The 288,358-nt window shown below is 28.2% G+C and overlaps 3 protein-coding genes across 3 annotated transcripts; 2 read left to right on the plus strand and 1 right to left on the minus strand.

Moving 5' to 3' along the window:
* Nucleotides 1-27,261: 27,261 nt before the first annotated feature.
* Nucleotides 27,262-106,330, plus strand: mspo (M-spondin). The gene is made up of 6 exons (XM_065513085.1): nucleotides 27,262-28,426; nucleotides 92,090-92,463; nucleotides 95,109-95,330; nucleotides 99,974-100,203; nucleotides 104,876-105,241; nucleotides 105,462-106,330. Exons 1-6 carry the CDS (start codon nucleotides 27,874-27,876, stop codon nucleotides 105,472-105,474), a joined length of 1,758 nt encoding a protein of 585 aa, XP_065369157.1. The 5' UTR covers nucleotides 27,262-27,873; the 3' UTR covers nucleotides 105,475-106,330.
* A 9,177-nt stretch (nucleotides 106,331-115,507) lies between these two features.
* Nucleotides 115,508-129,433, minus strand: Targ (Tarag). The gene is made up of 12 exons (XM_065510862.1): nucleotides 129,420-129,433; nucleotides 126,500-127,096; nucleotides 126,149-126,333; nucleotides 125,998-126,087; nucleotides 122,704-122,822; nucleotides 122,463-122,640; nucleotides 121,970-122,128; nucleotides 121,641-121,906; nucleotides 121,446-121,575; nucleotides 120,566-121,141; nucleotides 117,586-117,822; nucleotides 115,508-115,767 (listed from the first exon to the last, which is right to left on the minus strand). Exons 1-12 carry the CDS (start codon nucleotides 129,431-129,433, stop codon nucleotides 115,508-115,510), a joined length of 2,811 nt encoding a protein of 936 aa, XP_065366934.1.
* Nucleotides 129,434-282,490: 153,057 nt separating this feature from the next.
* Nucleotides 282,491-285,872, plus strand: LOC135960735 (uncharacterized). The gene is made up of 6 exons (XM_065512102.1): nucleotides 282,491-282,615; nucleotides 283,477-283,579; nucleotides 283,645-284,451; nucleotides 284,805-284,998; nucleotides 285,162-285,318; nucleotides 285,385-285,872. Exons 2-6 carry the CDS (start codon nucleotides 283,489-283,491, stop codon nucleotides 285,843-285,845), a joined length of 1,710 nt encoding a protein of 569 aa, XP_065368174.1. The 5' UTR covers nucleotides 282,491-282,615; nucleotides 283,477-283,488; the 3' UTR covers nucleotides 285,846-285,872.
* The last annotated feature ends 2,486 nt before the right edge of the window (nucleotides 285,873-288,358 follow it).

Below are 288,358 nucleotides of genomic sequence, written 5' to 3' on the forward strand. Positions count from 1 at the left end.
AGAATTGTGTACACTTCTTTATACCCATTATATGCCTCCAGTAATTATATTTCACGAAAGAAAAAAATTCCATGGAGCCACAAAAGACTCCAGTGAAAGTGTAGCGGAGTGGTACGCGAGAGTTAAAAAACTTGCCTTAAGTTGTAAATTCGACAACAACTTAGATGCATTTATTCTCAATCAATTCGTAATGGGGCTTCCCGATAAAATTTTCGAACGAATGTGTGAGGAGGATGAACGGCTGACGGCAGATGAAGCTTTGCGTAAAGCAATGATATTGGAGACAAAATTAGCAGCGAAGAGCAGCGAAGTCGACGTTAGCGCAGTTAATTACATCAAACAGCGTAGGAGTAAGGGAGAAAGCAGAAACAACAAGAATTTTAGACAAAACAACAATGAGAGAATTAAAGAAAAGAAACGTAACACGTGTTCCCACTGTGGTTGGAAAAATCACTCATCCAATGAATGCCGATACAAAAACAGCACATGCAATTTTTGCAACAAAATTGGGCACTTGGCATCAGTATGCCGAACTAAGTCTAACAAAATTAATTATGTGTCAAATAATAGTAATAAACAAGATGATGATGATGTTAATAACATATTCAATTCTGTTTTCAGTATCAGTACGGATGGTAATGTGAGTAAGATGTACTCGCTTTCAGTAGTTATTGACGGGACTAAGGTTGCAGCAACGTGTGACACTGGCGCGCCATGCATCTTGGTTGCTGATTCATTTTTCAAAACTCAGAAGAACAAAACTTTGTTAAAATGTACTACACCGTATGTTAATTATAGCGGTAACAAAATAGAGATAATTGGTGAGTACGACGCTTCAATTTCATATTTAGGTATTACAAAAAATTTAAAAGTTGTTGTTTCAAAATCGGACAATCCACCCTTACTTGGTAGAACTTTTCTACGTGCTTTTGGTTTCGAATTATTGCAAGTAAACTCCGTAAATACTGAGGGCGGTTGTGATGAAATTATAGCGCAAATTAAACAAAAATATTCGAATGTTTTTAATAATGAACTAGGCAAGTATAGGTTCAGTGAAGTATCTTTGTCTCTGAAAGAGAATGTAACTCCAATTTTCTGTAAACCGCGATCGCTTCCACTCGCTTGGAAAGACAAAATCGAAACAAAATTGCGCGACATGATAAAAATGGATGTTTTGGAAATCGTTGATAATTCCGACTGGGGGACACCTCTTGTGCCAGTTCTTAAGCCAAATGGCGATTTTAGAATATGCGCTGACTACAAAGTCACTATAAATAAATACTTAAATGATGTAAAGTATCCCTTACCACGTATAGAGGAAATTTTCGCGTCGCTGGAAGGGGGCCAGCTTTTCACAAAGCTGGATATGTCAAATGCGTATAACCAATTGGTTTTAGACTCCAACTCTCAGCAACTTTGCACATGGAGTACGCATATTGGCACATTGAAGGTCAAACGTCTTCCTTTTGGCGTTAAAACGGCTGCGTCAATTTTTCAAAAGACTGTTGAAAATCTTTTTCGTGGAATTTCACATGTAGTTGTCTACCAGGACGATATTACAATCACTGGCAGAAATCTACAGGAACATTTACAAACATTAGATTCAGTTTTGTCAAAGCTGAGTTCTGCGGGCTTGACCTTAAATGAGGGAAAATGTAAATTTTTTAAATCCGAGGTAACCTATTTAGGTTTTCGAATAGATAAATATGGTCTTCGAAAAACACCAGAGCGGATATCATGTATTGAAAACTCACCGACACCAACCAATGTGACCGAACTTAAAGCCTTTGCCGGCATGGTGAATTATTATTCCAAATTTGTAAGCAATTTTGCTCTCAAAATGATTCCTTTATATAATTTACTATCAAAAAATGTAAAATTCTTTTGGTCAAAGGAATGTCAGCAGGCATACGAACAAATCAAAAAAGATATTATATCAGATCAAGTTTTAATTCATTTCAACGCGAATTTACCTATTATCCTGACCACTGATGCTAGCAACAATGCCGTTGCCGGAGTGCTAAGCCATAAGCTTCCTGATGACTCCTTAAGACCAATAGCATTTATTTCTCGTGCGTTGACCAAAAGTGAATTAAACTACGCCCCTATTGAAAAAGAAGGTTTAGCCATTATTTTCAGCGTTTCAAAATTGCGACAATATCTTTTGGGAAACAAGTTTACCATTCGCACAGATCATAAACCATTATTAACTTTATTTGGTCAAACGAAAGGGATACCTGTCATGGCAGCAGCTCGTATTCAGCGATGGGCAGTAATACTGTCAGGATTCGATTATGTTATCGAATATGTGAAAGGTGAACGCAATCATGCTGATGGCTTGTCTAGAATGCCGCAATCAGTCGTTGTCAAAGATTATTGTGAAAAGAACTATGTAAATTTTATCGATTCAGAAAACTCCATGCATATAAACTTTCAAGACATTGCAAGAGAAACACAACGTGATCCGATATTATCGAAGGTTTATGAGGCAATTCAATCAGGCACTCTTCATAAGATGAAAGACTTAATTTTTAAACCGTTTCGTGACAAAGTAAATGAATTGAATGTAGAATATGGTTGTGTAATGTGGGGATATAGGTCTGTTATTCCTCCAAAATTTAGACAGGAGTTATTGAAACAATTGCATATTTCACACTTGGGTATCGTAAAAACCAAGGCTTTGGCAAGGTCATACATGTGGTGGCCTGGCCTTGATAAGGACATTGAGGATTTAAATAAAGATTGTGTTCCTTGTCAGGAGCTTCAGGCTAGTCCTGAAAAAGCTAAATTAATTCCTTGGAAGCCAACTGATTCTGTTTGGAGTCGGGTACACGCCGATTTTGCTGGCCCCATCAAAAATAACTATTTATTCGTAGTCATCGACTCATTCTCAAAATGGGTAGAAGTTTTTTTTACTAAAGATATAACTTCTAGTTTTATCATTCGCATAATGAGAAATTTATTTGCACGATATGGCATCATAGACACGTTTGTGTCTGATAATGGGCGACAATTCGTCTCAGAAAAGTTTCAACAATTTTTAAAAAGCAATGGTGTCAGACATATTTTAACAGCTCCTGGCCATCCTGCGACCAATGGTCAAGCGGAAAACTTTATAAAAATATTAAAAAAGTCTATTTATGCAAATCTTAAATCTGATAACCATGCAAATTTGGACACAATTCTCTGTAGATTTTTAGCAGATTATCGCAATGCAAAGCATTGTACGACGAATGAGACACCTTCAAATCTTTTTCTCAAGAGAACACCAAAAACAATATTCAGTTTGCTTAAACCACCACTAGTTCAAGATGTAATAATGCGAAGCCAAAACAAAAGTATTATCAATTACGGGGGAACGCGAAACGTTGAATTTCATGAAGGCGAAAAAGTTTGGGTTCGGGATTACTCAGATCCTAATAAGGCCAGTTGGTCTTCAGCAACAATTAACAAACAACTTGGCCCAAGAACATACATATGCGTCTTAACTAACAACAATCGTCAAATTAAAAGACATCTTAATCAGATACGAAGTCCAAAACAAAACGTTACAAACAACAACAATTCCACGGTGCATGACGAAGCTATCACACATAATGATGTTGCAGATAATACGAACAACACTTTGCCGACTGAAAGCGACATTGGTCAGACTGAATCAACTCCCAACATACACACACATTACCACCCCGAAGTAGGTACACCTAGGCGTCAATTAAGACCGCGTCAAGATGGAAAGGTAGTAAAGCCATAAATAAAACTAAATGTTCAACAAAAATTATGTAACTAAATGTATCACCAATTAAATTTTCGACATGATTTACCCTAATTATAAAAAAACAAAATTGAATTTGTATTATGATTATTATTTAAAAAAACAAAATTGAATTGTTATTATTAGCCTTAAGCAGTGCACCTCAACAAAAAAGGGGGGTGCATGTTATATTCATATAGTATATCAGCTGAATTAATCAATGAGAATAAGTCATAATTCTTACAGCGCTTCTTGTATGTCAACTAATGAAAGAATATAGATTAAGAATAATGAAATAAAAGTATTCAGTAATCAACCACATTGAGAAGAGGTCGTTTTCATTCATTTCATTCTCCACACTCTCACCTCACGACATTACAGTCACCTTTGCCTTGTCATACAAAACCTCATTAAATCCACCGGCCAACAATTGAATAAATATTTATCTAGACGTTTCAATATTTTGTTTTGTTAGACTATCCATCTCCCCTTAACAAAATATTTAGTTTGTGTTATTTTTTTTTTGCTTTATTTTATGAGGCACATTTTGGAAATTTGTCAAATGAAAGCCAAACCATGATAATTTGAGGAAAATAAAAATAATATTTATGTTGTTGGAAAAAAAAACTCATAAATCTTTAACGAAAATCTATTTGCTATAAATTGACAAATATAAACAAAAACAGGTATATGAAATATACTGACTAGACAATAGTTTTAAAGAGGGATATTTTAAACAAACATATAGTAGACAATACAATGGCTGGTAATTATAATAATTTGAAGAAAAAAATAATAAAAACAAATTTAATAGGCAGCAAAATGACTTTAAGAGGTATTAAACAGATTTATGAATTTATGGTTTAAACTATAAAAAGCAAGGGAATATTTTGGTTTTGTCATTAAATATGTTGTTCTGTACTAAGTTGACATTCACGGTCATAAATATATGACAAAATTCGTTTGTTTAGTGATTGATGAAGCGTCATTGTCAAAAACCTAACCATAATATAATCATGTGCACCAATAGTTTATTAAGTAATCATATTTTGATTGAGCTGGGTTGGTTCAACCACAGTATGATTGTTCTACAACCATAATATTATCATATAAGCTGTCATGCTATTTTACATGACCATATTATGGTTGAGGTGAACATATATTTGAACATAAGCATATTATGGTTGTGGTGTCATGATCATATACGAATCATAATATAATTTAACAGCAACCATAAACTTCAATCATAATACTATGCTTTTCTGTTTCGTCACCATGACCATGTTTTTTTTTGTACACGCGCAGAAAAAACATTGCTGTAGTAAACATAATCTAAGAGCTACATATTATGATAAGATTTATGATTGTAGGCCAAACATATTATGATGATTATTAGTCTCATAAAATATCATAATATGTTCTGAAATAATCATATTATGATGCAAATCAATTATAATATGAACCAAAGTAATCATATTTATGACCCAATTAAATCATATTATGAGCCAATAAATCATATTATTATCCTTTTTTCCTTTGGAAATACAAAACTATATTTTACATTAAAACAAGTAAGTGCCGAATCTTATATAGCCTTCACCAAATTATACTTCAAAATAAAAATTTTAAATATTTTTATTTTTTATTTTTTTAATAATTTTGAAATTTTTTTTTTTCGAATTGTTTTATAAAATTTAAAATTTTTTTTTTATTTTTTACATTTTTTTTAATATTTAGCGAAAAAAAAACTTTGGTGAAATAAAACTAGGGTTAAAAATGTTTTTATTAAAATTTATTTTTGGAAATACAAAACTTTATTTTTCAATAAAAAAACAAGTAAGGGAGCTATATTCGGCTATGCCGAATCTTATATATTCATCAAATTAATCAAATTAATCTCTAAAATAAAAATTTTAAATATTTTTAGGTGCACAACATTTTTTTTCCAAAGTTCTTTTTTTAATTTTTGGAATTTTTTTTTTTTTGTTTTTTTTTTATAAATTTTTATACCCTACACCACCATAGTGGGGAGGGTATAATGCGTTTGTGCAGATGTTTGTAACGCCCAATAACATTAGTCTAACACCCTTAAAGTATATCGAACGACTTAGAATCACTTTCTGAGTCGATTAAACGATGTCCGTCCGTCCGTCTGGCTGGTCGGCTGGCTGTCCATGTAAACCTTGTGCGCAGAGTACAAGTCGCAATTTTGAAAATATTTCGATCGAATTTGGTAAATATTATTTTTTCGGCCCAAGGACGAAGCCTATTGAAATCGGTCCATTATTTCACCTAGCCCCCATACAAATGTCCTTCCGAAATTGGACTTTATCGGTCATAAATGTTTAATTAAAATATGTATCTCCACAAATTAAACTACAAAATTCATGTTACCAAATTTTGTTACGATCGGTCCATAATTAGTCATAGCTCCCATATAGACCCGCTTCCGAAAATCACTTTAACGTGCATAAATCGCTTAAAAATCTTGGTATACACACAAAATTCAACATAGTTAACTTTAATATAGACATAAATCACACGTCCTAATTTCATGGTGATCGGTCCATAATTGGTCATAGCCCCCATATAAGGCCCACTTCCGAAAATCACTCAAAAATATAAATTATTGAAATTTTAAAAGAAAAATGTTATTGCTCTTTTACTGCTCTTTTAGTGTAGAGTATTATATGGTCGGGCTTGACCGACCATACTTTCTTACTTCTTTTTTTAATTTTTTTGCAAATTCTTTTTTAATTTTTTTAAAAAAGTTTTTTTTTTAAATTTTTTTACATGTTTTTCCCGATTTTGACCAATGTAGGTCCAACTTGCAATGGACTTTGAAATATCTATCATTAGATATCCATATTGTCTATATTAATGTCTTAGTAATCCAGATATACATAGATAAAAAAAGGGCAAAAATCGAGGTTTTCTCAGTTTTTTCCTTATATCTCAGCCATCTACGGGTCGATTTTGTCGATTTTCAATAGCAACCGAGCCGGAAGAATTCCCGATATATTGATGTATGAGTCACGTATGTAAGTTATTTGGGGGCTACGGAAAGTTGATTTCAACATACAGGCGGACATGGCTATATCGATTTCGATATCTTTAACGATTCAGAATATTTCATGTCAAGTGAAGCAATTTTCAAAATCGATGTCTTCCGATCGGGATGAAATTTGCACCAAGGTTAGACCTATTAGATAGTAATTCAGAGACATTTTTTCAACAAGATCGGTCAAGAACTCTCTGAGTTATAGATTTGACATTTTGGCCAATCATGTGTTTTTTCTCATCCAAGTAACTGATTACCTATTGTTCTTAGCAAAATGTGTCCCAAATAGTTTAGAAAGATCTTTCCTCAATCTTTCGAAAAAAAATATTTTAAAAAAATAAAAAAAATTTTATATTTTTTTTCCGAAATCAAAAACTTTTTTTAACCTTTTTTTCAAAATGGGCCCTTTTTTTCTTAAGAGAAAGCTTAGATATTTTCCTTGAAGACGTGTATTTGGTCGCTTAGTGTGATGCGAGCTCGATATCTATCAGAATAAATGTTATGTAACTCAAAACAAGCTATTTTTGACTTTTTTTGCAAAATCAAAAACTTTGTTTACATTTTTTTTTCAAAATTGGCCCATTTTTTTTATTTATTTTTTGCTCAAAAGAAAGCTTAGGTCTTTTCCTTGAAGGTCTTTTTAGTCACTTAGTGGGATATATATCAAAATAAATGTTTTGTAACTCCAGATATTAAATTTTTGATTTTTTTTGGCAAAATCAAAATTTTGTTTGTCTTTTTTTCCATAATGGGCTTTTTTAATTTTTTATTTGCTCAAAAGTAAGCTTAGGTCTATTCCTTTATGAGCTTTTTGGTCTCGTTGTGGGATTCGAGTGGGATATATATAAAAATAAATGTTTTGTAACTCAAGACATACATATTTCAAATTTCATCCCTATCGGAAGACATCGATTTTAAAAATTGGTTCACTTGACATGAAATCCCATATATACTTTGTGGGGTCGCAAATGAAAAATGTAGAAATTACAAACGGTATGACAAACTTATATATATATATACCTTTGCTACTCATGGCGAAGGATATAATAAGTACCTTTCGATCAATTCAACAGTTTTTGTGCTCTCCTGATAAATTTGAAAATTACACTTAAGTTGTTTTGTCAAAAGTCCACAGATATGTTATTAAGTAATTGCAAATCATTAACAAGTTTTTACTGCGAGCTATCAGGTTTTATTGATTTTTCTCATATTTGTAACACAAGGACAATATAAAATGTAGGTGTCATAAAAATGGTCTTTGAATGACGTATGAAATGACAATTGAAAATTTCCTTGTATGCTCAAGATTATATCTTCAAAACAACTTTCACTTGAAGCTAAAATATGAAGCAAATTTTTGCTAGAATTTTGACTCAAACTATTTTCTTAGTTGGGAACAATGACTAACCTTTTTTAACACCATCCTAATATAACCAGCTACATAATATTGTCTCTTTGTTGTTGTTTTCATGTATCTAAACATCTATATGCAGGTGCTTATGACGTTCTAGTCCCCTTGTTTTGCTGGTGACTCATTGTTTGTTATTAACTTGTGAAATACTTTGGATAAACCACAGATGAGCGTGAAAATGAAAAACGAAAAATGCAAAAAAAAACATTATTAGTAAAGGAAAACTAACATTATCTTAGAAAAAGAAAAAAATACTCACTAACATACACGTAGTATCAACTTACCTTTACTAGAAGAACATTGGCTTACAAACACATGCTGGTGTTGAAGGAAACTCTTAAGTGTCACACATATTTTGGTGTCATTTTCCTTGGATTTTCTTGTTTTTCTTGATGCTGATGATGATGCTGCTGCTGCTGTTTTAGCCATACAAACGAGATGACAACATTTTGCCAAGTCTTTATTGTACATCTACAGCCAACGGCTGTTCTTGATAACTAAAACGTGATTTTACTGCAAAAAATTGTAAAATTTAGTTTCATGCTCTTCAACACTTTAGAGCAAAAAAAGAAGGAAAAAAAACAACTTAATACTTTAAAAAGGCTATTAGACATACATATGTACAGTAGAGTGTGTTTGTATATCTAAATCTTTGCTTGTCTTCTGTTTTGATGACAATACATACAATGGTGCTGCTAATGAAGATTCCAATGAGCCAAACTCTGCAGAGGCAAAATTGTGGCATAAAGCAAAATAGTGGAGTACTACAACATTTCAAGTGGAGCACAACAAAACAACAAATATTTAGTTTTTGTTTCTTTCTAGCCTTTCAATACTTAAAGTTTTCCCCAGAAGAAGCAAAAGTACCCAAAAATGTATTGAAAATAAATACAAGAAAGAAGATGTTTGTTTGTCTGGTTTGTTGCCTGAAAGACATTTATTTTATGCTGGCACTGTTCTACATTTAGAGTGTAAATTAGAGTTAATTTTAGTTGCTTTTGTTTTCATTTTTTTCTGTTGCTGTTTTATCTTGTATTTTATATGCTGTATGTGTTTCGATTCGTTTAATTTCTTTTGTTGTTGCTGTTGCATGACGGCGGCAAATCTTTTTTATGTTTTCGTTTATTTTTTTTCATGTTTCCAACGTTGCACAACAACATGTAGTAACAACATTTGTCGTTGACATTGTTGTTTGTGTTACAAAAATAAAAGCGAAACAAAATAAAGTAGAATTAAATTGATATTTATTTATAAAACGATTTTCACTTACACACACACTCGCAGATTCTTTAACACAATTATTTGGTAATTTTGGAAAAACAATTTTTAGATATTAAGGAATATATGTATACATTTTTGTGTATAGTAGCTAATTATATATTTTGTTTGGTATTTTTATAGAAACAAGTAATTGAAATGGACATTTGATATAAATGCCAGCCAGTCCGACATTAAACCAATATGTGTAGTAAATCTTAGAGCGAAATACATAAGTATTGATAACGAAGTACACAATAAATTCTAGTTTATTGTGAACTTCAGCTATACTTTGGCGGAAAGAACTGAAGAAATTAAATGCACAAAAAAGTACTTTTTTCAAAAAGTACACTTTTAAAAAGTGTTCTCTAAACTACTTAATTTAGAGCTTAACATTCAGTATTGTATTCTTAATATACAATTTTTATAAGAAGTACCTTTTCTACTACTTTTGAAGCAATTTTTCCTAAATGTACGCTGAGCAAAGAACGCATTTAAACCTAACATTTTAGTATTTTTACATCAAAATACCATATTATCAAATTTTAAACATGTAAGAAAGCCTACACTAAGTAAAAGAGCAAAAACATTTTTCTTTTAAAATTTCAATAATTTATATTTTTAAGTGATTTTCGGAAGTGGGGATATGACCAATTATGGACCGATCACCATGAAATTAGGTTGTGTGATTTATGTCTATATTAAAGTTAACTATGTTGAATTTTGTGTGTTTACCAACATTTTTAAGCGATTTATGCACGTTAAAGTGATTTTCGGCAGCGGGTCTATATGGGAGCTATGACTAATTGTGGACCGATTGTAACAAAATTTGGTGACATGAATTTTGTATATATAAAACTTATTTGGAGTTTAATTTGTGGAGATACATATATAAATTAAACATTTTTGACCGATAAAGTCCAATTTTGGAAGGACATTTGTATGGGGGCTAGGTGAAATAATGGACGGATTTCAGCCAGTTTCAGTAAGCTTGGTCCTTGGGTCAAAAAAATAATATGTACCAAATTTGATTGAAATATCTTTAAAATTGCGACCTGTAGTCTGCCCACATAGTTTACATGGTCAGCCAGCCAGCCGACCAGCCAGACGGACATCGTTTAATCGACTCAGAAAGTGATTCTAAGTCGATTGGTATACTTTAAGGTGGGTGTTAGACTAATATTTTTAGGCGTTACAAACATCTGCACAAACGCATTATACCCCCCCACTATGGTGATGTAGGTTATAAATACAAACAAGAATTTTTCTCCAAACTGTATATTTTCTACTACTTTGTAAAAAATCTTGCTGAAAATAATTTTTTTAATACTTTCTTAACATTTTTTAAAATTATGCTATTTTAGTACTGCAGTATTTTAAAATATATAAAATGCTATTTTTTCCAAAAAGCATCTTTTTACAATTTCACAAATAACTCAAAAGAACGTAACGAACAAGTTTATTTGTATTAACTACTAAAAATTTGTTTAAAAAAACTAAAATTTTACTTTCCTTTACTAGTACTTTTTTAAAATATTATACAAAATTAAGTAATTTAATGTATAAATCTAGTTTATCAGCATTATATGTTGAAATTGAAACTATATTAAATTTCAAAGAAGTTATTTTGTAAAAAAGTACTTTTTCCACTACGTTTTCAAAAAGTAATGGCAAAATTATGCCATTCTTCAGTACGTTAGATTGAAATGAGCTAAAAATCATAAAATGTAATTTTTGTTGAAAATAGTAATTTTTTAAAATAAAACAGTACTTTTTTTCAAAAAGTACTTTTACTTCTATTTACTTTTTAAAAAAGTACTTTTTCCACTTTGCAATTTTATTGAAAAAAGTACTTTTTTAAGATACGAAAAGTACCTTTTCTACTATGTACTTTTTTAAAATATTGTAACAAAATTAAGTAATTCTATCTAACACTAGTTTTTCAGCATCATACATTGAAAATGTAAAAAATACTTTATACCAAAAGTTCCCTTTCTACAATGTTTACAAAAAAATTAACGAAAAGTCCTTTTTTTCGTTTGTAAAAAATCTCTCAAAAATGCTTAGTATCACCAGCTAAACATATATTAAAATCAAAAAAATTGACTTTCCCAAAAAGTATTTTTCCATTACATTTTCAAAGAGTAATGACAAAATTATTTTTCTCAAAAAGTACCTTTACTACTACTTTTTTTTAAATATTTAATGTCTAAATCTACTTTTTCAGCATCACGTTGCTACTGCTACTTGTAGTCTAGTTTTTTAAACACTGGTTGAAATAATAAAAAGTTTCAATATTAAGTTAGCAAAAATTACTTTTTTTGTTACGTTTCTAAAAAACTTTCGCAAAAATGAGTAATGTTCATGTCAAGTGAACCAACTTTTGAAAACGATGTCTTCCGATCGGGATGAAATTTGAACCAAGGTTAGTTCTTAAGTTAGGCCTAAGCTTTCTTTTGAGCAGAACATTGTTTTATTTGCAAAAAAAGTCAAAAATTGTATATCTTGAGTTACAAAATATTTATTTTGATAGATATCCCAGTCGCATCCCACTAAGTACTTTTTCCACTACCTTTCCAAAAAATAATGGCAAAATTTCGCAATTTTAAGCCTTATACAAATTTCTTCATTATGGTTAGATTAAAACGTGCTTAAAAACATAAAATTTTCTTTTTATTTAAAAAATTTACTTTATATTTTAAAAAGTACTTTTGTAAAATACAATTTAATACCTTTTTCCAAAAAGTACCTTTACTAAAACATTTTTAAAATATTGTGACAAAATTAAGTAATTAAATTTTTAACACTAGTTTCTCAGCATCATTTGTTGAAATACAAAAAAGTACTTGTTACCAAAAGTACCTTTTCTAAAATGTTTACAAAAAATTTTGCTAAAAATACTTTTTTTTCATAAATAAATTTTTTGAAAATTTTGCTAAAAGTACTTTTTCAAAAAATCTGTCAAAAGTGAGTAATAAATAAGTTATTAGTTAAAAATGTGTTAAATTAATAAAAATTATATTCCTAGAGGGAAATTCATAAAAATGTACTTTAGCAAAAATTTACATGATTTAGTACTTTTTCAAAAAATGTTCTAAAATTATGATATTCTAAGCCAACAGTTGCTTTTGAGTATATTTAGCTCAAGAGGTGATAAAATGCTTAAAATTAAGTTGTTTTGAAAAAGTACTTTTTTACAGCCCATTAAAAAAATTGTGAAAAAGTGGGCATTGAATGATTTTTGTTAAAGCAAGCTAAATATGTGTTAAAATATAAAAAAGTAAATTTTCCAAAAATTATCTACTACTTTATCAAAAAATTTGTTAGTAAAAAATGTGTTGAAATACAAAAAAGTACTTTTTAACAAAATCCAGCTTTTCAACAACTTTTTCTAAGAAGTACATTTTCTACTACTTTTTTCAAAAAGTATATATGTACTACTTTTTTATATAATATCACAATATAACCCAATAAACTGGTTTTTCAGTATCGTTAGCTTAAAATGTGTTAAAAATCAAAAAGTACTTTTTTTGAAACAGTACTTTTACTACTACTTTTTATATAATTAACCGAGAAACTAGTTTTTGAGTACGTTAGCATGAAATATTTTAAAATACTACAAAGTTCTTTTACAAAAATATACCTACTCTTTCAGAACTTTTTTTTTATAAAAAGTACTTTTTTCAAGAAATATATTTTCTACTACTTTTTTTCAAAAAGTATTTTTTAATTTTTTTTTCATAAAATGTCACAATATTAGTTTTTCAGTATCGTTAGGTTTGATGTAACTGAAATAACTAGTTGTAGGTAATATTTATTTTTGTGACATCATTTGAGAAACATTACAAAATAAATAGTAGTAACATATTTTGGCCTTTGTACCTTTTGAAAATATCAGCAGATTACTTAGTAATGAAAGTTATTACTCTGCATACAGCCAAGCAAGTAATACGATTTTTATTAAGACTATTGGAGAGCATGAATTAAGTTTGCCAATTTGTGGTATTTGTCCGGCTGATATTGAATTTATGAAAAAATCAGGTCATATGACCTCAGAAATTTTTAAAATTTATTGTTATATAAACATTTTAGAACGTATAGGATAATTTTTCATTTTTTTTGTGGAAAAACAAGTTTCTTCAAAAAACATTTATAACTTGTCAAGGAACCATATTTCAATTTTCAGATTATAAACAATGATTAATGGACTTTTAGCCCTGACTGCTGACATACAATAATATATTATCTACTTGATACATAAATATGGATTTATTTTGTTAATCTATTAAATCTCTATTGTATTTGTAATGCCTTTAAAATTCTGCTTATACTTATGTACATTTTTAATGAAAAATTACAAACTAAATGTAAAATGTCTTAAAACCATCATAACATACATATATTACAATTCTTTTTCCTAATTAATACAAATCAATCATCACTGGTAAGTTTTCAGAAATAATTATAATGTAGTTTCTTCTTTTTATGCTTAAATTTCCTGTCATTTCCTGTCATTATTTCATGTTAAAAAACACAAAGTACAAATGTTAAGAAATGAGAACAGAATAAACTTTCTCATTAGTCTTTTGCTGTTCAAGTGTATAGGCAAAAAAAAAAGAAAACAGACACGTGGGTGACAGAGAGTGGTTTAAGTTTGTAATAAAGTATGTAACTTTATAATTTAATGACCTGAAAATGATATAATAACAGAGTTATATTAAGAGATTAGTAGAAAAATGTGTTGAAGCTTTAATAGCTTTAAGATTATTTCATTAGTTTGGCCTAAGTTGTTGAAAAATAGTTAGATTTTATTAAATTTTATACAAAGCTGTTGGTGGAAAGATTTAAGTCGAGCAAGCCTTCTGTATATTCTTCTGTGGGAAACAATTTTTGTTCTCGAAAAGGGACAGAGAGAAATTGTCTTACCTTTCCTTAGAGATGAAATGAGTTTTGAATGACGAGTTCCCACTGGAAACAGGTTAGTATTCGTTCTGTTTAACTCATTGATTTTGTCCCTTACACATCTACATCTAAGAAGCGCAATTTTAGAAGTGACTTTTTTGAATTATTACGACGCACAGTGGCATCATTTGAGTTTTTTCGTTGCCAAAATCCTAACTTTTGAACCAAATGAGATAATCAAAAAATTTAAAAGGCATATTGATCAGCAATTGAAATTAGTGTTTGAAAATGGTTCTACGCCTTTCAGGTGCATACTTATGGGTTAGCAAATTTGTGAACAAATCAATTTTATGGGAATTAAATAAATTTTTTTAATTTTTTATGTTTCTGTTTAAAGGCTTTTATGATTTAAAATTATTCCTGAAAAGATTAAAAAAAAAAATTTTTTGAAAAAAAATTTTTGCTTGTTTTTTCACGGTCATATGTCATTTTTATATGTCAAAAAATGGGACAATGACGGGCAACTGGAAATTTTTGCATTAGGTAAAGAAATAATCAAAAAACTTATTTTGAAAATATGGCAAATATAGAAATTGATAGTTTTTTTTATTTTCCTTCAAATTTGAGAAATATTAAAAAAAATATATAGTTGGTAAATATCGATTTACCTGGACAAATACAAAGCAAATAGTACAATTTTTGTTTATTCTTTTCTTAATAAATATATCTATCAAAAGAATCAAAAATAATGGCGATCAGTTACATAGTTTTCGATATATTCTATCTGAAAGCGGACCAAATTACTTAAAAATTTTCTGTTTTTTTTGAAAACTGAAAATCAGTCAAATTTGAAGGGCTATAACTTCTGAACCAAAAATCTGATTGTAATAAGAGTAGCATTTTTGAAATCGTTGAACAATTTACTGTAAAAGGGGTTTATTCAATATTTTTTAGGGGAACATGAAACCACTGTGCGAATGGGCGATATATTCTCGATCGCTATAGATAGCTGAGTCTATATAATCATGTTCGCATGTGTGCTGAATTCGTGATTCGAACATCAATATATTCGCTATAGTCCTGGTTCAGTTGTTATTTAAAATCGAGAAAATCGGCCTACAAATGGCTGACATATAAGCGAAAAACCACGACTACCTCAATATTTACTTATTTTTGTATCTGTATCTTGATTACTAAGTCATTAATATAGAAAATATGGCTATCAAGTGATAGATATTTCAAAGACCTTTCCAACGATGTATTAACACCATAGTAATTCGGACCTACAAAGGGTCAAAATCGATAAAAATATTTTTTAAAAAATGATTTACCAAAAAATATTTTCAAACTTTATTTCAAATTATCCGTTGGTGAGAGGGGTATTTAATATTCGGCACAGTCGAATAGTTCTCTTACTTGTTTTTATATCAACTTAAAGTGTTTTTTATTGTTTATTTTTGTTTTTGTCACCGTGCGTAGAAATAGTGTATCAAAAAGTAAAACTATATCTAAAATGTTCATTGTTAATTGGTGGTTTTTACAAAACTATGACTACAGACTACTAAAACACACACAATCACATAATAATTATTTATGTGTAAATCTTCTTGCCATGTGGGTGTCGTCACATGACGCGGCATAAGTTTTCGTAAAAGTGGTAATTTTTTTTAAACTTTTTTGAAAAAAAAAATTAAATAAAATAAACTTGAATAAAATTGATGTTCAAACCAGAAGTGTTTTTGTCGACAGATGTGACAAATTTTTGCTTTCAAAACAGAATTGATGAAATTTTCCGAGAAAATTTATTAGAAAATAAAAATCAATTAATTAATAAAAACGAATGTTTCTCTGGTATTTGAATATGAAAAATTTGGCATTTATTTATGTTGTTCTTTGGTGGCACAATAAATTAACATAAAATTTAAATAATAAAGAACAAAATATAATAAAAAACAATTTGGACCATGAATGAATATTAAAGTGGCCATGCTAAATTTTGTTAAATTTGGAAACCATGAAACTCAAGAGATTGTTTTGGGTTTTTTTATAGACCTGCGCAGTACTTTTTTTTGCTCTTTTGTTGAAAGAGACACAAAATACTGGTATATTTTATTGCTGGCTTTTGTTGTTTGTTTCACCTGACCATGTCTAACAAAAAAAAAACAAAAGCAAATAAGCAAAGGAAAATAATGTTGTCGCAATATGAAATTGTTATTTTATTTAGACAAGTATTTAAACTAAAGGCCAGGACCTACATTCATAAATATTCGTTTTCTTTGTTGTTGCTAGTTTTACAAGCCTTAATAAATGTTAAACAAAATGAAATAGTTGCAAAAGTAGTAGAATATTATCTAGCAATAAAGTTTTCCTAGATTCTTGGAAGAGTTTAATGTACATTTGTGAAACTTAATAACTGCAATTTTACTTTTTCTAGAGCAGAAAAATTGAAAGAAAAGAAAGATTTACTGAAGAACATAAACTTAAAAATAGATAAGCAGACATTCAGATAGTTTGCTGACAGAAATATGATTAACCTTACCAAAAAAGCACATTGCAAAATTGTTACATTTTGGGTTTAGAGAAAAGCAAATGCATCCAATCAATGTGTCACTGTTTTGGGCTAACTAACTGGAATATAATTCTTCGAAAATTAGGCCAATCAAGCAGTGAGTATAGCGGCATAATATCATTATTCTTTCTGTCTAAACCACTTTTGGGAACTTAGTCCAAACTCAAAACTAATCATATTGTTACATTTTTACCTTTTAAAAATGATGGTTTATTTCCATTAGCTACTTTTGATAGCAAATAAAAGCAGTTTAAGAATTGTATCAACTCTTTATTTATTCAAATTTACACTGCAACAGTTTAAATAGTCACAATGTTTTTTTATACAAAAATTCGTTTATAATTCACAACTTATACAGCACACTGTCAGGTAGTTAATTTATCTTTACTTAACGATGTTTCAAATTAGGCAGACTGGTTGATGTTCTCTCGGCCACCGTACACAGAAAAAACTATTTCTTAAACCGTTTCAATTCAAATATTTGTCACATATTGAACTGGTTTCAATTATTTCATAATTAAATCAAGTATTCATTTGCTCAAAAACAAAATTTCTTGATATTTTCTATTGAATTTTGAGTTTTGAATTTGATTATTTTGACAATTGAATATACAATTTTCGTTATTGGTTGAATTTCAAATACAAAAATTATTGAATAGATAATTTTCGTAATTGAAAACACATTTTTGTTATTTTTTGTGTTTCAATTACGAAAATTATCTATTCAATAATTTTTGTATTTGAAATTCAACCAATAACGAAAATTGTATATTCAATTGTCAAAATAATCAAATTCAAAACTCAAAATTCAATAGAAAATATCAAGAATTCAATAGAAAATTCAATAGAAAATACAAGGAAATTTTGTTTTTGAGTAAATAAATACTTGATTTAATTATGAAATAATTGAAACCAGTTCAATATGGGATAAATGTTTGAATTGAAATATAATTTTTTCTGTGTATATACACTGCATTACCATCCAGATGTTTCCAGCACCATCTATCGGTGCTTCTTGAATGTTCTATTTCTACAATGATCAACTCAAAGCTTTTATGCAATGTTAACAATATCCACAGATATGTCAATAATGTCCACAGTTATCTTAACTGCTGTTAATCGGCTGGTCTCCTGAAATAGAAATGTTGAGAAACATGATGCAACTTGAAAACAGCCGTTAGAAATCGTTATGTTTGAATTCAAATACAATTTCGTAACAATATACATATTTCTCCATGAGTGGCAAGTTTGTCATTCCGTTTTTAATTCCTACAGTTTTCATTTGCGACCCCACAAAGTATATATATTCAGGATCGTTATAGATAGCAGAGTCGATATAGCCTTGTTCGTCAGTCCGATTGCATGTTGAAATCAACTTTACGTTGATCCCAAATAACTTACATGCATGATCCATACATCAATATATCCGCTATAGACCCCTTTCGGTTGCTATTTAAAATCGAGAAAATTGGCTCGAAAATGCTTGAAATTTAAAGAGAAAAGCAGGGCCATCTCGATTTTTGACCTATTTTGGATATATGGATTACTAAGTCGTTAATATAGACAATATGGATATCTAGTGATAGATTTTTCAAAGAGATTTGTAACGAAGTATATAGCTCCATAGTAAGTCGGACAATGAGTAAAAATTGAGAAAAATAGTTTTTAACACGATTTTTTTTTTACCAAAAAATTTTTTATTATAAAATTTGTTTCACTAATAAATTTAAAAAAAAATTAAGTTTTGAAAAAAAAAATTTTGTCATAATTTTTTTCACTAAAAATTTTTTAAATAAAAATATTTTTTTTTAAAATTTTGTTTACCTAGAAATATTTAAAATTTCCATTTTAAAATATAATTTGGTGAAGGGTATATAAGATTCGGCAAAGCCAAATGAAGCTATCTTACTTGTGTTTTTTACAGTATTTCACTTTGAAAATAAAATTTTTTTCCAAATACTTAATAATAATTAACACGGTGCTACGATGGAAAAAAACTTGGAAATCGACCTAGCGTGGGTTATAGGGCTTGCCGAGTACATTAGAAATTGTGTCAAAAAATTTCAGAAACACCCTCAAATTCCGAAGTTATTCTGAAAAAACCGTTTTCAGTGATGTTCGTCAACTTATAGATCTGTAACTCAGTCAGTCTCTGTCCGACTTTAAATTTTTAAACGGGCTTGGAAAGAAAACTGAATGCGCTTTAAAATGACGTGCATTTTTTGATACATTTGTTAGTTATAAGTATTGTTTTTGTTAAGCCTATCTAAAAGAAAAACAAAATTTATCAACTTTTTTGATTTTAGTCGCTTTTCATTGCTTATTTTGATATGAAAGCTTATACAATTGTATACCATTGTATTAAGGAAATTTAGTTCTTAACAAACCATTTTTTCAATTATTCAAATCGGATGTAAATTGTAAAAGTTATTCAACTTTTCATTAGCACCGTTTTTAGTATTTACTCCCCCAGCCCATATGAATAAAAGAAAAGAAAAAACTATCCAAAAATAATTTTGTACAATTTTTAATTTACAAGGTAAATTTTATGGAACTTTTTTGGAAAAAGTTTAATAAGTAAAATCTTGTTTTTGTCTATATAAAATTGTCTTTAAAATACTTTGCAAAGGAAAATAGGTTTTCATAGAAAAAAATTCAAATAACTATGGTTGAATTTGAAAAATATAAAAACTTACACAAATTCTAGAAATATAGATCTTATATATACATTTTATGAAAGCTTAATTCTTTGCCTAACTTTAGTTGTTTAAAATTTTGAATCGGTCTAAAAATGTGTGAGTTAGAGGTACTAAAGTACTACGACCTATCCTAAAACGGTTTTTTCAAAATAACTCAAAATTTTGAGGGTGTTTCAAAATCTTTGAAAACGGTTTTAGTACGTCCTCACCTAAGCCTACAAACTCCATTAGGTGGTTTTTCAAGTTCTGATATAAAGTGTCATTTTGTAGCAGAGTGTATTTAGCAAAAAGTTTAAATTCGAAAGCAAAAAATATAAAATCTTTGAAGAGTAAAGCAAAAGCTTCAATAACCAATGGACGTTATTGTGTTTGCTTCAATCGGTAGGATTTGACAATTGATTTATATTGTTTAAAAGCGGATTTAGTATTGATATATTGACTAACCACAAGCATTCATTAAATGTAACTAGATGTCATTATTAGACAAGTTCATGAACAAAATGGACATTTCAGCTTTTGCTTCTAACTATAACTCTCATATGTAAATTAACATGTCAATATATGATATTTAGAATTTTAATAAAATAAATACAAATATAAACAAACTAGCAGTTGAGTATAAATATTTACACTTAAATTATATGTATAAACACAAATACAGTGGTGCAAATATTAATGCATGCAAAACTAATTTAAAACTATAGCATTCACTAATTATTGTTTTGAAATACTTATTAAGGACGATTTAGAAAATAATCAGACATGAATCGATACTATTTCGATACAGCCTGATCTAAGTTTTGATCATAGTTGAACAAATGAGGCAATTTCTTCTTTAACTTCTCACATAAAGAGTGAAGTCGAATCTTATTAAACAAATGGATTTTTTAACATTCAAAATACTTCATAATGATTTTTAAAATATTTTAAATAATATGAACGCAGAGAAAAAAATATTGTTATAAATTGTTAACAATATTGTAGTCACAGTAATTATTTACATGATTATGGTAACCATAATATGGTTAATTTACGATTCACATGATTGTATCAACCATATATATGGTTACAGTAAAAAAGTATATGTTTGCAACAACCATCTGCTTGTGGCCAAGATATTTTAAAATGTTGTACTATTTATTACAAGTTCTAGTGTATGAATATTTTACACATTTGTTGTCATTACAAATAATAATTATATTTTATTTAAATCCAAACAAAAAAGAACATACTACAAATATTTGTATAAATAGTTGTGTTTACAAATACTAATAAATGTACATAGTTTAACAACAACATACACAATTTATTTACATTTATTAGATGACAATAGGGCTGTTCACAGTTTCTAGTACTTATTTAAAAAAATAAAATAAAATTTCGCAAAATAGCAAATCATTTTGTCTTAGTGGCAAAAAAAATAACAAAATTTCAGAATCCACGGTCCATATCTTTATTAGTTGTAGTTTCCTAAAGCTGAAAAGTATAAAAAAGTTTTTGAAATGAACAACAGAAATTTTGAACAGAATTTTAGATAGAGGGACGTTTGGAAATTATGAAATGCAAACATGTTAACGACGGCTATTTTGTCCCACCAATTTATTTTAGGAAAAACAGTTTCTACTTATATACAAAAAAAAACTAGTTAATATGTTTAAATTGATATTGTAATCTAAATATTGTAAATACCCCTTATAATTTGTGGCAAAATTTTTAGAATTTCATTTCCTACTGCAAATTAGTATCTGTAAGCTTTTTAAAGACAGTATTAGAGTTTATTTCCAAGAGCTAAACATTGAATGCAGAGCAACATACTTAAAAACTTGGCACTTGCACTTGCAAATAAGACAGATGGGCAAATGGTCGAATGAATGAATAAATGAGTGGACGATATGGATGAATGGTTGCTTAGTTGCTGCAATTATGTACTAAAAACAATCTTACTCATGTACATATAAAGTGTATGCATTTCTTTTTTCATTTAGAAAATCCAACAAGTGCCTAGCAGCACTTGCTGCTAGTCCCACATAGAAGAAAGGGCTAATTGCAATAAACAACTTTTTCTTGTTAGTGTAAAACACTTTCACGTCAAAAATACCAAATGGAAATTAATGAAATTTAGCTTAAACATTTATCATAATCCTGGGTTAGTTGGTATTGAAAATCAGCAAAATCGGCACATAAATAGAAATGTAAAGCAAACCTAGAAAAATGGGTACAATAAAAACTTAGATTTTTGCCTACCTTATATCAATTGATATGCTGTGGATAACTTTGCCTTGGAAAATTCATAATAAGAATATGTTTACTAAACAAAATGTTTAAATTGCTACCTTTTAAACTTCTGGGTATCTAGATATAATTACAGTTGTTGCTGCTGATCACTGTGTGTTAGTTTGAGAGTGACCACTTAAGTAAATGACTTATTGAATTAGTTGATAGTTGTGTACTTTTTTGTTGTTGTTTTTAATGTATGAATGAAAACATGTTTACATTGAAATGCGTGTTAAATTGGAAATACATTGTTTATACTCTTTTGTATTCCAACATAAGAGTGGCTGTCTGTCTGTCTTTCACCTCTCACCCCCTCCTCCATCTCTACTCATGACTGGGTTGTAGTAAATGTTGTCAATAGTGGGTGATTGTTGGTGTGTCATTTTATTGTTGATGATGACGATGATACATCAATTCTAATTGAATTGTAATTACTACAATGGAAACCATTGAAAATCATTTAATCGGTAATTGTTCTTATTGTTTTAGCTGCCTGTTTTATTTTTTTTTTTATAGAAAATAAAATAAAGCAAAGGAACAAACATTTAATAATTGGTTTTTTATAGCTGTAGTTAAATTATATGAAATAGTAAAGTATATAAAGTCATGTGTAGTAAAAACATTAGAGGCCTCAAGCTCCCAAAGTAGGCCCCCTCGGTTGTATTTCTAATGGCCCCCAATTTATTGTTTTCAATCTGTTCTGAAAGATTATGCTATGTAATGGAATCTGGAAAACACAGAGTTTTAGTTTATTTTAATTTATTTTTTTTATTTTAATATTATTATTATTATTTAGGCACAAGTTCATTAAATTGATTTCCTTAGAAATACAATTTATTCTATTAAATTTTCATAATTCTAAAGAATACTGAAAAAGTTATATTTTGTACACACGGCAGAATGGAATGCATTTTCGGGGTTAGACACCACCATCAGCACTCTTTTGTTATTTTATTTTATTTGATTTTGTTTGATTTTATTTGTGCCGCATCTTATATACCCTTCACCAAATTATACTTCAAAATAAAAATTTTAAATATTTTTAGGTAAACAAAATTTTTTTTTTCCAAAGTTGTTTTTTTCATTTTTTGGAAAAAAAAAATTCTAATTGTTATTTTCAATGTTTTTAAATTTTTTGTTTTTTCAATTTTTTTTTGGTGAAAAAAAAATTCGGGTTCAAAATTTTTGTTTTCGATTTTGACCCATTGTAGGTCCAACTTACTATGGTCTTCTATACGTCCTTGCAAATGTCTTCGAAATATCTATCATTAGATATCCATATTGTCTATGTTAATGTCTTAGTAATCCAGATATATGTAAAAAATAGGTCAAAATTCGAGGTTGTCCTGGTTTTTTCCTCATATCTCAGCCATTTGTGGACCGATTTTGCTGATTTTAAATAGCAAACTTCTCGAAAGCATGTCTGACAGAATTATTCAAGATTTGGATCCCGAAGATATCTGGGGTCTTCAGAAAATTTATTTCAACAGACAGACGGACAGACAGACATGGCTTAATCGACTCCGCTATCTATAGGGATCCAGAATATATATACTTTATAGGGTCGGAAATGAAAAATGTAGAAATTACAAACGGAATGACAAACTTATATATACCCTTCTCACGAAGGTGAAGGGTATAAAAATGCAATTTATCTGTTACTACAGGTGGTATGAGTAATATTAATTATATTAATTTCAGCTCTTGATTTAAAAATACTGCGAAAATGCTTTTTCATTGCCTTTTGGTTATTTTATATGAAAGTGTAGCACAATTTTTGTTTATAACAATTTTATATCTGAGTTTATGTATCTACATATATTTAGTTAGATTACAACTAATCTAATTTTATATAAATTGTATGTTTAATATTAAATTTGTTAATTTGTTTCTATATTTATTTCATAAAATAACAAATTATAATACAAAACTAGCAATGACAACACTATATACATATAATAGAAATAAAATAGATTATTGTTATTTGTTTACAATTTAATAATAGCAAATATTTTTACTTTTAATAAAGAGATTATAATTATTTATTTATTTGCAATTATTTGCAGGATATGCACAAATACATACAATTTTGTATTTAGTATGAAATTATATTAAGGTAGTGAAAGTTGTAAAGAAGAAAATATTTTCATTTCATTCTTAAATCAAATTTATTTAATATTAGATATCACATTTCAAAATTGTATTTGTTAGAAAATTTCATATGATGTAAAAATATAAACATTTTTGGTTTGGCTGGTTGGCCATAGACCAACAATTTGATTAATGGTATCTGAAAGTGAAGAAAATTTTATTTGATTTTGGTCTACCCTAATGTACATATGTGTGTACTTTTTTTCCATACAACAACAAAATTTATTATATATTTGTTTAACAAGTACATATTTACTTTTTAACAAATGACTGTTTGTATGTCATTACAACTGTAAACATGCAACAAAAGCTGTGGAATAAATTCATTGCAAATATTAGATATTAATTATAAATGAACAAAATAATTAATTTCAACAATACTTACAACAAATAAGTACAACAATATGTATTGCATGCAATTAATAACGTACAGATTAATTACTGTGATACTCAAATAAATACAATAGTTGTATACCACAACTATTTTAAGAGATTTAAAATAAAACAAAAGACATGTCAATCATTTTAATACATTCGACATTTTTCTAATTAAAACTAATTGTTAAAAATATTGAATAAAATTATAATGGCTTCTCACACTTTAAATTATCATTGTATACTCCAATGTAAACATTGAGTCATGAGTATAACTATGCCCGTTGATCTGTTTGTTTAAATCACTCTCACGTTTAAAAAATAATACCGAAACTAATGAAATTTAGCTGGGATTTTTATCATAGTGCTAGGAAGTTTGTTATTGAAAATCAGCATTTTACGTTCAATAACCAAATAGTTATAAACCAAAATCTGAGACAAACTTAAAAAAAAAATTATTTAAAATTTTGTTATATGAATTAGATTTCAAGCGAAACACATAAACAGATATTTAAATAAATCATTTAAGTTACATACATGATTCATACATCAATATATCCGCTTTAGACCCGGTTCGGTTGCTATTAAAAATCGGCCCACAAATGTCTGAGATATCAGGACAACCGCGATATTTGACCTAATTTTGATATATATCTGGATTATATTTGACATAACATTTATGTCAACGGCAACAACCTGGATATGTTTTGAATATTCAAAACGCTGTAGTTCTGAATTGGATAATCGATCTACTATAAATTTCTTGATAGCCTTGATATACCCAGCCTACTCCACATTTGTGATAACAGCGGGTCCAAATATTTTCCGATTTTCTCCATTTTCTTTTATTGGACTAACAACAAATACCATAAATGTCAAACAAAAAAAATTGTTTAAAAATCATGACCGACTCCAGAGTCATATGCATTTAAATTTAAAATTTTTAAAAAGCGATTTTTCGCTAGTTTTTGGGAAAAAAGTACTTTTTTTCTTTTTAAGTTATTTAAAAAATTTCTAACAAGTTGTATTAGAAAAGCTAACTTTGCATTAAATATTTTACATGAAAAAAAATTTTTGATACCGAGGGTACCAGGTCCATTCAAAAAACACCTATTTTTTATGTAAAATCAACTTTAGGGCAAAAATTCTCAAATCGCTTAGTCGGTATCAAAATATAGTAACCGATTTTAGATGGCCCAATATATTTTTCATTATTTTGTAAAGGGTTCCGATAACTCCTCTCCTGGTATGGATATTATAGCCAAAAAAACTAAAAAATACCATTTTTGGGATTTTTCAAAATTGTTAGGGGAATTGTGGGATTCCTGATTATAAATTGAAAAATTTGTGTCTGTGCAAAAACTCAACAAAAATTTTTTTTTGTCATACAACCTCAAAAAATTACTAAATGTAAGGGCAAAACTGGTTATCATAAAATTTTTGAACCTTTTGTCTATTTCTAACAAAATAAAAAAAAATAATACAGAAATTCCTAGAAACAAGTTAGATATTATCATTTTTATGCTAACGGCATGCGATACCCCATACAAAAAGTATGAACATATGCAGGTATGTTGCTGTTGACGTGCGTGAAGAAGTTCTGCTGTTGAAATAAAGGATAAACAATATGGATATCTAATGATAGACATTTCAAAGACCTTTGCCATAGTAAGTCAGACCTATAATGGGTCAAAATCGGGAAAAATATTTTTTAACCCGACTTGTTTTTTCACCAACAAAATATTTTGCCAAAAAATTTTTTCACTAATAAATTAAAAAGAAATATTTTTTTTTAAAAAATTAAAAAACTGATTCTCAAATTTTTTTTTAAATTTTTTTACATGAAGATTTTTAAAATTTTTATTTTAAAGGATAATTTGTTGAAAAGTGTACATTTATATTAATAAACTCTATTTAGGAATGAGGTTCGTACATTTCGGGACCCCGTTTTCAACCCATATTTGACTTTGGAGCATAACATCAATATTACTGGAATAAAGTTCTCTGGAGCTGGGATGAATCCAACTTCTTTCCATCAAAAACGCCTATGATGCAAAGTCGCCACCACTGTATCTCAAATATAAACATTTCTTCAAACCCTGAGAAGAATACTTAACATTTTAGTCTTAAGCAAATAAAACTAGAAAATGTTTTCAAAGCTTATGCACTTTGTTTTGTTGATGTAAAATTTTGACCCAAATTTCAAAAGGACAAGTCAAATTTGTTATATTTTATTTTGTTTCACTTGTAGTTTTATTTATGTATTTACTTTATTATTCACAAAGGAAAGCAGAACTAACTAATCTCAATGTAATGATGACAGTTTATAAAATATTAAATTAAATATGCACAATGTAATTAGCCCCCTTTCTTGCTTATGCTCCTTGTTGTTGTTGTTGTTGGTTTTGTTGCTTTTATAACAAAATAAAAATAAGGCAACAGGCGGCTGTCATGCAACAAACAAATAAACAAACAAACAAAAACACACAATAAAATTAATATAAAATGCATAAATACACAAACTCTCACTCAGGCATATAAACAGAGAAATAACGGTAAAAATTTCCCTTGAAAAGAAATGGGAATTCATTTTCATACCCAGCATAAACATTCTACGGAGAGAGAGAGAGAGTAATTTTAGAGATACAGAGACACAGAGAGACTAAAAAGGAAATATGTTCGAATTTAATGAAAACTCAGTTTGTGCGTTTGGTAGGCAGCATAAAAAAAGGAAAAAGAAGCAGAATAGTAGACATCTTCAGCAAGTGAATTGAAAATTTAAAAGACACCACAATTTTCAGTATCAAACGAAACATTAACGGATGCGGACGGCCTAAACGGATCATTAAAAAACGACCAGAATTAATTGAAAATTAAATTTGAGAAAAAAAAGCGAAACGAATTTGAAATAAAAAATATTTAAAAAAAAAAGAAATAGTAAATGATCTTTAAATATCTAAAACGAAAACAACTAAACTTAGTTAAAACAAGCCGTAAAGTAAGTGCAAATCTAAAACACCACACGACATGTTACTTTATGTAGCGCTACGTTTGAAACACATTACATAGGCATAAAACTGATGTCTCCAATTGTGTGCGTGGGGAAATTGGGAGCACGTAGCATGAAAATTTTATAGTGCAAAGCCAAAAAAAAGTGACATTTAAAATAAAACGTAAAACGTCCAATAAAATCAAATAAAAGTGAAAAGTTCTACAAAACAAAAATAAATATAAAAAGCAAAAAGAAAATATCAAATAAAAATAAAGAAACCGTAAAGTAGTAAAAAAGGGATAAATAAATAAATTTCTAAAGCTAAAATCGTAAAAGAAATTCCTGTAACAAAAATATAGAAAATAAAAAACGTGTAATTTATTGCCCTTTAAAACCCCCGCCCTTTTAGCTTTAAACATAAAATTATTATGAAAAAACCACCTGCAAAAATGTTTTTTCAGCTGATGTTAACCCATATTCTATTACTGCTGCCCCTAATATTGGCCGCACCATCACCTCCCACCTTGGGTGGTGATACTGCCTCATTTTATAGTTCTTCGGGTTTTATATCCAGTCCTTCCATTTACTCATACACCATAGAAAATCAAATACCCTCAAATCAAACGACCACCATATATCAGGCCCATCCATCATTGCAGCAACAAAGACAACAAGGGGCCACGAATCGTAATTTATATTATACCAGTTCAAATTCAAACTTAAATTCAAATGTCTTAAGTAGCAATAGAAGAGTTTCAGGCTCTTCTTCGACAACCTCTAGCTCAACAACAACAACTTATTCGTCGCCATCATCTGCATCTTTGCCGGCTATGGAAGCTACACAACCGGCTCCCATTAGCGATTGTACTTTAGATCGTTTGGCTGTTTACAAAGTGGTCTTGCACACCTATTGGACTAGGGATTTATTTCCCAAACATTATCCGGATTGGCGGCCAACAGCACAATGGACTAAAACGTTGGGTAAGTTTTTGCTAAAAATACAATACATATTTATTTATGCAGGTCAAGCAGCATTTCCAAAAAATTGTTTATACTCGTAATTATAGGAATGAAGTATTAAACAAAAGGAATATGCTAAGTTAAAGCATTTTGAAACAAATCATGTCTTGAAAAAAAATTTTTTTTAAGTTTTGTGGAAATCCTTGTATTGTGAAGCTTTTTTTTATATATAAGAATGGGATTTTAAAGTTTTGGTTTTAAATTTGATTATAAATAGAGATTTTATTTTTTTGTCAAACAAATTATTAAAATTTGAGTAAGTAATTAGACAGAATTTCGATGGCCATAAAAAGTAAATATCAAATTTTACATTTACATTTTTATACCCTTCACCATGACACTGTGGTTCCAAATCAAAATCTAGGTGGACAAAATTATGAAAATCGGTACATTCAGAATTTGGAAAAACTAAGTTTTTTCGGAAGCTGACAATCTGCTCTCCTCCAATACAAATGGGTTTTTCAATTGGACATTTCGTTTTCTCGACAAAAGCGCCAGAAGTTCGTTAATTTTTTTTAATATTTTACTGCTTTACTAAATTAGATATATCTCAATTGTTTTACCATATAGAAATTCATACTTCAAAACATAGATAAACATTGATATGTACTTTTGTTAAGTGTATATCTTATATTTATGGGTCTCTCCATTTTCCTGTTATAGTCCTTTAAACTTGGGTCTCAAATATACTGATATTTTTATACCCTTCACTCTCGTGAGAAGGGTATATATAAGTTTGTCATTCCGTTTGTAATTTCTACATTTTTCATTTCCGACCCTATAAAGTATATATATTCTGGATCCTTATAGATAGCGGAGTCGATTAAGCCATGTCCGTCTGTCTGTCCGTCTGTCTGTTGAAATCAATTTTCTGAAGACCCCAGATATCTTCGGGATCCAAATCTTCAATAATTCTGTCAGACATGCTTTCGAGAATTTTGCTATTTAAAATCAGCAAAATCGGTCCACAAATGGCTGAGATATAAGGAAAAAACCAAGACAACCTCGATTTTTGACCTATTTCTGACCTACAGTGGTGGCCAGGAATTTAAGACAAAAATTGTTTGCTAAATTCCACGTGATCGTCAATTATTTTTTTAAATATTTCCACAAATATGTATGCATGAGGACTGTTTTAAAACACAAGTGTGTTTTATTCGACTGTGTCAATTCATACATATTCACCACGAACACTTAAAATTTTTCTATAACTTGACCAAAAAAATTTTTTTTTAAATAAACATATTTTCTCACATTTATATCATTATATTTTTATTATTATAAAATATTCGGACCAAATTTCGTATTTTTAGTTCCACTAGTTTCGGTCATATCATGTTATTAACAGCGGATGTTCGCTGAGGTGGTCAACGTATTTCCACATATCTTTGTCCATATATGTTACACCGATTTTTCCAAACATTTTTCAGAAACTAGAAATATTAATAATAAATTTCATACCCTTAGAGGTCCTTTTATTTTGGCTCTATCGCACTTAAAATTCAGTTGATGAAAAAAATTCAAGTATTTGTCTTAAATTAGTGGCCACCACTGTATATCTGGAGTACTAAGACATTAATATAGACAATATGGATATCTAATGATAGATATTTCAAAGACATTTGCAACGACGTATATAAACCATAGCAAGTTGGACCTACAATGGGTCAAAATCGGAAAAAAAAATGTTTAACCCGAATTTTTTTTTTCACAAAAAAAAAAAAAATTAAAAAACAAAAAAAAAATTTTTAAAAATTAAAAAAAAAAAAATTTTTAAATTTAAATTGAAAAAAAAAATTTAAAATAACAATCGAAAAATTTTTTTTTCCAAAAAATTAAAAAAAACAACTTGAAAAAAAAATTAATTTTGTTTACTTAAAAATATTTAAATTTTGAAGTATAATTTGGTGAAGGGTATATAAGATTCGGCACAGCCGAATATAGCACTCTTACTTGTTTTTTTCTAAGAATGTTATATAGCTTGCCAAAAAAAAGACCGTCGAAGCCCGTCCAATGACTATACAGTGAGTGTCACTCAAAATCGTACACCATATTAATTTTTTTAAATATTATGAAATTATACAGGCAATAATAGGTGATTATATAAAAAATTAAAAGTCATTTTATTAATTGAAACAAAAAATATGTATTTCAACAAAAAAGTTAACAAAACCTCATTTCGTTAAAAAAAATATTGATGGAAATTAAAGAACATCACAAAATTCATATTTCACTTAAATTCGTACAATTATATTAAATTATAATTAAAACTTTAAAAATTAAAAAAAAATTTTAATATTAAATAATCCTAATACTTTGTAGGGTATCATTTGCTATTTTTTAGTGCCTTTACGATTTTAAATGAAGCGTTGATATTCTGGGCATTGAAAGTCTTACCCAATTTTTTTATTTGTGGATAAGGGCAATTAAAATTATACCCAATTTTCTGATAGGTAATAGCACACACAATATAATAATAGCATTTTAAAATATTTCCAAAACATCAACTTTCTAAAACTAATGAATAAAATTTGACTACGATGGTGTACGATTTTAAGTGACATTCACTGTATATATCATTTAAGGAAACTTCTTTGTAAAAAATTGTAGCCGCCAGCACCCGCCGAAATACTTTTTTTTTAATTTTTACGGAATGGAATTTTTAGAAATATTTGAAACTTGAAATATAGTAAATACAGATCTTTTTAAAAATTTTGTTTCAGAAACACATGAAAACGTATGTTTTTTAATTTTTTATTAATGAGTTTTATATGTATATCCTACTGTAACTTGAAAAAAAGTTTATATTGATCTTTTAAACATTTTTTTTGGAATCGGAGATACCAATTCTCCGATTCAACTTTCTGTAGCCCCCAAATAACTTACATACATGATTCATACAGCAATATATCGGGAATTCTTCCGGCTCGGTTGTTATTTAAAATCGACAAAATCGTTCCATAAATGGCTGAGATATAAGGAAAAACCGGGATAACATCGATTTTTGACCTATTTTTGATCTATACATGGACTACTAAGTCATTAATATAGACAATATGGATATCCAATGATAGATATTTCAAAGTCCATTGCAATGATGTATATAAGGCTATAGTATTTTTCAATAAATTTTAAAAAATTTTTAAAAAAATTAAAAAACAATTTCGAAAATAAAAAAAAAAATTAAAAACTATTTTGAAAAAAATTTAAATTTTGTTTACCTAAAAATATTTAAAAATTTTATTTTAAAGTATAATTTGATGAAGGGTATATAAGTTTCGGCACAGCCGAATATAGCTCTCTTACTTGTTTTTAATGAAAGTTACCAAAAATTTTTTTTCATTCTAATAAATGCTTAATAAGGACTAAAAAACAATAACGGTTAGCATGAAATTGGCGGATTTCGAGGAAGTTTATTTTTTTTTATCATAATTGTTTTTAAATTATTTCTTTAACCGCCATTTTCACAATTATTGGTTATTTTTCAATCTGGGGTTAAATTTGGCAAAAACAGCTAATTTAGACCTTTAAAGTAAAACAAATTTAAAAATATTAAATAGAAAAAATTAGTTTGTCACGAACAATTTATGTATACCAATGGTCCATAACTATTCATTAACCCATTATAACCTAAAATGAAATATAAAGTTTTTAAATCAATTTGGCTTAACAAACAAAATTAATATTGAAACTTTTTTTAATACTAAGAAGCAATAAAATAAATTTTATTTAGAACTTAATCCTTTATAGCACGAAATTATATAATTTTTGTAATATTACCGGTTCAATAGAGTACACAAATTGATCTTAACATGCCCAAGAAATTTAATTTTAATGTCCTACAAACAATAATGCTAGCAAATAGGCTACGAAATGTTTTTTATTCAATTACTATACAAATTCCTGAAAAGTTGTTTAAGAACACATATGGGCGATTCCATATCATCGTACGTGACACTTGTTCGTCTATAGTGTGAAATAGATTTTGCAAAAATAAAATTATCTGAAAAATAATTTGGTCTTTATGTTCTATTCAGAGGGTACTATATTTTAAAATAATAAAAAGTTCTTTCGAAATATTGGTGCCAAAAATATTGAGCGAAATAAGTGTATATCGTGCGTGACATAAAACGGAACTCATTTTAAGGTACGTGTAGAAATATGCGAAAATATTCGAATCGTGAGAGGCGTTATGTTTTCTTACATTAAACGAAATATTTTTCCTTTGCAATCCGTCATATTTAAATAAAAACAATCTTTGGATGATTTTATAATAAATAAAATTTAATGTCGTACGTGACATACCGTAAGTGACAGATTTTTCTCTTATAATAAAACAATATATATTCTGTAAATATATGTATACAAAAATTAAAAATGTGGATAGAAAATATACATTCCGTTTCAATAAACAATTTGACAATAGCAAAAAAACATTCAAATTCATTTCATACTACAAGCTAATTGGGAGCCTAGTTTTAGCCACAATTTTAGCCTAAAACATACCTAAAACATTAAAAAATTAAATATAATCAGTTGAAACTATTATTTTTGTCTTTAAAATGTTGTAATATGATCTAAATACTTTCACATAGTAACATTTTATTATTTTCTTCTATTCAAATCATCTTGAAAAAAAGTTTCAGGGGTTTTTGTGTTTTCAGTCGTGGTGGCGAATCTCATGGAATTGCTCATATGAATGGTCACGAACGCGACACTTGAACGGCTTTGAAGTGAAACAAATTAAGAAATCTTAATTTATTTTCTTATTTACATTTTTTGGTTGCGAAACTAAAAATACTCGTTTTAGACTGCCTCTAGAAAAATTTTAAAATCAGCGAATTGGAACTTTTTTGTTTTTAAATTAAAATGGAATAGTGAAGCTTTATATTGATAGTTGTCATGTTGGAATATTTGCATTGATTTTTACAGCCATTTATATGATTTAGCACAATACATTTATAACGCGACATATTTTGTATCACGTTTGTGATAAGGATTAGTTCAAGTAATTTAAAAAAAAAATTTAGTAGTTTAAATAGAAATTTACTAAAATTAATAAATTGCTTAAAATTTTTTCATTATGTTGCAAATGGGCTGCCTCGATAGCCTAAACTATAGTGTGTTGGGCTATGAAACTTGGGGTTGCGGGTTCGATTCTCGCCATTTATTGTAGGTGTATCTGCAGACATGCAAAAAGCTTCGCAGTTTGTATTGTGTGTTTCTTAAAAAAACATGATTCTCATTACTTTAAAATTCCCCCGCACTATTAGCTTTAATTCATCCATTAAAGTCGTTTTCTATTTAACACATACTTTACAATTCAATAGAATTTTTCCTCCTTAACTATAAATCCAATTACAAAACCACAATCAACCATAAAAAGTTGAATTTTATACTTGTTTTTTCCCCATTTTTCTAACGAAAATGTAATAAGACAACAATGCATTTATTCAATGTCAGCAATTTTGTTTTTTTATCAAACAAAATTGCAAAATATTTTGCAACAGACTCTTAGGAGAAGAAAAAATCGTAAATAAAAACAAAAAAAAAAAAAAAACTAGCAAGAAAAAGATAAACAACTTGAAGCTACAGTAGAAAAAGAAAATAAAACTCAACATAACAAAAAATTTTGAAAAACACATAATAAACATAGACATACAACTGTGGAATACAAAAGAGAAATGATATTTTAAGAAAGAAAAACATTTACATACTTAAATAGAAAACACACACAAATACATTTATGGATAGAAATACACATTTTGTTGGTATTTGAAATATAAAAAAAGGAGTTAGGAAAATGTTAAGGGTACTTTTTTTAGATCCTCATTTCATTTGAAATTTATGACAAACAAAAATAAAACCAGGATATAGTATATATAGCAAAGAAAGACAGACAGGAAAGAAAGAAATATAAAAGACAAATCTGTCAAAACTAAACATAACAAAATAAACATTATTACACACTTTTATATAGAGACCATCCATCCATCTGTCCTTTGCAGCTATAAACATTATACAATCATAACGAAAATTATGATGAGTTTGTGTATAGATTGCTGTAGTTAGTTTAGACCAAATACAACAAATGTCAAGTTGTATTCGGTTTATAAACATAAACTCCACTTAGTTGTCAAAATGAATTACACACAAATACTTGTACATTTACAATAAAATAAAAATGTGAAGAAAAAAACAGGGAGAAAAATAAACTTTATAAATACAGCATCAAATAATTTGCTGCTACTGCAACCTCCTTTACCATAAACTTTTGTTTAAGGCTGAGGGTTAAAGTAAATTCGTTCCTTTTTTTCTTAGATAATATCATGGCTCCAGAGGGCTGACATGACGAATGTCAGTGAATTTCATAAACATACTTAAAAAAGTAATAAATTTCACAATCTATAGCTGATCATATTACAAAAGACAAAGACATGTTCTCTTTGTGCCGACCACTGTTCTAATCCGTCATTAAGTGCCAAGCAAACAAAATTTCAGACAAAATTTTAAGATTGTAAACTAGTTTTGCCCTTACCTAAGAATTTAACTGACATATCAAGATAAACAACAAATAAGAAATACCAAAATCATAACAAATTTATCATTTTCTACACTAAACATACACCACACACACACAAAAGAGCAAGGGTTCATACAAATCTTACTTTTTGTTAGAGTGTTTGTTTGTTCTTTTTGTAAGAAAATGAAAAAATGATAGACAAGAAAAGAAAATGTAGAAAAAAATATTTGACAAATTTTGTTGCTATTGTTATATATTAATATATGGGCTTTTCCATGGTCAAGAACGTGACATTCGAACGACTTTGAAGTGAGAAAATAAGAAATTTTAACAATTTTGTTTCTTGTTTCGATATTTCGTTAGCATTTTTGCAGAGACAGAAAATAACTCGTCCACATAAACAAAATACCCAAAATAAAAATTATTTTGTGAAGAAAAAAATCATTAAAAATAACAGTTATTGAAGAATTTTTGTTTATATGGTTTGGCATGACCTTTAATAGTTTTTGTGGTTTTTTAATGCTTTAGTTAGGGGCCAATTTCAATTGTGGTGGATCTAAATGACTTTTATAAATATATTTTTATAAATTTCAAAACAAATTATAGAAAGACTGATGAATATGAAGTAATACAGTGCTGTGATACATTGTGAAAAAGAGAATTTTTAAAATTTTTTTAAATACTTATGAATTTTTAAATAATTTTTGCTTTAAAAAAAAGTTTTTATTTTTAAAAATTTTTAATTTTTTAAAAAAAAATTTTGATTTTTTAAAAAAAAAAATTTTTAAAAAATTTTAATTTAAAAAAAAAAATTATGTAAAATTGGCAAATAGTTGATTTTTTGTATAATTGGTAGTTTTTCGATTTTTTGCAAAATATTGGATTTTTCAATAAATATATGTTCACAAACGCGACAAAAAGTATAACTTTTTTACGATAGCATCTAGAAAAAACGTAAAAATCTCTGAATAGAAACATCATTTTTGAAAATGATTTTTGTTTAAACTTAAATAGAATAATGTTGTCCATAGTATGATAGTGATTAAAAATGCGACAATGAAATGATAAAACATTAAGAAATCTAAAAAAATTTATTTATTTTTAGTTTTGTTGTTTTCAATATATTAGCGATGAGCAGGAGTTCAAAACCACGGTAAAAAAATATAACTAGAAAAAATGCCAAAATGTGCAAATTGAAAAAAAAATAAAGTATTTTTTCAAAACTGAAATGGAATAATGTGTTTTATAATTATAATTTATATAGCAACTTTTAATACCTTTATTTAGCAAGCTATCCATTATTTGAAAGCATTTTAATATCACAAAATTAGTTTTAATCGTTTTGTTGTTTTCAATTTATTAGCAGTAAACGTTGGTTCAAAAACGTGACTAAAAAACTAGTAAATGCAAAAATTGGAACATATATTTTTAAAGCTTTTTTTTTAAACTAAATTACAAATATAAAGCATTACTCTGTTGATAGCTGGCATGTTGAAATATTTTTTTTATTCGTTTTGGTATGATTTAGCACGCGACATATTTCCTCTTCACATTGTAATAAGGATTAGTTCAAGTAAATTCAATAAACGCTTTGTATTTATTATTTATTGTTTCGACAAACTTTTTATATAGTGTTTCAAAAAATTTAACTCTGTAACAAAGCACACAGTTAAGGCATTCATTCTTAAAGTTCTCTTTAAAATAGTTTTGTCTATATAACTTAACTTTTTTTGTTTCAGCAGCTTGCAGCTTATTTTTACCAATTTCTATAGATCTTCACAGCCTCTTCTCAGCTATTATATTTTTTTGTAATATTCTTTATACTTTAGTAGAGTTCTTTTAACATATTATGCATGTTAAAATACTAAAATATTTGCTTTTGTAAAAATATAAACTTGCGATAGCGAACGTGATAATCTTTGAAAATTTAAATTTTTAAATGCGTTATTTTTAAAATCAGTAAATATTGATATGTATTAAAATGTCATCCCCTTGATTAGAATCATTGCGAAGTACTGATACGAAACTATGATTTAGTTACAAGAACGCGACATTAGAGAATTAACAGTTACGGTAGCGAGCGTGTCACACTTTGAATTCAAAATAAAATGTTTAGAGTGTTTAATATATGCCGTTACTTCTTTTTTATTTAAAGTATCAAGGAGTACTGAAATGAAACGATAATTTAGATACAAGAACGCGAAATTAGGATAGCGAACGAGGCACACTTTGAAAATCCAAATAAAATGTTTAGTGTGATTATTATTAGCAGTGAAATTTTTTTGTATTTAAAGTCAGAAAATATTGATTTGTATAAAATGTCAGCCTAGAAACAAGAAAGCGACGTTATAGAATGAATAGTTACGATAGCGAACGAGACACATTTTGAAAATCAACATAAAATATTTAGCACTAACTTCTTCTTTATATAAAGTCATTTAATATTGAATTGAATTAAAATTTTCAGTGACTCGGTTAGGACGATAGCGAACGAGACAAATTTTGAGAATCAAAATATAATGTTTACTGTGATTATTATAAGCAGTGAAATTTGTTTGTATTTAAAGTCAGAAAATATTGATTTGTATTAAAATGTCAGCCTCTTGATTAGAACGATCGCGAAGTACTTATAAGAAACAATGATTTAGGAACAAGAAAGCGAGGTTATAGAATAAATAGTTACGATAGCGAATGAGACACACTTTGAGAATCTAAATAAAATATTTAGCACTAACATCTTTTTCATTAGAGTCATAGGCAAGGGTTTATATAAGTTTGTCATTCCGTTTGTAATTTCCACATTCGTCTGTGTGTTGAAATCAACTTTCCGAAGCCCCCAAATGACTTACATACACGATTCATACATCAATATCTTCCGCCTCGGTTGCTATTTAAAATCGAGAAAATCAGTCCACAAATCGGTCAAAATCGGAAAAAATATTTTTAACCCGAATTTTTTTAGCAAAATTTTTGCGATAGCGAACGAGACAAAAAAATTTTTTTTTAAAATTTAAAAAAAAAAAAATAAAAAAAACTGAAAAAAATTTAAATTTTGTTTACCTAAAAATATTTAAAATTTTTATTTTAAAGTATAATTTGGCACAGCCGAATCTCTTACTTGTTTTATTTAAAGTAACACAATTTTGATTTGAATTATAATTGTCAGCCTTTTGATGAGAAATAATACTGATAACAAACAATGATTGAATGAGTTTTCTTATGTCGAGTTCTACCACCTAGAACTCGACATATGAAAATTAATACCTACAACAGAAAACAAGACTCATTTTGAAAATAAAAATAAAATCACAGTAGATATTTTTTTTGTTGTTTAAAATCACACAATTTTGATTTGATTTAAAATGTCTGCCACTTGATAAGATACAAAACTGATAAAAACCATGATTTAGGTACAAGAACGCGACATTAGAACCAGAACAAAATCATAAGAGAAATTTACATTCAAATGAGCTTTGTTGGGCTTCTTTAGGTGTTACAACGACTGCTGAGTACTGCAAACAAACGATGATTTAGGTACAAGAACGCGACATTAAAACATGAACTAAATCAAATGAATGATTTAATTGTCCTTTTTTTAATACAAGGATTTTATAAGATGTGTTTAAACATGATATAAATATGTAAACAATAAGTAGTAAAGAGAAAATGTAATTAAAGTAGCTAATATCATGAAAAACTATATTTTCAAATTTCAATTATATTTTCTCATACTAACAGCTATTCAAAATTAGCTACAAATATATATTATATCTTAGAAATTTAATTTCGGGTCCCGGTAAATATTTCTGTGGAAATACCCACATGTATGTAAGTACAAGCATGAGTATATAAAATAATGATAAACAGGAAATATCCAAACAGGAAGTTAACATATTTATTTATACAAAAATAACATGTTTGTTGTTGTTTTTTACAGCTATTGTTGTTATTGTATAAAATTTTTCTAAAGCTTCAAGATTCAAGTGCTTTTTTCTATGAATGTGTGCAATAAAAACTCTCAGATTTAAAATGAAATATGTATTTTTAACTCTAAATTTTTGCCATTTAAATTCTGAAGGAAAACTGAAGGAAGATTTATTTAAACATTTTTATTATACAAGAATGTTTTATCTTTAATTCTTAAGTAAATAAAATGAAAAGGTTTTTTAGCCATTCACATTCCATTTTGATATTATTCTTCCTTTTTTTATAGGATTTTTTACTTTGCAGCATTTAAGTATATACTTTTTAAAGACAAATCACATGTGTGTGAGAGTAAGCAGATATACATACATATGAATATATGTATGTATCTGTGTATGTTTGAGTGTGTAAATAGACATATGTGTTAGTTTATTTAGTTCTTAAAGATCCTTGTGTAAATGTATGTTGTTAAAAGGCTACAATTTTTTTTGTTATACTTTTAGACTTAGGCTGTATTTTCTTGTCGTTTATTTGTTGCTGCTGCTTTCTTGGTAATTGTTGTTAAAGGATGTTGAAGAAAATAAAAAGACCTTTAGTATTATAATGTGATTTGTACGTGTTTAACCTAGTTTTACCAGCTTTATCCCCAACACATGCTGGCTATATTTTCCCAGAGTTATTTTATTCTATTTTTTATTTCATTTCATTTCAGTTCCTGTACTTGCTGGGTATTTTATTAGTAAAAGGAAGCAAAAAAATATTAAGAAAAGATCCCATAAAATCCTATAGAAACATAAGGCCACTTATGTGAGCAAATGCCAGCTCACATATGCCAGGCATTTAGTCATTCATTCACTCAGTCAGTCAGCCTTTGCATTGATGATATGATTATTTTGAAAGCATATAAATAGAGTAGAAGAATTTAAAACTTAAACTAGGATTGTACAACAAGAAAATATATTTAAAAAGTTTTTCTAAAACTAAAATAGGATCACTTAAGTAATTTTGTTAATTTATTTGGTATTTTTCTACATAGTTTGTTTAAGTACACATTTTGTTTAGAAAACAGTTTGTCACTCATTTGAAATGATTTTAATGAAAATATTTTCAATTTAAAATTTATTATAAGGAAAAATCTAATTTCATTACATTTACATTTTCTCTTTATTATTGTTATTTTAAAAAGCCAGGAAAAATGGAAAATTAAATGTATATTTAACATTTAAGCATCATTGAGTAAATACTTGTACAACTACAATTGTTTTCTCAAAATTTTACAAGGAATTGTGGGTGTTAAATGAGAATTCTACATTTATTTTTTCAACTACACACATGTTGAGATAAGCTTTTGAACAAATACACATTCTAATTTAATCACACACTTACACCTTGCATGTATTTGTAATTATAATTACAACTACAGTGAGCGACAATATAAAAGCAACACCTAGAAATTTCATTTCTTTAGAAAGGTTTAACGAAACCGACCATTTTTATAAAAATTAATTTTTTTAAAATTTTTTATTCATTTTTTTTTAATTTTCCTGAAAACTGGAAATAGAATTTTTGTTGTTCTTATCTACATTTAATAACATTTTCTCTTTAGTATTTATTGTTCATGAAATCTTTATTTTAATAAAAAATACAAAAACCTTAAAAGAGTCTAAACAAAGCTCGATTAACTGTAAAGTTTTCTTTTGTTCATGTTTTAATGTAGCGTTCTTGTACCTAAATCATTTTTTGTTTGCAGTACTCGCCAATCGTTCTAACACCTATGTCAATAACAAATGAATACAAACAACTGATAAGAAGCCAAACAAAGCTCGATTGAATGTAAATTTTTAATTTAATTTTTTTCTTGTTCTAATGTGACATTCTTGTATCTAAATCATAGTTTTTTTGTAATTATTTCACAAAACATCGAATCAAAAGGCTGAACGTTTTATTTAAAATTAATATTTAGTCTTACACTTAGTATTTTATTTTGATTTTCAAAGGGTGTCACGTTCGCTATTGTAAAAGTAGAATTTTACAAAAACAAATATTTTAATTATACTAACATGTATATTTAGATGGATTAAACCTGTGGCGAAAGAAGAATAGTAACAATAATGATGTAACAATAAAATATATCCACTAAAGTATAAGGAATATGCTATAGAAATGAAGCGCTATAGAAATTGACAAAAATAAATAGCAAGCTTTTGATAGGAAAAAAGGGAACATTAGAGTATTTATGAGACTGAAAAAGTTTAGCGGTAGAAAAAATAAAACATGAAAGAGAAATTTGAGCTGAACGAAAATTTTGTTGAAATTACTTGAATAATGCCTATTACGAACGTGACCGGAAAATCAGTCATGTTCTAAATCATACTATGAAAGCGAATATAAATATTTCAATGTACTACTTTATCACCAAAGTATTGAAAATAATTCATTGTTAAAAAAAACAAGTACGAGAGCTATATTCGGCTGTGCCGAATCTTATATACCCTTCACCAAATTATACTTTAAAATAAATTTTTTTAAATATTTTTAGGTAAACAAAATTTAATTTTTTTTTTATTGTTTTTGAAAATTTTTTTTTTGAAATTGTTTTTTAATTTTTTTTAAAAAAAGTTTTTTCAAAATTTTTTAAAAAATTTTTTTTATGAAAAAAAAATTCGGGTTAAAAATTATTTTTCCCGATTTTGACCCATTGTAGGTCCAACTTACTATAGCCTTATATACATCGTTGCAATGGACTTTGAAATATCTATCATTAGATATACATATTGTCTAATGACTTAGTAATCCAGATATAGAGCAAAAATAGGTCAAAAATCGAGGTTGTCCCGGTTCATATCCACGTTATTTATGGAACGATTTTGCTGATTTTAAATAGCAAACTTCTCGAAAGCATATCTGACAGAATTATTGAAGATTTGGATCCCGAAGAAATCTGGGGTCTTCAGAAAATTGATTTCAACAGACAGACGGACAGACAGACAGACGGACATGGCTTAATCGACTTACATGGGAAATACACGAAAAAACAACAGCAACAATTCGTATAAGATGGAGATGCTTTGTGGAAGCCAAAATCCCCCCAAGTGGGGTAATAGAAAAAAAAGGAGGATCCAGAATATATATACTTTATAGGGTCGGAAATGAAAAATGTAGAAATTACGAAGGTGAAGGGTATAAAAATGGAAAATAAAAAATGTTGACGAAAAAAGTATATTTGAGGAAAAAAATATTTCTTCAAGGAGCTTGAAATCACTGTCATTTGATATTCATTGAATAAAAATTGAAGTTCAAAATCATACTATGCAAGTGAATATAAAAATTTCAACATGATAACTATCAACCAAAATCTATAATATTCCACTTTTTACTTAAAAATAAATAAGAGTGCTATAATTATCACTTAAAATAAGTACAAAGTATTTTTTTTTAAAAAATGGAAAAAAATAATTTTGATGAAGGATCTTTGAACACAGATATTCATGTCAAATATTGTTAAAAAAACATCGTGGTAGTCGTGTTCTTTAGCTTACGTCTTCAAATGCGGGATTTATTTAAATTGTTAGCTTCTCATAATAGGTAGGACCCTTTTGCTCCCACCAAATACAGAGAATTACCTTAGCGCTATGGATATTTGGCTTTGATGTCGATTCGGCGTGTTGGCCGGGCTTTACCTACGATTTCTTACGCTTCGAGTTATTGTAATGGATCCATTTTTCGTAAGTAATGATTTGGTGCAAAACTGTTTTTTTTAAAGCGTTCAGACATCATTTTGGAAATGTTAAATCGTCTTTCAAGGTATTTTGGCTTCAATTCGTGTGGTACCGAATTTCATTGTTTTCGGATGAATCATGCTGCTCGCAATCGTTTTGAAATTGCTGCTTGTGTGAGTTTGACAACAATCTTTATGGAGTAATGTCTCCAATTCATGTATTCCATACGTGTTTTCGAATTAAGGATGTCGCGTTCGTGACAGTGAATGTTTTAGGTTCTTATTAAATTCAAAGATGATCAAGCTATTTATATCAGTCTGTTCTTAAGAAACTCGAACACAGCTAATTTACGAAATCATCTTTATTAAATTATGATTGAATTGATTTAATTAATTTTAGACCTATTTCATATTTAATCAATACCTCTTTCACAAATTTTTAATTCAAAAACGAAATTTTTAGGGTTCATTAGCAACTAAACTGTTTAAAGTGTTTTAAATAACTTTACAAAGCATCGAAAGGATGAAAAGCAATAAGGATTTATAATTCTAACTTTTGTCACTCACTATATTCAAAATTATTTTGCTACGCATTAGTTTATTTGTATAAATTCTACTTTTTTTAATTAAAATGAAGTTGAACAGTGTATAAATCTACAAAAACACCCAGAAATTGTTAAATATACAGCCACCACTAATGATAATTTGAAACTTGAAATGAAATTTTTGCAATTTAAAAGAATAATATTGACACACATACGAGTACAGCACACATTTAGTCATAGGTACTAACATGCAACCCAGCAGTTCTGGGTAAGTGTCCCGAACTTGTGAATTTTCCTAACATCAGGATCATCATTGGTTAGAGACATAGCTGTGTTATAAGTTATTTTAACATGTTCATGGGAGCTTAATGACTCTACATATGTAGATTACTAAGACTAAAGTCCCGATAACAAAATGATACTTAGTGACATTTGAGTCTCTAGTAGATAACATTTGGTGGATAAAATAACAACTTTCTTAAGGGAAGTACAAATACATTCTAGATTACTTAGAGACACAAACGTGACAACTGACTACATGCAAGATTACCTGGGATGTATAAAATAACCAGTTGGTCCAAAACTACAAAAGTTTAAAGTAACTACATTCTAGATTACTTAGAGACACAAAAATTGCAATTGACTACCCGATACATTACCTGGGATGAATAAAGTAACCATTTTCCCCAAAAAGCACTTATGTATCATATGACCCAAAAACTTATAAATTGGACTCAATGAAGTAATTGGACTTTATTGAAAATTACTGTAAAAAAGAGCTGCATTTATGACTTGTAAAACTGCTGGGATATTCGAAAACATTTACCCTCCCCTCTTTACACACTTGGAGAGACAATAATACGTTTTAGTTTTTGTCAAACATAAAATAAATTTCTAAAACTCTAGAATAGCACTTGACTATCATGACAGCCCACACCACCCATCTTCATTCCCCTTTAGCTTCAAACAGCAATAACTAGAAATGAAACTTTTGTCTCTAGAAGTCAATTCAATTAGTTTTTCTTCTACTTTTTGGGTAGTTTTAGCAAAGGTTTATGGCACAAAACTTTTTCGTAATACGTAAAATTTTAGCTTAATTTTATGTGCCTTTATTGGTTTAACATTTTGTTTTAATGATAATAAATAAAAGGAATTCTCTTCTTTAAACATAGAAACATTTGTTCAAGTGTTAGTTTGTAAAGCGCCTAATAGTGAGGGTGTTTGAGTGTTTGAGTGTGACAATATTTAACAGCACAATACCCAGCAACACCAAAACTAATTCGTTAGGTATTTTTTTTTAACACTTCTAAGTCAACACGAGAGAGAGAGTAAATAGCGGGAGTTGCAATAGAAACGAATCAACCCAGGCAAATAACTTTAACCCGTATCTAATTTTGATAAACACTCCAAATTGCCAACAACATTAATACTTTAACAAAAAAAAAAAAAACACACAAACACAGCACCCTCAACATACAACCACAACTACTACTACGACCACCAACCAAACAATTGTCAAAATTTCAATCTATTTCGTATTGTCATTGTAAATGATGGGTGTGTGTGTTTGTGTATTTTTTTGTTGTTGTTGGTTGGACATTATTTTATTTGTTTGGTTTTTATTGTCCAATTCAAAATGTTTATTGGCCTACAAAAACCTCAATTGACATCTACATTCTACAATTTAACAAAAACACACCGAGATAAAAACCAAATTGAAACGTAGCAACCAACTGCAACTAGAACATACTACAACTTAAACCAAACCCCGCCAACTCAAACACTTTGATAAAATGAAAAACTACTAACCCAAATTTCTAATATAGAATTCAATATGGATTTGAAAATCCTTTAGAAATTTATGGTCGTTTTTTCTTCTCTTCTATTTGGTGTTCATGTTTTTCCTTCAATGACTCTGCCTGTGTACGTGGTATGTCCTGCCTGCCTGCCTGAATTTGTGAATCTTTAGTTTGTGCAACAAAAAATGGGAGAAAAAAAAATAAAAACAGATTCATTTGTTATATTTGTTTTGTGTTTTTTAATGGTTCTTTTTTTATATTTTAGTGCAAGAACTGCGAATGTGTATTTTGTATGGTGTTTAAACAATAGCCTGCTGTTTTAGCAATTTAATGGGGCGGAGGGATGTTAACAATTTGTAGAATTTAAAGATAGTTTGGAAGTCCAAAGTGGGTCACACATATTTGAAAGAAGATTAGATGCTCATTCAAATCAATGATTTAAAGATAATTTTTATGATATTCTCAATGAATCAACTTTATTTTCAAGCCATTTCAAGGACCCAGGTTGACTCTAATGCTATTTCAATGAATCTGGTTAATTTTCATGCCATTTCCAATGAAAGCGGTTCATTTTCATGTTTTTATTAATGAATTAGGTTCATTTTCATACTCTTCTTAATGAACAAGGTTCATTTACATTCTGTTCTCAATGAACGATGTTCATTTCTATGGTTTTCTCAATGAACTTTGTTAATTTTCATGTTATTCTTAAAATACCATGTTCATGTTCTTTTTAATGAACCATGTTCATATTCAAGCTGTTCTTAAAATTTTCATTCTATTCTCAATTAACCTGGTTCATTTTTACTTTGTTCTCAATGAACCAGGATCATTTTCATGATATTCCTTATGAATGCGATTCATTTTCATTCTATTTTCATTGAACTTGGTTCATTTTCATTATATTTTCAATGAACATGGAGCATTTTAATTCTATTCTCTATAAACATGGTTCATTTTCATTCTATTATCTGGACGTGATTCATTTTCATTCCATTTTCAATGAACCTGGTTCATTTTCATTCCATTTTCAATGAACCTGGAGCATTTTAATTCTAGTCTCTATAAACGTGGTTCATTTTCATTCTATTATCTGGACGTGGTTCATTTTCATTCCATTTTCAATGAACATGGAGCATTTTAATTCTATTCTCTTTAAACGTGGTTCATTTTCATTCCATTTTCAATGAACCTGGTTCATTTACATACCATTCTCAATAAACCTGGTTTATATTCATTTCATTCTCAATGAATGAATATAATGTTCATGTTATTTCTAATGAACTCTTTCATTTTAATTATACTCTCAATGAACGTGGTTCATTTTTACTTTATTCTCAATGAACCAGGATAATTTTCATGATATTCTTTTTCTATTCTCAATGAACTAGGATCATTTTCTTTCTATTCTCAATGAGCCTGGTTTACTTTCATTCTATTATGAATGAATCTGGTTCATTTTCATACTATTCCTAATGAATCATTTAATTCTCAATGAATCTGGTAATTTTCTTGCTATTCTTAATGAAGTAGGTTTATTTTCATTATATTGTCAACGAATCTGGTTCATTTTCATTCTATTGTCAATGAACTGTGTTCTTTTTCATTATATTCTTAATGAACCGGGTTCATTTTAATGTTATTCCCAATGAATGTTATTATTTTCATATTATTCATAAAAAACTGGTTCATTTTCATTCCATTCTCAATGAACCAGGTTCATTTTCATTCTATTCTCAATGAACCAGGTTCATTTTCATGTTATTCTTAATGAAATTCATTCCATTCTCAATAACCATGTTCATTTTCATGCTATTCCTAAAGAAGGTGGTTCATTTTCATGCTATTCTTAATAAACTAGGTTCATTTTCATTCTATGCTCAACGAACCAGGTTAATTTTCATGCTATCCATAATAAATTAGATTAATTTTCATGATTCATGTTAACCATGTTCATTTTAATGCTATTTATTCTCAATGAATCATGTTCATTTTCATGATATTCACAATGAATAAAGTACATTGTCATGAACGAATATATGAAAAATACTTAACTCATCATAAAACCCTCGTATGTTTTTTGCTAAAAATCAACAAAATTACTCATTCATTTTAAATTTGTGTTAAAACACTTGACCATTATTTTAATTTCTTTGCAATTATTGTGTGTCCATAAACATTTAACATAGTTTTTCAATTAAAATAGTTTTGTGTTTTCAATATTATTTCTTAAATAGTTTTTATTTTATCCCTTTAATTTAAAGGTGACTCTAGCAATTTTTGTTTAAAAATGTGTAGCTACTTATCAATACCATGTGTTTTTAGGAATATCTCACAAATTATTTCGAATGAATTAAGAAAACATGAAAATGCTTTTAGTTTGTTTTTTCAAAGGTATTAACAATAACTACAACAACAAAAAGATAAATGAAACATAAAATAATAATTTAAATTCTCAGACCTTTAACAATGTGACATTAAATGACACTGGAATTAAGAATATGACAGGCAGATGATGCTTAGAGACCAGCAAGAGACTGCTGGGTGTGTAGTAAAAATAGCAGATAAATGATTTATAAAAAAATATTATTAATATTTAAATAATAAGTATGAGCAAATGAGCACAATGGCCTACTTTTTAATAAAATAAGTTTTTTTTGTTTCGAATTTTTTTACGATGAAAATTTTTTACAAAATAATTTTTATTTTAAAATTTTTTTGATAACTTTACGTTCATTTTCACTTTATTCTCAATGAACCAGGAACATTTTTAATGCTATTCCATATGATTGTAGTTCTTTTTCATTCTATCTCAACGGAAGTGGTTCATTTTCATACTATTTTCAATAAACATGATTCATTTTCATTCTATTATCAATGAACCTGGTTCATTTTCATTCTGTTCTCAAAGAACTTAGTTCATTTTAATTCTATTATCAATGAACCTGGATCATTTTCATTCTATTCTAAGTGAACCTGGTTAATTTTCACTTTATTTTCAATTAACCAGCTTCATTTTTATGCTATTCCTAATGAACGTGGTTCATTTTCATTCAATTCTCAATGAATCTGGTAATTTTTATGCTATTCTTAATGAAATAGGTTCATTTACATTCTATTCTAAATGAACCTGGTTCATTTTCACTTTATTTTCAATTAACAGTTTCATTTCCATGCTATTCCTAATGAACTAGGTTCATTTGCATTCTATTCTCAACGAGCCTGTTTCATTTTCAAGATATTCCTAATGAACTTCGTTAATTTTCAAGCTATTCCTAAAGAAATGAGCTCAATGGCCTAATTTTTAATAAAATATTTTTTTGTTAAAAAAATTCAAAAAATAATTTCAAATTTTTTTTGATAAAAATTTTTTCTTCAAAATAATTTTTTTTTTAAATTTTTTCATAACTTTTGCATTGAAAGAAAAGCATGTTTTTGTGAATTTTTTGTATCAAAATGTGTTTCACTGAAGATTTTTTTTGAAATCTTGGGATACAAATTTTTCTTTTTATATTTATTATGTACATTTTTATATTTCTTTAAATTGTATATTATATCCCCACTAGAGTGGCATTTAATAAACGAAAGTTGGATTTTGGCCATTCTCCCCCTCCAGTTTGATGAACATTAGCATAAAAGATCGTCCTGAAAAAATTTTAGGTAAATCGGTTGGGGTTAAGCCCTCTGAAGTTTTGAGATGCATTTACAAGGGAAAATTGCATTTTTTTCAGTTTTTTTCAAAATTTTGCCATTCAGAAATTACTTTTGCAATTTAGTTTAAAATAATAGAAATCTATACATAATTGTCGTTCTAATGAGACATAAAAAAAAGAAATTGGTTAAAAAATGTTAAAGTTATTAAAAATTCGCCAGGCCATTAACGTGTCTTAGGCAACTAGAACAGAAATGTAGGAATGAAATTAACATATTTTAATAAATATTAAAATAAAAGCTCATGTTTACTTAAAACATATCCATATTTACTTGTATATGAGTTTTTGTCTTCGTAGGATACTGTTAAACTATTCGCAGGTATGACCAAAAAAATAAAATTTTTTTAACGGCAGTTTCAAAATTCCATTTTCAAATTTTTAAAAATTTTGTTTAACAAATTTTAGAATTTTTTGATTATCTCATTGTGATTTATTGAGAATATATTATTGAATAAAAATATGAAAAAATTATGAAAATATCTCTTATAGTTTTTCCGTACCTGCGATTTAAATTTTGAAATTTTCAAGAAAAACCAATTATTTGGCCATTTTTTCGAATGAGCTCAATTTGCTTACTGTTATGAATTCTAAGTAAAACCTATATACTCTGAAAGTTTTACTAAAATCGGAAGATGTTAAACCTTAAATCGTGAAGGTCAAATGTCAAATTTTTGAAAATTTGGAATTAATAGTAAACTAGGTTCATTTTCATTCTATTCTAAATGAATCTGGTTCATTTTCATTTAATTCTCAATGTATCTGGTAATTTTCTTGCTATTAATAATTCATTATGTTCTCAATGAACCTCAATGAAAAAAAAATAATTTAAAATTTTTTTTTTCATAACTTTACGTTGAAAGAAAAGCATGTTTTCGTGGATTTTTTGTATGAAAATTTTTTTCACTGAAGATTTTATTTTTTTGAATTCTAGGGATAAAAATTTCTGTTTTTATATTTATTACATTTTTTATATTTCTTTAAATTGTCTATTATATCCCCACCCATTACCATTTTGACATTAATAAATCACATTTTTATGCATTTGAAAATTGTTTTCATTATTTCCTAGAAATGTTATGCTTTTAAATTCCAACAAAAAAACTTAAGTTTCATTTTAAATTTTATGCATCATTAACAGAGTCTTCTTTTATGGAGCAGCAACATAAAGTTTTACTCCCCACCTAATAAAATACAAAACATTTTTTTTGTTAAACAGCCAACCAACAACAAAAACTCTTTTAAATCTGTTCCACTTATTAAAATATCTCTTGGCTCACTTACTAAACAACAACAACAATAAAAGCAACAACATCATTTATGAAATAGCAGGAAAATATTCGTGCCACATACACAAAAGGCAAAACAGCTAAATTAACAAAATCTACCAAACCAACAATCATTTACACACAAAAAGAAACACGCTCACATTTTGTATGCGATAGTATTCAACCACAGGAATGGTGCATCATTAAAAAACGACAGCAACAACAAAACACATCCTTTATTAAAAAAAAGGAAGCACACAATCTCTAAATACCACGAAATTCATATGAATATAAGTTGAATATAGAACTACATTTGTAGTAAAGAAGTGGTAGTAGCAGGGTGACAAATCCATATTCCTACACAAAAAAATAATGATGTTCATCTGGCATAGAAAATATCTCATGCTGTCAAGAGTAGATTATTTCATAAAAATCAAATATGGGGAGTCGCAAAACAAAAGGTCCTTTTTTGAAAATTTATAAAAACACCAAAAAATCAATTTGTAAAAAAAAAATCAAAAAAGTACCTTTTGTTCTGCTGTTCCTCATATATGTAATCTCGATTAATAGTTTCACAACAATTTCTATATTATATAGTCAAATTTCATATTTTTCTATTATTAATGAAGCAGTTTCCATGATATTTTAAATGAAATTGTTCATTTTCCATGCTATTCTATATAAATCCTGCTATTTGTCTTGCTATTCTATATCTAGTAAGAAAATTTTCAATTCACCCTGTTCCCAATAGACCCTGCAAAATTTCCCAAAAAAAAAATAATGATTTTGTTTGTAAACAAAAACAAACAACGAGTAAAAATTCCCAAGACCAAAAACATTTTAAAGAGCGTAACAAATAAATGAATGAAATTGAATCCAAAGAGAAAAACAACTTTAAAAGCAAATAAAACACAATACAAGCAGAACAAAAACAACAACAACAACATTAAAGCATGCAAAAAACTTTTGTTAAAGGAATTTTATTTACAACTGTGCAGGATTTTGTAAACGAGACAAGGGACTTGCCAGCGAAACAGAGTCAGCTGAGGGGTGTAAAAAATATAAATGACTTTAAGTTAAAATAACTTTGGTTGTTTCTCTATAACCTCTGCTTAAACTCCACAACAAAGAAGAAATAGAGACAAAAAATCACAAAACAACAACATAAAAGGACTTTATAAATAAACGATGGCCTAAAATTGTTTTTGTGAAATATTAACGACAAGAGAACACAAACAAAATATATTTATGAACCCTTAACCTAACCCAAAAATAAAACAATAACAACAGCAATGTAGTGCAAAAAAACCATGTACTTTATAAATAACAGCGAATATATAAAAACCGCTTATTGTTTATTAAGTAGCAAGCGTTAAAAATGCTGCTGTTATTTGGTTCTTTTGTTGTTTAATTTTATTATTATTTAAAAAAGTGCTAATAAGTTGTTGAATTAAAAAAAACTGCTGGAGAAATACTGTATCAGCCAAATTTTATTAGTTTTGGAGTCAAATCTCATTGCGCCAATACAGTTCTTTAGGTTTGGAAATAAGAAATGATTAGTCGATGACAAATCCGGAAAAATTCGATTTTTGCCATGGAAACTGCACATTAGAGTGACAGCCGATTTTTTTTTTTAGATTTCAAAAAGTGCCGGCTGGAATATTGTGACAATTGGCCTCAGAGTTAAGTGCTGAAAATTTGAGCCAAATCGGACAACGATTTCTGGACGAGCATCGAGGTCAAAGTTCAGATATATGCAAAATTTTACTATTTAAATGAAATAAATAGGTGAAACTCGTTAACGTTCTGCATTTTTTTTCTAGAAATATGTAGATTTATTTATATTAATGAATATTACATTAAATTTTTTTTTCTGGAATTTAACCCTTTGTGTCAAAATGACCCAAAAACTGTATTATCGCCAAAATTCGTAAAAAATGGAAATTTTTTAGTTTTTGTAAAAATTTTGCTACTAAATAAATACTTTTGCAATTGAATGCAAAATAATCGAAATGTGTACGTAATTATCGTTGTAATGCGATATAAATTACAAAATTTGGTTAAAAAATGTTAAAGTTATTACAAATTCGTATCTAAGGCCACTTGAACAAGAAATATAGGAATAAAAATTAACATATTTCGAGAAAAATTAAAATAAAAGCTAATTTTTATTTAAAATATATCCATATTTACTTGTATATGAGTTTTTATCTTCATAGGATACAGTTAACCAACCTATTCGCAGGTATAACCAAAAAAAAAATATTTTTTTAACGGCAGTTTCAAAATTCCAATTTCAAATTTTTAAAAATTTTGTTAAACAAATTTCAGAATAAGTTGATCATCAGCATGGGGATTTATTTACAACATAATAGGGAATAAAAATGTGAAAATAGTATGTCAATACCTCCTACAGTTTTTCCGTACCTGAGATATAAATTTTGCGATTTTCGAGAAAAACTAATTTTTTGGCCATATTTTGGCGAATGACCCCAATTTCCTTACTGTTATTAATTTTAAGTAAAATATATTCAGAATATTATAGTCCTGGTAATTTTAAATATGGTCTGAAAGTTTTACTAAAATCTAAAAACGTTAACCTTAAAGGTAACCGTGAAGGTCAAAAGTCAAATTTGTCAATATTTGCAATTTCGAAAGAAAAGATAGCTAAATGTTATAAAGTTTTGGGCCGATTTTAATGAAACTTGAGGAAAATATATCATAAAGTCCAGAATTTCAAATAACACAAAAAATTTTCCCATACAACTGATTGTCGCACTACAGCACATGTGTGTAGCCTTTTGTGCACCGGATTGTGAGCAAACTCGACAGCCATCTTGCGGAAAGAGATCATTCAAAATTGAAACAAATGAGCCATGTGACAATCCTTCTGCAATCTCTCAAACTTTCAATCTACCATCAGCCAACATCATATCGTGATTTTCATACCCTACACCATGAATAGTAAAGGTAGGTTTGTTATTCCGTTTGTAGTTTCTACATTTTTCATTTCGGACCCCACAAAGTATATATATTCTGGATCTTTATAATTAGATAGCGGAATAGATATAGCCATGTCCGTCTGTATGTCGAAATCAATCATGAGTCATACATCGATATATCCGATATTGACCTGGTTTGATTGCTAATTAAAATCGACAAAATCGGCCTACAAATGGCTGAGATATAACGCAAAAACCGGGACAACGTCTATTTTTGATCTATATCTGGATTAATAAGTAATTAATACAGACAAAATGGATATCTAATGATAGATATTTCAGACCTTTGCAATAACTTATATAACGCCATAGTAAGTCGGACTTACAATGGGTCAAAGTCGGGATAAATAACCGAATTTTTTTTCCACAAAAAAATTTTTGTCTAAAATTTTTTTCACTAATAAATTAAAAAAAATTTAAATATTTTTTAAAAAATTTTGAAAAGAATTAAAAAAATTTTTAAAATTTTTTATTTTTTTTTTTTTTTAAATTTTGTTTATCTAAAAATATTTAAAAATTTTATTTTAAAGTGTAATTTGGTGAAGGGTATATAAGATTTGGCACAGCCGAATATAGCTTTATATTTTTTTTTTAATTGTTTCGGGTGTAGAGACCTCAACTGGGCGTCCAGAACTTTCGGCATCTTTCGTGCTTGTACGAACACAACGAAATTCAGTAAACCACGTTTTTATCATTGAAATTGACGGTGAAATGTTCCCACAGTATTCATCAAGCTTAGCCTTGCTATGAGTAAACAAAAATTACTTTTTTCCAATTTTTTTCAAGTCACGGGATAGTCTGCTATGAATGGCTGTCAAACATAAACTGAATGACGCAGCTTGTTAAATATTTGATACGAGTCAACTGACAGATGCCTGTTGACAGGAGTAGTGTTGCCCTTTCAGTTGTTTCTCATGTTACTCTCTCTGAACTAGATTCATTAACACGCAACTCTATATGAACTAGGTTCATTTGACCGCTATTCCGTATAAACAAGGTTCATGTTGATTAGAGTGTCCCAAAAAAATTTAAATTAAAACCCCAAGTGCTATTAAGGGTTAATTTTAATTTTTGTGCTGTTATTATAAATAATAGACATCATGTTATATTTTTCTTGACTTTCATCAAAATTGGCACAAAAATATATAACATTTCGCTATTTTTGCATGAGAAATTCCAAATATCGAAAAATTAGACATTTGACTTTCTCGATTTAAGGGTTGACGTTTTCAGATTTTAATAAAACTTTCAGAACATATTTAAAATTACCTGGACTATAATATTCTGAATAGCTTTTAATTAAAAATCATAACAGTAAGGAAATTCGGCTCATTCGCCAAAATATGGCCAAAAAAAAAAAGTTTTTCTCGAAAATCGCAAAATTTAAATCGCAGGTATGAACCAGCTTCATTTTCATGCTATTCTCAATGAACCTGGTTCATTTTCATGCTATTCTAAATAAACCGGGTTTATTTTCATGCTATTCTCAATGAACCAGGTTCAATTAATTCATTTTATAACTGTTTAAAAGCTGTTTAGTATTTAAATTTATATCATTTTAAATTCTCCCATAAGTTATTTGAATTATTTTTAGCATTTTAAAATGAGAATCAATTTAAATTACTTTCTACTCCCCTATTTTACATTTTCAATTACTTTGGTTTACTAAGCTAAATAATAATTATATTTAAGCAAAGTTTTCCCCCACCTAATACCAGTATTTGCAAGCTTTAAAGCTGCTTAAAGTATAAATAATCTAAAGACAACAACATAAACTTTATCAATATGATAAAATCGATATTAAAGGCCACAGGGAACAACAAATGAATGAACGAAGGAATGAACGTTGAAAGGAACAACCAGCCAACTTAGTTGTTTAATTTGTCTAACAAAGTTTTTCTGTTCTTCCTCTATTAGTTTTAGTTTAATGCAAAAAAGCTTTGAAGGATAAACAAGATAACTGAAAGTATGATAGAAAACTGTTGCTTTAAGGAAATAAATAATATAAGGCACAGGATACCTCTACTTAGCAGGACATTATAAGGGCTGATGGTCTTTCTTGTAATGACAGCTTATTAAGGAAGTTTTCGTTTTCTTTGCTCAACTTTTATATTATAGTGAGCATACAGCAAATTAGTTGCCATTAACTGGGCTACATAAATAAGTTATGAGCCAATATTAGAGCTGTTTCAATGGCTACACAAACACACTTTATCCAGCAAATTTAGAACTTTATTTAGTTCCTTGGAATTCTAGAAAGGTTTTAAGCAAAAGTATTTTCTACAATTTTAATAATGTCACGTACAAATTGCACTTTTCATTTTATTCATCTCCTTACAGTCAGTCACATTCACCATTCGGTTTTGTTGCTGGTGTTTTTATCAAGTTTTTCTTGGGGTTTATGTTGCTGGTTGTAAAACAAAGATTTTAAACTTTCTTTTTCTTTTTTTTTGTGTTGTACTTCTTAGTTTTCTTAAGGTTTTTATTACATTTTAAGACCTTGTGGTGTATGTGAGTGTGTTTGTTTGTTGGTGAGTTTCAAACAACTACCACAATCTAATACATCCATCTTGTCGGCGGTAGCAGCAGCGGCAGCAGCAACAGCAATAACATAAAACTAGTCAACATATCAAAACTAATGGCTAAAAGTTTATATTGCATAAACCCCAACCAAACAACCTCAATTTGTTTTTATATAAAAAAAATGAGAAAAAAGAAAAGAAAAGAGGAAGCTTGAAATTTTTATACCCTACAGTTTAAATACCCATAATGGCTCAAGATTGCAATTGCAAACTAAATTGAACAACGCCTTAAGTTATGCTATTCTAAATGAATCGATTCAGTTTTCATGATATCGACCGATTTAGTTTTCATTCGCAGTTTCAAAAAAACTGTTCCATTCAATAATTAATTTATTGATATTTTCATATATTCGTAAATGTTAAATTATTGACGATTTGCTATATTTTTTCTCTCGAACTTTCTACCTTGGAATATTATGGAACTTCAAAAAGTGCATAAAAATAAAAAAATTCTATATAACAGTTTTTTATATATAAAAATCTGAGTATAACAGTTTTTTCATAAATAATTGTGTATAAGTTTTTTCTATCAAAAATTGTATGTATAACAGTTCTGTAGAAAAATTTATGTATACAATTTTTTAATAGAAAAATTGGTGTATGAAAGTTTTTTCAATTTGAAAAAATTGTGTATGAGTGATTCTATGAACAATTTTGTGTATAACAGTTTTTCTATAGAAAAAAATGTGTGTATAACAGTTTTTCTATAGAAACAAATTTGTGTATAACAGTTTTTACTATAGCAAAAATGGTGTATAACAGTTTTTTTCTTTAGAAAAAATGGTGTATAACAGTTTTTTCTTTAGAAAAAATGGTGTATAACGGTTTTTTCTATAGAAAAATTGGTGTATAACAGTATTTTCTATAGAAAAATTGGTGTATAACAGTTTTTTCTATAGAAAAATTGGTGTATAACAGTTTTTTCTATAGAAAAATTGGTGTATAACAGTTTTTTCTATAGAAAAATTGGTGTATAACAGTTTTTTCTATAGAAAAATTGGTGTATAACAGTTTTTTCTATAGAAAAATTGGTGTATAACAGTTTTTTCTATAGAAAAATTGGTGTATAACAGTTTTTTCTATATAATAATTGGTGTATAATAGTCGTTTCTATAGAGAAATTGGTGTATAACAGTTTTTTCTACAGAAAAATTGGTGTATAACAGTTTTTCTATAGAAAAATTGCTGTGTAACAGTTTTTTCTATAGAAAAAATGGTGTATAACAGTTTTTTCTATAGAAAAAATGGTGTATAACAGTTTTTTCTATAGAAAAAATGGTGTATAACAGTTTTTTCTATAGAAAAAATGGTGTATAACAGTTTTTTCTATAGAAAAAATGGTGTATAACAGTTTTTTCTATAGAAAAAATGGTGTATAACAGTTTTTTCTATAGAAAAAATGGTGTATAACAGTTTTTTCTATAGAAAAAATGGTGTATAACAGTTTTTTCTATAGAAAAAATGGTGTATAACAGTTTTTTCTATAGAAAAAATGGTGTATAACAGTTTTTTCTATAGAAAAAATGGTGTATAACAGTTTTTTCTATAGAAAAAATGGTGTATAACAGTTTTTTCTTTAGAAAAAATGCTGTATAACAGTTTTTTCTTTAGAAAAAATGCTGTATAACAGTTTTTTCTTTAGAAAAAATGCTGTATAACAGTTTTTTCTTTAGAAAAAATGGTGCATAAAGATTTTAAATAGCTGGATTAATATACTGTGTATAATTAGTGAACAAGTTCCTTTATGCTTCCACAACTAAGTGACCAACTTTAGAATGGTTCGTGTCTTTACTAAAAATATCTAAATAACTAAATTTGTGTAGCACGATTGAAAACTTTCTTTATTTTCTAAAATTGTTAACCTAAATTAAGTTTATAAAACACAAGACATTTATTTTAATAACATTTAACCACGCCCACTTTATTAAAATATTACTAACGTTTAAAAACTTGTAAAAACTTTTATGAAATCCTAAAAATGTCACAAATTCACTTTTCCATCATCCATCATTCTGCAAAAGTTTCTGTTCTTTGTTTTTGTTTTGTAAAAGAGTAGAAGAGGTTGCTACTTAAATCTCTATTCTATGCTTTGCACTGCCGAAGCTATAAAAACCTAAAAATAAAATATTTTCAACAAATTATGTATTTATTAAAAACTTTAAGTTTTTCTCCTACTTTTTTTTACATAAAGCAGCCCCCAAGTAGTTGTGGTTTAGCAGAAACTAAAAAAGTAACAACAATAATAAACAGTATCAAAGAAACCTTAATAAATCTTAACACTTCTTTTTTTATGTTTTTTCTTAAACATTTTCTTTGTTTTGTTTTTTATTTTTTTTGGGAAGGACAACAACAAATTAATAAAATGTTGCCAGTAACACTTGCAAAATGTTCTAAATGTTTTGAAGGTATTAAGGGAACGGGCAGGGTGTGTTTTAAGCAAGACAAGCCGAGTGGTTTAAGGCGAATAAAACTTTTTTTCACTATAATTTTTAGTACGTTGCGGTCGGTTAACGCGACAATAAAATGTTGTCTACTTTTCTACAACCATCAGGAAAAGAAAAACTTTTCTTTTTCTATTTATTTTTTTTTACATTTTTTTCTTTATTATCCTTCTTGCTGCTGTTGTTATTGTTGTTGAGTTTTTTCTTTTTGGTTTTTGTTATTTAAGTGTTGTTTATTACTGTCCTCCATTAGAGGCGTTTTATCAGGGAAAAGGACATTGTGAGTGTGGGTATTTTTGTGTGTATATTAAAAGCTTATGTATGTATTTGGTTTTGTAGTAGTAGTATATATTTAAGTAGTTGATAAACAAAATATTTTGTAAAATATACATTTATTTTTACTTAAAGCAAATACTGAATAGGAAAATAAGGCAGTTTGAAGAAAACTTAAAAATTAAAATGATCGAAAAAATAAAAAAAAACAATAAGAGAGCTATATTTGGCTGTGCAGAGTTATATATACCCTTCACCAAATTATATTTTAAAATAAAAATTTTAACAAAATTTAAAAAAAAAAATTTATTTATTAGTGAAATATTTTTGACAAACTATTTATTATAAATTTCTTTTTAATTTAAAAATATAGAAATTACAAACGGAATGACAAACTTATATATAGACCATTGTAATTTCTATAGAAAATATTTGGTATAAGAGTTTTATTCTATAAACAAAATTGTGTATACCAGTTTTTTCTTTAGACACATTTGTGTATAACAGTGTTTTTTATAGCAAAATATTCTATGGAAAATTGTATTCTTACATTGTTTATAACTGTTATTCCTATAGAAAAATATGTGTATGAAAGTTTGTATAACAGTTTTTTCAATTGAAAAATTTTCCATAACAGTGTTTTCTATGGACAATTTTGTGTATGACAGTTTTTTCTACAGAAAACATTTGTGTAGAACAGTTTCTTCTATATAAAATATGTGGGTATGTTTTTACTATCGACAAAATTGTGTATAACAATGTTTTATACAGAAAACGATATAAAACTTTGTGTGTGTAACAGTTTTCTCCGTAAAAAATTTGTGTATAACAGTTTTTTATATAGAAAATGGAGATATAATAGTTTTTTTCTATAGTAAATTTGTGTATAAAATTTTTTATTTAGAAAATGGAGTGTATAACAGTTTTTTTCAATAGAAAAATTTGTGTATAACAGTTTTTTCGATTCGAAAACTGTGTATAACAGTGTTTTCTGTGGACAATTTTGTGTGTAACAGTTTTTCTATAGAAGATATTTGTGTATAACTGTTTTTTGTATAAAAAATTTTGTGTATAACAGTGTTTTTTTCAGAAAAAATTTTATATAACAGTTTTCTATAAATAAAATTGAGTGTATGACAGATATTTGCTATAGAAAAATTGTGTATAACTGTGTTTTTCATAGGAAAATTTGTGTATAACAGTTTTTTCAATAGAAAAATTGTTGTATAACAGTTTGTTATACAGACAATTTTCATTATTACAGTTTTTTCTAAAGAAAATTTTCAGTTAACAGTTTTTTCTTTAAAATTTGGAAAAAATGGTGTATAACAGTTTTTTTTATAGAAAAATTGGTGTATAACAGTTTTTTCTATAGAAAAATTGGTGTATAACAGTTTTTTCTATAGAAAAATTGTTGTATAACAGTTTTTTCTATAGAAAAATTGGTGTATAACAGTTTTTTCTATAGAAAAATTGGTGTATAACAGTTTTTTTCTATAGAAAAATTGGTGTATAACAGTTTTTTTCTATAGAAAAATTGGTGTATAACAGTTTTTTCTATAGAAAATTTGTTGTATAACAGTTTTTTCTATAGAAGAATTGTTGTATAACAGTTTTTTCTATAGAAAAATTGGTGTATAACAGTTTTTTCTATAGAAAAATTGGTGTATAACAGTTTTTTCTATAGAAAAATTGGTGTAAACAGTTTTTTCTATAGTAAAACAAAAAAAAAAGTACTTTGACGTTAAAAAAAATACTATTTATTTTAATACCGAAAAATTCCATTGGTAATAAAATGTGACACACACTGCGTATGATTTGTATTTAATATAAAAACAATAATCATACGCCCTCATTTTTTTTATCAAAACAGTACGATTCTGTACTACACTGCATATGATTGATATTTAATATTAAAAAATAATCATACGCCTTAATTTTTATCAAAAATTTACGTTTGTGTTTTCAGCAACGGAAAAATTCACATTTTTAATTAGTAGACATTGAAAATATCATCAATATTGAAACAAGTGTTATGTTAGTTTTAATGAACAATTTTTAAAATAACATAAAATTAGCATGTTTGCAACTAAATTTCTATATTTTATTTAATATTAAAATTTCTTCAAGTCTTATTTTTAAACAAACAATGTGTTGTCTCAATAATTTTAAATAATTTTTCAATAAGATTTATACATACATTTTGTTGCCATGTTTGTTGGCGTTTGCTTTACTTTCTTCCAACAGTCTACACCCTCGCCTTTTAGAAAAACTTCTAAAGCCAATATTAAAAAAAAACAAAATTGTGTATAAAAGTAAACAAAAACAATAACAAAACATTATACTGGCTTTTGAATAACAAGCCACCAACAACAACAGCTACAAAAACAAACTCATACCATCAAAAAATAATAGGAAAAAACCCCACAGAACTTCAAAAAGAACTGGCAGAGAAAAACAAAAAAAGCAAAAGAAAAAAAACATGCTTTAACTTTTTTATAAAATTGGCGCCACATTTTAAATAATACGCGACGCCTTTTTCTGCTTTTAACGTTACAAAACGCAAGAGTATTTTCTGTAAAGGAAAATATGAGTTTCCGGTAAAATAGAGGGGGGAACAACTCACTCACACTTATAGACCGTAGACATTTTTAGCTTTAAAACAGAAAAAAACCTACATAAATACCACTTTTGGTGTGTGTTTTTTTCCACATAAAGTACAGACACAGAATTTCTTGAAATTTAATGATGAATATATGAAAAAAGGTGTGGAAGCTTGAATGCTTTCGTTTTTTTTAATAAAATTGTTTATAAAAAATTGTTATTAGGTTAGCTAAAAATAGCTAAAGGTATAATTTTTTTTATATCTTTTATGGCTTCATTAAATTTTTGTTTTTTTTCTTTACTTTATTTTGTAATTTTGTAACAAATTATTGGTTATTAATAATCTGTTTATTGTGCTACATAAAAATGGCCAAATTTTATAAGACCCCTGTAAATTTTTTTTAATAATAATATAAATTTCAGCAACAATGATGACGACCATTATTAGCAGCTCCCCCATCAATAATATTTTTCAACACTGTTGTTTGTTAACGTTTAAGATATTGTTGATGTTTTTGTGATAGTCCTTGTTGTTATTTTTATTATTGAAATATTAACGCTTTAATGATTTTGTATAGAATAAATATCGATTTGTATTAAAAGGGCGTTTAGCAGCCCTCCTTTATTTCGCTTTTATTTCAACCCCCATAATCTCCAGCATATTTCTTAACAAGTTTATGTATTATTTTTCCATAGATAATAATAATAATAGATTTGTTGTTGTTTGTTGTTTTATTTGCCAATATTAAAGTACAATCCAAACAAGCAAAATTAAACTGTTATAAATATTTGTTATTTAGGAGTTGCTTTAAAGAAGATGTATTCTTTAAATATATTTTTTTATTTCTATACATTCTTCCTTTTTTTGTAATATAATAGAACCTCTGGGGATGTTCTAAAAACATCTTGTAAGACACAGGTATTTTTTTTTATAAATTCCTTACTTTTTGAGGGGGCGAATAATTTCCTTATTTGCTTCCTACACCTTAATATTTTTCAAGGATTTCTTTAAATTTTCTTTAGCAAAAAGACAGAGTAAAATGTAGATAAAAATCTGAGTTATTAAGTTTAAAATATTGATAAAGGAAAACTTGACGAAAAGTTTAAAGATGAAATGAGGTTATATATAAGTTTGTATTTCCTAGATATATAAGTTTATAATACTTTCCTAATTCTTATGAACTTCTTAGCTAAAATTGTTCTGTAATATTCCATCATGACAATGATCCACCGAAATAAATAGAAGTCGCACGGGACAAGGTCTGGACTATAAGGCGGGTGAGGAAAAACTCCACAATCACCTCTTTCTAAATACCTTTGAAGATATATTCTCTATTCTAACAGATATTCTATTCAAAAGTATTTAACCCGCCTTATAGTCCAGACCTTGTCCCGTGCGACTTCTATTTGTTTCGGTCGATGCAGAACGCTCTCTCTGGGTTACGCTTCACTTCAGAACAGAGTATCTGATATTGCTGTGATTTGTTCTTTAGAATAGTGAAAAGCAGTTCGGTGATCAGTCGTTATAAAAATAGCAATCTTCGTCAAAACATTTCTAATTACTGTCTTAAGTACTTAATTTCCAGCTGTTAAAAACTGTTTTTTTTTAATTCCTTTTCTTTTTAAATAAATATATTTATCATTTTAAATTTCCTCATTTTTTATTTTCAACATTTTCTAGAACAAAATTTAAATACTTTCCTCATAAAACAAAAATATATCTACATACGTGGATGCACACATTCATATACATTTTATTAAGAATGGAAAGTTTTATTATTAATAATGCCATAAATATGCACTTGAATGCGCTTCAAATAAAACCCTTCTTTTTCTTCTCACACTCTCCAGCTAAAGCTATAAATATATAGAATCTGTAAACAAATATATCAGAGTGTGAGAAGGAGTATAAATGATAACAATGTTTGTATATAGTACAGCAAACTGTTGTTTATTTGTGAAAACAAAGGTACTTTTTATACCAGAGAGTTAATTCCTCTACATGTGCTCATATTTTGAATAGTAGTGAGAGAGGGAGTGAGTGTATCTGTGTTAATACTATTCTAGGATAAATTGTGTTGGTTTTAGCATGTGTGCATTGTTGTGTCTGTGTTAAGAAGCTTAACTACTCATCAGTTGTTTATGCGAGTTTGAGTTTATTTGAACATTTTCATTGAAATGATAATAATTGGATTAACGTTTCTTTTTTTTATTATACCCTTCACCATGAGTGACAAGGCTATATATAAGTTTGTCATTCCGTTTGTAATTTCCATAATTTTCATTTGCAATCCCATAAAGTATATATAATCTGGAGCTTTATATATAGCGAAGTCATACAGATATGTCTGTCGGTTGAAATCAACTTTCAGAACCCCCCAAATCCGTTATATTCCAACTTAGTTTGCTACTTAAAATAGAGAAATTTTGCCTATAATTTTTGAATTTTTCAGGAAAAAAATTTTGTTCACCTAATATTTCCTCATCAAACATTTTTTTCTCCTATTTTAATCTTCTTTCACCAAAATTTTTTTCACAATTTTTGGTTTCACCAAAAATAGTTTTTCATATTTTTCTTAAATTATACTTTGGTGAAGGGTATATAAGATTCGACACAGCCAAATGTGGCACTCTCACTTGTTTTTTATTGTTGTTTTTGTTTATTCACAATGTTGTTGTATTTTATTTGTCTGACGATTAAAAAACAATAACAGCTTTGGCTTAACTTTAACAAAAAATTTGAAATTTATGTTGAGGAATTATTAAACAGGCTTTTGTTTTAAAAAAATATGAAAGCATATTCTTTATACTTTCTGAAAATGTTTAAAATTTAGTTTCTAAAATATATAAAAATTCATCAAAACCCCTCAACAAATAATGCAAAAATTGGGCACTCCTTTAATTTGAAAAAAAGTGCCGTTGAAGCACACCGATTGCTCGACGTTGATTACGGTGAATGTGTGTCATCGGTTTCAATATGCGAGAGATGGTTTGTTCGATTCAGAAGTAATGATTTTGATACGGAAGACAAAGATCGCTCAGACTAGCCAAAAAAGTTTGAACACCAAGAATTGGAGGCATTACTCCAAATTGTAAAACTCAACTTGCAAAATTATTGGGAGTTACTCAGGCAGCAATTTCAAAACGTTTGCGATCAGCAGGATTGAAAATAATATTCAATCATGACAACGCTCGGCCTCATGTTGTAATATCTGTTTAAAATTATATTGAATGAAATGGTTGGAAAGTTTTGCCTAACACGCTTTATAGTCCTGACCATGCCCCGACCGACTGCTATTTGTTTCGATCAATGCAGATCACTCTCTCTTTGAAACGCTTCACTTTGGAATAGAGTAACCGAAATTGGCTTGATTCGTGTTTGGCCTCTAAAGATGAGCAGTTCTTTTGGCTCGTAATCCATATATTGCCAAAAAGATTGAAAAATGCCATAGCTAACAGCGGCCAATACTTTGAATAAATTTATATTATCAAAACCTTGCAATGAAAAATTCAAAAAGTGGACTCTTACTTATTCGTTTGTAAATCTGAATGTTTTTCCAATTATATATCCATTATTCATTTTAAATTCAGCTTTAGATTTCAAATTATTCTAGCTGTCTCTAAAATACATTCACTTGTCATTTAAAGCCATTTAAAAATAATTGATTTTTGTCCATTATTTTTCGTAATTAATTAAATATTTATAAATTTGAATGGCATTGCATAATAATACAAAAATTAATTAAATTTATAAAACTCTTCAATGTTTTTTTTATACATATATAACCACTTTTAAATTACTATACAACTAACTATTACCTAAAGTTTAATATAACCATTAAAACAAAAAGTATGTATTTAATATGAAAATATAAGTTTAGTTTTTATAAATAAATTATAAAACAATTAAAAATTTTTAATCCAATCACCAAATTCTAATTTAGTTACAAGCACACAAACTAAGCTAAATATGGCCAATGAAAAATGTTTTTGTATAATTCATTTAGAAATATATTTAAAAAAAAAACATAAAATTTAATTATATTTCCGTCATTTTATTATGAAATGTTGACAAAATCACACTCTGCCAAATAAAATTAAATTTTTAATAATTCATACTTTTTTATATTTGAGGGGCAACCAAATGTATAGTATTTGCTTTAATTTTATTATATATTTTAAAAATGAATTATATACATAGACTTAATAGATAGCCTTAATAAAAAATAAAAGAGAAATATATTAAAATATTCATGTTTTGCATTTCATTTTTATTATTTTTCAGTTTAAGCTAAAATTAAAATCATAAAAAATTTATGAGATTTTAATATCTAAACAAAAATGATTTTAGTTACATTTTATATACACAGGGTAGTTTGTGTAATAAAAGAAAATATAAACAGTAAAATCTATTTAAAATAACTATAAGAAAAATTCTACAAATGTTGTTTAAAAGCACTTTAAATTTATTTTTTGAAAAAATATTTTTAACATGATTCTTAGTAGCTGCCAATTGCTTAAAGACTTTACTGTTTTTTACCTTAAAACAAATATAAATTTCTAAATATACCTGCCTACACATAAATATATAAATGGTTACAAACACTCGTCATACAAATATTAAGTTGTGAAAATATAATGTTTTGCATTATTAATGAAATCTACACAACAACATCCAACATTTTTTTATTATTATTTTCATTTCACTTCCATGTATTCACACTCATATTTAATGTATTTGCCAGGTTTCTGCAGTTACTGCCTAAATCCTTGAAATGTTGAAAATAATGTTTTATTCAAACCTGAAACATTGTAGTCAAGAGGATACATTATAAGATTTAAAATGGAATTTTAAAACGAATTTTGTAAGCCCTACAGTTTATTATTGAGAACAGAGAAATATATATGAAATCATTGCGAGAATAGATCTGAGAACTATTCTATTAAGATCCCATAAAGTCTTCATGATGCTTATGAAATTCAAAGTTATTTTAGATGTATCTAAATGTGTGTGTAAATCTCTATCACGTTCAAAATATCAAATGGAAATTAATGAGATTTATTTAAACTATTAGTTACTATTAGAGGTAGTTTGGTATTGATATTTAGAGAAATCGGATCAAGTAGAGAACTAGTTATGAATCAAAATGTAAAACAATTTAAAAAAAAAAATTTACAATTTTCATATATGTTTTTTTTTTTTTACAATATAAATTGTAGATAATTAAACCAGTTGGAATTGGTAAAAATCGGTGCAAGATTTTTCACTTCCTCTTTGAAAATTTTTTCCAGGCATACGATTTTATGGGAAAGTACTTTTTAAGACTCTTTCAAAAAAAAAAGTTTTTTTTAAAAAGTACTTTTTTCAAGAAAGCATTTTGTTAACTAAAACATCATTATTTAAAAATTTTTTTTTTTTTTTAAAAGGGTAAAAAATACTTTTTAAAAATGTTCATTTTGAAAAAAGTACTTTTTTCTAGTTTCGAGTATATTTTTCAAAGAAACATTTTGTTAAAAAATACCTTAAGAAAACACTATTTTAAAATAGGCTCGGGAAGTGAAAAGTACTCATTTTAAAAGTTCTGGTACCCGAGCATTTTTATACCCTTCACCTTGGTGAGAAGGGTATATATAAGTTTGTCATTCCGTTTGTACTTTCTACATTTTTCATTTCCGACCCTATAAAGTGTATATATTCTGGATCCTTATAGATAGCGGAGTCGATTAAGCCATGTCCGACTGTCTGTCTGTCCGTCTGTCTGTTGAAATCAATTTTCTGAAAACCTCAGATATCTTCGGGATCCAAATCTTCAATAATTCTGTCAGACATGCTTTCGAAAAGTTTGCTATATAAAATCAGCAAAATCGGTCCATAAATAACGGAGATAATGGCAAAAAACCGGGACAACCTCGATTTTTGACCTATTTTTGATCTATAGCTGGATTACTAAGTCATTAATATAGACAATATGGATATCTAATGATAGATATTTCAAAGTCTATTGCAACGATGTAGATAAGGCTATAGTAAAAATCGGGAAAAATATTTTTTAACCCGAATTTTTTTTTCATCAAAAAATTTTTTTTGCCATAATGTTTTTCCCAAAAAAAAAAAAAATTAAAAACTATGTTTTAAGTTACTTTTTGAAAAAAAATTTGCTTGGAAAAAAGTACTTTCTTTGTAAATTTTGAAAAATATTTGAAAAAAGCGACGCTCAAGTAGTTTATTTGTAAAATACCTTTTTGGAATAATAGGTTTTATTGGAAAAAAAGTTCTTATTAAAAAAAAGTACATGAAGAAATACTTTTTATGTAAATTTTGCAAAAAACTTTAAAAAAGCAGATATCTCAAGATTTTATTGGAAAGTTGTTTTATCCGACACTTTTTTAAAACAGTTGTTTTGTTTATATACCTTTTGAACAAAGTACTTTTTAGTAAATGATGAAAAAATACTTTAGAAAAGCGTAGCAAGTAGTTTTTTTTAAGTTCATTTTTGAAATTATATTTGTCAAAAGGGTTTTCTTGGAAAAAATTTCTTATTGAAAAAAATACTTTTTTAATAATTAAAAAAAAAATTAGAAAATCAGAGATCACGACGTTTAATTGGAAATTTCTTATTTTAAAAAGTTTTTTTTTTGTATCCGAACTTATTTTAAAACAGTACTTAAGTACGTTTTTGAAAAATTTAAAAAAAAATCCTTTCGAAAAACATAGCTGAAATTTTAAAGGGTTATTTAAGTACAATTTTGACGTATTTTTGTAAGTTTAAAAAATTCGTTTGAAAACATAGATTGTATTTCTGTTTTAAAAAACAAAACTGAAGCGAATGAATCGTTTATTTCAAAAACAATTTAAGCAACACATTTTGAGTAAATCAAAGAATCAAAGGAAACTTCCCTGCAACCCAATTTCTTTAATAAAATTTATTTCTTTTCCTAAGAGAATTATGCATTTGTATAACTGTTTAATAATCATATGAAACATATTTTAAAAAAATAATACAAAGTTTGCACTTGACTGGTTCCTGAATCAAAAAAATTTCGTACGAAATATTCTAATTTCATTAGCAACTTCAAATATAATATGTCAAATGAACTTCTTAAAGAGTTTAACATCTTTTTCACATATACAATTTTTTTCTGAAATAACTATTCGTTCTACAGCGCCTTCTGCTTCCGGTTTAGGTAGGGTTTTTATCCCGGGAAATTTTGCCTTGGACAAATTTTGCCTGTTTTTTACTTCCCGATTTCCGGGATTTTTAGTCGGGATTCCCGGAAAATAAAACCTGATGAAATTACAAAGAAAACAAGTTAGAACTCCATTTTTTTAAAGTGAAAACTTTTTTTACAGTTTTTCTTTTATATCTCGGAAATAATAGGTCGCTTAATATTATTATTTAGTTGGGGTTTAACGAATTGACATTTAAAAAGACATATGGAAAACTGCACGATCTAGAAATAAAAGTGAATAATCTTCAATTCCAATTTGGACCGGTGCGAATTATTCCACAAAACTCTAGTAGAATAAAAGCCTCCACTCTTGATGGCGGCATACGCTTTATTATTTTCAAGTATAGAATTGATTTTGGCTTTGAAACGAAACACAGCAATAGTTCTTGGTAACAATGACATCTTTTTAATGAGTGTGTTTTCTGCAAAAAAATTCATTCTGTATTATAAAAATTCATAATTCTTAATTTCGTGAATGAACACCTTTGAATCCAATAATTTGGAAATTTTTAAATATGAAAATTTCTTTCCATCATTATATTTTTTAAAAATTATTTGTGTAAACTTTTATATTTTGTAAATAACAAGGCATCAAATGAAGACTTTATGTATATGTAAATATATCATATAACAAAGGATCGAAGGAATTAATTTTTAATTCCATTTTCGTGATCAAAATAAATGTTATCTCTTAACGATTCAGTTAAATGTATTGAATTAATTCCTTTTACTAAAATAAGTTTTGTTTCAATTCATTTTGTAAATGATTAAAACCTAAATAAAACTGAATTGTAGTAGATTTGAATCAACAAAAATTTAATCATTCAAAGTTTGAATAAATTCTGTTATTAATTAACTTCAAATTAAAGGAAGCTAAAGAATTAGATATTGGAAATGAATTTATGAAATGAATTAAGTTCAAATTGAATTAATTAATACGAAGCTTTATATATAATGATTATAACACTAAGTTTGTATATGAAATTTGCTATAATATTCATAATTCACAGTATTATTATTTATTTCGGGAATAGTCGGGTACCCGGGAATGTGGAGAAACATTTTCCCGTTTCCCGGGTATCAAAAAAGGTCGGGAAATTAAAAACCCTAGTTGTAGGCTATTGAAAAATATTCCGTTAAAGCTCTTCATATTCAACCAAGTTGGATTTTAGAGCTCATAAATCTTATTTTTTTCATATTTATTGAGACCTACAACATTTATGAAAAAAGTAGATTATGGACAGTCGAGAGCTATCACTTGACTTCTTTCTGCACTAAACACGGATTTCTAGGCTTTGCTTCACCATAATATGGGGCAGAATTTTTCTTTTTCATTAAACGATACCTTTACAAAAAAGTAATCGCATAATAACACAATTTTGGATTTTTTGGTGCTTAACTGGTTTTTGAAATAAACGATTCAAATATCGCCACCTCAATAAAACAAATAGTGTATAATAGAGTGTCCCTTAGAATTAAATTTTTTGAAATATTGAAACGGTACCCGCTGAAAACTTTCGTAATAACCTAAAATACCAAAAAAAAAGTTTTAGCTTGTTCTAAGAAGGGCAACCCGTGCCGATTTTCGATTTAGTTTTGAGGTGCATTTACAAGAAAAAAAATTAATTTTTTCAGATTTTTTTTAAATTTTTGCCATTAAATAATTTCTTTTGCAATTTAATTTATAAGAATCGAAATGTGTACGTAATTGTCGTTCTAATAAGATATAAAACACAAAAATTGGTTAAAAAATGTTAAAGTTATTAAAAAATCGCCAGGCCATTAACAGGCCACTAGAACAAGAAATGTAGGAACAAAATTAACATATTTTGAGAAATATAAAACCAAAAGTTTATTCTTACTTAAAATATATCCATATTTACTTGTATATGAGTTTTTATCTTCATAGGATACAGTTTAGCGACAGTTTCAAAACTCCTATTTCAAATTTTTAAAAATTTTTTAAACAAATTTCAGAATTTTTTGATTATCACATGGGGATTTATTTACAATATAATAGGGAATAAAAATGCGAAAAACGTATGTCAATACCACCTATAGTTTTTCCGTAACTGCGATATAAATTTTGCGATTTTCGAGAAAAACTAATTTTTTGCCATATTTTGGCGAATGAGCACAATTTCCTTACTCTTATTAATTTTAAGTAAAATCTGATCAGAATATTATAATTTTAAATAATTGTCTGAAAGTTTTCCTAAAATCGGAAAACGTTAACCCTTAAATCGTGAAGGTCAAAAGTAAAATTTTTCAATATTTGGAATTTCTAATGGAAAGATAGTGAAATGTTATATATTTTTAGGCCGATTTTGATGAAACTTAAGAAAAGTATAAAATGAAGTCTAGTATTTACAATTACAGCACAAAACTGGAAATTAACCCTTAAGAGCACTTGGGGTCAAAATGACCCTGAACTTTTAAAATCACGAAAAACATTTGGTCATTTGGACCCCAATGGTTTGACTTTGGTGGTATTTTAAGCAATTACGAAAGTTTTCAGCGGATACCGTTTCAACATTTAAAAAAATTTTATTCTAAGGGACACTGTAGTGTATAAGCATATACACCAGTATTTTTTTTATTGCATAATAAGAATCGACATAACTGATTCTATATGGTCAAAATTTGGTAAAATTCTACTTCCACAGAGTGGGTCAAATGATCAATTAAAAATTTTAAATTCATTTATTTCGAAATGGCAAACAAATGATAGACTATTGTTTTATTAAGGGGACAATATATTCAAGTTTTTCCAGTCGTAAATTCTACTTTTTGTTCGCTTCTTTGTAAGCATTTATTCTACAATTAGGATTGAAAAGGTTTGATTATTGATAACAAGAAAAAACTTGATGAAGCAATATTAAAAAGTAGATGATTCCACAGAAAAGCTAATATTAATTTACCAAATGGTTAGAAATCTAAACTGAATATATTTACAGCTTTTTGGTAGGGTATTTTCAAAATATTTTTAATATTTTTCGTAAAAATGAAAAGAAAAATAACAAAAATCATAACATACAAATACAAGTGGCAACATACATTTGCAAGTACATATAGCAAATATCATCAAACAAAAACCAACGAGACATAGATACAGATATTGAAACACACTCAAATATGCACATTAGGATGGAGCCTTTAATATAGAGCAGTGGTCGGCATAAAGATCAAATGTAAGCTGAGTTATAATAGTATTTTATTATTAATTCTGATTTTCGTTTATTATTTGACAATTGCTATGAAATAGTTGACTTAACTGATGTAATATTTTAATTTTGGTGGCTATAATGCCGACCTCTGATACAAATTGTATTTTTTTTTGCTGCACCATCCTAATATACTAACAAATGTACGTAAAATATTCCCAAAAATATCTTCGTATAGATTTAGAAACAAATACATATGCATGTATGTATATTTTGTTGCAAAGTTATAAATTTATGACCATACAGGGAGTTTTATTAATTTTGTATCAAATATGCAATATTTGATGCCTGGTTGGGTTTCTGGTCTGCTCAAACTTCACCACCTACTTTTATGGTTTCGCCTTTTTGATGTTTTATCAGGGGAATTATTTTTGGATGAAAATCAATCGTAATGTTGCTGCTTGCTCTCTTTTACATTTACAAAAAGAACATTTTATTATGTTATGGTTTAAAGGGGGCCAAATACATTTCACTTTTACCACTATAATTGACAAAAACAATGCTTGTACAATGTTCCTGGTAGTTTTAAAGGTGATAATTGTTAACTTTTCATTAATACTAGGAAACGTATATAATTGATATATATCCAATATTATCACTGCATTACCTTTCGCCAACAAAATCGCTAATTAGATGTTTCCATAAAGTAGTTGGTAGCGTTAATAAAAAAACTAGATTTTAAAAGAGTAAACATCGTTTGAGAGTAAATTCACTAGTAGAGGCTCGACACTCAAGTCCTTGCAAGAAGATTGTTGGGTAACTAGTAGAGGTTTTGGTACAACTAATTCCACAAACTGCAGGGCATGAATGCATAAACGACTATGAATGTTTTAGTCTCAGTACAAGTCTGTTTGAAATTTATGGATTTATGATTTAATTGAGTTCTTCATAAAATATTTCATTCACACTAGGGTGAGTTACAGGGAATTTGTTCAAATTATAGAGTTTATGGGGTGTCTGTCTAAATGTCTGCAAATACATACATTCATATATGAATGTAATCATGTGTGTGTATGTAAAATAAACCCCAGAGCAAATCAATATACAAATTTTATTAGATTTTCTGTTTTAGTTTCTTTATTAATTTGGGGGTTGCTTAAATTATGGCAAATATAAGAAGGGAGGTTGAGCAACATTTTCATTAACAAGAAATGTCATTTGTGCAAATAAGTAAGTAATAAGGTAGAGGTGTGGTAATTGTATATAAATTGAAATATTATTAATATTCGATTATGGATTGAAGATAAATAAAATACAAATACAGAGAGAGACTTACATTTATAACAAACAATGTAAATATTACAGACAAACATATTAATATGTAAATATGTATATTTCTCATTTATATTAAACAGTATATAGACGCTGCGTCTTAAAAATATTTACATACATGTTTGTCAACATACTGTCGAGAGACTAAAAATTGTATCAGAATATTTTTGGTTTTTGAGAGATATTTGAAATCAGTTTGAGGAGTCAACGGACTATCAATGAGACTGGTGGGTTTCAGATGTTTGAATTTGCGTTTTGTTTATTTTATATTTGTTTGAGCTTTTATACACATATATTTATGGGATTTCATTGATATTTTGCAGTTGGTAGTTTTTAATTTTTTGACAAGATTTATTAATCATGTGCATTTGATTAGAACTGTCAGTAATTGAATTAGTTTAGGTTTAGTTGAAAGCATAGCTCTCTTGGGTCCAAGTTCTAACAAAGGTATGAATCCTACATAAATAATCTTAAGAGAAACAGGTCTTGTCAATAAGTATTTGGTGACCAAGCAATTATAGAGAAGATATAAACTTCTTCGTCGTTACAACTTCTTCTACAAAACTTGCAGCATTTTTACGACTGCATCATGAATATAATATGTTGTTGTCAGAGTATGATAACCATAATCCTAGAACAACACAATGGATAAATATATACAGAATTACTACAATCATGTGAATGATAAATTATACATATTATGGTTACGGCAATCATTTACATAATTACAGTGGCCATAATATTGTTATACAAAATTTAAAAATGTTGAAATGGTTATGGTAAACATGTACAATAGAGTGTCCCTTAGAATTAAATTTTTTGAAATGTTGAAACGGTACCCGCTGGATATGAGATGACCTACAATACCACCAAAAAAAATTTTCGCTTATTCTAAGTTTTTTTTAAAAATTTTGCTATTAAGTAATTACTTTTGCCATTTAATTAAAAAGAATCGAAATGTATACGTAATTATCGTTCTAATGAGATATAAAAGATAAAAATTGGTTAAAAAATATTAAAGTTATTAAAAAATTGCCAGGCCATTAACTCTCATGACATTAGAACAAGAAATGTATGAAAAAAATTAACATATTTTGAGAAATATTAAAATAAAAGTTTATTCTTACTTAAAATATATCCAATATTCGCAGGTATAACCAAAAAAAAATATTTTTTTTAACAAAACTCCAATTTAAATTTTTTAAAAATTTTGTTAAACAAATTTCAGAATTCTTTGATCATCACATGGGGATTTATTTACAACATAATAGGGAATAAAAATGTGAAAAAAATATGTCAATACCTTCTATAGTTTTTCCGTACCTGCGATATAAATTGTGCTATATTCGAGAAAAACAAATTTTTTGGTAATATTTTTGGCGAATGAGCCCAATTTCCTTACTGTTATTAATTTTAAATAAAATCTGTTCAGAATATTATAGTCCAGGTAATTCTGAATATAGTCTGAAAGTTTTCCTAAATTCGGAAAACGTTAACCCTTAAATCGTAAAGTTCAAAAGTCAAATTTTTCAATATTTGTAGTTTCTTATGGAAAGATAGCGAAATGTTATATATTTTTGGGCCGATTTTGATGAAACTTAAGAAAAATATAACATGAAGTCTAGTATTTACAATAACAATACAAAAATGGAAATTAACCCTTAAGAGCACTTGGGGTCCAAATGACTGTGTTTTTTGTGATTTTAAAAGTTCAGGGTCATTTGGACACCAAGTGCTCTTAAGGGTTAATTTCCATTTTTGTACTGTTATTGTAAATACTAGACTTCATGTTATATTTTTCTTAAGTTTCATCAAAATCGGTCAAAAAAATCGGCCCTTCTTAGAACAAGCTGAAAATTTTTTGGTGGTCATTACGAAAGTTTTCAGCTGGTACCGTTAACATTTCAAAAAATTTAATTATATGGGACACTCTAATGTACAACTATATTTTTTCTCTACGTATAGTGACCAATGTACTATAATGACCGCTATAAGGTTTCATAGGTAAAATCTACGCCATTTCGTACTCTGCATAACCATATTAGGCCATATTTTTGAGTTTCTTTATCTCATTTTTCTTGAATTTTCTAAAAAACCGGTTTCGAATACGGTTGTAGCTGAAAGAACCGGTTAATCGGTTTTTTATATAGAATTAGTTTAGGGTTTCTTAATTTTTACTAGCAAATAATTCACTATTTAGGAGTGAATGCACAATAATTCGTATTCAATGATGGATTACTTCACTTTGCAATAAATTATATTTCTTTCTCTCCACAAAAGTGTCGATAAATATCTATTCCAGAGAGTAGATTCTTTTAACCATAGGGAAATACACTTAGAGCGGATATCAAACAAATTACTCAAAATAATCACACACACGATTGTTGGTTTTGTTTTATCACCACATAGGTTTTTGACATCAGAGTATAAGATCTACATGTATTTATCTATGATTTTAACTCTGGAATTAACATTCAAATATAATAATTAGCATGACTTTGGTTAATTATACTGTCCAACAAATTGAGACTTTTTGATTGGAACAGAATAGCGACCATATAATTCTGAAAGAGAATGTTGACTAGATCATTTTTGTAGAATAAACTCATAGACCAGCTGAAAAAATTGTCGTCATATCTAAAAAAGCAATAAAAGATCGAGCAAAATTAAAAAAAAATAATAAATATACCGAAATATCTCTTCAATCAAAAGAGATAACGTACATATGTATGCAAGTTTATTATTGACCCTCTTAAGGACAATTCATATTTTAAATTTCAGCTCATTCGGATCATATTAGAATTTTTGGCGATTTTTTAAAAAAATTATTTACAACTTTGTTTTCTTTGGTGACACCACTTAAATTTTGACAAATAATTTTGTTCAAATTTCATTCTAAATTTTAAACAGTTAAAATTTATTTAACTGAAGTGCAGAGTGGAGTAACTCTACCACTGATGAATTGATGAAAAAATTATTAATTTCAATGTGATAGGTTTTAAATATATACGTACATAACAAATATATTAAGGCAAATTGATATGAAAAATATTACTCATACGACTGATAGTCCACTTAATGTCTAGTGGCCTACTGGTAGTATAATTAATATTAATGCTAATAATTAAGTTTGTGTTTTAAAGAATACCTTTTGAGAAAGGAAAATGGTGAACTAGGTTAACCCTTAAATGCATGATTTTTACTTTTATTTTTCTATAAAGTATCAAATATTTAGTTGATTTTTATTTATTATATTTCATTTAGCTTTAGTTTGATTTAGAATTTCGTTAGCTGAAACTTTTCATACTCCATTTGATTTCTGAATTAGTATCAAGCTCATATTCGTCTAAAATTAAGTGGCACTAGAAGGCAGACAATTGGCAACAATATGCATTAAAGGGTTAAATGTAGTTTAGTCTATATACGATATGCCCCATTATGTAAAGACAACAGTTACTCATACGTCTGGTAGTCCACTGAATGTTTTTTTTTGTACCTTAAAAGAAAAGTTTTGAGTACATTTTGAATGCATAAAATGATTTAGAAACGCCGGTGTTTTATTTCAACATCTTCTTTTGAGCACCAAATAATATGTTTAAAAAAAAGTACTGAGTGACCTGCTGGTAGTATGAGTAATATTAATCTAAATAATTAAATTATTTTTTGAATAAAGGAAATAGAGAAGCTAGCTTAAATGAAGTCTATTCTTTTTTACACAATAAATAGGATTTGTAAAGGCCTTTCGCCAAAAAATTAAGTTCTATGTTTTTAAAATAAATTTGCACTGATACACCAGTATCAAGTATTACGTATACGTAATATTTATTTAAATCCTATTTTACAGTAAATAAAATATTTTGTTTGGCATTATTTTAAAGCAATTTAAGAAGTTTAAAACTATTTTTATTTAAAACCAAACCATTGTCTGAACGATTATGAAGCTAAGTTTTTCTTTATAAAACTAATTCCTTAACTCCCTTAGTTTTTTTTGTTTGACTAACATTCCAAATGTATTGCTTTCTTACATAAGAATGTGTTTTGCCCATTTGAATATTCGAAATTCCATTGTAAATCTGTATTGTGTCTATGACTTTAGCTGGTTGCCAACAAAATATTTCCTCCATTAATTCCAGTGTTGATTATTCAAAAGAGCAGAATGAAAAACACTCACACTCACAGGCAAAACTTTTTGCAGAAAAAGGAAGAAAAAAAACGAACAAAACAAGAAAGTTAGAAAAAACACAAAGCATGAATACAAAAACAATTCATAAAGATAAAGAGAAATTTATGTGAGACCACAATAAAAATTAGGTTAACGATTTTAATGTTTTTATTTCAGTTTTTTTTTTGTTTCTTCCATTCTCTTGTAAACTTTGGTTTGTGTTGTTTGCTGCATAGAGAAATGAAAAAAAAAAACAAGAACCTAGAAAAAAACAGGAATATTTTTCTAAAGCCATTTAACATGCTTCACAAAGACAAATCACTCCACTTAGGGAGCTACTTTAGCCGCAGACATTAAAATATAAAGATAAAAACCTAAAAGGGAAAAAATTTATAATATAAATGGAAAAGAGAGGGAGATTGAGTAATTTACCACTACAGTAGGGGCTTAAATAAAAAATAGAAGAAAAAAATTATAGAAAAATTCAAATGAAAACAAATGTAACAAAAATAGACAAAATAGCAAGGGGAGATGATAATTAATCTCTTGACAAAATCTGTTAAAGAAAAAAGGAAATTGGCCAACATTTATAAACAAAAATATTTAAAGTAAAATAACTGAACCAAGTACACAAATTACTTCAATTTCAATTCAAAAAATGTATTAAAATTATATTTTTAATTAAATGTTTAATAGGAAAGTGGTCAACATAAATGAAAAATAAAAGGAAATCTTTTAAAATTTTACAACCATCTTTTATAAAAGCCACTTTTCCAATCTAACTGAGTTCGTTTCACTGTTACGCTCAAATGGCTTTGAAAGTCAATTATTTATTTGGTTGATGTTGTTTTGACAGCAAAAAAGGAAGATAAACAGAGCAAAGAAAATATTGCTTTGAGCAGTTATTTTTTCGGAAAATTTTACTTTTGTTTTCATTCATTGAATTATTCTTTTCTACTGTGTACAATTCTTACAATATTTATTCATCAAATGCTTTTTCGTTTTGTTTAGAGCCCTGTTTTTTTGTTTGACATAACGTTTATTTTTAGTATTATTTACTTTTTATTTGTGACATGAATTGTATCTTAATTTATGATGATGACAAGCATAAAAAAGAGCACAAAGGACTTTACAAAAGAAGAAAGAAAGACTGAATGAATGAATGACAGAAAGAAAGCAAGCACTTTAGTTTATTTCCCAAATTGCTCAAAAGAATAATAATCATGATGAGAGGAATGACATCTACAAATTAAAGATAACGGGAAATTAGATTTATTTTAAATGCAGTTCAGTTTAGTGTGATATAATTAAAAATCTTAGTTATCTTAAAAAATAATTTTGATTTATAGTCAGAGAAAAACTTTGAAAATTCTGAATGCCACTGAGAAAATGATTAGTATTTCGATACTCCAGTACATACTTACGTTGAATGAGGCGATTTAGGCAAAAAAAATATATTTAATATTTAATTAAATATTACTCATACGCTTAGTTGTTCACGTATGGAGTAAATCACGTTACCAAAGTGATATTTATATGGAATCAAACGTTGATTTGCCTTTTATAATTTGAAAATATTGTATATAAAACAAAAACAAATTTTTAAAATTTTGTTTTTGCTTTCCATATAAATATCACTTTGGTGACGTGATTTACAAAATTAGGGCCTTAATTTATGTTCTACAAACTGACAAATGAAATGATTTGAAGTACCTATAGCTCTGAGTTGTCTAATTACTGACATAAAGGCAAAACAAGGTCCCGAAATACCCTAAAGTTGAAATTATTACTGCGGACGGTATGAGTAATTTTTTTTTTTTTGAGATTTGAAAATTTTGCGTTTCTTTCAGAATATTTAGGTTATTTTCAAGCCTCTTTATATCCTTCACCATGAGTGGCAATGGTATATGTTATTTTTTTATTCCGTTTGTAATTTATACATTTTTCATTTGCGACCCCCTAAAGTTGAAACTTTTCGTAGCCACTAAATAACTACTTACATACGTTATTGACTCATCAATATCTCTCTTGGAAAATTTGAAAATTCCAATTAAGTTGTTTTGTCAAAAGCCACAGACAGCAATATAAATGAGAAATAATATAACAACAAGAAAGATTGCTATTTTCGGCTGAGCCAAGTCTTATAAACCCATCACCAATTTACTTTAAGATAAATATTTAAAAAAAAAAAATTAACCAAACAAACTTTGGTGAAATTTTTTTTTTTTTTTAAAAAATTTTATTAAAAAATATATTTGGTATCAAATTTGTGCCGAATCTTATATACCCTTCACCCTTCAAAAAATTTTGGTGAAATTTTTTTTAAAAAAAAAAAAATTATTAAAAAATAAGTTTGGTATCAAATTTGTGCGAATCTTAAAATACAAATTTTAAATATTTTTAGGTAAACAAAATTTAAAAAAAAAATTCAAAATTTTTTATTTAATTTAAAAAAAAATTTAAATTTATTAGTGAAAAAAATGTATGACAAAAAAATTTTTTGGTTAAAAATAAACCGGTTTTAATATATTTTTCCCGATTTTGAGCCATTGTAGATCCAAATTACTATAGCTTATATAAATCGTTGCAATGGACATTGAAATATCTATCATTTTATATTCATATTGCCTATATTAATAACTAATCCTGATATAGATCAAAAATAGGCCGAAAATCGAGGTTGTCCCGGTTTTTTCCTTATACCTCAGCCATTTGTGGGCCGATTTCCGATATATTAATGTATCAATCATGTTTGTAAGTTATTTGGGGGCTACGGAAAGTTGTTTTCAACATAAAAACGGAAATGGCTTAATCGACGCTGCTACTTGAATTTTTTTCATCAACTGAATTTTAAGTGCGATATAGCCAAAATAAAAGGACCTCTATGAATTTTATTATTAATATTTCTTGTTTCTCAAAAATGTTTGGAAAAATCGGTAAAACATATATGGACCCACATCCGCTGTTAATAACATGATATTACCGAAACTAATGTAATTAAACATACGAAATTTGGTCTGAATATTTTATAATAATAAAAATATAATGTATAAATGTGAGAAAATCTGTTTATTTAAAAAAAAAAAAAAAAATTTGGTCAAGTTGTAGAAAAATCTTATGTGTTCGTGGTGAATAGTGTTAAAACAATCCTCATGCATACTTAATTGTGGAAATATTTGAAAAAATAATTGACAATCACATGGAATTTAGCAAACAGTTTTTGTCTTAATTACCTGGCCACCACTGTATATACCCCTGCCACTCATGGTGAAGGGTATACTAAACATGAATACAAAAACAAGAATCGAAAATTTTTTTAATCTAAAGCAGAATAATTGTTTAAGGTTTTTTACAAGCCTTATTAAGATTTAGCACGCTTCATTTCGCACCATGTCACGGTGGTCAATTCTGGCCAAAAATACATAACTTCTTTATTTCTTCATAAAAATTTTTGAAATTTTGTATTTGTATTAAGATTAACATAACCGATCGATCGATAAATATATCGATGTTCAAATACAGGGTTTGGCCAAAAATGCATGGACCTTCTAAAAGTATAAAAAAAATTGCATGTAAGTGGCTGAAATTTAGTCCAAAAATAAAGAATAAAATATGTGATCGAAAAAGAAATTGGACATTCAAATTTCGGATTACATATACAGGGTTTGGCCAAACAATCATGGACGTTTTAAAAGCATCGAAAAAATTAGGTTATTCATGCAAATCCCTGAATTTTAGTCCAAAAATAAAGAATAGCATAAGTGGTTGAAAAAATGGTCGTACAAATTTCGGAATACATATACAGGGTTTGGCCAAACAATCATGGACGTTTTGAAATTATCGGAAAAGTTAGATTATTCATGTAAAATTTTAAATTTGGTGTACATTTAAGAAAAACACACTAGATCCATCGCAAAAAATATTTGAAGTTGCATACAGGAGTTGGCCAAATAAACATTGACGTTATAAAAGTATCGAAAAAAGTATGTAATTTTTGTACATGGCTTAAATTCGGTTTATAATTAAAAATAACATAAATAATCCATTGAAAAAATTTCGACATACAAATACATGGTTTGGCCAATTCAGCATAGACGTAAATAACTCTCAAACTTACATAATTTTAGAAATTTACCAAAAAAAATACAAAAAAAAATGTTTAAAATATGAAGGCACTGAAATCGTTCTGGTTATTGGAATGGCAGATAATTGCAGCTGAAATTTATAGCACTTACTCTTGATACTTTATAGTATTAGATGTAATTTACAGTTAACCTCTAATAGCCAAATTTAATTTGTTCTGGCCTTTCAAACTTTTTTTTAATTTAATTAATAGTTTCTATAGATTTAAAACTAGTAATCACTTCACTGTTATATAAAAAGAACACGCAAAAACTCCATAATAACTACATCGAATGGTTAACTGCTAACTACTTTATAAAAAACATGTGCTAAATAGCGAACGTGATACACTGTGAAAATCAAAATATTTACAATGTTTAGCGTGATTATTATAGGTACTAACAATTTTAGTTAAAGTAATTGAATTTTGTTTTGAATTAAAAATTCCAGCCACATGATTAGATCGATGGAGGAGTACTGATTACAAACGATGATTAAGATACAAGAACGCGAAATTATGGTAAAAATCAAATTAAAAATTTACCTTTAAATAGAACTTTGTTTTTCTACCATTCATATTTTTTGTAATTATTAGTTGTCGTGATATAACTATGTAAACAATAAATGCTGCCTTAGACATTTTTTTAATATAATGTTAGAAAAAAAACGTTGTTTCTTAACATTTTAATTTTCCATTTTCTGTGGAAATACCCAGATGTGCTAACAAATACTCATACATTCATACTCATGAATTGATGTGTAAATATGGGAGAGAGAACATTAACCTCAAAATGCAAATACACAAAAATAACTTATATACATGCTTAGTACACATTGAATACGTAGTTATTTAAACTCAAGTGTAGTACATATATAATATTTTCACTAGCATATTTAAATTATAATGTACATTATATAAAGCGAAAACTCATATATGTATATCCTTGGTCTCTTGTAGAAAGTCCCTCAAATAATTTGAAATTTACAAGAGAAGGGAAAAACATAATAGAAACTGTAATTATCAAAATTTAAGTTTTTTATAGAATTGCTTGTAAAACCGCCATTACTGACTGATACGGTTGTGTTTTCACACTTTTCAGTATTGGAATTATTAAAAAATCGATTTCAAAAAAATGCGAGTTAGGACATTTCTACATGAGACTTGCAATATTCTCTCATAACCAGGGCTGCGATTTTCATGGAAATACATGTTTTTAATGTCAGTAATCCAAAATCAATTTTGACTAATTACTATTCCGAATCAGATAATTTGAAAAATGGCATAGATTTGTTGTTGCATATTTTGTGCAAATAATTTGCATATTTTAAAATTTTTATTTCATATTTTACTAAATTTAAATTTAAAAAAAATTTATGCTGACAGTTTTCCTATAAAAATTATTGTAACAGCGAAAATAACATATTTTCATTTACTTCTTAGTGCGTATTTTTTTTTAGCATATTTTCCGATTTATTGTGCAAATTTTCTGTGCCTGAAAATCTCATCCTTGATTATAACTAAACATACATATACTAGAGCATATAAAAGCCATACAGCATTTTGAACACTAGCCCTTTATAAAAACCACAGTTTACATCTACTCTAGTAAATGGAAACATTATGAAATTTTACTTCAACAGCAACAAATCGTCAACTACAAACTGTTTTAAATGAAGTTTTTAATGGTTAAATGTGTAGAGAGGGGGGCGGGAGGTGAGGTAAGTATAATGGAACAGCTGCATTTATATGGATTATAAATATATTAAACATGATTGGAGGTTAAATGTTTAGCATTATAAGCTTGCAAGTTCACTAGAATGTTAAAATATATTACAAATGTTCTGTTTCTTTTTACACATATAACTATACACCAGAGCAGTTAAACAAATCTAGAGAATTTTATTGAGTTGCATTTACTAGGGCAACTGGCAACAATAAAATAATTGCTGCCATGTGCTAGTTTCTGTTTTAGAAAATGTTATTTATTATTTTAGTGAACAAATTATTTTGATAAAATGAAACTATTTTCTTTTAATGAAAATTTTTGGTTTTTAATTAAAATTTTGGGGAATTTTTGAAAAACAAAACCCAATTCTTTGCCAGACTCACGATTTTCTATAGAAACCAAACATTTTCTATAGAAATCACAATTTCTGCATTTAGCTATTTTTAGCAAATCTTTAGAGTTTAAACTTTCTTATGAAAACCTTTGTTGATGTGTTAAGATTTTCTTTAAATCTTCTAAAATTGTTACCAAATAATTACATTTTATTTAAAACTAGTCGCCCGGTAGCATTTACTAATGTTAGTTCTTTTAGTTTCTCCAACCCACATACACCTGCCTGTTCTTATTTATTTGCATATAAAATATCTAAATTTGTACTGCATACTTTAGGGAGCTTTTTTAATACAGTTGACTGGACTGAAAAAAAGAATTTCCGAGTTTTACCTCGAATTTTTGAATTTTTTTTCTTTACAAACCATCTCCTGAAAAATTCATTTAATTTTTATATATATGGATATTTGACAATTTGTTACACTGCCAAACCGTGACACTAAACTCTGGGTTCTAGCACTAAGTAAATTGTACAAAAGTGTTTATAAACATGCAAAGAAACTGTTGGAATAAATAATTGGGGGATTCAAACGGTCTTATTAGGTTGTATTGTCATAATGTCGTAAAATATTTTTTTAGTTTAAACAAATTCTTGTTGTGCTTCAAACAAAAAAAGTATTATTTTATGACAAACCAATAAACATAGTTCTAAAAGTCTTATTAGTTTATAACTTTTTTATTAGAAACCCAACAAAAATTTATTTAAACTAAATAAATATTTTATGACATTATGACAATACGACCTAATAGGAGACAGTTTGTATCCCCCAAATGATTGTTCTGTGATATGCTAAATAATAATGAATTCATATGAATTTCCAGCAAAAAACCCAGATACAAAATTGACTGTTTTTATTGTAACAGAATTGTAACCAATGTTGTGGTAAAAATTGTTATGTTTTCTTTGAAAAAAAAATGTAGAAATAGATAAATACACACGCGAATAAATCGTAAAATATTTTTGTTATAAAGCAGCAATATTAAATAGAAAAACACACTCACTCAGTCACATTTATAAACACAAAACATAGAGGTACTCAGACTCATATAAATATTATGCATTTGAAAATATGTCAATATTATGACAGTTGACATAGTTCTTGTTTATATTCAATTCATTTATATTTTTAGCTTTAGTTCTCCACATTTTTATAACCATCATCAAAATTGTTAAGAGGTATATTGGTTTTATCATTCTGTTTGTAACACATCAAAATATTTGCAGCAGACCCACATGAGTATATTATTCTGGGTCCTCATAAGATTGTAAGACCATCTAGCTATGTCCGCCCGTCCGTCTGTCTGTCTGTTGAAAACACGATAGGGCCCAAAAGTTATCTCCTTTCTTTTGGACCCTATTGTGTTTTCAACAGACAGACAGACTGGCTGATTTAATAAGATTTGTTTGGTATTGAAAATGGGCAATACTGGTCCATGATTTCACCTAGCCCCCAATTAAATGTAACCTCGGAAAACTGTTTGAGTAGTCACAAATATGTTGATTATGTGCACTCCTGATAAAATTTTACACAATCTAGTTCTAAATACTCTGAAATTATATTGTAAAGTATGGCGTAAATCAGGCAACATTTGTCCTTGGTCCCCATACAAGGTCCCCCTCAGAAAATGATTAGGACACTCATAATTCTCTTACAATTAATACAGTGATGAAATCGGATATTAACAAGTTTTATATTTTTTGCAAGGATCGTTCCATAATTGACCCATCCCTCCCATATAACTCCTATATCAGAAAAATATTTTATTGTCACTTATTGATGGGTAGAAAAGATTCGGCATAGCTTTCACTTGTTTTTCTCAATATTTTGTTTATTTGTTGTGTGATATTTTTTTTGCTTGCTTTTTACATTCATTTAAGTGAGTCTCTAGATAGAATTGATGTTTATACTTGCAAATTGAAATGCATTGGAAATATGTATGTATTTGTTTCCTTAAGTGGAAATTCAGCTGCTGCTGTCTTTGTTGTTCAGTTTTTCTTTATTTTTTTTTTTTGACATTTAACAAGAACTGTTACATGAGATTTCTTTGGAAATTATTTTGATTTCATGTTGGCTTTAAGAGTGACAGACAGATTTTTAATTATAAATTAAATTCTAATAAGTCATATGTAGTAGTTCATTTTTAGCGGTTAAGTTTAAGTTAAAATTTAAAAGAATTGCAATTGATATGATAAACTGATGTTTAATTGAATGAATTCAAAACACACAGAAAAAATTATTTCTTAAACCGTTTTAATTTAAATATTTGTCACATATTGAACTGGTTTCAATTATTTCATAATTGAATCAAGTATTCATGTATTCAAAAACAAAATTTTCTGATATTTTCTATTGAATTTTGAGTTTTGAATTTTCGTTATTGGTTGAACTTTAAATACAAAAATTATTGAATAGATAATTTTTATATTTAAAGTTCAACGAATAACGAAAATTGTATATTCAATTATCAAATTCGAAACTCAAAATTCAATAGAAAATATCAGAAAATTTTGAGCACATGAATACTTGATTCAATTATGAAATAATTGAAAACAGTTGAATATGTGATAAATGTTCGAATTGAAACATAGTTTTTTCAAAACTTCCCAACCACTTCATTCTAAATACTTTTGAAAAGATATTGCAACATGTGACCGAGAGTTGTCATGGTAAAATATTACGGTTTTATGCCTGGTTGTATATTCTGGGCGTTTTTTCTCGCTTCAACCGAATCAGTTGCATTAGGTGCAGGTCTGACCTAATTTCAGTAGCTCATAATAGATAGGACATTTTTGCTCCCACCAAAAACAGAGAATCAATTCGGCTCCAAGGATACTTTTCTTTGGTGTCGATTCAAGTGGTTGATCGGGCTTAATATAGGACCTCTTACGCTTCGTTATGAATCCATTTTTCTTGAATCCATTTCTTTTCAAAATCGTCTTTCAAGGTCTGTCCGCTTCAATTCGTGTTTTACCCAATTTTACTGTTTTTAGAAAATTCTGATGCTCGCATACGACTTGAAATTGCTGCTTGAGTAGCTCCCAAAGATTTTCTTGTTGAGTTTTACAGCAATAATTTTCTTCAAACTTTATTGGCTGGCTAGGGCGTACTTTATCTACCATGTCAAAATCACCACTTCTCAACCACACGTCTGTATGTTGAAATCAACTTTCCGAAGCTCCCAATAACTTACATACATGATTCATACATCAATATATGCACTATAGATCTGATTCGGTTCCTATTCAGCATATAAATGGCTGAGATATAAAGCAAAAAACAAGGACAACCTAGATTTTTGATCTATTTTTTACCTATATCTGGATTAATAAGTTATTAATATAGACAATATGGATATCTGATGATAGATATTTCAAAAGCCTTTGTAACGACATACATATATAACATCATAGTAAATCGGACCTATAATGGGTCAAAATTAGAGTGTCAAAAAAAAGTTTTTAAAAAATATGTTTAAATGAGTTTTAGTCTTACAAAAACCGATTTATCAAAAAAACGAAAACTTAAAGAAAACCGAAACCGGTCGAGTCTACAAAAATAAAAAACCCATTGACCGGTTTCGGATACTCTAGTCAAAATCGGGAAAAATATTTCTTGTCCGAATTTTTTTCCACAAAAAAAATTGTTCAGTTATAAATTTAAAAATAAAATTTTTAAAAAATTAAATAAAAGTTAAAAAAGAAATTTTTTTTAAAAAAAAATTTTTAAATTTTGAAATAAAAATTTTTTTAATTTTGTTCGCCTAAAAATATTTAATATTGATAACTGAAAAAATGTTTCAGTTATAAATTTAAAAATAAAATTTTTAAAAAATTAAATAAAAGTTAAAAAATATTTTTTTGGAAATTTTGAAATAAATTTTTTCTTTGGAAATTTTGAAATAAAAATTAAAAAAAAATTAAATTTTTTTTTTAAATTTGTTCACCTAAAAATATTTAAAATTTATATTTTTTTGAAGTATAATTTGGTGAAGGGTAGCCATTCTTTGAATTTTTTAAACACTCTCAAAAAAAGTATCTTAAAAATGCATTATTACAGCTAATTTTACATTTCATTTAATGTTTTATGTTATTTTTTTCTTAGAAAGAAAACCACATGCTTTTCTAATTAAAATAGTCATTTAATAACTTTAACATGAATCATTAAACTCATGTGTTTTTCAATGCTGATGTTTGTGTCTCTTATTTGTCTCTAATACCCATGAACAATTTGCAAAATTAAAATTAAAAAGAAAATAAATATCACCTATAAAATAAAACTACAAACACGCGAATTTCTCGTAACAATCTAATCAAATCTCCCCCTACACACATTCAAAACATTCAGTCAACCACACAAACAGCAAGCACTCTTATAGTAATTTATTTGCAAACAACAAATGTAGCATAAAAATGTTTAAAATTTCAAATATTTCTTGTCACTTTTTGAATGAATCGTTGTGGTGCAGAGGAAGAAAATAAAAAAAAAATTAATCATCAAAAATGTGGGCAATATGCCAAAATTAAATGACACTCAGCGTAAAAAATTAAAAATCAGCAGAAGAAGAAAAATGAAAAGACATGTCAATGTGAAAAAGGCATTTATTACTGCAACAGCAGCAGCAGCAGCTACATGCATTTATATGTATGTACAATAAAACTGCATTAATAAAATAATAATTATTTATGCAACAGAACACATGCACGCATTCTGAATTAATGCCACAAGCTGCATGAGTTTGTGCAATTTGGTGCATGTGATTTCATCGTCATCATGATCATCATTATTTTCATTATTAGTGACTGCAAGATATAAAAGATGCCGCGATTATCAATTTCATATTTGGAGCACAAGATTTTAAATAAATTATGACAAACACACGACCTGATGTATGTACAAACATACATACATACAATCATGTATACATCTCAACACACTCAGTATTAAAGTAAATTTATGCCTACTGTGTCAGAGATGGAAAATTGAGAATTTGGAATTTTCATTTCATTAAAATCTTACAAAAATATTATATAGTACAGAGATCACAGTAATCGCAGAACTTGGTTTATACCTGAAACCACATTTGAATATGGTGCATTTCATATCAATCGATATCTTCCGATCGGTATCAAATTTGTGTTGAATCTTATATACCCTTCACCAAATTATACTTTAAAATACAAAATTTTAAATATTTTTAGGTAAACGAAATTGAAAAATAAAATTTTCAAAATAATTTTTGAAAATTTAAAAAAAAAAATTTTCGAAATTGTTTTTTTTAATTTTTAATTTATTAGTGAAAAATGTATGCCAAAGAAAATCAGTTTAAAAACATTTTTCCCGATTTTGAGCCATTGTATATACAAATTACTATAGCCTTATGTACATCGTTGCAATTGACTTTGAAATATCTACCATCAGATATCCATATTGTCTATATTTATGACTTAGTAATCCAGATATAGATAAAAAGTAGGCCAAAAATCGAGGTTGTCCCGGTTATTTCCTTATATCTCAGCCTTTTGTGGGCCGATTCCCGATATATTAATTGTTACGTTTAACCTTTTCAAAACGTTGGTTTATTTCCTTTAAATAAACCGGATACTTTTGATTGCAAATAAAATCCGTTTAGTAGTTTGAAAATTGTAACAACTCTTAATTTATTTAAAATGTACAACAACAGAATTAAATAGTCACTCAGTGTTTTTGTTAAATTCGCAGAAATACAGACACACTTTATAATGTACACGAATTCACTTGAAAATACAACACACTTTAAGGCACTCAGTTGATGTTTCTCTGATAAACTCACTAACGACTGCAACCTCTGCCACTATTTATAACACTGCCATCTGCACTCTATATTGTTCTTTAACTGACAAAGCTCGTATATTCGAAGCCTAGAGCTTTCTAATACATACGCCATCTGTGGTGAACTTTCTACAATGTTCTTTAACTGTCAAAACTGAATATTCGAATTCGAATATACGAGTCGCAGCAAACATTCAGCGTTGCCATACTTACAATCAATGATCAACTCAAAGCTTTTATTTAATGTTAATAATGCCCACAGATATGTTACAGTTTGAAAGGCACTGCTTTCAAATAGCATTATGCAACTTTAAGTCAGCCATTAAAATCTTTATATTTGAATTCAAGTACAATTTCGTAACAGTATCAATCATGTTTGTAAGTTATTTGGGGGCTAGGGAAAGTTGATTTCAACATACAGACGGACATGGCTATATCGACTCCGCTATCTATAACGATCCAGAATATATATACTTTGTGGGGTCACAAATGAAAAATGTAGAATTTTCAAACCGAATGACAAACTTATATATACTCTTGTCACTCATCCTATAGGGTATAATAAAACAATTTTGAATTTTTTTTTCCCAAAATCAAAAACAAAAAAAAGCAAAAAATTGTATATCTTGAGTTAAAACATTTATTTTGATATACATATAACCCACTTGCATCCCACTAAGCGACAAAAAAGTTCTTAAAGGAAAAGAACTAAGCTTTCCTTTGAGCAAAAAAAAAAAAAAAATTTTTTTTAAAAAAAGTCTAAAATTTTATGTCTCGCATCCCACTAAGCGACCAAAAAGCTCTTCAAGGAAATGACCTAAGCTTTCTTTTCAAAAAAGGGCCCATTTTGAAAAAAAGTCAAAAACGTTTTTGATTTTGGAAAATAAAATTTTATTTTTTTTTCGAAAGATTGAAGAAATAGCTATCTAAACTATTTAGGACATATTTAGATATGAACAATAGGTAATAAGTTACATGGATGAGAAAAAAACACCTGTTTGGCGAAAATGTCAAATTTCACCCCCTCTAACTAAGTGAAAAAAATTTTATGCCAAAAAAAAAATTTTGATTTATTTTTTTAATATTAATTTTTTTTTTTAATTTATTAGGGTTAAAAATAGTTTGACAATTTTATTTTTGTGATAAAAAATTCGAATCAAAATTTTTTTCCGATTTTGACACATTGTAGGTCCGACTTAATATGGCGTTATATGCAAAGGTCTTTGAAATATCTATCATCAGATATCAATATTGTCTATATTAATGACTTATTTATCCAGATTTAGAACAAACATTTTTAAAAAATCGCGGTTTTTCTCCTTATATCAGCCATATATGGGCCGATTTTCCGGAAAGTTGATTTCAACCTACAGATGGACATGGCTATATTGACTTCGGTATAACGAAACGGAATGACAAACTTATATATACCCTTGCCACTTATGGTGAAGGGTATTAAAAATAAATATTTCTTTTAAAGTACCATATTACCAACTCTGCCCGTTCATGCTACATAATCAAGAATTAAAGGGGAGTGGAAATTTTAATTAAATTTTTAACCGCTACTACAAATTTCAAGTGACGCCATTTTAATCGCCATCATTTTACTTTCGTATTAATAATGATGCTGGTGATGTGGTTGTTTGAGGAAATTAAACTTAAATAATTTATTTTTAAGGCCTCTTTTAAATTGCACATGTTTGCCATTTACAATTTGGGGGGGGATTAACGGTATTTTATTCTTTTAAAAAACCATAAATTTGTACAGAAAATTGTGATTTTTTTTGTAGAAAGATTTTGCTGTTTTTAAAATTTTGCTAATTCTAAGGCAAATTTATTAAGTATATTTAACACTTAGTTAATAGTGGGTTATTTATTTTTGACAAGAATATATATTAGATGGGATATATCATAAAGGAAAATTACGGCAACTGTATTCATATGTACGTGGGGTGTGTGAGAAATTTTTTGGTTGTAAACATTTCTAAAAGTAACTAAAAATTTAACTATTTCTCAATTTCAGCAATACTGACATAGAAAGGTAAAAGAAATTGTTATTGAAGTTCGTATTTCGGTTAATATTTTAATTTAAACCATCTGACTATGAATCTGAGAAGTGGTCAAAATAATTTGTATCAGCATAATTAGAAAATAGGTTTGTTGAATTGAAATATGCAAATCGACATCATTCGTAAATATGTTTAAAGAAGTATGTGGGTTTTTCATAAAATTTTTTTCTTTTACTTTTTTTCGACATCTAGAATCATCAGTCCATTTATTTTTCTGTTAAATTATATCTTTTTAAATTCTTTTTATATCGTATGTTTAATTTAAAGTAATTAAATTGTATTGTCTGTTGTTTAATTCCACTTAATCTTTTTCATTTAAATTATATTTTTAATGTTTAAAACATTCGTTAGGTTTTTTATTATTTGTTTTTTTTTCACATATATTTAAGTAGAAATGCATAAAAACATAATAAAATATAAAAAATACTGCAACTGTTGCTGACACGCAGTTATCAGTGTGTGTTTTTAAACCAAAAAAAAATACAAATTTTTGAACATAAAAACTGATAATGACAAAAACGCATTTGTGCACAGTGGTGGTCAAGTAATTGGGTACAATTTTTTTATCTATAACTAGAATAACCATTTTTATCTATAGTCTATCTTTAAATTAAATCTCTAATGGTTTGCTTTAACAATATTGTTTTAAACTACATGTCTTAAATTATTAAAGCGAATGTTTCTAATTATTTAAGCTCTACTGTTGTTGATGTTTATTATTTATTTTATTGTTGTTAATGTTTTTGTTGTTGTTGACCATCATAATATGTTTTGTTATCTGGTGGTCATAATATGTCATATGGATAATTTTTTTTGTGGTTCTTGCGTTTTTATGAAAATATTTTAATGCTATTTTTTAATGACAAAAACTTACTGTGAGTGACCATATGAAAATTTATTTAAAAATTTTTATAATTTTTTCCCCAAAAAGTTTAAATATCTTTAAATACACAATGGAGTAAAAATTACCTTGTTGGATTGTATCTATGAAAATTATGTTTAAAATTTTAGGACTTATTCCTAATTAATTTTTAAATTTATCAAAGGTTTTTAAAACGCGTTATTACAAAATAAAACTTAGCTTAATAAAACTTTAAACATTGATTTTGAATATGAGGAGTTATTATCTGAATACCTTAATCTTTAACCATTTGCAAAAACTTTCATGGTTTAAACTTCTTTTAAATTTCGTTTGAATTCATTGTTGTTTTCCTCTTCTGTCTTTGCAGGTCGTACACATGACTCAACATTTGCCCTGTATCACATTGGCCAGCAGGCAACATCCGGTGTTAAACAATTTGCTGAAACGGGTAAAAGCGATATACTGGATACATTACAAGGTGAAAAGCAACAACAGCAGCAACAAACGTCAAAACAACAGCTAAACACAGCACGCAGCAATGCAAGTAACAAAAACAACAACAGCAACAACAAAAACCTAGGTGAACGCAGTGTCTTTGATGAATTCAATTTGCCAGCCATAATGACGGGTGCTGGTCGCACGGAGGCCAAGTTTTTCGTCGATAGCAATCACAGTCTAGTGTCACTAATGACACGCATTGTGCCCTCACCCGATTGGTTTATAGGGGTCGACTCATTTCAGGTATGAAAATGCATGAATTTTTTCAAAATTTTGCCATTAATTTTTGATTGGTTCCTTTGCAAAGTAGAAACAACTGTAAGCAGTGAATAATGTTTGTTAGAGTTGATTAATTTCTGTTTGAGCAATTTGCTTTTAAATTTAGCAGATGTCAGCTAGAAAATTTTCCAGAAAATAAAACCACAAATTACTTAGACTCATTTCGTGTGCAAAAGTTTAGACAAAAGGAATCAAAAAAGATATTTTTTGATGAATGAACATAATCAGTAAGCAAAACATGCCAATGCAGTTTATAATGAGTGTTAAGTGGTAGACAATGTGATATTACAAGGGGGCTCTTAAAATAAAGGGCCCTCAAAAATATTTTCATCATACAAAGTATTATTTTTAGCTTCTGTTTCATTTGTCAATCCAATGAAATATTATTTTTGATGTGTAAACTGTAGGTAAAGTAGTGAAACGTCTAGTCTAGGTAGTGTAAACTGTAGTTTACATAGTGTAAACAACAGTTTACACAGTGTAAACTGTAGTTTACATAGTGTAAACAACAGTTTACACAGTGTAAACTGTAGTTTACATAGTGTAAACTGTAGTTCACATAGTGTAAACTGTAGTTTACATAGTGCAAACTGTAGTTTACATAGTGTAAACTGTGGTTTACATAGTGTAAACTGTGGTTTACATAGTGTAAACTGTGGTTTACATAGTGTAAACTTTAGTTTACACGGTAGTTTACATAGTGTAAACGGTAGTTTACATAGTGTAAACTGTAGTTTACATAGTGTAAACTGTAGTTAACATAGTGTAAACAATAGTTTACATAGTGTAAACAATAGTTTACATAGTGTAAACAATAGTTTACATAGTGTAAACAATAGTTTACATAGTGTAAACAATAGTTTACATAGTGTAAACAATAGTTTACATAGTGTAAACAATAGTTTACATAGTGTAAACAATAGTTTACATAGTGTAAACAATAGTTTACATAGTGTAAACAATAGTTTACATAGTGTAAACAATAGTTTACATAGTGTAAACAATAGTTTACATAGTGTAAACAATAGTTTACATAGTGTAAACAATAGTTTACATGGTGTAAACAATAGTTTACATGGTGTAAACAATAGTTTACATGGTGTAAACAATAGTTTACATGGTGTAAACAATAGTTTACATGGTGTAAACAATAGTTTACATGGTGTAAACAATAGTTTACATGGTGTAAACAATAGTTTACATGGTGTAAACAATAGTTTACATGGTGTAAACAATAGTTTACATGGTGTAAACAATAGTTTACATGGTGTAAACAATAGTTTACATGGTGTAAACAATAGTTTACATGGTGTAAACGATAGTTTACATAGTGTAAACGATAGTTTACATAGTGTAAAAGATAGTTTACATAGTGTAAACGATAGTTTACATAGTGTAAACGATAGTTTACATAGTGTAAACGATAGTTTACATAGTGTAAACGATAGTTTACATAGTGTAAACGATAGTTTACATAGTGTAAACGATAGTTTACATAGTGTAAACGATAGTTTACATAGTGTAAACGATAGTTTACATAGTGTAAACGATAGTTTACATAGTGTAAACGATAGTTTACATAGTGTAAACGATAGTTTACATAGTGTAAACGATAGTTTACATAGAGTAAACGATAGTTTACATAGAGTAAACGATAGTTTACATAGAGTAAACGATAGTTTACATAGAGTAAACGATAGTTTACATAGTGTAAACGATAGTTTACATAGTGTAAACGATAGTTTACATAGTGTAAACGATAGTTTACATATTGCAAACAATAGTTTACATAGTGTAAACAATAGTTTACATAGTGTAAACAATAGTTTACATAGTGTAAACAATAGTTTACATAGTGTAAACAATAGTTTACATAGTTTAAATTTTGTAAACTTTACTGTAAAGTATTTAAACTGTGTAGACTTTAGTTTAAATAGTGTAAATATTTCCACCATTGAGTGGCTGTCAGTTTCAGTTCAATCAAAAATATTGCTCTGTATGGGATCTAAAATCTATATTGGTGCAAATACTTAGGCCTCCATGACTCCTTAATACGTTCTCATTTCAACCAATGTCTATGTTTCCTTTTAACAGTCTAGATAGAACTTTATCAAACTCATTAAATAGAAAAAAATATATTTTTTTCATTGATGTCGGTGGTAGAAAATCAAGATACTGTCATCAAAATTTTGCATGTGCAAGCAACAACTACACACCGACAACAGTAGTAGCAATAGTAACAGCAATGACAATGACATGGTTGTCATTATGAACATCATCATTGCCATCAATGAATGTTAGTGGAAACCACAAAAACCGACATCACTGACAGAATGTATCCTCCGAACAAAGAAAAGAACCGGTAACCAAAAACTACACAAAGTATTGACAGTTCAACATAAACTTTATGAGATAAAGAGTAATAGATAGAAGAAGGAAAAACTGAAAATTAGTTGCAAGTTATTGAAAGTTCAACTATATTTTCAATTTCAGCTTAAACATTATAACACCTACCCATTCAAAATTGGTTAACATTTATTTTGGAAATTTTCTATCTGGAAATTCTTTTAATATAAATAATTCATTATTTAAAACTGTTATATTTTCAGCTTTGTGTGGGTGGCTCTTGGATTGATACGGTGACCGTAGAAATGGATCCTTTAGATGCTGGCTCGGATAATGGTTTCACGTTTACTGCACCTAATTGGCCCACCTCACCACAAGGTGTTATTTATCGCATAACATCACGTTATCCGGCTCATCCAGCTGGCAGTTTCTTTTATCCAAAAAGTAAACGTTTACCGCCAATAGCAACATTTCAGTTTATCAAGGTAAGTTGTTACTGATGCACTATGGGTATGACTCACAAACTCGCACGAAATATTTTTTTTAAAAGTGGTTAAAAAAATCACTCTGTTTTTAAACAATTTTGAGTGTATTGCACAAAAAATTTTAAAAAGTTTTCTAATTCACGGGGTATACTTGACTGAAAGTGTGGTCTCATTGTCATAATCTATGATATTGTACCCTAATAACCGCCACAACTTAATTTGTAACAAATTAGCTAAACTTCCGCATTTTGTTTTTTTTTTGCCTTCTTCCTCTCCCTTTCAATTACAAATTATGTTTGAGTTTTAGCTAAAAGTATGACTGCGGGTGTATTTACGTGTGTGCAGTAAGTGTTTTGTAGAAAATTAACAACATCATTAAGAAAAAGAAATATAAATACTAATGATTCATTAACACGAAATCAGTGGCTTTCTATCAAGTTGTAACATTAATGAACGAGTTGTTGCAATGTGTGGTGAGAGAAACAATCACGGAAAAGGAAAATTATGAATGTGTTTATTTAGAGTAAAGGTAGGGAAGGAAGGATAGCTATAACTCAGATTAGGGATTTTAGAATTCTAAACTTGTAACGACACTGAAATAACTTGGAATTCTGTAAAATTAATTCAATTTTTATACTTATAAATTTAATTTAGCTTTTGACCACAACTAGGCACACACAAACAGTCTTTATTTGTCCGTGCATGAATCGAAGAGAACCAGTGCTCTTAAAAACATACAGAAATCTCACTAAAACTCTTGTTGAATACTTCATTTAGTAAACGAAAGGAATTTGTTTGGAAAATCCTTAAAAGGTGTTTTAAAATTTAAATATTTTTTTATCAATTATGTAAACATTTTATTGGGCGTACTTCCCCTTATATATGTATTTCCTCAATATTTCATCAGAGTGATTTATTTCATTATAAATCATGTCAAAATTCATTTTTGTTTTTTTTTTACATACCAACTTACTTTGGCAACAGTGTGTAAAACAAAATGTATAATACGTATGAAAAAGAACCCTACTTAATTACTATGAAAATGGAAATTTGTTTGTAATTTACGTGTGTTCTATTGCCAGACACAGAGACTGTAATTGTGGGTGCCTGCCATAAGCAGGCACATTCATATAAATTAGATTTTTTGTTAATGTTGTTGTGATTTTTGTATATGATTTTTTTTGCTCTCTTTTTTTTTTTTTGAATACAAATCATGTTTTTGTTTCCTGTTTACGCATTAAAAACAATATCAAAATTAATGGGTATTTAGGCCTAACGAATGAAGAGTTGCCAGGTCGGTGATTTAAATGGAATACAATGAGAAAATAATGAAAAAAACAAAAACATACTACACAGTCTTTTTATTCATGGTTATTATAAAGTACTTTGATTAAGCTGTAACCATGTTATGTTAGTGTAAATCACGCTCCTGTTTAAGATACACAAACTAAGTTATGGAAATTTTTTTGATATGTTTATCATTGTTTTAAGCAGTTTGGTATTGAAAATCATCAAAATCTCTTTAATATACAAAAAGTTAGAGACCAAAATGTGAGGCAACCTCGAAAAAATATTATGATTTAATTTTATTTTCGCTGGTTCTTTGGTTTGTTATTGTAATGTATAGATAAGTTTAATATGTATAAGAAAATTTGTTGTTCTAGTTCTAGTGTAAACTATTAATGTCTAAAAAGTTACAACAACATATACTGAACGTGAACATGAGCATCAATATTGAACCGAGTGTAATTTGTAGAATTTTGTCTGTTGGTGTAAATCACGCTCATGTTTAATATAGAGAAACCAAGTTAATGAAAATTTTTCTGAAATGTTTATCATTATCTTGAGCAGTTTGGTATTGAAAATCAGTAAAATCGGTTTAATGTACAAAAAGTTATAGACCAAAATGTGAGACAACCTGGAAAAAATATAATTATTTAATTGTATTGTCGCTGTTTCTTTAGTTTGTTCTTGTAATGTATAGATAAGTTTAATGTGTATAAGCATATTTGTTGTTGTAGTTCTGGTGTAAACTATTTATGTTGAAAAAGTTACAACAACATACTGTGAATGTATCTATGAGCTTATGATGTTGAAATAGTGTAATGTATAGAATTCTGCTTGTCGGTATGTTTGTGTAAATCACGCTCATGCTTAATATACTGAAACTAAGTTAATGAAATTTTTCTGAAATGTTTATAATTATCTTAGGCTGTATGGTATTGAAAATCAGAAAAATCGGTTTAGTGTACCAAATGTTATAGACCAAAATGTGTGGCAACCTCAAAAAAATAGATGATTAAATTTGTTGCTTTAGTTTGCTGATGTACTGTGTATATAAGTTTTATGTGTATAAACGTGTTTGTTGTTGTAGTTCTGGTGTAATATATTTAAGTCATAAAAATCACAACAACATACACTGAATGTGGGCATGCTTGTTTGTGAGAAAGAGCATCAATGTTGAAACGAGTGTAATTTGTGGAATTCTAGTTTAATGTGGAGAATATTTAATCGGGATTTGATTACAGCTTTTTACATATGTTCTTGTATTAAATTCTTTTTGGAGTTTCAAATATTTCCCTTGCCCCATAAATGCTTTTATTATACTTCTGGCAACCCTTTAGTTAATGTAATAATCTACAAATTCCGTTTCTGTTTTACTCCTAATGGCATAATGAAGCATTTGTAAAGTCTACTTTAGGGAGGCTATGAATATATGTTGGAGTTTATGTATATTTGTATTGCAGAGAATGAGAGAGAGAGAAAATAATAATTTATATCAGGAAATAAAAAAAGGAAATTCACATATAAACACAATAGGAAATTATACATTAAATAAAACAATAATATTTTACCGAGTTTTTTTTGCAATTTTTTATTTATTTATTTTTTTTTTTTTGTGTAAAATATGCTATAAAAACAAATCTTGTTATTGGGCTACATTTGAGTATTCTGTTTTATATTATTTAACATAAAATTTAATAGAGCAGAATGGTTGTGACATTTAAATAAAAATTTAATATATAAAATAATAAACACAATGAAAATAAAAACTTATTAAGTGGAAATCTATAAGAAAAAAGGTTTGTTGTAAATATTTTCTTTACTCAAACAATAAAAAACTACTAAAAACTCAAAGAACAACTTATAAAATGACAAACATTTTTTTTTTTTTATATTTTTCAAGTGTTAAAATACTTTGTTAACAAATACCTTTATTGTAGGTCTTCTCTCACTCATGCACAGTTTACAAAACCGATTAAAGAAAATTTCTGCTTAATTTGCACATATCAATTGCCATAGTTCCAATAGCATAAATACCTAAAGGTATTTTTTGTTTAAAAAAATCTCTACCTTTATTGTCAGACTTTTCAAATGAAATTGTTCAAAGGAATTCCGCTTTGGTATGCCTGCATATTTATAGGATTATGGTTTTTAATACCTTTTATGTCAAAAGCAATAAAAGCAACCAAATGCCTTGAATGGTTATTGTGAAAATACAACAAAGGAATGAATAATAATAGTTGAGAATGTTTTGTAGAAATCTGACAAGAAAGCAAACAAGTAAGATTTTTAAGCTATTGACGGTTTAAGGTGTGAATTTTTACAGAGAGTTTACTTGTGTAAAACGATAGATGTATTGTAATGTAGAAAAGGCATGTTTGTGAATAAAACAAAGCAATATTATGTTCGAAAATTCGTAGTTGTGTTCGAAAATGGTTTAAAACTGTTAAAATAATCTCTAGAGCATGCATAAACCTGATGACAATGGAATATTATGTTCGAAAATTCGAATAATTTTTAAAGTTTTAAAAGAAATCTCTAAACCAAAGGTTTCTCACAAAAGATACTTTTCCTTTTTTGAGGCCAATTTATTACATTTTTCAAATTTCGAACCTAAAAATCTTCATTCATGCATACACTTGATGAACACAATCATGTGGAAATGAATAATGAACTGTCGGCGCAACATTATGTTCGAAAATTCAAAGTTTTGTTCGAAAAATTTTCAAAACTGTTAAAATAATCTCTAGAACATGTATAAACCTGATGACAATGCAATATTATGTTCGAAAATTCGAATTTAAGTTCGTTAATTCGATCCTATGGTGGACCGTTTTTTAAATTATTAAAAAAATCTCTAAACCAAGAGGATTTGAAGCATATTTTAACTTTTTTTTATGCCAATTTCTCACATTTTCCAATTTCAAACTTTAAAATTGTGAATAAATTCTAAATGTTCATGAATTTTAAGATAAATATGTTTCATTAAGTATTAGAAAATATGCCTTTTAAATATGTTCGAAAATTAGAATTTAAATTTAAAACATCAAGATAATAATTTTAAATATTTTTAGGTATTTTTTTTAAAATTTATTAGTGAAAAAATTTAATGCCAAAAAAAGTTTTAAAAATTTTATTTTTTTTTTCAAAATTTTTTTTTGTTAAATTTATTAGTGAAAGGTATTGTTTTTAATGAAACAAAATTCGGGTTTGAAAATATTTTTTCCCGATTTTGAAAAAATCTTGAACTTCGGTTTTGCTAAACTTAATATTTTGTTAATTCAATAAATTATCACCACCAATTTACTACTTTACAAATTGTATAACAAATATTTCTCGCAATATTTATCTCATTTCAGCTCAAAGAATACGAACTGAGTGAAGTGTTCAACTTTGCTGAAGACGATCGCAAATACGAGACAGTACAGACACAAACCCACTTAGAGATGGAACACAATCATGTGGAAATGAATAATGAACTGTCGGCGAATATAGAGCGTGAGAGGCAAAATGAGATAACACCACCACCAACAACAGTCACCGAAAAAGATCGTATACGCTCGAAACTGTTGGAGAAAATGAATCCCATGTAAGTAGCTAACAAATATAATAAAAGTATCATAATGACTCTACATAATTTAAACAATATAAAAACAGTTTCCAACACTTTGTTAGAGATAACAAAAAATCACAGTTAAAATAGTAGCAGGGAAGCACCTTACCTAAGCTAAGTCTGGGTTTAATTGATAAGATATTAAATAAATATTTATTTATAATAATACAAACAAAAATGTTTATTTTTTATCTGTTGTATTCACACATAATTAGCCACTGATTGATTTGTAATTTTTCTTATCTATTTAAATATTTTATATCAAAAAGAGTACCTCAAATTTATGTGACCAAATTAAAACTGAAAATCAAAATTAGTGTGAAATAAGCATTCAACGTTAAAGGTAGTGTTTTTTTTTCATTTTATACAACATTTACAAAAATGCCGCCTCCAGGTCGTGTGGGTTTTGGTGGACCGCCACCACCTTATGGTAGACCTGGTTTTAATAGGGGACCACCCGGCTGGGGTCCTCCTCCCCCTAGACCTGGTACTACAGTCAATATTAATGTCAATAGACCGCCACCACCTATGGGTGGTGTAATGGTGGTAGGCGCTATGGCTCCACCATTAATAATAGGTGCCTCAATGGCCTCAATGGCACCACCACCCTCAACCACGGTTGTAGTAGGAGCCCAACAACCACAACCATCATCAACGGTTGTTGTTAACTCTCAACCTGCACAGGCAACTATGGTGGTGAATCCTCCGCGTCCTCAGGCTGTCGTTTATACCAGTGGCGGTTGTTGCTCAATTTTATGAAAACCTTTCTGGAGTAGAGCAGTTTTAGTTGTAATTTATGTTGTAAGATAATTGTGATGTACATATACTATGGTTAATTCTTTCATTAGATGAATAAAATTCAAATTAAGCTTAAATATAATACAAAATAAATATTTAAAAATATAATACCCTACACTAAGTAAAAGAGCAAAAACATTTTTCTTTTAAAATTTCAATAATTTATATTTTTGTGTGATTTTCGGAAGTGGGCCTTATATGGGGGCTATGACCAATTATGGACCGATCACCATGAAATTAGACCGTGTAATTTATGTCTATATGAAAGTTAATTATGTTGAATTTTGTGTGTATACCAACATTTAGGCACGTTAAAGTGATTTTCGGAAGCGGGTCTATATGGGAGCTATGACTAATTATGGACCGATCGTAACAAAATTTGGTGACATGAATTTTGTATATATAAAACTTATTTGGAGCGCAATTTGTGGAGATACATATATAAATTAAACATTTTTGACCGATAAAGTCCAATTTCGGAAGGACATTTGTATGGGGACTAGGTGAAATAATGCACCGATTTCAGCAAGTTTCAATAGGCTTAGTCCTTGAGCCGAAAAAATAATATGTACTAAATTTGATCGAAATATATTCAAAATTAACATGGACAGCCAACCAGCCGATCAGCCAGCCAGACGGACATCGTTTAATCGACTTAGAAAGTGATTCTAAGTCGATTGGTATGCTTTAAGGTGGGTGTTAGATTTTTGGGCGTTACAAACATCTGCACAAACGTATTATACCCTCCCCACTATAATGATGTAGGGTATAATTATAGTTTTGATAACTCAAAACCCCAATCTAAAGTGGGTGAGTTCTCTTATTATTATTATTATCCGGGGGCTACGAATCATTTGTAGATCATCTTTGTAGACTAAACTTATAGTCCTGTTGGTCTGAGTTTTTTTTACAGTGGGCCAAAGTTTCAGTTTTTGGTCGAAGGGAGAATTATACTAAATGAAAATAAAATGTTTTTGTGTTAATGTCTGAGATATCTATTATTTAATATTGATTCTTGACGATTTTTCTTTATGATACCATATTTATTGCCATTTCACATGAATCAAACTTATTGAAATTAATATATTCTGTAATTTTTAAGAGAACATTGCATAAAAGTTTAATTTTAAACTGAAATACTATACAAATTAATATATACATGTATTGCACGAGTATATTGTGCCAATATTTGCCACATACAACAATAATTTAAAAGTTATACCTTGAGGCATCGATATAAAATGACATGCAATTCTATTCATGGATATTTTTTTTTTATATAAATGGGAGTTCACATGAACATGGTATAAAGAATAGTGTACCACATTCTCTTATCAAAAACACTAGTCATACACAACTACAGCAAATGCAAATTTGTTTGTTATAGTGATGACAAAATGGGGACTATTTTACAAAAAATTTTCAGATAAAATTTAACTTAATAAAAAATATGATAAAATAATAACTCATTTGAGGTAAAAAATACATTTATATTCATGTATAAAAGTCAGAAGCACAAAAAATTGAGATTTAAAAATTATGATGAAAATAGTACCTTCCTTTTTAGTTGTAAAGTACCAATTATAAAGGGTCTCTTATTAAGTGCTTCTTATTATTAAATTTAAATAAAACAAAGTGTGTATTTGATATCATCGACATTTTTTATTCATTTGAAAGGCCTATGGTTGCCATAACTCTGGCTCATAAATCATGCTGAATTTTACCTTTGGCATGGTTTATGTTGGATTTGAAGGCCATTTTTGTAAAAAATCACAATTTTCTTTACTTTTGAGGAAACATTTTAAAAGAAGAAACCTCTTCCGAAAAATCTGAAAAAAATCTCAAAAATACTTTACGCTATAAGCTTTTAAATTGAAAATAATGGAGGTGACCATTATTTTGTTCCAAAAAAAGTTGTTTTTCTTATTTTCATAAGTGCTCAAGCATATAGGGTAAAGTGTTTTTGAGATTTTTTTTCAGATTTTTCGGAAGAGGTTTAGAGGTTGCTGAATTCGAGTTTTTGCCAAAAATCGGTTTTGTCGGACTTTTTTTTGGGAAACAATTTAAAAAAAGAATGTCCAGGCTTTATTTTTCGTAATTATACCATAAATTACCATAAAATACTTTACGCTATAAGCTTTTAAATTATGTTTGAGCAACCATGAAAATGACCATGCCCTCAAATCGTTCGAAATTTCTGAAGTTTTTCTTTAATTATTTAAATATTGGTTGTTTTTTTTGTATAAAATAAAGAAAATTCAAAAACTAAGTACCAACTAGGTATATTAGTGAAAAATGTCTAAAAAAGTACTAAAAAAGAGTACAGTTTCATTGAGTTTTGCAACACTGGTACATACATACATATCAAATGAAAAATGAGAACATGTTCAATGAAAAAAGTGGTAGTAGCAAAAAGAAACATGCTGCAAATAGAGAAGGAGAATTAAAACAAACATTGAAATGCATGCAATCATACACCCACTGACACAAACTAAACGAAGTACCCAGTAGTTCTAGGAGACAGTCCTGAACTAGTGATTTTATCCATCATTTAGGGTGGGAACTAGTTAGTTCAATAGCTACATGACTAGTTATTTTAACACTTACATGTCCTAAGCAAGGGGGACAATTGACCAGTTTTGGGATACATGGACTACCTAGCCCCAGTTAAGTAGTCAATGTATCCCTTATAGACAGTAATTGTCATTGTTATGTAGAGAGAAGACATTTGGTTACTTTATACATCCCAGGTAATATAGCGTGAAGACAATTGCCACATAAGTGTCCCTAAGTAATCTAGAGTGTAGTCACGTTTTGTGAGTAATTCATATAAACCGGTTTTATTCAAATTGTATTGATATAATTCTCATACAGTTTATTTTTATTTTTGCTTAAGTATACTGATATTTCATGTACCATAACCTGAAGTCAATAGTCACTTTAGTGTCTCTTAGTAACCAATAGTGAAGTCACTTTAAACGTTTATTTTCTACTGTACTTAAGAAAGTAGTTATTTTACCCACCAGAAGCATTCTATTGGAGAGTTGTCGAAGAAAGGTTTGCTTACAAGCAATCGTTTATTGGACTGTCTATGATATGTCCTTTTCGATGACTATTTGAGGTCAATTAGCACCCGTACATGTTAAAATAACTAGATATGTAGCTGAGCAAGTTACCAGTTAGGTAGCTAGTAAGGTAACTGACTCTATGTAATCCATATTTGAATCCAATGCTTTGGCTACTTTGGACCAGCTATTAGACAGTCTCATTGTAATCAAAAGGGGTCAAGCAGGGGATCATGCTTTGGACAAGCACTAGTTATATAACTAGTTATGTAACTAGTTCACACCCTAAATTATGGGTAAAATAACTAGTTCGGAACTGTCTCCTAAAACTGCTGGGTACTTGCTTAACTGCTGGGTATGTATGAAAGTGAGTATGTGTTTGCAAATGCAGTCACAGTGGACAGACATAGAGACATTTATACAAGAGCATACATGTCAAATGGAAATTAACATGAATGTGCAGCAGTGAAAGCAATACAAACAAACAAGAGCAGAAAAAAAATGAAATTAGAAAAACAAAATATACAAGAAAATGGAAAAAAATGCAAATTGAAAGATTGGAAATTATTTTTGATGTTCAAGCGCTTCACACACTAGTATGAACATAAAAGACACATAAACTACAAAAGCTAAATGGAAATAAGCACAAGGACAAAAAGAAATAAAACTTTGTTGTGGGTAGTTTAGTTTAGTTTAAAAAAAACAGAAACCATTATTGCTAAAAATATTATTTTTCTATTTAATAGTTTATACAAAATTTATATTTTTTTATTTCATCTTTTTAGGGTGAATTCTTCTTCAGCAACTGCAGGTGACATACCCAAAAACGACAAACAGGCAATCATGCAAAATATTGCCAATAGTTATAGACGTTCCGAATTATCAGTTTCAGCTTCAGCATCATCATCAACTTCATCGCTGCATGCCACCACAAATCGTAGACGTCGCACGAAACGTGTTCGCGACTGTCGTGTCAGTCATTGGTCCGAGTGGTCGGACTGCAGTAAATCATGTGGCATCGGTGAAATGCATCGATATCGTAAAGTCATTAAGCATGGCAAACGTGGTGGCCGTCCATGTCCGCCTTTAAAAGAATCAAAATGGTGTGGCAGCGAAAAGGGCTGCCATAAACCAGAGACCTATTTTAATTGGTAAGTAGAGTTTTATTAAAAGTATTAAAGAATTGTTAATAACTCAAGCTATTAATTAAAATTGAATATAATATCAATTACTCTGTTTTGTAGTCAGTAAAAATTTTTAATTAAAAACATTTTTTATATATTTTTTATTTGATTTGCTTTTTTCTGTAAATCAATCAATATAAATGATTTTTTATTTAATTCAAATTTCCATTTTTTTTTATCTTTACAGGTCTAATACATGAATATATAAAATCAACCATAAAAACCTCTAAAAAAGGCGTATTATTTTTAACTTAAATAAAATAAAATTTATCAAACCAACATAATTCTGACAAAAAAATTGTATTAATTTAAATAAAAAAAACTTTAAAATAATTAAAAACAACCAACCAACAAAACTTTACTGCATATAAATAAAATATAACAAAAAAAACAGAAAAAAAAATATTTATAGAAGAAAAAAGCCACTTAGTTTTTAGTCAGTCAGACAAACAAAAATACAATTTAAAATTTAATTTCATTTAACATATAACAACTAAAAACATTATCAAAAATATATAAATTAACTTAAAAACAGATATTTTTTGTTTTTTTTTTCTTTCTTTACATTCTCCCAATTGAAGGCAATTTAAAATCTATAAAATAAAATATTTAAATATTGATTTAGTTTTCTAGTTCTATTTAATTTGGAAATACAATCAGTCACTTTAACAGAAAAATAAAATATGGCAAAAAAGAGACACTATGGACAATATTTAAACAAAAGTTAAATTAACAAAAAACACACTCGATGAAATTAAAAAAAAAATCATAAAATTGGCTTAAAAAACTTACAGAATTGATTTTAATGCAAATGAACAAAAAAAGAAAAGCAAAAAATTGTGTTAATGAAAGCAGTTTTTTAATGAGAAACTGATTATTCACCCCCTCAAAAACAAAAAAGAAGAAAAAAATATACATATACCAAAAAACGGAATAAATAATTTAAAACTAAGTGTAAAAAACCTAAGCTAAAATTAAGAGAGATAAATTAAATCAAATATTTTCATAAAAATAAATAAAAAAAACTATAAAAATCATGCAAAAAAAAAACAGAAATTGTATATTTAATTAAGTGAACAAAATAATTAATTATACTTCAAACTATTTATTTATAATTATTATAAAAACATATAAAAAAATGCAATTGAAATTAATAAAATATATTAAAAAAAACGTTTATTTCCCAAGACAATTTTTCATTTAATTTAAAATTTTTAGTTTAAAGAATCAAAATAGAAATAAAGGAGCCTACAACAAGCATTCTAACAGTTTTAGATTATATTATTATAGTCTTTTGGCATAATTTTAGGCGCTAGATTAAAAGAGAGCCGCTTTTCAGGAAAATTCTCTTTCGTAATTTAATGGATTTATCATCTAAAAACAAATAGAAACAAATTAAAATTTGTTATTGATAACAAAGTGTCTAGATCAAATTTTTTTTTAAATATTTGTTATCGATAACACATTTTTGTAGACATTTCTTTATCGGTAACATATTTTTATAGAAATTTTTTTTGACAACACATTTTAATATAAATTTTTTATCGTAACACTTTTTTTTTAATTTTTTTATTGACATTTTGAAATTTTTTTATCGATAACTGATTTAACATTTTTCGATAACTGATTTAACATTTATATATTACAAATTTTGATATAGAATATTTTATAATTTTTTTTATCGATAACACATCTTTTTGAAAATTCTTTTTTATTAAAAATTTTATGTCGATAACTTATTTTCATAGACAATTTTTAATCGTTTTTTATAGACAATTTTTTTATCGATACCTGATTTTTTGTAAAATTTTTATCGATAATAATTTTTATAGAAAATTTTGTATCGAGTACTGACACATTTTTATAGCAATTTGTTATCGTTAACACAATTTTTTTTATCATTAAGTGATTTTTAATGATGATAACAAAGAAAACTAATTTTTATAAACAATTTTATCGATAAAATTTTTTTTATAGATTATTTAGGCATTTTTTTTCTATAAATTAATATTTAATAACTAATTTTCACAAAATTTTGTTTGCTTATAACTGATTTTGATATAAGTTTTTTTATCGATTACTGATTTTTACTGAAAATTCCTTTTTAAAACTGATTCTCATAGACAAATTCTTATCGATAACTGAGAAAATGTTTTATCTAACCGAATTTTTTGGACATTATTTTTATCGATAACTGATTTTTTTGGAAAATTTTTTATCGATAACAAATTTTTATAGAAATGTTTTTTTTTATCGATAACACATTTTTTTCGATTTTTTTTTATCGATATCACATTCTTCTATAAATTTTTTATCGGTAACTGATTTGTATTGAAACTTTTTATTGATAAGTGATTTTCATTGAAATTTTCTACCGATAACTGATTATTGTATACAATTTTTTATCGCTAACACATTTTTTTATCGATAACTAATTTTTAATGTTGATAATAAAGAAAACTGATTTTTATAGAAATTGTTTTATCGATAACACATTTTTGTAGACAGTTTTTATCGATAAAATATTATTTTAGATTTTTAGGCAATTTTTTTTTTATCGAAAACTGATTTTTATTGAAAGTTACTTTTTAATAACTAATGATAACTGATGTTCATAGACATTTTGGACATTTTTTATCGTTAACTGTGGAAAATTATTTATCGATAACACACTTTTGTAGACAATTTTTTTATGAATAACAGATTTTTTTGTTGAAAATTTGTTATCGATAACAGATTTTTATGGAAATTTTTTTATCGATAACTGATTTGCATTGAAATTTTTTTGTTAATAATTGATTTTTATTGTTTTTTTTTCGATAACTGATAATTATACAAAATTTTTTATTGATAACACATTTTTAAAGACATTTTTTTTTATCAATAACACATTTTTTGTTGATAACAGATTTTTATTGGACATTTTTTGTCGACAGCTGATTTTCATAGAAAATTTTTTTATCGATAACACATGATTTTGTCGATAACTGTTTTTTTTATAGAAATTTTTTATCGATAACACATTTTTGAGAATATTTTTTTATTCGATACCCGATTTTTATAAAATTAACGATTACTGATTTTTATTGAACTTTTCCTTTTGACAACTGATGTTTGTATTAATTTTTTCTTATAGATAACCTCTTTTATTATAAAATTTGTTATCGATAACTATTTTTTAGGAAAATATTTGTCGATTTCTCTTTTTTTTGAAAATTTTCTAAAAAAGATTTATCGATAACTGATTTTTGTAGAACATCTTTTTGTCAATATCTCATTTTTAAAGGACATTTTTTATTTGTAACTTTTTTTTGGAACATTTGTTGCCAAAATAAATTGTTTCATAAAATTATTTTAAGAACAAGTTTTTTCGATAAAAATTTAAAAGTGAGGCTAAAATTTAAGCAGGGTGGTCAAATCCAAATGACCAGTTTTCCAAACCTCTAGGCTTTTTGTCATGTTAATTAAGCTGCCTTTACTCTATTTGAGTTCTTATCCGAGTTTAACAGCGGATAGGCAGTGAATTTTTTCAGCTGATTTAAAATGTTTTTTTTAGTGGAGTCGAATCTAGCTTAAAATTGTATGTAAATGTAGGTGAGATTAAAGGTTAATACAGTTAATACGATTATTTCATTCACTATCGTTGATCAATAGTGACTTCATAGAGATGGATTGCTTCCTTATCATCTGCGACCTTCGTAGCTACAGTTGAGTAATCCATCAACCTATTAAGAAAATTGCTACTAGCTTCGTGTGTTTTACTATTACCAATGGGCCCAAATTCTTCTCAAGTTCTCTAGATTCTACAAAAAATAGCCAAAATATTTAAGCTGGATGCAGAGGATAAGTAAGGTATTCTCTTAGACATTTTGTATTCAAACTATAGTTTGACTAAAATAGCGCCAATGCTTGTTTTTATATATGGTCTTCACAATGAACCAAAGAATTTGTACTGTCGTAAAGAATTAAAAATTCTGATGATCTTCGAATATTTCTCAAGAAATGTCTGTGTTTTTATAGAATACACAAACAATTCTGATATTTTTTTTTAATACATATTTCTAAACAAAAGTTTGTGTTTTTATAAAATTTTATCATTATTTATTTATTATTTCTCTGAAAATCTTAAAAAATCAAACAAGGTAAAACGTATTTTAAGTGAATAAAACAACAAATAAATGTTATTATTTTATATATTTAAAAAATAAATCCAAAGATTATTATACATACATAGAATACATATAGCAATTAAGTAATTTAAGCCTTGAATTAAAGCACTATAAGCTGAAACCAAAAACCCCAAACCAAACAAATCCCTTTTCACTTCAAACCTTGAACTAAATATATAAATAATTAACAAGATAAATACTAATCAACTACATTAAAACACACACAAATGTAGATATTGTAACTTTATAAATAAAATAAAACTAAAGAAAACAAAAAAAATAAAAGATGAAATAAAACAAAGATCAAAACTAAACTCTATGCTGAATAAATACTTAATTGAACATAAAAACGCAATCAGATGATAAATTAAAATGAAAAGTTTTAACAAGAAAATGTATGCAAGAATAAATAGAAAACTTAAAACACCGGTTAACACTTGAGCAAACAAAATAAATATGCATTTGATGATAGATGATAGAATATTAAAAAGCCTTGAAAGGAATTTATAGCCCAATGTCCCCAAAGGTCTCTTTAGAGAGTTTTACTTTCACAAAAAAAACCGCCCTCAAACGCATAAAACCAAACTATTTATTATTTTGTATACATTCCTTTGATTTTACATTTAACTCTTATGCCAACAAAATAAATTAAAATAGCAATAATAAAACGGACTCCCTTTCATACTCTTTCTTTATATACACACAGATACATACAATACAATACAAACATATACCAATACCAATACCTATACATAGTCTTAACATTTACATAAGCAATTATATAAAATTTATTTATAAACAAACAAATAAATAAATATATATATAATGCTCTGCATTCTGAAAGTTTAATTTATTAATAAATATAAACAAACAAATAAATAAATGAACTTTGGAATTTAACAAGAAAAATATTACAAAAAAAGAAAAAAATTATGAAAAAGAAAAATGTAAGTTTAAAACAAAAATCTTATAATTTATGTAATTATCAATAATGTTTTGTATAAAATAATAATAAAAATAAAAATTAGAATAAAAATACCAAAAATATAAATTGTTTTATATCAAAATAAACATTTTAATGAAGAGGTAAGTAATATATAGTGAATATGCACATTATTGAAAAGCAATATCAGTATAAAGATACAAAACTAATTTATAACTTAGTGATGACATGCTCTTAACTGACTACTACACACATTATGCATTACTTTGAAGTAGTTTAGTAATGGCTGGATTATAGTACCGCAAAGTGGTTATCTACACCCAGAGAAAAAATGTAGTTGTACATGTTTACTGTAACCATTTCAACATTTTTACAATATTATAGTCATAGTCATTATTTATATGATTGTGGTAACCATAATATGGCAAATTTAAGATTAACATGATTGTCGCAATCATTTAAATGATTCTAGTAAATAACTATGTATATCGTTACATCAAAATACGAATGTCGTGAAATTCGTATTTCGTATGTGAAAATAGACATACGATATTTTTTGTATGCAAAATGATGATTTTTATACCCTACACCACCATAGTGGGGAGGGTATTATCCGTTTGTGCAGATGTTTGTAACGCCCAAAAATATTAGTCTAACACCCACCTACCGATCGACTTAGAATCACTTTCTGAGTCGACTAAACGATGTCCGTCCGTCTGGTTGGCTGGCTGTCCATATAATCCTTGTGCGTACAGGTCGCAATTTTGAAGATATTTCGATCAAATTTGGTACATATTATTTTTTCGGTCCAAGGACCAAGCCTGTTGAAACTGGCTGAAATTGGTCCTTTATTTCACCTAGCCCCCATACAAATGTCCTTCCGAAATTTGGTTTTATTGGCCATAAATGTTTAATTTATAAATGTATCTCCACAAATTGCGTTCTAAATAAGTTTTGTATATACAAAATTCATGTCACCAAATTTTGTTACGATCGGTCCATAATTAGTCATAGTTCCCATATAGATCCGCTTCCGAAAATCACTTTAACGTGCATAAATTGCTTAAAAATGTTGGTATACTCACAAAATTCAACATAAATAACTTTCATATAGACATAAATCACACGACATAATTACATGGTGATCGGTCCATAATTGGTCATAGCCCCCATATAAGGCCCACTTCCGAAAATCACTCAAAAATATAAATTATTGAAATTTTAAAAGAAAAATGTATTTGCTCTTTTACTTAGTGTAGGGTATTATATGGTCGGGCTTGACCGACCATACTTTTTTACATGTTCATATTGAAAATACAATTGTTGTACGTCATAGAATTTTATTATTTTTTTGTAATGAAAAAGTGAAGAAAATAACTAATAAAGATAATAATAATAAAGAAAGTGACTTTGTTTGATAAAACTCTTATAAGAAGTATTTAAAAAATTTAGATTTTTACGATTTTTGATTTCCGCCACACAAACCCATATAAATTAAAATATTTCCATCAGTGAACAAAACCTTGAAATAATGAAATCTAACAATAACAAGTAAGAGAGTTATATTCGAATCTTATCTTATCTTATATACCCTTCACCAAATTATACTTAAAGTATTTTTTTAAATATTTTTATTTAAACAAAATCAAAATTTTTTTTTAATGTTTTTAAAATTTAAAAAAAAAAATTTTTTTTTCCTAATTGTTTTTTAATTTTTTTTAAAAAAAGTTTTTTCAAATTTTTTTTTTTAAATTTCTTTAATTAATTTTTTTGGAAAAAGAATTTAGACAAAAAAAATTTTTTTGATGAAAAAAAAATTCGGGTTAAAAAATATTTTTTTCCGATTTTGACCCATTGTATGTCCAACTTACTATGGTCTTATATACGTCGTTGCAAAGGTCTTTCAAATATCTATCATTAGATATCCATATTGTCTATATTAATGACTTAGTAATCCAGATATAGGTCAAAAATCGAGGTTGTCCTAGTTTTTACTTATATCTCAGCCATTTGTTAACCGATTTTCTCGATTTTGAATATCGACGGAGCCGGAAGAATTTCGAAGATATTGATGTATGAATCGTGTATGTGAGTTATTTGGGGGCTTCGGAAAGTTGATTTCAACACACAGACAGACAGACGGACATGGCTATATCGATTCCGCTATCTATAACGATCCAGGAAATTACAAACGGAATGACAAACTTATATATACCCTTGCCACTCATGTTCAAGGGTATAAAAATGTGTTTTACGGTGGGTTACCAACAAATTTACATCTTGTTCATAAAAATCATCTGTTTTTGGATATAGTTTGGGCCGGATGCAGAGTGCCGGAGTACTCAATTTAAATTTTGTTGAAGGCAAAATGGACAGATTTGATTTTCTCACAATTTTGAACCATTTACATTAGACAAAATCTTGTCTAGGCGTTCGGAGTAGGTCTCTGCTGGTTGGTTACGATAACACAATAAACATAGTATACAGAGTAGTATCATCTTAGGAAATTTGTTTGCTTGAAAGTAACAACATTTTTAAACCATTGTGAAATATTAGGATATTATGACAAAATGACCTTATGAATTGACATAATATTATTCGCATATATTTTATCACATTTTGTTTTATTTCATATTTGTTGAATAAAGTATTTCAATTAATTAAGTTTTCATTGGTTTTCATTAATATTTTAAGATTTTTCCTTAGATTTTATCACGAAATTTTCAATTTATCGTATGTTCAAAGAAAATAAATTGTTGTAAAAAAATTTAACATACGCTAAATGTTTTCTAAAGCAAACAGGCTAATAACGCCTTTGTAATTATAATTACAATAAATTTGACTTAGGCTAATAAACAGGGCAACCAAAAATATGCTCTAAAAAAAGTGTTTTATGCGCATAAAATATGCACTTAAAAACGAAAAATATGCTATTAAAATATAAAAAATATGCACTTAAAAATAGTTGGTTATTGTTTGATTTCAAAATTTCATTAAAAAAATATATATGAAGTAAATAAAATATTGAGCTCATAAATTAAAATTGGTTATTATAGGATTAAATTTAGATTTTAGTGAATTTGGCACTACATGAAAATAGTTTGATTCAATTCATTTTATTATATTTAGCAATAAATTACTGTGTTTACTTAAGTTTTAAAATTGTTAAACTAAATCTTTGTTTTAGATTTCCGAGTTTCTTAGACAATCTTAATCAATTGATTTGTCTCATCTTTTAAACTGCCTAATAATTCAAACTTTTTTTGGTAATTAGTGGCATAATATTTTACTTTCTTAATCCATGTGTCCCAATGTTTATAGGATCCCTACTGAGGATGTACCCAATCAATTTCTCGAAATGTTTCTATTCTATATGAAGCTTTAAAAACTTTTTTACCATTTAAATAATGTTTCAAAAACTTTATGAATAGCCTGTGTCATTTTATGGTAAAAATTGCAATGGACTTTGGAGCATTCATCATGTATCTAGATTAATATCTGAATACGGCTTCTAAAATTTAAATAGAATTATAAAAAAGCCTTATAATAGTGGAATGACTGCTATTAAACAAATATAAAAAAAATACTTTTTATTCAAGTTTTATCATTGGGACTCAATATTCCCATGTTTCTTCCTTTCTTATCCATTGTATCGTCTATCGATATCCTCGTATATTGTTTTTTAATGATTTCTTAATAACTTTTTTTTACAAGTTATGTAAATACATATATCTGTTGAATACTTATTAAATTTTACATTAGTGGTAAACTATTAATGCTCAACCATAACTGTCTCAAGCTGCTTTAAATTCCTTCTTTTAAATGAATTCAAAAATTTGTTATGAAGTTGCCCATAGTAACATAAAATTTTGGAATTTTCTTTTAATTTTTTACGTATTTTTACTATTTGTTAAATTTTAATATTTGTGTGTGTATATTTTTAATTTAATTGAAATATATGGAAACTAAGCACCCTTAAGTCAACGAAAATTCTATGAAGATAAGTCGATTATGGGTACTCTATTTTTGTATTTAAGTAGCTTAGACCAATTATCATTGGACCTCAACAAAATAGTAAAATATAGAAATGAAAAATTACAATACAAACAATAAAATTATATCAGGAAAATAAAATAATGAAAAATAAAAGAAAATATGCAACAAAAATATGCAGTTATGAGTTAAATATGCAAAAATATGCTATAAAACGCAAAATATGCAGTAAAGAGCAAAATATGCACTAACAAATCGATGCCAAAATTCTTCAAATTGTCTAAAACGGATATAAAACTAACTCATATGTTTATACGACGCACAGCAAAAAATATGATATTGCATATTTTTGGTTGCCCTGCTAATAAAAATAAAATACTCCAATTATATTCAATACAAAACTGGAGAGAATCCATAGGTCCATTTTGAAGAAATTTAATGTTAAACATTAAAAAACCGTCTGTTGAAAAGTTTACTTTTGCTACATACGACATCCGTATTTTAAGGTAACGATATGTTATGTTCATGATGAGTTTTTATATCGCACACCCAATTCAAAACTGACTCAACTTAAAATTAATTGTTTGGGTTTAAACTTAACATGTGTTTAATTATCGCAGTCGTTTTAGAAATATATTTTTATTGCGGAATTTCGGTTTTTTCAGTTTATTCAGTTATTTTTGAGTTACGCGAATATTTGCTGTGCAACCTCCTCCATTTTCGATATAACGGTATATCACGAAAATACGAGCTAACCTAAAAAAACGGTTAGCACCACTGAATTCAGTACCCGAATTAGTTTAAGCCGCTGTGTTCCCATCTTAACGGAAAAAAGTGATATGTTGTAGCAATTAAGACCATGATAGATCATTCCATCATAATATGATTGCTAATGGCTTACATCATAATATTACAGTGACCATATTTATATTTTCTCTGGATGTGGTTTCATTTTCTTTACTCAAACTTTTAATTTCGATTTAAAAAAATTTTATTTAAATATTTTTTTTTTAAATTTTATTGCAAAAATTAAAACTTAATTTATTTATATATAAATATTTTATCAAGTTTCTTTAATTTGTTTGTTTATTTGTTTGCTCTCTTCCTTTGTGATTATTTTAATTTTTTTCACTTTCGTTCCTTATCTTTGGAGAGTTTAATTAAATAGGGCAACACCAGTTTCAAGGCACCCGAAGTGCATATACAAATACCCGCAAATACAAATGAGGCTGTGTAACTGCCGGTGAAATCATTTAAGATTCCACCAGCTGTTGTACCAATAAAAACACCCATACCCATGGCCAAAGCTGTTAAACCAAAGGCGTTTGTTAGCTTATCCAGGCCCAGCGAACGTACATAGATAATGGCACGCAGTGTTGAATAGAAGGCTGGAAATTAAGCAGAGAAAAAGAAAACAAGGACACATGAGTTAAATAGACAGGCAGCTGGAAAACAAAATACAAACACACGGTCATACATATACATATACCTACAATTACAGTAACAGAAAGTGTATGGAAAAAAACAGGGAAAATATACATAAATAAACATAAAGAGGAATATAATTAAAAATGCATTCGTTTACTTAGTCTCATATATGTACATAAACATAAGGACACATACAGCTATAAGTACAGACACATACACTCACTATCAGAGCTTTAAATGAATCATTAATTTTTGAATTAATTTGCGAATTATTCATGCACTGAATTAGAAAATTTTGAATTAATTCTTTTCATTCAAAAACAATTAATTGAATGAAATTTGAGTCAATTCAAATGAATTTGGTAAAAATAAATTGCAATTCATTTCCAATTTAAATGAATTCGTTTCCAATTCAAATGAATTTGTCAAAGTAAATTGCAATTCATTTCCAATTCATTTGAATTGAATTGATTTTGAATTAATTCAAACGAATTAGAAAAAAAGAATTAGCAATTCATTTGAATTGAATTGAATTAATTGAAATTTTAATTGATTTTGTAAGTAAATCTACAGTAATCACTATCGTTTTGTTACTCAACTAATTTGTTTATGTTTATGACAGCAAGAATTACTCTCGTTTTGTATATCACCTACTATAGTCCAAAGACAAAAAATTCTGAGATTTGAAATTCCCATGATATACTGGAATTGTCAGGTAGCGGCTGAATAAGAATTGAATTCAGCTAATTCGTAACGAATTAAAAACAAACAAGTAAGAGAGCTATATTCGGCTGTGCCGAATCTTATATACCCTTCACCAAAATTATACTTTAAAATACAAAATTTTTTAAAAAAATTTCAAAATAGTTTTTGAAAATTTAAAAAAAAATTAAAATTTTTTAATTTTTTTTTTAAATTTATTATTAAAAAAAAATGACATAAACTTTTTTTGGTAAAAAAATTCGGTTATAATTTTTTTAAAAAAAAGTTAAATTTTAAAATTTTTTTTTTTAAATTTATTAGTGAAAAAAAATTCATGACATTCATGGTAAAAAAAAATAGGGTTAAAAATATTTTTGCCGATTTTGAACCATTATTGGTCCAAATTACTATAGCCTTATATACATCGTTGCAATGAACTTTGAAATATCTATCATTAGATATCCATATTGTCTATATTACTGACTTAGTAATTCAGATTTAGATCAAAAATAGGCCAAAAATCTAGGTTGTCCCGGTTTTTTATATCTCAGCCATTTGTGGGCCGATTTTCTCGATTAGAAATAGCAACCGAGCCGGAAGAATTACCGATAATATTGATGTATGAATCATGTTTGTAAGTTATTTGTTAGACGGACTTCGCTATCTATAACGATCCAAAATATATATACTTTGTGGGATCGCAAATGAAAAATGTAGAAATTACAAACGGAATGACAAACTTACATTGCTTGCCACTCATGGTGAAGGGTATAAAAAGAATGATTCATTTACAGCTCTGCCACAGAGATATGCAAACCATTATGAAGCAGCATAATTAATACTGTTTGCCCTGTGGTCATTTATTCAATGACTGTGTGTGTGTGTGTATCTGAAAGTTTGTTTATGTATATGAGCGAGAATGATGATGATGGTATAAGAATCTATATGGATGTATGAGTGTGTATCTATGAGCTACTATGTAGTTATAAAAACGTGCTTGATGAGCGAGCACATGCACATGAGTATTTCCAAAATATAGTATAGTATAGATGAAGTAAAACCTACTGCATACCTACCTGGAGCAATGCCATAGCACATGGCATACAGAAATTGAAACCAAACCACATCGAGGCCATAGAAGGCACTTACGAGCACAGCAATACCACCGAAAAACATGCCACCACCACAAATGTAAGTTGTATATTCACGAAATTTGAATGCAACAAAACCAGATGCAATACGAAAAGCAAAATTTGAGAAACCAATGGTGGGTGAAATTAGCTTGGCAAAAGATGCATCAATTTGTACACGCACTAACCAGGAACAAAAAGATAGAAAAAAGAAATTGAAAACAGAAAACCGAACAAACACATACAAAATGTAAGAAAAATTAAAACAGACACACAAAACCATTACAGAAATGTTCTTGTGAAGAGAAAAAAAAAAAAAACTACAAAACAATTGTGGTTTATACCTATCTATCCATTGTAAGGTAGAGCTGTATGAAGACTTAATAGCCACTTGCTAAAGTACAAGGTTTCACGAAGGGAGTTAATGAAGGTATTTTGCCAGTACAATGTTTTTTGGTATAATGAATGTACTGAGGTCTTTAAGAGTTAAAGCATTAATTGGCAATAGTTAAACTAAGTTAAGATTTTGAACTAACTGTTGTTCAACTCCTTAAATTATAGATAATAAATAAAAACAATAAATAGAAAGCCGAATCTTATATATCCTTCACCAAATTATACTTTAAAATAAATATTTTTAGATAAGAAAAATTCCAAAAAAAAAAAAAATTTTAATATTTTAAAAATCAAGTTAAAATTTTTTAAAAATTTATTGGTGAAAACAAATTTTTTTTTGTGAAAAAAAATTCGGGTTAAAAATTTAAATCAAAAATTTAAATCTTTTTATTTAAATCTTTTTCTATTTAGAAATTTACAAAATGTATTAAAATCTTAACCTAAACTAAAATCAAAATCTTGTTAAAATTAATTTTTTTTAATTTTTTAAATTTTTTTTTTAGTTTATTAGTGAAAAACAAATAAGAAAGTATGGTCGGTCAAGCCCGACCATATAATACCCTACACTAAGTAAAAGAGCAAAACATTTTTCTTTTAAAATTTCAATAATTTATATTTTTTAGTGATTTTCGGAAGTGGGCCCTATATGGGAGCTATGACCAATTATGGACCGATCACCATGAAATTAGGTCGTGTGATTTATGTCTAATTAAAGTTAACTATGTTGAATTTTGTGTGTATACCAACATTTTTAAGAGATTTATGCACTGGCTGGCTGCATCATCGGTCCATATTTCTTTGAGAACGACAATGGTCAGGCCAGACATAGTCATCTCACATAGAGGTCATGTGGACTGGCTGACGGTAGTCCCAAAATTCGAATCAATCTAACTAAATAAAATAGTTTGAGAGGTGACAATTTAAGTATAATAAACATTAATTTTTAAACGAGAAATTAACGTGTTTTCAATATTTGGAAAATAATTAAAATTTGGTTTTTCGAGCAAAGTCATTTAAAGCACACATTTTCACCTGATGTCTTTGTTGATTGTCAAAATTTCCGCATTTTGGAGTTCATTGTGATTATTGGAAAACAAATGCATTCACAGCGAGTCACTGTTTTGGGCTGGAGGCATTAGTGGACGTATGGTCTGCGAAATAGAGGCTGGTCATGCTGTAACGGTTGCTGCGTTAATCTATCTTATATATAAATAAAAATCAAATGTCGTTCGTTGGTAATTGCATCAGTAGAGAACGGCCGAACCGATTTAGACAAATTTTTTTTTTAAAATATTGGTCATAGCCCAACTTAGGGTTTTCCGGAATGAAAAATTGACCACGCCCACTTTTTTCGATTTATCTAAAATCGGAAAACAGCTACACAGATTTGGCAAATTTTTTGTTTAAATGATCATAGTAATCCAATTTAAGTTTTTACTGACAGAAAAATTTAAAACGCCAATTTTTTTTTTGATATATCTATTTAACTATTTAACTATTTTTTTAATGTTCGCAATACATAGTGCGCAAAACATCTTGTAACACTATTTAAATGGTTACAGTAACCATGCCCAATTATATTTTTTCTCTACGTGCACAAATCGAACACAAGCATTTTTTTAACTTGGACAGGGCAACGACTGTCGGGTCAGCTAGTATAAAAGTAATAAATGAAAAAAATGCCCAACAGCAGTCTACAATATTCGAGGGTATGACATTACTGGTCAACAGCTCCGCCTTTGTCTTCTTTGTTGCACGTTAACCCATAGAAGTCCTTTGCTTTGAGTGTTCCTTGGTCTCTAGAAACAAATTATTCTCATTCGGATGCAATAGAAATGTAAGAGCTTACAAAAATTCAGCAAAGAAGCAATGATATAATGGAACTTTTGCTATTTTATTTTGGATGCAAAACTCTATTGCTTTTAAGAGGCTCATCTCAAACAAAAATCATGCCTTCTAAATGCGAAGCAGTAATGATTCTATTTCTTACTGTTTTTGAAAAGTTTCGCATTGTTTCTTTGGCGCTTTCAAATTTACATTAAAAATTAAAATAATAAAAGTCTCCTTAACATTACTGCTTATATGCTGCATTTTTGTAGGTCTTTTACTGTTAGTAGCTATAATGTAAGCTATGGCATTGCATCCAAAATATCTATTGCATCCTAGGATGTACAGTTTTTTTTACCGCACGCAGCGACTAAATATAGTTATGAATGTTTACTGTAACCATTTTAATATTTTTACAAGTTTTTTGACAATATTATGTCACAGTAATTATTTATATGATTGTGGTAACTATAATAGGGTCAATTTATGATTTACATGATTGTATCAATCATATATATGGTTGCAGCAAATATGCATTGTTTGTGAAAACCATTTTAATGACGAAGGATTTACCATATTATGATAAAAAAATGATTGTTACAAACATATACTTGTTTACTGCAACCATATACATATGTATGTGATTGATACAATCATGTTAATGTCTACATAATTTTTAATTTGTTTTTTTTATATCACATACCTGTAGAATACACAAATGGTATATTAAAACCCATGGGAAATAAAAATGCCGACAACAATAGAATACGAAACTCCATGATGGCCAGCAAGCGAAAATCAAATAGTAAACTAAAAGCCTTGCGGATCTTAGGATGTATTAAGTTTTGGGGTGAGAAAAATTCTAAAAAAGGATGTTTTTCTTTGCCTTTCAATTCCTCAGAAGTTTGTTGATCCTTCTTTAGCTGTTGCAGGTTGGTCAAAGTACTGATAACAGTGTGTCTTTTATGTTTATTATCAAAATCATCCAGTGATATAGAGCGCCATTCACCATGTTCATCCGCTATGCTATGACGTTGTGAGGCACGTTTTTTTAATAGTTCTTCTACATTTTGTTGTTGTTTGTGATCTTTGGGACCCATATAGAAAAGATCCTGTCTTTCAATGAGATCTTGTTTAATCACATAACGTTTGGTAGCCTCTTTTTTGGCTTTTATTTCGCGCTGGTGTTCCCAGTAACGTTGTAGGGAGGGACAGCATTTTTTTAAACAATCATAACAGCATTTAGGAGATTTTTTGTCTTTGGGGTCATCAGTTTTTTCTGGATAAAAAAATGTATGTATAACATGGATAAATTTTTGTACATAGAGAAAACAGATTCGTGATAGCAACTGAATTTGTTGCTAATCGAATGATTGGGTTACACACATAGATTTTTTCAATTCTATCAACAGAAAGTCAGTTGATAAAGAAGATTTCGGTTGAAGCAACCAAACTTTTGTTACCCCTTCTAAAATATTGTAGCCACAACTGTAAAATTCGGTTACTAAGGTAGAATCATTCGATTGACAACAAATTCAGTTGCTATCACGAATCTGTTTTCTCTGTGTAGTTAATAAAATTACCCAACATAGTTTCAAAATTATCATCCAACGAATATTCCTTATCATTGACTTTAAACGAGTATCTTGCATATTCTGTAAGTCCAGTTAACAAGTCGAATGATTCCGATTCAGTATCTTCTGCTAATAAAGGCTGAAAAGAGAATTTTTTTTATTCTAAAATTGTCTTAAATTATTCTAAAATGTTTTATTATATACCTCTTTTACTTTGCCTATTCTAGTGGGTGCCACTTCTATAAATGTCAAGGTCATTATTAGTACTACTATCAAAAATCCCACATGAACTCTCATTAGATTACGCCAACCGATTACCGGCACCAATACACTATTCATATAGGAAAATAACATAATGCCAGCACCAGCCCCCGAACAGGCAGCTCCATTTGCTATGGGCCGATATTTATCGAAATAATAACCAATGATAAGCTGGGAAGAGACCCAAATCATGCTAAGACTAGGACCACCTTTAAGTAAAAGGGAAGAGGATTTAGTTTATTATTCAAAGTATTTTCTTTTTTGGGACTTACCCAAGATACTGTAGAATACTATCATCATGGGCAGGTTGACACTAAAGCTGGCTATAGTTAAGACTGTTATGGACATTAAGCAGCCGCTTAAGGCTACCGGACGAAATCCAAATTTGTTGATAAAGGCACTTGAAACTGTGCCAGAGAGAAAGTAGAAACCTGAATGAAAATTAAGTATTTAATTTTTTTGTGGTAATGCAATACAATTTTTTCATAACAAAACATTTTTGCAAAAAAATTAAAAATTTTTTCAAAAAATTTTAAAACATTTGGCACAATTCAAAAACAAAATGTAAATGTTTTTTATTTTTTGTGTCACAGCTTGGCAAGTGACGGCGAATTCAACCCAAAGTCTTTGAAATCAACTAATCTGAAAATTATTTCCACAGAACGGATAATCAATATTTAATACGAAATATTACTCATACGCATACGCTTTGATTTAGATAATACAAAAATTAAATGTTAATATATAAAAATGAGGTCATCTTACCAACTTGCATGGAGGCCACCAAAACCACATTTGATCCCGGTATATTAAAATCTTTGGCAATGTCTGGTAATACAATTCCTATCGAAAACATGATGCCATCAACTACAACTTGACATAAAAACGATATAAAAGTTATAAGCCAACCATAGCCACCATCGGGCGGTATGACCATGTAGACCTGGTAGAATATTTAGATTTTCTTTTAAACATTTTGAAAAATACTGTGTTATATAAAACCTACAAAAACATGTCCCATTTGCAAATTTGTGCTTTCACGATCTTCATCATCAGAATCATCATCATCATCGCCGTATGTGGAAGCTGTTCTAACATGTTGAGATTTACTGGATTTAAGCAAAGCTGTAAAGAAAATGAGGAATAATTCAAAAATTTCAAGAAAAATCTATATAAAAAAAGTTTTAGAAAAAAAAAACAAACTACATTTGTTCGGCTGTGCTGAATCTTATGTACCCTTCATCAAATTATACTTTATAAGTAAAAATTTTTTTGTGAACAAAATTAAATTTTTGAATTATAAAAGTCGGGTAAAATTTTTATTTAAAAATTTAATTTTTTTTTTTTAATTTATTGGTGAATTTTATGAACAAAATTTCGGTTTGCAATTTTTTTCCGATTTTGACTCATTGTAGGTCCGACTTACTATGGCGTTTTATACGTTCTTTGAGACATCTATGATTAGATATCCATATTGTCTATATTAATGATTTAATAATCCAGATATAGATAAAAAAATAAAGGATGTCCTGGTTTTTTCCTTATACCTCAGCCATTTGTGCATCGATTTGCACGATTTTAAATAGCATCCAAGGCGGACCTCTCGAGTATATATTGATGTATGAATTATTAGAGTGACCCTTAGAATTAAATTTTTTGAAATATTGACAAGGTACCCGCTGAAAACTTTCGTAATGACCTAAAATACCACCAAAAAAATTTGTAGCTTTTTCTAAGAAGGACAACCCGTGCCGACTTTCGACTTAGTTTTGAGGTGCATTTACATGGGGAAAATGCATTTTGTTAGACACGAACCGGATGATATACGCCTGAAACTATAAATTTAATGGAGAAAAACTTCCTTTTTTAAGGACTTCAAAGTATCAAAGAAGTACATTTTTCAAAAAATATTTACAAATACTCCTGCTAATCCAACAATGACAAATTGTATGCCGAAAGAACAAGAAGAGTTGTGAAATATTTTGTATTATCTTTATTTTATCCTGTAGGGATCAGAAGATGTCAAAAATGTCCTTTAAAATGTTTATCCTTTAAGATTGCCAATAAATTCCTTTTAAGAAAATAGTGCGTTAAAGACACAAATATTTTATACTAAATGTCAAAATTTTATCCTTTTATATATATAAAGGTCAAATTAAAATATAAAAAAAATTTATTAGTATACAAAAAAGTTTTATTAAGAAAAGTGCATGTTTATAAGCTACACCACCATAGTGGGGGAGGAATAATGCGTTAGGGCTGTTGTTTACAACATACAAAAATATTGTCCCAACGCCCACCTTAAAGTATACCAATCTGCTCAGGATCACTTTCTGAGTCGACTAAGCGATGTCCGTCCGTCCATGTAAACCTTGTAATCAAACTACAGGTTGCAGGTTTTGAAGATAATTCAACAAAATTTGGCACATACCTTTATATTGCCCCAAGGACAAAGGCTATTGAATTTGGTTAGAACCAGCCCATTATTTATCCTAGCCCCCATACAATTGGTCTATTTGAAAATAGTTAAGCTCTCATAAATATCTTAATTATAAACATATTCAAACCAAATTCAGCATAATTTTGTTTTATGTAAGCCGAACTCTCACGACCAAATTTCGTGACGATCAGTTAACAATATTCCAAAAATATTTTTCATATATCCGCAATTCATCCCACCAAATTTTGTGACGATTGGTCCATAATTAGTCATAGCTCCCATATAAGGCCCACTACCGAAAATGTGTGTATTCAAATAAGATTCAACACAAATAAGTTTCATATCAAAAGAAAACTCTTTATAATCATATACGCGGTGTAGGGCGTCATAAGGACGGGCTTGCCCGTCTATACCATTTTACTTGTTTATTAAAATGTTGCTTTTTGTTGTTCGTTGCTTTTCACATCGGATTTTGTTATATTTTTTTCGAATGAAATAAAAAATCAAATAATTCAAATTTAAAATATTTTTTAACACTTAAATAGTTAAGATAGAAGGATGAAATTTTGGCATGAGGTATCCAATATTTGGATCTTTAACTCACTATTTTTTTAAAAAAAAATTTTTGGAAATCTAAAAGGATATTCAAGGATAAAAATTTTAAAGGATATTTTTGACATTTTTTGATCCTTACAGGATAAACTAAAAATAATACGAAATATTTTACAACTATTCTTGTTCATTTGACACCAAATTTGATATAGTAGGATGATCAGAAGTATTTTAAAACATTTTTTTAATAATGTACTCCTCTGAAAATTTGAAGTTCTCTTAAAAGGAAACAGGATCACGAAATGAAAAACTGAAAAAGCAGTTTTTCTCTGTTTAATTTATTGTTTCAGACGTATATCGTCCGGTTCGTGTCTAATATTGAGTATCGTACGGTGTAACCAAAAAAAAAATATTTTTTTAACGGCAGTTTCCAAACTCCAATTTCAAATTTTTAAAAATTTTGTTAAACAAATTTCAAGATTTTTTGATCATCACATGGGAATTTATTTACAACATAATAGGGAATAAAAATGTGAAAAAAGTATGTCAATACCTCCTATAGTTTTTCCGTACCTGCGATATAGATTTTGCGATTTTCGAGAAAAACCAATTTTTTGGCCATATTTTGGATAATGAGCCCAATTTCCTTATTGTTATTAATTTTAAGTAAAATATGTTCAGAATATTATAGTCCAGGTAATTCTAAATATAGTCTGAAAGTTTTCCTAAAATCGGAAAACGTTAATCCTTAAATCGTGAAGGTCAAAGGTAAAATTTTTCAATATTTTTAATTTCTAATGGAAAGATAGCGAATTATTATATATTTTTGGGCCGATTTTGATGAAACTTAAGAAAAATATAAAATGAAGTCTGGTTTTTAGAATAGCAGCACAAAAATGGAATTAGCCCTTAATAGCACTTATAAATTATGTATTAATTAATCAATCGAACTGAATCATAGAAAGAAGAAATTTTACATTAACGACAAATGAACTGACAGCTTATTACTTAGCAATAATTGCTGAGGCAATCAGTAAAGAAATCATTACGCAATCGATACTTATGGCAGTTTGCGGTCTACACTCGCAAATTTCACTGACGCAATAAAATTTGACAATTGAAGCAATAAATATTGCTACGTGGACACCTAGGTTTAGGTAGATGACAACAAAAATCTCTTATTATCGGCAGAAATTTTTATCAGATCCCTTCAGAGCGGAGTCAACATAATAAGAAACGTGTTAAATGCAAGAAAATTTAAATTTTAAATTAGAGCCTAGTTGTTCTCATTGCTTTAGAGTCACATACCTGGTAATTGTCTCTTTTCGTTACTCTCTTCTGAACTTGTTGCCCTTTCAACATGTCTAGATATGCTAGATTTTTTGAAAGATTCGGAATCTAAAAATATAACATAAATTAATTATTAAATTTCAATTTCTTCGCCAATTAGTAATTATACCTGTGTCTATTTTAACAAATTTCAATGATAGTTCTTTATTTTCCCCTAAGCTCTCTTTACTTCCTTTAAGATCAGTCCCAGACACAGAGTCTTCTATTATGACGGAATCATCTACGAATACAGGTTTTCTATCTGGAGTTTCTTTGGTTGCACCAGTATCCGAAACTAAATCTTTTTTTAATGAACTAAGACCCAAAAATATATAGAACTTCTTATAAATGTAGAAGGGTTACACTGTAATTCGATTCGAAGTAAAACATTGGAAAATCATTGTATTTAACTCACAAATTATAACATTTCCATTTTCGATTTAAATTACTGCGAAACCCCCCGTTTATGTATACAACTTACTCTAGAGATAGACTTTTATTTTCATTATCCGGATCAGTTGCTACTTTCTCTTTTGCTGGAATTGTTGTACTGGCACGTGCAATTGATGTGATCGTTGATGTAGTAGATGACACAGAATCATAATAAAAAGTTGGCGGAACAGTTTCTGGTTTCCTTTGGGTATTTCTAGACTCTTCATTTTCCGTAGTTGTCAATGGAAATTCCACACTTTCAGTAATGGTGGAGGAGGTGGTAACAGTGGAGTAGCTTAAGTCGCTAACAATTTGTTCGATAGAAGTAGTTGCTTCTTTCTGGTTTAACCTAGATAAAGCCACATTTTTTAAACTTTTTAAGGAACTAGAAGTGCTTGGAGATATGTAATCATCCTTAGAATATCGCTTTTTAAGGGGACGTTTTGGTGGTGAAGTATCTGAAACTCTTTTATTTCTTGCTACAGCAGCAGGTTTTATCTTTTTATTCAATTCAGTAACTATGGAAGTAGATGTATAAGCTAGTGTTGAAGAACTTTTTGTTATTTCCGTTGATGTTGAGGATGATGATGATGAGCAGGATGAAACCACTTGAAATTCTGAGGTATCTGTAGCCACATCTTTTTTACTAAAATGTTAAATTTTTATTAAAATGTTCTTGAGAATTTTATATACATATATTTTTTTAATACTTTTTTAAAGAATTATCCATTTTTTAAGATGATTTGAAATTCTTATTGTTTTTATTTTATGAAAATTTTGAAATGTTTTTTTTTTCGATTTAAAAATGTTGTCAGTTACTTGACATTTACTTTTTTGAAATTCGGAATAAAAATCAACAGTTGTTTGCTAAACCAACAAACATATTGTAGAAAATAACTTCACAAATATAAAATACAATATAGTTGCAAGATATAATAATAACACTCTGCTACAAAAAACCGGTTTTTCTTCGAAATCTCGGTTTTTTGCGAACCGGTTAATTTAAAATGTTGATTTTCGGTTAACCGGTTTACCCGGTTTTTAGCACTCGGTTAACCGGTTTTTTAAATTTGGGACTAAAATTAATAAATCTAATTTTTTTGTGCATTTTTAATAATTATTGTATACACATTATTGGTCTGATTTGAAACCTAAACTGCTGATTTATAATACAAACCTCTTTAGATTAATATTTTTAAGAATTACAATGATTCTAAATAAGAGAACACGATGAGTTTACTTAAAAACTATTTCAGAATAAATAATAAATAATATTAAAAATTTAAATTAAATTTCGCATAATTCTATAAGTTTAGTCTAAAACTTACTAATGATTCATTAAAAACTTAGTCATGATTTTACCAAATGTTAAATTGAATTCGATGTACATAAATTCTTTCAATAATTTTGACTTCATTAGTGTGTGTTGTTCTTAAAATTTAAATTTATTAATCATTTTGTTAGCTTTTCAGAAATATAACAGGAGAGACAAAATTTAATTTGATTTGATTTGAAATATTTTTGAAATCTGATAATGGAGTTTTATTAATTATTTGGTATGATTTATAATGACAAATAATTACAGCTAAGAAGAAGAAGTGCGTTTGCATTTTATAGGTCCTTTTTTGGGACTTGTAACATTTTCTGTTTCATATCAGAAAGTAGAGGTGATAATAAATTTTAAAATTATCAAATATTTAATTAAAAAATTGATTTACATTTTTTGGTTGAAATTTAATGAATAAACCAATAATTAAAACAAGTATTATATATTCAGTAACATAATTGTACTCAATTCCATTTGACTGAGATAATAATTTTGAAATTTTTACAAAATAAATGGACTTAGCACTTTTGTATATTTATAGTTTTATAAATGGAATGGTTACCTGACTACTAAAAACTACAAATTTTAAAGCTTTATATACTTTATTGGACATTTTATGATTTTTACACATATATGACGGTTAACCGGTTTAACCGGTTTTTTCAATGTCGGTTAACCGAAAAACCGGTGTTTTAAAAAAGGCCAATTTTCGGTTAACCGACAAACCGGTTTTTTAAAAAGTCGGTTTTTTATAAACACTAGTCAGAACTTGAAAAGCGACCTAATGGGGGTTGTAGGCCTAGGTGAGGACAAAGATTTTCAATCGTTTTCAAAGATTTTGAAGCACCCACAAAATTTTGAAATATTTTGCAAAAACTGTTTTAGGGTAGGTCGTAGTACTTTAGTACCTCTAACTCACACATTTTTAGACCGATTTCAAAATTATAAACAATTATGGATAGACATTAGAGCTTTCATAAAATGTATACACAAAATGTATATAAAAAAAAATTGCGTAAGTTTTTATAAAAAGTTTCGCTTAATTTTTTATTTTTGTCGTAATTTTTCATATTCAACAATAGTTTATTTAATTTTTTTCTATGAAACTATTTTTTGCACATCGTTTTAAAGACAACTTTATATGGGAAAAAATTAGATATTACTTGTTAAAATCGGTTTATATTTGTAAAAGTTATTAAACTTTTTTGAAAAAAGTTCGAAAAAATTTACCTTGTAAGTACAAAATTTTACAAATTTTTTTTTCTACACACAGAAAAAAAAAATTCATAATTGGAATGAATTTTGTAATAAATATTACACAGTACAACACATGATTTTGGGACTCAATTCTGACAATTGCATGTGAAAGTAGCCCCAAAAATATGAACTTCTGCATCATTAGTTTTGTCAAGTTGGCTGCCGTAATAATTTAATGGCCATTCGAACTTTTTTTGCTCAAGGTGGATTTTTATCAATTTTTCTATATTTTAACACGGTTATATCTCGGTATACTGTACGGAATATCTCTTTTGTGTCTGAAGCAAAGTTGTAGATATTGAATAGGAGAAAAAAAAGCGGAACATACCTACCCGAAAAAAGTGCATCCAGTGCCTTAAAAATCGCAAAAATGACCATTTTTTACAATTTTTTCCCCATTTTTCACCTTTTTTGCTCAATAACTGGATTACAAATCCTCAAGTACGCTATTCTTTATCAGTCAATTGGTTTGACTATTTTGTGTGTGGAAAAAACAAACCTTTTCTTCTGAGTGAATTGCGTTTTAAAACCAGTAGAACATTGAAAATTTCAATATGGAAAATAACAAGTGCCCAAAATTGGATAATTTTTGTTACGTTTGTGGTCATATCGTTCCAAAAGTAGCCAAACACGTTCGAAAAAACTTGTTTACTGAGGAATTCAAAACAGCGTATTGTCATTATTTTGATGAAACAGATTTGAGTGGTGCAAATTTTACGCCGAACACAGTGTGTAAAAGTTGTTATAATACCCTTATAACCTGGGTACATGGAAAAGGTGTACAGTTTTCTTTTATTAAGCCAGTAATTTGGGTGCAAGACGTAACTGGACATAATGAATCCAGGTGCTACGCATGTATAAATTCCGGGTATGGATTGAACAGAACAAAATTGAAAACAAAAGTATACATTCCCGCTTTTACTGCGACACTTCCAGTACATCGCGCTGCTGCTGCCGATCCACCTAAACCCCCGATTGTGGATACTGTGTCCGTGCAAGCCGAAACCGTTTTCACCAATCCGACCAATGTGAATGATGCAGATTGGACACCCGATATTGAAAATAATGCACCACAACCGCTAACACAAATCGAAATGGATTACATTGTGGCTAAGATGGGACTATCACAAACAAATTCAGAATTTTTGACATCATTTTTGAAGCGTAAAAAACTCACAGAGCAAAATGTCAGCGCAACATCATACCGAAAACGCCAAGCTGAATTTCAGAAATTTTATTCCGTTGACGAAGCAAATACGTTCACTTACTGCCATGATATCCCAGGTTTAGTGAACAAAATGGGAATGGATTATATCGCTGGCGACTGGCGTTTATTCATCGACGGTTCAGTTTCAAGTTTGAAGGCTGTGCTGTTGCACAAAACAAACAAAAAACCATCCATTCCATTGGGATTCAGCACAACTATGAAGGAAACGTATGAAACATTGGGCGAAATTTTGAAGAAAATCAAATACAATGTACACAAATGGAAGATTTGTTGTGATCTAAAGGTTGTCAACATAATACAAGGTATTATATTAAAGGGCGGTTTTCCAAAATACTTCTGCTTCCTTTGTAATTGGGATTCGCGATACGCAGGGAATCAATATCAATGTAAAGATTGGAAAGCAAGAACTCCCGAGCTCGAGAAACAATTAAAATTACGTAATGAACCTTTGATAAAGGATGTAGATGATATTTTGTTGCCATCGCTCCACATGAAATTAGGAATAGCTGGGAAATTCGTTGAAGTGGTAGTCAATAATATTGAGGACGCCTATGGCTGTTTGAAATCCATCTTTCCAAAACTCAGTGAAGCTAAAATTAGAAAAGGTACGTATCGTTGTCTGTATTTAAATATTGTCATATCTAAATTTTTTTATTTCAAACAGGTATTTTGAATGGACCGGATATACGAAAATTAATGAAAAGCGAATCTTTTACAAATATCCTTTCGAACCATTATAACTACCTATGTGCATGGGAGACATTGAAACAAGTCATCGAAGGAGTTTTAGGAAAGAACCGTGTACAGCGAGATGACATACAGACACGAGTGGACAAGTTGCTGTATTATTTTGAAAAAATCAATGCATCCATGACGCTAAAATTACATTTCATGCATTTCCACCTTGATACGTTTTTGGCACAATTACCTCAGGAATCGGACGAACAAGGAGAGAGGTTCCACCAGGTGACCATGCCAATGGAAAAGCGATTCAAAGGCAAAAAATTAGATGCATTGCTTGCGGAGGTTTGTTGGTGGAGTTCTAAAGTTATGCTGTTTAAAGATGAAAGCAAAGAAGATGAAGATGACACTGAAATTGGTGGACACACTGAAGAAAACATGCCCTTGAACATCATGTCTAACTCGGATGATAATGCAGATAACTCAGAACATGAATATGAACAACCTACGAAGAAAACAAGATCATCAGAACCACAAGCGTCCACTTCAACAAGGATGGATATTGAAAATAATTGAAAATATTTTAAATTTTGTTTACATGCATAGATAACTAATAAAAATCTTATATTTTCTGTGTAAGAATAGCTGCAATATGAATCGGAATTTTTATTTTCATGCAATATAAAGTTTATAAAGAAAAAAACAGCATATTTGTGGATTTGTAATCCAGTTATTGAGCAAAAAAGGTGCAAAATGGGGAAAAAATTGTAAAAAATGGTCATTTTTGCGATTTTTAAGGCACTGGATGCACTTTTTTCGGGTAGGTATGTTCCGCTTTTTTTTTCTCCTGTTCAATATCTACAACTTTTCTTCAGACACAAAAGAGATATTCCGTACGGTATACCGAGATATAACCGTGTTAAAATATAGAAAAAGTGATAAAAATCCACCTTGAGCAAAAAAAGTTCGTATGGCCATTAAATTATTACGGCAGCCAACTTGACAAAACTAATGATGCAGAAGTTCTTATTTTTGGGGCTACTTTCACGTGCAGTTGTCAGAATTGAGTCCCAAAGCAATGAGCTGCAAAATGTTGTACTGTGTTATTAATCGAACTTGACTTTTTTTTCCCAAACTTATTTCATTCAAAATAAGAACATGTTCATAAATATTATAAAATTTTACATGACGGAAATTTTTGCTTTTTTTACTTAATTTTTTTAATAAATTGCATTATAATTGTATTATATAATGAATTAGTGCAAGAATATTGGCAAATATTTTAAGATAAAAAGGAGAATATCTGAAACTTAAAAATTATCATTAAACATAATAAAATATTCATAAATATAAAAGCATTTCATCCTCTTAAATCAATTTAATCATTTTCGCGTTTTTTATAAAGTTTTGTAGCTGAAAATCATAAAAAAACTAAAAATTTTCCATGAAAAATTTCAAACATTTTTGAACAACATAAAAATAAAAATGAAATTGAAATTATATTTTTCAAGCCTTCTAGATTTTATTTCAAAACATAAAATATTAAAAAAATCATACTATTTAAGAAATTATTTATAAATGTTATGAATTGAAATCAATGAATTCGAATCATAATATTTATGTTGAAACTTTTTTCTGTGCAGTTTTTTGTTTATTTTTATTTATATGCGCTGTGGGAGAAATACTAAAAATGGTGTTAATTAAAAGTTGAATAACTTTTACAATTTTAATCCGATTTGAATAACTAAAACCATGTTTTATTAAATTTCCTATATATGTTGGTATAAAGTTTTATAAACTTTGATATCAAAATAAACAATGAAAAGCGACTAAAATCAAAAAAGTTGATAAATTTTGGTTCTCTTTTAGATATTCTTAACAAAAACAATACTTATAACTTAAAAATTAAAAATTAATCAAAAAATGCACGTAATTTTAAAGAGTAATCAGTTATCTTTCCAAACCCGTTAAAAGATTTAAAGTCGGACAAAAACTGACTAAGCTACAGGTGGTTAAGTCGACGTACATCACTGAAAACGTTTTTTTCAGAATAACTTCTGAATTTTTAGAGACAATATGTAGTGTACTCAGCAAGACCTTAACCCACGCTAGGCCGTTTTCCAAGTTTTTTTTCCATCGTAGCACCGTGTAATATACATAACTGAGACACCATTAATTTTCACTGATATATAGGTATTTCTATATAAACAACATTATTTCGTTAGTATTGTGAAACTTTGTTTAGGTTGAATTTAATAAGAAAAGTAAAAAAGTAACGTAACTGAGTGATAGACTGATTCAACATCGCCCAGCCCAAAACGTCAAAAGGTAGAGGATAGATTTGTCAAGCCGGTTTTCGAATTATTCGAAAAACCGTTTTTTTCCAATTTTCCGCTTTTTTTAAACCGGTTTTTACAGAAGGACGGGTTTCGATTAATTTTTTTTAAATTGTTTTTTAGTTTTTAAAAAAAAAAAATTCCAAATTTTTTATTTTTAAAAAATCTTTTTTGGGGAAAAATAATTTATGACAAAAAAATTTTGTTAATGAAAAAAAATTTTTTTAAAAAATCTTTTTTGGGGAAAAATAATTTAGACAATAAAATTTTGTTAATGAAAAAAAAATTCCAAAAAATATTTTTCCCGATTTTGACCCATTGTAGCTCCATCTTACTATAGCATATATTCTATCATTAGATATCCATATTGTCTATATTAATCGAGGTTGTCCCGGTTTTTTCATTATTTCTTAGCCATTTGTGGGCCGATTTTGTCGATTTTAAATAGCAACCGAGCCGGAAGAATTCCCGATATATTGATGTATGAATCATGTAATTTATTTGGGGGCCACGGGAAGTTGATTTCAACATACAGGCGTACAGACGGACATGGCTATATCGCCTTCGCTATCTATAACGATACAGAATATATATACATAAATACTTTGTGGAGTCGCAAATGAAAAATGTAGAAATTAGAAACGGAATGACAAACTTAATTCTTAAATTGACACAAAAGGCTAAAAACCAGTTTTTGATAGAAAAAACCGAAAACCGGTTTTTAAAAATTATGCTTTTTCGAATTATTCGAAAACCGGTTTTTAGAATATGTCGAATATTTGACAACTCTAGTAGAGGCATGAAATTTGTATAGATCCATCTCTTTCTGTGTAGATCCATTAAAATCCATTTTGGAAATTTGAAGGTTTAGGGGTAAAAATTGGTAAATTAGGTAACCTTATATCTTCTAAACAAAATATTTCGAAGTTCAAACCCTTTAGGGGAGAAAATGGGTACAAACTGTATTTGTTACTTTTTTGCAACCGCATTTATATTTTAACCCAAAAAACATAGAAATAAATTTCAAATCGTATTCTTTATTTACTAAAAATAACAAATAAAAGTTTGGAACTTTTTGAAAATTCGAACAACTAAGAGGTAAAAATTTTATTTATTTTTGTTACTTTTTTTATAACATAATATTTTGTATAAATTGACCTAGACCAGGAGGTGAAATAGGAAATTTCCCCCACCCCCCAAGAAATCGAAATATTTTCATATAAAATAAGGAATACACAGAAAAATTTAGAACAAATTTTAATTTTAATTTCTACAAAAAGTCTATGTAAATCTGAGCATGATCTAACATACAAATCCAAAATTAATAAGATTTAGCTAGGATTTTATCATTGTTATAAGCAGTTTGGTATTGAAAATTAGCAAAAACTTAGAAACAAACATATAAGGCCACCTGAACAAATTTTATGTTTCTAAAACTTGATTGCTGCCAATAGATTTGTTGCTGTAATTGCTAGATTTGCAATACATAAAATCTATGTGTGTGTAAATCATGCTCATTTCCATAATACAAAACCGAATATAATGAGATTTACCCAGAATGTTTATTATTGTGCTAAGCACTTTGGTATTGAAAATCAGTAAAATCGGTTGAATATAACAAAAGTTAGGGACAAAAGAGCGCCTCAAAAAAATGTTTGTTTTTAATGAAAAAAACTTTGTTGCATAGATATTGCTACTATTTAATTTGTTTCAGAATCTGCTAGATTTGTAGGAAATCCTTTTCATAGTAAACCCGTTAATTTACATATTTTTGATGTTTTTCTGATTAATTTTGACTAAAAATTGTAAAGTTGCCGAAACAGATTGTATTTTTGATCGTGGTTCCCATTCTTGTAGCATTCAAACTTGTTTCTACTAATTTTACATTTACTTAAATATATATATATTTTTTTAAATATTTGTAAAAACAACAATTTGGTTTCTTTTGTATATTTTTTTTTTGTAATTATTTTTAACAACATTTACTAATAGAGCTTTCAATTATAAAATTTTGCAAGTAGCAAGAGGAAATATTTTACTTGAGCAAAAATAACTCACTACACAAAGCCTGGGGTAAAAAAATAAAAATGAAAAACTATTTTTTGTTTTTCTTTAACTATGAAATTCTAGTTTAGGTTATTCATTTGCCAAAAATACTTGAACAGAAAAAAAAAGAAAACTGTAAAGTGTTTCTTAAGGAAATAATTTACTTAAATCCAAAATAAACAACATTTGACAAAATGAATGTAATAAAAAATAAAAACTACAATTTGTGAAATTTTCTTTAAAAAAAAGTATGAAAGAAAATCTTTTCCATTATAAACAATCAATAACATTTAGTTGAAACAAAATTGCTTTTCTTAGTTCAATCATCTCGTATAAGACTGTTTGTTACAAGTAGCATGTACAAAGAATCAGAAAAAGAAAATAACTTGAAATTACAATATCAGACATTCATACACAACATACATATGTATGTACATATGTATTTACTCAGGGCTGCACCCACATGCAGCCCTGCATACATAAATAAATATATGTTACGAGTATGTATGTACATAAAAAACAATGTTGCAAAGAGCCGGATTTAAAATGCAACAATACATACAGATTGGCAGGCAAATACTTACTACATAGTACTCGTAGTTGTAGTTTATACAATGTATTTGAAGAATTTGTAGGTATGTGTCGAAGTTGATGCAGTAATGGCATGTAATTCATATAATATGTTTTTGTAACTTTTTCTTGCTCAAAAAGAGTCTTACATTCATATACAGTGGCTGAGTTGAAGCCAAAAATTATAGACTAAATAGATAATTTAAGGAATTAGGAATAAGTGGTAGCAATATACAAAACTTCTACAACATTTCTGCTTATGCACATGAATCTATTCTAAAGTAACAATGTTGAAAATGGTTTTCTTAAAAATTATCAAAAATTTGTCGAGGTTGGTTCATAAGTTTTTTTCTACTGTACTGATTTTGCTGATTTTTAATACCAATCAGCTTAGGATAGTTGTAGACATTCCAAGTGAATATAATTAATTTTGGGTTTATAGTTTGAACGTGAGAGTGTTTTACACAAACATTACTTTGACTTTCATAAGAACCAGGAATTTTTGCATATTGCTGGCAGAGTCTAGACATGAAATATCAAACTAATATATTGTAGAGCAAGTAGGAGATATTTACCACAGATATTATGTATTGCACCTCGATATTAAATCAACAATATTTTGATTTGATACCAAACGTTTTCAAGCCCAAAAATAAATTATCTTATTTGTCTTAAAAACCTCTCTAGCCCCACGGTATATGCCATTAAACTTAAGAAGATGTATTTTCAATGAGTGCATACACATACATACAATATTCTCATATGTATGTATGCATATGCCAGTGAATATGCGATGAAATAAGTTTCTGATACGAGTATAAGTAGAAGTTAAATCTTATTGGTATGCAAGTAATCGAATTTTAAGCTAATACTCTACTACTACACTTCATTAGTGAAATGCATGTTATTGAACACACACACACACATGCAAACACAATCAAGCATGGATGCTTCAAAGGCAAAATGTTTGATTAGCAGAGCCCCATTTTTATGGAGTTCAAAATATAGCCAAAAATTCAATATGTGATATCTTTGTTTTATTTGCATTTTGTGTGGGAAACAACACAGAATAAATCTAATAGTACATTTAAAAAGAAACTTTAGCACAGAAAATACATTTACTGATTAAAAAATATAGTTTGATAGCGAACTATTCGAAAAGTGCCGTTGCTTACCCTGGTGTGGTTTTCCACACATATGTAATTTTCATGTATTTTGCAAAGTTACAAAGTTTCAATGTGAGATATCTTTGTATTATTTCTTCTTTGTGTGGAAAACAACACAGAATGAATCTAATTCATTTAAAAATAAATTTTAGCACAGAAAAAACACATTAATTAATTGAAAAATATAGTTTGATAATGAAATATACCAAAAGTAACATTGCTTACCCTTGTGTGGTTTTCCACACATATATAATTTAGGTATTTTACACTAGCTACATCATGTTTTGTAGTCAAAGTTTCAGTGTGAGATATCTTTGTTTTATATCTTCTTTGTGTGGGAAACAACTCAGAATAAATCTAATAGTACATTTAAAAAGAAACTTTAGCACAGACAATACATTAACGGATTCAAAAATATAGTTTTATAGCGAAATTTAAAAAAATGACGTTGCTTACCCTGGTGTGGTTTTCCACACATATGTAATTTTCATGTATTTTGCACTAGGTACAAAATTCTTTGTGGTCAAAGTTTCAATGTGAGATATCTTTGTATTATTTCTTCTTTGTGTGGGAAACAACACAGAATAAATCTATTTCATTGAAAAATAAATTTTAGCACAGAAAGAACACATTAATTAATTGAAAAATATAGTTTGACAATCAGATATACCAAAACTGCCATTGCTTACCCTTGTGTGGTTTTCCACACATATATAATTTTCATGTATTTTGCACTAGGTAAACAATTCTTTGTAGTCAAAGTTTCAATGTGAGATATCTTTGTATTATTTCTTCTTTGTGTGTGAAACAACACAGAATAAATCTATTTCATTGAAAAATAAATTTTAGCACAGAAGAAACACATTGAAAAATATAGTTTGATAATGAGATATACCAAAAGTGACATTGCTTACCCTTGTGTGGTTTTCCACACATATATAATTTAGGTATTTTGCACTAGCTACATCATTTTTTGTAGTCAAAGTTTCAATATTTTATTTCTTCTTTTTGTGGAAAACAACACAGAATAAATCTAATACATTTAGAAGAAACTTTAGCACAGAAAATACATTTACTGATTCCAAAATATAGTTTAATAGCGAAATATTCAAAAAATGACGTTGCTTACCCTGGTGTGGGTTTCCACACATTTATAATTTATGTATTTTTGCAGTAAATGTTTCAATGTGAGATATCATTGTTTAATATCTTCGTTGTGTGGGAAACAATACAGAATATATTTAATATTACATTTAAAAATAAATTTTGGCACAGAAAAAACACATTAATTGATTAAAAAATATAGTTTGATTATGAGATATTCCAAAAGTGACATTGGTAACCCTTGTGTGGTTTTCCACACATATATAATTTATGTGTGTTTTGCACTAAGTACAGTATTTTGTACTCAAAATTTCAATGTGAGATATCTTTGTTTTATTTTTTATTTGTGTGGGAAACAACACAGAATAAATCTAATTCGTTTAAAAATAAATTTTAGCACAGAAAACACACTAATTTATTCAAAAATATGGATCGAAAATGAGATATGTCAAAAGTTACGTTGATATAAATTTTTTTCCAAAATCGCGTTTTTAATTTCTGAATTTCTGCCAATCTTTCCCATATAGATGTCTAAAATTTGGAGCATAAAGCATGAAATAAATAATACGAATTCAATAAATAGTTTTTAAGGGCAGACCTAAAGTAAATACATATATAAGCAATGTTAACAAAATACACACTCTCAAAATCTTTAACTTGTTCCTGCTAAATGGCTGCCAATATGCCTGCATATACTTACAATTGTATGTTCATTAGTGTGAAGCCAAAAAATTTGTTTCGATGTTTCCAATTAACATGAGAGCTTACTTCATTTTAAGATACAATTTCTCAAGATTTATATGTTGGAATGAGCTAGAGCCAGCTCATTCTAGACGGAGTACCAGAATTAAAGCAAGAAAAATTTAATTTGTTTTATCGTAACCTTTTATTGAATCATAATGTTTACAGAATTGGGTTATTTATGCAATAATACATGGGGAAATGACCTTCATTCGAAATTTTGTAGTAAATGAAGCTGAACTTCATTAATTAAGCGTCGAATTTCCTCTTTTATTGAATTTTTGTTGTAATTTTATTACGGAAACCATTTCCTGCTAATCTGACACAAATAGCTACTAAAATCCATGCAAACAATTTTTATTTTATAAAAAAAAAAAATTGTAGTTTACGTTATATTTTGGTTCTTAACTTTTTTCATTCTGCTTAGTACAATGATAAAGATTGTAGGTAAATCTCATTAATTTCGAATTTATATTATGGAACTGAGCTTGATTTACACACACAGAAATTGTGGAAATTGTACATGACTATCTATGTCTAAAAGTGGCCGAATTTCGTTTATGCACTGTGAAAATTCACACTCTAATGCTAGCTTGTTAGTTTGGAACTTTGACTTTAAATTTTGTACATCTATGGCTGAGATATAAGGAAAAACTAGGACAACCTAGATTTTTGACCAGTTTTTATCTATATCTGGCTTACTCATTAAAATATACCCTTGCAACGACGTATATAACGCAATAGTAAGTCGTACATACAATGGATCAAAATCAATTTTTTTATCACAAAAATAAATTTTTGGCTTAAAGTTATTTTTATTAATATATTTTTTTTTTTTAAGTTTTTTAAAAAAAAAATTTTGTGAAAAAAAATTAAAAAAAAATGTTGAAAAAAAAAATTTAATTTTTTTACTAAAAAATATTTAAAATTTTTATTAAAAAAACTACAATTTGGTGAAGGGTAACATCGTACGACACTCAATATTAGACACGAACCGGATGATATAGGTCTGAAACAATAAATTAAATGGAGAAAAACTGCGTTTTCAGTTTTTCATTTCGTGATCCTCTTTCCTTTTAAAAGGACTTTTTTTCAGAGGAGTACATTTTTAAAAAAATGTTTTAAAATACTTCTGATCATCTTACTAGGTCAAATTTGATGTAAAATGATCAAGAAGAGTTGTAAAATATTTCGTATTATTTTGATTTTATCCTGTAAGGATCAAAAGATGTCAAAAATGTCCTTTAAAATATTTATCCTTGAATATCCTTTCAGATTTCCAATATTTTTTTTTTAAAATATTGAGTTAAAGATACAAATATTGAATACCACATTCCAAAATTTCATCCTTCTATCTTAACTACTTAAGTGTTAAAAAATATTTTAAATTTGAAGTATTTGATTTTTTATATTTTATTTTAATATTTCATTCGAAAAAAATATAACAAAATCCGTTGTGAAAAGCAACGAAGAAGACTTTTTAATAAACAAGTAAAATGGTATAGTCGGGCAAGCCCGACTTATATTTGAATACACACATATTCTTATTTGAATACACACATTTTCGGTAGTGGACCTTATATGGGAGCTATGACTAATTATGGACCAATCGTTACAAAATCTGTTGGGATGAATTGCGAATATATGAAACATATTTGTGTTGAATTTTGTTTGGATACTGACATATTTCAGAGACTTATGTATATTAATGACATTTTAGAGAATGCTGCTTATATGGGAGCTATGGAATATTGTTGACCGATCGTCATGAAATTTGGTCGTGAGTGTTCGGCTTACATAAAACTTAATTGTGCTGAATTTGGTTTGAATATGTTTATAATTAAGATATTTATGAGAGCTTAACTATTTTCAAATATGCCAATTGTATGGGGGCTAGAATAAATAATGGGCTGATTCTAACCAAATTCAATATACTTTGTCCTTGGGGCAATATAAATGTTTGTGCCAAATTTTGTTGAATTATCTTCAAAACCTGCGACCTGTAGTTTGATTAAAAGGTTTACGTGGATGGACGGACAGACAGACGGACATCGCTTAGTCGACTCAGAAAGTGATCCTGAGCAGATTGGTATACTTTAAGGTGGGTGTTGGGACAATATTTTTGTATGTTGCAAACAACAGCCCTAACCCATTATACCTCCCCCACTATGGAGGTGCAGTTTTTAAACATGCACTGTTCTTAATAAAACTTTTTTGTATACTAATAAATTTTTTTTTTATATTTTAATTTGACCTTTATTTATATAGATAAATGATGAAATTTTGACATTTAGTATAGAATATTTGGGTCTTTAACGCACTATTTTTTTAAAAGGAATTTATTGACAATCTTAAAGGATAAACATTTTAATTTTTGACATCTTTTGATCCTTACAGGATAAAATAAAGATAATACAAAATATTTTGCAACTCTTGGTGTTCTTTTGACATACAATTTGACATTGTTGGAGTAGCAGGAGTATTTTTAAATATTTTTTGAAAAATGTACTTCTTTGAAACTTTGAAGTCCTTAAAAAAGGATACAAGATCACGAAACGAAAAACTGAAAACACAGTTTTTCTCCATTAAATTTATAGTTTCAGACGTATATCATCCGGTTTGTGTCTAACCAATTTTTTCTCTATTTGTCGGACGGTGTAAGATTCGCCACAGCCGATTATAGCTCTCTCACTTGTTTTTATAATCATGTTATTATTACAAATACTCCAAATATGGTTATGGCATCTTAAGGTTTGCAAATAATCAACATAAGATTGAGCTGGAATCATAATATGGTTGGACTCAACCATAATATGATTGCGCCATATTTTATATATTTGAGTTGGAATAAGATTATGGTTGGACACAATTATATTATGGTTGAGCTATTAGTAAAATAGGATCGTTGAGCCATAATTATGTTATGCAGGATTATTATATGATATTGTTACGTTTTAAGCTTTTCAAAACGCTGGTTTATTTTCTTTAAATAAACCGGATACTTTTGATTGCAAATAAAAGCCGTTTAGTAGTTTGAAAATGGTAACAACTCTATATTTATTCAAATGTACAACAACAGAATTAAATAGTCACTCAATGTTTTTTTATACACGTTTATAAATTCTCAGAAATACAGACACAATTTATAATATACACGAATTTACTTGAAAAACACAACACACTTTAAGGCTCTCAGTTGATTTTTATTCGAAAAGCGTCTCTGATAAACTCACTCACGACAGCAACCTCTGCCACTATTTATAACACTGCCATCTGCACTCTAGATTGTTCTTTAACTGTCAAAGTTCGAGTATTCTAGATCATACGCCATCTGTGGTGTACTTTCTACAATGTTCTTTAACTGAATATTCGAATTCAAACAGCGTTGCCAACTTACGATCAATGGTCAACTGAAAGCTTTTATTTAATAATGCCCACAGATATGTTACAGTTTGCTATTACAGTAATGTTATTTGAAAGCATTATGCAACTTTTAAATCAGCCCTTAAAATCGTTATATTTGAATTCAAGTACAATTTCGTAACAATATTTTATAATGCTACGCATTAGTAATATTATAGTCATATGCAAACCCTTATATGATTTGACAGCAACCATAAAATCCAACACATTATTTGCGTGTATGGTTCAATAATGCATTCAGCTTACCAAACTTTGACATGTTATGGATACATTCTTAGGATGACTTTGCTCGAATTTACAAAATAAATTTTAAAATGTTTGGAATTGCATTGTATGTAATTTATTTGAAGTCATGAAGTTTCCTAGCTCTCAAAATGCTAAAACTAGAACGAAAGTTTAAAAAGAAATAACTTATTTTAAAATTTACAAAGTTTTTTTACTTCTAACAAACGGCACCAGCCTATTGTACATATAACAGCATAAGTAAGTTTAGGTATGTGTTTTTCATTGATAACATGTTTCGTTTTTTTTATATCAAAGTATTTTACGAGGGAACTGTATAGAATGTTAAAACCTCGTATCATCTGCATTTCCGCCTTGATGAACACCTTTACTTTTGTGAACATCATATAAGGAAGTGAGCAAAAAGGGAGTAAAGTTTATAAAAATAACATATTGATTTCTCATGAAATGAATTTGTTGCTGATAAAGGTAATTTCAACAACAATTTCTAGATATACTCTTTAATAAAATAATACTTTTTTTTCTGCAAATAACCTTCTTTTTTCTTATTTTTTTTTTGGTAATCTATGGAGTTGCTTTATTTTGTTAAAAATCATTTTCTTGCTTTTATGTTGTTTACATTTATGGTTTGGAATTTTAATTTTCAACACCAAATATTATTTTCAGCACCTTTTTTTTTTTGTTTAAGCATTATAGAATTTTTTGTGCAACCTTTTGTATTTAGTTTTTTTTATCTATTTTTGTTGTGTTTTTATTTTCGGGTTTTTGTTGCTGAATTTCTTAAAAATTATAAGCAGCAGCATGATGTGCTGATTTTTTTAAAAATTCTGAAAACGTAACAAAGTTGCGCTGGATTATGTAGTTGGTTGGTGTTTTTCTTAGGTACAAGAAGTTATTTTGCTTTCACATTTTGTGCCAGTCAAGAAGTCAAGTATGGCAGTCAGGTTTTTCATGTTGGTTTCTTGTTTTCTCTTTTATTATTTTGTTTTGTGTTCTTTATAAAACTTTATGAATTATTTGACATTTTCCACAGATTTTTATGTAGAGCATGACTAACAAAAAAAAAAGCACAACAAAAAACTTCTAAGTATTTATGAAAAATAAACATGTTTTTTTGGTAAACGAATTTCATTTGAGATAAAATAATCAATAAGTTGTTTAAAAATCTTAAATTTTTTGGAACATCTAGAATCTACTTAATTTTAACTATTATTTCTTAAAGTAGTAGGAGTAATTGAATTCTTAATATTCTATTTCTATTTCTAATTTAATTTAAATATCAATTTCCTTTTGCATTAATCATTTGTAAAACAATTTAAATTTTGATTCCCCTGGCATTTTAGTATCAAAAACCTTAATTTAAATTTTATTTTTAAAGAGCTCTAAATGAATGTCAATGAATGACTGACTACAATGTTTAAAAGTGTATAAAAGAAACAGATGGGCAAGGAATTACAAGGGTAGAAGGAAAACATTGTAAAAGTTCCGATGACATTAACGAAATTAATTTTACATTCATTCACCGGAAACATATAAATGAACTTCAATGTGTCGTATTTCCGTTTAAAAGGTAAACTGAGTACATTTCGTTTTCTTCTTATTTCTGGCTACAAGAACATTTTAACAGTTGTAAGCATTTGGCAGAAATCAAACTTTTTGTACATTCAACGAGGGAGTCAGTCTGCTGGTGTGACTGCCTGGCTGTTTGTCTCGGTTTCATTTATTTGGAATGCCGTCATCTCATACAAAAGAATGTTCTTTTTGACAAATGAATTTTTATACAAAATTGAAAGTTTTTTTTTTTTTTTTGCATTTTACTTGAAATACTATCCTTAGCAACTTCATCTTCTTTTACTCATGCCGGGGTATTATTTGTAATTTAAATCACTATTAACAATAAATAGCAAAAAGGAAAATGTGTGAGGGAGAAACCTTTAACAAGTAAGACTAAGCAGTCACTTACAGTAAATTAAATACCCACAAAGTAAACTTTGGATTTCTTATTCCTTTATCCTTTAACTTTTTCTTGTTTTTTTCACTGTGGTCGTTTTTTTAGATGCTCATGATTTCTTTGCTAGGGCTGGTCGCGCTTAAACACCTTCTTTTTTTCCATGAGGAAGAGTAAAAAGGAGCTCTATTATTCATTTGCTGGCATTGGGAAAATAATTAATTAATTTAGGGTTTATTTAAGTTTTCGTTTTATTTAGAAAAGTAAAATAACTATTCTGAGAGATGAGCAGCTTTGTATTAATTTGGTACTTTATAGGTAACATTTATTTAATTTAGCTCTTATTTGATTAAGATATGATTTGTGTTTTAGAATAGTAGGTTTTAATATAGTTGAACTAATCTTTACTAAACTAGTGGTTCACCTACCAACTAGCGGGTATGTAAAGTATGGAGAAGGACTCACTATATTGTAAGCTTCATTGTTAAGAGCCGTTTTTTGTGAGAAAACCTTTATATACACAATAAAATTAACCGTTTTTTTAATATGCAGAACGTATGATTAATATATAATTAGTATCACTAATTAAATATTAATCATACGTTACCAATAACACTTGAAATCTCTTAAGAGATAATATTAATCATACGTTTAGTCTATAAAATGCCTAGGAACAGTTGAAAATATTAGAAAAAACTGACAATTTATAAAGTAAAACAGTTAAAAGAAGGCGATTATACAAAATACGAATTTCAAATCGTATATCATAGAGTGATAGTAGAGTGACAATCAGTAGTATGGAAAAAAATGTTTGTTAAAATTTTGAAGAGTGCCGGGTGGAAACTTGAGGAAAATATAACATAAAGTCCAGAATGTAAAATAACAGCACAAAAATGGAAATTAACCCTTAGCAGCACTTGGGGTCCAAATGACCCTCATCTTTTCAAATCTCGAAAAACACAGCCATTTTGACCCCAAGTGCTCTTAAAGGTTAAAATCCATTTTTGCACTGTTGTTGTAAATATTAGACCCAATGTATATTTTCCTCAAGTTCTATTAAAATCGGCCCAAACATATATAACATTTCGCTATCATTTCATTAGAAATTCGAAATATGGAAAAATTTTACGTTTGACCTTCACGATTTAAAGGTTAACGTTTTCCGATTTTTTTAAAACTTTCAGACCACATTTAAAATTACCAGAAATATAATATTATGAATAGGTTTTACTTAAAATTTATAACAATAAGGAAATTGGGCTCATTCGCCAAAATATGGACAAAAAATTTGTTTTTCTTGAAAATCGCAAAATTTAAATCGCAGGTACGGAAAAACTGTAAGAGGTATTGACATAATTTTTTCATATTTATATTCCCTATTATGATGTCAATATATCCCAATGTGATTATCAAAAAATTCTGAAATTTGTTTAACAAAATTTTTAAAAATTTGAAAATGGAGATTCGAAACGGCATACAGATGGTTGAAATGTACCAAAAGTGGCGATTAATTCAAAAGCTGAACTTTATCTGTTACAGTCATGTTTAGTATTAGGTTAAAGTGCATTAAATAATACATCACAAACTGCTAAAATTACAGTTGTGAGTAACTTAATTTATTGGCAGTGAGCGGTCAAAGTCAAATAATTTTTACAAATTTTGCGTAAATTGTGATATTTCGAGAGCTTATATTTTTTGTTAAATCTGTTAAAAGTAGAAATATTAAAATGGAACCATCAACTTCAGGTATTTGAAAACATAAATAAATAATTTTTGTTTAGATAAATGTTTTGAAAATATTTTTTTTGATTTTTTTTAAAGTTCTCCATTATTGGGGTTTTTTCGATATATAGATTGAGTTTAAAAAAAATCAGGGCGAGATCGGGTAAATTCCATTAAATGCTCTTTAAATATGAACTTTCAGCTTCTATATACAGGAAAAAATTGTGCGGGTTTATTGAGGTTTTTTTACTTATTTAAGTTATAGTGAAAGAACTCCTCTTGCTAAAAAACATATTCTGATACAAAATAGGTTAAAACATTTTTTTCTTACATTTTTTTTAAAGTTGTGTTTTTATGTATTTATGATTGTTCATTACAAAAATTTATAATATTGTCTTTTGTGGCTTTTTTTTAAAAAAATTTGTACATTTATAAAATTTTGTGTAAAACAAAAATTGGATTTTAAATTAAATTTATACTAATATAAATACATACAATAAATTTATATTTTGAATTTTTTAATAGCACTTTAAGTATGCTTTAATTTCCAATTTTATTCAATAATTTATCGCTTTCCATTCAAAGTTACAGCATAAATTGTGAAAAAAGGTCTTTTTTTCCAAAAAACAATAATGTGCTTAAAGGGTTAAAAAAAATTTTTTTAACCTTTTTTTTCTAAAATGCTGTGTTTTTATGTGCTTATAATAACTCATCAATAAAAAAATATAATATTTGAAAACTACGGTTTCTATGAATTAATCGCCACTTTGGGTACCATTCAACCCACTGTGCGGCAGTTAAAAAAAATATTTTTTTTTGGCCATACCTGCGAATAGTTTAACGGTATCCTACGAAGATATACACAAGTAAAGACGGATGTATTTTAAATAAAAATTAGCTTTTATTTTAATTTTTCTCGAAATATGTAAATTTTTTTTCCTAAATTTCTTGTTCAAGTGGCCTGAGACACGTTAATGGTCTGGCGAATTTGTAATAACTTTAACAGTTTTTAACCAAATTTTGTCATTTATATGTCATTACAACGATAATTATGCACACATTTCAATTCTTTTGCATTCAATTGCAAAAGTATTTATTTAGTAGGAAAATTTTTACAAAAACTGAAAAATTTTTTTTTGGAATTTTGCCGATAATACAGTTTTTGTGTCATTTTTACTCAAAGGAGATACAGGGTTAATTTCCAAAAAAAATTATTTAATGTAGTATTCATTAACATAAATAAGTCTACACATTTCTAGAAAACAATGCAGAAAGTTAACGAGTTTCACCTATTTATCCCATATAAATGGTAAAATTTTGAATATATCTGAACTTTGATATCGATGCGCGTCCAGAAATCGTTGTCCGATTTGGCTCAAATTTTCAGCACTTTACTTTTAGGCCTATTGTCACAATATTCCACCCGGCACTCTTTGAAATCTAAAAAAAGAAATCGGCTGTCACTCTAATATATCGAAAAATACATTTTAAAATAAGGCTTCACACTCAAATTTTCCATTACTCTGGCTCTAATTGTTATGCCATTTAAATCAGTTTGTTTTTCTATCACCCATCTTTTTGTCTTTTTTTCTAAATTTATTCTATATTGTTTTTATTTTAAACTTTTTTCATTTTTGTGGAAAATGTTAATCAAAAATTTTATGTTTCTAAAACATTTAGCACAATATGTTGCGGTTTTGGTGTTTTGTCGTCACTGGTTCAGTGGCTGCTGCCTGCTGCTGCTGCTGCTCTTTCTGCTGTTGTTGTTACTGGTGGTATTATGTGGCACAGACACACCGCAGGACATTTATATTTAATTATCTCAACAGGAAAAATTGAATGCGTAGGCAATTTTGACTTTAAAACCATAATCATACCCCATTCATAAAATAATAATATAAAATACGGACCAAAAAACAAAAAAAAAAACGACGAAAAATTTATAATAGAATAAATATTTTTGTGTTCAGCAAAGTGCCATAAACCACCAGTAAGTAATATACATACAATTGTATGTTTATATTTATTTTTAGGCGGAAAATTTAATACTTCTTGTAGAATTACTGAAATAATAATGAAATTGGCGATAATGGCCATGATGAGAGGATTATAACAAAAACTGTTTCAAAAACAGTTGGCAAAATTTTTAATTAAAACAATATTAAGAAAATTTGTACGAAAAAAAATTATAATAAGAGGAATAATACACAAAAATATTGTAAATATAATTTCCATCAACCCTAAAAATTTAACTTCAAGTCTTTTTTTAAAAAAAGTTATGTTTAAAGGTAGCAAAAATAATGTGAAATTTTCAATATTAAGAGCGTGTAGTTAGTGCAATATCTTGGTTAAAATTTTATTGTAGAAAAAAATTTCAATTCCTTAAATCAATCCAGCTTGTTTTGCCTTTCTATCTGCAATTTGATTTAAGTTTGTATAAAATAATTAAAAATATTTCGAACTAGCATGTTGCTTATTTGGTATTTCTAGGTTTTTCCAAAAAAAGTAACATTATTTCAGTTTATCTGAAATAAACTCTAGTTAATATTTCTTATTTATAAACACCCTTTTTGCCACTTCATTATTACTGTCCTTTTTAAAAATCTATACTAAACATTTTTTTTGTTAGCTCACAGCATCCTTTTCTCAGTTGAATGCTGTTAAGCGTCAGCCAATTTTCAGCACTAACATAAATTTAACACTGCTTGACAGTTAGATATCCAGCAAAGAGTACTGGAATATCCTTTTTTGTACATAGAAAGTAAACGAAAAGCCAGTAATGTACTGCTAAAAAAAAGTTAAATCAAGCTCTATTTACAAAATATGTGTACAAACACAGAGATCCTTAAAAATAATAAAAAAATCTGTCTCATATTCATGGAACATTTTCATTTCCATACACACACAACACACCATACCCAACTGTTGCCTAAAAGCATGTTACAATTTCATTTTTGTTTCATATTTAATAAAAATATAAATGATGCTTTACACTAGTTTAGCTTTATTAAAATAAAATAAAAATATATAAACTGCAGAAAAATATTGTCTGAATATTATTATACAGTTTCAGTGTTTCATATGAAAAATAGACGGAAGTTCCAAAAAAAAATATATAAAATTTACCACAAACAAAACAGCGTTAAAACGTTGGGGTTTCAGTTCTTTTTTAGGTAATTTATTTCTCTAAGTTTCATATTTTACTACAAGCTAACATTTTTTTACAATTGTAAACTAACACACAATACTGCTAAGGATTTATGGCGGAAATGACAGAAAAAAAGTCTCAAGAAAATTAATGATTTTTATGAAAAAGAAAACAATTTAAATATACTTTATTAAAATATGATAAGAGTAAGAAAACTAGCTTGAAAGTAAGCTCAATAATTACTTGTTAGGGATCGAGATAAAAATATTAAATAAACCAACAATTTCTTAAGACTTTAAGCAAAATACCTTAGAAAAACAATTTACTTAAATACATGTGAATTTATTTTATTGAATCTGCAAAATTTTCTATGCCACCTCTAAGTCCCCACAGTAAACATTACACTCCTTATTGGTGTTCCTACATCACTACATTTCCCTATTTATCCCTTTCCACCATTCGACCTACCAAAACTTAAGCGTCTTGGGGATTTTTGTTTCGTTTTCTTGAGCCATGAGTGTACAAATAAGTTTCAATTAAATAAAAATAAGTAAAAATGTGGCATTTTATTGCTCTGGAACTCTTAACCAATTTCAACTAAAACAAATAATACTAATGCAAAAAAGCATACATAAATATAAATACATATGAATTTCTTTACATAAGGACTGAAATGAATCAAATTAGTACTCAGCCTATTTTATCCCCAATCTGTTCCAAAAAAACTTGTTCACATATTTGTTTAAATGTATGCAAGTAGGCTGAAATACATTAAGAAACATTAAGTCCTTTTTGATTTTTTATAAATTAATAAAATATCATAATATGATCCTTTTTCCTTGTTATAATTATTGGCTTATTGGTAATCATAATATCGAGCCCTTAGCGCCAAATTATCGTAAGCGACATTTTGAAAATTTTTGTTTTATTGCAGAAATTAAAATTTTATGGACCGACTGATGTTTTAGCGTTCTCAGAATATCAAAATTGTTAATAACATAAAAAATATAGGGGGTAAGATTTTATCGTAAGACAATGTTTATATTTTACGGTATAGAAAAAAAGAAGGAAATAAATCTGTAACATGGACCTCATGGGCCCACCAGGGGTGCGACCAAGGGCCCTTAAAGTAGAACACCTCGGGTATGTTACATTTTTAAAACAATATTATTTCTTGGTTTGAGTTCCGATTTCAAAAAAATTATACATACAGAATCTTCTCGTCGAGCTTTGTAGTGCTCCTTGTCGTAGCTATCAATTATCGATTACAGTTTAGGAGATATTCGCATTTGAAAATTAAATTGTCAGCATTTTTACCCACGCTACTCCAGTTTTTTGAAGAAATCTGGTGTATCTCAGCGGGTATTGGGGATTTTGGAGATGGACTGTATTTGTATGTGGGGATGTGTAGATGAATGCTTGAAAGAACACCAAGTTTCTCATAAAATATATGTTTTCTCAACAAGTTGAGAAAATATATATGAGGATTGATTTAGGATAAGTGGAAATAAGAGTTGAATAATTAATTAGAATATATTAGGGTATCTGTATGAGTGTGTGTATGTATGTAAGTGAGCTCACCTTTTATGTGTGTGTGTGGGGTTTTAGTTTTAGTTAAATAATAAGAATTTTATAATTTTTCTTTTCAAATTCAAATGTACAATTTTTATTTAGGTTTAAATTTTCATTTAAGTTAAATCAATTAGTTTTAAATTTAGGAATAAGATTTTAATTATGTAGGTGTAAGTTTTAGCAAATTCGATTTTAAGTTAAATTATATAAATATAATTTAATACAAATTAGATTTTAGGTTTAAGTTTTTAGGTAAAAAAATAGAAATGTTTTCTAGCTGAAGGTTGCAAAAGAAGTGAGTTAACAATATTGTATAAAAGAAATAGCTAGGCTTATTTTTTACTACAATTTGTATCTTCGAATGTTAATAATTCACAATAACAGTTCTTAGTGATTATTTTACAAGTACTTAAGTGACTACTTTAGGTACAATTCATTTTGTTATTATTAATATACAAATTCAATTTACGTTACAAATTCAAAATACGTTAAAAATTGAAACTATATAAAAAAATCATTTTGTATGATTTATTTTATTTTTATAAAATCATAGGATTTTATACATTCCGGCCACCAGGTGGAGGAGTTGTTGGTTGGACGCAAAGCACCTGGGCCAAGGAACGTATGGCTTCTGAAATGATGCGTTGGTTTGGTACGGATGAATTAGATGGTTGTACGTGATGATGTGATGTTGACGGCGGACGACGATGATGATTACGTGGTGGTGAACGTCTTGGGTCTCCACGTTTTGGTTTCTTTTTTTCTAATCGGCTACGAATTCCCGGATGGAGCAGCGTATGGTGATAATTGCCGCATCGCTGACATGTGTCCCTTGATGGACAGTCCCGCAGGACATGGCTCTTGGCCAAGCAGTTGACGCAGTACTTATGCTTGCTGACAACATAGTGCCTAGTACGGACATCCATATTTAAAAACCGCCGGCAGAAACGGATTGAATGGAAATTCTTGCAGAGTCGGCACTGGTACACGTCAGGGTCGCGTCTGCGTTGTTGATGTCTTCGGTGATTATAGGTTGAACTGTGGAAAAGTAAAAAAAAGAAGAATAAAACGAAATTTTGGGATTAGTATGAGTTTTTGTTGATGGGGAAATGATGGATATAAAGTAAATTTGAGCAAATATAAATTCAAGAGTGTAAATAATTATGAAATGAAAAATATGAGAGGAATAATGAAAAGTGTTTACGATACTTGATGATTAATTTAGAGGTAAATAGCACAACTTTACAATTGGCCTTTTTATCAACCCTGTAGCAGTTCTAATATCTGCGACACGAACGTTGTCATCTGTACTAATGTAAGTATTTTCTACTCTTCCCAGTCGCCATTCGCAAGGAGGTAGCAAATCATCCATGACGACTACGAGATCTCCTGATTTCAAATTTGTTGAGATATTTTTCCATTTGTATCTTTTATGTAGAGATTTTAAATAGTCTTCTTTCCATCTAACGGCTAGCTGTTGATGAATCGCTTTTAGTTTATCCCAGCGATTCATGAGTCCTATTTTCTGGTTAGATGGTTCTGGAAAACTCATAATAGGAGAACCTCTTAAAAAATGTCCTGGGGTTAGAGCTTTAAAGTCTGCAGGATCCTCTGACATGGCCGAAATGGGACGGGAGTTTAGAATTCCTTCTATTTGAGTTAGGATGGTAGCGAATTCTTCGAAATTAAATTTATGTGAGCCTGCAACTCTTTTCAAGTGAAATTTAAAACTTTTGACGGCTGCTTCCCATAACCCACCCATGTGAGGAGCGTGAGGGGGGATAAATATCCATTCGAGACCATGAGTAATATATTTTTGTGCGATATCTGTTGAGGTCGATTTTATAAATGAGTCAAATTCACCTTTTAGCTTTCGACTGGCTCCAACGAAATTACGGCCATTGTCAGAATATATCCTGAAAGGGAGTCCCCGCCTCCCAACGAAACGAGAAAATGCTGCACGAAAAGCTGCTGTTGACAAATTAGAACATACTTCAAGATGAATTGCTTTTGTGCTAAAGCACACAAATACGCATACGTAGCCTTTTATTATAGCTGCATTTCTGAGAGTTGAGCTTTTCAATTCAAATGGGCCGGCGAAGTCAATTCCAGTGGTTTGAAAGGGAGCTGTGAGCTTGCATCTGTCGGGTGGTAAGGGTGACATTATCTGAGTACATGGCCTTTGTTTATAAATTATGCATGTCTTGCAATGACGTAAAATCTTTTTAATACGAAGCTTTAATCGGGAGATATAAAATTCTGTTTGGACCATTCTACATATTTGATTACATTCTGCGTGGGCTAAAAATAAATGCAAATGTTCCAAGTAAAGCTGACAAAATCGAGAATTACCTGGCAGTATTATAGGGCATCGTTCACGATATGGCAAGGATGCGTTTGAGAGACGTCCATTTGCTCGCAGAATATTATCTGAATCCAGAATTGGGTTAAGCGTTTTTATCCAGCTTCTGTTAGAGATTGGCAGAGAATTTGAGATGTCTTTAAATTCTGCCTGATAGTGAAATTTTTGGGCTAAGGTTATTAGTCGCAGTTTAACGAAATTAACCTCTTTTTGAGTAAGAGAAATCTGGGATTGAGAAAACTGGGATCTAAATTTTGTAATACTGTTATGGTAAAATCGAAATACGTAAGATAAAACTCTTAGAGCCTTGTGATATGACGAAAATTTATTTAAAATATCAGTGTTTTCAACAGAGCTTTGTAAACATTGGACTTTTTCTTCGATTTTTGGAGTTTGAAATTGAGTCTTTTTGGGCCATTCCGACTGTGGGTGAGTTAGCCAAGATGGTCCTTGCCACCATAAAGTATTGTTTGCGAGTTCTTGTGGTTTACATCCGCGAGTACCGAGATCAGCAGGATTGTCGTGAGTGCGAACATGACCCCAGGTTGCATTAGGTAGAGCGTTATGAATTTGTGCTGTTCGATTAGCAACATATGTTTCCCAGGTCCAGGGAGGTTTTGAAAGCCATCCAATGACAATTGAAGAGTCTGTCCATAGAAAAATTTCGCATTGAGGCAATTTTAGAGATTCTATAACATATTTTACTAATGTAGCTAATAGTACAGCACCACAGAGTTCTAATCTAGGTAAACAGACTGGTTGTAGAGGGGCTACTTTGCTTTTTGCTATGATTAGGTTACAGAATACGACTTGAGATAAACTTTGACAACGTAGGTAAACTGTTGCGCAATATGCTCCTTTGGATGCATCTGAAAAGCCGTGAATCTGAATTGTATCTTTGGGATTATATTGAAACCATCTTGGTATTTTTATCGTGTCAATGTGAGAGAGATCTTCAAGCAATTTATTCCATTTATTTTGAATTTCAGAGCTGACTTTATCGTCCCACTGTTTACCTTCGAGCCATAGTTGTTGCATTAGCATTTTAGCTCTAACAACTATAGGAGTTATCCATCCTGCTGGATCGAAAATTGAGGCTATACCTGACAACATTTTTCGCTTAGTGATGCTTTCCGCTTGAGATATTGGTGAGAATGAGTAGTTAAATACATCAGTTAGAGCATTCCATTTTATTCCTAGAGTTTTCGTAGCACTTGTCTCATGGAATCGTAGTAAATTTGAGTCATATAAATCTTCGTTTGGTATTTGAGCCAGTAGTTGAGTATCGTTTGCGGTTATTTTCTTTAAGATAAATCCAGCGGACTTAAGAGTTTCCAGGATCTGAGACTGTGATTCTATTGTTTCTTCAACTGTATGCCCACCAGACAATATGTCGTCTACATATGTTTCCTGACGCAAAATTTGAGCAGCTTTAGGGTATTTTTCTTGAGAATCATCAGCGAGTTGATGCAGCGTGCGGATGGCTAGAAAAGGTGCGCAGTTGAGACCAAATGTAACAGTCTTCAGTTGAAAATCTTTAATTGGGCTGGTGCGATTTTGTTGGTATATTATTCGCTGAAGAGGTCTATCATCTGGGTGAACTAAAATTTGGCGATACATTTTTTGTATGTCGCCACTGAAGACATATTTGTATATTCGCCAGTTGAGAATTACAGTTATTAATTCCGTTTGTAATGTGGGACCTGTGTATAATACATCATTAAGTGAAAAACCTGATTTTGTACTACGAGAGGCATTAAACACTACTCTCACTTTAGTGGTTTTGTGTTCTGGGCGAACTACTGCGTGATGAGGAAGATAAAAGGAGAAATATTTACCATTTGACACAATTTCCCGATATGAAACTGGTTCCATGTGATTGAGAGTTAAGTATTCTTCCAGCACGTTGTTATATTCTTTCTGGAGTTCTGGAGTTTTAGATAAAGAGTGGTTTATACGGGAATATTGGACAAGAGCTAAAATTCGAGAAGGGCCGAGAAATTTTGTATTGGGAAATTCCTTTTTTAAAGGAAGTCTGACGACATACCTTCCATTTGAGTCTCTGGTTGTCGTTTGCTTATAAAATGTTTCGCAATATTGATCTTCTTCCGAAATTATGGGCTTTAAGGGCAACTCTTCCTGTTCCCAAAATTTTCTGAGTGTGTTATTTAGAGCGGAGTTTTCGGAAGGAGTGACAGTTGTCGTAAATGTTTGGACCGAGTTAGTTTCAATTGGGCCGCTTAAAACCCAGCCGAATATAGTGTTGTACGCCGAAGCTTGTCCGCAGATACTTTTTTTAATACCTTCAATGTTAATGAAATGTTCTGAGTCATTTCCGATAATTAGATCTATATTAGAAGAGTGGTTAAAATTGGGATCTGCTAGATCGAGACTTGAGATTTGAGCGGAGTTAGGAAGCTCAAATGAAACTGCGGGAATTCTTTTGGTCAGTTTTTGTAGTACGATAGCATTCAACGAGAATCTTAAATTGTAACGCTTAGCAAATAAAGTAATATTACATTCTTTATTGGCTGATTGAACTTGACCTCCGATTCCCACAACTTCTAGTTGAGCTTTCTGATATGGTAATTTAAGAAGTGATCTAATACGTTCAGATATGAATGTTCTTTGGGAACCTGGGTCGATTAGTGCTCTTATTGTGAACAATTCCCCAATGTGTTCTACTTGTACTAGAGCGGTACGAAGTAATATGTTAACGTTATTAGATGCGAAATTAGCTTGGACTTGGCAATTTGCCGATGTTGAGGGAGTATCATCGCTATGTTCAAATTTCTGATTACTAGCTGAATTGTTTCTTTTCTGTGATGAATTAATGTTCTCATTATCTTGAGTGTGTTTGGGCTGGTTTTGGGATTTTTGCAAATGTAATAGAGTGTGGTGGTCAGATTTGCAAATAAAACAAGTATTTTTGCTTGAACATTTCGTTTTTGTATGACCAGAGGCGAGACAATTGTTGCAAATCTTATTCTGGTAAACGTAGTCTATTCTTTGTTGCACTGTATACTTTCTAAATTTTCCACAAGATCTCAAGTGATGATCTCCATTGCAGAGTTTGCATGAGTGATTCAACTTTTCTTGTGAAGAGTACGATTGTATTTTGGAATGAGAGAAGGTTGGGAGACTGAATCGTTCTTTTGTGGTTTTTATGGATGATATTCTCTCAATCTCAATCCATTGCGCCCAAGTGGGCATTTCACGTTGAGTTTTGAACGATTGTTCCCAAAGGGCTAGTGTGTCGTCGGGCAATTTGGTAGAAACTAAATAAATGAGAATTGGGTCCCATCCTTCTACTTTGACATTAAGTGCTTTAAGGGAAGTTAGACAATCTGTTACTGTGGAATGAATTTTTTGAATGGATTCGCTGTTTTCTGAAGGTGCGACAGGGATATTAAATAGAACTTTTAGTTTATTGTCTACTAAGACGCGCTTATTGTCATATCGGGACTTTAGTGCGTTCCATGCATGATCGAAATTTTCATCGCATAGTGTGTATCGTTTGACAATTGCTCCAGCGCTACCACTTGTTTTTACTCTCAAGTAAAATAGCTTTTGGGCTTTTGGGATTTCAGTATTTTCAATGCATGCGGTTGTGAAAAGATCACGAAATGATGGCCATTCTTCGTAGCTACCTGTAAAGGTGTCTATCTCACAAGGAGGGAGTTTTATGAAGGATGTTCTTGTTGCTATGGGAAGAGCTTGAGGTATAAGACTGGAACGAGCCATTGAGTTTTGCATTTCACATGCCCTTGAGAGTTTAAGCAGATCCATTATGTGTGATCTACATGTGTAATATGTTTCAGAACATGCGTTGAAATTGCTTTTTGCTTCCTCTTTGTAGTCTTTGCTACTTTCGGATCTTGGGGAAATCATTAGCGATTCGTATGAATCTTGCAATTTTATCCATCTTTTATCAAGATCTTCTAATTTTATTTCCAATACAGAGTCTGTTTGATCCTCTATATCAGATTTGCCGAAATTATTACAGAACGTAATTAAGTGGTCGCAATCAAAAAGGAACTTTTCATGCTTCACTGAAGTACCGTTTTCCTGAGAAGTCATCTTTCTAATGAGTTTTGAAAGAAAATTAAGTTTTAAATGAGATTTAAAGAGTTTACTGCTATTGTGTAGGTACACGTCAAATTAGCAATTAGTTAAAACTGCGATGTGAATATTCACTATTGCGATTGCAATATGAGGGTTAGAAAAGTTTTACCAAATGCACTTTGAGTGTGGTATAATGAGAGATGTACGGGTAAGATTCAAGCCAAAACTTGTCACAATTTTGCAGTTAGAGGTTAGTTTGCGAGTAAAATTTAGAAATTTATGACTCTTTAAAGAAAAACGAGCACGAGTACTAGATAGTCCTAGTTAATTGCACCAGATTGTTTATTTTTTAATTTGTAAATTGGTAATAAATAGGTAGGTTTTGAAGACAATTAGATGAATTTGACGATGTGTAAATAACTAATCTGTCACAAATGTTTACTGGAACACGTTTACGTATGTATGAGAATCAACGAGATTTAAATAAGTAGCTACAGTAAGCTTTGCTGTTAATTTAAGTAATTTGAATTGTTTAAAACGATTAAAAATTCCTAAATAATTAAAATTTTGTTCACAATATTTAAATCTGTGAATTTTAATTATTTATGTAAAGTTGTACGTTGGTTTAATATAAATGCCGTAGATTTTTCATAAAAACGTATTTAATTATAATTTTGAATTGGTTTATTCACAATTTGTGCCGAAATAAATGTTAAAATCAATAAATTTCAAATGCACGAATAGGTATAACTCGGAGAAAATTAAAGTAAATGAAATGGTTGTGATATGCGAAAATTAATTTGAACTTTATCAATATATTTTAATAATAAAGTGGTATAAACAAGTGTGTAAGTAAAAAAATATTACCTTAGTTGCTTTTATTCTTACGTTGATTTAATTTAATTAATTGTATTTGATTTTTTAAAAGAAAAACGTTTACGATCTGTGCGATTGTTATTTTGTTTGTTTATTTTTGATCTTTGTTTTATTTTTTCGTTTGCGTTTGACGTTTGTTTTATTTTATTTTCGTTTATTTTGACGTTTGTTTTATTTTATTTTCGTTTACGTCTTTTGAAGAAATTCACCACACCAGTTTAATTTTCTTTTTGTTTGCTCTCTTATTTTTATTCTTGCGTTATTCTTTGGTTGATATTTTCGTTGATTTCTTTTGCATGTTGATCTTTAACTTCTTATTTGTTTTATGTTTCTTTTTTTTTTACAAATTGAAAGAATTAAACTATTTTTTTGTTATGTTTTGTTGAAAAATAAAAAATTTGCTTTTAATTATATTTTTACTTTTATAATTTTTTAGAAATATTTAGCTTTACTTTTGATATTGATTTAAAAAAATTTGGTTCGCTACTATGTATTTTTGTTTTTTTTTTGTTTTCCTTTTGTTTCTTTTTTGTTAACACTTAGAAAAATTAATTTTTTGTTTGAATTTCTTTTGTTTGATAAAATATAACGATTTAGTTACTTTTCACGTTAAGCCACTGTAATAAATTTTTTAGAAAATTATTTTGTTTTGCTTTTTGTTGTTATGCTTAAGTAGTATGTAAATAATTTTAATTTTATTTTTTTTTTTTTAGTTCGTGTTGTTTCTTGCAAAAAATTTTTTTTTGTTTCTTTTAACAAAAATTTAAGAGAAATTTCTTTTTCTGTTAAAATTTATAATTTGAATTATACTTTTGTTAACTTCTGTTTAAATTTATTTTGTATTTAAATTTTATTTAAATTTTGTTTGGTGCTTTTTAAACTTTTTGAAAAAAAGGAAAATCAGAACTGATCACTTTACTTTACACTTTTGCAAAATTTTGTTGTTTTCTTTTTCTTTAACTATATTCTCTTTTTTAGTATGTATATTTATATACATGGATGTATGTACATATATACACAGTGAAAAGCGAGATGGATATAGAGCACTATTTTTTCTTTTGGTTATTGAATTTTTTTTTTTTTTGAATTTTACTGTTTTTATATCTAACGGTATTTTGTAAAGTTCTAGAAAAAATTTTATGTATACTAAATTTTGTAATTTTATATTTTAATGACTTTAACGGATTTTATTAACTGTAATTTGTAGGCTTTTCAAAATATTTTTTTTTACATTTACCGGTTTTTTTTACTGTATTTTACATAAAATTTTTAGATCTGTATATGCAATTTTGATGCTTTTCACTTTATATATTTATTTTAGTATGTTTTTGTTGTTTTTTAACGCTTTTTTTAAATTTTTTGTATATTTTTTGCTTTATTTTAGTATATTTTTGTTGTTTTTTAACTAGTTTTAACACTTTTTTTTTTCAATTTTTATACTTTTTTTTGCTTTTGTATATTTTTTGTTGTTTTTAACTAGTTTTAACACTTTCACTTATTTAAATTTATTTTTGTTTAAGATTTTTTTCACTTTTCAGCTTTTTATTTGATAAAATCACTATTTTAGACGTAGTTTTTAGATTTTTTTTGTATTTAACTCTACCGTCTCGTACGCGTGTTTTTGTAGTTTTACAAACCATAGATTTTTTGTGTTTCTTAATTACCTCATTCTCTTGTGGTGAGACAGCAATTAGGGTAGTGATGTCAACTGGAACTTTTACTTTTTCAGTGAAAAAGGACCATGAAGAAATCTGGTGTATCTCAGCGGGTATTGGGGATTTTGGAGATGGACTGTATTTGTATGTGGGGATGTGTAGATGAATGCTTGAAAGAACACCAAGTTTCTCATAAAATATATGTTTTCTCAACAAGTTGAGAAAATATATATGAGGATTGATTTAGGATAAGTGGAAATAAGAGTTGAATAATTAATTAGAATATATTAGGGTATCTGTATGAGTGTGTGTATGTATGTAAGTGAGCTCACCTTTTATGTGTGTGTGTGGGGTTTTAGTTTTAGTTAAATAATAAGAATTTTATAATTTTTCTTTTCAAATTCAAATGTACAATTTTTATTTAGGTTTAAATTTTCATTTAAGTTAAATCAATTAGTTTTAAATTTAGGAATAAGATTTTAATTATGTAGGTGTAAGTTTTAGCAAATTCGATTTTAAGTTAAATTATATAAATATAATTTAATACAAATTAGATTTTAGGTTTAAGTTTTTAGGTAAAAAAATAGAAATGTTTTCTAGCTGAAGGTTGCAAAAGAAGTGAGTTAACAATATTGTATAAAAGAAATAGCTAGGCTTATTTTTTACTACAATTTGTATCTTCGAATGTTAATAATTCACAATAACAGTTCTTAGTGATTATTTTACAAGTACTTAAGTGACTACTTTAGGTACAATTCATTTTGTTATTATTAATATACAAATTCAATTTACGTTACAAATTCAAAATACGTTAAAAATTGAAACTATATAAAAAAATCATTTTGTATGATTTATTTTATTTTTATAAAATCATAGGATTTTATACAACAGTGTATCCAAATATGTCCCGATTTTCTTTTCAGTTTTCCTTTATTGGACTAACGACACATGTATGTGTCAAATTGAAAAAGAATTGTTTAAAAATAATGACTACGTCTAAAGTTATATGAATTTGAATTTAAAAATTTTAAAAAGTTGATTTTTCTCTAATTTTTTGGGAAGAAAGAACTTTTTTTCTTTTTAAGTTATCGCAAAAAATTTCTAAGATGATGTATAAGGAATTTCTACTTTCTGAAAGCTAAGTTTTCATAAAATATTTTAAAGGAAAACAAATTTCAAAACTTGTGTTACCGAAGGGACCAGGTCCTTTGAAAAAAACCTATTTTTTATGTAAAATAAAACTTTAGGGCAAAAATTCTCAAATCGCGTATCCGATATCAAAACATAGTAACCGATTATAGGTGGCTCAATATGTTTCTATTTTTTTGTAAAGGGTCCCGCTAACCCCGACCCTGGTATGGATATTATAGCGAAAAAACTAAAAATTACCATTTTTGGAATTTTTCAACACTTTTTTGGGAATTGCGGGATTGCGGATAATAAATTTCAAAATTTGTTTTTATTTTTCCATTCTACATAACTGTGAAATTTCATTAAAAACTATTTATAAATAAAAATTTAATTTCAATTCGAAAAAATTTTATCTATGCAAAAATTCAATAAACAATTTTTTTTGTCATATTTTTCTATAAAGTATTCCTCAGAATATGAATGAGGCCAACCATATTATAATTTCAGCTCAACCATAATATTGTTATATTTAACATTATTAGGTGATATAAGCATCCATAAGATGTGTGTCAGTGTAGGAGCATTGTTGACTACAACATCTAAAATTGTTTACAAACCTACAATGATAATAACATAACTGGTCTGATAAACTACGACTTCTATTACGGGAAGTAGAGCGTGTTGAATGACGGATATTTGTAACTGTGTTAGTTAAGCATGAAATTTGTTGACGTATTTCACCAATTTCAATTGAACATTGAATGAAAGCAATATTGTTTGAGGCAATTATCAATAAATTGTCCTGGTGTTCTGAAGAAGTTGCCAAAATAGCTTGAGTTTGAGGAGGTAAACGTTGAAGCCACATAGTGCAGGGGAACTTGGATTCTTGTCATCAATTGGTAATTTATTTAGAAGGCACTTCTAACAAATATTTTTTAACTCGATTTTTTTTTCACCAAAAAATTTTGTTTTTATTATTAAAAAAGAAATTCTTCACTAATGAATTATTTTTTTTTTTTATTTTAAAAAATTAAATTATTTTAATTTTGTTTACCTAAAAATATTTTAAATTTTGATTTAAAAGTATAATTTGGTAAAGGGTATGTAAGATTCGGCACATCCAAATACAGCTCTCTTACTTGTTAAAGACTAAAACAATTTTTTTTTTATTTTTCCAATTTTCTACAAAATATTGAAAAATTTAAAAAAAAAATTTGTGCAACCGTATTATGATTGCACTAAACCATTATATATTTAAGTAAAAACATGATAGCTGATATAAACATATTATGGTGGTGGTACAAAAATATTATTTTTAAGTCCAAACATATTATGATTCCAGCTCAGTCATGATGTAATTGTTTTTAAACCTATTAGACGACAAGAACATATGTGGATTTTCGATGCTCCCAAGATCTAATATGAAATTTAATAAAAGAAAATGAGCTAGAAAATTGATTTTTAAGAAATAATGTTAAAAAATGTGTGATCAAAAACTAAATTTCCTAGAAATTTGCAAATTTCAAATCGGTGCACACGCTGACCCATAATATGCACAATAAGGTGGGTCAGATCTTTTGCGACTGAGGCGCAATCTGATACTTGTTGTACTATGGGTCATTCCAATATTTTTTTTATTATTATTATTATTATTATTATTATTATTATTTCAATAACCTAGCTTATTGGCGATAATCGGTCATAAAATTCTTCTTCATTTTTGTATGAAAATCACTCAGCTTTTAAATAATTTTTGAGTGTTTTTCATACAAAAATTTTAAAATTGTTTTATTTTGGTATTTTCTGCTAATTTGTCGTAATTAACAAAGTTTTTGTAAGATGAGGCATCAAAATCCAAAATTAGAAAAATTAAAAAAATAGTTTTTCTTTGGTTTTGCAACTTATATGTTCTATTCGGGTATTAAAACAATTATATCGATCAGTTTATACTTTCGCTTTCAAATTTTGTACCATTACAAAGAGCGATAAAGGTATTCCTAACTCAATTTCTAGATGGTAATTTGACAACCACAAGTTTAACTAATCTTCGTCCTTTTGCACCTACTAACGTACAAGTAAATTATATTAAACCCACAATACAGTAATAAAAACAGACGAAATAAATTCGAAATCATAAAAGCTTTTTTGCATTAATAGATGCCCACAACCAAACAGCTCGGCAAAAATTCTACACACACTTGCTCAAATACATGCACAGACATGTTTGAAAAATATAAATAAACATGCTAGACATTAATGTGAAAATATGCTGAGCTAAAGTGTGAGTTTTTGTTGAACACCAGGATTAGTTAAAAGAGGCAGGACATGGCATAGGCTTGTAGTATCAGCAAAATAAACCAAATATTTTTTCACTACACACAAGTAATTACAAATGTATTTGTGTAAGCAAATATATGTGAGATTTTTTTTTGTTATTTAAGCATTAAGTAGTGCTATGAAAATGATTATACCGCTTGTAGATGAAGTCTAAATATTATTGCAAAAAGCAACATACAAGGCTTTACACCATAAACTGTTATAGCCTTAAATGCGTAAAAGAGTAGAGCAAGCATGCAATTGCCCTGGTTGATGTGTAATAAAATACGCCTTAAATGTTGCTGTTAACATTTTACAACCATCACAGTGATACAGCCAACCATGTAAAATACCTCAACCTAGAAAAGCTTATGGCATCTAATGTTTATGTAGCTCTGCGTTCATGCTTTCCTCCTTTAGCCTTTAGTGTTGGCATTAATTCAACAACAATGAGCATTCATTGCATAACATATTGTTTAGGTAAGCAAGTTTTAATAAAGTGCCACATGGCCACCACCTATCAGAAGAGTTTTGTAGTTTGGTCATTCAAGGCGTATGAGTTACAGAAGAATACAGTTGGAAAAAAAGTATCCAAAAAACACATAAAATCTAAAAGCAATTACTGATGAAAATCTTAATGCTAAATTACAAAAGAAAAACATATAAAAATGTAACAACATTTTATGAGCTAAAGCATTAAATTAGAAAGGAGACTTCAACACTTTCTGCAGTGTTAGTAGTGCTAAGGAGTGAGATCGAAAAAATCTTAACATACATAAATGTTAATGAAAAAGAAACCACTAAACCACAACTGGGAAAATTTTCTGATTTTGGGCCCTAAATGTTTCTACAACATTGCATCGAGCATCAGCAACATAAAACAAGTAATAAAGTATGGTCGGTCAAGCCCGACCATATAATACCCTACACTAAGTAAAAGAGCAAAAACATTTTTCTTTTAAAATTTCATTAATTTATATTCGTGAGTGATTTTCGGAAGTGGGTCTTATATGGGAGCTATGACCAATTATGGACCGATCACTATGAAATTAAGTCGTATGATTTACGTCTATATCAAAGTTATTCATGTTGAATTTTGTGTGGTTGCCAGCATTTTTAAGAGATTTTTGCAAGTTAAAGTGATTTTTGGAAGCGAGTCCATATGGGAGCTATGACTAATTATGGACCGATCCTAACAAAATTTGGTGACATAAATTTCTTATGTATAAAACTTATTTGGAGTGAAATTTGTGGAGCTACATATATAAATTTAACATTAATGAGCGATAAAGTCCAATTTCGTGAGGACATTGTATGGGGGCTAGGTGAAATAATATACCGATTTCAGCCAGTTTCAAAAGACTTGGTTCATGGGCCGAAAAAATTATATGCACCAAATTTTATCGAAATATCTTCAAAATTACGACCTGTACTTTGCGCACAAAGTTTTTACATGGTCAGACAACCAGCCAGACGGACGGACGGACATTGTTCAATCGACTCTGAAAGTGAGTCTAAGTCGATCGGTATACTTTAAGGTGGGTGTTAGACCAATATTTTCGGCACAATTGCACAAACGCATTATACCCTCCCCACTAAGGTGGTGTAGGGTAAAAATATTGACCCAGAAGTTGCTAAAGAGTTTCCAATTTTTTTTTTTTTTTTAAATTTGACTTCAATTTCTGTGCTTTGTCTTTGGACTCTAAATTTTTAGCAGAGTTTGTGTCAACTTTTTGAGCCTTTTCAAACCTGTATTGTCTTTAAATTTTCGTACCAAATAGTCCGAGTACTGAGCTAACCGGACTGCTTTCCTACTGAATGTGGTGGGAGCTCTTTTAAAAATGCTTTCGATTTATTGGCTTCAGAAACATAATGAGGACGATTCATTTTAAATGAACAAGGTTTTATATCAACAAACCATTTCTCCCGAAACTGTTTAATAATATTGAAATCAGTTTGACGGCAGATCTTTGATTGTTTGGCCAGCCTTTTGTAAGGTCAAGTTGGGTTTTGTTAAAAATATTTAATAATTTTAGTTCGGACTTTTTTCTCGTCACTCATTTTAATCAGATTAACACTAAATGAACATAATTCACATTAAACATAATAACTGACTTACTTTTTAAAAGTAACTTGATAAAAAAAAAATCGAATAATCCTTGGTCTAAAAGTTTTAAAAAAAGTGTAATAAGTTTTTTCGATCTCACTCCTTAGTAGTATAGTATGGACTTTTCCTAAAATTATAATACAAAATTTCATAATTGAGCATTAAAATCAAATGATTTTTAAATGATTAAGTTTTGAAATGAATGTGGACCTATTATTTTTGGTCTCTCATTTTAGCATTTTATCTCGTTACTTGGCAATGCAAATTTTTATTGGGAAATATATTGCCACAATTCTATAAATACAGTAAGTAAAAATAAATTGAATTTTCTTAACTTTCACAAACATTTTTTAAGACGCAAACAAATTTAAATTCGAAAACATATTTAGAGCTTAAGTAGGTGTCAATTTTCACGCCTCAAATACACAATTTGTTACTTTTATATTTTTATTACACTTTCAGTTTTCTTTTTTTTTCTTTTTTTTAATAAACAACACAAAATGTACATTAAACGCAATTGTTGAATTTTTCCATATAAACACACTAACATACACAAAGCTCAAACACATATCGTCAACTAAAATGCAAAAGGGCCTACATTACTTTTGACAATTTGAAAGGAGAGACAAAAAACATAATAAAATTAAAGGTGTTGTGGCTATAAATATGATTTCTTTCTTTAATAAAGGTTATTGTTATAGAAAGCTAAAATTTTGTGAAGACATGTTTCTTTCTTTAATAAAGTCGATATTTTTAAAAATAGAAAGATAAAATTTTGTGCGCTGTAACAGTATCCATTATAAATTTTTTGGTTGTTCGCCTTTTTGCTTTTCAGTTGACTATATGCACAAATACAATATTTTTTTTTAGTTTTTTTCTCTTATTTAAAAACACACACATTGTTATGCCAACCAACATTGACTCCCAAAGGAAGTGAATTCAAGTGAAACTTGAAATATCGCTGGAAAAAAATTGGGGTAGGGGTAGGGAGTTGGCGGAATACTTGAAAATCATTTCACTTTGTAACTTAATACATCAAATATAAAGTGATTTTTTTTTGCTTTATTACATTTTTTTTGTTGTAGTTGTTGTTTTTATAACAACAAAATATGTTGTCTTTTTTATTGCTCTTAAATGTAGAAACAACATAACAACAGCTGTTTTTCATTATACGAGTGTTTATTTATTAGGGTGGCCTGTAGTTTGCACTTTTTAAGCAAAATCTCATAACGTTTAGATTTTGGAAATTTTATTTGAAGTTTCGCATTATTTAATTTTGAAATTTCATTTCAACATTTTTTTTTTGAAAATATGTTATTTCAAATTTCATATATTCATTATACTTTATGACAAATTTTAATTTCAAATTATAATCAGTTATCGAAATTCTGACAAATATTTATATGTTATTTTTAAGCATCTTTGGGTAAATGAAATATAAAAACAATTTTTAGTTTGAATTTTTCAAAATTTTTTTTGACCCATAACTCGAAACTTCAAATGAAATTTGAAACCATTAAGCAGTAGTCGATTTTACTAAAATTTTCTACATTTGGTTTTTATATGGTGAAGAATAATTTAAGGCCTAGAATTGTACAAAATAAGGGCCACCCTAGTTTACATGCAATTGATTTGATTTAGTTTAAAAAATTAATGATTTATTGAGAATTTACAAAAATAAATTATTTTGTTTTTTTTTCATTACTCTAAACACATATTTACTTTCAAACAAAAGAACATTAATCGTAAAGATTAAAACTTGGAAAACAAATGGAAGCAAAGATTTTTGATTAAGTTTAGCAAAATCAAACATTTCTTGGAAATAAATTTAAAAAAAGCGTTAAATTAATTTTGCTTTCGTTATTAAAAAAATAAAATTTTGTTACAGGATTTTGTTGAACATTTTTTTAAATTAAAAATAAAATTCCAAGAATTTTGTTACTTACTAGGTTAAAAAAGCAGTACTGTATAAGCAATAATAATTTTCTTTTCTATTACCTTGAAGTCAAAATTAAAAATTAAAATATGTATTTTAAATCCAAATTGAAATTCTAAAAAATAACTCAAAAAAGTATTTGTTTTATTCAAAAGATCAATTTCTACTACTTTTTCTAAAAGGTTTCTTTTGTAATACTTTTTCTAAAAATTTGTATTTCTACTACTGTTTTGAAAAAATTGTATTTCTACTACTACTTTTTAAAAATAATAGTATTTCTACTACTTTTATAAAAAAGTACTAGACAGTCGAAGAAATACTATTTTAAAAAAAGTAGAAATACTATTTTAAAAAGTAGTAGAAATACTACTATTTGAAAAAAGTAGTAGAAATACAACTTTTTTAAAAAAGTAGTAGAAATACTACTATTTGAAAAAAGTAGTAGAAATACAACTTTTTAATAAAAGTAGTAGAAATACTATTTGAAAAAAGTAGTAGAAATAATACTTTTTAAAAAAAGTAGTAGAAATACTACTATTTTTAAAAAGTAGTAAAAATACTACTATTTGAAAAAAGTAGTAGAAACACAACTTTTTAAAAAAAGTAGTAGAAATACTACTACTTGAAAAAAGTAGTAGAAATACAACTTTTTAAAAAAAGTAGTAGAAATACTACTATTTGAAAAAAGTAGTAGAAATACAACTTTTTAAAAAAAAGTAGTAGAAATACTACTATTTTTAAAAAGTAGTAAAAATACTACTATTTGAAAAAAGTAGTAGAAATACAACTTTTTAAAAAAAGTAGTAGAAAAATTACTATTTGAAAAAAGTAGTAGAAATACAACTTTTTAAAAAAAGTAGTAGAAATACTACTATTTGAAAAAAGTAGTAGAAATACAACTTTTTAAAAAAAGTAGTAGAAATACTACTATTTGAAAAAAGTAGTAGAAATACAACTTTTTAAAAAAAGTAGTAGAAATACTACTATTTGAAAAAAGTAGTAGAAATACAACTTTTTAAAAAAAGTAGTAGAAATACTACTATTTGAAAAAAGTAGTAGAAATACAACTTTTTAAAAAAAGTAGTAGAAATACTACTATTTCAAAAAAGTAGTAGAAATACAACTTTTTTAAAAAAGTAGTAGAAATACTACTATTTTTAAAAAGTAGTAAAAATACTACTATTTGAAAAAAGTAGTAGAAATACAACTTTTTAAAAAAAGTAGTAGAAATACTACTATTTGAAAAAAGTAGTAGAAATACAACTTTTTAAAAAAAGTAGTAGAAATACTACTATTTGAAAAAAGTAGTAGAAATACAACTTTTTAAAAAAAGTAGTAGAAATACTACTATTTGAAAAAAGTAGTAGAAATACAACTTTTTAAAAAAAGTAGTAGAAATACTACTATTTGAAAAAAGTAGTAGAAATACAACTTTTTAAAAAAAGTAGTAGAAATACTACTATTTGAAAAAAGTAGTAGAAATACAACTTTTTTAAAAAAGTAGTAGAAATACTACTGTTCGAAAAAAGTAGTAGAAATACAACTATTTTTAAAAAGTAGTAAAAATACTAATGTATATTTTTTAAAAGTAGTAGAAATATTACTTTTTTAAAAAAGTAGTGCAAATACTACTATTTGAAAAAGTAGTAGAAATACTACTTTTTTAAAAAACGTTATAGAAATACTACTTATTTTAAAAAAAGTAGTAGAAATACTACTTTTTTTAAAAATAGTAGAAATAGTACTTAGTAGAAGTACTACTATTTTAGAAGTAAAATACTATTTTATAAAGGAAGTAGAAATACTATTTAAAAAAGTAGTAGAGATTCTACTATTTTAAAATAGTAGTATAAATACTTTTTTTTAAAAAGTAGTAGAAATAGTGCTTAGTAGGAATATTACTATTTAGAAAAAGGAGTAGAAATACTACTTTTTTAAAAAGAAGTAGAAATCCTACTTTTTAAAAAAAGTAGTATTTTTATTTGAAAAAAGTTGTAGAAATACTATTTTAAAAAAGTAGTAGAAAGAAAACTATTAAAAAGTAGTAGAAAGAAAAACTATTTTTTTTAAATAAATTTTTTTTAATTTTTTAATAGATTCTACTATTTTAAAATAGTAGTATAAATACTACTTTTTAAAAAGTAGTAGAAATATTACTCTTTAAGAAAAGGAGTAGAAATACTACTTTTTTAAAAAGTAGGATTTCTATTTGAAAAAAGTTGTAGATATACTATTTTAAAAAAGTAGTAGAAAGAATACTTTTAAAAAGTAGTAGAAAGACTACTTTAAAAAAGTAGTAGAAAAACTATTTTAGATTCTACTATTTTAAAATAGTAGTAGAAATACTACTTTTTTTAAAAAGTAGTCGAAATTGTGCATTTTTCTGGATGTAATGGAGTTTGTAGGGTCTGTGGATTGGTCTCACTCCATATGCACTAGTTTTGTTTATTAACAAACCCGTTAATCAAAAAATTAGTCTCATCAACGAACACAATTTTATTACAAAATAGACGTCTATAAGTTGAGTGAATCAATGACAGATTTTTAAAGTAAATTTGGATAAATTGGTAGCTTTATTTATGAGTCAATCTATTCATAATGATTTGCAAGAGTATTGTGATCATAAATATCAAATATCGTTTGTCTGTTATACATTTCATTTGTTATGTTGTGTTTAAAGAAACACCCATTATTTTTTTAGTCTTTAATTTAATTCGTTTGGCTAAAGCAAATTTAAATATTTATAAATTAACACTTTTCTTAAATCGCTTATTTTGTATATTTTCATATTTAATGCAGCAATTTTCTCTGTATGAAAAAACAACTGCATCATACAATACTATAAAATATTAATGTGTGTTTTCCCCCGAAATGAAAGTGATCTCATGTAAATTTTTATACCACATTGAAATGGAATTTCAATGAAAGTATATACAAAAAAAAACTAAGAAGAGTGTCCTCAAAACCCATAACTTTTGCTATAAATGTCACTTGTGGAGAGGAGCAAGAGAGAGAGAGAGAGAGTGGAAGAACAAAACAAAACAACTTTTCTACAAACTAAGTACTTGACAAGTTGTGTGAATTTTATAAAGTGGCTGAAAAAACTTAAATAAGTATATAATTATAAAATTACTCAAGTACACATACTAAACAGAAATAACCACATAAACTTGCACACACCTATACCAATATACCTACACTGATTACCATTCACTTACACTTGCACTCTTACTTACAGACATTTCATATGTTGTTGTTTTTTAAGCACTGTACAGTACATATGTATGAGTACGAATACCGGCTGTTTATTGCAAATGTATTTTTATTAGTTGCCGGTGTGTGTCGGCAGATGTGTGTCACTTTGGGTACTTGTAAAGTATTTATAAACCAAATGAATGTTAAGTAAAGTGTATGCAACTTTTACATGCATTTTTATTCTGAGGTATACTTTATACATACTATATGTATAAAGTATTTTTATTTATTTAGTTTATTACACTACTCATACTCACTCACTACAACACACACCGTTGCACATGCACTCATACATTCTTACATACATCCTTAATATATGTATTTTATTTATATTTATTTACTTACTTATACCGAGATACACATCTGCATTAAAATGTATGTAAATGTGGTGTATGTGGTTTTTAGCAGCTACAATTTTGGTTTGGTTTTTACAGAGAGAACTAGAGAAATATGTAAATAATTTTTCTAGTTATTTAATAATTTAATGTATAAATTAGAACTAAGTATATATGAATGATGTTTGTTGCATTTGCGAAATATTAAAATTGTTATTAGTTTTTTTTTTAAATAGGTATTTATATTTTAGAACAAATAATTCATTTAGTGTTAAATTTGAGTATGAGTAATATTTAATTCGGAAAAAATCCAATATTACTCATACGCAGTAGTACATTTATAACTACGATAACAATAGTTCATATGTAATTTAAAATGATGCCTAAAAATCAGAAAACTTTTAGAAGTTGAAACTTTGAAAGATGTTTTGAAATGAATGTGGACCTATTATTTTTGGTCTCTCATTTTAGCATTTTATCTCGTTACTTGGCAATGCAAATTTTTATTGGGAAATATATTGCCACAATTCTATAAATACAGTAAGTAAAAATAAATTGAATTTTCTTAACTTTCACAAACATTTTTTAAGACGCAAACAAATTTAAATTCGAAAACATATTTAGAGCTTAAGTAGGTGTCAATTTTCACGCCTCAAATACACAATTTGTTACTTTTATATTTTTATTACACTTTCAGTTTTCTTTTTTTTTCTTTTTTTTAATAAACAACACAAAATGTACATTAAACGCAATTGTTGAATTTTTCCATATAAACACACTAACATACACAAAGCTCAAACACATATCGTCAACTAAAATGCAAAAGGGCCTACATTACTTTTGACAATTTGAAAGGAGAGACAAAAAACATAATAAAATTAAAGGTGTTGTGGCTATAAATATGATTTCTTTCTTTAATAAAGGTTATTGTTATAGAAAGCTAAAATTTTGTGAAGACATGTTTCTTTCTTTAATAAAGTCGATATTTTTAAAAATAGAAAGATAAAATTTTGTGCGCTGTAACAGTATCCATTATAAATTTTTTGGTTGTTCGCCTTTTTGCTTTTCAGTTGACTATATGCACAAATACAATATTTTTTTTTAGTTTTTTTCTCTTATTTAAAAACACACACATTGTTATGCCAACCAACATTGACTCCCAAAGGAAGTGAATTCAAGTGAAACTTGAAATATCGCTGGAAAAAAATTGGGGTAGGGGTAGGGAGTTGGCGGAATACTTGAAAATCATTTCACTTTGTAACTTAATACATCAAATATAAAGTGATTTTTTTTTGCTTTATTACATTTTTTTTGTTGTAGTTGTTGTTTTTATAACAACAAAATATGTTGTCTTTTTTATTGCTCTTAAATGTAGAAACAACATAACAACAGCTGTTTTTCATTATACGAGTGTTTATTTATTAGGGTGGCCTGTAGTTTGCACTTTTTAAGCAAAATCTCATAACGTTTAGATTTTGGAAATTTTATTTGAAGTTTCGCATTATTTAATTTTGAAATTTCATTTCAACATTTTTTTTTTGAAAATATGTTATTTCAAATTTCATATATTCATTATACTTTATGACAAATTTTAATTTCAAATTATAATCAGTTATCGAAATTCTGACAAATATTTATATGTTATTTTTAAGCATCTTTGGGTAAATGAAATATAAAAACAATTTTTAGTTTGAATTTTTCAAAATTTTTTTTGACCCATAACTCGAAACTTCAAATGAAATTTGAAACCATTAAGCAGTAGTCGATTTTACTAAAATTTTCTACATTTGGTTTTTATATGGTGAAGAATAATTTAAGGCCTAGAATTGTACAAAATAAGGGCCACCCTAGTTTACATGCAATTGATTTGATTTAGTTTAAAAAATTAATGATTTATTGAGAATTTACAAAAATAAATTATTTTGTTTTTTTTTCATTACTCTAAACACATATTTACTTTCAAACAAAAGAACATTAATCGTAAAGATTAAAACTTGGAAAACAAATGGAAGCAAAGATTTTTGATTAAGTTTAGCAAAATCAAACATTTCTTGGAAATAAATTTAAAAAAAGCGTTAAATTAATTTTGCTTTCGTTATTAAAAAAATAAAATTTTGTTACAGGATTTTGTTGAACATTTTTTTAAATTAAAAATAAAATTCCAAGAATTTTGTTACTTACTAGGTTAAAAAAGCAGTACTGTATAAGCAATAATAATTTTCTTTTCTATTACCTTGAAGTCAAAATTAAAAATTAAAATATGTATTTTAAATCCAAATTGAAATTCTAAAAAATAACTCAAAAAAGTATTTGTTTTATTCAAAAGATCAATTTCTACTACTTTTTCTAAAAGGTTTCTTTTGTAATACTTTTTCTAAAAATTTGTATTTCTACTACTGTTTTGAAAAAATTGTATTTCTACTACTACTTTTTAAAAATAATAGTATTTCTACTACTTTTATAAAAAAGTACTAGACAGTCGAAGAAATACTATTTTAAAAAAAGTAGAAATACTATTTTAAAAAGTAGTAGAAATACTACTATTTGAAAAAAGTAGTAGAAATACAACTTTTTTAAAAAAGTAGTAGAAATACTACTATTTGAAAAAAGTAGTAGAAATACAACTTTTTAATAAAAGTAGTAGAAATACTATTTGAAAAAAGTAGTAGAAATAATACTTTTTAAAAAAAGTAGTAGAAATACTACTATTTTTAAAAAGTAGTAAAAATACTACTATTTGAAAAAAGTAGTAGAAACACAACTTTTTAAAAAAAGTAGTAGAAATACTACTACTTGAAAAAAGTAGTAGAAATACAACTTTTTAAAAAAAGTAGTAGAAATACTACTATTTGAAAAAAGTAGTAGAAATACAACTTTTTAAAAAAAAGTAGTAGAAATACTACTATTTTTAAAAAGTAGTAAAAATACTACTATTTGAAAAAAGTAGTAGAAATACAACTTTTTAAAAAAAGTAGTAGAAAAATTACTATTTGAAAAAAGTAGTAGAAATACAACTTTTTAAAAAAAGTAGTAGAAATACTACTATTTGAAAAAAGTAGTAGAAATACAACTTTTTAAAAAAAGTAGTAGAAATACTACTATTTGAAAAAAGTAGTAGAAATACAACTTTTTAAAAAAAGTAGTAGAAATACTACTATTTGAAAAAAGTAGTAGAAATACAACTTTTTAAAAAAAGTAGTAGAAATACTACTATTTGAAAAAAGTAGTAGAAATACAACTTTTTAAAAAAAGTAGTAGAAATACTACTATTTCAAAAAAGTAGTAGAAATACAACTTTTTTAAAAAAGTAGTAGAAATACTACTATTTTTAAAAAGTAGTAAAAATACTACTATTTGAAAAAAGTAGTAGAAATACAACTTTTTAAAAAAAGTAGTAGAAATACTACTATTTGAAAAAAGTAGTAGAAATACAACTTTTTAAAAAAAGTAGTAGAAATACTACTATTTGAAAAAAGTAGTAGAAATACAACTTTTTAAAAAAAGTAGTAGAAATACTACTATTTGAAAAAAGTAGTAGAAATACAACTTTTTAAAAAAAGTAGTAGAAATACTACTATTTGAAAAAAGTAGTAGAAATACAACTTTTTAAAAAAAGTAGTAGAAATACTACTATTTGAAAAAAGTAGTAGAAATACAACTTTTTTAAAAAAGTAGTAGAAATACTACTGTTCGAAAAAAGTAGTAGAAATACAACTATTTTTAAAAAGTAGTAAAAATACTAATGTATATTTTTTAAAAGTAGTAGAAATATTACTTTTTTAAAAAAGTAGTGCAAATACTACTATTTGAAAAAGTAGTAGAAATACTACTTTTTTAAAAAACGTTATAGAAATACTACTTATTTTAAAAAAAGTAGTAGAAATACTACTTTTTTTAAAAATAGTAGAAATAGTACTTAGTAGAAGTACTACTATTTTAGAAGTAAAATACTATTTTATAAAGGAAGTAGAAATACTATTTAAAAAAGTAGTAGAGATTCTACTATTTTAAAATAGTAGTATAAATACTTTTTTTTAAAAAGTAGTAGAAATAGTGCTTAGTAGGAATATTACTATTTAGAAAAAGGAGTAGAAATACTACTTTTTTAAAAAGAAGTAGAAATCCTACTTTTTAAAAAAAGTAGTATTTTTATTTGAAAAAAGTTGTAGAAATACTATTTTAAAAAAGTAGTAGAAAGAAAACTATTAAAAAGTAGTAGAAAGAAAAACTATTTTTTTTAAATAAATTTTTTTTAATTTTTTAATAGATTCTACTATTTTAAAATAGTAGTATAAATACTACTTTTTAAAAAGTAGTAGAAATATTACTCTTTAAGAAAAGGAGTAGAAATACTACTTTTTTAAAAAGTAGGATTTCTATTTGAAAAAAGTTGTAGATATACTATTTTAAAAAAGTAGTAGAAAGAATACTTTTAAAAAGTAGTAGAAAGACTACTTTAAAAAAGTAGTAGAAAAACTATTTTAGATTCTACTATTTTAAAATAGTAGTAGAAATACTACTTTTTTTAAAAAGTAGTCGAAATTGTGCATTTTTCTGGATGTAATGGAGTTTGTAGGGTCTGTGGATTGGTCTCACTCCATATGCACTAGTTTTGTTTATTAACAAACCCGTTAATCAAAAAATTAGTCTCATCAACGAACACAATTTTATTACAAAATAGACGTCTATAAGTTGAGTGAATCAATGACAGATTTTTAAAGTAAATTTGGATAAATTGGTAGCTTTATTTATGAGTCAATCTATTCATAATGATTTGCAAGAGTATTGTGATCATAAATATCAAATATCGTTTGTCTGTTATACATTTCATTTGTTATGTTGTGTTTAAAGAAACACCCATTATTTTTTTAGTCTTTAATTTAATTCGTTTGGCTAAAGCAAATTTAAATATTTATAAATTAACACTTTTCTTAAATCGCTTATTTTGTATATTTTCATATTTAATGCAGCAATTTTCTCTGTATGAAAAAACAACTGCATCATACAATACTATAAAATATTAATGTGTGTTTTCCCCCGAAATGAAAGTGATCTCATGTAAATTTTTATACCACATTGAAATGGAATTTCAATGAAAGTATATACAAAAAAAAACTAAGAAGAGTGTCCTCAAAACCCATAACTTTTGCTATAAATGTCACTTGTGGAGAGGAGCAAGAGAGAGAGAGAGAGAGTGGAAGAACAAAACAAAACAACTTTTCTACAAACTAAGTACTTGACAAGTTGTGTGAATTTTATAAAGTGGCTGAAAAAACTTAAATAAGTATATAATTATAAAATTACTCAAGTACACATACTAAACAGAAATAACCACATAAACTTGCACACACCTATACCAATATACCTACACTGATTACCATTCACTTACACTTGCACTCTTACTTACAGACATTTCATATGTTGTTGTTTTTTAAGCACTGTACAGTACATATGTATGAGTACGAATACCGGCTGTTTATTGCAAATGTATTTTTATTAGTTGCCGGTGTGTGTCGGCAGATGTGTGTCACTTTGGGTACTTGTAAAGTATTTATAAACCAAATGAATGTTAAGTAAAGTGTATGCAACTTTTACATGCATTTTTATTCTGAGGTATACTTTATACATACTATATGTATAAAGTATTTTTATTTATTTAGTTTATTACACTACTCATACTCACTCACTACAACACACACCGTTGCACATGCACTCATACATTCTTACATACATCCTTAATATATGTATTTTATTTATATTTATTTACTTACTTATACCGAGATACACATCTGCATTAAAATGTATGTAAATGTGGTGTATGTGGTTTTTAGCAGCTACAATTTTGGTTTGGTTTTTACAGAGAGAACTAGAGAAATATGTAAATAATTTTTCTAGTTATTTAATAATTTAATGTATAAATTAGAACTAAGTATATATGAATGATGTTTGTTGCATTTGCGAAATATTAAAATTGTTATTAGTTTTTTTTTTAAATAGGTATTTATATTTTAGAACAAATAATTCATTTAGTGTTAAATTTGAGTATGAGTAATATTTAATTCGGAAAAAATCCAATATTACTCATACGCAGTAGTACATTTATAACTACGATAACAATAGTTCATATGTAATTTAAAATGATGCCTAAAAATCAGAAAACTTTTAGAAGTTGAAACTTTGAAAGAGAGAAAATAAAGGTTTGTACGTGACAGATCAAGATGTATTCTGCCTAATCAGCGTTGACTGGTAAATTTTTCGCCGTCATGCTGAAATATATAATTATGACAATTTCTAGGATGTTACAGTTCCCTGGAATCATCTTATTTTAAAATAATAAAATAAAATTTTAAATTCTGTTTTATGACAAGAAATTTAAAATAAAAGTCAACATTAAAGAATTAAAATCGTATTTTGATTAAATAAAAAAATGTCAGTAAAAAAATTGTCGGTTAAAATTTAGCTATGATAAGCTGTACCGAATCGTATATACCCTTCACCAAATTATACTTTAAAATAATTTTTTTTTTTTTAAAAAATTAATTTTTTAGTGAAAATTTTTTAAACAAAGTTTTTTTGTTTAAAATTTTAAATTTTTTTAGTGAGAACATATTTTTAATTTTTCAGTGAAATTTTTTATGGTGTTTTCTTTTCTGACACAAAATGTTGCCTATATATTGTGTACCATTTATTAAAGGTTACCCATACCCTCATAATGTGTTGCATTTTTAACGATCACAATAGAACAAAAATCATTACCATTTATGCCCTTTTCTTTTATGTAGCTTCTAAATATTATAAAACTATAATTTTTGCTTACATGAAAAGTGGTGTATTTCTAACACTTTGATAAAATTAAAGGTGAAACATGTTGCATATATTCAGGGTTTTATGGTAACATTATTAGAAAAGAACACGACCAAACTACATTTGTTTCAGAAAAGAACACAAAGAAGGGTAAAAGTCAGAATAAATGCATCATTTATGCCAGAAAAGAAAACACCATTAGTGAAAAAGTGTATGGCCAACATTTTTTTTAAATTTTTTCAAAATTATTTTTTTTTTGTAAAAAAAATTCCCTTTAAAAAAAATGTCAGTAAAAAGAATGTCGGTTAAAATTTGAAATTTATGACAAGCTGTGCCGAATTGTATATACCCTTCTCCCAATTATACTTTAAAATAAAAATTTTAAATATTTTTAAACAATGTTTTTTTTTTTTAAAAATTTTTAAAAAAAATAATTTTTTAGTGAAAAAAGTGTATGGCCAACATTTTTTTTTAAATTTGTTTAATTTTTTCAAAATTTTTTTTAATTATTTTTTTTTGTAAAAAAAAATCCTTTTCCCGATTTTGAACCATTGTTGGTCCAACATACTATGGCATTATATTCGTCATTGCAAGGGTCATATATTATTTGAAAAGAAATCTTATCTGATACAGTCCGGAATTTAAAATAACAGCACAAAAATGGAAATTAACCCTTAGCCGCACTTGGGGTCCAAATGACCCACAACTTTTAAAATCACGAAAAACACAGCCATTTTGACCCCGAGTGCTCTTAAAGGTTAAAATAAATTTTTGCACTGTTGTTGTAAATGCTAGACCCCAATGTTTAGTTTCCTCAAGTTTCATTATAATCGGTCCAAAATATATAACATTTCGCTATCTTTTCATTAGAAATTCCATATATTGAAAAATTTGACATTTGACCTTCAAGATTTAAAGGTTAACGTTGTCCGATTTTAGTGAAATTTTCAGACTATATTTGGAATTACCAGGGCTATAATATTTTGAATAGATTTTACTTAAAATTTATAACAGTAAGGAAATTGGGCTCATTCGCCAAAATATGAGCAAAAAATTAGATTTCTTGAAAATCGCAAAATTTAAGTGGCAGGTACGGAAAAACTGTAAGAGGTATTGACATAATTTTTTCATATTTTTATTCTCTATTATAATTTCCATAAATGCCAATGTGATGATTGAAAAAATTCTGAATTTTGTTTAACAAAATTTTTAAAAATTTAAAAATGGAGATTCGAAACAGCCGTTAAAATATTTTTTTATTTGGCCATACCTGCAAATAGGTTAACGGTATTCGACGAAGACAAAAACTCATACACAAGTAAATACGGATATATTTTAAATAAAAATTAACTTTTATTTTAATTTTTCTTGAAATATGTTAATTTTTTTTTTAAATTTCTTGTTCAAGAGGCCTGAGACACGTTAATGGTCTGGCGAATTTGTAATAACTTTAAAATTTTTTAACCAAATTTTGTCATTTATATCTCATTACAACGATAATTATGCACACACTTCGATTATTTTGCATTTAATTGCAAAAGTATTTATTTAGTAGCAAAATTTTTACAAAAACTGAAAAATTTCCATTTTTCCCGAATTTTGGCGATAATACAGTTTTTGGTCATTTTGACCCAAAGGAGATACAGGGTTAATTTCGGTAAAAAAAATTTAATTAGTATTCATTAATATAAATAAATCTACACATTTCTAGAAAACAATGCAGAAAGTAAATTTGAGCTCGATGCGCGTCCAGAAATCGTTGTGCGATTTGGCTCAAATTTTCAGTACTTAACTTTTAGGCCTAGTGTCACAATATTCCACCCGGCACTCTTTGAAGTCTAAAAAAAATTCGGCTGTCACTCTAATTTACATAGGTCACTGTTTGATAAGGACTAGAATTAGTAAATTAAGCGAAAGAATTCCGGATTTTGATTTGGATGTGCGAGAATGTTCACGATATTGAGACGATATTTCATTACACTAGGCAACAATGAATTTGTTTTAAATGTCTGAATCGATGATTCTACGATGGATTGGAGGACATTCTAGTTGTAAACTAGAGGCATAAGTTACTTAAAGACCGGACAGATAGTTTAAAACTTATTCCAACTTATTCCTGACAATCTTTTGATGCTCGTGATTACTGTTGGACTATTTTTCCGAGAAAATAAATGTAAAAAGTTTTAAAAATTTTTAAAAACATTACTAATTATTTTCTGTTGAAATTAATCAACAAATTGCTTCCATTTTATAGATTTTCTACCTTTCCAGAGAAAAATCTGTGTAATAAAAATATTTATTTTTAATTACTCATTTTAAATATTTTTTTTTTATATTTTGAATATACATACGAAAACCACATAAACCTGCCACATTTATATAAATATTTTATGGTTTATATGAGGCTGTAAACCTTAAGGCCATAAAAAGTATTCAGCGTAGACTGACTTAAAATATAATATAAAAGCAGACATTTTACAAAAAGATAAAATCTAGAGAATTCAATAAAAACACCCTAAAGTATGCAGCAATAATTTGACTATTGCTCGCAGTTGTGTTAATGTTTAAACTGAAGTAGTTATATTGATATTTCTCTTGCTTTTTAAATACTTTCTTAAAACAATAATTTTTGTGTTACCACTAAACAATTATTTGCTGTCTGCGTATGCAGTTGCTTTAGCTTGAAGCAATAGAAACCCTGATATTTGAAGTGCTGTAAGAGCTATTAAAAAATATATCGATTTTGAATTGCAAACATTTAACTAAGTACTTTGTAATTTTTATTTTTAATACTTATTTTGTTTCCTTTCAAAATTCCTTTTTGTTCTTGTATATTGTCACTTTTCGTAGTAAAATACTGTGGGTTTGTGTAAATGTAAGTAAGTCTTTAGTAGTACAAACACAGACTGAATTTTAAGCCTCCGCTATAATAAAATACCGAACAAGACAGTGTTTACTTTTAAATGTAACAGAGATGGTGCTGAATGAAAGTCAGGCAGACAATTGCAGCAATTGAAATGTAAAAATAAGTAAAACTTGGTGTGCGTTTTCAAATAGCATTTGAACAAAGTAAAAATGTTCCAATCACAGATAATGTGTACTTAAATACTATTTATGTAGTCGCTACTCGTACCCTTAGTGTCTGCCATTTGTTGGTATTTGCATACGTTTGATTGTACATTTATTGGTAGTGTCGTTTGTTGTTAAATTACATTGATATTTAAATGTTTTGCAGCCAGACAGACATAGCTCATTTTCTAAGAGGTTTAAATCCAAAGACTACTTGAATATTTTTAAATTCTAATCGTTGGTGATTGTTCAAAGGAAATTTATTTACAAGATTTTTAAGGCAGAGTATTATTGTAAAGTATTTGTATTTGTGTGGTTATATTCAAAGAAGATAAAAAGCTTAAATTTGGAATAAAATTTTTTAATTTGTTTTCATTGAACCCACTGCTTATGAATGATATTTAAAATTTAGAAACTCCCATACGCCATTATTAGAATCAAAATAAGATGAAGACCTAACTTGTTTGTACGTTCCGTTCCGTAAGGAGTCAGCTGCTTTTCAAATTTAAATTAATTTAATCACATTTGAAGCATATTTATATATGTAAGACTCTAAGGTAAAATTTAGTTTAAATTAAATTCATTTACAAACAATATATTTATAAAAATGCTCACAATAACATTTTGACGGCATAAGTACAAAAAACATTAAAAATAGACAGCTATATTAGCTGTGCCGAATTTTTTAACAAATTGCTAATTTTATAAATTTTTTTTTTAAATTTTATAACAAAATTTTTTCAAAAAATTAATTTTTTAATGTTTTTTTTAACCTAAATATTTTTTAATTTATTAGTGACAAAAAAATCTTATAACTAAAAATTTATTTTGTTTAAAAAAAATCCGGTTTCAAAATATTTTTCCCGATTTTGACCCATTGCAGGTCCGCATTACATTTGCGTCATATACAGTTTTTCTGCAAACAGTTTTGTGTATAAAATTTTTTCATAAAAATTTTTGTTATAACGCACAGTGGTTTAGAAAATTTTTTTTTTGGAAATAATTCAGTATTTTGGGAACTATTGGAGATATTGTTCACATGGTATGAGCTGAGGTGTTTTCGAGTTAATTTACGTTTGTTCAGCTTCCTCGGGCCAATGGGGTTCAGGGCGTAGCCCCTCAAAGTTGGTCACCTCGGGTCTCAAATTTATTAAAAAAATCGCCAAAAATCCATTTATGTCCCGAATGAGCTGAAATTTTGAATGTAAATGGTGCTTGAGAAGATCTACAAAAACTACGCTAGCGTAGTTATTAGTTGAAGAGATATTCAGGTTTATTGATTTATTTTTTTTAATTTTGCTCGATATTTTATGGTTTTTTAGATATAGCGGGCCTACGGAGGGTCGAAATTTATTTTTAGATATCGGCTATATTGTCGATAACATTCTAAATAAAATAAAAACAACTTGCTAACAGTTATCTCTTCCCTATAAAAAGTTATACGCATCCAAATTTGGAACTTGTAAAAAGGGCCGTATTTTTTACGTTTTTCCCAAAAAAAAAAAACATATTTTTTCTTTTGTAGAAAAAAAATTTCTTCGGGACTATGTAGAATTTTTATATGATCCGGAAAGATAACTTAATGAAAAAGCGTGTAAGAAAAATTTGGCTCACTTAAGCGGACATACCACCCCCCAGTCCTATCCAAACTTGGCCAATTTTAAAAGATAAATTTCGGTTTGAGTAAAAAAGTCTAAAAAGGCAAAGTACCGATCCACGAAAAAGCTTCATATTTATATAACCCCATATGTTTCTTAAATATCTACTAAGTATTTTTACTATGATACAGTGAATAACTTCACAGTAGGCACTTTTCTAAAAAAACTCAGTTTTTGGAACACATTTTTCCCGTTTTAGTAATTTCAGTATTTGAAAATAAAAAATTACAAAATTTCTAATGCCATTGATTTAAGAACATTGAAGAAAGTTGGAGTTTTAGCGATTTGAGAGATTCTGGGGAATGGAGTGTATGAGATGTGTAATTACAGCAATCTAATGGGAAAAATACCAATTTTCTCATAAATGATATAATTTCTCAGTATCATGAAAAATTATACGAGGGTTGTGTGCAATAAATAGGTTTAGATAGAAAATTAATTAGTTTTAGGGTAGACAATTGTGGGTATTTATAATTAGTGTATTTAAGAGTGAATGTGTGTGTGTATGTGAGCTCACCTTGTGTGTATGTTGTATGAGATGTGTGTGGTTTAAAATAAGTAAATAAGTACAAGTTGTTTTATCTTTTCAATTTTAGGTTTTACAATTTTATTAAGTTTAAATTCAAATATAATTTTGATTTAAACTTTAAATTATTTTATCAAATTCAAGTTTCTTTTAAATTAGGTTTAAAAACATTAGATTATAAGTTTTATTTTAGCAATTTTAATTTTATACAATTCAAATGCTTTTAAAGTATGTTTAAGAATTTTAGATTGTACGTTTTAATTATCAAATTTTAGGGTTTTATATAATTAAAATGATTTTAGATTAGGTTAAGAATTTAGATGATAAGTTTTAATAAGCAAAATTTAGGTTTTAATATAATAAAGCGCTCAGGCTGAGGTTTTAATAAGAAGTAATTTTGGGCAATTTGATACATATAAGAAAACTTAGGTTTCCACAAATACAAATGTAATATAATACAATGTATAGTTTCGAACATAGTGTTGTTCACAATAGTAATTCGTTACAATTACTTTGTTATAACAGTTTTTTTATATTTAGTACATTTGATAAATTTACGTTATTTTTAAATATTTTTCATTTATAATTATAAGATTTTTGCAATAAGAAAATAAGTAAAAAAAAAATTAGAATAATTTGGTATAAAATCATTCGATTTTATACAGACATTTTAATCTATATTGGTTGCAAATTTTGTTGTGATATCTTTAATTGTTAAAATTTTATATTTTTATTCGTTTAAAATCACCATATGAAGTTTTTTTTAATTTTTAGTTTTTAAGGTAAATGAAGTCCCAAAATTTTATAAAATTATTTAATTTTACTAAAATAACAATCCACAAGCCATAATGTTTTCAACAATATCAAATACTTATATAAAAAGCCTTTATTTACTCCTCAGAAGTTCCACAAACTTTTGTGTTTGACATTTTTTGCTATGAAAGAATTTGTGTGTAGCAGTTGTTTCTATAGAAAATGTTTTGCATTAAACAGGTTCTTATAGATAATTTTGTGTATAACAGTTTTTGCATAGATGGTTATAACAGTTTTTTCTACAGAAAATTATATTTGTAACAATTTTTTTTATAGAAAATTGTGTATATAACAGTGTTTCCTATTGAAAAAGTTGTGTATAACAGTTATTTCTATAGATAATGTTTTGTGTATAACAGTTTCTTATAGATAATTTTGTGTAAAACTTTTTTTTGCTTAGACAATTTGATTATAACTGTTGTCTATAGAATTTTTCTTTTTTGTAGAAAATTGTGTATAACAGTTTTTTTAGACAATTTTTTGCACAACAGTTTTTCCATAGAAAATTTTGCGTTTAATAGTTTTTTCTATAGACAGCTTTTTGTATAACAGTTTTTTCTATAGAAAATTTTGTGTATAACAGTCTTTTCTGTAGAACATTTGTAACATTTGTTTCTATAAAATATTGTGTTCCTTACAATTTTTTCTATAGAAAATTTTTTTTGTATAACAGCTTTTATATAGAGCATTGTACGTATAACAGTTTTTTCTACAGGAAATATTGTATATAACAGTTTTTCCTATATCCAATTTTGTGTATAACATTTATTTCTACAGAAAATTTTGCGTATAACAGTTTTTCTATAGACACCTTCTTGTATAACAGTTTTACAAATTTTATATATAACAGTTTTTTCAATAGAAAATTGTGTGTATAACACTTTTTTATAAAGCAATGTTCGTATAACAGTTTTTTCAATAAAAAATATTTTGTGAAACACTTTCCATCTTCCATCCCTTTTATCAATATAGGGCTCTCACTGCGTATGATTGATATTTAATATTTAAAAAAATAATCATACGCCCTTTTTATACCCTTTACCTTCGTGAGATGGGTATATAAGTTTGTCATTCCGTTTGTAATTTCTACATTTTTCATTTTAGACCCTATAAAGTACATATATTCTGGATCCTTATAGTTAGCGGAGTCGATTAAGCCATGTCCGTCTGTCTGTTGAAATCAATTTTCTGAAGACCCCAGATATCTTCGGGATCAAAATCTTCAATAATTCTGTCAGACATGCTTTCGAGAAGTTTGCTATTTAAAATCAGCAAAATCGGTCCACAAATGGCTGAGATATGAGCAAAAAACCGGGACAACCTCGATTTTTGACCTATTTTTGACCAATATCTGGATTACTAAGTCATTAATATAGACAATATGGATATCTAATGATAGATATTTGAAAAATATTTTTGAACCCAAATTTTTTTACTTAAAAAAATTTTTTTTTCATAATTTTTTTTTTCCAAAAAATTAAAAAAGAATTTCAAAAAAAAACATAAAAAAAACTTTGCAAAACAATTTACAAAAAAAGTTAAATTTGTTTACCTACAAATATTTGAAAAAAATTATTTTAAAGTACAATTTGGTGAAGGGTATATAAGATTCGGCACTGCCGAATATAGTTCTCTTACTTGTTGTTATGTAAACCGTACAGTCCTGTTGCCTTCTACGAAAAAATACACTTTTAACACATTTTTCCATTAGTAGGTGTTGAAAACAACGCTTTGCACCGAAAAAAAAAATCCTGAAATATTGTAATTTTTAATTATAAATAAAAAAAATAAAAAATACAATACTTTACAACGAAAGTATCCGCATAATGGCTTTGTCTGCATTTTAAAAGGCAAATGGTGTTATTTAACAACAAAAATATGCAAACACGACTGAACTGACAATAAATTATTTCATTAAATTGAGCGGAAAAACAACAGCATACACAGAGATAGTGTGTTACAAGCAATTGGGTGGAAAATTATAGAAAATTATAAACAAAAGTAAGAGAAACAGTATAGAAAATCTACTAAATATTATGTTAGAAAATCTCTATATTATAAAAACGTGAGTCCCAAAAATTTGTATGTCAAATGTTAAGTTGAATAGAAATTGTATTATTTCTGGCAGCTAGTCTGTAAAGAGCTACAGAACAAAATTATAAAGAATAGTAAGAGAGAAGAAGTTGAACTGAATGGGTTCAGAATTAACCATTTCTTGTATTTTGCAAAAAAAATCTATGATATCATCTCTCTGCTATTATTTTCTTCACAACTAACATTTTTTGTTTCATTTTAACCGAATGTATGTGTAGGCATGTTTTTTGTAAATAAAATCAAATAATGATTTAATTGAATATACAAATATTAAAGAGATTTCTTTTAAAAACACCAAAACAGACAAATAAATAACAAGATACTTTACAAAGAAGCTTAAGTTGAAAATAGCAGATTTTATTTCCATTAAATCAGCAGTTTAGAATACTTATGCAATTCCTGGTCATTTTAAACAAAATTTTGAGGCGAAACTAGCCCTACGTCGAATGCAATCATCGATTTATTGAAATAGATTCAATAATATATTGTACATATAACCAGAAACTCTTCGAGTGTATTAATTTTTTTTTAATTTAATTTATAGCACAGTTCAATTGATTAAGTTTTGTCGTTTGTTGTGTTGACATTGTTTAAAGATTTATAAAGATCACAATAAATGATTGTTAAGAAAACTATGTTATTTTTACCTTTTTCTATTACATCTTTCACAGACAGACCCTTGTTGGCCTTCGATAAGTTTGTTTTGTAAAACTCTAAAGATTAATGGTGGGTAGTTTTTGGTTTCCCAAAAAAAGGTAGCAACTAAATCTTTTCAAACATCTTAAAAACAAAAAATATAAATGATAAAAATAAAACAAAGTGATTTATAATAGGAAAACTACTAAAATTTGTAACAAACGACACAATAAACAACAAAGCTTTATAAATTCAACAAAACAATTGAATAAGAGACATCAACAATATCAAGAAATTAATGATTTGCTTGGCTAACAAAGAAAGAAGCTTTATCTTCGATTAGTTATCAACACATACAAAAATATTACTAAGAAAATTCATACTAAAGTTTCTTGGCAAAACTTAAATTTATTTATTTGTTGAAACTAGCCTAAATAAATGACTGACTGTATAAATGAAATTTGAGAGAGCGGTAAGGGTGTTTGTGTTCCCTAGAGAAATTAATTTGATTTATTCGTCACTTTCAGTGGTAATTTAATAATAGAACACGATTCTGGCAAACTTTATGTTGTTGATTTTTGCTACCAACACGTGATGTAATGTCTTTCTGGATATTGTATACAATATTTTGTTTGCTACACCACTGGATATAGCAGACAATAAGCAGACATAAATAAACTTAATAAAACTCCTTTGCTTTTTTTTACACCAACCCATACCCATGTCCTTGTGCAATATTTACAACCAATTTATATGGTGACTCTGACTCCTTTTACTCCGTAAGTTTTTCGTGTGCAAATGAATCATGCAGGATGTAGGAAGTAATTGATGAATACTAATTCAACTTAATTTCAACGTCACAAAAACAAAGGGGAAAACAAATTTAGAGTATTTTTCTATATTTATACCCTACACCACCATAGTGAGGAGGGTATTTTGCATTCGTGCAGATGTTTGTAACGCCCAAAAATCACTTTCTGAGTCGATTAAACGATGTCCGTCCGTCCGTCTGGTTGGCTGGCTGTCCATGTAAACCTTGTGCACAGAGTATAGGTCGCAATTTTAAAGATATTTCGATCAAATTTGGTACATATTATTTTTCGGCCCAAGGACCAAGCCTATTGAAACTGGCTGAAATCGGTCCATTATTTCACTTAGCCCCCATGCAAATGTCCTTCCGAATTTGGACTTTATCGGTCATAAATGTTTAATATATAACCGTATCTCCACAAATTGCGCTCTAAATAAAATTTGTTACGATCGGTCCATAACTAGTCATAGCTCCCATATAGACCCGCTTCCGAAAATCACTTTAACGTGCATAAATCGCTTAAAAATTTTGGTATACTCACAAAATTCAACATAGTAAACTTTGTTATAGACATAAATCACACATAATTGGTCATAGCCCCCATATAAGGCCCACTTCCGAAAATCACTCAAAAATATAAATTATTGAAATTTTAAAAGAAATTTTTTTTTGCTCTTTTACTTAGTGTAGGATATTATATGGTCGGGCATGACCGACCATACTTTCTTACTTGTTTTATAATAAAGAGGAGAAACTTAAAAAAATAGTTCAAAAGATTTTGGAATTTACTAAGTTTTTTTGGCTGATTTTACTAAAGAAGAATGTAGCATAGACTTTCTAACTGATGGGTTTGAAAGCCTCGGAACTGGTAATGGTGAAAGTGACTCTGTGAGTTCGCCCACAAAAACAGTTATAAATAGTTTTTAAATTCAAAAAAATTATGTAAAGATTACACTTATCCATTTTTTTTATTTCATATTTTTAGTGAATAATATAAAATTTACTTAATCAGAGGTGGCCGACTTTAATTCCCTGTATCTCAGCTCGTATTCAAATGGAATGTTAATATGAGGTCTTTGAAATCGGACCAGTAGTTTAGAAGATTCAAATTTATTACTACTTTTTTTCGATAGACTTTGCGACATTAGGTGGAGAAATGTGACTATTTTTGTCGGCAGGCAGTCGGTGCTCTGTATTTACCAATAGGTCTGTATGATTTAAGGCTGCACTGGCTACCGCTCACTGATGAACTTTACAAGGTTCTAAAGTTCTAAAGACGAAATTAAACAACTGATTTTGCACTTCTAAATGGTAAGGTATGGAGTTACTCGGATAGTGATATCAACCAATCTTGAGGGAACTGAATTCAGCAAAGTTTCAAAAGACATATGTCCCAAGCTAAATACATCTGGTATCAGATTACAGTTAGGGAAGTATAGGTGGAATTTAAGAATCATTGTGGAGTTGATAAAGTGTTTCTGAGTCAATCGGTTTACTCTAAGGAGGGTGTTAGACTAGTATTTTTGGTGGTTACAATGCTATGAATAGCCTCGATAGTAGACAGAGAAAAGAGATTCGTAGTAGCAACAGAATTTGTTGCCAATCGAAAGATTCTGCCTTGGCGACCGAATTTTACAGTTGTGGGTACAAAATTTTAGAACTTGCAACAAAATTTTGGTTTCTTCAAAAGAAATTCTACTTTATCAACTGATTCTCAGTTGCTAAAGCCGAAAAATTCTATGTATGCAACCGAATCATTCGGCAGCTTCTGCATTCTCTGTGTAGGAAGCTGTAAGAGAGGTCTATATAAGCAAATGGGTTTGCATGATAGTAAGGTTGCGCTGGGTACTGCTCACTGACGATCTGGCATTAAAAGGTTGTGAAGTACACTTGTAGATGAGGACTATGGAATTAAACAATTGATTTGCCACTGTTAAGATGGGCATATATCACAAGCTATACATGACTGGTTTTAGATTGCAGTTAGGTAAGGACAGCGGTAATTTGAGGATCTTTGTAGGGGCGATAAAGGGTTCGTCAGAAAGTTCTTCTTAGTCGATCGATATATTCTAATATTTTTGTGAGTTACCAATATCAGTACAAATACATTATACCCTCCCCACTATGTTTATGTAGGCTATAATTAGAATGGTTTTTTGTAAAAAAAAGAAAATTTGTTTGATTTAACATCTCTGTAGATATTAGTTTAAGAATATTACTTATTTTTCCTTGATGTTTTATTTTGAGTTCCATGTAGAAGCTTTGTATTTATTTTTTTGCTATCCAAACAACTTGACAATGAGTCCCTTTAAATGTCCTCTAACATTTCTACTCCTTTGAAAATATTATTCACTTGAACTTCATAAATTATCCTTCCTTAGTTTTGTAACTTAATACTGCATAAATATTTTAGACAAAATGTTTCTCAATTTTCATTATTTTTTAAACTAATTCTTAATTAACTATTTTTTAGCTTGCCTTACTTTCTATTTATCTATAATTTGTTCAACTTCAAAAGATCACAAAAAATTGTATTGAGAGAAAACATGTAAACAAAAACCTTATCCAATAATTTTATCTTCGTGCTGAACAAAAATATAAGACACAAATGAACACAGTATACAAACAATAGCAGCTCAGAATACAGCAACTTATAGTGAATGGAAGCGGAAACAACAACATCTGATATAAGAGAAAAAATAAACGACAACACTCATACATTCACAGCTGATACAATACATACCCACTAAATATTTGATAGCGAATTTGGTCAGAATTTAATTCTGCATAAGTGGCCGATTTCATATCCGATATCGATATGAAAATGTTGGTGTGAGAGTTTGACCGGAAATCGTAATTCTTTGTCTGGGGAAATTTAGAGAACTTCTCATATTTAACGGTGAAGAATTGCTTGCATACTTCAAGGGAAATTCTAAAGAAATTTCAGACGTGTCCGATTGATATTGAGTAAAATTCTGATGGAACTTTCTAAAATTTTATTACATTTCAAAGAGATTTCTCAACAAACATGAGAAAATTATCCGAATTTTGTGACCGTTATTTGATGTTTGTTAAAATATACTATAAAAAACTTATATAGACAGAAAATTTTGAAAGAAAAGCGTTTTTTTAATGGATTCTAATAAAATAAACAAAATTAAGTTCTTCCTCACAGATTATAGAGATTTGTCATATAATTTTCTTACATTATTCCAGAAATTTTACAGAAATACCTGAAGAAGTGTCAGAAGGAAATTTAGAGAAGTTCATTATATGCCAAAATTTAAAAATTAAAATTTTTTAGACAGTTCAGACATCTGGTATGTCGACAAATATTATTTACTGGGTAGTTACGGAAGTCGGTTCTAAAAATACATAAATACGACCATAAACTCTATTGGCGGCTATGACTTGTTGTTTTCAATTCATGCAACTGTTTTTTTTAGGCAGTCAGTCGGTCAAATTGTTCTGCTGTGATATTCAGTAGTGGTGGATGCAACGTCATTATTATATGCTGGCCCCATGGTTAAGGCTAACTGATGATGATGATGTTAATGCTGATCATCATGCTGCAGTCACACAGCTGTTTTTGTTCTCACACCAAGTCAACATTCATAAAAAACTAGCAAATGTATGTAAACGGTACATAAGGGTGGCCACAAAAGAAGTTGTCATCCTTTCAAATATATTCAAAGTTTTATCATGTTAATTTCAAGTTTGTTTTCAAAGCAGCAATATCTGAAAAAAAGGATAAATTTAATTTTGGTCATCTCAAAAATCAACTATTGCTAGAACAAAAATTTTGAAAAAGGCTCGTTAAAATTAATTATTTCAATAAGATTTAAATTGTGTTAATTTTTTGGCTCCATGTAAGAGTGCACTCCCTATTGTATATGGATTTACTCTTAGATACAGAAATATAAACTTGCATATGGGCAATTCCACGAGAATCGCTACCACGACTGAAAACACAAAAACCCTTGAAACTTTTTTCAAGTTGATTTGAATAGAAGAAAATAATTACATGTTACTATGTGAAAGTATTTAGATCATATTACAACAGTTTAAAGACAAAAATAATAGTTTAAACTGATTATATTTAATTTTTTAATGTTTAGGGCTAAAATTGCGGCGAAAACTACACAGAAAAAATTATGACTAAAATATTTTCAAACAAATGCATGTTTGAAATCAGATTTGTATTTTATTATTTATTTTATTTGGTTTCATAAATATTTTAGTTGGTTTTAAATTTGATGGTTAACAATGCTGACAACTTTTTTTAATAATGAGAAACGTCTATTTGTTTTGTAAATATTTTAACATAATGTACTTAAAATCAAGCACGTTTTCATTTTGTGATACATTTTTATAATATTCAAAATAATAGACAACACTTGTACATAACAAAATATTTTCTTTATTAAAATTTTGTTTGAATTTTTTTATAAACTCAAACAATTTTTTAAATTATTGAAAAAATGTTTGTTTACTTTGAAACAAAAACAAATTTATAGTGAATTTTGACAAACAGCTGTAAAATAAAAATAAATTATACATATATTTTGAAAAAAAATATTTACATATGTACACAATTTTTAAGTTTTGGTCGTCATGAAACAGACTAGGAGTTCAAGGGCTCAATAACTCCTCACGTTTCAAGATTGGTAAGTATGTATGAACTTAAAATTCTTTATTATATCATTGTTAAACATTCCGGTATAATTGCAGACGTTGCACAGTGCTTTGTTCAATGGACAAAAATCAAAAACAAGATCATGTCTTTGATGTTAATGAAATTTATATTTTTCAATAGACAACTAAATAACTCATTCGTGTAAAAAAGACTTTTTTATAAATATCTTTTTTTGTCGTCACTAGAGGTCGCTAAAATTAGTACATTTTCAACATAAATTTTATGGAGAAAAATAAATTTTTTTTAAGGTTAACTAAAATCATTGTTAAAAGTTCGTTTTAAAAGACATAAACTCGCCATTGGCTGCAAATGAAAGAATATGAATGTGGAATTTTGGAAAATTACTGTTTTTGTCAAAAAATGTTTAACAGTTTAATCTGCGCAATTTTTAATAATTAAAATTTTTTTATTGTAAACCTGAAATTCTAAAACTTTGTTGGAATATTAGTAAAATACGTGTTAATCTATTTTGATTATGTTTTACTATAGAATAGCCATAAGTATTGTCTATAAGAAAATGTAATCATTAGTTGTCCTTTCGTATGAAAACTATTAAAATTTTGTTTTTGTTTAAATGTATAAATTACCATTTCGTAAATTTTTAATTTGATGGTTTAGGGAAATAGCTCCAGATTTTTGGTTTTTTATAAAATAATACCGTTTTTTCTTTTAAATAACTAGGAAATGTTGCGTTATTTAACAAAAGTAGTTTAATGGCATAAAGTGTATTAATAGGTCTTTATTTGGTTCTTGATGTTGTATGTTTTTTTGCTGAAATCAAAAAAAATTCTAAAGTTTGAATTAATTTTGAAAAAAAACGTGTTAATAAATTTTAATTTTTCTTTAATTTTATCTAATGCCTATCTCTTATTTATTATAATGTGAAATCATTATTTGTCCGTTTTGACTAGAACTTTAAAAAAAAAATTGTTTTGATGGCACCCATAAATAATACATTTTTACCGTAAATGTAAGTAACTCAATAATTTAATATAACCTACATATCCTTAGATTTAGATATTAATATGAGCTTCTGCTGATATTAGGAACACTTAAAGTATAGTCCAACATCCAGTTTCTAATATTACAGCTGAACCATAAGGCTATCAATATTTGAAAATGTCCATCCATCCGTCCTTCCGAATTTAGAAAATATATAAAATATTGCAGTATTTTTTTTAAAAAAGGATATATGGCAGTTATGTAAATCCTTTCTAGAATTGAAATGTTAATAACTAAATTAATCTGATATTATAAGAGAACAATAATTTCTCAAAATGAATAATTTTATTCAGGTTCATAGGTTTTTTAAGGAAAAGGATCTATGGCAGCCACCCGAATCCTTGCTGCGATTGTAATAAATATTTTCACAAACAACAATAACTTTATTAAAATGATTATAACCAAATTGGTTCCAAAATAAGAAACGATTTTTACGAATTTTTTAAAAAAAAAATTATATGTTATACAGGATATTGAAATCTTGATGTCTTGTAATTATGAGTATCCTTCCGATAAAATTTTCATAACTTTGCATCTAATATTATAAAAGAACAATAATTTCTGAAAATTAATAATTTTATACAGGTTTATAAGTTTTTTAAGGAAAAGGATGTTTGGCAGCCACCGGAATCCTTGCTGCAATTGTAATACAAATTTTCACAAACAACAATAACTTTATTAAAATGACTATAACCAAATTTTAGAATGTTAGGAGTATAACTGTGAATTTTATTCAAAATTATATGTTCAGGATATATGGGAGGTACCCGTGTCCTTTCACGGATTTTTTCAAAAATTATATTTTTTCTTAATCTTACCAAAAGGTAATATTCCACAAATTTTTATTTGTCTGCAATAACTCCTTCTATTTTTGTCCATTGCCTATATGAAAACAAAGCACTGTGCGTTGTTAGCTTCCTATGACAGAAATTTGGGAGAATACGACATAATTGGTAAGACGATTGATTTTCATTAAGATGAATGTGAAAACTGGTTTATCTTCCCACAGGTGAACAATATCCATATAACTTGGATTCCCGTTTGCTGGATAGTCCGTAAGTGGGAGAAACTAGTTCATATTTTATATGACAGTATTTTCTATAGAAAATATTGTATATAACAGTATTTTCTTTAGAAAATATTGTGTATAACAGTATTTTTATATAGAAAATATTGTCTATAACAGTATTTTATATAGAAAATATTGTGTATAATAGTATTTTCTTTAGAAAATATTGTGTATAAAGTATTTTCTTTATAAACTATTGTGTATAACAGTGTTTTTCTATAGAAAATATTGTGTATAACAGTGTTTTTCTATAGAAAATATTGTGTATAACAGTGTTTTTCTATAGAAAATATTGTGTATAACAGTATTTTATATAGAAAATATTGTGTATAACAGTATTTTCTTTAGAAACTATTGTGTAAAATAGTATTTTCTTTAGAAAATATTGTGTATATCAGTAGTTTATATAGAAAATATTGTTTATAATATTATATTATAATATATAATTAAAATATTTATTGATTTTGAATTTAAATGTTATTAATATTTTAATTGATTTAATAAAAAATATTGTTTGAATATCTAGTCAAAACCAATTATTTGTTTCTATGGTTTTATTAAAAATATTGTTTGATTTTATGTGGAATTTCATATAAATGTTTCATTGATAGTTAAAATATTTTAAATAAGAAAAAAAATTTTTTTTTTTCAATAAAATATTTACAAATTTTGTTGTTTGATTTTGTGATTTTTGTGATAGGTCCCATTTCAATAAAATATTCAATTGACTTTATGAATTTTGTGATTGGATTTGAATTTTTGTTTTTTCTGTGTAGGCTCTGAAATGAATTTGACTCTGATTGTTTTTTAGCTATTGTCAAATTATTTATTGAAACTGAATGTATATTTTCTATTATTTTTTTTAGTTTTTGTATACATACAGTGACCGACAAAAGTCTACATATGACCATTATTTTCGTAACTCGCGGACTTCTAAACCATAATAAGTAAAAGTAATGATGCAGTATTATTTTAAATGCATTTTTAGTAATATAACAAACAAATATCGCTAAATTTATAATTAATTTAACTTTTATTCACACAAAATTAAACAAATATGTTGACAAAAGTCTACATACACTAAATAGACTTTTGATCTGTACACTAAATAAACATTTTTCAGCGAATACACATTTTCATTAAATTCAATATTTCGTTGGGCCACCACGGGCATCTACAAGCATCTGGGCATCGAAACAACTAAATTTTCCAGTTCTGCGGACATTATATTTTGCCATTATTCTGGAAGGTTCTCCTTTAGCATTGGTGCACAAGTAATAAGATGTTTTCGGATCTTCCGTTGTAGAATTTCCCACACGTGCTCAATAACATTTAAGTCCGGGCTTTGAGGTGGTGTATAAATTTATCATGGGGCATGGTAGCGTAGCCAATCTTTGACAATTTGAGACCAATGTTTGAGATCGTTATCTTGCTGAAAAATCCAACTTTAACCAAGAGTTAAAATATCAACGGATGCTCTCAAATTTGGCTTTGTACTGATAACGATCCATATTATCCTCAATAAACACTAACTTTCCCACTCCAGAAGCAGCGACTGTACACCAAACCATCACACTGCCAACACCATGCTTAACTGTAGCGAATAAGTTTTTCGGATCCACTGCTGTATTTGTTTTGCGCCATACTTTATCACTCCCATCACTTCCAAATATGTTATACTTCAACTCATCAGTGAACAAAACTCGCTTCCAGAATTCCATGTCCTTTTCAAAGTGCTTTTGGGCGAATTCCAAACGCAGTTTGCGATCCGTTCGCTAATTTACGAGGAGTTCTACTTTAATTACCATTATTATTTAAGGTTCTTTGAATTGTTCGTGGATGAACAATAACTTCTGATCTTGTTGCGAGTTCTGTGGCCAATCTTGTGGTATTTACTTTTGAGTTTTTGTTGACTTCTTTTAAAATGAAGATTACATCTCTACGATGTAGTTTCTTTGGGCGAACCAGTATTTTCAAAGTTACTGAATATTGTTTGAACTGTAGACTTAATAAATTGCATGCTTATCTGTTAGTATTCAAAAAAACAAGGACATGCAATGGTCGTATGTAGACTTTTGTCAATGTTTTTATACCCTACACCACCATAGTGGGGTCTAACACCCACCTTAAAGTATACCGATCGACTTAGAATCACATTCTGAGTCGATGAGCAGAGTACAGGTCGCAATTTTGAAGATATTTCGATGAAATTTGGTACATATTCTTTCTTCGCTCAAGGACCAAGCCTATTGAAACTGGCTGAAATCGGTTCATTATTTCACCTAGCCCCCATACAAATGTCCTCCCGAAATTGGACTTTATCGGTCATAAATGTTTAATTTATATATGTATCTCCACAAATTCCGCTCCAAATATGTTTTATATATACAAAATTCATGTCACCAAATTTTGATATGATCGGTCCATAATTAGTCATAGCTCCCATATAGACCCACTTCCGAAAATCACTTTAACGTGCATAAATCGCTTAAAAATGTTGGTATACACACAAAAATCAACATGGTTAACTTTAATATAGACATAAATCACACGACCAAATTTCATGGTGATCGGTCCATAATTGGTCATAGCCCCCATATAAGGCCCACTTCCGAAAATCACTCAAAAATATAAATTATTCAAATTTTAAAAGAAAAATGTTTTTGCTCTTTTACATAGTGTAGGGTATTATATGGTCGGGCTTGACCGATCATACTTTCTTACTTGTTTTTATTGTTTTTTATGAATAATTTTGCAAGTTTACAGTGCTTCCACCTTTTTTTTGGTGCATAGCAATAAAAATTGATTTCAAACAAAACTGCATAATTATTTTTTTATTTACCGGGTTTTTTCTAATAAAGTGGCAAAAATTGTGGTCGTACGTAGACTTATGTCGACCACTGTGTGTTTACAGAATATATATTGTTTTGTTATAAGAGAAAAATCTGTCACGTACTGTATGTAACGCACGATATTAAATTTGATTTATTATAAAATCATTCAAAGATTGTTTTTATTTAAATATGACTGATTGTAAAGGAAAAATATTTCGTTTAGTGTAAGAAATTAAAATAAAACATAACGCCTCTCACAATTCAAATATTTTCGCATATTTCTACATGTACTTCAAAATGAGTTCGGTTTTATGTCACGTACGATATACCCATATTTCGCTCAATATTTTGGCCAACAATATTTCGCAAGAACTTTTTATTATTTTAAAATATAGTACCCTCTGAATGGAACATATTTGTCCAAATTATTTTTCAGATACTCTTATTTTTGCCAAATCTATTCCACTCTATAGGCGTACAAATGTCACGAACGATTCTATGGAATTGCCCATATGTCACATTGTTGTTTGTATTTTTTTTTTTTTTTTGGCAACCCCCCTTTTTGTCCCAGTAGTTGTTTAACATTGCCTGTTAATTTTTTCGGACTTGTGTTACTTTTTTAGTATTTGTTCCGGTTTTTTTTTTCGAGATTTTAGCATATGTTGTTTGGTGTTGTTGCTGAGAAAAAATTTAAACCAAGAACATTTTGTTGGCATAAGGTTTTTTTACCCTGCACCAAAATTAGGAATTTATAAGTTAGTCGTATTGCCTGCAACATAGAAATATTAATCTCAAAATCTAAAATTATTTATTGTTTATCCTTGAACCTTGTAAAATTCTGAATTATGAATGTTTGTGTAAAACACGCCAACGTCTAGAATTCCAAACAAAGACAAACACCATTGACTTTGAATATTTATGACTCTCCTAAAGATATCGGCAAAATCGGTTTTGTAGAAAAACAACTACAGACCAAAATGTAAGGGCAGTCTTCAGAAATAATTTTAGTCTTTTACGAAAACAATTTTTAAAGAAAAACTGAGCTGAAAACCATTGAATTTAGTCAATGTCCACACCGACTGAATTTGTGTATGTTGAGACAAGTATAATTTGTGTTATTTAGTGTTAGTTGAAGGGTATTTAAGATTCGTTGCAGCCGATTATAATTTTCTAACTTGTTCTGTTTGCTTTAGTTGTGAGCACAGAAATGGCAAACTGACTTTTTGGTGGCTGGAAACAGTTTTTTTTTCAATTTCTTCTTAACTTGTTCTGTTTGTTTTAGTAGTGAGCATAGAAAAGGCAAACTGACTTTGTGGTAGCATGAAACAGTTTTTTAGGCTACGTCTACTAGTATTTTTCTTAAGCCTGCTGGGTGTTCTTTTTAAAGAAGTCCAAATTTAATTATTTTTCTTTAAATTATATGTAATTACAGAAAGAAACAATCTGTAAAAAAAAACAAGAAAGAAAATATGGTCGGTCAAGCCCGACCATATAATATCCTACACTAAGTAAAAGAGCAATGACATTTTTCTTTTAAAATTTCAATAATTTATATTTTTGAGTGATTTTCGGAAGTGGGCCTTATATGGGAGCTATGACCATTTATGGACCGATCACCATGAAATTAGGTCGTGTGATTTATGTCTATATGAAAGTTAACTATGTTGAATTTTGTGTGTATACCAACATTTTTAAGCGATTTATGCACGTTAAATTGATTTTCGGAAGCGGGTCTATATGGGAGCTATGACTAATTATGGACCGCTCGTGACAAAATTTGTATATATAAAACTTATTTGGAGCGAAATTTGTCTAGATACATATATAAATTAAACATTTATGACCAATAAAGTCCAAATTCGCAAGGACATTTGTATGGGGGCTAGGTGAAATAATGGACCAATTTCAGCCAGTTTCAACAGGCTTGGTCCTCGGACCGAAAAAATAATATGTACCAAATTTGATGAAAATATCTTCAAAATTGCTACCAAGGTTTACATGGACAGCCAGCCAGCCGACCAGTCAGTCAGCCAGCCAGACGGACGGAGGGACATCGTTTAATCGACTCAGAAAGTGATTATAAGTCGATCGGTATACTTTAAGGTGGGTGTTAGACTAATATTTTTTGGCGTTACAAATATCTGCACAAACGCATTTACCATCTCCACTATGGTGGTGTAGGGTATAAATAGAGATTAAATAAAGCCTAGACTTAAGCAATATATCTTTTTAATAAATTAACACAATTTTTGACAATTTTTATTTCTTGTATCTGGATTTTAATTTGGAATCTAAGTTTGTAAGTTATTTGTGGCTTCGGTAAGTTGATTTCAACATACAACTCCGCTATCTAGTATAACAATCCATAGATATAAAAAAACCAGTACAACCTCTAGTTTTGATCTATGTGTATCTGAATCACTAAAACATTAATGTAGACAATATCAAATAATAGATATTTCAAAGACCTTTACAACGACATATATAACGCCATAGTATGTCGGACCTACAATGGGTCAAAATTGGGAAAATATTTTTGAACTCGTTTTTTTTGTTATACAATTTATTTCAATAATCAATTAAAACAAAAATTTTAACATTAACAAAAAAAAATTTTGAATTTAAAAAAAAAAAATTCAAATTTGTTTCTAATAAAATTTTTCACAAAAATTTTAAAATTTTTTTCCTATAAAAAATTTTTTTTACTAAAAATTTAAAAAAAATATTAAATTAAAGAAAAACATTCAAATTTGTTTCTAATAAAATTTTTAAAAAAATTTTGTCAAAAATTTTAAAATTTTTTTTCCTATAAAAATTTTTTTTTACTAAGAATTAAAAAAAATATTAAATTAAAGAAAAACATTTCTTTTCGTTCATCTAAAAATATTTAAAATTTTGTTTTGAAAGAATGGTGTAAAAGCAAGCAATCAATTTATATTGTATATAACTATTTAATCGCGTTGAACAAGCATAAGGAATATTTTTGAATATTTAATACAAATAGTACTCATACGCTTATCAACAATATTTGAATTGTGTAATTAATATCACTTATACGCTTGCATGCCCAACAGTTTTCCCTAATAAATATAACTCATACGTTACAATGTTTCCCAAGATCTTAAGACACTTAAACTCATACAAAATTAGTGTTACTTCTTCTTATTTTGATATTATGGTTGTTATTCTTTCCAGCAAAACAAAACTATTTCTTTATTTAACGAAGAAAATTCCCCAGATTCATAGACAACACAAAGCAAATGCAAGAGCTTGCATAAAAATAAACCAACTGGCTGGCTGTCTGTATTATGTGGCATTAACAAAGTTAAAAAGAAACATTAATGTTAAAGAAATGACGACAACGATGACATTGAACTTATTTAGAAAGTTCTTGGTGTAAAAAATGTTTTTTCAAACATTTTTTTGTATAACACAGCTTTTTTGGTGGCACTTTATAAGATACACAACTATTTTAAGTATAATGTAAGTATTTTGTACTACTGCTACCAAAAATGAAAATCAAAAGCTGGAAATACAAAGGAATGTGTAAAGTTTTATTTTTATAATGAATAAAACTCCTTAAACTTTGATGAAAATGAATATAAATTACAAAAGGCAAGCAATGTAAATTAAGACGTTTAAAATGTATGAAATACAAACTAAATCTAGCAAAAATGTTTTAGCAGTATTATATGTATATTAAGGGAGTTTAAAAAGCTTTAAAATCAAGAAGTTTCTTTTAAAGCATTCATATTTATGTTTAAACATATTTTTATGTGAAATAAATCTAGTTAGTTAAATTTGGTTCGTAATTTTCTCTTTCAAAGTCCAAAAACTTTAGCTTTTTCCTGGAAAGCAAAGCCAGTTCTTAAGGGCTTGCAAACTTTTCTTTTGCTTGTTTATTTTATTTGTACTTATCTTGCCCGCCCTTGCAGCTGTCGGTATTTGTTTAAATATTTGTTAATATTTATTCTAGTCACGCGTTTTGTGCTTTGGTAGCTACTTTTTCACTTTATTTTGTTTGCCACAAATCCTCAAATAACCTCAACTTTTTACTTTATACACAGACACAGTCGTACTACATTTATTTTTCTACAATAATCCAGTTTGGTACATCATCATCTAGAACTGAGGTTAGGGCGTATATTTTTGGTTACTTTTCCTTTAGCTGCACACTTTTAGTTACATACAAAGAAGGAATTTTTAGTTAGAATGAGATCGTGTGCCACAGTTATGCTGTTTTCCAGCCATGACTGTTACTAATTTAATTTGTTGTTTAGAGTCTTTTTGTGTTAACTTTAATATTCATTTAAGGGTGGATGGTTTTTGGTGTAAAGCGAAAAAGGAATTTAGTACCAAGTTATAGGTAAAGTACCAAATTCTAACCATAAATTAGAAAGCATTGAAATGTCCCAAGAATGGCTGAGATATAGATAAGAGATAAACTAGTCACTGTTTATATCGATGTGTTCACCTATTTTTCAACCAAATTTTTTTTAAACTATTTTTTTTTATTTTTCACCCCATTTTATTTTTCGTTAAATTTTTTTTATTTTTTTTAAGAAAAATTTTTAAAAATTATATTTTTTATTAAAATGGAGAGGTATAAGCGATAAATCTTCAAAATCAATTTTTTTTCAAAATTTTTTTTTTTACATTTTTTCACGCCATATTTATACCCTTCACCATGAGTGGCAAGGGTATATAAAAGTTTGTCATTCCATTTGTAATTTCCACATTTTTCATTTGCGACCCCATAAAGTATATATATTCTGGATCCTTATAGATAGCGGAATCGATATAGCCATGTCCGTCTGTCTATCTGTCTGTCTGTTGAAATCAATTTTGTGAAGACCCCAGATATCTTCGGGATCCAAATCTTCAATAATTCTGTCAGACATGCTTTCGAGAAGTTTGCTATTTTAAATCAGCTAAATCGGTCCATAAATAACGGAGATATGAGCAAAAAACCGGGACAACCTCAATTTTTGATCTATATATGGATTACTAAGTCATTAATATAGACAATATGGATATCTAATGATAGATATTTCAAAGTCCATTGGAACGATGTAGATAAGGCTATATATAGTAAGTTGGACCCACAATGGGTCAAAATCTGGAAAAATATTTTTTAATCCGAATTTTTTTTTCATCAAAAAAATTTTTTTGTCATACAATTTTTTTTTTGTTTGAAAAACAATTAAAAAAAAAATTAAATTTTGTTTACCTACAAATATTTAAGAAAATGTATTTAAAAGTATAATTTGGTGAAGGGTATATAAGATTCGGCACAGCCGAATATAGCTCTCTTACTTGTTGTTTTTAATTTTTTCACCCCAATTCACCAATTTTGATTTAAAAAAAATTACTAAATTTGGTTTCACCAATAGTTTTTTTACCAAACAAAATTTATTTCGCCAAAAATCGTTTTTAATATTTTTTTAAGCAGTTTATTTTTTACCAAACATTTTTTTTCATATTTTTCTTTGAATTTGGCCGAATATAAAACTCGTAATTGTTTTTAATAAAATTTTTAAATTTTTGTCAAGAAAAAATTAAGTGATAAATTTTATAATGTAATTTCTTTTTGATAAAACAATTTTGAGACACTGAGACCAAATCTATTGCAAGTACTTTGTTATCTTTTACTTCTTTTAATATCTTTAGTACTTTTTGCTTTCATAGATTTAGCATTTTTGGTTTATTTTTGTTTGAGCAAGTTGGAGTGGCAAATTTTGTTCATCTTCTTATATTTGGGAACATCAACAACAAACAGTAGCTGAAGTAAGAAAATGTCTGGCTCTTACTAATTGAATTTCTTTGTCAAATACGTGAGAGGACATATTGTTCATTTTATTTTGGGTGGATATGAAAGTTTATAAGAAAGTACTATCAAATAAGCTGTAGTTATTGTTACACACAAAAAACTGGTTGCTTGGAATTTATTTTGTAGCTGCTTATTCCTCATCAGTACAAAAATTTGTAATTTGTTTATTATGTATAAGAACAGAAACAGACAAAAAAAAGGAAAAATTTGTTGATTATTTCTTGTTTGGTGCATTGTGTATTTATTTTGTATTTCCTGGTATTGTGTATTTACTTTGAATATAATTAAAATGGACTTTAATTGAAGAGTCTAATTTTAATTCAATTTATTAAAAGAACAGGAAGTTGTAAGTATGAAAAAGGAATTTTTGGTAAAATTATTTGATTTACATTTTGTAAATCTTTTGCATTACAACAATATAATGTAAAAAAGTGTTTTCAGTTAAACCATAACTTATTTTGGAAGTTGTCTAACTTAAAAAAAAAAAATTCTGCTGAACTAATTTCAATGATTATCATTATCAAACTGCTTAGGACAGTGGTAAATCTTTTACAAAAATCTTATTAATTTCGGGCCTACCTAAAGAAATATAAAAAATTAAAACTTCAAGTAAGATAGCTATATTCGACTGTACCGAATGTTATATACCCTTCACCAAATTATACTTTAAAATACAAAATAAAAAAAAAAAAATTTCAAAATTGTTTTTGAAAATTTAAAAAAAAATTTAAATTTAAAAAAAAAATTTTGGAAATTGTTTTTTTTAATGTTTTCCAAATTTTTTTTAGGTTTTTGAAAAATTATTTATGACAAAAAAATTTTTTTGTTAAAAAAAAAAATTCGGTTTAAAAAATTTTCTCGATTTTGACCAATTCTAGGTCCAAATTACTATAACCTGATATACCGTTGCAATGGACTTTGAAATATCTATCATTAGATATCCATATTATCTATATTAATGACTTAGTAATCCAGATATGGATAAAAAATAGGCCAAAAATCGATGTTGTCCCGATTTTTCCTTATATCTCAGCCATTTGTGGGCCGATTTTCTTGACATGATGTATCAGTCATGTTTGTAAGTTATTTGGGGTCTATCTAAAGATGCTTTGAACATACAGACGGTCAGACGGATGGACGGACATGGCCATATTGACTTCGTATGTAGAAATTACAAACGGAATGACAAACTTATATATCGATGGCTTAATATAAAAAGGCCCTAACTCGTGTTTTTTTAAGTCGATATTTTATTGGTTAATTATGATATATAATCGGACCATTTATCGAAATAAACAAAAATCTGGAACAAAAAAAATGTAAACCAATGCTAACAAAGCTCCATAAAGAAAATCGTCTAAAATTCGCAAGAAAATATATGAAATGGACAGATGAGTGGAAAATAGTAATTTTCTCTGACGAAAAAAATTTAATTTAGGCGGTCCTGACTCATACTCATGCTACTCAAATATTAGTGGAATCAATGCCAGACCGTATTTTTGAAACAATCCATAACAAAGGATCATCCACAAATTATTAATAATGCTACAGTGGCCCATAAATTAAAGTGCGTTTATAGGAAAATACCCTTAAAAATGGCTGTTAATCTCGAAAATTCAGTAAAAAAAATAAATAAAATACAAATGATTTTTTTTTGTAAACAATATTTTAAGTGAAGTGTTAACTAATTTAATAAACAAATTTGTAGCCCCCTAAATATGTATGTTCATGTTTAATTTTTACAATCTTCTTAAAAAAGTAGTGTGCGTTTATAGGAATATGTAAAAGTGTAATGTTAAAAATCGTTTTCAGTTAAACCATAACTTATTTTGGAAGTTGTATAACTTTTAAAAAATTAAAAAAATTCTGCTGAATTAATTTCAATGATTTTCATTAGCAAACTGCTTCCTACAATGGTAAATCTTTTACAAAAATTTTATTAATTTCGGGCCTTATTTCGGGAAAAAAAACAAAACAATTTCGAGGTTAAATTATGTATGTACTATTAAAAATGTTAAATTATAGAGTGGATATTGCTAAAATTAACACTGTGGACGTATGATGAATATATTTCGATCCCAAAAGTAGGCAACATTTTTATTTGTTATAACATGGTGCTGTTTATAACCTACACTGGTAACGTATGATGAATATATTTCGCACCGAAAAGTAGGCAACATTTTTATTAATTTTTACATATTGCCTATTTTTTATCCGTTTTATGTAATTTTTTTGTGCACAAAACGTAATTTATTTATATTCAATGCATAAACTGGATATGTGGCCGCATTTGCATTCACAATAGGAACGTCGAATATGAAGATTAAATTAAATAATAATTTTAAATAATTTTTACTAAATTCAAAAATTATCTACCTATTCTTGCAAAACTTTTTAATAAAAAATTACTGCTACTACTAAACCCTTTTCTTGTAATGCAATGAACTTTTTATTCCTCGTAAGTATTAGCAAACTACGATGAATTTACTATAATCCATATCCATTACAAATGACATTTAATTATTTTTCACTTGTAACCACTACATTACATTTTAATAAATATTCAATGCATGTTGCTGACTTTTGCAAGCCATGACATGCGATTTTTATACTGTTTTTCTCTTTTGACTTTAATTGTTTTTGTTTTTTTTTCCTGCATGAGTTTTCATATTAATAATTCTTTTTATTAATTAAATGCCATGAACTCGTTAAAATGTTTGACTTCTTGAAAATAATTCCTTGACGTGTCACATCCATCAACAGCAGAAATATGTTGGGAACAGCATGAAATGAAAGCAGCGGCAGCAAATGAAATATTTGCCATATTTGTGTAAAAAGAAACAACAGACTTATCTACTGTTTTTTTTGTACTGTATTGTCAAAGGTTTTATTTTAATGAGTCGTAAAAGTGTTTACATTAATTTTTAATGTGTTTCACTTGCACATATTCGCGAATATTTCACATACTGTCACAATTGCATTACAGGCAACAAAAGCAAACAAACTGAAATGAAACTGAAATTTATCTTTGTATGATACTGCTGCGTTTTTACTTACAAATTTACACTCACATTCTTGCTGTATGCATCCCTGCCAAACAATTTACTTACTTACTTGCTACTCTTAGCAATTATTTGTATCGCTTCTATAACAGCTTGCTTGTAATGTGTCCAGTAATCAAGAAGCATCTAACTAAAAAATCAATGCAGAAAATCAACAAGTTAAAGTAATGTATTCGGTTATACCAGATCTTATATAACATTTAGCAGTATCTTTAACGTTAACTGAAAGGAAATTGCCCAATTTTTAAATAATGAAACTATTTTTATTTATGTTTTTTAAAACTTGAATTCATTTGTTAAGTAAACTTTTCACTGGGATATCCATTTGCTGGAGATAAACTTTAAGAGAATTATTCCTTGTTTTTTTGGAGAATTTTAACGTTTTTATTATTGATTAAAAATTTGTGGTTTGAAATAAAGGACATTTTAATTAATTTTCGCTGTTTTTTTTCAGCTGCAATTTCTGTATTTCTTTTCTCGCTGGCCATTCAACAACCAGCATTTGACAATGATGAAGGATTCTTTTTTTTTTCTCAAGTGAAAAATAAATTGAAATTAAACATTTTTACGCCAACTTTCTTTTCACATTTAATATTTATTTACTTAAAAAGAAGAGATTTTTTCCGATGTTTTTTCATCATATTTCACATATATCTTTTTATATTACACCGTCCGACAAATAGAGAAAAAATTCGTTAGACACGAACCGGATGATTACATCTGAAACTATAAATTTAATGGAGGAAAACGGTGTTTTCAGTTTTTCATTTCGTGATCCTGTGTCCTTTTTTAAGGACTTCAAAGTTTCAAAGAGGTACATTTTTCAAAAAATATTTCAAAATACTCCAGCTATTCCAACAATGTCAAATTGTATGTCAAAAGAACAAGAAGAGTTGTAGAATATTTTGTATTATCTTTATTTTATCCTGTAATATATGTAAAATATGTCAAAAATGTCCTTTAAAATGTTTATCTTTTAATATCCTTTAAGATTGCCAATAAATTCCTTTTAAAAAAATAGTGCGTTAAATACCCAAATATTCTATACTAAATTTCAAAATTTCATCCTTTATATATATAAACGTCAAATTAAAATATAAAAAAAAATGTATTAGTATACAAAAAAGTTTTATTAAGAAAAGTACATGTTTATAAACTATAATGGGTTAGGGCTGCTGTTTGCAACATACAAAAATATTGTTCAAACACCTTGAAGTATACCAATCTGCTCAGGATCACTTTCTGAGTCGACTAAGCGATGTCCGTCCGTCTGTCCGTATGTCCGTCTGTCCGTCTGTCCGTCCATCCATGCAAACCTTGTAATCAAACTACAGGTCGCAGGTTTAAAGATAATTCGACAAAAACCTTTATATTGCCCCAAGGACAAAGGCTATTGAATTTGGTTAGAATCAGCCCATTATTTATTCTAGCCCCATACAATTGGCCTATTTGAAAATAGTTAAGCTCTCATAAATATCTTAATTATAAACATATTCAAACCAAATTCAGCACAATTAAGTTTTATGTAAGCCGAAATCTCACGAAGAAATTTCGTGACGATCGGTCAACAATATTCCATAGCTCCCATATAAGCAACATTCTCGAAAATGCCATTAATATACATAAGTCTCTGAAATATGCCACTATCCAAACAAAATTCAACACAAATATGTTTCATATATTCGCAACTCATCCCACCAAATTTTGTGACGATTGGTGCATAATTAGTCATAGCTCCCATATGAGGCCCACTACCGAAAATGTGTGTATTCAAATAAGATTCAACACAAATAAGTTTCATATCAAAAGAAAACTCTTTATAATCATATACCCGGTGTAGGGTATCATAAGGTCGGGCTTGCCCGACTATACCATTTTACTTGTTTATTAAAAAGTCTTCTTCGTTGCTTTTTATAACTGATTTTGTTATATTTTTTTGGATTAAAATATAAAAAATCAAATAATTCAAATTTAAAATATTTTTTAACACTTAAGTATTTAAGATAGAAGGATGAAATTGTGGCATGTTGTATTCAATATTTGGATCTTTAACTCACTATTTTTTTAAAAAAAAATTATTGGAAATCTAAAAGGATATTCAAGGATAAACATTTGAAAGGACATTTTTGACATCTTTTGATCCTTACATTATAAAACAAAAATAATACGATATATTTTACAACTCTTGTTGATCATTTGACATCAAATTTGATAGAGTAAGATGATCAGAAGTATTTTAAAACATTTTTTTAAAAATGTGCTCCTCTGAAAATTTGAAGTCCTATTAAAAGGTAACAGGATCACGAAATGAAAAACTGAAAACGCAATTTTTCTCCATTTATTTTATTATTTCAGACGTATATCATCCGGTTCGTGTCTAATATTGAGTGTCGTACGGTGTTATAAGAACAATTTTGTGAAAAACCACAGCTGTATAAATTTTTAGTTTCCTAAGGGTTTTGCTTTCATTTATAGAATTTTTCTATTTGTTTTTATGGCTGTTTTGTAATATTTATTTAACAATTGATTGCTAGGTTTTCTTGTTAATTTTCTATGAATTCTTTTTTTTCAGGACCTGTGCAAATTGCTCTAAATGTTGTTCGAACATAAACGAGATGGCTGTGAGTTAAATGTAAACATATATAGAGTAAAGTGTCGTCATATTTATTTTAGTTATAGCTGCAATTGTTAGTTTTAGTTTATTTACATTTGTCATGTTAGAAATGTAAACCGCATTTATACACAACATACTATCTTCAAAACATTTACAACCCTCATACATGTATTTATTGTTTATTCAATAAATGTTTAGAAAGAGCTGGTGTTGCTGATAATGATGATGATGATTGGTCGCACACAAATATCAGTAGTTATTGCTCATTTACTGCAAATCTGTCATAAATCAAAACAACGGATTTTGCAGAAAACTCATTTAAAGTTTTATGTTTCTTCTGATATTAAATGAAACAGATTTCACAATTTTCTACTGAAATTGTGTGGCTACAAGAACTTATTATTATGAATATTTTACAGAAGAATTTTTCAATACAATATTTCTGATTTATATCATTTTTGCAGTAAATGAGCAATATGTATGTATGTGTTTAGAAGTTTGGTGTTATACTTTGAATTGTTATTGTAATATTGATAAAAGTTTTTTTGTGGTTTTACATGTGTGTATAAGAGATAGTTTTATTTTTGTTCAACATTTCCTGGTATTTGTTTTAGGGTTTCTATAAGTTTTGCATTTGTAATTTCTACATATAGGCAATTCCACGAGAACCGCTATCACGACTGAAAACACAAAAACCCTTGAAACTTTTTTCAAGATGATTTGAATAGAAGAAAATAATACAATGTTACTATGTTAAAGCATTTAGATCATATTACAACATTTTAAAGACAAAAATAATAGTTTAAACTGATTACACCGTACGACACTCAATATTAGACACCAACCGGATGATATACGTCTGAAACAATAAATTAAATGGAGAAAAACTGCGTTTTCTGTTTTTCATTTCGCGATCCTGATTCCTTTTAAAAGGACTTCAAATTTTGAAAATAGAACAAACTATTTTTTTTTTAATTTTTTTAGGTTACTGGAAACATATAATACCGTACGACACTCAATATTAGACGCGAACCGGATGATATACGTCTGAAGCAATAAATTAAATGGAGAAAAACTGCGTTTTCAGTTTTTTATTTCATGATCCTGTTTCCTTTTAAAAGTACTTAAAATTTTCAGAAGAGTACATTTTTGAAAAAATGTTTTAAAATTCTTCTGATCATCCCACTATGTCAAATTTGGTGTTACATGATCAAGAAGAGTTGTAAAATATTTCGTATTATTTTTATTTTATCCTGTAAGGATCAAAAGATGTCAAAAATGTTCTTTAACATTTTTATCCTTGAATATCCTTTTAGATTTCAAATAATTTTTTTTTTTAAAAAAATAGCGAGTTAAATATCCAAATATTGAATACCACATTCCAAAATTTCATCCTTCTATATTAATAACTTAAGTTTTAAAAAATATTTTAAATTTGAATTATTTGATTTTTTAAATTTTATTTTAATATTCCATTAGAGAAAAATATAACAAAATCCGTTGTGAAAAGCAACGAAGAAGACGTTTTAATAAACAAGTAAAATGGGTAAGCCCGACCTTATGATACCCTACACCGGGTATATGATTATAAAGAGTTTTCTTTTGATATGAAACTTATTTATGTTGAATCTTATTTGAATACACACATTTTCGGTAGTGGGCCTTATATGGGAGCTATGACTAATTACGGACCAATCGTCACAAAATTTGGTGGGATGAATTGCGAATGTATGAAACATATTTGTGTTGAATTTTGTTTGGATACTGACATATTTCAGAGATTTATGTATATTAATGACATTTTCGAGAATGTTGCTTATATGGGAGCTATGGAATATTGTTGACCGATCGTAACGAAATTTGGTCGTGAGAGTTCGGCTTATATAAAACTTAATTGTGCTGGATTTGGTTTGAATATGTTTATAATTAAGATATTTGTGAGAGCTTAACTATTTTCAAATAGGCCAATTGTATGGGGGCTAGGATAAATAATAGGCTGATTCTAACCAAATTATTTTGTCCTTGGGGCAATATAAAGGTTTGTGCCAAATTTTATCAAATTATCTTTAAACCTGCGACCTGTAGTTTGATTACAAGGTTTACATGGGTGGACGGACAGACGGACGGACATCGCTTAGTCGACTCAGAAAGTGATCCTGAATAGATTGGTATACTTTAAGCTGGGTGTTGGGACATATGTTGCAAACAATAACCCTAACCCATTATACCTCCCCCACTATGGTGGTGTAGTTTATAAACATTCACTTTTTTTATTAAAACTTTTTTGTATACTAATACATTTTTTTTATATTTTAATTTGACGTTTATATATATAAAGGATGAAATTTTGACATTTAGTATAAAATATTTGGGTCTTTAACGCACTATTTTTTTAAAAGGAATTTATTGGCAATCTTAAATGATATTAAATGATAAACATTTTAAAGGACATTTTTGACATATTTTTATCCTTACAGGATAAAATAAAGATAATACAAAATATTTTACAACTCTTCTTGTTCCTTTGATATACAATTTGTTATTGTTGGAATAGCAGGAGTATTTTTAAATATTTTTTGAAAAATGTACTTCTTTGAAACTTTGAAGTTCTTAAAAAAGGACACAAGATCACGAAATGAAAAACTGAAAACACAGTTTTTCTCCATTAAATTTAAAGTTTCAGACGTATATCATCCGGTTCGTGTCTAAAGAATTTTTTCTCTATTTGTCGGACGGTGTTATATTTAATTTTTTAATGTTTTAGGCTAAAATTTCGGCGAAAACTAGGCTCCCAATTAGCTTATTGAAACCGAATGTATATTTTCTTTAATTTTTTTAGTTTTTGTATAGATATGTATATTTACAGAATATATATTGTTTTATTATAAGAGAAAAATCTGTCACGTACGGTATGTCACGTACGATATTAAATTTTATTTATTATAAAATCATCCAAATATTGTTTTTATTTAAATATGATGGATTGTAAAGGAAAAATATTTCGTTTAGTGTAAGAAATTAAAAGAAAACATAACGCCTCTCACGATTCGAATATTTTCGCATATTTCTACATGTACCTCAACATGAGTTCCGTTTTATGTCACGTACGATATACCCTTATTTCGCTAAATATTTTGGACAACAATATTTCGAGAGAACTTTTTATTATTTTAAAATATTGTACCCTCTGAATGGAACATAAAGTCCAAATTATTTTTCAGATTCTATTCCACTCTATAGTCGCACAAATGTCACGTTCGATGATATGGAATTGCCCATATATTCTGTGACCCTAAAAATTGTATATGTTCTAGATCCTTACATATAATGAAATCGATTGAACGCCATAGCTATTCAGACCTATAATGGGTCAAAATCGGTAAAAAATATTTTTAAGCCGAATTTTTCTCACCAAAATTTTTTTTGTACATTTCTGTCACTAATAATTTCAGCTAAAAAATTAAAAAATGAATTAAAAAAAATGTTTAAACATCCAGAATGCGCTTCATTGGGAACAGTCACGACGAACTCATTCTAAATGTTAATGCCAGGTATTGTTCTTTCCAAAAAAAAGGAAAATCTTGATTAAAATTTACTTCCTTTGTTAGTTTTCACAATTTCAAGTTCTATTGGCCTAAAAATTTCAACCTTTACAAGGCTACAACTGCATTTAATCATCTTACAAATTCAAGTTCTATTGGCCTAAAAATTTCAACCTTTACAAGGCTACAACTGCATTTAATCATCTTACAAATTAAACCAGGTTTTGCCGCACACCAACTACTCAAACTTAGCTTACAAGAACAACTCAATTAAAAATGTTGTGTCAATTCACAAAATCTAGACAAATTGAAAAAATGTCAAGTTTTCAATTATTGATGATTATATTTAATTGTCTTGTTATAGATAAAATGACACTGTGTCAATTTAATACCAACATTTGCAAACCAAAATATAAAAATTTAAAAAAATCTCTTGGCTATAAATTAAAACATTTGATAGTAAATACAGAGGTGTGTCTTAGAATGTTTGTGTTCTTGTTTGTTTTCAACTAAATTTTCTTTTATTTTATATCATATAATGTATTTCTATAACATGGTTTACTTAACACAAATCAAAACTATTTTTAAATTGTTTCATAAAATAAAAAAAAAAAAATATTTTCTTATTTCCACAAAATGACATCATTAGTAAAAGTTTGTTTAAATTATTTCTCATTTTTTTATGTTATTTGTGTGTGTATTTGGTTAAGCAAACAATTTGCCACATAAAAATTTCACCCTTTTTTAGTCAAGGGTCTTCCAAAAAAATAAAATCTATATATATAAAAGAGTAACGTTACTGACTGACTGACTGACTGACTGACTGACTGATTCATCATCGCACAGCCCAAACGGCTGAAGCTAGAATCATGAAATTTTAACTGTGGGTTCGTCCCTCCCCAAAACGATCCGATAAGAAGGGATTTTTGGAAATTCGAACGTTTAGGGGGTAAAAAAGGGTAAAAACGGGTAAATTCGGTAACCTTATATCTTCAAAACTAATAAAGATACAAAAAACTTAAAATTGCATGTTACTTCATCTAAAAAATAAGCTGACAGGTGTTTCGTACTTTTTCGAAATTCTAACACTTTAGGGGAGAAAACGGGTAAAAACTGTATTTTGGTACTTTTTTGGCACCCTATGTATCTTTTAAACCAATAAACATATAAACAAATTTTAAATCGCATTCTTTACTTATCAAAAAATAAAAAATATAAGTTTGGTACTTTTTGGAAATTCGAACCCTTAAGGGATAAAATTTGTGTTTATTTTTGGTACTTTTTCATAAAATATGTTTTTCTATAATATGACATAGACATACGAATATTTTATTATGAGCTCCCACCACGATGCAGATTTTTATTTGAATAAAATTTTACCACCGCAATGGGGATAAAAAAGGTACCAAAAAGGGGATAAAATCGGGAAAATACATTATATTTGAAATTATTAAGCCAATTTTGATAATTTTTTTAACGTTGGTTCCTGGATTCATACAAAAATAAACTAACAGGGTGTTATTTGGAACTCGAGTGCCAAGGTGTATATTGGGCCAAAACCGGGTAAACAGTTTGGTACTTTTTTAAAACATATTTATTCCTTGGGCACATTAACACAGATTTTAATATTTTGAGACATGCCTAAAACAATATAAACAATTTTGGCAAAATTGAATATTTTTAAATTTCAAATTTGAGGGGTGTTCAAGGAAGAAAAGGGAAATTGGTACTTTTCTCCTAATGGTACTTTTTTAACATTTTAAATTATTTTAGTTATCGACATTAAAGTTAGCTGATATGTATCTGAGTGAAGTTAGTGTTAGGAATAGGGGATAATATTTAGGTACCAAAATGTGTGAACTGAACTATAGGTACTTTTTTGTTCTTCTAATGGTACTTTTTTGAAATTTCTATAACAATGGACTTAGAAACATGAAATTAAACATATATGGTCCTAAGTGAGTGAGAATTCTAGGGGGAGACTTTTTGGTACTTTTTCTTTATTAGAATGGTACTTTTTGTAATTTCTTCACCAACGAACCTAGAAACATGAAATAAAGCTTATAATAAACCGAGTGAGTGGGAAACCACAAGTGTGGGTTTTTTGGTACTTTTTTGTAAGTTCTAATGGTACTTTTTTGAATTTTCTATAACTATGGACTTAGAAACATGAAACTAAGCATATATGGTCATAGGTGAGTGAGAATTCTAGGGGGAGACTTTTTGGTACTTTTTCTTTATTCTAATGGTACTTTTTGTAATTTCTTCACCAATGAACCTAGAAACATGAAATAAAGATTATATGGAACCGAGTGAGTGGGAAACCACAAGTGTGGGGTTTTTGGTACTTTTTCTAATGGTACTTTTAGTAATTTCTTCGCCAATGAACCTAAAAACATGAAATTAAGCTTATACGGACCGGAGTGAGTGGGAATCTACAAGTGACTGCTTTTTGGTACTTTTTCTATTTTCTAATGGTACTTTTTGAATTTTCTGTAATAATGGACATAGAAATATGAAGTTTAGCATATATGGTCCTAAGTGAGTGAGAATTCTAGGGGAAGACTTTTTGGTACTTTTTGTTTATTCTAATTGTACTTTTTTGAATTTTCTGTAACAATGAACTTAGAAACATGAAATTAAGCATATATGGTCCTAAGTAAGTGAGAATTCTAGAGGGAGACTTTTTGGTACTTTTTCTTTATTCGATTGGTACTTTTTGTAATTTCTTCACCAATGAACCTAGAAACATTATATAAAGCTTATATGGAACCGAGTGAGTGGGAAACTACAAGTGGGTGCTTTTTGGTACTTTTTCTATATTCTAATGGTACTTTTTGAATTTCCTATAATATAATGGACCTAGAAATATGAAATTAAGCGTATATGGTCCTAAGTGATTGAAAATTCAAGCGGATACCTCATGGTACTTTTTGTTTATTCTAATGGTACTTTTTTTTAATTTTCTATAACAATGGACTTAAAAACAAGAAATTAAGCATACATGGTCCTAAGTGAGTTCGAATTCTAGGGGAAGACTTTTTGGTACTTTTTCTTTATTCGAATGCTATTTTTTTAATTTTGTATAACAATGGACTTAGACACATGAAATTAAGCATACACGGTGCTAAGTCAGTGAGAATTCTAAGGGGAGACTTTTTGGTACTTTTTCTTTATTCGAATGGTACTTTTTGAAATTTCTTCACCAATGAACCCAGAAACATGAAATAAAGCTTAAATGGGCCCGAGTAAGTGTTAATCCACAAGTGGCTGCTTTTTGCTACTTTTTCTATATTCTAATGGTACTTTTAAAATTTTTTTTTTGGACTTAGAATTATGAAATTAAGCGTATATGGTCCTATGTGAGTGAAAATTCGTGCGGATACTTTATGGTACTTTTTTTTAATTTTCTGTAACATTGGACTAAGAATCATGAAATTAAGCATACAAGGTCCTAAGTCAGTGAGAATTCTAGGGGGAGACTTTTTGGTACTTTTTCTTTATTCTAATGGTACTTTTTGTAATTTCTTCACCAATGAACCTAGAAACATGAAGTAAAGCTTATATGGACCGGAGTGACCACAAGTGCCTGATTTTTGGTACTTTTTATATATTGTAGCGGTACTTTTTGAATTTTCTGTAATAATGGTCATAGAAATATGATATTAATCGTATAAGTTCTAAAGTGAGTGAGAATTCTAGGGGGAGACTTTTTGGTACTTTTTACTTTTTGTAATTTCTTCACCGATGAACCTAGAAACATGCAATAAAGCTTATATGGACTCGAGTGAGTGGAAATCCACAAGGGGCTGCTTTTTGGTAGGGTGGTGGTACTATGGTACTTTTTGAATATTTTATAATAATAAACCTAAAAATTTTAAATTAGGAACACATTTTGCATTTTCTATAATAATGGACCCAAAAATATGAAATTAGACATTTTCAATTAGATTCACAAAGTGAGACTTGATAGTACTATTTTTTTTCTTCTAATTGGGGTGGCGAAGCGCACCGGGTCAGCTAGTAAAATATAAAAATAAAGCCCAAAAGTATGCTATAAAATATGTATTTTTCTTATTATTACACTCATGTGTATTGTAGTTAGGAGTGTGTGTGTTGGTTTAACAAAGCACTTATGGCAAATGACAACTTCATGTAATACAAGAAAATTGAAGAAAATCTAAAATATAAACAACAACAACAGCAACAACATTCACTTAAACTACTTGGGTGGCTGGGTTTCATTAGAGCCTCTTAAAAACTCGCCGAACTAGAAAACTCTTAGCACATATTTTCTGCTATTTCTAGGTTTCTTTTTCTTGTTGTAGTCTACTCTCAACATCTACTTAGTGTCATCATTTACTCCTTCATGTTCATCTTATTTCAAGCATTGCAAACACTGTGAAATACACATACACTTTTAAGTAGATGAGTTTGTTTGGATTTTTTTTAGTTCGGTTTCTTTTTTATTATTTTTTTATAAAACCAACAGCATGTGAAGTTTATTTGGCAAAATAAGAAACAACCAAAAATAATAAAAAAAAAGAAACTCAAAAACTCAATGAAATTCTTATAAATGTTAAAGCTAAAGTGTAAGTCAGATGATTTCCTACAAAATGTTGCTGGTATAAAAACTAAAAAAAAAAATATGATTCTTTTATTTTATGTCTGCATGGTGATTAAAATAATTATAATGATTGATATCTAGTTATTTGATACTTTTAGTATTTTTAGTATTAACATATTTTGTATTTTTTGTTACACTGTGCCTGCTCAAGAAAACTACTGTCACTCAGTCGCGCTTACATGTCTTTTATTATTTTCCCTTGTTTTTTTAACACTCACTCAAAAAAAGGTTGCAAAATAAAACAAATTTTTAACAATTTATATAAAATGATGAACAAAAAACATAAATTTTTTATACAAACATTTTGGTTCCTTTTCATCTTCCTTTTTTTTGTACACATAATATAAATATATTTTTATACTGTCATCTTTTCTGGGTAATGAACTGTTAAAACCAGGAAGAAAAAAATGAACATATCATCACTAATACACAGCTTAGGAAAGTATAAAAAAGGAGAACAGCACAAAACATCAGACCTATTTTTAGGCGTCATTGTTTTTCGTTTTTTCCCCCATTTTTGCTGAAGTGCTGTAGAAGTAAACGTGTATGTGTGTTACAGTGTCACAACACACATAAATTTTATTATGTTGGCCACGTATGTTACACTTTTAAGTATGTTGATGTGTAAGTAGAGGTGAGTGTGTGGATTTGCAAGTATTCTTTTAACAAGTTTTTAAGAGTTTTGTGTTAAGGCTGTAAAATATATTTTAAAATTTGCTTGTGAGGACACACGTACTCTGGTACATTGAATTTAAAGTTGGGAAAAAAAAAATTATTAAATTTTTTAAACTTTATTGACAGCTGTTCTTTAAGTCTTTGCAGCATTAAGCTGCAGAAAAATCTTATATAATCTGAAAGAAACATACAAATAAATAGAAATATTTCTAATCATAATTTAGTTTGTATAATTTGTTTAAGAACAATCGTATTGTCTAAGAGAACCCAAAAATTAATATCTACCATAGCACAGTGGTTTAAAAACTTTTTTTTTGGAAATAATTAGGTATCTTGGGAACTATTAGAGATATTGTTACGAAATTTCACATGGTTTGGGCTGAGGTGTTTTCGAGTTGATTTACGTTTGCTTAGCTTCCTAGCGCCCCTCAAAGTTGGGCACATCGGTTCTCAAATGTTTAATAAAAATCGCCAAAAATCCATTTATGATCCGAATGAGGTGAATATAAATAATCCTTGAAAAGATCTACACTCATTATATGAAAAAACGTACAAACTTTTCAAATGGGGCAAGGTTTGTGGAACTTCTGAGGAGTAAATAAAGGCTTTTAATATAAGTATTTGATATTGTTGAAAACATTATGACTTGTGGATTGATATCATAGTAAAATTAAAAAATTTTTTAAAATTTTGGCACTTCATTTACCTTAAAAACTAAAAAAAAATCATATGGTGATTTTCCACGAATAAAAATATAAAATTTGAATTAATGTAAAATTTTAACAATTAAAGATAACATAACAAAATTTAGAACCAATACAGATTTAAATGTTCTTAAATCAATGGCATTAGAAATTTTAAAATTTTTTATTTTCAAATACTGAAATTACTAAAATGGGGAAAATGTGTTCCAAAAACTGAGTATTTTTTAGAAGAGTGCCTACTGTGACATTATTTACCGTGCGATAGTAAAAATACTTAGTACACATTTAAAAAACATATGGGATATTACAAATATGGAGCTCTTTCGTGGATCGGTGCTTTGCATTTTTAGAATTTTTTACTCAAACCAAAATTTTTTTTTTTAAAATTGGCCAAGTTTGGATAGAACTGGGGGGTGGTGTGTCTGCATAAGTGAGCCAAGTTTTTCTTTACACGCTTTGTCATTAAGTTATGTTTCCGGTTCATATACAGATTTTATATAGTCCCGAAGGAATTTTTTTTCTACAAAAGAAAAAATATATGGGCTTTTTTGGGAAAAACGTAAAATATGCGGCCTTCTTTACAAGTTCCAACTTTGGATAACTTAGTATAACTTTTTATAGGGAAGAGATAACAAGTTAATTTTATTTTATTTAGAATTTTAACGCCAATACAGCTGATATTTTAAAAATAAATTTATACCCTCCCTAGGCCCGCCATATCTAAAAAACCATAAAAAGATCGAGCAAAATTAAAAAAAATAAATCAATAAACCTGGATATCTCTTCAACTAATAGACATACCTACACTTGTGAGCGTATTTTTTGTAGATCTTCTTAAGAACTATTTATATTCAAAATTTCAGCTAATTCGGATCATAAATGGATTTTTGGCGTTATTTTAAAAGGTGACCAATTTTGAGGGGCTACGTACTTGCCCCATTTAGCGCTAGGAAGCTGAACAAACGTAAATCAACTTGAAAACACCTCAGCTAAAACCATGTGAAATTTTGTAACAATATCTCCAATAATTTCCAAGATACCGAATTATTTCCAAAAAAAAGTTTCTAAACTACTTTGCATTGGCACCCTAACGTATACTTAATAATTATTTTTTACAAGAAATAAATATTAATCATACGCATTGGAAAAATCAATTTTAATTCAAATTCATAGCAATAAATGAAATCATCCAAAGAAAAACCTTAAAAACACTCTACACAATTTTAACAATTTTAACAATAATCAGTTAAGGATTTCAAATAGAAAACTTAAATCTCTGCATCTAAATTACAAATAAAAACATTAATTATTTAAATACCAGTAGAGAAAAAAAATAAATTTTACATCAAATATAAATACTACTCTCGAATAAGTATGTATTAAAAATAATCTCTGACAAATGATGCATGTTGTATTTCTATTACACAGACATACAAGAGATATATTTTTACATAAAATATTATTTTTATCTATTATGAAATTGTCACAATGACAACATTTTGTGACATGAATTGCCTACTTTATGAATTTTTTTGTTAGGTCTTCAATATATACATACTTGTTCACTTATTCACTGTTTTGCTTTATGAAATGTTACATTTATGAATATATGTATATTACTTTCATGTGCTTGTAAATTGTATAAATGTTTGTATGAGTTTAGTTTAGATACAAAATTTCATTTTCATTTGTATCTACATGTGTCACTTGAATAGTTCTTGTTCTTGATAATAAAATTTTCATATGTCATTCATTGTCAAAAATTTTATATTATTTTGAGAATAAAAATTTAAATGTACATACGTATACGTACAATAGTAAATGTGTTTGTCTATATGTTACTTTAAATGAATTTATGTGAATGTAAATTTAGCCCTAGCAGTAAACGTGCCAGTTATTGTGACAGAGACCTAAGCCAAAGTTAAATAATGAGTATGTTTGATTCAACTGTAGAAAACTTATAACATTTTTTGGATAATAATGTTGCTGGAAACATAGTCACTAGGAACATGTTGCTGGCAACATATTGACTAGCAGCATGTTGCCAGTAACTATTCACTAGGAACACGCTGCTGAAAACAAGTTGATTAGCAACATGTTACTGGCAACATATGCGCATGCATGCAACATATTTACCAGCAACATGTTGCTAGGCAAATATTTCTTATAAACATGTTCCGGCAGCTTTTTCAACATCAAATCAATCATCAAATTAGTAGAACATTTTTTTGCTAAAAAACCAATTGTTTTGTTACAGTTTATATTATAATATGGGTATGTTATTATCATGTTGTATACCCTCTTTGTATCCTCTCCTACTGCTAAATGTATGACTATTTTTAATATAAATAAATATAGTACAACAAATTTCCACATAGTCATACACACAAAATTTAAATAATACACATCAATGAACACAAATGATATAAAATTATTACATTTTGCAAAAAAAAATTATTATAAAAACAAGTTTTAAGAAATTATTTCCCTTAACAATTAAGCTAAAGAAATAAAACCTAAAATATTCAAAACCTAAAAACTTTACATTTTAAAAGCCTTTTGTTATGACTAAATATGAAAACTTTATTTTGCTTTATCTAAGATTTTGATGTGCAATTTAGCTTTTTTTAAATCTCCCATTTTTTTCTTTTTTTTAAATGGTGTGAAAATAATTGACACAAACACTTTTCTTTCTACATAATGTGAGAGAATGCTGAATACTCGTATAAATGTCTGAGTATGTCTAAGTGTTGGAGTTTTTTATGTATAGAAAATTATTTTGTATAACAACATTTCAATACAATTCAATGGAGTGGAAAAGACTTGATCAATACAATACAACACATGCTGCCAATATCTACTTGCACCCTCAGTATATACTTGAGTACTTTGGCTCGTATGTATTGTACTTATTTCCAAATAAATCCATTTATATTGAACATAATATCAAAAAAAAGAAAAAAAACCAACAAAGTGAAAGAAAAAGTTATAAAAAGACATCATGCAAATTTTGTTTTTAAATTTCTTTTCTTATTTTTCACTTTTAAATAGAAAAAAAATATTTAGAAAAGAATTGTAAAAAATAAGAAACTTTTAAATAAAGCTATTGAAAAGTTGTAAAACTTTTTCAACCCCTGTAAATGTTGAGCGATTTTTGTTTTTTTTTTGTTTTTTTCAAAAAACTTGTAATATCTGAAAATTTGTTACACAAAATTAAAAAAAGAAAGATTAAAGAAAGTAGCAGAAAACTCTGAGTTTTATAAAATGGAATGATGACCTTTGACATTAAGCTGTAAATAATATGTATGTTTGTAGAAAATTAATAAATTGTGAGGGAAATAAAGTTTTTACAAAACAATCATTCATTTACCTTTGTTAGAGATACAATTTTATTTTAGTGAAAACCCAATTTTTCTCAACAATGATGCCAACAATATTTTGCTGATGAATATGTTGCCAGCAACAATATGATGCTGCAACGTTGCTAGTGAAAATTAGTCCAGAAACATGTTGCTAGTGAAAATGAGTCCAGAAACATGTTGCTAGTGAAAATGTTGCCAGCAACATGTTGCTTGTGAATACTTTGCGAGCAACATGTTGCTAGTGAATATGTTGACAGCAACATGTTGCTAGTGAATATGTTGCCATCAACATGTTGCAAGTGAATATGTTGCCAGCAACATGTTCCTACTGAATATGTTGCCAGCAACATGTTCCTACTGAATATGTTCCCAGCAACATGTTCCTACTGAATATGTTGCCAGCAACATGTTCCTACTGAATATGTTCCCAGCAACATGTTCCTACTGAATATGTTGCCAGCAACATGTTGTTAGTGAATATGTTGCCAACAACATATTCCTACTGAATAGCAACTTATTTCTAGTGAAAATGTTGCAAGCATCATGTTGCTAGTGAAAATGTTGCTAGCAAAATGTTGCTAGTGAAAATGTTGCAAGCAACATGTTGTTAGTAAAAATATTGCAAGCAACATGTTGCTAGTCAATAAGTTGCAAGCAACATGTTACTTGTCAAAATGTTGCAAGCAACATGTTACTAGTGAACATGTAGGAATTAACATGTTTCTAGTGAATATGTTGCCAGCAATGTTGCTTTTTAAGATGTTTCCAGAAATATGTTACCAGCAACAATGTGATGATGTTAGCAATATATTGCTAGTGATTACGTTGCCAGCGAAATGTTTCTAGTGCATAAGTTTCAGCAACAATATGATGTCTGCAACATGTTGCTAGAGAATACGATGTCAATAACATGTTGCTAGTAGATAAGTTCCCAGTAACAAAATAATTTCATCAACAATTCGTAGCCCCCAAATAACTTAGAATTCTCCCGGCTCGGTTGATATTTAATTAATGACAATTAAATGACTGAGATATAATGAAAAAACCGGGACAACCTCGATTTTTGGCCTATTTTTAATGTATATATGGATATCTAATGATAGATATTTCAAAGTCCATTGCAACGATGTATATAAGGCTATAGTAATTTGGACCTACAATGGGTCACTTTTACAATGACAAAAAATTTTTGTCATAAATTATTTTCATTAATACATAAATTTAAAAAAACAATTTTAAAAATTAAAACAAAAAAATTTTAAATTTTGTTTACCTAAAAATATTCAAAATGTGTATTTTAAAATATAATTTGGTGAAGGGTATATAAAATTTCGCACATCCGAATATGGCTCGCTAACATGTTTTTTCTTTAAATAGTTCAAGTAACTATATTTTGATGCAAAGAAAATATTATTTTTAGAAAAAAAAATATTCCCTTCATGTTTTTTCTGCTTTTATGTCACAAATAACATAAAAAATAGGTAAAATCCTTTATGGATATTGTAAATAAAATCTTTGTGGTATACACTATATATCAAGAAAAATTGTTTGTATGTTTATTGTATAATTTTTTTCTGCTTTTAATTTTAAAATAAACAAGCAACACGTGCCCTTTGTGCCAAAAATATAAACTCATACATGCCAACTAAAGTACATACTCATCCTATGCCCTCCTTTCTATTATAAGTGCAAAAGTAAGAAAAAATCTCAAAAAGGGTACATTTAGAATTTTACACAAAAGACTGAAACATGTAGAGGAAAACTGATAAAAAAAAATGTATGAAAGTCATGAGAAAAATATAGAAAAAATAATATACAACATGAAACTGATAAAAACATACATTAAGCTTACTAAATGAAAATTAATTTGTCTGGACTTTGAAAGATATTGTACCACATACTTAAATACAAAAAAACATACCCTCATGCTTCTATGTTAGCAGATATAAATAGATATAAAGTACAACACAATGAACTGAACAGTGGAGATACAATTTTGCTCGTAATTTTTAATTTTTCTTAAGAAGTTGGAAAGTACTCTAAAATTATAAGCAAAATTGTTGACAGGAAAATTGATTTTTTATCATACTATTTCACTACTATACTAATGTAACCTTTTTGTAATTCTTGATATCCACTTCATTCACAAACATACCCACCTACACTTGATATCAGCAATAAATAATGAACAACACTGTACATCAGAGTGTTTTCGTTAGTATGGAGCCAACTACAAATGGAGTCACATGTACAGTAGCATGTTTCTGATTTTACCATAAATAGTTAATTTTTTTAAAACACATACAAACACGTAATTATGCATAAGGATTCATTTACATCGACTTGTCTAGGTTTTGCATTACAAACAAAATGGAAACAAAAAAATAATACTTTGAAACCCGCAAAAAAAACAAGTGTCTCACTCTTGTCCAGCCAGCCAACGAGCATAAATGTAATGAAAGCCTTTCAAGGATTAAATTTAAGAGATTAAAAGTGTTGCAATGACACAAACGTAGGCCACTTAAGACAGCATGTGATTTATGTACGAAACACATTAACAACGTTGCTGTATTTTTTTACATTTTCAAACTCATATGCGGGTGTATACGTTTATATGTATGTATGTGTAGTATGGACTTGATATTTCAGTTTGCTTTTTCCTTTTTAACAAGTCGAGTTATTTAAAAGATTAAAAATTCATATGAGTTGAACTAACCTGAATTGAAATGAAAACCCACATTTTCATTTTGCTCTCACTCATCTCATTCTCTCTTTGTTTGTTTCAACTTATATAGGAAATATTTTAATACTTTTAATTAAAACTGAAAGCATAATAAATAGACCATAATCTGGATAAAGTCAAAAGTCTTTAACAGTTATTTACAGTTTGTGTAAAGAGAGTAGATGTAAAAAAAACAGAAATGAAAAATGCTGTCAGAGTAAGTGATCTTATTAACCACAAAAGAGAGAAAATAAAATATTCACTGGAACAAGAATTAACTGAAAATGTATTCAATATAACAAACAAAACATTCGGCACTAGGATTTAACAAAAATGCTTAAATGTGAAAAAACCTTGCTTAGGTTTTTTTTAAATTAATTTACCATGTGGTAAAGAACTGTGAAAGAATTTTCTTGAAATTTTCAATGAAATGTCAAATGAAATGTTGCCAGCAACATCTTTCTAGAAAATATGTTGCCAGCAACATCTTTCTAGTAAATATGTTGCCAGCAACATCTTTCTAGTAAATATGTTGCCAGCAACATCATTCTAGTAAATATGTTGCCAGCAACATCTTTCTAGTAAATATGTTGCCAGCAACATCTTTCTAGTAAATATGTTGCCAGCAACATCTTTCTAGTAAATATGTTGCCAGCAACATCTTTCTAGTAAATATGTTGCCAGCAACATCTTTCTAGTAAATATGTTGCCAGCAACATCTTTCTAGTAAATATGTTGCCAGCAACATCTTTCTAGTAAATATGTTGCCAGCAACATATTTCTAGTAAATATGTTGCCAGCAACATCTTTCTAGTAAATATGTTGCCAGCAACATCTTTCTAGTAAATATGTTGCCAGCAACATCTTTCTAGTAAATATGTTGCCAGCAACATCTTTCTAGTAAATATGTTGCCAGCAACATCTTTCTAGTAAATATGTTGCCAGCAACATCTTTCTGGTAAATATGTTGCTAGCAACAAGTTTGATATAAATATGTTTCTTGCAACATGTTTGAAGTAAATATGATGCTAGCAACATTTTACAAACATGTAAAGTTTTATGATACGAGTACAACCTTCGGTACGATATCAGAATTGATTCTATAGAATCTTAAGGTCCTTGTATGGGTCTAGTCTTTAAACATTTTCAGCATTTTCCCTAAAGTTTTCACACTTTTTTTATAATTTAACCTGAAATATAGTGCTATTTTTTAAGTAAATGATGATATGTATGTATCATAAAAGGTCTGTTGAATTTCTGATATGTCTTTAAAACCTTAAACATACTTAAGTACATGTCTACAACAAATTGTTGTCAAAGTAAAGACTATTTTTCTTTTAATTTATTTCTTTAATATTGACATTCCCATAGCTAAACATTCTTACTGCTTATTAGTTAGAAGTTGCCTAACAATTATTTCTGGTAATTTAAATAAGAAAACCAATTAAAAAGTAAATGAGGCAGGAAATTTAACGTCAAATACCACAAAAGGAAACAAAAATCTATTTTTATTGGAATAAAAAAAAATATACTTAAACACAATTACAATAATAACCGTAATACTGTTAAACAAAAATGTGTTTGTCTATGTAACTTACCAGAGAATACGTATGTAAATTAGGGTGGCCCACACAAACTTTTTGGATGTTCCCAATTAAATAAAAGATAAATTCGTTGCAAGATATCGTTTCTGATTATGTCTATCCTGAAAATATGCTCTAATTTTAGTTGGGAACATGGACGCTTATTTTTCTCCATGCTAACGGGGCAATCCTAATGTACATCCAGACAAACATACATTTTTGTAATAACAACCACCAATATGGAGGCTAACCCGTAAAGTATCATTTAAGGAGCATAATCAATGAAAAAAAATGTTCAGGTTTTTCTACTAGTTATTCTAGAGAAACCCCGCAATATTTAAGAAAATTATTTTAAAGGTCTATTGATTGCCAAGCACAAATGTTCACCAAACTTTTTTTTTGTATTTAAATTGAAAAATTTTAACTTTTTCTGCTTTGCTTTGCTCATGGTTCAACAATTAGTGTTAAAACTTTGAGAAGTTATAGCTTAAAATTAAGTTAACCTTTATGGGTCTTTCGAATATGTGTTGCTTAATACTAAGTATCTGGCAACAGTTATTGTTATCATATTGCTTGTTGGGTTTCTTTAGTTCCTAATTATGAATTGTTCAGATTTATGTTTCAAATAAGAGCTTGTTTATATTTTGTCTATATAGTCACGTTTTGTTTGTGTTGTTGTTATTATTTGTTTTAATTGTTTTTTTTTAATTCTCCCATTTTACCATATCAAATTGTCACCATAATTATAACAATAAATACAAACAATGAAATTGACTTAAAGCAAACAAACACAAGAACAGTTTCTATACAAAGTGATACAGCCAGATATGTATCACTATACAAACATAAGCAGAAGATGTTTACACCATACACAGAAAAGCAATTCATTGTGTGGTAACACACCATGTCATGGTTATACAATTTAAATGCTACAAACAAAATCAAAGATTTATCAACATTTTAAATTTTATAATTTGAAAGTAACTTTAACACAAGTTAATTTTTCAAAATATATAAACTTTATGTTTTTTACACATCTAACAGGATATTATTTATGATTCGTCCCGGTCTGAATTGTTGGTCCTTTTAATAATTTTGTTACTTTTCTTATTGTACGAATGAATCTTTAACTATTTAACCTTTATATCAACAGCAGAACTGCTTTACGTACGTCAACAGCAACATACCTGGGTATGTTCATACGTTTTGTTGGAATATCTGTATTAATTTTTTGTATTTTCTTAGAAAAAGACAAACATTTCTAAAATTTTATGATAGCCAGTTTTACCCTTACATTTAGTCATTGTTTTTTGAAAAAAGTAGTTGTGTAGGTATGTCAAAAAATGCTTCTTATTCAGTTTTCGGAAAGATACAAATTTTTTAAATTAAAATTAATTTTTTAATTATCAATAGATTTTAATCAAATTTTACAGTTATATAGACTTTTCTATTAGATATAGAAAAATAAAAACAAATTTTGAAATTTGTAATCAGGAATCCCGTAATTCCCAAAAAAGTTTTGAAGAATCCCAAAAATGGAATTTTTTAGTTTTTTTACTATAATATATCCACACCAGAAGGGGTTATCGGAACCCTCTACAAAATAATTTAGAACATAATTGGCCATCTAAAATAGGTTACCTTATTTTGATATCGAATATGCGATTTGAGAATTTTTGCCCTAAAGTTGAGTTTTACATAAAAAATAGGCGTTATTTGAATGTACCTGGTCCCCTTCCTATCAACAATTTATTTTCAAAAATTTATTTTCATTTCAAATATTTAGTGTAGAGTTAGCTTTACAAAAAGTATAAATTCCTAATACAACTTCTTTGAAATTTTTAGATAACTTAAAAATAAACAAGTACTAGCGAAAAATCGCCTGTTTCATTTTTTTTAAATTCAAATACATATAACTTTGGAGTCAGTCACGATTTTTAAATAACTCTTTTTTTGTTTGATATATACGTTTGTTGTTAGTTCAATAAAAGAAAAATGGATATATTTGGTCCCGCTGTTATCAAAAATGTGGAGTAGGGTGAGTAAAAACGTGGAAAAAATACTATACTTTTCACTTTTATCATTATATCTATTTGCATGCGTTTTACTATGGATACCCAGGTATGTATGCTGTCAACGTAAGGGTGCGACTTTGTAAATGGGCTTTATCTTCCAAACGGTGATCCTAACCAAACTTGGCACAATTGTACAAAACATCCGATCCGAATATTTAATTCAGAGATACAGCATTTTGAAAATGCAAAACAAATCCAGGTATGTTACCGTTAACATAAAGGTTAAACTGTATTAAAATCCCTCAGTGTGCTTGACTAATATTTATTAATAAATTTAATTTGTTTGTGTGATTTCTATTGGCAACAAAGTTATTTGCCTAGAGGGAAAGGAACCAATACAAAACTATTTACAAGATTGGTAAGGACTAGTTTTTGTTCTAACATATGTAGAGCACTATAAGAAGTTTTAATTGGAGAGTGTTAATTAACAAAATCTGAATAGAACAAATCGAAAGATATTTATTCAGTGTTGATAGTCCTGACCCCGTTTCTGTAACTTGTGCGAAGTTTTCGCATCGAAAAAAATTTAAAAATTTTAGTAGTCATTCAGTTTTTAACAGGATGACTTAGGTAATGTTTAAACTGAATACATTAAAAGTACAGACACAGTAAACGATTTACTAATACTCGACCTGTGTTTAACAAGAAGTTTATAAATGTTTCGAATGAATAGTTTCTCACATACAATACAGAAACGAGGTACTGGTTCGAACTAGTTCCGCCAGATCAAATTATCCACTGAGAACTACTACTAGTGAATATTCATATATTTTTATTTATTTATTTTTATTTATTTAATTATTATTATATATTCCAACGTTATTAACAGATGAATTTTCAAATAGAAAATGTTTCTTGGAACAAGACAAGGAAAAGTTGCTTGGATCAAGGCAAATTTCACAGGAAAAAAGTTGGTTTGGATCAAGAAAACTTTTCTCTGGAAAAAGTATCTCTGATCTAGACAAATTTTCAAGAGAAAAATATGCTTTTATCGAGACAACTTTTCTAGAATCCAAAGCAAAGTTTCTTTGATCCGGACAAAGATATAAACCAACGTTTTAAAAGGTAAAATGTAATAGTATTTTTAAATACATTAAAATCCAATGCTAGTGTGAATACTTTAAAAAAACCTTAAGCATCTTCAGGACTTTTCATAAAAATAGCTGTCTTCAGTTTAGTCCTTGTACGTCCTTATGTGTGTATAGTTATTAGAAGTCTTTGTGTCATCATATTTTTTGTGTTGCTATTTTATCTAAAGAAACTTTTAATATTCTTAAGCAAATTTGCTAGAAATAATAAAGTGTCTTAAAACTATGATTTATTATAAATTCAAGTAAAATAATATTTAGAATTATACCCCGGTCTTTAAGAAAATAAACAAATATCTATTTAATTAATAATTCTATTTATATAGAGAAATATCATTATACTGCTAGATGTTTTTATATTTTGAACATGTTTCTTTTAAGATGATAATACATACGAGCCCTAACCACTATTAATTCGTACACCAAGAATTTTTTGACAAATCAATATTCAAAACTGTATATTTTAGAAAATATTGTTGGCTGTACCTGAAAAGTTATATTTTCTGAAAAGTTGTTTTATTTTCTTTAAATTTATAAAGAAAAATCTGTACATATTGAGGTAAATATTTTAAAAACACAAACTAAATCTAAAATTCATTATTTTTATAAAAAATTATTTGGCCACTATTAATTCGTACAGTGTATAAATTTATCATAAAGTAGCACCAATAACTAGATGATGTCAAAAAATTAAAATATACCGTTATAATAAGAATAAAGAAATGTCATAGAACAAAACAACATAAATTTTGTATCTTCTTTTCATTAAATTGTAACTATTTCTTAACAATGGCACTACCAAGTGCCAGTTTGCGAAGAAATTCGAATTCTAATTGTTAATAAATTCAAATCGGGTAAGAGCTATGGCGAAATATCAACTGATCTTAATATTCCCAGATCAATAGTGCAAGGCATTGTTATAAAATACGAAGAATGTGATAATTTTAGCAACAATGTTGCAAACAGAGGGCGGGTCTCCAAAATTACGTATCGCGACAAAAGAGCTTTAGCGGCTATAATCAAACAAAATCGTCGTAGCACAGTTAGAGACATAGCATCAAAGTGGTCTGAAACGATCGGAAAACCCGTAAAACGTGAATGGACCCGTCAGCAAATGAAAAATATAGGTTATGGTTTTTATAAAGTAAGTTTAACATTCACTCGGTGTCGTTAAAAATAATTTCATGACATTTGTTTATTTAGGCCAAAGAAAAGCCCTTACTTACAGCACTTCAAATGAAGAAACGTTTATTATGGGTAAAAGAAAAGCGTTCTTGGGTTCAAAGGCAATGGGACGCCATTATTTTTAGCGACGAATCTAAGTTTGACGTATGTGTCGGTGATGCTAGAAAAAGGGTAATTCGTAAAAGCACAGAGGCATATAATAAAGACTGCTTAAAGCGCACTGTTAAATTCCCAGCTAGTCATATGGTGTCCTCAAAGGGTGTTGGCCAGCTTCACTTCATTGATGGAATAGTAAATGCAGAAAAATATGTTAAAATATTACAAGAAAATCTCCTCCCACCAGTACCAAAACTTGACGACTGTGGCGAATATATATTCCAACAAGATGGTGCATCTTCCCATACAGCAAAAACAACAAAAAAATGGCTGCAAGAAAATGGAATAGAGGTCTTGGATTGGCCCTCGTCTAGCCCAGACCTCAACCCCATAGAAAATCTCTGGGACATCATGAAAAGGAAGCTACGAAATGACCCACAGCGTACTGTTAGCGCATTGAAAGACAAACTCCAGGAAATATGGGACTCAATAACCCCTGAGGAGTGCAAAAATTTAATAACAACAATGCCAAAACGAATAGTTGCTGTTTTAAAAAGCAAGGGAGGCAAGGGAGTGTTTTAAATATCAAAAGTAGCCACTGTACGAATTAATAGTGGTCAAATATTTTTTTATAAATATAGTGAATTTTAGCTTTAGTTTGTGTTTTTAAAATATTTACCTCAATATGTACAGCTTTTTCTTTTTAAATTTAAAAATAATAAAACAACTTTTCAGAAAATATAACTTTTGATAATAATAAAATGATATTTTCTAAAATATGCAGTTTTGAATGTTGAATTGTCAAAAAATTCTTGGTGTACGAATTAATAGTGGTTAGGGCTCGTATTATTTGCTTGAAAAAAATATATAAAACAGATTAAAAATATTTAGCTTAATTTTTTAAATTTCTGGTTATGGTTTTTTATAATGACAGACTTTCAATTAAAATAATGTTTGTATGATAAGTGTCAGTATAATATAACGATAAAAATAACCAAATATTAAGGGCCTAATTCAGAAACACGAACGATTATTAAAATTTTTGTATGAAAATCACTCAGTTTTCAAATAATTTTTGAGTGTTTTTCATACAAAAATTTTAACATCGTTTTACTTTCGTGTTTCGGAATTAGGCCCTAATAAACAAACTTTGAAAATAAAACAAAAAAATTTTTGAGAAAATAATTTTTTGGAGAAAATTCAAATTTCAATTTATAAAACGTAACTTTAATTGCACTAATATTTATGTATGCAAAAAATTTAAACACTGACGCCCTAGAGAACGTGTGAGTGTTTAAGTTTCATTGCAAAGATATACTGATATTTTGCCAGTTTTCATACGAAATTTATTTCAGTCAGCTTATTGTTAAATCTTTAGCCATTTTCGTCTGTATGTTGAAGTCAACCTTCCGTAGGCCGCAAATAACTTAGATACATGATTCATACATGATTATATCCACAATAATCTCTGTTCAATTGCTATTGAAAATTAAAAATCATGAACTGCCCGCAAATGGCTGGATTACAAAGACATTAACTCTTTGCGATTTGGTGGTCACTTTTCTAACCACCTTTTCTAGAGTCTTTTTATTTACATCTATTGGCATATTGCTAAACAATTAACTCTTTAGAAGTCATCGTTTATGTTTTTTTTGCAAAACTTTGTCGTCAGGGTGCTTTGGTTAAATTGTTGTATTAATTTGAAAATATTGAAAAGCGTTGTTTTTCTAAGGGGTTTTCCCGGATTCAGTAAAGAAAGCTCCTAGTGTTTATTGTTCATCCAATTCAGTATTACATTGTTATTTAGTGTTTGTTTGGTTATCTTGTGTTAACAAAGTAATATTTTGGACAGTAGTCTTTCGTAAATAACCTATGTAATAGGGTGGTTAGATTGCTAACCACTGTGACTGAAACAGGTATTATGTTTATGTGTTTCTCTACATAAATTTATGTTATTTTATGAGGATGCCACGTGTACTCAATGAAAGGAAATATAGAAGATATTTTGTGGAATGTGAAAGTGTCTGCAGTCTTGAATCCGACATACCTTTGGAGCTCCAATCAAAATTTGTTGTGTTGGAACCAAAATGAGAAAACAATATAACAAATCTTGGTGAATGTCTCACCTAGACAGCTATTTCGTTTGTTTTGGTCAAGAAATTTAATCAAAATGATAAGCTTTCAAACTAATTTATACACTACTATAATGTTTATCATAATTATTTTTAATGCCAACCGCCATGGTGGTTAATAAACTAACCAAACCTTAGAGCTATATGAATGTAGCACTCTTACTTGTTTTATAATCAATTGCCAGTTTTGATATGTTTTATCAAAACTGTCGTCTGTTCATTGTTCAGTTAATTTAGTAACTGGACTACATGTGGTATGAGTAATATTTTTGAAAATATTTATTTTCGTGTTTTACTTTTATACGCTACACCACCATAGTTGGGAGGGTATAATGTGTTTGTGCAGATGTTTGTGACGCCCGAAAATATTAGCCTAACACCCACCTTAAAGTATACCGATCGACTTAGAATCACTTTCTGAGTCGATTAAACGATGTCCGTCCGTCCGTCTGGCTGTCCATGTAAACATTGTGCGCATAATACAGGTCGCAATTTTAAAGATATTTCGATCAAATTTGGTACATATAATTTTTTCGGCACAAGGACCATGCCTATTGAAACTAGCTGAAATCGATCCATTATTTCACCTAGCCCCCATACAAATGTCCTTCCGAAATTGGACTTTACGGTCATAAATGTTTAATTTATGTATGTATATTCACAAATTTCGCTCCAAATAAGTCTTATGTACACAAAATTCATGTCACCAAATTTTGACACGATCGGTCCGTAATTAGTCATAGCTCCCATATAAGGCCCACTTCCGAAAATCACTTTAACGTGCATAAATCGCATAAAAATGTTGGTATATACACAAAATTCAACATACATAATTTTCATTAAGACATAAATCACACGACCTAATTTCAAGGTGATCGGTCCATAATTGGTCATAGCTCCCATATAAGGCCCACTTCCGAAAATCACTCAAAAAATAAATTATTGAAATTTTAAAAGAAAAATATTTTTGATCTTTTACTTAGTGTAGGGTATTATATGGTCGGGCTTGACCGAACATACTATCTTACTTGTTTTTTAATACGAATTGTTATAGTAAACCATGTAATTTGAATTTAGAAAAACTTTTAAAATTTTTCAAAGCTTTTCGTCAAAAGTTCGATTATCTTGATACGTTTAATCACTATGAACACTAATTTGCTATTACATATTACGTATACGTTCGTATATGCAATTTATTTAGTCTTTTTATGGAGGATTTCAAACTAGTTTATACATAAGTATCTGTAAAATAACTTTCATAAGGCAAGACTATAATATTCTGTACATTCTTCCTTAAAAAATTCATATTATTTTTGTAAAAATTTCTGCATATTTACTTTATTTCCTCTTTTTTTAATTAAATAAGTATCTTGCTAATTTTACAAAATATATTTCCTACAAACTTCAATTTAACATAAACAAAAACTTGCATTGCCACCCTGGCAATATTTATTTATGGCACCCCTGATTAAACTTTTCATTGGCAATTAGTCTTTAATTTTTCTAAATGAAGAAGCAGGAGGAATAAAATACCACAGGAAAACATGAAAACAATAGATAACAGAAATAATATTCGTATCTACAATAAATAAAATTATAAAACATACTAAGGTAAACAAATAAGGGTATTTAAACATAAATTATTCTTGGTAATTAATCATCTTTAGAAAAAAAAAAGTTAATAATTTTACGCCCCATAAACAAACAAAGACACAAGACTCTCAACATATATACCTAGATTTAAGTATATACTTTTATAAATACTTACTAGCAGAGTATTTCAATGGCAAATAGCACACTCATGCTCTGGCAAACAAACAAGGGGTGCCTTAAGTTGCTGGGATTCAAATGTAATTGTGAGCTTAAATTGTAATTAAAATTATGTTAATGAAAATTTCTAGAGAACAAAATTATATAAACGAGTATTCTAGAGACAAGCAATATGAAATATTTTAAAATCTTAAGGGACCACAGGGATATTTAATTAAGAAAAATTATTTAAAACTGTCAGAAGATTTAATGCTATTGCTTTTGAATTTTATTGCATGAAGTAATACATACTACAGTTCGAAGGAATTCATCCCATGTAAGAAAAAAGTTAAATTCCGGGGGTTTCCCGTTTTTAACTCGCATGTTTTGTTATTCATACTTTTATTTACATTTTGCACTATCATTACTTCAGTTTCGGTTCATTCTTTCGCAAGCAAGTTTATCTAATTTCGTACCAAGTGACATGTCTTTAAAATTTAAAGTATTTAAAGTTTAAATAATAAACGAATACATAAAATACAAACTATAAAGGAAAAGTGTGATGTTTACAAAGTCTTAATGATGGAAAAACTATTAGGCAGGTTGCCGATGTAATAATTTAATGTTTTTTAATAAATCATAGTACATACATACATATGTATGTATATATCTAATTCACTGATATTATTTTAATAATTTTCATTTCTATAGTCCGGACAACTCGATAATCCGAACGTGCCCAAAACTATATGTGTCCGGATTGTCGAAGTTGCACTGTACCTAAAATACCACCAAAAAAAATTTAGCTTGTTCTATGGAGGGAAACCCGTGCCGACTTTCGATTTAGTTTTGAGGTGCATTTACAAAGGGAAAAAAGAAATTTTTTCAGTTTTTTTTTTTTAATTTTTTTTAATAAAATAATTGCTTTTGTAATTTAATTTAAAAGAATCGAAATGTGTATGTAATTTTCATTCTAATAAGATATAAAAGACAAAAATTGGTTAAAAAATGTTAAAGTTATTAAAAAATCACCAGGCCATTAAGGTGTCTCAGGCCACTAGAACAAGAAATATAGGAACAAAATTAATATATTTTGAGAAATATTAAAACAAAAGCTTATTCTTACTTAAAATATATCCATATTTACTTGAATATGAGTTTTTATCTTCATAGGATACAGTTAACCTATTCGCAGATATAACCAAAAAAAATATTTTTTTTAACGGCAGTTTCAAAACTCCAATTTCAGATTTTTAAAAATTTTGTTAAACAAATTTCAGAATTTTCATCACATTAACAACATAATAGGGAATAAAAATGTGAAAAAAATATGTCAATATCTCCTATAGTTTTTCCGTACCTGCGATATAAATTTTGCGATTTTTGAGAAGTTTTTTTTTCATGTTTTGGCGAATGAGCCCAATTTCCTTAATGTTATTAATTTTAAATAAAATCTTTTCAGAATATTATAGTACAGGTAATTTTAAAAATAGTCTGAAAGTTTTCCTAAAATCGGAAAACGTTAACGCTTAAATCGTGAAGGTCAAAGGTCAAATTTTTCAATATTTGGAATTTCTAATGGAAAGATAGCGAAATGGGTTGCCCTTCTTAGAACAAGCTAAACATTTTGTTGGTGGTATTTTAGGTCATTGAGAAAATTTTCAGCGCGTACCGTTTCAACATTTCAAAAAAAATAATACTAAGGGATACTCTAGTGAACAGTTTGTTTTTATTATACCCTACACCACCATAGTGGGGAGGGTATTATGCGTTTGTGCAGATGTTTGTAACGCCCAAACACATTAGTCTAACACCACCTTAAAGTATACCGATCGACTTAGAATCACTTTCTGAGTCGATTAAACGATGTCCGTCCGTCCGTCTGGTTGGTCGGCTGGCTGGCTTTCCATATAAAACTTGTGCGCATAGTACAGGTCGCAATTTTGAAGATATTTCATTCAAATTTGGTACATATTAGTTTTTCGACCCAAGGACCAAGCCTATCAGTTAATTAATTATTTCACCTAGCCCCCATACAAATGTCCTTCCGAAATTGGACTTTGTCGGTCTTAAATGTTTAATTTATATATGTATCTCCACAAATTGCGCTCCAAATAAGTTTTATATATACAAAATTCATGTCACCAAATTTTGTTACGATCGGTCCATAATTAGTCATAGCTCCCATATAGACCCTCTACCGAAAATCACTTTAACGTGCATAAATCGCTTAAAAATGTTGGTATACACACAAAATTCAACATAGTTAACTTTCATATAGACATAAATCACACGACCTAATTTTATGGTGATCAGTCCATAATTGGTCGTAGCTCCCATATAAGGCTCACTTCCGAAAATCACTCAAAAATATAAATCATTGAAATTTAAAAAAAAAATGTTTTTGCTCTTTTACTTAGTGTAGGGATTATATGGTCGGACTTGACCGACCATACTTTCTTACTTGTTTTTTAGTCGTAAATTATAATTGACAACCTAAATTGTCATTCACATTTTTACTCAATTCCTTCACTCAGCTTTTTTTGATTGTTATTTACTTGTATTTTTTTATTTATTAGAGTATGTGATGACTTCTAACAGTTGATGTTGTTGTAAATTTCGCAAGATGAGATAATAATGTCAGATAACATCTGTATATTGGAAGAAGCATTTTTCATAAAGTCGTTTTGGTTCATAACTTTTGTTCCATAGAATAAAAATTTGTGATTTTCAATACCAAACTTTTTAGCATGGATCTCATTACGTTTGCATTTTTATTTTGCATATTAGCGTATTTTAAACACGCAGATTAATAACATTTTTATTTGGATCTAAACTGAATAAATCTAAGTGTTACATGCGCAAGGTTAGACTTGTTTTCACCAAGAATGGTAGAGTATGTTAAACATCTTAAATTTTGTCTATATTTTTTTTAGAATATTTTGCCATTATGAAATGTCCATCTTTATTTCAATGCATACATATTTGACACTCATACCCTCGTCAAATAAATTCACTAAACCCATCATGTCATTCATTTATTTTTTTACAATATTTCTATTCGAATTTTATGATCGAATGTAGCAATGTATTGGATAAATAAAATATGACAAATTTTCAATGTAACACAATACAATAGATACATATAATTGACATTTACATTGCTATGGAATTAATAATACTGAGAAAATAATTTGCATGTTAACACTTCAAAAGATAAAAGCATTTGAGAAGAACATAAGTAAACTAAAATGTAAATAATGTCTAAATATACAATTAAATATTATTAACATTAGTACATATGTGTTAAGCAGAAATTCTTATAAAATTCTTTATTAACAAATAGATTTTCTCCGTAAAATACAAAAATAAAAGAAATATTTCATTTGATGTTTTTTTTTAAATTATTTTTCAAGGAAATTAGGTATTGGCCAGGACCAAATTTACCACGATAATGGATAATAAATTTGAATAAAATAAAACTGTACAATTGGACCATACAACTGAGAACGTTTGAAGGAGAAAATGAAACATTTCGATATTTAATGCAGATATAGCAGTGTTTTAAAATATTATATTTTATACTAGTTATATTTAAATAATATTTGCCCAATTCACAATTGGTGTCGTAGCGTTGTATCGTTGTATGTCGTAATTTTTTTATTAATGTTTTGTTTTTGTTTTGAAAAATTTGTTTGAAAAATATTTATGACATACAATGCTACAACACTAAGACATCAATTGTGAATTGGGCAATTGTTTACTTATTTTTTTTTCACATTTATATTTAAGTCATTGCCAATGCCATTTATGTCTATTATTTCAAATAGACCACTTTATTGTCACAGTTGTTTTCATTTCTTGTTAGTTTTTTTATTCCCTGAGGTTTTTTTAAAAATGGTTTTCAATTTAAGTTGAAATATAATAACAATGATGTTCTTTTAATGCAACACACAGTCACAATATTGCACACAAGCACATGATTAATGTGGTTTTAACAGAAACACACACTAGCTCACTCACATGCGCCTTAAAATATACTACACTATTTTAAACAAAAACAATGCACCCACGAGCATATGCTGCATTGTGAATGGTTTTCTCTATAAGAGAGTTATTGTCACTATGAGAGGAAGAGAAAAATCATACACAGTTACTTTACAACAATAAAGAAAAAAGCTTGTATTGAAATATTGAATCCTTTTATAAAATATTATTGTTATAAAAGTAACAATATTTTTTTTGGAAAGAATTTTTGTTTTTGTTTATAAATAGGGATTTTGTTGTTATTGCTGGGATAAAGTGGAAATGTAAAATATGTATGGGAAATAAATAAAAAGGAACTATAGACCAAGAATCATATGGTAACTTTTAGTGTTACAAGCAATTACAGATGTACATATGTAAATTTATAAACAACTAGTTGATCGCCCCGGCTGCGCCCGGTAGCATTTACTAATGTTAGTTCTTCAAGTTTATCCAACCCACGCACACCAGCCTGTTCTTATCTATTTGCAAATAAAATATCTAAATTTGTACTGCATACATTAGGGAGCTTTTTTATTACAGTTGACTGGACTCACAAAAAAAGAATTTCCGGGTTTTATCCTCCTGAAAATTTCGAATCGAATAAAAAAAAATCAGCCAAATCGCTCCAGCCGTTCTCACGTGATGACATTACATACATGGACGATTTCATTTTTATATATATAGATATAGATATAAAGAGTTTTTTAATATATTTTTTATAGAATCGAATTTACTGAATTTACACACCAAACTGCTGAGGAAAATGACAAACATTTTGGAAAACCAAGTAAGATCGGTCAAGCCCGACCATATAATACCCTATACTAAGTAAATGAGCAAAAAATATTTTTCTTTTAAAATTGCATTAATTTATATTTTTGAGTGATTTTCGGAAGTGGGCTTTATATGGGACCTATGACCAATTATGAACCGATCACCATGAAATTGGGTCGTGTGATTTATGACTATATGAAAGTTTACTATATTGAATTTCGTGAGAACACAAACATTTTTAAGCGATTTATGCACGTTAAAGTGATTTTCGGAAGTGGGTCTATTTGGGAGCTATGACTAATTATGGACCGATTGTAACAAAATTTGGTGACATGAATTTTATATATATAAAACTTGTTTGGAGCGCGATTGGTGGAGATACATATATAAACAAGTAAGAAAGTATGGTCGGTCAAGCCCGACCATATAATACCCTACACTAAGTAAAAGTGCAAAAACTTTTTTCTTTTAAAATTTCAATGATTTATATTTTTGAGTGATTTTCGGAAGTGGGCCTTATATGAGAGCTATGACCAATTATGAACCGATCACCAAGAAATTAGGTCGTGTGATTTATGTCTATATGAAAGTTATTTATGTTGAATTTTTAAGCGATTTATGCACGTTAAAGTCTTTTTCGGAAGCGGGTCTATATGGGAGCTATGACTAATTATAGACCTATTGTAACAAAATTTGGTGACATGAATTTTGTAATATATAAAACTTGTTTGGAGCGCGATTTGTGGAGATACATTTATAAATTAAACATTTATTACCGATAAAGTCCAATTTCGGAAGGACATTTGTATGGGGACTAGGTGAAATAATGAACCGCTTTCAGGCAGTTTCAATAGGCTTGGTCCTTGGGCCGAAAAATAGGCTGACTTCCAAAACGTTAGCTGTTTCATAATGCCGCCGTACAAAATGTTTACCGTGTATAATATTTAAAAACGCCGCCAATGAGTATTTTGAATGCAGTTAAAAAGCAATCACGCATCGGTTTTATAGTTGATGCTTTCTTTGACAATTGTTTGTTTACGTGCACAAATTAAATAACAAAATAATATAGAGAATGGCCGACTCACAAATTGAAGTTATATTATTGTTTTTGGATAAAAAAAACTTAATATAAACACCAAATAAATATTTTCATATATTTTTCAGTGAAAAAAATGATGTTTTGCATTATGTTCATTTCATATCGTAAATGTAAACAAAGTACATAGTTGCATTGTTTAGGAAGTTTAAATATGTACATAATTAAAATACCGTACAAACTTTGTATTGATACATTTTGGAAGTCAGCCGTAATATGTACGAAATTTTGATCGATATATCTTCAAAATTGCGATCTGCACTCTGCACGCAAGGTTTACACGGACAGCCAACCAGACGATCATCGTTTAATTTACTCAGAAATTGATTCTAAGTCGATCGGTATTTTTTAAGGTGGGTGATAGACTAATATTTTTGGGCGTTACAAAGATCTCCACAAGCGCATTATACCCTCCCCACTACGGTGGTGTAGGGTATAATTAGGTTTGATTCGCTTTCGATCTAAAAAAGGTCTAGCTGTAATAAGATTTGTTTTTTATTGAATGAATATTTTAAGGAAAAACATCGTATTTTTTAATTTATTTTATAATTTTCCAGCATGTCATATTTTAATCTTGTGCTTTATAAATCGCCAGCTTTCTGTATTCTGTAAGCTTTACGTGTAACTATCATTGATGGCCAATGAAATAAGTGCTCAGAATTTCAGTTTTGTTACAAACGGAAATAAAAAGGAATTGTTTGAAACACAATAAGTGAAATGAATTTTTATCGTACAACTAACTGCCAGTTCAGTAGAAATGTGGTCATTTAGAGTACGTGTTTTTTGAACAATATCAATAGAAAAGGAAAAAAATCAGCGTTATTAACACAAGTATTCCAAACATATAGAAATGTATTTATAGAAAGTTGTATTTACATTAGTTGAGCTCCAAATTGTGTAGAATCAAAGAAAGTTGTCAACTATTCAGATTATTTGCTTAACTTTTCAAAAGTTTTTTTTTTTTTTTTAAATCCTAAATTTTTGACTTGTTTGAAAAGTTTGACAAAAAAAAAGTTGGATTTTTTTTGTGCATCCCTAATATTTCTACAAAAAACATGTGTCTGAGTGTTATTCCTAAAAAAAAGAGGAAGTTAGTTATGCTCTTACATGTGCGTACATTTTGTACTCCAAAAAAAAAAAACTGTAACTTTTTTAAGCCAAAGATTGCTTTTAATTATTTCCTGATTTATTTATGGTATTAATGCGTGGTCTGCATAAAAACGCCAGAAATGTGTAAAAAAAATACGTACATAAGGTGGTTTTAAATTAAACTAAATGCACATACTTACATTGAAACTTTTACTGAGTGTAATATCACAAATGATAAATTATATAAAAATTAGATTTCACTTTTAATAGTATAATTACACACAATTCAAATAGAGCAGGTAGTATATAAATAATCACAGTTTCGAAACCAATTTTCAGACAATTTTAAAAATCTTGATAGAAATATCTTTTTTTGTTGTGTTGGGAGTTTATACCCACTCCATATGTAAATTAAAACCTAGAATGGTTTTTTAATCATTGAAAAATCCGCATAATAATTAAACAGATTATGTTAATAACTTTTGCCAGTCTGCTGAATTGTGAATTGTGCAGTGTTTGCAGCACTATAATCTTGTCTAGTCTTACAATCAAACGAGACACGAGGCTGCCAGCAGCAGCATTACAGCTTTAACAAAAGCAGACATTAAACAAATATTATTACCAGCATATAAATAAACACAATGGAGGAAGTAAATACAAGACAAAGTTGTGGTAATAGTACGTTTGTGTACCAGTCTGCAGAGTGAAATCATAGAGCGTAAACTTTAGATCAATGGTCGACAGAAAAAGAATATGCGACATTTGTCAAAGTTTTCAATTAAAAAGGGCCACATAAATATCAAAAATATGTTTATATGTTCTGTGCTCAAACACACTTCTTTTCAGTGCAAATACACAAGTAAATTCACAGAAATCGGCGTTTTGCCTACATAACTAATGGATATGTTTCTTTGTGATAACTTCGGAATAAGTAGAGATCTTTTGAAATATCTTGGTAATTGAATAGACATCACTTTTCTTTTCTACAGGCCAGACAACGAAGATTCAAAGAAGATTTATTATTATTAATTTACTAGCCAACCCCACAGATGTTGTCCTGTCCAAGTTTAAAAAAGCTTGTGTTCGATTTGTGAATTGGTGAGAAGCGGTTTGAATAAAATATATATAGAAGCGCTACTGAGAGACAAAAACCTAAGTCTTGCAAAATACATGTAAATCAATGTACATATATTGAGTTTTTATATAAGTAATCGAAATTTGGTCTGAAAAATTAGTGATCACAGATCGAGCTCCTTTTCTTGATTAAATGCTTATTGGCCAAGATATTGTGAGTTTTTATATAAAAAATCCATTTTTTGTCAGAAATATGAGTGATCACAGATCGAGCTCCTTTACTTGATTCAACGCTTATTGGCCAAGTTATTAGCGAATTTAGATATTTCGAGTTTTTATATAAAAAATCGATTTTTGTTAAGAAATATGAGTGATCACAGATCGAGCTCCTTTTCTTGATTCAACGCTTTTTGGCCAAGTTATTAGCGAATTTAGATATTTTGAGTTTTTATATAAAAAATCCATTTTTTGTCAGAAATATGAGTGATCACAGATCGAGCTCTTTTTCTTGATTAAACACTTATTGGCCAAGTTATTAGCGAATTTAGATATTTTGAGTTTTTATATAAAAAATCGATTTTTGGTCAGAAATATGAGTGATCACAGATCGAGCTCCTTTTCTTGATTAATCGCTTACTGCATAAGTTATTAGCGAATTTAGATATTATGAGTTTTTATATAAAAAATCGATTTTTGTTAAGAAATATGAGTGATACAGATCAAGCTCCTTTTATTGATTAAACGCTTTTTGGCCAAGTTATTAGCGAATTTAGATATTTCGAGTTTTTATATAAAAAATCGATTTTTGTTAAGAAATATGAGTGATCACAGATCGAGCTCCTTTTCTGGATTAAACGCTTATTTGCCAAGTTATTATCGATTTAAGTTATTGTGAGTTTTTATTTAAGTAATAGAATTTTTGTCTGAAATATGATTGATCACAGACCGATGAATTTTGCAGATGTATTTAATAAGTGGACGTATTAGTGGACGTGGACAATTTTTATTTATGTAAAAAGTTTTGCGAATTATGTATTGCGAACATTAAAAAAAATAAGTTAAATCGGTCCAGGTGTCCTGCGGTTTTAGATATATCGAAAAAAAATTAGAGCGGTCAATTTTTCTTTCAGTAAAAACTTAAATTTTATTACTATGATCATTTAAACAAAAAATTAGCCAAATCGATGTAGCCGTTTTCCGATTTTAGATAAATCGAAAAAAGTGGGCGTAAAAGTGGGCGTGGTCAATTTTTCATTCCGTAAAAACATATGTTGGGCTATGACCAACATTTTAAAAAAAAATTTCTAAATCGTTCTGGCAGTTCTCTACTAATGCAACTACCAACGAACTACATTTGATTTTTATTTATATAGAAGAAGATAGATTAAATAGCCTATCGAGTTCTGAACATTTTGGCTACTACTGCCTGATACTATTTAAATGCAACTCTTAGTTTTACTTTTTTATACAAATCCTACATTTATACAAAGCAATACACATAGATATTACATTATATTGGGATATGGACATTTCCATTATCCAGAACGCGACATTCGTAAGTCTTTGAAAAGAAATAGTAAGGACATCTTAGCTAGTTAACATTTTTAGATATAATTTTAATAAAGCTCTTCTTAGTGCAAAGAGTTGTTTTCCATACATCCAGAACGTGACAAAAACTAGAGTTGCTAACAAAAAAATTCAAAAATCTGCGGATTGAATCATAATTTTTTAAAGTGATTTCTTTTAAACTAAAACAGAATGATTTGGCTTTTCATGTTATGTTGTTTTCAATATATTAGCAAAAAATATTGGATCGAGAACGCGACGGATAATAGAGCTCGTTTTCGAGTGCTAGAAGAAAAATTCAAAAATTTCCGGATTGAAACATAATTTTTTAAAACGATTTATTTTAAACTAAAGCAGAATGATATGGCGTTTTGTTGAAACATGTCATGTTGAAATATTTTAATTCGTTTTTTTAGAAAATTCAGTATAGAGTGTTTTGAGCGAAATATTCTTTATACTTTAGTGGATCTCTTTTAATTTTTTTAAAATTACGCTACTGGTTAATATTTTACACAACTAACTATGGATGTTAAAATATTTTTTTACTACAGCGAACGTGACATATTTTGAAAATCAAAATAAACTGATTAGTATGAATTTTACATGCAGTAACTATTTTTATTTTTAAGCCTCTAAATTTTGAAATGAATTAAAATTCTCAGCCACTTCATTAGATAGATCGCAGAGCACTGACCACTCACGATTTAGGTACAAGAATGCGACATTAGAACATGAACAAAATCAAATGAAAAATTTACCGTTTACCGAGTTTTTTTTGGACTATTTTTACATTTTTGTATTAATTTTTTGTTCATAAAAAGATTTCGTAAGAAGTGGACAATCTAGACATAAATATGTGAACAACTAATATTAAAGAAAAAAATTGTATTAAAAATTGGTAAGAAAAAAAAAATTATTTTCATTTTTTAAGCAAATTTTCAAATGATAAGAAATAAGAAAAACTAATTTTTTTTTCAATACAATGTTAGAAACAATCAGCACTTTCTGTGGAAATGCCCATATTGGTTTAGTTTAGCAATTAGTAAAGACAACAACCCAAATTCTGGTTAACAAATTAATTTTTTAACCACTATAAGAAAACATATGAATTATTAGACATTGGATCAAATAAAAATATGTTAAATTACACGCTAAAATCTTAAATTTATTTTCGCTCCCATAGATTTGTTGCTTAATTGTGTTTAAGTTTTAATTTCTCATTTCCACAAACTTATTATTTTCAGTAAATACAAAAAAAAACAAATAATTTTTGTCAATGTCAATTTAAAAACTTCATTTTCAAATGTTACAGTCATAGATTGATACACATAGATCGGAATATCTGCTGTCTAAGACCTAACTCAGTTGTAAAAAAATATAAATGGTGAGAATGCATTAGTAAACAAAAACAAAACTCTTGTGTAACTATTTTGTGTAATTATTTTTGTTTGTGTTTTTTTCTAGTTTCCACTCTATGTATATTTTCTCTATGGTTACAGTAACAAGACAGCATTTCTGCACATTCTGTGAAATAAATCTTAGCAAACTTGCAAATAAATTACAAATCAAAGTAAAAATCTTAAATGTAATCTCCCCTTCCAAAATAAAGTTAATAAAATAAAATGCCAAACTAAACCGAAAACAATGATTTGTTTTGCTGGCAATTTCTATGTTAATGGTCTATTAATGCCTCAGAATTAATCACTGAATCTAATTATAGGGCAGCATTAAGTTGGAAACAATAAAAGCTAATTTAGCAAAAATCTACGAAAATAAAACACAGAAGAAACACAGTGGAAGGAGAATACAATACAAATTTTAATACAAATAAATATGTTTAAGATAATAAATTAGAAAAAAATGTCTTTAAAAGCTGTTAAATTCAGAAGCTGGGAAATTAATTGTAAAAAATATAATTAATTTTGTCATATTATTTTTAAAGAAGCAAAAGTGGGAGTACAGCATTATTATTGAATGTAAAAAAGTACTGAAAAAGGTTAAATTGTACTGAAAAATTGGAATACAAAATAAGGAAATATTTTGTATTCCAATTTATCAAAAACAAATTGTCTAATTACACTAGTTTACAAAGTTTTTGCTCATGAATTGAAACATATGGGGATGTATGTATTTAGGTCTTCCAAAAAATCCTGGACGTCAAACTTTTGAGATATTTCTTAAAAACGAAACATATAAAAATGTACATTAAATTAGGACAAAAAAATTAAAAGTGAAGTGTTTTAGTCTTTTGTTTATAATTATTTTCATTTGTCTCTCTCACGAGACTCCAACAGTAGTCTCCTAGCATATTCTGATTCCAAAAACCTTGATAATTAATATCGAAAAACTTCAAATCTTGATGGGAATGCTCTCCATGTTCGTTACTCAAGTGTCCGAGGTTTTCCGGGATAAAATACACATGAGAATGTAAATAGTGAATTTTGAGGGACATATTTACGCCCATCAGTTCAAAATTATGTAATAAATTCGCAACAATATCACTGTAATTTTGACTTTTATTATTCCCCAAATATTCTTGAAAAACAGGTTTAAAAGAATTCCATGCTGCTTTTTCAACATCGGTTAATAGACACTCAAATTTGGTATCACCCAAAATTTTTCTTATTTGAGGACCCACAAATATCCCTTCTTTTAATTTAACCAAAGAAAGACTCGGGAACACACTGCATAAATATTGAAATGCTGGTTTTGTCTTATCTAAAGATTTTACGATATTTTTTAAAGTAAATAAGCATTTTGCAGTGTTTGTGTTTGACTGAATAATTTTTCCGAAAATAAAACAAAAATGGTCTGGGTTTATTTTACATTTTCTATAAGATATTTTAAAATAGTTTTTACTTTAGAGTTTTGTACTTAATAGCGATTTATTAACGTTTATCTACAGGAAAGATGTCCTTTTAAACAGTATTTATTTTTTTCTCGTTAATTTTTGTTGGAATTTGTCAAAATAATACAAGTCTGAAAGTATCTGGTAGCTTCTCCAGAGTGTTGAGTACCCAAAAACGATGTAAATACTTAAATACCACAATTAGGTACACTACAGTATGCATTAGTAGTACTCAGGGCAGGTGAAAAATAAAAACCCATATATCTCAAAATTTTGACATATAGGTGGGAAACAAAAAATGTTCAATTAACTAGCGTCCGTAGCTCTTCTCAAAAATATAAGTTTCATTCCATGAGCAAACAAAAATGTTTGATTTGTAAACTAGTGTTATCATTTAAAAATTGACCTAAAAGCTGAAAATATATTTTTGTCTGCTCTTAATTACTTTTAATCACATTCATTATTTTGCTAATTTCCAGCTTTACTGATCCAGGAATTCTACTTTAGCTGGTTCTTAAAGAATATCTTAAAATCTGGATATTATTCAAAAAGTATCCTTAATTTATATTGGTACTTAAAGTTGCCCTTAGTCCTTTTTTTCAACATCTGCCTATTTGTGTACTTTTGATTTAATTTCTCTTTTTTTTTTTTTTTGCAAATTTGCCAATTTTGAATCTGCAACATTAGTTATTAAATATTGTTTTATTGGACCTTAAATTATTACTTGTTATGACTGAATGTCTGATGTGAATTGACATTGCCAATTTTTTGATTTTTTTTTGCAAAATGTTGAAATACATAAACTTACAGAACATATGTATGTATGCATTTGTAATAATGCATTTACATTCGACATTCATATGAAACTATGCTCGTTGAGGAGTGCAAGCTGCAGTTATTTTATAAATGTGAAGTATCACAATGAATGACAAAACGAGAAGAACTTTTGACGCCACTTTTTAACTTAACACTAACTGGGATGTGCTCAAGTAGATTACCAGATTATCAGCTGATTATAATAAGATTATTAACTGTATAATGAATCCAAATCTGATAAATTAGAAGCAGGGACCGTAAATAACGGCTATCCAGAAAAATTGATCTCAAAAACTCTCTATGTTAGAGTCAACAGATTCGTATTGAATTGCTTTTTCAGAATCTTCAGTTCGGATGAAACTCTTAAAAGGAGACTTTTAATAAAATTTGAGGAGTTTTTTTCCCGTCATAAAATAAAAGTCATTTGAGGAGTTTTATTTTTTCCGTCATAAAATAAAAGCAATTTGAGGAGTTTCATATTTCCCGTCAGAAAATAAAACTCATTTCGTTTTTTTCTGCTTATATAATGTGTGTAGTAATTTTTTTTTGATAAAAAAACAACAACAATTTAATAAAAGAATTCTAGCAAAAACAAATTAAAATCCCTCATGTTTTTATTATAATGACAATTTATTCAATTGCAATGCAAGGTGCTTTACCAATTGTAATAATCTGACTAGCGACAAGCTTTAGGTTTCAATTTACATAAAACGAGTTTTATTTTCTGACGGGAAAAATAAAACTTCTTAAATGAGTTTTTTTTCTGACGGGAAAAATAAAACTTCTCAAATGAGTTTTTTTATGATTTCTATTTAAATAACTGTTTTAGATGGATTTCTATTTTGAAAGTCACAAAATAACTGTTATAAAATAAATTGTTTGATATCACTTATAACCGTTACGGTCCCCGATTAAAAGATTTCTGAATATTCGTAAGAACAGAAGCTAAATTTAATAATTTTTATTTTCCGGGCGAGTTTAAATAAGCACAAACTAATTTAAAATAAGCAAGCAAAAAAGCTAAAAAAATAGGAAAATAAGCACACAAACATGCGCACAAAAACATGGATATGCATGAGACAAATCAGAAATAGAAATTTTAATTATTTATTTTGGAATAAAATAAAATGTTTTTCCACATTCCAAAGTGAAAATATCTTTATTTTTTACAAGAAATTAAATTTTGCAAAAAAAAAACTTTAAAAAAAAATTTCATGACAAAAAGTAGTTTAAGATAGACAAACTGACGGACATGGCTAGATCGTTTCTGGGATTGATAAGGCCCAAAAGTATATTCATGTAAAAACTCAAAAGCTGTATATTCTTTAAAAAAATTTTGTATAGTTAAGGTTCAGCAAAAAAAGCTTACTTTTCAAGCTTGAAAAACTAATCATTATTATTTTCCGATGATATAGAAATATCTTGATGATTTTAAATTAATGTTATTTTAAAAAGAGATTTACGAAGAAACAAAAAATGTTATACTTTTAATAGTTCCTTACCGTTTGTTAAAAGTTCTTTAGATTATTTGCTACTTACTGTATTTAAAGCATTTATAGTTTAATGTTAGAGCGATTGTATGATAAGTTTTACATCATTTACTTCCATATAAATACATTAGGGTGGTCCTTATTTTGTACTTTTTGTATTTTCGAATCTCCCAATTTCTTAAATTGTTTTCCATCATCTAAAAGCTGAATGCTCAAAATTCGCAATATTAGAAAATACAATTTTTTTAAAAAAAACTAAACTTCTTCGAAATTCTCCAATATTAAAAAGTCATCACGTTAAGCCATTTTATCTTCTTTTATCGTTTATTTGAAACAATGCACGGTGGTAAATTCCGGCCAAAAATGTTTTTTTTTGTTTTTTTAATTTTTATAAAATTTTGATGGTAAATTTTTCTTAACACTTCAGAATATACAGTATCATAATTATTTTGGCTATAAAGTAACTATATGGTTATTTATAGAGCTGTAAAGTCAAAGATTTTTTCTTGTCATTTTAATATTAGAAAAATGTGATTTTTTTACTTTTGAATTGAAGTAGCCTGAGCTTTTTTCTTTAAAGTTTTTTTTTGCAAATTAGCACATGCTTTTATAAAACAGTTAGCAGTTAACCATTCTACGTAGTTATTAAGGAGTTTTTGCGTGTTATTTTTATATACAAGTGAAATGATTTGGAACTAGTTTAAAATCTATAGAAACTAAATTAAAAAAAAAAGTTTGAAAGGCCAAAACAAATTAAATGGGGCTATTAGAGCTTAAGCGTAAATTACATCTAATACTGTAAGGTATCAAGAGTAAGTACTATAAATTTCAGCTGCAATTATCTGCCATTCTCATAACCAGAACGATTTTAGTGCCTACATATTTTACACATTTTTTTTGTATTTTTTTGGTCAATTTCAAAAATTATGTAAGTTTGAGAGTTATTTACGTCTATGCTGAATTGGCCAAACCATGTATTTGTATGTCGAAATTTTTTCAATCGATCATTTATGTTATTTTTAATTAAAAACCTTATTGAAGCCATTTACAAAAATGACATACTTTTTTCGATACTTTTATAACGTAAATTTTAATTTGGCCAACTCCTATATGCAATTTATAATATTTTTTGCGATGGATCAAGTCTGTTTTTCTTAAATGTACACAAAATTTCAAATTTTACATGAATAACCTAACTTTTTCGATTATTTCAATACGTCCACGTTTGTTTGGCCAAACCCTGTATATGTATTCCGAAATTTTTACGACCATTTATTTCAATCACTTATGTTATTCTTAATTTTTGGACTAAATTTCAGGCATTTACATGAATAACCTAATTTTTTCGATGCTTTTAAAAAGTCCATGATTGTTTGGACAAACCCTCCATATGTAATCCGAAATTTGAATTACCGATTTTTTTTCGATCACATATTTTATTCTTTATTTTTGGAATAAATATCAGCCGCTTACATGCAATTTGTTGGTACTTTTAGAACGTCCATGCTTTTTTGACCAAACCCTGTACTTGAACATCGAAATATTTATCGATCGGTTGGTTATGTTATTCTTAATACAAATAACAAATTTCAAACATTTTTATGAAGAAATAAAGAAGTTATGGATTTTTGGCCGGAATTGACCACCGTGCAATGATAGTTTTTTAAATTTCGTTTAAAAAAAATTGGAAAATGTAAAATTTATGATTTGAGATATTCATGAAATTTTATAAATTTTTATACCCTTCACCACCATAGTGGGGAGGGTATTATACCTTAAAGTGTACGGATCGACTTAGAATCACTTTCTGAGTCAATTAAACGATGTCCTTCCGTCTGGTCGGCTGGCTGGCTGTCCATGTAAACCTTGTGCGCAGAGTACTGGTCGCAATTTTGAAGATATTTCGATCAAATTTGGTAAATATTATTTCTTCGGCCCAAGGACCAAGCCTATTGAAAATGGCTAAAATCGGTCGATTATTTCACCTAGTCCCCTTACTTGTCCTTCCGAAATTGGACTTTATCGGTCATAAATGTTTAATTTATATATGTATCTCCACAAATTGCTCTCAAAATAAGTTTTATATATACAAAATTCATGTCACCAAATTTTGTTACGATCGGTCCATAATTAGTCATAGCTCCCATATAGACCCGCTTCCGAAAATCACTTTAACGTCCATAAATCGCTTAAAAATGCTGGTATACTCACAAAATTCAACATAGTAAACTTTCATATAGACACAAATCACAATACCTAATTTCATGGTGATCGGTCCATAATTGGTCATAGCTCCCATATAAGGCCCACTTCCGAAAATCACTCAAAAATATAAATTATTGAAATTTTAAAAGAAAATTTTTTTTTTGCTCTTTTACTTAGTGTAGGATATTTATGGTCGGGCTTGACCGACCATACTTTCTTACTTGTTTGGAATCAAATTAAAATGAAAATGTTTATATTTAGTAAAAAATTATTTTTAAATGGATTTTTTCTCAACATTTAATTTTTGAAATTAAGTTTGACATTATTGCTACTTTAACACATCTACAATTAATCAGATTTCTACAAAATTTTCAGCATTCAGATGATGAAAAATAATTTTAGACTTTGGGAGAAAAATAAGGACCACCGTAATATACATACATTTATACATATTTACATGTACAATTTACATTGTTATTTATATTAATATTTTTTGTTTTATGCCGGTGTATGTGTGTTGTCAAGGTAAACATCATATGGAGCAAAATTGTCCTACATATTCACAGCTCAACAATAAGAATGACAGCAACACACCAGCAATGACAATGTCAGCAACCAAACATACCAGCAATATAATCATAATTATACATTTTTGCTGATCAAAAGCAAACTGAAAAGTTCTTTTAAAGTTAAAAAAAATATGCTGGCATTTTTGGTAGAAAATATTCATGTAAAATATTTTAAAGATGGCAGAAACATTAGCTCATAAGTGTAGATCACATGCGACAGCTTGAAAATATGAAACGACAAGTTTTTCGCAGTTACTGAATCAAGAATACATCACAATATACTAGAGGCTAGAAAACGTCTAATCAGAGATGAAAAGGGACATTAGGAGTTTATCAGTAACTTTTTCGAAAGTTATATAGAGCATTCTAGTATTGTTTGTTAAGATAATTCATGAAGCTACTGGAAGAAAAATGGCGCTGTGTATAAATAGTGGCAGCGATTGCAGTCAGTAGTTAGTTTATCACATGCGTTGTTAGAGTTAACATTAACAGCATTCTTATACATTATAAAGTGTAATTTAAGTGTGGGTATTATTGTGAGTTATGAACGCGTATTTGTGTGAAAACACATAGTGAATATTTAAACTGTTGTTGTATAAATTTGAATAAATAAAGAGTTGTTACAATTTTAAACTACGAAACTGGTTTTATTTGCAATCAAAAGAATACAATTTATTTAAAGGAAATAAACCACCATTTTTAAAAGGTAAAAACAGAACAATACTATCAACATCGAATGTTATTACAAACTAATGCATTAAAAATTTCGTTCTATTTACGCTGGTTGTCCAAGAAAATATTTCACATTTCAATCAAAATGATCACGAATTTTCCTCTAATAACTAACTTCTGATTTTAAATCATATTTTACTTTAAAGCTGAGGTTATCTTAAAATAGTGCTGGATTAGAAAGAGAATATATTTGTTATTAATATCAATTGCAACTTTGTGATCTGCTTTCGTATACTCCATTGTACAGAAATATTTTGCATTGGCATGAAAATGGAATAAAATGACAACCACAACAAAATGGGGAGGAAAAAAACGTATAATGTTGGCACTCATATCCATATAAAACATTTCATTTTATATCATACGGTTTGTAAAGTCATGTTATTGTCTGTGGCATTTTTTGGCAACATTATATCCCAGAGACACTAAAACAGATACAGACACACTTGTATATACATACATAAATACAAAGGATACATACTATGATAAATAAACTCATTTCTACCTTTAGAAGGCAGAAAATTGTAAAATGTTTATTGTCACAATAAACATAATGGCAATGTGGGATACGGAAATACATACATACGAATACATGTCATTGTATTAATATGAACATACAGAGTAACAAAGATAAAAACATACATTATTGAAATATTAAAAATTTAAAGACAAATTTCTATAAGTTTTTTATTAATATAGAAAACCTTGTTATTAAAAAAAATTACTTTAAAAAATTCAAACGAAAAAATATAGTATTTTCTCTTTCTCCCTGTGTAATATAACAATACATTGTTTTATTTATTGTTTTATCATTAATTTTACTCATGCAGCATGATCTATTTACACATTTCTGTATCTGTCTGTCTGTTTATTTTCATTTTCCTTTTTTTGCATTTCTCTTTTATTTCCTGTCAACCAGCCAAAGGAATCAACCACATGCGTAACCCAAGGTAACACCAATGATAATTTGCACTTAATGAATATAAATGTTTCTGCTTTTAGATATTTCATGTACGCTGCACAACAATAAAAAGCTGAACAATACAAATAACAATAAGGGGTTAATGTTGTTGTTAATCATGATATGAGGTTTTACAGAAAAGTTTAGAATTAATGTCGCAAAAACATAAAAGAAAAAGTGATGAAAATGAATAAAAATTTATTTTAAATTACAACGCAATAAATTTTAATAAAATTCTCTGAATTTGAGAGCAATGTTTTTAAGGGGTTTAATAAATTTTGTAATAATTTTTTTTTATTTGGAGCAGAACTCATGCACAGCATTGTGTTGGAACTAAGAAACTTGGCTATAGAAGTGAGGATAGAGAAATAGTGTTTGTGGAACGATTTCTGCAGGTAGTTCTTTTCACATAAGAATTTATTCCACAAAGAACGAATTTTCCCTACGGAAATGTGGTGCCTTCCAATCGACCACAAATAAAAAATGTATTATTCAAGAACACGTCAAGAACAAAGAGGAGAAACAAAGCTCGTTTGACTATAAATTTTTGATTTCTTCATGATCCAATGTCACGTTCTTGTACCGAAATCATAGTTTTTATTAGTACTATGCGATCGTTCTAATTAAGATGAACATTTAATTAAAATTGAATGGCTTTAGTTTAATAAGAAATGTTACTGCCTATAATAATCAAACTATTTTATATTGATTTTCAAAATGTGTCACGTTTGCAATCGTAAAAGATTTTTTTTTAAAACTAAAGTTTTTATTTTCTGACAGGCTTATTCTGATGTGTAACACACAGAAAGAAAGAAGATGAGTTAACACAAAAGAAGTAAAATTTTAAAAGATCCACCGAAATATAAATAATGTTGCGATGGAGCTGTTGAAATGATGCCTTAAGAGCTATCGATGTTGGAAAAAACAACTTAGCAAGCTGATGGATATCGAATCTTATATACTCTTTACAAAATTATACTTTAAAATAAAAATTTTAAATACATTTAGATAAGCATTTTTCTGTTTTAATTTTCATTAAAAATTTAAAAAAAATTTTTTTTTAATTTTTTTTTAAATTAATTCGTGAAAAATTATTTTTATTTTTAATTTCCACTTAAAAATTTAAAAAAAAATTTTTTGTTGCAAATTTTTTTTTTTGGTGAAAAAAATGGGGGTTAAAAAATACTTTTCCCGATTTTAACCCATTGTAGGCCCGACATACTATGGCCATATATATGTCTTTGCAAAGGTCTTTGAATCTATATATCATTAGATGTTCATATTGTCTATATTAATGACTTAGTAATCCAGATATAGATCAAAACAAGAAAGAAAGCCGACCATATAATACCCTACACTAAGTAAAAGAGCAAAAAGATTTTTTTTTTAAATTTCAATAATTTATATTTTTGAGTGATTTTCGGAAGTGGGCCTTATATGGGAGCTATGACCAATTATGGACCGATCACCATGTAATTATGTCGTATGATTTATGTCTATATTAAAGTTAACTATGTTGAATTTTGTGTATATACCAAAATTTTTAAGCGATTTATGCACGTTAAAGTGATTTTCGGAAGCGTTCTATATGGGAGCTATGACTAATTATGGACCGATCGTAACCTAATTTGCTGACATGAATTTCGTATATATAAAACTTATTTGGAGCGCAATTTGTGGAGATACATTTTAAACATTTATGACCGATAAAGTCCAATTTCGGAAGGACATTTGTATAGGGGCTATGTGAAATAATGGACCGATTTCAGCCAGTTGCAATAGGCTTGGTCCTTGGGCGGAAAAAAATATTTACCAAATTTGATCGAAATATGTTCAAAATTGCTACCTTTACTCTGCGCACAAGGTTTACATGAACAGCCAGCCAGCAGACCAGGCGGATGGACGGACGGATATCGTTTAATCGACTCAGAAAGTGATTCTAAGTCGATCGGTATACTTTAAGGTGGGTGTTAGACTAATATTTCTGCACAAACGCATTATATCCTCCCCACTATGGTGGTGTAGGGTATAAATAGTTGAGAAATCGAGGTTGTCCTGGTTTTTTCCATATATATCACAGCCATTTGTGGGGCGATTTACTCTATTTTAAATAGCAATCGAATGGATATGTTGATGTCTAAATGTTTTATGTATTTAAGTTATTCGGTAGCTACGAAAAGTTGATTTCAGCATGGAGACGAACAGACCAACATGTCTGTATTGACTCCGCTATTTATAACGATCTAGAATATATTTTTGGGTTCGCAAATGTAGAAATTTCAAACAGAATGACAAACCACTTACCACTCATGGTGAAGGGTATAATTATGCTGAAGTAATATAGAAGTTTGAGTCTTATACCTGCAAGCAAACACTATGAAAAGCTGTAAAAAATCAATCAATCCCTAACCGCCAAAATATCTTAAGTGCATAACAACAAATTTTACAGGATATGCTATTTGTGTGATTGTTTGCATATTTTAGTTGAATAAAATATTACCAGTCATCGAGTATTGGCTGTAGACCTCGTAACTTGTATATATTTTGAGTCCTTATGATACTAAAAGACCATGTAGCTACGTCCGTCGGTTTGTCTGTCTTCATATTTTCCAGTTTTTTTGAGCTTTTTTGCTTGCTATCTTATTTAAACTTGCCCTAAATATAAAATACTGATGATTTGTATTTAAGCTAAAATTATGCTTGTTATGAAATTGTAACGATACTTATTGCACCTATGCAATTTCTACAGATTATGCAAATGAACCTAAATGTAAATCGAATATATTGTTGGTTAAGATATTTTCGCTGTTAGGGCTCGATATGTTCGACGTATCAATAAATAATAAATGCGGAGCTTACAAATCATTATTACAAAAATTACGGAAAAATATGTTGCTTTATAAATGTCGCTTTGTAAATCACACTAAAAGTGTGCAAATATTTCAAATATCATATGCAAAATATGGCAAATATCAACAGAAGTTGTATTATTTCAATTTGGCATAGAAAAAATTTTATTTAAACAATTACACGGTGATACGATGGAAAAAAAAACTTGAAAAACGACCTACCGTGGGTTATAGGGCTTGCTGAGTACATTACAAAAAATTTCAAAAACACCCTCAAATTCAGAAGATATTCTGAAAAAAAGTTTTCAGTGATGTTCGTCAACTTATCGATCTGTAACTCAGTCAGTTTTTGTCCGACTTTAAATTAGTTAACGGGGTTTGGAAAGACAGTTTTTTATACATTTGAAAAATCTAAAAGAAAAACAAAATTTATCAACTTTTTTGATTTTTGTCGCTTTTCATTGCTTATTTTGATATGAAAGTTTATAAAACTTTATACCAACATATATAGGAAATTTAGTTTTTAATAAAATATGATTTTAATTAATTAAATCGGATTAAAATTGTAAAAGTTATTCAACTATTAATTAACACCATTTTTAGTATTTTCTCCCCCAGCGCATATGAATAAAAAAAAACAAAAAACTGTAGAAAAAAAATATTTGTAAAATTTTGAATTTAAAAGGTAAATTTTTTCAAACTTTTTTCAAAAAACTTTAATAACTTTTGCAAATATAAAAACACTGTGCAAAAAAAAATAGGTTTTTATAGAAAAAAATTTAAAAAAAACAATAGTTAGTTGAATTTGAAAAATTATTAAAAAAATAAAGCGAAACTTTCTATAAATACTTACGCAATTTCGATATACATTTTGTGCATACATTTTATGAAAGCTTAATACTTTGTCTATCCATAATTGTTTAAAATTTTGAAATCGGTCTAAAAATGTGTGAGTTAGCGGTACTAAAGTACTACGACCTACCCTAAAACAGTTTTTTCAAAATATCTCAAAATTTTGATGGTGTTTCAAAATCTTTGAAAACGGTTTTAGTATGTCCTCACCTAGGTCTACAACCCCTCATTAGGTCACTTTTCAAGTTCTGACAAAAAGTGTCATTTTGTAGCAGAGTGTTATATTCCAATTCGATTTTAACATTTTTCCAGAAAAATTAGTTCTATTTTATTTCTTGCTCAAATTTATTCGAAACGACAAAACAAAACAAAATTAGACCACAAGAAACTTGTTAAGGTTTCTATATTTTTTGTGACTTCGTAGGTTTGTGAATGTCGCGTTCTAGACACAGTACATTTTCTTAAATAAATTATAGATATTTAAATTAAAACTTTGGAAAATATTTATATATCATTGTGAAAGTTCATTCACCTTTTATTTACTAATTTGTCATTCAAAGCAACCTAAGAGTTGTAACACCATCACCCTCATATTCCTTCAAATGCCAACAATCTTCCCAACTGCTTATAGTCTTTTTTTATATTATTGTCAATATCATGAAATCTTAAAAAATATTATAAGTTTTTTGAGTTATTACAAACGATTATCAACAACAAGTTTTCTTCATCTTGACTAACCAAAAAAAAGAAAAAAAAAACTAAAAAACTGCACAATGAAATTGCAAAACTATTAAATTGGGCTGGCAGCCAAATTTATGCTGTATTTTCTTTTTTTTGTTTTTGTTTATATATAAAAACTGGCTTCTTCTTAGTTTTCTTATTCCTTATAGCTCACAAAAGAATGCAATTCAATTCAAAAATTTTTTTTCATTATTTTATTTTCATACTTAAGTTGTGGCTCGTATGCTTTTCTTTGCTAACAAGTGCTTAAACATGCTCAAGAGCAAAGAAAACTACTTTATTTTTTATATTTTTTAGATTGCAGTGACAGCATGCAAAAAAAATCTCAAAATTTTAATACTTTAGCTTGAAGAGGTCATGGTGATTTTGGGGGCATAAGCAAAAGAAAATAAATAAAAAAGCAAAGTTATTGTAAAAAAATATGTTGACATGTTTGATAATACAATGACAGGCGATAAAGTTTTACACAAACTATATGATTTTCTGTATAGTTTCATAATTCGAACAAAAATTATATGAAAACTAATAACTTGTCTAGAAATTTGTATCTACATTTTTATTAAAGTTAAGTAATATAAAAATATTTATAGCAAATTAGGAAAGAATGGAAAACACAAGAATTTATTACAATATTAGTTCGGTTGATGAGTAAATTGTGTTGTAAATTTGCTATTTTAGTAGATTACTTTTGGTTTTTTCATAACAGATTAACCCTCTAAGGGGAGGATTAAAAATTTAACTGTGTTTTAAAATTGCAAAATTTTTTTTTTAAATTTTTTTTTTATTTTTAAAAAAAAAAACAAGTAAGGAAGTATGGTCGGTCAAGCCAGACCATATAATACCCTACACTAAGTAAAAGAGCAAAAACATTTTTATTTTAAAATTTCAATAATTTATATTTTTGAGTGATTTTCGGAAGTGCGCCTTATATGGGACCTATGACCAATTATGGACCGATCACCATAAAATTAGGTCGTCTGATTTATGTCTATATTAAAGTTAAGTATGTTGAATTTTGTGTGTGTACCAGCATTTTAAAGCGATTTATGCACGTTAAAGTGATTTTCGGAAGCGGGTCTATATGGGAGCTATGACTAATTATGTACCGATCGTAAAAAAATTTGGTGACATGAATTTTGTGTATATAAAACATATTTGGAGCGGAATTTGTGGAGATACATATATAACTTAAACATGTATGACCGAGAAAGTCCAATTTCGGGAGGACATTTGTATGGGGGCTAGGTGAAATAATGGACCGATATCAGCCAGTTTCAATAGGCTTGGTCCTTGAGCCGAAAAAATAATATGTGTCAAATTTCATCGAAATATCTTCAAAATTGCGACCTGTACTCTGCGCACAAGGTTTACATGGACAGCCAGCCAGCCAGCCAGCCAGCCGACCAGACGGACGGACGGACGGACGGACGGACAACGTTTAATCGACTCAGAAAGTGATTCTAATCTAAAACGCATTATACCCTCCCCACTATGGTGGTGTAGTTTATAATTAATGACAAAACATTTTTTTGATGAAACAACAAATTCGAGTTAAAAAATATTTTTTCTGATTTTGAACCATTGCAGGTCCGACTTATTACGGTGTTATATAGATATAGATCCAAAATAGGTAAAAAGTCGAGTTTGTCCTATTCTCAGCCATTTGTGGGCCGATTTTGTCGATTTCAAATAGCTACCAAACCGGCTGTATTGATGTATAAATCAGTTAAATTTGATTTCAACATACAGACAAACAGGGTTAAGAATTAAATAAGTATATGAAACATTTTTCACTCTTTAGGTTTCAAACAAAAAAAAAATATAAAAAATTAGAAAAGCATCATCAACAATTATAATTAAATAAAAACACTAACGATGAACAATGAATACAGAAAGCGGTTTGTAGTAAAAAATGAAAGACAATAGCAAGAAAAAAATACTGCAGACGACATCCGTCTCTATTTCTGTTGAACAACTATTTCAGCAACAAGGACGACAACGGATGAAATATGTCAACATTAATTTATTTATCATTTGACAAAAGCTAAAACAATCTCAATGACTTTAAACACACGAAACCAGACTAAACGTACCAGGAATGAAACCAAAAGGATAAAAACAAAGCATACAGCATAAAAATGCAGGAATTGAATCATTTTGTTTAAAAAATCAAGGAAAAAATAATCAAATACAATGCAAAACACACAAATAGCAAAACAATAATACAGGACGAAGAAAACTACTTTAAAAGAATCAAGCACTTAAGGTTGCTGTCAGAAGTTAAACCAAAAAATCTGTGGAAAAATATATATATAAACTGCTGCACACACACATACTATAGTAAACCACTTACTAACACGGTCTTACTTTTTCAATATAATCCAATGGCGGTTTTAATACAGACAGCAAATGTAACATGGAGACACAACAAACACGTAATAAGAAACATTTTAACTTGCAACACCATTTACACATCACTGGAGAACTATTAACATTTTAAATTATAAACAAACAAAAAAATCCAGTTAAATTCTAAAAAAATTTAAAAAAAAAATTTCAAACAATCCCGTTTGTTTGAACAAAAAATTGATTTTTGAATTTGAAATTGGCCTTAGTGTAATGTGCAAATTTTCTGCATTGTTGCTTTTATCTTATAATGCACAATTTACAAGAACAAAACCAGAAAAACAACGCATACAAATACTTTTAAAACATTTATAAAACATTTAAATGAATTCATAAGCACGCTGTTTTTATTATTTTTTTTCCACAACGAGACTCATAATTTTAATGCGCTACACAAACACAACTTGTGGTGAATAGCAATATATGGAAATATATCCTTTAGGAAGGAAGTTACCTTAAAAAAGTACTTGATTCTTATGAAATTTTAAGCCAATTTAACTACTATATGCAACATTATGTTAGTGTAAATCACGATCACATCCAAAGTAATAGGAATTTATCAATGAGATTCTGCTAAAATATGTATTATTGTCCTAGGCTACATGGTATTGAAAATCAGCCAAATTGGTTTAGTAGAAAAAAAGTTAGGAGTCAACATGTGAGACCACTACTGTTTAATGCTTTGTTGTAATGTGTGGTGAGATTCATATTAAAAAACCTAACATGTTGTTGTAGTTTAGATTGTTATTGTATTATTTGCAGTTATTTAAGAGAAACCTACCATAACAAATGTGTGCAAAGTCATTAATAATGAGGCGAGTTTAATTTAACTAATTCTTGTTTTAGGTATAGGGTATTTTAAATTCGACCATATATTCTAAATAAATTCCATTTACTATTCATTCCTTGGTAACCTATAACACCGTACAACACTCAATATTAGACACAAACCGGATGATATACGTCTGAAACAATAAATTAAATGGAGACAAACTGCGTTTTCAGTTTTTTATTTCGTGATCCTGTTTCCTTTTAAAAGGAATTCAAATTTTCAGAGGAGTACATTTTTAAAAAAATGTTTTCAAATACTTCTGATCATCCAATTATGTCAAATTTTGTGTCAATTGATCAAGAAGAGTTGTAAAATATTTCGTATTATTTTTATTTTATACTGTAAGGATCAAAAGATGTCAAAAATGTCCTTTCAAAGATTTATCCTTGAATATCCTTTTAGATTTCCAATAATTTTTTTTTTTAAAAATAGTGAATTGAAGATAAAAATATTGACTACCAGATGTCAAAATTTCATCCTTCTATCTTAACTACTTAAGTGTTAAAAAATATTTTAAATTTTAATTATTTGATTTTTTATATTTTATTTTAATATTTCATTCAAAAAATATATAACAAAATCCGTTGTGAAAAGCAACGAAGAAGACTTTTTAATAAACAAGTAAAATGATATAGTCGGACAAGCCCGACCTTATGATACCCTACACCGGGTATATGATTATAAAGAGTTTTCTTTTGATGCGAAACTTATTTGTGTTGAATCTTATTTGAATACACACATTTTCGGTTGTGGGCCTTATATGGGAGCTATGACTAATTATGGACCAATCGTCACAAAATTTGGTGGGATGAATTGCGAATATATGAAACATATTTTTGTTGAATTTTGTTTGGATACTGACATATTTCAGAGATTTATGTATATTAATGACATTTTCGAGAATGTTGCATATATGGGAGCTATGGAATCGTGAGAGTTTGGCTTACATAAAACATAATTGTGCTGAATTTTATTTGAATATGTTTATAATTAAGATATTTATGAGAGCTTAACTATTTTCAAATAGGCCAATTGTATGGGGGCTAGGATAAATAATGGGCTGATTCTAATCAAATTCATTAGCCTTTGTCCTTGGGGCAATATAAAGGTTTGTGCCAAATTTTGTCAAATTATCTTTAAATCTGCGACCTGTAGTTTGATTACAAGGTTTACATGGATGGACGGACAGACGGACGGACATCGCATAGTCCACTCAGAAAGTGATCCTGAGCAGATTGGTATACTTTATGGTGGGTGTTGGGACAATATTTTTGTATGTTGCAAACAACAGCCCTAACCCTCTAACCACACCCACTATGGTGGTGTAGTTTATAAACATGCACTTTTCTTAATAAAACTTTTTTTATATTTTAATTTGACCTTTATATATATAAAGAATGAAATTTTGACATTTAGTATAGAATATTTGGGTCTTTAACGCACTATTTTTTTGAAAGGAATTTATTGGCAATCTAAAAGGATATTCAAGGATAAAAATTTGAAAGGAAATTTTTGACATCTTTTGATCCTTACAGGATAAAATAAAAATAATACGAAATATTTTACAACTCTTCTTGTTCTTTTGACATACAATTTGTCATTGTTGGAATAGCAGGAGTATTTTTAAATATTTTTTGAAAAAAGGAACTTCTTTGAAACTTTGTAGTCCTTAAAAAAGGACACAGGATCACGAAATGAAGAAGTGAAAACACAGTTGTTCTCCATTAAATTTATAGTTTCAGATGTATATCATCCGGTTCATGTCTAACGAATTTTTTCACTATTTGTTGGATGGTGTAATGCAGCCAGCCAACAGTAACAGCTGTCAGCTTATAAATGCAAAAAGGCTTATGCTAAACAGAAAGAGCTCAACAGCGCCAAAGACAAAGATGAAGAGATAGACAAAAATACAAAAAAAACGCAAAATATTAAAAAAGTAATACAAGTAAAATCACAAATGTATTGTTAGAATAACTAAAAACAATGGAAGGTAAAAAAAAATCCTGCTGATTTTGCTGGTTACAAAATTATTACAGGACACATCTCCAGGAATAATAAAATAATCAAAAATTTCAGTAAAAAAAAATACAAAATAAATGTTAAAAAATAAACATTTTAAAATAAAGAAACCCTAAACCATCTAAAACAATTTTACTTCTATGCACAGAATGATGAAAAAAAAACCAAAGGTATGCTGGCGCATGCATAATAAGCAAATTTTTTAGCACGTTGATTTCCTAGACAGGGCAGACAAAATTAATGAAAGTTCTTTTCGAAACATTCTAGTGAATTTTGTTTTATAATTTAATTTAAATGCAAAAGAATAAGAACAAATGAAAATGAAAGCTTAATGTAAATCTAGCATGTCTACACATGTTTTCGAAAATTAAGCAAAGTTTTATGGTCGTTCAAAAAGATGTTTAATAAAATTTGTTAAATTTAAAAAAGAAAATACTAACCTCTTGAAAGATATAACAACCGGTTTATGCATCAAATTAAGGTTTTTAAAGTTTATTAATTATACAGTTTCCTTTTATAGTTTCAGTTTACACCCCCATAATGGGCAGGGTACAATGCGTTTTTGCTGATGTTTGTAACGCCCAGATATATTAGTCTCACACACACCTTAAAGTATAACGATCGACTCAGAATCCATATCTGTTTATCTATGTCCATCAGGCTGTAAATGTAAACTTGTGAGAAAAGTAAAGGTAGCAATTTTGCACATGCGGCCCCAGGACGAAGCCTATTGAAACTGGTTGAAATCGGTCCATAATCATTTTCACTCATTATTTGGAAATTAAAGTTTTCTACTAAACAAAATGTTATTTAAATAAAAGCATATGAACCCTAAATTAATTTCTCATAGTTTTTGATCGCCTTTGTAGAAAGTTTATAGAGTTATACAATAAAGTAATTGTTGTCTTTTTAACCCTATCATACTGTCTATCAAACTGCCCTCTGCTTTAAAACAACTCCTAACAATCTACTAAAGATTTGTGTAGTAATTTATTAACAAATTGCTTCAACATTTAAACTACCAAATGAATAAATAATAAATGATTGAATAGTTATATTCAAAACATATTTAACCTACTAAATACTTTGTTGTTCACATTATTCCTGTCTTTTATAATGCTAAAAATAAAATCCTTTTATTTTTCTTGCCACCACAATGACAATGATAAATGTTATTTAAGTCATTAAAATTCGATTTACATAAGTTTTAGTTTTTAAGTTTAATATAAGAAATTTTCAAAAATTATTTAAAGCAACTTACAACTGCAAGTTTTTAAGGAAATGGTAATAAATATTGAATGTTAGGTTTTAAAAGATTTAAAAAAAAAAAAATTTAAATAATGAGAGACAAACTTTATAAACTTTACAATTTTAAGATTAACGCTTATATAATAACATTTGCACAATGTTTTAAAAATTTAATGAAAAATTTACAATTAAATACAGTTTACCAGTGTTAGTTTAGTTAACATTCAAAATAAATTTGATTTTTACAAAATACTAGTTATTTTCTATGGGAGGTGCCACGCTATTAATCCCATCCTGAAAATTTTCAACGGAACTATGTAAAATAATAAGAGAGCCATTCAGACAAAGTTTGAAGAATCTCGCAGTTATACTTCTCAAGATATTTAGAAATATTTTGTATGGGATGGGACTCATCCCCTGTTCCGATCCGTCCCATTTTTAGTAAGACTTAATGCTCTGATAAGAAATTGATTCTTATAATGTTTGAAGACTGTCTCATTTATACTTCTGCTGATACTCGAAAATAAATATATACTTAGTGAGGATGGAGCCACGCCCATTTATATAATTCCGCCGATTTTATGCAAAGATTGGCACAATGGTATCAAAGTAAATTGCGGCTTTCACAATTATAGTACCTCAGATATTCCATAATAACTATTTACTTTAAATGAGAAGTGCCACGCCCACTTATAATTTCAAAACACATAGAAGCTTATTGTTCCTTCCAGATATAGAAGAATATACAGTAAACATTTCCAGAGGATCAGTATAGAAGTTTAGACTCCTATTAGGCACAAACAAACAGACGTATGTCTGTTAATTAATTTTTATAGATAAAGAGTGTGTTAAAACACGCCCATATCCACAATCAATGAAATTCATCTAGAAGGTCTATAATTGACATAGGCAATGTGCAATGGCAATGTGAAAATAAACCAAATTGCTTTAGTAAAAAAGTTTTTAATCAAAATATAACCTTGAAAAATGTTGTGAAAAATCTAAAATTACTTATATTTCGATAAATAGAGGTCCTAGAGCTTAAATAACGATAATCTGTGATCACTCTTATTTTCCACCAAAAATCGATTTTTATATGAGAAATTTAAAATCACTCATATTTCGATAAATAGAGGTCCTAGCGCTTAAATAACGATAATCTGTGATCACTCTTATTTTTCACCAAAAATCGATTTTTATATGAGAAATTTAAAATCACTTATATTTCGATAAATAGAGGTCCTAGAGCTTAAATAACGATAATTTGTGATCACTCTTATTTTCCACCAAAAATCGATTTTTATATGAGAAATCTAAAATCATATTTCGATAAATAGAGGTCCTAGCGCTTAAATAACGATAATCTGTGATCACTCTTATTTTCCATCAAAAATCGATTTTTATATGAGAAATCTAAAATCACTCATATTTCGATAAATAGAGGTCCTAGCGCTTAAATAACGATAATCTGTGATCACCCTTATTTTCCACCAAAAATCGATTTTTATATGAGAAATCTAAAATCATTCATATTTCGATAAATTGAGGTCCTAGAGCTTAAATATATAGAGGTCCTAGCGCTTAAATAACGATAATCTGTGATCACTCTTATTTTCCACCGAAAATCGATTTTTATATGAGAAATCTAAAATCACTCATATTTCGATAAATAGAGGTCCTAGTGCTTAAATAACGATAATCTGTGATCACTCTTATTTTCCATCAAAAATAGACTTTTATATGAGAAATCTAAAATCAATAAATAGAGGTCCTAGCCAAAAATCGATTTTTATATGAGAAATGATCACTCATATTTCCATAAATAGAGGTCCTAGCGCTTAAATAACGATAATCTGTGATCACTCTTATTTGCCAACAAAAATCGATTTTTATATGAGAAATCTAAAATCACTCATATTTCGATAAATAGAGGTCCTAGCGCTTAAATAACGATAATCTGTGATCACCCTTATTTTCCACCAAAAATCGATTTTTATATGAGAAATCTAAAATCACTCATATTTCGATAAATAGAGGTCCTAGCGTTTAAATAACGATAATCTGTGATCACTCTTATTTTCCATCAAAAATCGATTTTTTTTTTTATTTTCGATAAATTGAGGTCCTAGAGCTTAAATAACGATAATCTGTGATCACTCTTATTTTCCATCAAAAATCGATTTTTTTTTTATTTTCGATAAATAGAGTCCCCTAGAGCTTAAATAACGATAATCTGTGAATAGAGGTTCTAGCGCTTAAATAACGATAATCTGTGATCACTCTTATTTTCCACCAAAAATCGATTTTTATATGAGAAATCTAAAATCACTGATATTTCGATAAATAGAGGTCCTAGAGCTTAAATAACGATAATCTGTGATCACTCTTATTTTCCATCAAAAATCGATTTTTATATGAGAAATCTAAAATCACTCATATTTCGATAAATAGAGGTCCTAGAGCTTAAATAACGATAATCTGTGAATAGAGGTCCTAGAGCTTAAATAACGATAATCTGTGATCATCTTATTTTCCATCAAAAATCGATTTTTATATGAGAAATCTAAAATCACTGATATTTCGATAAATAGAGGTCCTAGAGCTTAAATAACGATAATCTGTGATCACTCTTATTTTCCATCAAAAATCGATTTTTATATGAGAAATCTAAAATCACTCATATTTCGATAAATAGAGGTCCTAGAGCTTAAATAACGATAATCTGTGATCACTCTTATTTTCCATCAAAAATCGATTTTTTTTTTATTTTCGATAAATAGAGTCCCCTAGAGCTTAAATAACGATAATCTGTGAATAGAGGTTCTAGCGCTTAAATAACGATAATCTGTGATCACTCTTATTTTCCACCAAAAATCGATTTTTATATGAGAAATCTAAAATCACTGATATTTCGATAAATAGAGGTCCTAGAGCTTAAATAACGATAATCTGTGATCACTCTTATTTTCCATCAAAAATCGATTTTTATATGAGAAATCTAAAATCACTCATATTTCGATAAATAGAGGTCCTAGAGCTTAAATAACGATAATCTGTGATCACTCTTATTTTCCACCAAAAATCGATTTTTATATGAGAAATCTAAAATCACTCATATTTCGATAAATAGAGGTCCTAGAGCTTAAATAACGATAATCTGTGATCACTCTTATTTTCCACCAAAAATCGATTTTTATACTCATATTTTGATAAATAGAGGTCCTAGAGCTTAAATAACGATAATCTGTGATCACTCTTATTTTCCATCAAAAATCGATTTTTTTTTTATTTTCGATAAATAGAGTCCCCTAGAGCTTAAATAACGATAATCTGTGAATAGAGGTTCTAGCGCTTAAATAACGATAGTCTGTGATCACTCTTATTTTCCACCAAAAATCGATTTTTATATGAGAAATCTAAAATCACTGATATTTCGAAAAATAGAGGTCCTAGCGCTTAAATAACAATAATCTGTGATCACTCTTATTTTCCATCAAAAATCGATAAATAGAGGTCCTAGCGCTTAAATAACGATCTGTGATCACTCTTATTTTCCACAAAAAATCGATTTTTATATGAGAAATCTAAAATCACTCATATTTCGATAAATAGAGGTCCTAGAGCTTAAATAACGATAATCTGTGATCACTCTTATTTTCCACCAAAAATCGATTTTTATACTCATATTTTGATAAATAGAGGTCCTAGAGCTTAAATAACGATAATCTGTGATCACTCTTATTTTCCATCAAAAATCGATTTTTTTTTTATTTTCGATAAATAGAGTCCCCTAGAGCTTAAATAACGATAATCTGTGATCACTCTTATTTTCCATCAAAAATCGATTTTTATATGAGAAATCTAAAGTCACTCATATTTCGATAAATAGAGGTCCTAGGGCTTAAATAACGATAATCTCTGATAACTCTTATTTTCCATCAAAAATCTATTTTTTTTTTTATTTTCGATAAATAGAGGTCCCCAAGAGCTTAAATAACGATAATCTGTGATCACTCTTATTTTCCACCAAAAATCGATTTTTATATGAGAAATCTAAAATCACTCATAAATATGGGTCCTAGAGCTTAAATAACGATAATCTGTGATCACACTCAATATTATTATCGATGACCACTTAAAATTTTAAAATAAAAAGTAGCATACTGTTTCTTCTAGATATAGAGGAATATACAGTAAAAGTTTCAAGAGGTTCGGCCCAGTAGTTTTAGCTCTTGTAAGGCACAAACAAACAAACAGACTTAATTTTTATATATATAAAGTGTGTATAAAATACTCTCATATCCAAAAATTCACATAGAATTTTTATAATTATTCTAGGCTATTCGGTATTGAAAATAAGCAAAATTGGTTTAGAGACAAAAAAGTTATGAATCAAAATATAACCTCAAAAAATGTTCATATTTTTAAAGAAAATAATTTTAAATTTTATTGCTGATGCTTAGCTTGTTGTAATGTAATTCATAATTTACTATGTAAATTTTCATTTAAATTTATATTTTTGTTATTTTTGCTACAGGCAAATTATATCTTTGCCAAAGATTTTAATGTTTTCTCCATTTTTGTCTATAATCTAACCATTAACACAAACCCCTTACTTTCACATAACATTTTCCTTATAAGATAAAATTCCCACAATAATTAATGTTTCTTTTTCTTTAAGAACAAAAAAACAAACAAAACAAAAACTTACTTTCTTTCTTGTTTTCTTGGCAGGATACAAATACTGAAATACTTTTTGTTACATACGAGCATTTCCTACATATGAGTGAGTGAGTGAGTTGTGAAAATAAACTTTTTGAATGTAACAGATTCTTTTGCATGAACTACAAATGATGTGTTTATGACATAATTATTAAAAACTTTTCGATAAAGTTAATTTATGGAAATATAAATAATGATAAAATAATAAAGAGTATTTTTTTAGATGAATAAAGGAAAAATCTTTGATTTTTTCTAAAGGGGAGAAAAAGATTTATGACAAGAAGTAGAACTTTGAGATAAGCAAGAGAAATTATATATATCATATAGAGATTTTCGTTAAAAATATGAAAATTTTTCGAGTTTCGAGTTTTGATTCATAACTTTTTTGCTTCCAAACCAATATTGCTAATTTTCAATACCAAATAGCCTAGAACAATTATAAATATTCTGGCTGAATTTTATTAATTTGTGGCTTCAATTGTGGATATGAGCTTGTTTTATACACACTCTATATATTTGTATATAAAATGAATGTACTTATTTGATTGTTTGTGCCTTATATGAGCCTAAACCACTAGACCTCTGCACTTGAAATCTTTACTGTATGTTCCTCTATATCTGCAAGGAATAATATGCTACTTCTTATTTAAAAATTTCAAAAGGGCGTGGCACATCCCATACTTGTGAACTATAATACCTTTGGATTTGAATTAATCATTGTTCTTCAGGTCATAAATTAAATTTCCCTATCGTATAAATGATCTTTAAATGGATTGGATGTTCAGTGAAATCTTTATCATGCCATTCACTGCGAATTTCCTAGACATTTAATTTACATATTTGTCTGTTCCCATTTTGTTTACAGCCACAAATATTTCAAATTCTTTAAACTAAATCATATAAATACAAACGTGTTAGCTGGTTTGAGATAATAAAACATAATTTTTTGAAACACGTTTGAATAAATCTAAATCTAATTATGCAAATAAATTAGAAACACACACTCATTCAAGCAAACCAACATAAATTAATGTAGAAAATCAAAAAAATAATTCATGTGTACGTTTAATATAAACCAAATGTTGCCAACTTTATAACATAAAGGACACATTTGTTGAAAATTTATATACATTAACAATAATAACACTATGCTACAGTGAAAAATTACTTATTTCTTAATAAAAGAAATCTTAAAATTGTTATTTCTTAAGAAGTTTTATTTCAAAATTTCAATATTTCAATAATAAAAAAAACCGATATTTATTTATTTGGCTAGTATATTATTTTGTAGCTTAGTGTAATTATGTAGAACAATTGCAGCACTGATTAGATTTTAAAATAAATACAAGACCTTCATACATCGCTGTATGAACATTAAAACAACAACTACGTGACATATAAAATGACACATAGATATTAAATTTCCTGCTTCAAAATATAGATACGTATGACTGCTAATGGCCGCACATACATACATTTAAACACAAAAATAATAAGCAAAATTATTTTGATTTTAAGTATGTTTATAAATATGGGCATTTCCATGGTCATGAACGCGACATTCTCACGAGTTTGAAATGAAATAATAAAGAAATCTTAACAATTTTCTTTCTTGTTACCATTTTTCGATATCATATCATAAACTGAAGCATTCGTTTTTTTTTTAAATTAAGTATAAGCACGCGACATTTATAACGTGACCTACTTTCCCTTTACGTTGGTAGTAAGTATTAGTACAAGTTTAGAGCTATAAACGACAGCTAAATGTTTTGCTGTGCCGAATCTTATATACCCTTCACCAAATTATACTTTAAAATAATTTTTTTTAAATATTTTTAGGTAAACTAAATTTAATTATTTTTTTAATTGTTTTTCAAATTTTTTTTTTTTTAAATTTTTTTTAAAAAAAGTTTTTTCCAAATTTTAAATTTTTTTTTTTTTTAGTTTTTAATTTCGGGTTAAAAAATATTTTTCCCGATTTTGACCCATTGTAGGTCCAACTTACTATAGCCTTATATACATCGTAGCAATGGACTTTGAAATATCTATCATTAGATATCCATATTGTCTATATTATTGACTTAGTAATCCATATATAGATCAAAAATAGGACAAAAATCGAGGTTGTCCCGGGTTTTTGCTCATATCTCCGTTATTTATGGACCGATTTTGCTGATTTTAAATAACAAACTTCTCGAAAGCATGCCTGACAGAATTATTGAAGATTTGGATCCCGATGATATCTGGGGTCTTCAGAAAATTGATTTCAACAGACAGACTTAATCGACTCCGCTATCTATAAGGATCCAGAATATATATACTTTATAGGGTCGGCAATGAAAAATGCAAATAATTACAAACGGAATGACAAACTCATATATACCCTTCTCACGATTTTAAAATCTCCTAAATCGGCCTACAAATGTTTGAGATATAAGGCAAAAATCGGGACAACATCTATTTTTGGCCTATTTATACCCTAGTGCGTTTGTGCAGATGTTTGTAACGCCCAAAAATATTAGTCTAACACCCACCTTAAAGTATACCGATCGACTTAGAATCACTTTCTGAGTCGATTAATTTTGAAGATATTTCGATTAAATTTGGTAGATATTATTTTTCGGCCCAAGGACCAAGCCTATTGAAACTGGCTGAAATCGGTCCATTATTTCACCTATCCCCGATACAAATGTCCTTCCGAAATTGGACTTTATCGGTCATAAATGTTTAATTTATAAATGTATCTCTACAAGTTGCGCTCCAAATAAGTTTTATATATACAAAATTCATGTCACCAAATTTTGTTACGATCGGTCCATAATTAGTCATAGCTCCCATATAGACCCGCTTCCGAAAATCACTTTAACGTGCATAAATCGCTTAAAAATTTTGGTATACTCAACAAATTCAAATTCAACATAGTAAACTTTCATATAGACATAAATCATACGACCTAATTTCATGGTGATCGGTCCATAATTGGTCATAGCCCCCATATAAGACGCACTTCCGAAAATCACTCAAAAATATAAATTATTGAAATTTTAAAAGGAAAATGTTTGTGCTCTTTTACTTAGTGTAGGGTATTATATGGTCGGGCTTGACCGACCATACTTTCTTACTTGTTTTTATCACATATATCTGGATTACAAAGTCATTAATATAGACAATATGGATATCTAATGATAGATATTTCAAAGTCTATTGCAACAATGTATATTAGTCTATAGTAAGTTGGACCTACAATGGGTCAAAATCGGGAAAAATATTTTTCATCAAAACATTTTGTCAAAAATTCTTTTTCAAAAAAAAATTTTAAAATTTTGAAAAAACTTTTTAAAAAAGAATTTAAAAATAAATTAAAAAAATTTTGTGAAGGATATATAATTTTGTGAAGGGTATATAAGATTCGGCACAGCCGAATATAGCTCTTTTACTTGTTTATGTTTACTTGAAGGTGTAAGGCTCCAAAAAACATCTTTCTATAGCGTAACTTTATATTACTTTTCCTTTTTTGGTTTCAACAGAATCTGCTCAACTGCTTTATCGTAATATTCTTTATACTTTAGTGGATTTCTTTTAATCTTCTGCTTTCCTTTTGCGTTTTATCCATCTAACTATGTGCGCTAAAATAATAAAAACATTTGCTTAAAAAAATATAAATGCGATAGCGAACGAGACATACTTTGGAAGCCAAAATAAAATGTTTAGTGTGATTATTATATGTAAATCCTTATTATTTTTTGTTAAAATCACTTTGTTATGATATGAATTAAAATATTTGGCCACTTGATTAAAACGATCTCGGATTACTGATAACAGATTTGATTGAGATTAATTTGAGCAAAATCAAATTAAGTTTAACATTTTGATTTTCGCTGCCCATAAACCCTTTTGTGGAAATACCCATCTGTATTATGATAAAATTGGCTGTAGATTTGTTGACCTAGTTTTGTGTGTAGTTTAAGTAAAAAAAATTAAAGTATGTACTTCATTTTTAATAAACAATATTCATTTGTTTAATATCCTTCATTTGTTTTGAAATTAATTAAATTTGTTTTAAAATAATTACATACATTTTAAATGCTTTAGACTCATTTCTCGAGGTTGATAATAAAAAACTTTTGCAAATAATATTTATTAACTGGGCCAAAAGCCACTAAATTATCATTAATCATTTTGTAAATGAAAATATATAAAAAGTGACAACAATGAGAGGACATGAAAACGAATAAAACTGCAGAGGAATAAAAATAGAAATGCTGGAAAGACTATAAGTTAGCACGCTATAATCCTAGGTGTCGGAACATAAATACCCTGTAACTTAAACTAGAATTACACAACTTATACTCGTTGCAATATTAATGTCAATTCTCATATACAGATGAGAATTCAGAATAGTGCAAACAATACAACAAGTTGGAAATTATTTTAATTTCAAATTATTTCGAGACTATCTCACTTTTTGGTTTATAACTATTTTTATGCTTTACTGATTTTATAGTTCTTCAATAGCTACCTATCTATAGCAGTCAAAAATAGCTTGAGCAAATTTCAATGATTTTGCTTTAGTATTTTAGATCTGAGAGTGTTTTACACAGACATAGACAAGGATTTAGCTAAATAGAATTAGGATATCATAAGAATCCAGAATAAACCTTGTAAGATATTAGAGGAATATTTATAAGCAATACACGATTTCAATTCATCTAACTTGAATGGAAAATAACTCTTATATTTTATTACCAGTTTAAACGTCAACATGTAAAACAGTTACAAATTATAGGATTGAACTACAACATGCCAGCGAAAAAGAATTAAATAAAAGAAGAAAGAAAAATAAAAAAAAATCCTATAATAGATAAAATGTCAGTTGAAGAACACAAGACGAATGACAATAAACTGCATGCAATTTATTTGATGTAAAATGCAAACTTCTACATGCAATTGACACACAAATAACTGCATAAATTTTTTTACATAGACAACATACAGTGGCAAAATTCCACCTACTTCGTTGAAACATCCCATCACTTAAGTGAATTTGCTGCTAACGGAACTTTAAAATAATGAAATCTTGTTTGTTGACAGTCGTTGGTTCTTTCACAGTGGATGTGAATTAAGGTGGTCAGGTTTTTTATGGAGGCAAAAAGAGATGGAGGTGTTCCTCAAAGTGCCCTCCTGCTCCCTAGTTAACACTCTACTTAACTAATCATTCGCCATATAAATTCTTACAGTTCGCATCATAGAACCATATCCAACTAAGCTGCTCCTTCATTCTTTCAGCTTCGAAACATACAACTACGAAACGTTTATATTTTATATGCAAGTAGACTGCTTGGATTGTCCTTCTTAGGTTCACCCTATTGTGGATGCATTTTGGTTAGTATTCCCCTTAATATCGAATCCCAGCAGTTAAGCAAGTAGTCAATGTATACCTTAACTCTTTGCGGTTGGGTGGTCAGTTTACTAACCACATTTTCTATTGTCTTTAAAACAGAGTTCATTGCCATCTATTGCCATTTTGCTAAACAATTATATTTTTTGAGGTCATCGTTTATGATTTTTTGCAAAACTAATATATTAATTTGAAAATATTGTAATAATCAGTATTTTAAGAGACTTTCACGCATTCAATAAAAAAAGCACAGAGTGTTTATTGTTCATCGAATTCTGTGTTCATTTGATATTTCGGTTGTTTGGTCAGAAAATTTAGTCAAAAAAATTTATACGAAACAAACATTTTTATCATAGTTATTTTAAATGCAACCCGCCACGGTGGTTAGTAAACTAACCACTTCACTCCACAAAAAAACCTTGGAATGGGGTGGTTTTTTCATGTTTTGATTCATTTTTCTTACTTTTTATAATAAACTTATCTTGATTAAAGTAAAAATGCAATTGTTATACCCTTCACCATCATGAGAAGGGTATATCGATGGCTTAATATAAAAAAGGCGTAACTCAATTTTTTGTTACTTCACAGGAGAAGGAGAAAATTTAATAAAATCCATAAAATTTTAGACTCAAAAAAAGTGTTAACGATATTTTTGAAACAAAAAAAACAAGTAAGAAAGTATGGTCGGTCAAGCCCGACCATATAATACCCTACACCAAGTAAATGAGTAAAAATATTTTTCTTTTAAAATATCAATAATTTATATTCATGAGTGATTTTCGGAAGTGGGCCTTATATGGGAGCTATGACCAATTATGGACCGATCACCATAAAATTAGGTCGTGTGATTTATGTCTATATTAAAGTTAACTATGTTGAATTGTGTGTGTATACCAACATTTTTAAGCGATTTATGCACGTTAAAGTGATTTTCGGAAGCGGGTCTTATATGGGAGCTATGACTAATTATGCACCGATCGTAATAAAATTTGGTGACATGAATTTCGTATTTATAAAAGTTATTTGGAGCGAAATTTGTGTAGATACATATATAAATAAACATTTATGACCGATAAAGTCCAATTTCGGAAGGACATTTGTATGGGGGCTATATGAAATAATGGACCGATTTCAGCCAGTTTCAATAGGGTTCGTCCTTGGGCCGAAAAAATTATATGTACCAAATTTTATCGAAATATATTCAAAATTGCGACCTGTACTTTGCGCACAAGGTTTGCATGGACAGCCAGCCAGCCAGCCAACCAGACGGACGGACGGACGGACGGACATCGTTTAATCGACTCAGAAAGTGATTCTAAGTCGATCGGTATACTTTAAGGTGGGTGCTAGACTAGTATTTTGGACGTTACAAACATCTGCACAAACGCATAATACCCTCCCCACTATGGTGGTGTAGGGTATAAAAATTTAAAATAACAATCGAAAAAAAATTTTTTACAAAAAATTAAAAAATCAACTTGAAAAAAAATAAATGTTGTTTACCTAAAAATATTTAAAATTTTGAAGTATAATTTGGTGAAGGGTATATAAGATTCGGCACAGCCGAATATAGTTCTCTTACTTGTTTTTATTTAAACTTATACACAAAAAAGCGTGGCTGAAAGGGTTAAAGACAGTAATTGTCACAAATGTCTTAACACTTGGCTGACTCCAATTTATATATTTTAGTCATTTGACACGTATGAGACCTCTGTAGTGCAGAGAGAAGACAATTGGTTACTTTATTCATTCCAAGTAATCTATCGTGAAGACAATTGCAACTTAAGTGTCTGTAAAGTCACTAACAACTTTTATTGTACTGCACTTTCTTTAACCCACCAGAAGCGTTGAATACTTTCGATCAGCTATCAGACAGTCTCATTGTAATCAAAAAGGGTCAATTGAACCACTGCTTAGGACACGTGCATGTATTGTATGGTCGGTCAAGCCCGAATATATAATACCCTACACTAAGTAGGGTATTATATGGGAGCTATGACCAATTATGGGCCAATCATCATGAAATTAGATCGTGTGATTTATGTCTATACGAAAGTTAACTATGTTGAATTTTGTGTGTATGCCAACATTTTTAAGCGATTTATGCACGTAAAAGTGATTTTCGGAAGCGATTCTATATGGAATTTGTGGAGATACATATATAAATTAAACATTTATGACCGATAAAGTCCAATTTCGGAAGGACATTTGTATGGGGGCTAGGTTAAATAATGGACCAATTTCAGCCAGTTTCAATAGGCTTAGTGCTTGGGCCGAAAAAATTATATGTACCAAATTTGATCGAAATATCTTCAAAATTGCTACCTGTACTCTGCGCACAAGGTTTACATGGACAGCCAGCCAGACGGACGGACATCGTTTAATCGACTCAGAAATTGATTTGAGTCGATCGGTATACTTTAAGGTTGAAGTTAGACTAATATTATTGGGCGTTACAAACATCTGCACAAACGCATTATACCCTCCCCACTATGGTGGTGTAGGGTATAATAACTAGTCATGCGGCTATTGAAGTAACTAGTTCCCACCCTAAATCATGGGTAAAATCACTAGTTCGGGACTGTCTCCTAGAACTGCTGGAATTAGGAATAAAATTTAAACATGTTATTGCATGCAACAATCTGATTGCAGAGTAAAATCATTAAGAAAATTAAAATATTAACAAAAAACTTCAATATCTAGTTGCAGCTAAAAGTTTTATGTTGTTTTACGATTTTATAAGATATTGTTAACAAAAAAAAAACAAAAACAAAAACATTTTCTTATTTCATGTAATTTTTTTTTGTTGCACAAGTATTGCTGACAATGTATTGAAATGTTTCACCAACCATCCATCCATCCACACATTTGCGTAACAACGATCCTTGTGTATTTTTTCATTCAGTCACTTTACTTTTAAAACATGTTCATGAATATAAAAAAAATGTATGACGATTCGTAAAAAATTGTATAAAATGTTGTCAGCGTAACGCACTGAAATATAAGAGATGTAGAGAAAAAATAGTTAATAAAATAAGAAAAAAAAGACAGGATGTTTGTAAGTAGCAAATGACAATTTCATGTTTCCTTCAAGGATATTTGAACATTTTGACACACAAACGCTTTTGCAAAAATATATTGAGAATAAAATCATATTTTGCAGCACCTTCAACTAAAAGACACCTGCCGTTTGTTACTTTTTATTTATAGTTTAAAAATGTACAACACATTCATACTTAAATATTAACTCAGGAGACTGAGTAATAAATGTACGCTACTCAGATATCATAAACTTGAAAATTGTTGAAATATTTCAGAGAATTAAGAAAATTCCACAAATACCTTTAAAAACTTCTAGTACACACCAATAAATTAAACACTTCAGGCAATGAGACAGGTAGACAGAAATGCTAAACAAGATCAAAGCAGATCGACTCACAGGTAGCGTGAGAGATTGACGATCAGTGCAAACATTTTATCAACAAGAGAGTTATATTTAATCATTTTAAGGTAGTCTTATCAATGTGCCTTAAATACCCAACTAAACTTTTCTCAGCAATTTTTGAGAACAAATTTGAAGATTTCCTTTTAACAGACACGAACATCTAGCAAATCTTACCTTTGTTTTTACAAAAATCCCTCAATTTCTTCAACACATCTCACACGTATTTTTTTTATTTATTTTAAAGTTTTCACGTTATAAAATGATTTTCGGTGTTCAGTTCAAGAATTTTTTATACCGCCAACTACAAAAAATTACTGCGGCATTTTAAAAAATATTCCAATTCTTTCACGTTGCAGCTAGCAGGAAGCAAGTAATAGCAACAACTATAAAATAGAAAAAAAAATATCGTTACATTTCTTCTTTCAACACAAAAAAATAAAAGAAACATGTAAAGAAAAATTGCTGGTGGAAAAAATGGAAGAAAAAAAAAAACGAAGCCCAGCAATTTATTTGCAAACAACATAAAGATGCATCTGCAACAGAAACAACACAAAAAAAAACTGTTTCATATCTGAATAAATGGATAAAAATTTGTAGAGAAAAACCACAAATAGTGGCGTGGCAACAAAAACCACATAAAGAAAAACTCCAACTAGAAAAAAAAATATAAAATTAGTTTTTCTTTTGTAAAATCTTTGTGAGATGCTGATAACAAATAGTTAAAGTCAGTTTCATTGTGAATTGGCTAAAAAAAAAATAATGTGTAAAAAAGGTTGAAGGTTATACAAGAAATGCATAAAATTTTAATTTAAATTCCAAGACAGTTTTAGATTTTAGAAAGAAAATAATCATGTAAAAGTTATTGAAATGTTTTTCTTACGAATATTAAATATTTGTTTAAAGGAAGGACAGGGTCAAGGTCAAAACATGCTTATGCAGTTTAGTTTGAAAATATAACATATTTTAGGGTCATACCGAATAGTTTTCCATAATCAGAAAACATTTTGCAATTCTGTATATAGCAAATATTTTGTTGTCCAGCCGAATAATCATTTTTTATATAGAAATTTTTCGAATAACAATTCTCTTTATGGAATTTAAAAATTTTGCTGTCCAACTGAATACTAATAATTTTCAATATAGAAATTTGTATTGAGTTCATATAGAAATTTGTATTGAGTTCAACGGAATATTTATTTTCTAAAAAAAATTGTATATAGAAAATTAATACTCGGTTGGACAGAAAAAATTGTATATCGAATAATTTCATATTGAGAATTTTTTAGTTCTGCCGAATAGAAAATGATTTGGTTTTAGCCGAATATTAATTTTCTTTATAGACAGTTTTTTTTGATTCAAGCATAATAATAATTTTCAACAAAAAAAAAATAGTTTTCGGTTTGACCGAAAAATAATTTTTTATATACATATCGCACTCGTTCAACAATACTGTATTAACTCAAAATTTTTAAAATTTCACTTTTTGCAAGAAATCAACTAACAACATCAATATCTATCTACTGTAAAAATTTCAACGTATTCCGATTACTATTTCATCTCGAAAACCACATTTGAGACCAGTTTCGTGATAATTAGTGACTACCTTGAACGAGTGCGATATGTATTGTACTTTAAATTTTTTGTCCCAGTCGTATAATGTTTCGTATGCAAAAATATTCGGCAATATTTGATGAACACACAGTTTGAGTATAAATGTGTATTGCTGACACAATTTGTACATTACATTTATGTACGTACGTACGACTCAAATTCTATCAACAATTTTTCTTTTTCCCCTTCTTTTTTATTCACACTCATTTTATTAGAAAACAGTGATGACAACTAACTATGTGTGTGGCAACAAAACTGAATTTAATAAAAAAACCACTAAATTCAAGGATGTTATAAAAATACAATTTATATAAGGGCTTTTCCATTTTCCAATATTATGTTAAAAATGTTTTAATGTCGCGTTCTTGTAACTAAACCATCATTTGTCCTGAATAATCCATGTTTGTTTTAATAAAAAAAGTTATGTTCCAATTAGCAGATTTATGTTTTTTTATACCTTTCACCATGACTTGCGATCCCACACGCAGAGAAAAAATATAGTTGGGCATGGTTACTGTAACCATTTCAATATTGTTACAAGTTTTTTAACAATATTATAGTCACAGTAACCATTTACATGATTGTGGTAACCATAATATGGTTAATTTACGATTCACATGATTGTATCAACCATATATATGGTTACAGTAAACAAATATATGTTTGTGACAACCATTCATATGATGAAGGACTTATCATATTATGGTGCTCTCGGCTTAAGGCTTATCATGATCTGAGCACAACATATTATGATAAAATTATTCATCATAAATATGGTTGCCACAAACATATATTTGTTTACTGTAACCATATATATGGTTGATACAATCATGTGAATCGTAAATTAACCATATAATGGTTACCACAATCATGTAAATGGTTACTGTGACTATAATATTGTTAAAAATCTTGTAACACTATATAAATGGTTACAGTAACCATGCCCAATTATATTTTTTCTCTGCGTGCATAAAGTATATTTATATATTCTGGATCGTTTAGATAGCGGAGTTGATATAACCATATCCGTCAGTATGTTGTAATCAACTATTCATAGCACCCAAAGAACTTATGTACATAAAAGATTCATACATGAATATATCCGCTATATACCCGGTTCGGTGGATATTTAAAATCGAGAATATCGGCCATAAATGGCTGAGATATAAGGTGAAAAACCAGGACATCCACGATTTTTGACATATTTTTGATCTATATCTGGATTAGTAAGTCATTAACGGGAAAAATATTTTTTAAACCGATTTTTTTTGCCCCAAAATATATTTTGTACTTTTTTAAATTTTTGAAATCAGTTTTTTAAAAAAAAAGTTAAAAAAAATTCGCCACAAAGTATATTTATTCTGTATCGTTATAGATAGGATAGCGTAGCCATGTCCGTCTGTATGTTGATATAAACTTTCCGTAGCCCCAAATAACTTACATACATCAATATATCGATAATTCTTCGGGCTCGGTTGCTATTTAAAATCGAGAAAATCGGCCACAAATGGCTGAGATATAAGGAAAAAACCGGGAGATTTTTTATCTATATCTGGATTACTAACTCTATATGAATATCTAATGATAGATATTTCAAAGTACATTGCAACGATGTATATAAGGCTATAATAAGTTGGACCTACAATGGGTCAAAATCTAGAAAAAAAATTTGTAACTCGATTTTTTTTTTCATCGTAAACTCTTTTTCCAAAATTTTTTTTTTTAAAAATTTGAAGGAAGTTTTTTTAACAAAAAATTAAAAAACAATTTTGAAAAAGAAAACATTTTTTTTAAATATTTAGAAAAACAAAAATTTTGATTTTTTGTTTAACTAAAAATATTCAAAAAAAATTATTTTAAAGTATAATTTGGTGAAGGGTATATAAGATTCAGCACAGCCGAATATAGCTCTCTTACTTGTTTTTAAAATGTTGTAGAGTTCTATATCCCTTTTTAATTGCTTATATATTGGAACAAACAAAACAATAGCGGTATTCACTGTTAAGTGCGAATGGTCTAGCATCATTGCAAATGCAAAATTTTACCATAATCCAATAACAAAATACACACAAAAACATTTACAATTTTGCATTTGCAATGATGCGATACCATTCGCACTTAATACTGAACTCCGCTAATAAAACCTAGAAGAAAGCAGGTTAGGTTTTATCGTTATGATATCGAAAAATTGAAACATGCTAATATTATAAGATTGCACTTCAAAAGCGTACGAATTTCACGTTCTTGACCTTGAAACGCAGTTATCCGAATTTAAATTATTATTGTTTTTTATATTACATGGTTGGGGTTTGATTAATTTTATTAAATCTTATACTAATTGTTTTTAGAAATTATTCCTTTGTGAAAATTCTGAAACAATTTCGCAGTTTTTTAAACAGAAAAAATTAATTTTAAATTTAGAACTAAAAAGTTAAAATGTTTGAGTTGATTGAAATCAGTAGAAGTCATAAAAATAGCTTCTTTTCTGAAAATTTTAAAAATTTTTTACAGAAACTAGTCTTTGAATATGTATTCGTAATCTAAAAATTTTAAAAAAATTAAGTTAAATTAGAATTTCTTAGTATTTTTTTCATTCCCGATTTTTTGGTTAATTTTTTTTAAATTATAGAATCTGTTATGCAGTTCATTTAAAGATTCAATTAAATTTGCTCTCCCTGGTTATAATATATTATTATTAGGAATTTGTTAAAACTGAGTTTTACTATACACAATTACAACAGCATATCTAGATTTCAACATTTCGAATGTTCAGTAAAATCCATTAAAATCGCTAAATTTTGATTTTTAGTTAGCAACATTACTTACCATCATTTACTGTTTTTCTTTTTAATTAAAATTCTTCATCAGCTTGTGGTACATACATGTAATTAAATACTGTGTGTATACCTATGTAAAACTGGTTCAAATATTTTCATATGTATATATAAAAACAGTCTGCCCTACCTCACTTTTCCTTTACCTAGTATATGCTCTCTCTTTCTGTATCTCTTTTGTTGAGGTATATTTGCTTAGAGCCTAACAAATCTACCACAGTTGATGGTGAGATCTTGAAAATATAGCATGTGCGTGTTAGACAGTGAGACATTTTGCAATAAATAATTAATTAAAATTACAATTAACTAAATACTATTAATTAATTAATTGCAGTCAAGTTATAAAAGAAAGTAAGTGTTAAGTGACACAAAGAAGAAATCAATTAGACAAAAGTGGTCATCAAATAAATAAAAAAAATGTTGATTTTTTGGTATATTTGATTAACAAATATATGTTTTTGTGGTGTTTAAAAATATATATGTTTATTTATATGTACAAATGTATATGCACAATCAATAACAAGTGAAAATGTTAGCAAATAAAAATAAATCAAATTGTTTTAATTAAAACTATTAAAACAAATGTGTATGAATAATAAATAAAAATACTTTTGTGAAGGTGCTGTGTGTTTTTTCTTCTTTCAATTTGTTAATCAAGCAACAACACAAATATTGTGTGTAGGTATACAGTGGTGAAATTTATCAAACCGGCTTCTACAACAAACATAAACACACTCACTATGAATTCAACATGTGAATAAAAGAGACCTCTATATAAGTACATGCATGCATAACAAAAGTAACACACTCTATTCACCATGCTGGAGAGAAGAAAACAAGAGAATTGTTTACAATATTGGAGAGTGATTAAATATTTCATTGAGTTTGTTTTGTTTTGCTTTCGTATTTCTTCGTCTCATGTTGTTGCTGCTTTCGTATATAAAAAACAAAACAACAAACATATGATTTTAGCTATACACTGGCACACTTACCGTTCAAATTGATTACACAGAATTTTTGATTAATGCATGAACAAAAGACAGCGTTGTAAACAGTTGTAGTAGCAACGTTTGTGATTCATTAAATTGTTTGATAAATGATTAATTGAAAGTAATCACTCAATAATATATGCTCATTATTTTTAGACTCATAAATTGAGTGTACAAATGAAATTCTATTGATTTGTTTAACATCTGTTTTGTTTTATCTCAGATTTCCTATACAATGAATGTTACTTTGGTTGATGGTGATGATTTGGATTTAAAAAATCTACTTGATGAATGGAATTTAATACATCATTATGATTATTTTATAGGTAAAATATTTTGTTTTTTATATATTTTTTTATTTTAATAATTTTTGTTTGTGTTTTTGTTTTAGAACAAAAGATAGATTTATATGTATTGGCAATTTTGAAGCCCATACATGTAGAAAAATTATTTCATAATCTGCCCATAGGCGATCAAGCTCGATTTGAACATAAACTAGAGCAATGGAAACAAAATAGGTTACTTAGTTATAAATCACATGATCACATGGTTACCCACAAAACCATAAACACTAAAGAAATTAAAGATAAACCAAATAATTTACAAAGGCCCGAAGAAAAGGAATTCAGAACTACCGCTGTTATAGTGCCACAATTATCAGTGGCACCCTCAATTCAATTATCTTCAACTGTACGTAGAAGTTTGGATCATAACAAACCAACATGCTCACATGTTTCATCTCCCGCTGCCTACCTTAACAAGTCAAGTCCAGCTTCACCCATGACGCCGGCCATGACCAAGCAACCGGGCATGGCTCTTATGCCAGTACGCTATAATTTGCGCACTATTTTGGAGGATACCAGTGGTGGCCAAATGATTATGACTTATTATGAAAAACATAAAATTCTGCGTGAAGAACATCGTACAGCATTGATAAATGTAATTGGTCGTTATATAGATGCCAATGGGGGAATTTTATCGTTGTCGGAAAGTAATCAACTGGAAAGGCAAATTGTAGAGCTGTTTCCCACGGAAAAAGAGGAATTTTATCGTACCAACAAACGTGGCCGTATCTACAATAAAGTGGCAAATATGAAAAGAGTTTACAAGAAATTTACCATGCCACCAGAAGAGCTATCAGGACCCTCAATGGAAAATTCGTCGACTTCTGCACCCTCTTCACCAATAGAAATTATAAGTGAGTAGAAATAGTAAGATTCTTCAGCACTAAAACTTAGACTTTCAAGCATTTGCATTTGGATGTTTCAGAAGCTAAAGGGTCTAACAAAATAGAAATTAGAGTAAATTAGTGATGTTTGAAAAATTTATATCCCAAATTTATGAAAATGATAAAACGGAAAAAATGGTTATAGTCACTACTTATAAAGTAAATTAAATAAAAAAAGAACAAAATAATTTTCAAAGAGTTCAGAAGAAATTTTCGAAAGGGGAGTTAGGCGTTTTGGCTTCTGACACATCCATGTGTAAAAATGTTTAATAGATGACTTGGCATTTTCTCTGAGGTCATTTTTAACCACAAATTTTTTTCAGAAGAGGAGGACAATGATGAATACGATGACTATTCCATAGGCGAATTTCGCTCTATAAGCCATACTCCTGAAAAGTATTTGGAATTTTGGAAAAATTCACAAAAAATGCGTTTAAGACATATAGAAAACATCGAATCCTTGTCTCAAATATTGGAAAAATGGCCAGAATATAAACAACATAATGCAGTGACATATGTAAGTAACTATTTAGGTTTTGAAGCTGATTCAAAAATACGACCGCAAAACAGTTTTGATATGGATATAATTCAGATTTCAATCATGTTTTCCGGTCGTATTTCTGATTCAGTCATTGAAGTTTCAAGAAAATTTATTCAATAATGTTTGATTTCTTAAACAGATCAATATGGATTTCAAAGCCAAATATCCCGACTCTAGTTCTTTCATAGAAATATTTCACCAGAATAAAGGAAAACTAGAGAAGCTGTTATACAGCAAAGTGTCTGTATGTTCCGCCGGCTATAAATATCTACAGCAGTACCAAAAATGTTCATCAGGTAATTATAAAATTAGCTTGATATCATTGTAATACCACAACTAAATATGTATATTTTCTTATCCAGAGTCCCAAAACCTTCTCATACTATGGATGATTCATCAACTGTTCCCTCCCAATCAAAAGGTGGTGGTTGATGAAATGGGCAATAAACGTAAAAAACGCTATTCCATACAATCTTCCCAAAATGCATTTATATGTATACGCGGCTCTTTAAGTTCCTTAGAGACAGCTTTAGATACCCAACTCAGCTCAGGCACACCACCCATGGTTCTGATAGTGGGCGAATTGGCTGGTGAAATTGATCAAATATTTGTTTATTTCGAAGGTGTTCGCTTTCCCATGGATTCTGTTGTTTCGGCTGCGCAATTGGTGTGTGAATTATTTTTCCTCTTCGATTTGGATTATCCGGAAGAGGCGGTGCTGTTTTATTATTTTGTACAGACTTTCTTTTTGAACATAGAATCGGAAATGAAAAATACCAAAATTTATACAGTTATTAATGAAATTAATGCTGGTTGGAATTAGAAATAAAATTAAACTGAAAAAACTTTATTTATGCATGTGTTTTTATTGAAGATTGAGGAAAATCGTTATAGATAGCGAAGTCGATATAAACATGTCCGTCTATCCGTCTGTATGTTGAAATCAACTTTCCGTAGCCCCCAAATAACTTACATACATGATTCATACATCAATATATATTGGAAATTCTTACGGCTCGGCTGCTATTTCAAATCGTCAAAATCGGCCCAAAAATGGCTGAGATATAAGGAAAAAACTGGGACAACCTCGATTTTTGACCTATTTTTATATATATCTGGATTACTAAGTCATTAATATAGACAATATGGATATCTAATGATAGATATTTCAAAGTCCATTGCAACGATGTATATAAGGTTATAGTAAGCTGGACCTACAATGGGCCAAAATCGGGAAAAATATTTTTTAACCCAAATTTTTTTTCCATCAAAAATATTTTTTTTAAAAAATTAAATTAAAAAAAAAATTTGGAAAAAACTTTTTTAAAAAAAAATTGAAAAACAGTTTTGAAAAAAAAGAAAATTTTAATTTTGTGTACCTGAAAATATTTAAACAAATTTTTAAGTATAATTTGGTGAAATTAACCCTTAATACCTCTTGGAGTCCAAATGACCCTGAACTTTTAAAATTACGAAAAACACAGTCATTTTGACCCCAACTGCTCTTAAGGGTTAATTTTCATTTTTGTGCTGTTATTGTAAATAATAGACTTCATTTTATACTTTTCTTAAAAGTTTCATCAAAATCGGCCCAAAAATATATAATATTTCGCTATCTATCCTTTAGAAATTCCAAATATTGAAAAATTTTACCTTTGTCCTTCACGATTTAAGGGTTAACGTTTTCCGATTTTAGGAAATCTTTCAGACTATATTAAATAAATATTAAATAAAATTTTCTGGACTATAATATTCTGAAAAGATTTTACTTAAACTTAATAACAGTAAGGAAATTGGGCTTATTCGCCAAAATATGGCTAAATAATTAGATTTTCTCGAAAATTTCCAAATTTAAATCGCAGGTATGGAAAAACTATAGGAGGTATTGACATACTTTTTTCACATTTTCATTCTCTATTATGTTGTAAATAAATCCCCATGTGATGATCAACAATTTCTGAAATTTGTTTAACAAAATTTTTAAAAATTTGAAATTGGAGTTTTAAAACTGCCGTTAAAAAAAATATTTTTTTTGGTCATACCTGCGAATAGGTTAACTGTATCCTATGAAGACAAAAACTCATATACAAGTAAATATGGATATATTCTAAGTAAAAATAAACTTTTATTTTAAAATTTTTCAAAATATGTTTATTTTGTTCCTACATTTCTTGTTCTAGTGGCCTGAGACACGTTAATGGCCTGGCGATTTTTTAATAACTTTAACAGTTTTTAACCAATTTTTGTCTCTTATATTTCATTAGAACGACAATTACGTACATATTTCGATTCTTTCAAACTAAATTGCAAAAGTAATTATTTAATAGCAACATTTTTAAAAAAAAACTGAAAGAAATGCATTTTTTGCAAAACTAATCGTGTTGCCCTTCTTAGAACAAGCTAAACAATTTTGGTGGTATTTTAGGTCATTACGAAAGTTTTCAGCATTTCAAAAAATTTAATTCTAAGGGACACTCTATGTACAACTATATTTTTTCTCTAATTCAATGACAAACTTATGACAAAATATAATTTTTTTGGCTTTTTATCCCACATTTTTATTTAATTTTTACTGCGTTTTAATGTTTAGGTTATAAAATATCCGATAATGTGGAATAAAGCGCTTTAATTTGTTTTATTTTAATAAACATGTTGTGCAACTGACATGTCATCAATTTACTTAATTACCATATTTCATTATATTTATTAATATTTTCATATTTTCCTTAATTGTTTCACATTTTCATTTATAAAACTCTAGAAGACCGTAAATAAATTTTCTTTAGAAATTGTAATTTTTGGAACTTGCTTTTATTGCACAAATCTATAGAGAGAAGAATTCGTAAAGAAAATTTCCATTTAATTACATTTTAACAAGATTTAATCAAAAACACAGGCCTCCTACTCCATCTTTGAGATGTCATTATTATTTATACTGTTGCCTTTCTTTACTTGCTAACAAATAAAAGAAAAGATGACGGACGGCATGGCATGGCGCGGAGCGCGTTAAATAAAATTTGTAATTCAAATGTGTTTTTTTGGAAATATACAAAACAGCAACCTTCAAATTGTAATAAATACAAACAAAAGGCATGAAAACAAGCAAAATCAACAGCAGCCAAAAGTTTTCATTTCATTCATCATGAAATGTAGAAGAATGAGAAGAAAATTTCCATGGTCCAACCATAAAGTAAATACCAACAGAGAATTAAATGCAGACCAACAAACTAAAAAAATAAATAAATATTTTCAAAGTACAAACACAAATATTGTGGCTTTTTCAAGTAGTCAATACAACAGTTACATTTTAGGCAAATAATAACAGTTCGTAGAGAC

The sequence above is a fragment of the Calliphora vicina genome, chromosome 5, assembly GCF_958450345.1.
Source record: "Calliphora vicina chromosome 5, idCalVici1.1, whole genome shotgun sequence".
In the NCBI taxonomy this organism is placed as follows: domain Eukaryota; kingdom Metazoa; phylum Arthropoda; class Insecta; order Diptera; family Calliphoridae; genus Calliphora; species Calliphora vicina.

Coding starts and splice junctions, on each gene's coding strand:
- LOC135960735 (XM_065512102.1), top strand. CDS start 283,489: ATGAATGTTACTTTGGTTGATGGTGATGATTTGGATTTAAAAAATCTA. Junction 284,999..285,161: donor AACATAATGCAGTGACATAT/GTAAGTAACTAT, acceptor TTTCTTAAACAG/ATCAATATGGATTTCAAAGC. Junction 285,319..285,384: donor GTACCAAAAATGTTCATCAG/GTAATTATAAAA, acceptor TTTCTTATCCAG/AGTCCCAAAACCTTCTCATA.
- Targ (XM_065510862.1), bottom strand. Junction 121,907..121,969: donor AGTATTCTACAGTATCTTGG/GTAAGTCCCAAA, acceptor TTTTACTTAAAG/GTGGTCCTAGTCTTAGCATG. Junction 117,823..120,565: donor ACCATTTGTGTATTCTACAG/GTATGTGATATA, acceptor GTTCCTGGTTAG/TGCGTGTACAAATTGATGCA.
- mspo (XM_065513085.1), top strand. CDS start 27,874: ATGAAAAAACCACCTGCAAAAATGTTTTTTCAGCTGATGTTAACCCAT. Junction 28,427..92,089: donor ACAATGGACTAAAACGTTGG/GTAAGTTTTTGC, acceptor CTGTCTTTGCAG/GTCGTACACATGACTCAACA. Junction 95,331..99,973: donor CAACATTTCAGTTTATCAAG/GTAAGTTGTTAC, acceptor ATCTCATTTCAG/CTCAAAGAATACGAACTGAG.